The sequence below is a fragment of the Oreochromis aureus genome, linkage group 6 (assembly GCF_013358895.1).
Source record: "Oreochromis aureus strain Israel breed Guangdong linkage group 6, ZZ_aureus, whole genome shotgun sequence".
Taxonomy (NCBI): domain Eukaryota; kingdom Metazoa; phylum Chordata; class Actinopteri; order Cichliformes; family Cichlidae; genus Oreochromis; species Oreochromis aureus.
The window spans coordinates 6,691,570-6,979,927 of NC_052947.1; the positions used below are offsets into that span (position 1 = coordinate 6,691,570).

Below are 288,358 nucleotides of genomic sequence, written 5' to 3' on the forward strand. Positions count from 1 at the left end.
TTTAGAGAATAATGGCATTGGAGGGACATCAGACCCCTCACATCCTGGTGTTCGTGGATGAAGCTGGCTTCAACCTGGCCAATGGCCGAAGATGTGGCCGTAATATTATTGGCCACCGGGCCACAGTGGATGTCCCAGGTCAGCGAGGGGGCAATATAACTATGTGTGCTGCCATTTCTGAAAATGGTGTGGCCACTCACATCGCCAGTCTTGGCCCATACAACACACACAAGCTCCTCATCTTCTTGGATCGCCTTTATACCGATTTTATCCCTGAAAATGAGAGAGGTCTCATAGGGCCTCACCTACCCATTTATGTAATTGTGTGGGACAATGTCAGTTTCCACCATAGCCCGCTCATTAGGGGCTGGTTTGCAACGCATCCAAGGATGGTCATGGGGTTCCTACCACCTTACTCTCCTTTCCTCAATCCGATAGAGGAGTTTTTCTCTGCTTGGAGGTGGAGAGTGTATGAGCACTGAATAAGTCCTTGTTTTTTGATTTTGTGTTCATACAATTTACTACTGTAATGTACATTTTCTTTTTACATATGTATGAAACTTTCTTTGCGTGTGAATAAAAAATTGTTATAATTTCCTTGGTAGTGTGAGTGCAATCTGTGATGTCAAACCTTGGAGGCTACTCTTTTCTGTTGTATATTGTTGGTCCTCCATAGTGACAAAACATCTAAACATTTTGTATGGCAGTACTCACACAATGCCAAAGGGACGATGCATTTTGGGGGCACTGACTATTCAGATTAGCAAGAAATGTAGTTTTGACACATGAGTGAACCGTTTTAGGAGAGATATGAGCTTTTGCAGGTGGACATGTTGTTGTGATCAACCATCCAGGTTTATTTTGACAAAAGCACCAAGAATGATGAGAATGTCCGATCTGTGTCGAGAAATGAGCCAAAGCTATAGAGAAGGATCTTTGCCATTTTGGAGACACTGACTGTTTAGATGAGAAAGGGATTTAGATTGAAGCCTGAGTGAACAGTTTTGGAAGAGATGAGCTTTTGCAGGTGAGCTATAGTGTTGTGCTAAACTGTAAGAGTGTTTTGCCAAATGATCTTAGAGTTTTGAGAATGTAATTTCTGTTTCAAGAAATGAGCCAAACCAATGGAGAAAAACTGTAATTTGCACTTAGTGACAGTATTGGTTTCTAATTTCTGACAGATTTCAGCTGGTGGCATTATTTTCCATGCCTTTTTTGCAACTCCACTTTTTTTATGTGTTCAATACTTTTTCCTTGTGTCATTTCTCATTATTACACATGACTTGATATATGGACATCTATGTTTTGATTTTTTTGCATGTGTGGATTGGATGGTTTGTTACTGACATCTGGTGAGAATTTCATGTCAATAGCACCTTTAGAAATATATTTACTTAGAAATGTGGTTTTGTTTTCCATATTTATTTTACCTGCTGTAATTGCTCGACTTCATAATTTTACTGTTGTTTGTTATTATAAATCTGACGCATTCTGATGTGTTCTGTGTTACAGTGGTACAGAGTCAGGATGATTATGGAGTGACTTACACTTCTACTCAGATCTGTGCTGTAAAAGGATCAACAGTGGTCATAGGCTGCTCCTTCAAATACCCTTCAAGAGTAAATGTGTTAAAAAGAGTTTGGTTCACTAAAGGAAATGATAATAACCCCGAAGATCTGAAAACAGACCCAGCGTATGCAGGTCGAGTGTCGTACAGTTCTCAGTGGAAGAGCTGCACTCTGACAATCAAAGACCTGAGAGAGAGCGACTCAGCTGTGTACAAGTTCAGGTTTGAAACATACTGGGAGAGTTTTACTGGTTTACCTGGAGTCACTCTGACTGTCACAGGTAACATTTTTATTTACACATCAGTCAAAACCTATTATTACCATGACTGTGTGCATTTGCATTATTGATAATGGATGTATAATATTCTGCTCTGATTGTGTTTCTTCACATAATCAGTTCTTCAGGTACACATGGACACCTCATTATATTCTGACTGGGCAATACTGACTTGTCAGGGCAGTTGTCAACTAAATAATCATCTCTTCTATGCCTGGTACAAAAATGGACAGAAAATTTATACTCAGTCAGACCAGTACTGGTATACAGACTATCTGAATCCTTCAGATAGCTACTCCTGTGCTGTAAGAGGTCATGAAGCTTCAACCTCTCCTTCAGTGTGTGAGTTTATTTCAGTAACTTAAAACCCTCTGGTGGAGTCACTACATACATCTGAATAAAAACAGTCAAACTCACTGTGATTACTTACATTAATCTGACTTCAAAATCATTTTATGTTTCAGGTGTCCGAGGTGATTCATGCAACAGAGTGAATTACAGTAACAGAAGCATCTGTGCAGTCAAAGGCTCATCAGTGGACATTTCTTCTACTTACAACAGCTATGAAAGTCCAATCCAATCAACATCCTGGTTCCGTTCTGGTCGTGGATCTGAGGACCTCAGAGAAGACTCCCAGTATGCAGGTCGTGTTGAGGTGATTGAAACAGAGAGAGGACGCTCCACTCTGAGAATCAGAGACCTGACAGAGAGTGATTCAGCCCAGTATCACTTCAAATTCAAAACACAAAGATTTGAATGGAGGAGTAGTTTACCTGGAACAACTCTGACTGTCACAGGTACTGATCAACACACACTGATGGATATTTAATCAATTTTTATTTGCATGCTCTACCGTACCTTTTAATAATAGTTTGAATGGTTTTGGGTCGAAAGATGGAGAGAATTAATACTTTGTTTCTAATTAATTTTATCACTTCTGCGAATTTTCCTAATGTCTGCTTCAGTGTGAGAGTGACTGACATCTTATTTATTGTTTCTTGTCCACTGGTCAAGATGTTCAGGTCAGTGTGTCCACTGGACGACAGTTGGATTGTGTCACCAGATGTAATCCTTATGTTTCATCTTATGTCTGGTACAAAAATGGACAACAAGTGTATGGAGCCAGCTCTTCTTCTTATGAAGCGTCATATGACACTTCAAAAAGCTACTCATGTGCTTTAAAAGGATTTGAGGATTTTCATTCTTCATTAGTTTGTGAGTTCACTTTGAGGTTTTACCTGAATGAAAACTTAATCTGGGTGATAATTAATGTCATGTTCTGTCAATAAATTTGGTTTTAAAAATTCTTTTAATTATAATTTTTCAGGCATCAATGGTGAACGGTGCAACAGAGTGAATTACAGTAACAGAAGAATCTGTGCATTCAAAGGCTCATCAGTGGACATTTCTTCTACTTACAACAGTTATGAAAGTCCAGTCCAATCACAATTCTGGTTCCGTTCTGGTCATGGATCTGAGGACCTCAGAGAAGACTCCCGGTATGCAGGTCGTGTTGAGGTGATTGAAACAGAGAGAGGACGCTCCACTCTGAGAATCAGAGACCTGACAGAGAGTGATTCAGCCAAGTATCACTTCAAATTTAAAACACAAAGCTTTGAATGGAAGAGTAGTTTACCTGGAACAACTCTGACTGTCACAGGTACTGATCAACACACACTGATGGATATTTCATTCAGTTAAGTCATTTAATTAATAATGTGACTATTTTTGTTATTTCACACAGCTCTGCAGGTGAAGGTGAGCAGAATAATATCAGTCCACGAGTCTCAGACTGACGCAGAGCTGAAGTGTGAAAGCAGCTGCAGTCCAGCTGGGCGTCTTTCTTTTGTGTGGTTAAAAAACAATCAGTTTATGGTTGAACAAAGTTCTTATCAAGATCTGTTCAATCCTGGAGACGTCATCTCCTGTGCTTTCAAAGGACACGAAGATTATCGCTCAGTTTCTGTGTGTAAGTTTACTTCACTGTGTCATGTGGTCATCATGATAAATAATCTTTACATCTACACCCTTTTTTTGTTCACCAAACTGTTGTTTCAGATATTCAGCATAACTGACAATACTATACAATAATTTAAATTGTGTGAGTGTGTTACTGTACGAAGAGTTTAAAGGTGAGTGCAGCCAGGTTCATGAATCAGAAGCATTTATTGACTTAGAGTAAGTTCAAAAAGAACAGTCATTGTGCTGAACAATGGTTTGACCATGTGGTGAAGAAAGCAAATAATTACATGAAAGACAGTAGTATTCTGAACAACATATAATTAAGATTAAAGAGGAACATCTACTTAAGGAAATAAAGTGACTTCATTGTAAAGTTGCTGTGGAGAAGAGGTAGGGGAAGATGAGTTGAGGAATCATTGGTTTCCTTTTCCCCAGACATAACAAAGCAATCTTAACCACCGCCTTGTCTCACCATTTATAGTCAGGGAAAAATTGTTTGAACCCCTGCTGATTTTGTAAGTTTGCCCCTTACAAAGAAATGATTAGTCTATGATTTCATAGGTAGGTTTATTTGAACAGTGAGAGACAGAACAATAACCACCAAACCCAGAAAAATGTATTTCTAAAAATCCGGTCCAGTTGTCCTGTCCCCTTGGCAGAAAAAACACCCTGCAAGCACAATGTTTTCAGCTCCATGTTTGATGGTGGGGACGGTGTTCTTGGAGTCATAGGCAGCATTCTTCCTCCTCCAAACACGGCGAGTTGAGTTGATGTCAAATATCTCAATTTTTGTCTCATCTAACCACAACACTTTCACCCGGTGCCCCTCTGAATTATTGAGAGGTTCAGTGGCAAACTTCAAACAGGGGATTGCAGGATTTCAGTCCTTCGTGGCGTAGTGTGGTACCAACTGTTTTCTTGGTGACTCTGGTCCAGCTGCCTTGAGATCACTGATGTTCCTTCCGAGTAGTTCTGGGCTGGTTCCACATCGTTCTCATTATTATTGAAACTCCATGAGGTGAGATCTTGCGTAGAACTCCAGACCGAGGGAGATTGGTAGTTATTTTATGGTTGTTACATTTGTGAATAATAATGTTGTCACCTTCTCACCCAGCTGCTTGGCGATGGTCTTATAGCCCATCCCAGCCTTGTGTAGGGCCAGAATTTTGATATACCTGATATACTTGGGAAGCTCTTTCATCTTGGCCATGGTACAGTTTGGAATCTGGATGCACTGATGGCTTCTATGGACATCTGTATTTTATACAGGTAATGAGTTGAGAAGGCTCCCAACATCAGCTGTATAAAATACACCTGGGAGCCAGAAATCTTGCTGACTGATGGGGGATCAAATAATTATTTCCTTCATGAAAGTGCAAGTTAATTTAAAGCTTTTTGAAATGCATTTTTCTGGATTTTGTTTTTTTGTGTGTTATTGTTCTATCTCACACTGTTCAAATACACCCACCATTGAAATTAAAGACTGATCTTTGTTAGCAGCCAAACTTGCAAAATCAGCAGCGGTTCAAACAATGTTTCCCCTGACTGTAAGTGGTTTAATTTTATTTTGGAATACAAATGTAGATGTAATCCTGCTTATGTAGCTTATTTAGAGGATTTCATTACTAGTTTAATAAACAGGGATGTGCTTCTGACAGGGTTGTGCAGGGATCTGTTTCTGACTGTCTACAAAGGTCTGTCCATGGACTGTCATGTGTACATCCAATTTATGGAACAACTGACAAATCCAGCAAACATGATCTTTCACACAAAGCATGAACCTAATATATTGAGGATAACATCTGACAAATATTTAAAGGCTGACTGATTCCCCATACTTGAGGGTGTGACAGACTGAAATGAAAGTGAGGGAAATGTCTTGACCATAACTTCAAAGAAGAAATAGGGATATTTTGAATGAACATTAATACCAGAAGAATAAGGATTAAAGTTTATATTATATTTATGTTTTGTTTGCTGTAATTATTAACAGAAAAATACACAATGTATTATGACGTTAATTCTAATGTTAATATTCTCTGTTCTAGACATTCCAGAGGTTCCCTCTGTGTCAGTGAGTCCCTCTGCTGAGATAGTGGAGGGAAGTTCAGTGACTCTGACCTGTAGCAGTGATGCTAACCCAGCAGCTAATTACACCTGGTACAAGGAGGAACAACCGATCAGCCAAGAAAAGCAGATCATCTTCAGGTCCATCCAGTCTTCTGACTCTGGAAAGTATTGCTGTACCGCTGAGAATAAGCTGGGCAAAACGATATCTAAAGTCATCTCTATCAATGTGAAATGTGAGTGAAAACAGTTTTCTTATAATACCACACAGAAACAGGGGTTTAAACTCTGACATTGTCACAGGGGAAGAAAGGAGGCTTTGTGAGATTAAAACTCTAGAACTGTACAGTCTGCTATATCCGGTATGGATATTACAAATCTATTTACATGTGTTAGCTTGAGCACTAAATATAAACTTAAATTTGCTGCATGTATTTGTCATTAATTTTTCCACATCTCCTCCAGATGCTCCAAAGCTTCCCTCTGTGTCAGTGAGTCCCTCTGCTGAGATAGTGGAGGGCAGGTCAGTGACTCTGACCTGTAGCAGTGATGCTAACCCAGCAGCTAATTACACCTGGTACAAGGAACAAAACAGATCAGTAGAAAACAGCAGTTAATCTTACAGTTTCAGAACAGTTTATCTAGTTTATTATTGATGTACCAGTGTCAGTTATGTAGGGAAATAAAATAAGATTACAGTATGGATACATTTATGAATCAGATAATACACCCATAACCTGTGAACAAATGGTGTTGACAGTACCTTTCAGTCTCAGCTTTCATCATGCCCTCTAGATTTTCAGTTGGCTCAAGTTGGCTGCCAAAGACATCATCATGGTCTGCTTCATGAACAATGCCTTTTTATCGGTTTTGTTTTGTTAGACCATATATTACTATATCACACCCACAAAACAACAAGTAAAAATACCAAGTGTGGGTTATAATAATTTAACTGTTCTCCAGGCTTATGTTTGATGATCTATTTCATCATGCTGTCATTGTCAATGCTGCTGTATATCCAGCTCTGTTTTTCTTAAAAAGAAACATGATTATATCTTTAATTGTGGTGCTTTGTGTCTATGTGTTTGACATTTTCCAAATACAAACTGAAAGAGAGTAAATGAAATCTTGTAGGATGCTGACCAGTGTGACATGAGCAAACTCTCAGGTTTCCATGGTAATCAGTGTGTAGCAGCTTCATTGTTTGCCAGTCTACAGACACTGTCATTGTCCTAAATATCTCAGAGAGAATTTCATTGATACTTGCAGCTGTGGAGCTTTTTAGATGAAATTAAGTGGCCTCCCATTAGTCCCTTAGCTAATGCTAACCACAAGTCTTACTGTCCTGTTTTCTCTGTATTTAGTGTTGAGTCGGTTGAGGTCGACTTCAGTAAAAGTCATGATCTGCATGTTTTAACACACAAACAGTTGTTCTCCTGGCATTAGGTGCAATCAAAATAGTAGTACAATGGAGTTGTTAAAATGTCCTAATGTTGGTTTTAGTATTGTTAAAGTTTAGAGTTAGAATTAGATTCAGAATCGAGTTGTTAATTTGAAGATTTTGGTCTGATCGGTTAAATGTTTTATCTCCATTTCTATGTGATCCCGAATCTTGTAATCCAGTGACAAATGTTCAGTTTTGTCACTGTTTCCTAGACTCATGGAAAAAAACAGCTGTAGTTGCATCAGTCACTGTTCTAATTCTGGCTGTCATAATCATCTGTGGAATCATATTCATTAGGTGAGCAGCTCAATTTTAATGTTTTAATCAATGTTTCTTTATTGATTTCATGTAATAATTAATTGAAATGTTCATTTGTTCTTCTGTACAGAAGAAAAGGGTGCTTCAAAACAAATTTATCCAGAGAGAGGCCAGACAACAAACCAGAGGTAAGGAAGAAGAGGTCAGGTATTAGGTATACATATATGAACCTGAAAAAGACCATTTTAATGTAAATGAATCTTGTTGTACATGTCTGTATACTGCTGTCATACACTGCACAGTTGAAAGATAAAGTTGGCTGTTGTAGTACAAAAAAGTGGGTATTAACCCAACCAGATATTAAGCTGGTTATAAAGTTTGTGACTGTGGGCCACCTAAGGTAAAGAAACATGGAGGTGATAGCTTTGATTGTGTGTATTGTGGTTGTTCTCACTCAACTCAAAAGTTGGCTGTAGTAATCTTGTTAACAAAGATGGTCTGAGATAAAATCATTACATTGCCAGAATTTGAGGGTGATCACCTCACAGTGTCCCTGCTGCTGCAATCTACATCTATTAACCAACCAACAGAAATGCAGCATGAAACGCTGTGCTGATCAACTGAGCACCAACACTCATGAAAAAGACAAAACAAAGAGAAATGATGGAAGTATCTGGCTTTTAGAGAATTCCAATAAAGAGGAAGATCTAGTAGAGTTGTTTAGCAGTTTGTTTTATGACAGCTGCCAGCTGTTATCAAGTCTGAATCCAGTCTGATGATTCGGTATGGACACCAAGAGGAATAAAAGCTGATCATTATCATTGTACGATTCACATGCTTCAAACTTCATGTCCCACCCAGGTTTATGAGATCCACACTGCACAGTGTGGCTTGTAATGACTGATTTCTAAAATACTGCACTACTGCATACTGTGTGGGTACCTTTAGTTAAGACAATGGTTAATTGAAATCAATTTTCATGTGTTGAGACACTTTTTTGTTTAATGCTGTTGTTGGTGGCATTGCTCTTCCTTTGCTCGGGATATAAACCTCTCCAGGAATACAGGCTGTGGGAGGCTGTGGCTCAGATGGCAGGGGAGGGCGGGAGGTCCAACCATAACCTTTCAACTTTTATGGTTATCTTGAATTTCAGGAAAATGCATATTATTACATGTTTGACCCTGCACCAAGTGGACGTCCAGAGCGTGACGGCCCTTCAGCTCCAGCACAGAGTAGAGCAGCAGAGGAGCAGCAGGATGATCTTTGCTATTCCAGTGTAACTTTCATAAAGAAGCCAGAAGAGCACGACTACTACAACGTTCTCCCCATTAAGACCAAAAGACCAAAAGAAAAGGACGAAGAAGTAACAGATGTGGACTACACTGTGGTCAGATTAAACAGCACCCAAAGGTGAGGACACTTAGTTTCTGTGGGAATGTTTCCATCAGTTCTTTGTTTTGATTTTGTGAATCCATTATTTATTTAGTTTTGGTGTAACTTTGGTCTTTGGTCTAACTTAAGAAAAGAAAATACTTAATGTTACTGATATTGTGAGTTTTATTGACATCATATTTACCTTTACAGATTAAGAGATCAACAGGCTGCAGAGTATTCATCAGCACTGTACAGCACAGTCAGGAAAAAGTAGAGTATGAACATGAATGTGTGTCTTCAGTGTACATATTTAATGTTTTTAGGAAGACATTGCTGTTTATGGCTGTGTTTGCATTTTGATAAAGAATGATGCAATAGATATAACAAATGTGTCCTTGGACTGTGGACTATTATAAATGTTAGAGCTGTGTATATGTGTAACACATGTAACAGTCGTTACTAGTTTATTAGAAGTTAATCTAGCTTTTACTGAAATATAAACTTAATTCTAGAAGAAGCACTCTGAAAGCACAAACCACTCTCTGGGCAGTTTTATTTTTAAGGGAAGATTATTACATTTTGTATATGTATTTTGTATTCTGACAGTATAATATTTTTTGGGGGGGGTTTATTTGTGTGGATTTTGTAAATGTGTAAACGTTCATTTCATTGTTTAATACAATTTGTTTAAATCTTTGGTAATAAGCATTAAGTGAATAAAGATTTGATTCGGTTTATTTTGTACATTCAAAATGTTTTGATGCATTCTCAATCATCCAGGTAAGTAAATCCCCAAAAGTTGATTCAGTTCATCTGGACGTGTCTCAAAATGCTACGTCCAGATGAACTGAATCAACTTTTGGGGATTCAAAATGTTATGTATTTAAACTGTTATAAGATGTTAATCTAACGTACACAACAAAGGCATACTAAAATTAATCTGAAATCCTATTGCCATTTTAAAACGCTCTATGAAGCATTATTATCCATTTCACCTGTAGACTAATCTATTGGCCTTAAAGACGAAGTCAGAAGTCAAATGTGACACGAAATTTTAAATTTTTATGCAGTAATTTCTTTCTTCTCATTTTAAAGGGGGTTTACAGGCCTTTGTCTGTTCATGCACATTATGCACGTATAGAGGAAGGTGGGCAGCCAGATGTCTATCTCTCTAAAATTTTCCAACCACAAAGAAATCATCTTCAGACCACATCTCCATCTCCATCCATTTTTACTTCTGAGAATTGCATTTCCTGTTCTGTCTCTCTGTGCGTGAGTGTGAATAACAGCTTATTATTTCTTTCTATTGATCAAGTTGTTCAGAGCCGACTGTTAAAACGGAGTGTCCGACTGTGTCGCCAGGTTTAATCCCTATGTTTCACATTTCGTCTGGTACAAAAATGGGCGATAAGTATATGAAGAGTGAAATATTTCACTTTTTTTCTGTCCAGGGTGATTTATGGAACAGAGTGAATTACAGTAACAGAAGTATCTGTGCATTCATCAGTGTTCATTTCTTTTTCTTGAACTTACATTTTTTGCCATCTGAGTGGTGCAGAGCTGTAGGAGAAACACAAGTTAATTGAGAAATGCAGACTGATGCAAAAAAAAAAAAAGAGTAAGTAGGTGTACAGCATACACTGTAGTGTATATCACACAGCAGTATTAGGTTATTATGTACAGGCTGGTAAACTGTCTTGTGACAACTGACGAATTGAAACAAATGAGTGTGCTTTGTGTGTAACAGTGTGACAAACATTACCTGTCCTTTCATTAACCGCACAAGTGTGCTGGTCATAGCCGCTAGCTGACTGGGTAAGCCTGTCATGGGTCTGTATATAACATATTTAGTTTGAAAGTAAATTACAGGGCTTTTGCTGCCTTTCTAGAGGGCTTATATTTCACTTAAAAACGATCTAGTATGCATATCCACGTAATTACAATATTATGAAAAATACTGTGTTTTAAAGAAAATACATTAAACAGATTATATTAGATTTATATTTCAAATAGGACAAAATGCTGATTTTACAGCAGTTTAAACCTTTAATAAGCTTTCTGCCTGCACAGAGTGGATAGTCAAACAAATTGAGTCATCATAAATACATTATTTTATATTTATTACTTAATTTTTTATTTTAATTACTTTATTATTATAGCACTAGGAATAAACAATAAGGGAAAGATTCTTGATCAGCACCATGATGCAAACTTGTGGCCATAGTATGCTATATAGAGCCTGGAGAAGGTATAAAATGTCACTGTATGTGTGTGTGTGCGTATTTGATGTATATACATTTTTATTTAAATTATTACTCATGATATAACATTGTCCAGACATGCCCTGTAAGCACATGAGGAGGAAACGGTGACAAAAGGAGCTGTGTGAGGCTGCTACAGGCTGTGGATTCCTCACCAGCTGGAATAAAAAGAGCACAGGTCACGATAACACATGTACCAGTTGTTGCATTGCAGAGGTATTCCAGTATAAAAACAATATTAAACACACCTGCAATTTTTTGGTTCTATAAATTTTTTTCTGTCATTACTTTATTATTAATTAAGGGCAAGAGTTTTTGAATGTGGGTAATTATTAGAGATGGCACGATACCACTTTTTTATGTCCGATACCGATATCATAAATTTGGATATCTGCCGATACCAATATGAATCCGATATAGTGTGTTTTTTAATCAATAAAACAGTTTTTTTAATATCTTGCTGCATTTTGTATAAGTTCATACTCAAGTTTAAATAAATAACAACACTAAAGCTATTCTGTTATACCTGTATGTAAAAAATCAGTCGTCCCCGACAGCCCCATTACCCCACACAAAGTCCTGTAAGTGTCCGGGTGCCTTCTTCTGGCGCACCGGCCGGTCTCGACCGGCGGGGGAAAAGTCACTCGGATCAGAACCTGGGGTGTCACCAGCATCCCCTGCCCCGGCGTCTGCCGGAGCGAGCGGTCAGTACGGTGAAAGCCTGTCCCGGTGCAACACCACCATGCGCCCCGGGCCCGGCATGCGGATACGGTACACCACTTCCGTTAGCCGCTCCACGACCTCCGCCGGCCCTTGCCAGTGACTGCACAGTTTGGGGGACACTCCTCTCTTGCGAACCGGGCAGTACACCCAAACCTTGTCGCCAGGCACGATAGCTCCCCCTCGGCACCTGGTGTGCAGCAGGCTCTTTCTGTCGTACTGCGGCGCTGACCTGGGCCTGGCGGGTGTATTCACGAACCACTCGCGGCCGCTCCCTCAGCCTCCTGGAGCAGTCCCCGGCCACGGACACCCGCCGGTTCCTTGCCTCGGGGACGGGGAAAGGCCCTAGGACGTCTCCTCCCACTCTCTCCATCGGGGCCCCCACCCGATGCCGCTGTAGGAGGGCAGTGGAGCGTTGAGTGGGGCCCTTCCGTGCCGTACAGGTGTCACAGCAGTGCAGATGAAGTTCCACATCCCGTCGACAACCAGGCCAGTAGAACTGTCCCCTGAGACGGCGGAGAGTTTTAGCATTTCCATAGTGGCTGGCCCCCACCGAGCCGTGGACAAGCTTGAGCACCTGCGACCGCAGCGACTGAGGCACCAACAGCTGCAGGAGATCCTTGCCCGGTCCAAGGGCCCGCCATCTCCGGTACAGGAGGCCGCCGTGGGTCTCCAGATTGTTGTACTGGGAGTAGTAGGCCTTCACTTCGGGCCCGTGTCCTGACACCCCTGTCCAGCCTAGGCGTCGTGCTACCTCCAGCCAGGCCCCCACCTGAACCAACGTTGCATCAGCCTCCTGCTCCTGCTTCAGCTGTTGCATGGTCAACGAGAGCCATCCCCCTCCACCGGCTGTGGCCCGAGCAGTAGCCACGCCCCATGCCTCCTGAGCCCGCTCTCCTCGCCGTTTCGAGAGGGGCAGCTGGCGTGGGCGCAGACAGATGGGTTGAGCAGAGCCGGTGTCGATGGTGTGCTGAACCAGCCGCGTCTGCCTGCAGTCTCTGGTTCCCTGCTTCTGACCGCACCGGAGGGCCAGAGTCTCTGTACCAAGAGTAATAGCCAGCTTCGCGTCGTCAACGCAGGCCCCCCAGCGGGTCAGCAGATCAAGGCCGATGATGCACTGGTCTTGGATGTCAGCAAGCCAGAAGTCATGCTCCAGCTCCAGATCCTTCACTCGGATCCGCAACGGTTTCTTCCCCCGCATGTCAGTTCTCACCCCCGTCACTGTCATCAGCTGGGTGTTGGTGGGCGACCAACCCATCACAAGCGGCCCGGATGTTCCAGGAAACACACCAGGTCGTATTAGGGAAATGGTGGAACCCGTGTCCACCAGGGCTTGGCAGGGCTGGTCCTCAACACAGCAGCTCAGGTAGAGTCCCTTGAGGTGCCCGACTAGGCCCGCCACCGTGCATCGTTCTTGGAGGGGGGCAGGAAGCTGGAGCGGTGGTCCCCTCGCTGTGACGCTCCCCCTCTCATCCCCCTGAGGCCACATAGTTCTGGCCTTCGGGGCGGGCGCCAGGCAGTCGCGCGCCACGTGGCCAGGCTCATCGCACCGGTAGCAGCGGTCGGTCAACAGGGACGCCTCCAGGGCACCAAGGGCTGCAGCTGGCATACCTCCGGGACCTCCCCCTCCCTGTCGTAGTCTGCGGCTCTGATTTGAGGGTCGTTTGGGGGGGGCAACTGCTGGTTAGGTCGCGAGGTGAGCACAAGCTCGGCCCTTTCAGCCTCAAGGAGTGCCTCACGGAGAGTCTGAGGCATGGCCAGGCGGACGTGTTGGCATAGTCGCTCTGGGAAAAGTCCTCACAGAAAAGCATGCAGGCTAAGCTCCTCACGGGCTGCTGCTGGGAACTCTGGGTAGCCACGACGAGCATACAGCAACACATCTGCTGCAAAGGTGCCCAGGCTCTCCCCCGGCCGACGGCTCCGGTTGGTCAGCTGCTCCCTGCTCTGATCAATGGAGTGCCGCTGCCCAAACCGCCTCTCGAATGCGCTAGGTGTGTAGCAGCCTCTTCGTCGCTCCAGCCATTATGCCTCGCAGCTAGCCGTACTTGTGAGAGGTAGGGCTCTAGCGGGGTTAGCCCGTTGTATTTCGGTAACTTAGCTGGCGTTGCAGGCATCACTGCTCGCTGTCGAGGGCCCGGCGTGTCGGTCGACAGAGGCAGCCCATGAAGCATTGTCCTAGCGTCTGTCACGACGGGCCGCTGCCGCGGTGCGCTCGCGCCGTCGGGACCCGTCGGGGGACTTACATGGCCGCTCGCTTGCTCCAGTCTCTGAGTGTCTCTCTCCATTCCGGCGAGGGTGAGCTATCCCACTTCTGACACCAATGTGGCGAGCTCAGGCACGGAGAAGACAGAGGTTTCTTTGGGAGCACCCGTTTATTTGCTACCGCCCTCCTCAGCGTGGCAACCACACATAAACAACAAAAAAAGGCACTCTCTCACTGGAAAACAGTCGCCGAGAGAGCGCGTCACTCATCACCATGACAACAGTAAACAGAACTATAATAACAAAACCCCAACACATCCCTGACCCGCTACAACACTGATCAATCTAATAAACTTAAACCTGCTCCATCCTCCCTATTCTGGTATTTTAAAGAGTACTTAGCAGAAATATTAAGTAACCTAACTAATGGGGTTGCAAACTTCCAGCAAAAAAAAAAGAAGAAAGGGAACCACCCCCCATCTCATGATGCTTAATCGATGTAATCAACTTTAATTTGATGCAGGGTGAAAAAAAATGCACAGAAATAAATTATTTTTCAAGAATAATTAAGCAGATTCAACATCTTTCTTCAACAAAATTGCAGACTGCACAGATGGTACCTTCCCAAAGGAAAAAGTACTACTAGGGTATATTAGACCTAATAGTTACTATATACAGTAATGGACTTCTATACATTTTACATCAGATTAAAACTTTGGGTGTAAGATTCAGATAATTATTTATTAAAAGCTAGACATTTTAAATGAGAATAAGAAAGAAAAAGTATGTCTTTGTGCCCCTTTTCCCTGTTCATGCCCTATCGGCCCCCTGGCTAAACTTTGCTAGATCCGCCCCTGCACAGTTACCAGCCGTCAGCTACGAGAAAAGGATCCTGGTGTAGAAAGTAATATTAAATAAATTCTAACAACAGCTTATCAAGCTTAAACGTGCTGCTGTTGTTCAGCCGCTGGTTTCCTCTTTCTGGTGCAAAGTGGGCCAAAAACAAAGAAGAGAGACGGACTCGCGACAGAAAAGCCGATCAGCTGATCATTGATCAGTTTCACCATTGAAGTAGCAGCAGGAAGGTGAGGGAGAGAGAGAGGCAGTCGCTCCATATATCGGTTGTTAAGCTTAACGCGGGAATGCTTTACAAACATTGAGAGATGAACTTACACATTTGCTTTACTTCTCTCTGGGATAACTTCCTCGGAGATGAAATGCTGGTTTGGTAGTGAGGCTCCAAATACACACAGCCGCTCTATCACGTGATGCATACTGCTCCGACGTGCTACGGTTATGAGCCGAGTTACGCCATGTCGCAAGTTTTGTGAGGTGTTTTTTTTATATATTTAATGGATGGGATTACATTTTTTATTTCTCCCCGATATCTGATCCAGTAATTTAGGTCAGTATCGGACCGATACCGATACGTAATATCTGATCGGTCCATCTCTAGTAATTATATTATAGGGGGGGGGGGTGCCCTACTATTGTAGTAGTTGTGGGAGTCTCCTAGTGTGTGTGTGTTGTTAGCGGCATCCATTTTCATGCTGCTCATGTTCCTTCTCTCTAAAAACCTTACTGTTGTGACCAACTGGCGACGGCGACTACCGATCCCCGCACATGTATGTACGGACAGAGTAGAGCCGTGGAGACCTGGCTTGTATGGTCTTATGTTGCTGACGGCAAATAAAGGTCTGTTATTGGATTTAACCGACTGGCTTCGGGTATTTCAGCTAACCTCCACACCACATGCCTGCTGGACCTGCTAGCCGCTCCCGCCTCGCCAGACTGCTGTTACAAAGTGAAGAGTGATACATGAGAAGGAGGAAGAGAGGCATACATGGAGTCACAGGCAGAATCTAGTTTATGTCTCACGGTTTTGTTGCCTTATGGTTCCAAGAATTGTCACCAATCTTTGCATTTTATTATTATCTTATTATAATCTCATAACACTTGTTTAACCAGCCGCCATCTCTCCTATGGAGATCAATACAGCCCTGCCCTCCAGCACTATCAGCAGCAACCCTCAATAGCAACATTGTAGCCCATTAGGTAAAAACATAGGCTACGTTTGCTTTGCATGGTCCCCACCTGATCACAGTTGTATAGTATGATATGATTCCATATTAATTCTTGATAAATGTGTGTTGTTGTTCTTCAGCCTGGTTCTATGTGTCCCTTTTTAACTTTGAGCACCCGCCCCTTTAAAGATCTCTGCACAGCACTGGAGCAGAATAATATCAGTCCATGAGTCTCAGACTGAGGCAGAGCTGAAGTGTGAAAGCAGCTGCAGTCCAGCTGGTTTTCTTTTGTGTGGTTCAACAAAAACAAATTTTGTTCCAGTCATGTAAGGTTCCTGTTTCATCATAAATGTTCTAGGATCAACTTACCAACTGACCAAATTACATTCTGAGCCAAAAAGTTAGTTAATGCTTCAAAATTATGACTTGCACTCCAAATTTGTAACATAAATTTGGCTAACAGCAAACTTAACTTGATAATTAGAGTGTGTGGGTGTGGTGAATGGGTGGAGCAGAGGTTTCGGAGACAGTGTCGGAGGAGTCGGGCGGCCACAGCTGCCAGTCATCAGCTAATTGTGATTCCTCTATTTTGTCTCAGTAGGTCGCTGGGACCAGGAGTATGTGAGTGATGACTGTGGTGTGCAGTGTGTGTTAATCACTGCAAGAATAAAGTCTGTGTGTTCTATCATTGAGAGACCCAGTGTCTGTTTGTAAGTCCCACAGTAACAATGAGTGATACAATAATTTATTTATTATTTTTCACAAATTAATAAAGAAAACATCAGACATCACAGTGACGTGACTGGTCAGTTGCAATGTTAATCCTGGACCAACATTATTATTATGATGCAGGTGAGTCTCTGATGAGATAGTGCAGTGTAGATCAGCTAATTAAAGACTCACCAAAAGCATCAGGACAGAACTTCACCCTCAGACCCGAACACAGTGAGAAATTACTGTGAACACAAGAGGACGTCAGAACTCCAAAAACATGTAACCAGTGCAAAGAAAACAAAATATTCTTATACTTTGTAATTCCTACACTTTCAGTGCTGATGATACTAAACAACAAATGGCATCACCTCATGACTAATCTTACTACTGATCCATATTTTCTGTGTGATTTTCTCAATGTACAGGAAAAGCAGTAATATTATTGAATATCATTAAATTGACTCTGGTGGTCCAGATACTGATTTCTCTGCTTGTGTTGAATCTGTGGATCAGGCAGTCCAATAAATGATTTCTTTTCTAATTAGACAACCAGTTTCTTGTTGTTGGATTAAATCCACAAGAAAAAGACTTGTAGGCTCTGAAACTGGACAAATGAATCTGTAAATATTGTTAAAGTAACAGGTCCTACTGATACAACTTATGCTATAATATGTTTACGATAAACTTGTTTTTAATTCACTAGAAAAGAAAAATAAGCAATCCTAAAACTTAATGTGAAGGAAAAGAGCTTGCAATGACCTGATTTGCATCTCATAGACAGAAAAAGCCATTTAATTTTGAAAACAAATATTTTGGTGTGTAACTCTTCTTAAAGAACTCGACATGTTGTTTTAAACTCAACAGTTTCCACATTGCTTGGTGGTAAAACATGAACATGTGTTGATTCCTGCTTTATCTGCTGTTTAGAGAAATGTGCTGTCATGAACAATTCAATGAGGAAATCTAGCATTAAGTGTGAAGAAAGCCTGTTAAATATCCTGATGTAAACTGCTGGTGTTTTCTATGTAAAGCCTTTTAGCTTTTCTACTATGTGAATCTGTATTAATGGCAATAATATCATCTTCTCTCTTTTTCTGTCTACACCAGAAGTAATGGAACAGTAGAGAAATTATCTGTACTGTAATTCACTGTCAACAAAACCTGATTAATATAATAAAACATTCTAAGCTCACATTATTACTTGATCTGCCATATTGTGATACCGTTACGCTGTGTATGTGCAAAGTAAGTTAACAGTGTATGCTCGTTTGGATACAAATCAACCAACTCCTCTTGCTGAGGAGGCTAAAGAAACTAGGACCAACACCACCACCTGCAGGTGTGGAGTGAAAACCTTCAGAAAGACTTCTTGTGTTGCTTATAAGACATCACTGCAGTGAGTAGTTAAGCCGGCCCAGTGGATGACTGGTATCACACAAAACCCCATCATGTAGATTTGCAGGAGTAAAACACTCCCTGCTGACTTGTCCATTATCTTCTGATTATTTATTTGTATTTTTGCATAGACTTGGAGGTGAACTTACTTTTTTGGTAGCATTTTTATAGTCTGTGTGTATTTTCTGTGGTAAATAGAAAAAAAGAAAAGATCAAATACAATACTGTAAAAATAAAGCATCTCAGATACTTTTTAATATTTAATTTTTAGTGACAAATGAACAAAATGCTATTTTTATTTAACTTTCATGATGGATTGAACAAATATGACAGGCTTCACCACAAAAACTATCACTAAACTTTTCTATCAAAACAGAAAAAATACTGGAGTGTCCAGGTGGTGCTCTAATTATAGCTCAGAAAATAATTTAGTTAAATGTGTGCACATTCTTGATCATGCACACACTTAAATATTAAACATTTAAACATTTAAATCATCTAAATATTAGAATATTTTCTGCCCTACCATCCCTGATTTCCTTAAAAATGTTATGGTCCAAAGTTTATAATCTGTAATTTGGGACAGATGTATTAAAACACATATGTGTATTGGCTAATTAAAATATAACCAAAATTCAGGCAGCCCTTTAAAGTCCTATATTTGCACAAATTAAAAAAGCCCTTGACATTGTAAAAACAAAACCAGTGAACTACTGGCAACTTCTGAATAGATACATAAGTGTATTTCACAACAGTAAAGCACATAATATTTTAAACATTAGATTCCTAGAAACAAAAATCTGGAATGTCCAGACGACACTCAAATTATCACTAAGAAAATACGTTTGTTAAATATGTAATTTGTGCATTACTTTCATTTATAAGACCTACTCATCATTTTGAGATGGTGTTCCATGTATGTCCTGCCTACTAGCATCTTGCACCCTGCTGTTGGGTTGTCTCAGGGGGATCTTTTCACAACCTGCACCTGGGGTTCTTGTCTGCTGCAGTAGACCCCAGCCTCTATCAAGCTTGTGTTTAGTGCTTCTGTGCTATCTTTTAGTCCGGCTTTGTAAAGCTATTGGCAGGATTTTCAATATCACCAACTTCTTCTATCTGCTGGTGGTACATGCTGTGCAGGGGCCTGTGCTTCTTTGATGGTTCATCCTTTTGCTGCTCTTCTTTCTTGGGTTTCTGCTGTCTGAGGTATTCACTAAGTATGTGAGCAGCTGTTGCCATCTTCCTGATGTACTCAAGGATCTTTATTGTTTCAAGCTTTTCCCCTCCCCTACCTCGGCGCCTCAGACCATGTCACTGTCATGCTAATGCCTGCGTACAGACCGCTCGTTAAAGTCACCAAACCGGTTCGTAAGCGGATACGAGTGTGGCCAGAAGGGTCTTCAGAGGCTTTACAGGACTGTTTTACCATCACAGACTGGAACATGTTTAAGCAGGCTGCCACCTATAACAACACCACTGACCTCCAGGAGTACGCAGAGACTGTTACTGCCTACATCAATAAGTGTATTGAGGATGTAACAGTCACGAAAACCATAACTGTCCGGGCAAATCAAAAACCATGGATGACAGGAGAGGTCTACAGGCTGCTGAAAGCTCGGAATGCTGCCTTCAGAGATGGAGACGAGGTGAGCCTGAGGACAGCTAGGGCCAACCTTTCCCGTGGTATCAGAGAGGCTAAGAGACAGTACTCCAGGAAAATATCTCATCACTTCAAAGACAGCAGAGACTCACGGAGCCTGTGGCGGGCATTCAGACCATCACAGATTACAAGACCCCACCACAGACCTGTGATAGCACTATCCCCCTGCTGAACGAGCTGAACACTTTCTTTGCTCGCTTTGAAGCCCAAAACAGCACCACTGCACAGAAGACCCCACCCCCTCCTGGCGACCAGCTGATGACTCTGTCCCCGGACAGCGTGAGGAGATCCCTCAGCAGGATCAATGCACGTAAAGCTCCGGGTCCTGACAACATTCCTGGTCGTGTACTGAGAGACTGTGCAGTAGAACTCACTGATGTCTTCACAGACATCTTCAATATATCACTTATCCAGGCTGTCGTCCCCACATGTTTTAAAGCCACCACAATCATTCCGGTTCCAAAAAAGTCATCTCCCTCCTGCTTTAATGACTACCGTCCTGTTGCACTTACTCCCATCCTGATGAAGTGCTTGAACGACTAGTCATGCAACACATCAAGACTGTCCTGCCCCCTCCCTGGATCCCTTCCAGTTTGCGTGATCGGCCCAACCGCTCAACCGATGATGCCATCTCCACTGCACTCCACTCAGCACTCACACACCTGGACAAAAAGACTCATATGTTCGAATGCTGTTCATAGATTTCAGTTCAGCATTCAACACTATAATCCCCAACAGCTCACTCAAAAACTGGTCCAGTTGGGGCTTAACACCTCTCTGTGCAACTGGCTGTTGGATTTCCTCACCAGAAGACCTCAAGTAGTACGGGTCGGCAGTAATACATCCAGCACCATCATTTTAAACACGGGGCCCCGCAGGGATGTGTGCTGAGCCCCTCCTCTTCACGCTGCTGACCCATGACTGCACTCCATCATACAGCTCCAACCTCTTCATCAAGTTTGCGGACGACACAACGGTGGTGGGTCTCATTAGCAACAGGGATGAGACCAACTACAGAAGTGAGGTGAGACGCCTGGCCACGTGGTGTGTTGACAACAATCTCTCTCTGAATGTGGAGAAGACGAAGGAGATTGTTGTGGACTTCAGGAGAATGCACACCCAACATGCTCCTCTGACCATTGATGGAGCGTCTGTGGAGAGAGTGAGCAGCACTAAGTTCTTGGGTGTGCACATCACAGAGGATCTCTCCTGGACGTACAACACCACAGCACTGGCCAAGAAATCACAGCAGCGTCTCTTCTTTCTCCGCAAACTAAGAAGAGCAGGAGCACCAGCCCCCATCATGTACACTTTCTACAGAGGCACCATCGAGAGCATCCTGTCGAGCTGCATCACTGTGTGGTTTGGAGCCTGCAATGCGTCCTGTCATAGAACCCTCCAACGCATAGTGAGAGCTGCAGAGAGGATCATTGGTGTCTCTCTCCCTCCCTCCAGGACATTTACAGCACCCGTCTCACTAAAAAGCCCTCTGCATAGCGGCTGATCCCACGCACCCAATGCAAAGCTTCTTCAAGCTGCTGCCGTCAGGAGGAGACTCATGGAGTCTCCAGGCCAGGACCAGCAGACTGAAGGACAGCTTCATCCATCAGGCTGTCAGGAAGCTTAACTCCTCCCGATTCTGCCCCTCTCCCCTCTCTCCTCCACGGTCTCACTGAACTCTGTCACACACACACACACACACACTCTCTGACTCACTCACTGGCCTGCACCAGTTATTAGTCACCTTGTGGAGCATTGGACTGCCATTACCTCATAAGACTTTGTTGTTACACTATCTCCTACCGTACATTACCAAATCTCCATTGCACTATTTGCCTATTTGCACTACCTTGCCTGGTTTACACTCAATGTCATTTACCGTTACCTGAATATTGTATATGGTATATTGTATAGCTTTTTTGGTATATGTAAAATTGTACTGTATTTATTCAAATTTTACTTTTTTAAATTATTTTAATTATTTTACTTGCATTTTTAATCACTCTCTTATATTTAAATGTTCATCTAGGGTTTGAGAGTAACGAAATTTCTATTCTCTGTATGTCCTGTACATATGGCAGAATTGACAAATAAAGTTGACTTTGACTTTGACTTTGATCTTGGATAGTGGTCTGACACTCTTTGTCTCCTTCCATTCACTTAGCTTACAGTCTCTTGCTTTTTTGTCTTGATGTCAGTAGGTTCTGTGTCCTCAGGTGATCAGGTTTTTATCCCAGAGTATCTGATCAGCGGCAGTGTGTAGGTGTTGATCCCCCAAATCTTTTTCTTTTCATTCAGCTGACTCATTAGGACTTGCTTTTCTCTCTGCAGGAATTTGGCAGTTGTGGCGTTCCTAGTGGCCTCTTTATGAGTCCCATTTGCCTGTGGGATTCCAAGGTCTTTGCATCTATCTTCCATGCCAACTATGCTGCCTTGTGGTAATACAATTGCCCCAGTTCTAACTACTTTCCCTACTTTTTTCCCATCCAACGATACTCATCGAGTCCAAATGTTGTTACACTAGATCCAGCAGTGTGGATCAGTGAACTAATGTCTCTCCTGGCACACAGCTTGATGTCATCCATGTTGAGGACATGACTAATGATTTCTTCATGCTGTCGCTGGTATCCACAGCCAGTCTCATTGATGATTTGACTAAGGGGGTTCAGGCCTTTGCAGAAAGGGAGTGGGGACAGAGCATCTCCTTGGTAAATCCTGCATCCTTGACAGTGACTTGCTGGCCTCTAGTGTTGTTGGCCACATCCCTGTTGAATTCGTAATTGTTATATTCTCTCTTATAACTTAACTGGTAAGTAACGACGCCTTTTTAGTTGTTGGTAATTTACTTTAATAACCAGTCTAAGGAAAGGCGCAGGCATATCAATGCGCACATACACCACACTTTGTGTTCTCTACTTTATAACAGAAAGTAGTACCACAAACTATAAACTGATTTTACTAAATACATAACAGTTCCTCCCATCCAACTTTGATGAACACAATAGGTATCAAACAATCAAAATATTTTCAGGTAAATGCTGTAAACCAATAATTTAACTTGAACTGAAATATGACACCTACTCAGTGATTTACAACATGGAGGTAGGTTGTTTCCTCTTAAACATTTGAACTGCTTTCCTACAAAATTAACTTGAAACCTATAAGTTCAGTCTCTGAGGTGCTCTGCGATTTCTCTCAGGGTACCGTCTGCCTGTTTGGTCAGACTCCATAGTGCTCTGTGTGGGAAGTTCAGGTGTTTGAGCATTGGTAGTTTCACGTAAATCCTGAACCTCAGGTGGTGAAGCGAGGGCAAACTCTTCTGAATCTTGAGGTGTAGATGTGCTCTCAGGTTGCTGTGGAACCATGTGACTTTCCGCATCTACAATCTGATCAACATGTCTACGCCAGACTAAGTTGGCTCCAACATTTACAGTGTATGTCAGTGGTCCGGTCCGTGACAGAATCGTGCCAGGCTGCCATTTCTGACTTGGGTCTCTGTAGTCCCTGGCGAGAACTTTTTGTCCAACATTGAAGAATCTGGTTTTGTTTCTTGTTGCTTCCACCATGGAAGACTGTTTATCTTGGACATCCTTGCGAATGTCTGGTTTCAGCAAATCTAGACGTGATCTCAGATTCCGTCCCATGAAGAGCATTGCAGGTGTGTGTCCAGTTGTTGCATGAGTGGCGTTCCTGTAAGCCAGTAAGAAATTGTCTATTTTCTGTTGTAGCGGCTTCCCCTCTGTGCGACTGGCTTTCATTGACCGCTTGAAGGACTGGATGAACCGTTCGGCTTGTCCATTTGTTGCAGGATGATGGGGAGCTGAAGTGATATGTCGTATGCCGTTACTCCGAAGGAAACACTGGAACTCCTCTCCAGTAAACTGACGACCATTGTCGCTTACGAGCTGTTGTGGCAGACCTGTGCGTGCAAACAGTGACCGAAGGCTATTGATCGTGCTGGCAGCCGTTGCTTGCTTTACGGGGAAGATTTCTGGCCATTTTGAGTGAGCATCAACCACAACCAGGAACATTTGGTCCATAAATGGGCCAGCATAGTCTATATGAATGCGTTGCCATGGAGCGGATGGCCACTCCCACGAGTGTACAGGTGCTGTTTGAGGCTGACGCAGCGTCTGCTGACAACCAGTGCAGGATTTAGCCATGTTCTCTATTTCACAGTCAAGGCCTGGCCACCAAACATAGCTTCTAGCAAGAGATTTCATCTTAACCACACCTAAATGTCCATTGTGCAGTGAGTCCAGTACCGTTGTAATGTAGTTTGGGTGGCAGGATGACACGAGTTCCCCCATAACACATCCTTGGCAAACGGATAGTTGGTCTTTGCGGGTGGAGTACGCAGAGAACTGAGTGTCAGTGCAGGACGGCCAACCATTCACAGTAAAATCGTATACTTTGGACAAGATTGTGTCTCGGCTCGTTTCTCTTTTCACCTGAGCACTTGTGACAGGTAGGGGTTCCATTTGTGTAACGTGAAACACAGTAGCTGGATCAGTCATTTCTTCAGTGGGTTGCATGTGTGGAAGACGTGAAAGTCCATCTGCATTTCCATGTAACTTTGTCCCTTTGAACTCAATGGTGTAGGTGTGTGCACCCAGGAACAAAGCCCATCGCTGCAAGCGTGCCGCAGCCATGGTTGGAATACCTTTCTGAGGGTTAAAGATGGACACCAGCGGTCGGTGGTCTGTGATCAGGGTGAAGTGTCGTCCATATAAATACTGATTAAACTTCTTCACTCCCCACACTAGACTGAGTGCTTCTCTGTCTATCTGCGCATAGTTGCGCTCGGCTGCATTTAGGGACCTTGAAGCAAAGGCAACTGGGCGTTCTGATCCATCAGGCATTTTGTGAGATAGCACAGCACCAATGCCATATGGTGAGGCATCACAGGCGAGGCGAAGTGGTAGATTGGAGTCAAAGTGTGTCAGAACCTCCTCTGATGTAATGAGCTGCTTAGCGCCATTGAATGCCTCTTCACAGTTTTTTGTCCATTTCCATTTGACATTTTGTTGCAGCAGAGAGTTCAGCGGGTGCAGGACTGTTGAAAGGTTTGGTAGAAACTTGTGGTAATAATTAACTAAGCCCAAGAAAGAGCGTAGCTGACTCACATTTTTAGGTTCTGGTGCCTTCAGGACTGCTTCAACTTTGTCCTTGGTTTTGTGGAGCCCATGTCTGTCGATCTTGTGTCCACAATACTCAATGGCATCCTTAAAGAACTCACATTTGTTTTTGTTTGCTCTCAGTCCATATTTTTCTAGCCTGGCCAGGACTGCTGTTAGGTTAGCCAGATGAGTCTCCTCATCAACACCAGTGACGATTATGTCATCCAGAAAACACTGTGTTCCTGGAATGCCTTGTAGGACCTGATCCATGGCACGCTGCCATACTGCTGGGGCACTGGCGATACCAAATACCAGTCTGTTGTACTGATATAGGCCTTTGTGAGTGTTTATTACCAGATATTTCCTGGATGTCTCTTCTACTTCCATCTGGAGATAAGCCTGGGCAAGGTCAATTTTTAAAAGTGTTTGCCACCTGCTACTGCTGTGAATATGTCTTCTATCCGTGGAAGTGGGTACTGATCTATGCGGAGAACTGGGTTCACTGAAACCTTAAAATCACCACAGATCCGCACACTGTCACTTGCTTTCTTGCTTACTGATACTATTGGTGTAGCCCAATCTGACCATTCCACCTTGGTGAGTATTCCTTGCTCTTCCAAGCGTTGGAGCTCTGCTTCAACTTTAGGGCGTAAAGCATAAGGTACAGGGCGTGCCTTGTGGAATCTTGGTTTTGCATTGTCCTCTAGTATGATCTGTGCTTTGATATTTTTCAGGGTGCCGATTCCATCTTTGAACACCTGAGCATGGTTATTAAGGATCTGTTTCAGTCTTTCATCCACAGAATTTGCACTCAGGCCTCGTTCCAGTCTCATTGACTTTATTTCTTTCCAGTTGAGGTGGATGTGTTTCAACCAGTCACGCCCAAATAATGGCACACCTCCATTTTTCAGAACATAAAGTTCCAGGTTGCATTTCTTTTTCTCATATTCCACTTTCACTTTTAGTTTTCCCAGAGGAGTTATTCTTTCACCTGTGTACGTTTTCAGTTTCACTGAGGTGTGCTTCAGTTTCAGATTGGGGAATTTGTTTCTGTAATCTTCATATGAAATCAGTGAGAGAGCAGACCCAGTGTCCAGTTCCATCTGTAACTCAATCCCTTGTATTTTAGGTGTGAGCCATATTGCATCATTATCTTTCTCTTGCATTGTGTACAGTTCCAGGCATGCCAAATCCTCCTCAGAATCATTTGACTCTGTCTCGTTTACTTCATGCAGCTTTCTGTCTCTTTTCCACATTTTGTTTTTCTTTTTATCATACTGCTTTGATTTGCACATTTTCTGTATATGCCCCTTTTTGTTACACTGCAGGCATTCTTTCTCTTTAAACCAGCAATTAGCAGCGTCATGTGACTTTTTGCCGCATCTGAAGCACATCGGTAATTTATTATTGCGCTGTGGATGTATTTTATTTACAGAACACGGCTCCGTGCATTTTCCCTGAAGCTCTCCGGCATCTTTTGCTGCTGTCTCCATCGATATCGCTATCTCTAATGCACGGTGCAAAGTGAGGTTATCCTCTGTGAGAAGTCGTTTCTGTGTGCTTTCATTGTTCATGCCGCAGACGAAACGGTCTCTCAGCGCATCTGACAGCCCCTCCCCGAACTGACAGTGTTCCGACAGCCGCCGGAGTTCCGCGATGTACTCCGATGTGGACTCATTCTTTAGTTGATTTCGTTTATGAAATCGGAAACGTTCGGCTATAACCAGTGGCTTCGGTTGGAAATGTTTTTGGAGCACTTCTGTGATCTCCTTGAAACTTTTGTCAGCTGGTTTGGCCGGTGTGATGAGGCTGCGCAACAAGTTGTATGTTTTCGCTCCCATCACACTCAGTAACACAGCAACTTTCCTCTCATCCTCTACTTTGTTAGCCCGACAATACTGTTCAACTCTCTCTACATATGTTGTCCAATCCTCTGTGCCATTATCAAAAACGTCCATTTGTCCGACGCCTCCTGACATTTTCTCGGTATTTTTATAAGCGTCCTTCACTTAAAAGAATTGATGTTACTCACGTCCTCTCTTTAGGCAGGTGAGCTAGCATCCACACGGAGGGTTAGTTGTTTTGGCCCTAACCTTTTTCGTGTCTTTTTGGCCACTTTCACAAGGATTTCCCCCTCTCTGTCGTCCAATGCACATCGGGGATCCGTTTTAATCCTCGTCGCCAGTCTGTTATATTCTCTCTTATAACTTAACTGGTAAGTAACGACGCCTTTTTAGTTGTTGGTAATTTACTTTAATAACCAGTCTAAGGAAAGGCGCAGGCATATCAATGCGCACATACGCCACACTTTGTGTTCTCTACTTTATAACAGAAAGTAGTACCACAAACTATAAACTGATTTTACTAAATACATAACAGTAATGAAGGCTCTCGGGTTGATCTTCTACTGTTCCAGGCAATCCAGGATCCATCTGAGTCATTAAATCATCATCTTTCTTGTAGTCAATCCAGGCGGTGCACAGGTTGGTCAGTCTGGTTTTACAGTCTCAAGTGACTGCTCCGTCAACAAGGAGGTGTTTTGCCCCCCTGGTGTCTCTGCCTATTCCCTTCTATGTCCCGCTCATGTAGTGAGCCATGTGCCTGTTCATCTTAGCCCTATTACAGGACAGGAGCGTCCATGTTTTATTGAGGCAGGTTATTGGTTAATAGTTGGTCCTTTCTGGGGATCCTTGGGGATCAGGACTGTCCAGCTTTGGTTTAGCCATTCTGGGTATGTTTCATCCACTAGAAGCTGGTTAATTTTTGCTAATTAGGAGAGTAATTACTACATGGAAGAGGTCACACTCAAATTTGTATTTAATTATTTAGAATTACTATGCATTATCATGACTATGTGATTAAAATAAATGTAATCCATCCAAATTAAAAACTGGTTTTCCGCAGACTCTAGTGAAACACAAACAGGGATGACCTGGTGGAAACACCGAAGAATCCCAAAGTGCAAAATCAAGGGCAGATTTGCAGGGACTAATATTTAAGGTTTTTTTATCTGATAAGTATGGTAATTGCTTGTGGTCCATAAACTTGTGATAATACACAATTGCTTGGCTGCCAACTGAGAGTAGAAGAGCAAGTACAAGACCACTCTGCATGGTGGTATTGTGTGCATAGTGGTGGTTTTTGACACTGTTTTAGCTTGAAAACTATCTTCAGTATCAGAAACACTGTGGTGCACCAGAAAAGGTTGGGTCTGTGGTATATTAACGTGTACTTAAATTTCACGTTTAGGGGTTAAATAGATCACTACACTTGGAGAAAAAAAAATCCTACACATGTTGGACGTATTCTGTATTATAAATATTAGGTGGCGTATCATCTTCGCCCTCTCTGAAATCTACACCTAATGGTTTCTTATCGTCTTAGAAAATGAATTCCTGAATCACATACAGCGGGGTTCTCGACAAGTATGTGAATCATTCAGGCCCCACACAGGATATATTTATTTTGACATCCATGTTAAAATTTCAGTTACATTATGGATACTTATTTTAATGTAACACTGTGGAGATAAGGCAAGAAATGAAAATTCTTTCATGAAGCACATTAAGTATTTAAATATATAAGCTACTGCAGGTTGCTTTTGTTCTTGGACTTTTAGAGAGATAATTACATGATGGAGCTAAGCTGGTATCATCATCAGAAGCCTGATAAGCTAAAGCCAGCATGTTAACAGAAAGACTGCTAACTGTCATTCAAGTAGTTGTAGCTGACTCACTCGTTTTTTTTATATAGGAGGCATTTTGTGTTAAAGATTTGCTCTCAGCTCTCTGCCAGGTGAGTTTTGCACAAAGTAAACCTACATTAAAGCTACAGATTTATAGAAGGTTTACTCATGGTCTTGTCATTATATGATTGCATTATTAAACTGGACCAGAATTGTAAGATTAAAAAGTGATTAAAATATGTTGTGTTTGTTTTTAAGAAGTTCATTCTGCGTGCAGCACTGTATAAAAACCACTTCTTCATTTCAGTGTGGGAGTTTACAGGCTTTCATCCTATTACACTTACTGAGCGTGCACTGCGGAAGGAAGACAGTTTAATATCACTTTTATATTTTCCAACCACAGAAGACATCTCATCTCACCTCAGCATCTGGTGAAGACTAACTAGTGAACAGTATTTGTCATGTTGATGTGATTTAAGAAATGACAGAAGCAGCGATGAGTTTAAGTGCAGCAGCGAGTGGATTTGTTCTCTTCCTTCTCTCTTTATCAGGTATTGTGTATCTCTATATTTGATTTATATCTACAGTTACAACCTGATACCAGAGCTGTTTCTGGTGGTCACAAATTCAATGGCTTCATGTATAATACTTAAGAAATGCATTTTTTAGTAAATACATACAGATGCTATATAATTAGTTGGAAACACAGTAGATATTCTTATTTCATTAAATGTATGCCTTTAGAAAAAGATCATGGAAGAGTTGCTTCTGGCTTTCACACCGTCAGCCACTGCAAAAGGGCACACTATGTAAGAGTATAAAGCTACAGAATGTCTGTATTATATTAAAAAAATATAGTTGATTTATTCATTGTTTCTAAGCAACTGTATTTAACTATAGTACATAAATGCAGATTTTAGAAAATTATTTTCTTCCTACTTTTTGCATCATTGAATTTTAGAGAGAAAGATGAATAAGAATTATCACCTATAAAACATACAGGTAACTTTATATGATACTCTATATAATAAAAAAATAATAGTATAATAGCAATATGATAGATCTCATGAATCTTAATGAATTAAAGACACTTTAATAGGTAACAATTTTATGAATGTTAAGGTCAGCAATAAACCCAAATTTTTCAAATTGTGTTATTTGTACTAACGGACCTACACAGATTTGCAGCTTGAGTGATTTGAGCTACTCACAACCTTTTTAGAGCAGAGAGTTACTGTTTAGAAGAAGTAGAGGAAGATGGGTTGATGTGTAATTGTTCCTTTTCCCAGTGCATAATAATCCCATCTTAACCAGAACTTTATCACAGTGTTAAAGTGATTTATTTATTTTGGATGATTGGATTTTGATTCTGATGTGTTCTGTGTTACAGGGGTACAGAGTCAGGATAATAATGGAGTGAGTTACACTTCACCTCAGATCTGTGCTTTTAAAGGATCAACAGTGGACATAGGCTGCTCTTTCAAATACCCATTAAAATTGTTAAAAAAAGTTTGGCTCACTGAAGGTATTGAATATAACCCCGATGATCTAAAAAAAGACTCAGGTCGAGTGTCGTACAGTTCTCAGTGGTACAGCTGCACTCTGACAATCAGAGACCTGAGAGAGAGCGACTCAGCTGTGTACAAGTTCAGATACACAACAAACCGGGGTGATTTTACTGTTTTACCTGGAGTCACTCTGACTGTCACAGGTAACATTTTTATTTACACATCAGTCCAAACTTGTTATGAACATGACCGTGTGTGTTTGCATATGGATGTTTAATGAGTAATTAAGTTTCTGCTCAGATTTGACTCTTTCTTCACATAATCAGTTCTTCAGGTACACGTGAAAAAATCATCACATTCTAACTGGGCAACACTGACTTGTCAGAGCAGTTGTCAACTACATGATCGTCCCTCCTACATTTGGTACAAAAATGGACAGATAATTTCTACTGGTAACCATTACTGGTATTCACACTATCTGAAGCTTACAGATAGCTACTCCTGTGCTTTTAGAGATCATGAAGCTTCACCTTCTCCATCAGTGTGTGAGTGTATTTCAGTAATATAAAACCATCTCACAGAGTCACTGCATACATCTGAATAAAAACAGTCAAACTCACTGTAACCATTTTCCAAATCTGACTTCAAAATCATTTTATGTTTCAGGTTATCAAGGTGATTCGTGCAACAGAGTGAATTACAGTAACAGAAGAATCTGTGCATTGAAAGGCTCATCAGTGGACATTTCTTCTACTTACAACAGTTATGAAAGTCAAATCCAATCACAATTCTGGTTCCGTTCTGGTCGTGGATCTGAGGACCTCAGAGAAGACTCCCAGTATGCAGGTCGTGTTGAGCTGATTGAAACAGAGAGAGGACGCTCCACTCTGAGAATCAGAGACCTGACAGAGAGTGATTCAGCCGAGTATCACTTCAAATTCAAAACACAAAGCTTTGAATGGAGGAGTAGTTTACCTGGAACAACTCTGACTGTCACAGGTACTGATCAACACACACTTATATTCAATATTCAATATGCCATTTGTATGTTATCCAATAATTATTAGTATTATTGTTTTTTTTTATTAATTAAAACAAAAAAACAAACAAACTTTAAATGATTTCATGTTTAGACATTGGGGGATTTATTGTTTTTCCACAAATTGATAGATCTGTGAATTACATTCCCTATTCTGTCTCCCTCAGTGTGAGAGTGACTGACATCTTATTTATTGTTTCTTGTCCACTGGTCAAGATGTTCAGGTCAGTGTGTCCACTGGACGAAAGTTGGATTGTGTCACCAGGTGTAATCCTTATGTTTCATCTTATGTCTGGTACAAAAATGGACAACAAGTGAATGGAGCCAGCTCTTCTTCTTATGAAGCACCATATGACAATAAAAACAGCTACTCATGTGCTTTAAAAGGATTTGAGGATTTTCACTCTCTGTTAGTTTGTGAGTTCACTTTGAGACTTTATCGACATTAAAACTTTTAATCTGGGCTATTATTAATATCATGTTCTTCCTGTCAATTAATACATCTTTTTGTTTAGGTATATATGGTGAACGGTGCAACAGAGTGAATTACAGTAACAGAAGAATCTGTGCATTCAAAGGCTCATCAGTGGACATTTCTTCTACTTACAACAGCTATGAAAGACAAATCCAATCAACATCCTGGTTCCGTTCTGGTCGTGGATCTGAGGACCTCAGAGAAGACTCCCAGTATGCAGGTCGTGTTGAGGTGATTGAAACAGTGACAGGACGCTCCACTCTGAGAATCAGAGACCTGACAGAGAGTGATTCAGCCCAGTATCACTTCAAATTCAAAACACAAAGATTTGAATGGGGGAGTAGTTTACCTGGAACAATTCTGACTGTCACAGGTACTGATCAACACACACTGATGGATATTTCATTCAGTTAAGTCATTAAGTTAATAATGTGACTATTTTTGTTATTTCACACAGCTCTGCAGGTGAAGGTGAGCAGAATAATATCAGTCCATGAGTCTCAGACTGAGGCAGAGCTGAAGTGTGAAAGCAGCTGCAGTCCAGCTGGTCGTCTTTCTTTTGTCTGGTTCAAAAACAATCAGTTTATGGTTGAACAAAGTTCTTATCAAAATCTGTTCAGTCCTGGAGACGTCATCTCCTGTGCTTTCAAAGGACACGAAGATTATCGCTCAGATCCTGTGTGTAAGTTTACTTCACTGTGTTATTGATGATCATGATTTTCAGCTCCTCAGCTTTCTTTGTTCACTGAAATGTTGTTTAAGATGTTCAGTAGAATTCACAATACTGTACATACAGTTTAAAGATGAGTGGAGTCAGGCTCATGAATTAGAGTCAGTCATTGCACTGAAGAGTGGTTTGATCCTGATCAGAGAACATCAAAGTGATTTCTTTTTGTTTTGGAAGTTACAAATAAATGTACATTTAATCCTGCTTATTTTACTTTAGAGGAACTGATTAGCAGTGTAATAAGCAGGGATGTGCAGGGATCTGCTTCTGACTGTCTACAAAGGTCTGTCCATGGACTGTCATGTGTACATCCAGTTTATGGAACAACTGACAAATCCAGCATGGTCTATTCATGCAAAACATTAACCTAATATATTGAGGATAACAGATGTAACCAATAATTACAGGCTTGTCTTTCCCCATACTTGAGGATGTGACAGACTAAAATGAAAGTGAAGGACAACAAATTTAGATAATAGAGATAATTTGAAGACGCAATAATGATATAACAATAACGATAAAAGTCAATGTTTTTAACTCTTACTTTGACATTTTTTCAAATATTTGAACTTTTATTAATTAATAATCTAATGTTAATATTTTCTGTTCTAGATGCTCCAAAGCTTCCCTCTGTATCAGTGAGTCCCTCTAAGGAGATAGTGGAGGGCAGTCCAGTGACTCTAACATGTAGCAGTGATGCTAACCCAACTAAATATACCTGGTACAAGGAACAAAGTCTGATCAGTAGAGAACAGCAGCTCATCTTCAACCCGATCCAGTCTGCTGACTCTGGAGAATATTACTGTACCGCTGAGAAAGAGCTGGGCAAATGGCCAATAATTAATTACATCTCTATCAATGTAAATTGTGAGTCAAGACAGTTTTCTTATAATACCACACAGAAACAGGGGTTTATACTCTGACATTGTCACATGGGGAGAAAAGAAGGTTTGTAAGATTAAATCTCTGGGATTGTAAAATCTACTATATCATGCATGGATATTTAAAGATAAAGAAAAGGATTTTGTTCCTATTTCTTCACATTTATTATATTAAACACCAAATTTGAATTTAAATTTGCTCCAAGTTTTGCCATAATTGTTTCCACATCTCCTCCAGATGCTCCAAAGCTTCCCTCTGTGTCAGTGAGTCCCTCTGCTGAGATAGTGGAGGGCAGTTCAGTGACTCTGACCTGTAGCAGTGATGCTAACCCAGCAGCTACATACACCTGGTACAAGGAGAAAGATCATGAACATCTCAGTGAAGACTCACAGCTCATCTTCAGCTCCATCCAGCCCTCTGACTCTGGAGAATATTACTGTACAGCTGAGAATGAGCTGGGCGAAAAAAAATCTGACTCCATCTTCATCAATGTGAAATGTGAGTGAACTTACAGAATTTTCTTACAATACCACAAAGAAACAGGGGTTTGTGTCCTGGACAGTGATGGGAATAATGCCGTTACTTTTTTCAGTAACGAGTAATCTAACTAATTACTATTTCTATCGTTACAACGCCGTTACCATTACTAACAAGAAAATGCGGTCCGTTACTATTTTTCAACAAACAGATGGTTGAAGCTGTGTTCAGCTTACTGCACCTTATACTAGTTGCACGGCAGTAGCTGTCTACGTAAGTAATCTGGGCGCTACAGCTTTAAGCAGATGTGCGCGCTCTCACGGATGGCAGTCAGGGCCAATTACACCCTGGACCCTGAAGGGTTAAACACTTTTTTAAAAGTAGTGAAATTGTTACTTTTGCTAGTAATTAATTACTTTTAGAATATAACTCAGTTACTAACTCAGTTACTTTATTGAAGAAGTAATTAGTAACTATAATTAATTACTTTTTCAAAGTAACTTGCCCAACACTGGTCCTGCATGCAGTTTGCACTCCTGTGCAATAAAAAGTAATGCCCTCCAACAACTTCCTCCACCCAGACAGAAACTTAAATCTGTGGGGAGGTAGAAAAAACATGCTTGTTTGATGTATGTTTTTTTCTAGCTGCCTTGTGCACAGACAGCCAAAGAACCTTTGTAACACAAATAAAGACATATTATAACTGTAATGTAATTCCTGAATTAAGAACAGTAACACTTTAAATTACTGCGCTGCTGAAAAATGTAATATGAATACATATGTTACTTTGTAACTTAGTAACATGTTACTGTGAAAGGGGCAGAACAGAGTCATCTTGGCATTTAAAATCTAGGATTGTAGATTCTGCTATATAATGTATGGATATTTAAAGTAAAAGATTCATTTTTATATGAACACCAAATTTGAATACATACTTGTTGCATTTTTTCTTGTAATTGTTTCCACATCTCTTCCAGATCCTCAAAAGCCTCCCTCTGTAACAGTGAGTCCGTCTGGTGAGATCGGTGAGGGCAGTCCAGTGACTCTGATCTGTAGCACAGTCAGTTGTTCTCCTGGCATTAGGAACAATCAAGGTAGTGACACAACTGAGTTGTTAAAAAATGCCCTGATTTTAGTTTTAGTATTTTTAGTTTGTAACTGTTGTATGCCATTAGGCAAGAACTATACTCAAAATTAGTCATTAATTAAGACTTTGGTCTGTTATGTTTTATCTTCTATGTCCATTCTTATGGGACCCTTAATCATGTAATCCAGTAACAAGTTTTCAGTTTGGTCACTGTTTCCTAGACTCATGGAAAAAAACAGCTGCAGTTGCATCAATCACTGTTCTATTTCTGGCTGTCATAATCATCACTGGAATCATATTCATTAGGTGAGCAGTTCAGTTATATTGTTAAAATCAATGTTTCTTTATTGATTTCAAGTAATAATAAAATGAAATGTTCATTCGTCCTTCTGTACAGAAGAAAAGGGTGCTTTAAAACAAATTTATCCAGAGAGAGGCCAGACAACAAACCAGAGGTAAGGAAGAAGAGGTCAGGTATTAGGTATACATATATGAACCTGAAAAAGACCATTTTTGTAAATGAATCTCGTTGTTCATGTCCACATACTTTTGTCATACACTGCACTTTGGAAAGTGTAAATTTGGCTGTTGTAGTACAGAAGTTTGATGATGCAGCTTTGTATAGTTTACATGCTTCAAACTTCATGTCCCTCCCAGGTTTATTAGATCCACACTGCACAGTGTGGATCTAATGATTGATTTCTAATACTGTACAGTGTGTGGGTACCTTTAGTTCTCTCATATATGAAAATGTACATGAACAGTTCATAAAATGTAAAGTCTGCTGTTTTCATTGAGACAGTGATTAACTGTAATTAATTTTCATGTGTTGAGAAAAGGACACCTTTTTGTTTAATAGTGTTGTTGGTGGCATTTCTCTTCCTTTGCTGGGAATTTAAACCTCTCGAGAAATACATGGAAATACAAAGTTTGGGAGGGTGTAGCTCAGACAGCAGGGGACAGAGGGATGTTTAACCATAATACTTCACCTTTTATGGTTATCTTGCATTTCAGGAAAATGCATATTATTATTACACACTTAACGCTCCGCAAAGTGGATGTCCGGAGCGTGGCGGCCCTTCAGCTCCACCAGCTTCAGCACAGAGTAGAGCAGCAGAGGAACAGCAGGATGATCTTTGCTATGCTAGTGTAACTTTCATAAAGAAGCCAGAAGAGCACGACTACTACAACATTCTCCCCATTAAGACCAAAAGACGAAAAGAAAAGGATGAAGAAGTAACAGATGTGGACTACACTGTGGTCAGATTAAACAGCACCCAAAGGTGAGGACACTTAGTTTGTGAAACACTGGGGAAATATTTCCAGCTTGTTATATTTGTTTATTTTTGGCATTACACTAAGTTTTTTCTTTTCTTAATTAATGTTACTGATATTGTGAGCTTTTTTAAAATCATATTATCTTTGTAATTCTGAGAGTGTGTTTTTACCTTTACAGATTAAGAGATCAACAGGCTGCAGAGTATTCATCAGCACTATACAGCACAGTCAGGAAAAAGTAGAGTATGAACATGAATGTGTGTCTTCAGTGTACATATTTAATGCTTTTAGGAAGATACTGCTGTTTATAGCTGTGTTTGCATTTTGATAAAGAATGATGCAACAGATGAAACAAGTAGTGTCCTTGGACAGTGGACTTCCTTTTCCTGTCTACACGTGTAACTAGTTTCTTGAAGACCTCAACAAGAGGAACATTGCAGAATTTATTGAGGCAATCTTGGAAAAGCAAAATGTGTTTGCACCACAAGTGCACTCTGATCATAGTTCTGATGGCAACAGCTGCCAGACAGGATTAAATAAATAAAAAATCAGTCTAACTTTACAGAAATAAAATCTTACTACAGCTAACAAGAAGCCCAAGGCCTCTTTAGGCAATATGCACTCTTTAGGGAATTGTATTGTATTTTGTCCTGCTGAAACCCATTTTAATGTACTTAACATAATTGTGAGTATAATTATTTTTTATTTGTGTGGATATGAGATATAGGAGTCTTTGCAGAACAGCAGGAGGTAGGTCTGATTAATCTTAAAGTCCTGGTGCTTTGACCCTCCTGAACTGCGCTCATGTGTCGATTACAGCTGTGTTTAGCTGTATGTTTTTATCTTTATACTTATTTCCTTCATAATGAATCAGAGGGAGCATGATTTTGTCCATCATTCAAGTCATCCTTGTTATTTTGAGTAAAATTAGAAATGTTTCACTGAGATTAAATAAAATAAAACAAAATAATAAAAAAACAATGTTTCTACAAATTCTGGTGTCTTTCTCCACTTCATGTTGCTGCTTTTGAGCTAGCTAGTAACAGTGCCGAGCATTTACATATTTAAATAATTGCAGGTTGCTTTTGTCCCAAACATCTTAAATAGAGGGTTTGAGCTGAGCTGCTTTCTGCTAGCAGAAGGGCTAAATTCAGCTGCACTTCACCAACTTCCTGTTATCTACTTCAAGTTGGGTGATATGAGACATTTTAACCTGAGTTTCACTTTTACTGCAAGTTCACACAATAAACTCAAATTAAAGCTGAAGGTAAATAAAATAGCTCAGCTATCATTAGGAATGATCTCATTAATAAATTGTTGTGAGTTTAAAAACAACCATTTTAAATGTGTTTTCTTAAAGCTGTTGTCAGTGATTGCACTAGAGGAGATTTACACATGTCAATCTGTTCATGCACATTAGGCGTGTGCGGAGGAAGGAAGAAGCCGGATATTGATCTCGCTTTAATTTTCCAACCACAGAAGAAACCATCTTCAAACATCTTTGATGAAATACACAATTTTTCATATGTGATCTACCTGATGCAGTTTAAGCAAGAAGTGTTTTAAGAAATGAGAGAAGCAGCTATAAATTTAACTGCAGTAACGAGTGAAGTCTTCCTTCTCTCTGTGCCGATATGGTACAAAATATAAATCTCCATTTATGTTTTGTTTTTATACATAAACCACTCACATGTGTGTTCACAGCTCAAGCATCTGAAGCGCTGCACATCATATAATACTGTAAAGCTGTGTTTGTGTAATGAGCGGGATGAAGAAACAGCTGTTTTGGACTGAATCCAAATCTTTGAAAATCTACTTATACTATGTTACTTTGGCGTCCACCACTGCAAGCAGTTTATCTGACAGCTTTGATCAAGGATTCTTGCATGTGCATATGAGGTCACATACAGTGCAGTGAAAAAGTATTTACCCCTTCCTGATGTCTTTGCATATGCTTTTTTCCTTTTTGCATATTTGCCACAATATGACAAATATTTTTTATATTATGACAAATATTCCCCCGTTAAATTATGAATTAACTGGCTTTTTTCTATTTATTGGAAAGCTAGTTACATTTAGTTTGCTGCACATAGGCCTGATTGCTGCAGGAACTACTGAATGAAGAAATCATTTAAACAGAACTTATCTGATGAAGTGAAGAGCTCAAAACGCAATACATCATGCTACAATAAAGACAGAGCTAAAGAAACAAAGTTGTCTCATATATATCAGAGTGGAAAGGGTTAAGAGTTATGTGGGAGTTTGAGATTTAGAAAATTTAATGAACAGTAAAAGAGGAATACTAAATAATAATTTTTAAATGATTGATTGATCAATAAACAATTCAAATGGTGAAGGGATTAACAGAATAAAAGGCAATGTTAAAAAAAAATTCAAGAAAAAAGCTTACTTAAAAAATTATATTAGAATTAGAACAGATTCTTAATTAAATAAAAATATTTAAAAAAATTTCTAAAAATGCAATTTAAAAAGAGAAATGAGTAAGGGTAACAAGAAGTAAGTGTATATAGAGTGTTTAAGGAGACTTTGTGAGTGTAAGTGTAGAATAACTGTGACGGGTGGATGTCTCAGAGTTCACGGCTTTCTTTGTTCGCTCAGTCCTCACGCAGAGTTAGAGCTGAGCGCTTTCTGCTCCTCAGTAATAACACAGAGATTGTTATTGAATCTGAGCAGAACTGAAGCGTGTTTCAGCTTTTTAGTTGCATTTATTCACGGAGATCGGTCATGTCTGGACTGAGATTAAAAAGAACGGCCTTGGCATTTTTGATGGCCCACCGTGATCAGTCCATTTTAATAAATAAACAAAAATAAATAATAAAAATGAAATAAATATAATTCTATATATAGATTTAGTTTAATTTAAGGATATTGAGACAGTTTTTTTAATGAGGTAACTCAAGTGTCTATTCTGAATCTATTCTGTCTTAATTATGTGTCTCTATCTATTTTTGTTATTTCCACGTTACTTTTTTCCGTCTCTTGCTCACTCTGTTGTTGGGACTGCTGTTCTTCCTCCTGCGTTTCTCCCTGGTTAGTGTTCACAGCAGTCACCACCCGTGACTCCGAGGTTTGACATGTTTTGCTGCATTTATTTTTAGTTTATTTTCCTCTCCCGGCTTTCCACTTGTATTTTTTCATCTTTATCAAACACTTCTTCCACACTAAACTCTAGATGGCGCGTGAGCAAACAGGGTAGGTAGGGGAGGGGCCGGTTCTGATTGGGCAGTAAAGTGTGTTTGTTGCTCTTCTACAGATTTCAGGTTTATATGGTGCAACAGTTATCTCCTCTCACTTACCTCAACAGTCACACCGTTCTGAGTGAGAAAGGGGGAAAAGCTGCACTTACACTCTGTTCACTTGCTCCCTCATCCGCTGATTCTGAGCACTTTGCGCTGCTGTTGTTGAAATGAACAGACCGCACCTTTGAAAAAAAGAAAAAGTGCAATGTTAGATCAAAGAACTTCCCGCTCCCGTGGGCGCATTTCTGCTAATGCATCATCAGGCTAACTGGTAAACCCCTACAGTGGCTGTTTGAAGGCAAAATGTGTCTTCAGACAGTCACTGAATCAGAATCAGAATACTTTATTAATCGCAGAGAAAATGATAGAGGCACATTTACTCAAAGACAGTAGGAACAGTAAATGTCTACTCAAAGTATCAATAAAATAATACATTGTATTATAAAATAGAAAATATTACAAAGTAGTCCTAATGTACAAATACCCCAGTCCATGGTGCAGAAATTAGCACAGATAAAGTAGAAATTAAAGCGCCCCTCTGATTTCCTGTGTTGTTCAGTGGTGTATTTGGATTATCTGAGTCTCTCACTGAACGTGCTCCTGTGACTGGATATGTGACATGGAGTGGGTGGTTGGCTGGTATTGTCCATTATTGTTCTTCTTGGAGATCACTCGCCTCTCCAACACCACCTCTAGGCAGTCCAGCTCCATCCCCACAACATTACTGGTTATTGAGTTTGTTGGCATCTGCCACCCTCAACCTGATGCTGCAGCATGCAACAGCATAGAGGACGGCACTGGACAACAGACTTGTACAAAATCCTGAGCATTGTCCGACAGGTGTTAAAAGACCTCCGCAGCCTCAGAAAATAGAGCCGACTCTGGCCCTTCCTGTAGAGTGCAGCGGTGTTTTTAACCCCGTCCAGTTTATTAAAGGTTGAATAAGAAAGGGTAGAGGACGGCCTCTAGTGGTGCCCGAGTGTTGCTGATCACCTTGTCAGACACACAGTGTTGAAGAAACACATATTGTGGCCTTCCTGTCAAATATCTACAATCCAGGACACGAGACAGACATCCACCTGCATCGCTGTCAGGTTCTCACCCAGGATGGTCGGCCTGATGGCATTGAATGACTGAATACACTGAATCTGGCCCTAAATATCATACCAAAAACTTTTAACACTCGTTTTTTGTCAACTTAGCTGCAGGAAATCAGTGTGGAAACTAAATTTCAACCAATTAAGCTAACACTGCACAACTTCTCTCTGGCAGATGATCCACATCTGTTCTACACCATGTTCATAGAGGATTTTACAACTTTGACAGATGATGACCTCTCAGCACTTTGAGTCACTGTTTTGGCAGCAAGGACTCACAAAAGAAAACCAGCAACTTGAACTTCATACAGGAGAAATTGTCTCAGTGGTGTTTGACTCTGTTGTACAAATAATCACATAATAATTCATATAATATGAAGAGGATTGAGAATAGAAGTCAAATCACTACAGACATACTGAATTTGAATATCTGTCATTTGCTTTGTTACACATTAAGCGGACACCAAAGGGACACTGGTACTAGTATTTCTTTTAGCCATCTGAATTTGAATTTAAGTGCATTAGCAAAACAGTTTCGACCAAAACTGTTTTGGTCGAAACTCCCAAAGATAACCGGGTGATTAACTAAACCTTGTCTGTTTTATTTAGCAGATCACAGATCACAGCAGTAGGTTTTTATTCAGTTCATTAATTTCACGGGTACAGTACCTTTGTCATGCACTGATGAGTGTGATTGACAAGCCAGTACAGTCAATGAGGGGAAAAAAAACAGCGAAACTTAATATGACCAAGTTAAAAAAAAAAGTCTCCAATTTTTTATTTAATGGATTCAGAATGAGTGACTGAGAACATAAACTCTGCAGGGAAGTGTTTACACGTCTAGAAATAGAGCTGCTTTCTCATTTTCTCCAAAAGACTTTCAGGTTTTTTTGTTTCTTTTTTATGAGCACAGCTATCACCATCTGTTGGCCTTCAGCTAGAATGCACCTTTAAGGCATTTCCACACTGACTTCATTTTTAAGACCAGGAGGCTAGATCTACCTGTCTGTAGTTATAACCAATCTGCCTCTGAATCAGGAGAAGTCTATAAATTGTAGGTACAATAATAAACTAGGCCAGCCTCTCCACAAACAGTCTCTGCAAGAAACTGAGTAAATCAAGTTCTCAGCCAGTAATCTGGATCTATATTAAAAAATTGTTACTTGTTTTAGATTTTATTGCCTCTCTTGGCTATCCTGTCTTGATCCATTAAAAATGACACCTAACTGGACGTTGGTCAGAATTCACTGCTACACCTCTGCGTGCACCGTGGGTGGTTTCTGAATATGCTGAACAAAAGTAGAAACTTGATAAATTAGGAGTTATATGTAAGAGGACAGCTGATGTTGTGATACACAGCTCTATGCATGTTGAATATTTTTGAAATTGTTATTTTGAACAGTGTTAGATCTTTTGTTTGTTTTTTGTTTGTTCACGTTCAAATGGTCAACAATCAGTTAATGCTAATAGAAGTTACAATTTTTTTTCTCGATCTACGTTTGGACGTGGACAGTACAGTGTCTGCCACGAGGGGGTGCAATTTACTAAGTTTGTAAAAAAGTAGTCGAAAAAATAAACTCTTGTTCTGTTTTTAGTACCACCTACACAGGATTACAGTGTCTGTCTACTCTCTGGTTGCAGCGTATAATAAGTGAAACCTAAAGTCAGTACTTGGAATCCATAGCAGTGGCAAAATGCATAGAGACAGAGCATTTATTAATTAAAAAAAATAATAATTGTATGTGTTAATGCATTTATGCAGCAGTGCTGGTGGTGCATGGTCACTGTCTGGGACAAATAATTCACACTTTAAAGAATAGATGAAAAAACACAAACACATCACACGACTATAGATGTACTAAACCAATCTCATGTATTATTTACACCACATTAAATTCAAGTCAATGAAGAGTTACATGTTGCAGTATCTCTGAGTCCTGATCTGCTGATCAGGAAACAGAAGAAGCTGTCAAGTGGATAGTGCACTCTATTTTTTAAAGTTTCATTACTGCAATGATCATCAGCCTCAAAATTGAACTTTCTTTTTTGCTCATGAGAAGTTTTAATTTCAGGGAATGTCCGGATATTCAAATATTACAGGCTGGTAAAGAGGAAGTAAGCTAGGACAGATTTTGACAGCTGTCTTATTAATGTGTTGAAACCACAACGGTCACATGTTTGCTGTCCTATTTCTTATTTTAGATAATTATGTGGATTTTATCTCATGTGCAGCTCTGACCATGTGACATTTTCTAACAGTGAGACGAACAGAATGACTATGAGTGTAACAACAGCTGTGAGTGGGATTGTTGTCATCGTTCTGTCCATATCAGGTACTGAACATCTTTTATATACACTTAAGGTCTTTAGTCCAGTTATTTGGTATATTTGGTATATTTATAAGTATATTTACTTACTGGACATCATCCTGGAACACTGTATGCTTTAATGTAATTATTTCAGTAAATAACAGGAACTTCCTGCAAAGATGGTGTGTGTACAAGAAAACAATTATTAGAAGATAATGTGTTAAATTTGCTTAGATGAGAGGGTCCAGCAGTAGATCAGAGGATTAGGGAAGGATTTGTCTGTGTGTTTCAGTTTGGTTTAGCTGTAGGCCTGAGAGTGTGTGTAATTGTGTAGAGGGAAAGGAATTTATGGACACTGGGGGTCTGCCTGTCATAAAAGGAGACGGGAAGCTACAGTTGGGGGATGCTGATGCTGATGCTTGTACCTTTAATAAAATCTCATAATTGTTATAACTTAGAAGTAGGTTTGCAGGAGACTCTCCACATGCTTAGCTGTAAAAGTAAGACCACAAGAGGCCAATGGCCCAGTGGATGCAGAGTGGGGGTCTCAGTGTTTGTAATATGTTAACTCTGTTTTGTATGTTGTGTAAAGGAATTTGGTGTAGCTTGGGTGAGGGGAGATTACTTTTATGACCGCCAGGAAGTCACATACACAGAGACACACAGTGCTTTAACTGTTACGACGCACACACACCCACACGCACAGTCACTCACGTGCACTCACATAAACACACATACATACACAAACACAGAGTTTGCAACACACCATGTGGGTTTTACGATGGGGTCGCTTCTATAAAACTGGTTGTAACAAACAAAGAAGGGAAGATCTGCAGAGGGACACCGGCCTTGCACGTCTCCCCTTCTAGAAGATGCATGCATAACTGAAGATGAATAAAGGTTTTGTGAAATGACTACTGAGTCCAGTGCCGTCTCCGGATGCCCGAGGAATAAAAAAGAACCGGGGTGAAACTGCTTTACTTAACAATGGTTAAACTGCTTGAATGTCATAAGAATAGTGATAGTGATGGTTTCAGGCTAAATATAAAGCAATAAGGAATTATTTCCAGTCTTACATAGACTGAACATGTTCTTTTTAGAGAAACCTTTCGATTAAAAAATGAAATATTTAATGTAAAATGTGGTGAACAGTTTTTACCTGTTCACCATAAACACAAAGTAAATTTGTAAATTTTCTTTAAACCTTTTTTTCCAAAGTTAAGATTTCATTTTTGAACTGTATATTTGTTGTTTTTGTTTGTGCGATGGTATTCTGACTTCAATGTGCTATTTCTGCAAAATTCATATTATCAAGACGTCACAGTCTGATGCTGAAGAGTTTCACATTTCTTCAGCAGCTCCACGCTTCAGCGAACACGGGAAACCAACCAAGCAAAGGCACGCCACGCCCTTCTAACTGTTAACATTTAGCATTTTCCCATCCATATCACAGGTGGAAATTCTCCAGCAGCCAGGAATGCCCAAAACACAGAGTCAAATTTCCCACATTTGTTTTCTCAGTCAATATTAATATATGGATGGATTACTGAGACATGTGCATTAGGAATATCCAGCTTATCTTTGAGAGACCAAACCTTATTGTCTCAGTTTGAAGTCTGCATTATGTATTCAAATATTTCTTGTGACTTCAGATGAAAACAAAATACAATTCTGACGTTTAAAATCTTGCTAATCTTGACTGTAATTTCTGATGTTTCAGTGGTGCACAGTTGGAGAGAATGGGAAGTGACTTATACTTCTACTGAGATCTGTGCCATTAAAGGATCGACAGTGGAAATGCACTGCACCTACACATACCCACCAAGAATAAACAGCATCAGTACCACAGTTCAGAATATCTTCTGGTTCATTTATTTGCCCAATGTTGAACCTGTGGATCTTAGAATAGATTCAAAGTATGCAGGTCGTGTTTGGTATCACTGTGGTACGAACAACTGCACTCTGAGAATAACAGACCTGAGGGAGAGCGACTCAGCTGTGTACAGATTAAGGCTCATAACAAACCAGCCAGGGGGGAACTATACTGGTTCACCTGGAGTCAGTTTGTCTGTAACAGGTAAGACTGTTGTCTGTTGGATCACATTCTTAACATTTATGAACCCGTGCAGGGAATTTCACTGTCTGTTATATTGCATTTTACAAATCCAGGTGTAGAAGTGCAGATGATTCACAAATCTCAATGCCTTACTCATTGGTGCAGCAAATTAGAGATGCAGTGTCACAGCAGTTGCCTTCCTCATCATTCTTCATACATCTGGTACAAGAATGGACACATGACTTCAACAGAATCACTTTATTCAGGCTACTTTTATTCTGAAGACAGCATTTCCTGTGCTATCAAGCCACATGAGACCTTTCCTTCTCCTTCTGTGTGTGAGTATACGCCACACTCTTCCACTCATACCCTCCTGAGAACCCAAGCTCTTGTTTGGGATGTATATTAAATGTTTCCTAGCTGTTTGTGATTAGTTGGATCTGAAAAGTATCAAAACTGAACATCATCTTTAAGCAGAATGTAATAAAAAAAATATGTTAGGGCAGTACAGCACAACACATTAATAAAATATTATCTTAATAAAATCTAAGACAAAATGCATTTTCCCCATATTAGTACAAAGGGTCTCAGCAGGATATGATGCTGTTTCACGGCCAGATTTCCTAAATGAGTCAAATGGGAATTGTGAGCACACAAAAATTAAGCCATGCTTTTATTCTGTGTGTCAGCAGTAAATTGTGTGTAACAAACATTAGTAAATAAGTTTATGTACCTGATTTGAATATTTTCCTTATATTTTGCGCCTTTACAAAGAACCTCGTAAAAATGTGTTCATGAACACAGTCTTTTCTCTGTGCTGTCTTTGTAAATACACACAATACTTTTCAAATGCCAGAACCCAGATTGCGCTGATGCAATATTTATTATGTACATCTGTTCCTTAATGTACTGTAGCAAGATATCTTTAACATGGACAAGACTGTTCAAAGACAATAAATGTATGCAAAACTGTGTTTTCTTGGCAATCTTAAAGGATTCTGTTTTTCAGGTGGCTATAATCAGTACTGCAACAGAGTGAATTACACTGAAAGAAGAATCTGTGCCTTCAAAGGCTCATCAGTGAACATTTCTTGCACATACTATCACACAGATCCTGTTGTGTCAAAATTCTGGTTCAGACCTGATCGTAGTCATTGGTTGAGAACTCACTTTCTACTATGGGACCTTAGTAAAGACTCCCAGCATGCAGATCGTTTTCAGTTCCTTGAAAGAGAGAAAGGACACTCCACTCTGAGAATCAGTGACTTGAGAAAGACTGACTCTGCAGAATATCGCTTCAAATTCACAACGCAATCATTTCAATGGGGAAACATTTCACCTGGAACAACTCTGACTGTCACAGGTACTGACTGACCAATAATTATTAATCTGTATTATAACCCTATACTATGTATAGTGCAGTGTTATTGTCAACATGTAGATAGTGTATATTGTATGTGAATGACAACCATATATCCTCTTAGTAAACTTACAATCAGTATTGGGGTAGTTATTACAAAAAAAAAAGCACTGTATTACACGTCACTCATTACTTTTCTTAAAAGTAATGCAGTCCATTAATTTCACGTTACTCTGTAAAATGAACTAAAACACACTGCCACATTATTACCAGTCAACACTTTGAATCTTACGCTACAGTTTCACGTACCAACACAAATCTCTGTCCTTATGAGGACACACATACCATTTTTCTTTTAGTGTTTACAAACACCAACCCAACAACAAAACAAAACAACATCAAAAGACCCTCAAAAACCAAAAAGATGAAAAACAGCCTAACGATACTTCAAAGCCATCGCCTCAGTTGTTCTACTGTAGAAACATATGCAAGCAGAAATGAAGGTTAGGCTACAGTGGTGCAAGCCTGACTGCTCATCAGTGCCTTTGTTTCTTGTTACAAGAACAGTTTCCTTCCTCGTCCTGCTCATAACCGTTACATGCTTACACTGATTTATATTCTAATATCTTTAGGTAGATAGTGTATATTTCTATTGTGTGCACTTATATTCATATTTATTATATTAATATTTTATATATTCTGTATTCTATTTCTGTACCACTTTCTTTTGCATCATGACACCAAGACACATTCTTCATTTGTGTAGAAACTTAATTCTGATGCTGATTTAAAGGGTCTGGCTGCTGTGCTGGCATACGCTCATTTTTAGCATCACTCTGGGTTCTTGGCTAGCTTAGTGATACCATGCTATATGTGCAGATGCTTGTGTTAGCAGCATAATGAAGTTGTTTCTTTGCTGGAGCAGTTTTCAGTTTACCATTGCACCAGGGCTGGACTGGGACAAAAAATCGGCCCGGGCATTTTGACTAGAGACCGGCCCACCAGGATAGAGATTGAAAATGTGACGTCATTCAGGGGTAAAACCGCAAAGGATTCTGGGAACTTGAGGCAAGAGGTACTAGCGCACGCAGGCTTTCAATTGAACTCAGTTACACAGCGATAAAAAGAAACCCAAAAAATGGCAAGAAGCTGTTGTATTATTAACTGCAAAAGCCGGTCGCATGACAGCCACGGGAAGCCGATGGGTAAAGAGATCGTCTTTTTTATCGGATTACGTCGTTGAAGAGAAATTTTTAAGCCATAAGCTCAAATAAGAGCCGACGGATGGTCTGGATATACCAAATATAACGTCCCAGAACACTCCAGCTCACATGTTAGTCTGCTCCAAGCATTCCCCCAAAGGTCAGTGTTTTGTAGTAGTTAATACCTCACTTTTCTTAACATAATTGGTGATATAGGTTACAAGCAAGTCTGGCGCTGAACAGAAATTGTCCGCTATGCTCCTTTATTTATTGTGCATAAATAGTGAATTGTCCTGACACAATATTGCGTTTCGCTTCTGTTATTACCACGGTACATTGACAAAAACATATACTTTTATTCACAGGATAAAACAGTTGTTTTGTATCACTAATTGTCCAGTGCGATTACAGCATACAATATTATTGTCACTGCTACATTTCTGTAATGCGTACCAGAAATTATTTCCACTACTAATTAATTACCGTTGAGCTCAAAGGTTATATTAATAAACGGTTAACGATTGTGTATTTATGACGATGATTTGTGAGACTGGTAAACTTACCTTTGTTTGTACGATGGTCTTTCGTTCTACACGGTGCATTTCAAGGTCCTGTACCCATCCGTCGGTAAACTGTACCTGGGCTTGTTGCAGTGACCTGAAGTTACTAAAAACTTCATGAGTGTATGCACTCACTCCAAGAACCGTATAATTATAAATCTGAGCGTGGTGAAAGTTGGGCAGCACGCTAACGTCTTTTGTCCACTCTGTGTGCTCCTAAGGGTCTGACCCTCTCACTCCTTTGATTTTTTCCTCGTCTCTTTTCTTTGCCTTTTTGTCGAGTCTGTCTTTGTACGGACCGGCATTATTCTCCTTAGTTTTGTACATTCCTTTTTTGTGCGGCAAAGAAAAATCAAGAAGGTATTGGAACCGGAGAATGAACATTTTGCGGTGGTGCAAATGCTTGCATTTGATGCGGTACTTGGATTGTTTTGCCTCGAGTTCCCGGCATGCAATGCGCGAAAGTCACGTGATCTGTCAATCGCTATAGGAAAAACCTTAAATTAAGACCAAGAACACTAGAGGTGAGACATGATCATTAATTAATATTAAAATTAATAAATGACAGATTTAGTGATATTTTCATAAACACCTCCTTTCCTTTTTTTGTTCTCCATTTTCTTTAGTTCGTCTATAAGATTGCTAAACAAGGGGGAGGGTGCATCCGGCCTCCTCGGCTGTAATTGGTCCAGCCCAGAGTCGATCATGACCAATTGGCCAATCCAACACCTTTCATTATATATACCCTTCCAAAAAAAAAAAAAGTCCATCGGCCCATAAAAACAAAAAATCGCCAGCGGCCCACCGGGCAAATGCCCGGTATGCCCGATGGCCAGTCCAGCTCTGCATTGCACTCTTCTAATATTGTGGATAACAATAACAGTAAAAAGTTGAAACGTTTCAGAACCCCACTATCATTTTTTTCCTTCTGTCATTTTTCTTTGCAGATCCAGATGTACAGGTACAGGTGGTTTGGTCCTCCACTAGCCCACAGCTGATCTGTCAGAGCAGCTGTTTTCCTTCTGGTCATTCATTCTTTGTCTGGTATAAGAATGAAGAGGAAATTCTTGGAGAATCTTCTTCCTTATACACAAAATATGCTGATGGTCCCGACAGCTACTCCTGTGCTTACGAGGGTCACCGCTCTAACCCAGTGTGTGAGTTTACTTCACAGTGCCACTTAACAAATGATCATCTTTGATCGTCAGTTGTTATATTACAGACAGATTAAATCATGTGAATAATGTACAAGTAGGAAATATGATAAGTATTGTATATGAAACATATTTAAAGAGAAACCAAGAAATTAAAAAAACATCAAATGATTAAATTGATTGTATCCATCCATCTTATCCAGTGATCTTTGACTAATCCTGAAAGTTATCTTTGGTTGTTTGTAATCCAGCAGTGAAACAACTTTGTCTTACTGCTCAACTGCTTCTTAGATTTAATTCACAGATATCAGTTACTGCTATTTTACTCTAGAATTTGCTAGAATAATCCAAAATTCATTGCTCTGTTGATGATGGAGAGTTGTCCTAGTGTGGATACAGCAAAAAAAAGGCTCAGCCTATGTGATTAGCAGCCTATCAGACTGCTTCGCAGATGACCAGTTTTTGTCCTGGGAAACAGTGCTTTCCTTTCTCCAAACTAGAGATGGACCGATCCGATATTACATATCGGTATCGGTCCGATACTGACCTAAATTACTGGATCGGATATCGGAGAGAAATAAAAAATGTAATCCCATCCGAAGTATCACAAAATCACCTCACAAAATGCGCAACTTGGCGTAACCCAGCTCGGCGCATTTGAGCAGTATGTGTCACGTGATAGAGCGGCTGTTGTCTGCGAGACCTGCCTGTGGTCTGTTGGAGCATTTGGAGCCTCGCTACATGCTTCCTAACCGCGGCATTTCATCTCGGCGAAAACTATCCCAGAGAAGTAAAGCAAGTGTGTAAGTTCATCTCTGAATGTTTGCATAGTATTTCCACATTAAGCTTAACTGATATATGGAGCCACAGCTGGACTGGCCATCAGAGTTCCATATTGAGGTGAAAAGGAAGCGATTTGTCCCGTACTTCAGCTAGAATTGAAAAATAGACACAAAGCTGGAGTTATTCTGTCTTTGCTGCGCAGTTGCATCTACTTCTCTCATTCACTCCCCCTCCCTCTCCTGTTATTACTTCAAACATGAAACTGATCAACGATCAGCTGATCGGCTTTTCTGTCGCAAGTCCCGTCTTTCTTGTTTGTTTATCGCCCACTTTGCACTAGAAAGAACAGACCAGCAGATAAACAACAGCATCACGTTTAACCGTGAAAAGCTGTTGTTAGAATGTATTTAATATTAATATCTAGTATCAGCTGATGTTTGCTGGAGCCACAGCTGTAAAAGCTGCTGGTCATGATATCCATTTGGATGTGTGGTGAGAGGGAAACATGAAGATGAAACCAGGACATGTCCTTACTAAATCATCAGAGCTGAACAGGTGATGGAGAAACAGGTTTACCTTTTGTGACATGAATGAGTTGAAGGGAAGTTATGAACTGTTTCCGAGAGACAAATAACACCAGGATCCTTTTTTACGTAGCTGACTGTGCAGGCTCGGGTCTAATAAAGTTTTGCCAGGGGGCCAGGTTGGGCATTAACAGGGAGAGGGGGGCACAAAGAAATACTTTTCTTTTTTATGTCATTTAAAAACTTTGAATAAATAATTATCTGAATCTTACAACAAAGGTCATCATCTGAATAAATGTATAGAAATTCATTATTGTATATAGTAACTAATAAGTCTAATATACCCTAGTAAGCTATAGTATTTTTTCTTTTGAGAAGGTACCTGTGCAGTCTGCAATTCTGTTGAAGAAAGATGTTGAATCTACTTAATTATTGTAGAAAAATAATTGATTTCTGTGCATTTGTCTTACACATCTTACATTAAATTAAAGTTGATTACATCGATTAAGGGCGGGGTTGGTTCTGTAATATTTTTCTTGGGAGTTGGCAACCCTATTAGTTAGGTTGCTTAATATTTCCACTAAGTACTCTTTAAAATACCAGAATAGAGAGGATAGTGTAGGTTTTAATTTATTAGATTGATCAGTGTTGCTGAACTATAAAATGTTTTGGATGCAGTGTATTTTTTGCATACAGGTATAGCAGAATAGCTTCAGTCTCTTGTTTTTTAAAACTTGAGTATGAACTTATACAAAATGCAGCAAGATATTTATAAAAAAAACTGTTCTATTGACAAAATACGCTATATCGGATTCATATCGGTATCGACAGATATCCAAATTTATGATATCGGAATCGGTATCGGATATTAAAAAGTGGTATCGTGCCATCTCTACTCCAAACACAGCATTCAGTTTCTATTTTGACATGATCATTCCAGCAAAATTTGTTCACGCACTCTTGCTGCTCATATTTGTATCTTTAGCAAAGATAAGACTGGCAGCGACTCGACTGTGTTGTGTTTGTTGGTACACTTATGGCACTGGCTTCCTATAGCAGGTTTATTTTGCCTCTAGATATGTGTTCACTTTCGTGAAGATTGTGTATTGCTGATGAGGTTATAATATGAGGTTAGAAAATACTATATTATGTTTCTTTCATTTTTATTTGTAGTTAACCAGGATGAGTGGCAACACCAGAATACTCTGTAGAAGAAATTATAGTATGCATCTTTTCACAGTTATTTAAAACAGGCACAAGCGACAGAATTTCCAGTAGCTGGTGCAGCTCAACCATCAACATTCTGGACAGTGACACACAGTTAAAGACTAAAAACACATTCATGTATGTTTTGTTGTCCAGACGCTCCAAAGGTTCCCTCGGTGACGAGGACAGCTCCTGGTGACATCATGAAGGGCAGTTTAGTGTCTCTGACCTGCAGCAGTGAAGCTAACCCATTACCTAAGTATTCCTGGTACAGGAAGGCTCAAACACTGGTCAGTAAAGAAAAACAGCTGTTCTTCCAGTCCATCCAACCCTCTGATTCTGGAGAATATTACTGTACAGCTGAAAATGTGCTGGGAAAGAGGATATCTGAATACATCTTCATTAATGTAAAATGTGAGTAAAGAATGATTTATGTAAATGCAAAATAAAAAGAAGTCCATATGATGCCCACCTTCTTCATACTTGTCATTATTAACATTGAGTTTCAAGTTTTATTTGTCATATGAAGGTGGCACAATGGCACATTATTATCAGCAAAGTAGCAGATAAAGTAATTAAGGCAAAAATATTTTTTTTTTATAAATATATAAAAATATAAAAACAGCAGAATAAATAAATACAAATTACTAAAACTACTGTAAAAATACTTTGAGCAGTTCAGTAGTCTGATGGCTTGTGGTTAGAAACTGTCCTTGAATCTGCTGATGTGGGTGTGGATGCTCCTGTACCTCCTGGCAGGAGCATGAACAGTGTGTGGCTGGGATCAGAGTAGACCTGGAGGGCCTTCCTGTCTGTAGAGGTCTTGGATGGCTGGTAGTTCAGTCCTGGTCATGCATTAGGACACACTGAGCAGTAATAGCTCGTGAAGAAGCAGTTAAAAAATAATACAATTTACAATTTTATTTGAATGTTTTAAAGGGCTTTATCACAATACCTTGCCCCACACACTGCAACATACAATCTACCTAAAATTTGTGATCTATCTTGCAGATGGTCCAAAGACGTCCATTGTGTTAATGACACCTTCTGGTATGATAGTGGAGGGAGATTCAGTCAATCTGACTTGTAGCACTGATGCTAACCCAGCAGCTAAACACACCTGGTACAAGGAGAACCAACCCCTGCTTGCAAGCCCAGTAAGCATCTATCATTTCACTGCCATCAGCTCAGAGGACAGCGGGAATTACTCATGCAAGTCTGAGAATCAGTATGGACAGATAACCTCAAATTCTCTATTCATAGATGTTAAGTGTAAGAAGAATTCGATTTTTCACTTCAAGTATTTGTATCTATGTACAAATGTATATGCATATCTATCTATCTATCTAGATGGATGGATGGATAAATAGATAGATAGATAAATAGATAGAAAGACACATATATATGCATACACTCTTATTTGCTCTTTCCCAGATCCTCCGAGGCTTCCCTCTGTGTCAGTGAGTCCCTCTGCTGAGATAGTGGAGGGCAGTTCAGTCACTCTGACCTGTAGCAGTGATGCTAACCCAGCAGCTAATTACACCTGGTACAAGGAGAATGAAAGCTCACCAAAAGCATCAGGACAGAACTTCACTATTACTGATTTTAGAACTGAACACAGTGGGAGTTATTACTGTAATGCCCAGAACTTAAGAGGACAACATAGGTCCACCTTACATCTGATTGCTGTAGCAAGTGAGTTAGAGTTTTTTGAATGGTTTTAGTATGAGAATGATCTCTATGCAGGTGAACACCTTTTAAGTGTATAGTCATGTATGAGAATTTTCTGATGTTCCTGATTTGTTTCTATTATCCTTTGTGACTTCTCAGGTACACGGAAAGCAGCAGTTACTGGTACAATCACTGCTGTTTTCCTTGCTATCACACTGGTCATGGTCTTCCTGTGCATTAGGTGAGCAGTTCTGTGATTCTTATGAATCAATTAGTCTATCATCTCTTTGATACATAAATGTGCTGTTACATTGAATTCTTGTCTCCTATTTAGAAAATGTAAGTGGTTCACACAACAGAGTAAAGATGGAGAGAAACCGTCCAGTGAAGAACAGGTGAGAAAGTATTCCACTGTGAAAGAAAAACACTTTAAAAACACACCTTAAAATAAAGCTGTCACCTTGGAGTGATTTTGGAGCATTGTAATCTCAGCACAATATGTTTTCCTGCATTTCTACATTCCCTGCTGATCAATGTGAGCAACACATATTAGACTGCAGTGCAATGGGATTTCTAATTTGTTTTGCATTGTGGTAATAAATGGAACAGGACGATGAGGTCAAATTGAATTGAATTGAATTTTATTTATATAGTGCCAAAGCTCAGCAACAGTCACCCCAATGCACTTTATTTTGAAGGCAAAGATCTTAAAATAATAATAATAATAATCAAAATGGATAGCTTTTTTGAAAATACCAGCAAACAGATCATCACTTAAATGTAAATACTAATATTTTAAGTATCTAACCACCTATAACATGTTAATTCTGACATAGTTTATCACATTGATTATTTTTAAAACCTTGTGTGGTCTAAACATGTATTTTTAATTTTCTCAAAAAAGAAGTATTGACCATAATCAATAAAAAAATCAAGAACAATTCATTTCATAAAAGTCACCAGAAACTCTCGATACCTATTGAAGTATTTCTACAGTAAGTATCAAGTTCTGGTTTCATCAGGTGAACATGGATCCAGTGTACGACACCCCGTCAGCTGTAGCAGAAGGAGAACCATCAGGTCACCAGGATGACCTTCACTACAGCACCATCCGCTTCTCTCAGAATCAGGCAGACGCTCTGTACTCCAACATCGGCCGAGGTCAGCTATACGGACACAAAGATGAAGAGGCCAGTGAAGCTGAATACACTGCTGTCAAATGTGACAATTCCAGTAGAGCCAAAGGGTGAGATACAGTTTTCATTGCCGTACAATTAAAGGAAACATCTGATTAGAAACTGATCATGTAAATCCTTTTTTCCCTTCACAGAACAAGATATCAAGGAAATGGGGAAGATACATTTACACTGTACAGTACAGTCAAACATTCATGAACAATGACTGTGGTTTACTCAAAGTGTCTGAAAAAAACAAACCAAATAATGACTTCACAAAATAAGCACAGCCATTCACGATTTGTACACATTTTTGTGTTGTACCTTCCATTTTAGGATTTGATTGATCAAACCCATAACAATAAAATAATAAAATATTTTTTGTAAATGATGTAATTTCATCACTGTTTTTCATTCATTTTAAAAAATCCAATTAAATATCCCAATTCTTTGATCTTTGGGCTGAAGGAAGAACAACACTCGGTGTATAAATGCTCAATCAACAGTTCTCATTATTCCATACAACACTTCGACCATAAACGTCCAGACGGGAGATGTGGACAGGAGGGTGTCCGCCAGATCTCAAAGTGTCTGACCGTTTCTCACAATTCTAGTGGACTGAGCAATTGAACGAGGTGGAAATGCACACTGGGCAATCACTGCCTGTCTCCTGTGAAATTATTATTATTATTTATTATTATTATATAGTATAGATGGGTATAAATAGTATCAATATTTGAATCACAAAAAATAGAGAGAAAAATAAATATTGTTGTAACTCTGTGAAGTCTTTGGCCCCCCTCCACACTAAACTCACATTCTTTCTCTCTTACGTGACAGCCTTGGCTTCCTGTTTTATCTCCTCCTGATGAGATGGGGCAGAAAACCTCTAAGGTATGTTCTGTTCTCTTTGTAATCAGAAAAGGAAGGCCATGATTCTACACAAACAGCATTTCTTATAACTCAGCAGTATAGTGCATCATAAAAGAGTGTAATGATTTCACAATCTTTAATCCAAGGCATAATGTGGCCTATAGCCGTATAATGATTCAACAATTCTTTGATTAGAAGTATAAGGTGGCATAAGATAATATAATAATCTCACAATATGTTTGCAGCAGTATTAACAGCTGTATTATTTAATCCTTTTAGGGCTCACCACAACAGATCATCTGCCTCCATCTCATCCTATCTCAAGCATTCTCTTCTGTCACACCAACCCTCTGAATATCTTCCTTCACTAATCCATCAACCTCCTCTGAGGTCTTCCTCTTTTCCTCCTGCTGGGCAGCTTCGTCTTAAACATCCATTGTCCAGCATATCCACTATTCCTCTTCTGCACATGACTAAACCATCTCAACCTCTCTAACTTTTTCTTGTAACTGCTCAACCTGAGCTGTCCCTCTAATATACTCACTTCTAGAGATGTCCTTCTGCATTTCTCCCCCGTAACACCATATCAACCCAACACCTCCTCGTCACCTCTTCTCCAATCACCAAACTCTTCCCACTGGAGAAACTTCCCACCATTTCATCCAACTTACTCCAGAATATCTCTCGTTCTAACCGGCGTCCATATGCACTAACAACATACAACATCACCCCTTTAATTTCCAGTTTTGAACACATTACACTATCTGATCTTTCTTCCCTTTCACCTGGTCCTGTACACAAATGATATCTCTATCTTTCTTTCTTATCATCAAATCAGCAAGCTCTCTCCCTTTAACACTCCCTACATTGTACCAAATATCCTTGAGCGATCTGGTATGAAAATCTCATTAATCATGAGCACCATGTTTCATTTGGTCAAGGTTTTACAAGAGGAATTCATAATCTATTTATTTTCAGATATATTACAATAAATTATAGTAGCACTTTTGGAAATACCTTGATGGTATGAACATTTTTCATGTCAGTCAAATTGTCTCTTCTGTAGCATTTTCTTTTTGTAGATTCTGCTAAAGAAATGGAAACAATTGATGACAAAGTTCCAAAAAGTACAATTTAATATTGTTGTTTGCTAAGTTGTTTGTTATATGCAGACGAAACACGGGTTCATATTTTGAGCTAGAGGACTTTTTTATGCTTGAATGAGTCAAAAGTCAGTGTTAACTGGCGCACACACACACACACACACACACACACACACACACACACACACACACACACACACACACACACACACACAGGAAAGCCTGGGGAACTACTATTGCTCCAGACCACTTTACAAAATGCCAAGAAAGTCTGGGATGAAGACATGAAGGGTGAGTCAAGATTGTTGCATAAGTACACTGTATACCAGTTTCACACACAATATGACAAATTTTGACCCATGTCTACAAAAAAGCTTAAACAAAGGATGTTTGACTTATTAAAAAAGGCTGATAATTTACCCAAATTTAAAGATACAAATTTACCATAAAATGCACAACAGTGCAAGACAATGATTATTTCTGGGTGAAGTACATACACTCTACCACAGATAACTCCAATGTACAGAAGACATTAGCTTGAAGCTTGAAGAGTTGTTAGAGTTGGACAATTATTCAGCCTTTATATGAGCTATTTAACACTTATTATTTTTGGTCCAAGACATCTATCGGTCTCATTGAGCCTGTGTGGTGAGATAGCTGAGGGCAGTTCAGTGACTGAGCTGTAGCAGTGATGTTTACCCAGCAGCAAGTTACACCTGGTACAAGGAGAATGAAGATTGACCAAAGGGTTGAGAACACTGATATCACACTGATGTTTTCCTCATCCAATATTTTTTGTCTCATTTTTAGGGAAATTGGAAATGGTGATGAATGGTATCCAGTTGACTTTGGTTGTCTTGGTGCAGATTATTCTGTTTGTCTTGAGTATTGACTATGTGCACGAGAAAATGCTAACTTCCTGGTTTGAGGCCGGATGTGGGGTTGTACATTTCCGGTAGCTTTACTTTGCAGTAAATCGCTACTGCCAAGATATACTCCAAAATCATGTCCAAAACTCAAAAACGGAAAAATTGCGTTAAGTTCTAAAGAGCAGAAGGTGGGAACACTCACCACTGTTGTGTCACAAAAAATCTAATGATAGATTTTGACGTTTAACCACTTAAGCCCCACGCCCGTGATACCGGGGCAAAAAGGAGGAGATCACGTTTAATCGGTTATAACGCGGGTTGAGAAATATAAGTCCAGACATGTGTGGTATCCACAGAAACCTCAGAATCTCAGCTAAAATGTCATATAAACCATTTCTACAACCACCAAACACACGAAAATAAGCCGCGATTAAGCGAGCAGTTACGTAAATCCAAGAGAAGCCCGCTAAACAAACAAAGCCGAACCAGAAATTCTTCAGACTTCATGTAACCGGTTAAAGATAGGCTGGTTAGCTCCCAGAGCTATCACTGACTCCACACACCAAGTTTCACCACGATCAGACCAAAATTCACTAAATTAGCCGCAAAAGAAGACCACAAAAACACACAGTGGCGCAAATGCGCTAAGACAGAAATTGGCTTACCGTCCCGATTTCGTCCATTATTTTCGCCGGTAGCCGGTAACCGGTAACCATGTGATTGACGTTTAAAGAGTTTAGATCGATCGGTTGTTTGCATCACTCAACACAAGCAGAACTGCATCACTGCAGCATAAGACACATCGTCCACATTCAGAAGCACATCTCTGTATAGTGACTGGTCTTATTCTTTAAACAGGCAAATGTTCAGCATTCAAACTACAGATGAACAACAGTCACAGATGTTTCCCGTTATGTCCACACCTACACAGCATGTTAACAAACCGTGAAAAAAGCCACACAAAAAATGAACAATTGCTGGTAAGGGTTTCTATACATTAGTATGTATGAAGGGTATGTTGTGACTTACCTTCAAAATTACAGTGGTCCCTCGTTATAACGTGGTTCACCTTTCACCTCGCTGTTTTGCGGATTTTTTAGTGCAAGTTTTCATGCTTATTTTTACGTCACATTGTGTCCTGCGTCCTGATCGCTGCAGACGATCTCCTCCGTGACGTCTCTCCTGTACAGTACAGAATCGCTGCATCGATTGCTAGCAGTGTGACTCTGAAGTGCAGTACTGGATGTCCACGATGTCCACGCATCAAAAAATAAAATTGGCTACTTGATTTCACCCATCGCTGGTTATTTTTAGAACATAACACCCGCGATAAACGAGGGACAGCTGAGAAATATAACATTTGAATCCCTTTTCTCTTTTGCTCTGAGGCGTGGGGGAAAAATATCGACAAGTCCATGAAGATCATTTACTCATATATTGGGTAAATGCCCAAGACATCTATAGAAATGTAAATCGCCGCTTGATTCATTCATTTGCTTAACTTGTTTTGGACCGTAAACAAGGCGCGAATAGGACACCGGAAACAAAGCTCCACACAGGAGTTTTTGCACCGGAAGTAGCTGTCAGGGTCCTGGGTCTGAGCGACCCAGGATCCCTGAGCAGTTATGGCCTAATATTATAATATATATTTTGTATTGCTGTCCCTGGTTCTCCCTGCTTGTATGTGTATGTGTGTGTGTGTGTCTGAGCACTCGTTTATAGGCGCCTTCAGGCCTGGTGGGTGTGGCCCTGCTAGGGGACTGGCCACACCCAAAGCCACACACCTGCTCCTGATCAGGCCTCGTCGGGGGAGCTACTTAAGAGAGTCTTGGCGCTCCCACCGACGTGGGATCATTGTGTGAGACTCCACGTTAGTCACCCAGTTTAGGTCCAGTTGTTTAGTGCATGCCTGCTATTGTTTAGTGTCCTGACAGCTGCCGCTATTGTTTCCCGCAGGAGGAGCGTGGGAGGCCTGAAGAGCAGCGAGCACCGGGAGTGCAGACACGGGAGCAGAGAGCACAAGGAGGACACGACACGGGAGTCTTGGGAAACACGGGGATTTACTGTTGTTTTATACCATACACTGTAAATAAACGCACTGTTCGCACACAGAGCACCGCGCCTGGGTCCTCATTCCCTGCACCCCCCACGGTCTGCCATGCCGAACCGTGACAGTAGCATATGCTAACGTGCACATAGTCAATATCACTCATATCACTGCTCTCATGTAGTTTTTATGATTCAATTCTGTCAATTTTTTCATTTCAGATGCAGAAAGAAGGAATCTGGAAATTTCACATACAAGTTATGTGATATCGTGACTAAATGCAGTGATAAAATATCAATGTGAGAATAAACTACACATGAACACTAGTGACTGGGGAAATATGTACAAAGGTGAGGGCAGAAACACTACTGTGAGCAGGAGAAAACTAGGAAGGGCTCTTGGCTGGGGAAAACAGAATATCACTATAATGACATTTATTTACAAGGCTAAGTTGAACTGTGATAACGACTAGAGTTGTGACACTTGACTATGCACATGGATTTAAAACTATGAAACCAAGCTGTGAGTGAGCAGGAGTGTGGGCGTGAGGATCCAGAGTCTGACAGGGGAAAGGCACTACAAGTACAGGAGAAGAGAGTTACAGTGAGCCGGATGGACGTGGAGGCAAACAATCCCAGGGCTGTACTGCTCTCGCTTACTTTGTCAGCAGGTGGAGAGAGATTGAGGGAGAGGCAAGGTCCGGGTGAGTCTGTGAAAGGACGAGTCCGGAGGTCCTGGCGGAGAAGCAGGGAGGCAGGCATGTGGAACAGCATGGGAGAAAGCCCGAACCTGAGAGGTGGTGGCAATTATGGCAGGAGAGACCAGCTGTTGAACTGAGGTAGCAGCGATAGTCTGCGAGCGTGATCCGGGGGTTGAACTAGAAACTGAGAGACAAGGTAAGTACAAGCACGAAAGCAAGTAACATAAGCAGCCAGCACTAATGCTGATTAGCAGATGCTTACATTAGTGCCTCTTATTGCCTGTTTTGTTTGGGGTTCCGGCAATCAGAATCAGAGAAACTTTATTCATCCCAGATGGAAATGGATTTTTTTTAAAAAGGGGGCCACGAGTCGTACTCTCAGTCTGCGATATATAACTACATGCTCATCCAACTGAGCTAAACCTACGCCCGACTGCGTTAAATCAAGGCAGGGATTGCCTAACATATGAAACCAGAAATGACCGCTGTGTATTCGATTAATTTCAACAAAGTAACTGTATTCTAATTACTACCTATTTAAACATTACCTGTAACGGAATACTCATATTTTCTATTTTAAATATGTAACACTGGTACATGTATTCTGTTACTCCCCAACACTGCCTACATGGTTTCTCAGCAGGGCTGAAGATTTGGCTCCCACATACGACAAGACATTTATAATTGAAGTATGATTGTATAAAACATCCCTGGTTTAGACCCTGTTTCTACCCAATAAGCCATTACACAGACCCACTGTATGCTTCACATATGTCTCAGTTTACCAATGTGCAATTACCTAAAGGGTAAGAGAGCATTTCCTCTTCCTTCAAACTTCTTCCACTCTGTCTTCATCGCTGCGCTCTGGACACTTGTTGCTCACCCCATCGTGTGAATGTCTCAGTTAGGTGCTTTTGACTAGAATGCACAGGATAAACACACAGTATTAATAAATTATTCACTGTATAAACAGCAGAGGGCATAGTACACATGTTCTCAAAATCTTTCATAAAGCGCTGCCCTCATTGCTAAAAGCTCTAACTTTCAGGAATGGAGGTGGCAATTAGATTCTGGAGCAGTTCTTGACCAGTGATGCCCAGCTTTCCTCACCGTCTTCCTTCTCTCACCCCAACCGGTTGCAGCAGATGAAACGAGGTGAGTAAAGACGAAATAGTCAGTGCATCATGGGAAGCCTCCAGCACTCTTGGCCAATTGCAGTGCAACTAAGGGAGGATTCAGGGTCAGCTAATCCAGCCCACACTGTAAGACTAATCTTAATAACTGGGAGGTGGATCCACAGGAACGAACCTGAAAGCTGAAGGCTACTGAAAACACTACACTGAAGTTGGTTGCAGTGGCTCACAGAACATCTGATGTGGTGTGCTCATTTAAACGCAGGATCCAGAGGGTCTTCCAAAGGGTTCATTATGACAATGGTGATTTAGTAGATTTAACAGATGTAGGGTGCATTGATGGATTAATGGATGCATGTGTGGTGGCACGGAGGAGGATAACCAGTGAAGGTGACTAAGGGATGTTGACAACGCCACCTGGGGAGGGAGTTACACCCCAGGAAAGATTTCTATAGCCAATGTGGATTTTACACTAGCTACCAAAGCCCACAGGCTCGTTATTAGTTCCACTGCAAACCTCACTGTCACTCACACTGCAATCTAAATGGTGCAATCTACCTATTCCCGCTGTGTACACTCTCATACATCCGGGGGGGTCGATTCCACCTCACATGCCTAGTCCCACAACGAGCAGCCGTACCTCCACCAAAGCAACAAAACATATAAAACATGAAACAAATCAGTAAAAGAGATATAAACGTGACAAATACACCCTAAGGTAGTTCCTTATAAAAGCATGATTAAAATATATCAAACAATTTGGAGTAAAAGACCATAAAACCAGGAGTCAGTCAAGGCCAGTCAAGGCCAAGGCCAAATGACAACAAGGCTACAACAACACAGCAGCAGTGTTGCACAATCCACTGTCTAAGGGGCAATACTAAAATGAGCGGCTTTCCTGAAGAAATCAAACCACTTAGCCGCCTAACGTTATCGGCCACCTTTGATGGGAAAAGAATGCCAAGTGCCTCCGTGTGGTAGAGAAGCACAGCAGGTGTGGATGTTAGTGCTGCATTCGCGGACATCATGTAAAAGCCTACCCCAAATCTACTTCACTACACACGGATTGATTGATGGATGGATAGTAGTGATATAATGGGACTGTTTTCGCTCCCCAGTCACCCCCTCAGGCGTGCTGTACTGTATTTGGCACTTTTGCTAGTTCACGAGAGAGCAGAGCGTCACTGATAACCGGTGATAAGGGGGGATGTCAATATCAGGCACAGACAGTGGTAGGAAAAGTAAAGTTCTCTACCTGCTGATTCAAATGCGTGATTTGTGATCAAAACCTTTTTAAAACAAGGGAGGGCATGGTGCTGCTGCCAGAGAGCAGCAGGTGTTAGCACGGCCCCTCCCGAGAACCCTCAGTGTCTACATGGATTTAAAATTGAGAGGTGGGCACCGGCGCCAGAGGTAGGGTTGAATACACAGACCGTCCTCTGGACGCCGTTAACCTGATCACCCTCAAGGCCCTACATATATATATATGTGTGTGTGTGTTATGAGAGTGTGAATAATGTGGATGTCTAAGTTGTGAAATAAAATTGAGGCGCAGGTGGCCAGAAGGGGACAGAGGGGGGGGGGAATGCCTCCCCTGCACCCTGGTGACACACCCGCACCCCAAGGCCCTACCTGTGTGAGTGGGTGTGGTGGAGTGGGAAGAGGGAGGCAGCCGGGATGGGAGGAAAAGAAGGAGGGGCAAAATGCCCTCCTTAGGGCCAGCTCCCCGGCTGACCCCAGTAGGCACCCCCGTCCTCTAGTACCCACCAAGGCAAGGGAGCCCAGGCCCATCCAGACTGGGGCCTATGGCAGCAGCACCACTAAGCCCTACAGGACCTGGGGAAGCCCACCCCACCCCACCGCAGAGGAAACTATACCCACCCCAACATTCAATCATCTCCAGACTACACAAGACAACAGACACCCAGGTTAGGTTTATTCTCCACCTCTCCTGTGTCTTTCCCCCACCTGCAGAGTGGACTTCTGCTAGGATGGAACAACCTCCCTGCCAGTTGAAGAGTCCCCCAGTTGGGCCGATGCACCAGAGGCCTCCTGCGCCAGGGCTGAGCCCCTGCACCCACCGCCCACAACCTCGGCGACATACCGACGAGGGACCGAAGCCCCAAGGCCCAGCCAGAGCCCCATCACAGAGACGAAGCACCCCAACCCCAAGCCCCCGCCTGCCCCGGATCCACTCAGGGCAGCCAGGCTACCAGGCCAGTAACCCACGTCCGCCAGTACAAACCATCCCCCAGCCCCGCTGTACGCAGCCACGAGGAGAACACCCTCTAAGAGCGACCAGAGCCACTCACCAGGTTATGACCACAACCCCCCTCGTTGAGCCCTCCAGGGATAACGTCTCTAGGGGTTCTCCTGGCGCCCTAAGCCCGTCTCAACCTCCACATCAACCACAATAGCGAAGGCAGGACCAAACCATGACCCCCCACCCCCACTAGGTGATGACGCCGATCAAAGGAGCCCAAAGGGATTGATCAAATGTGGTGGCAGAGGCTGTATCAAGACTAATGTGATCTATTAAATGGTTTTTATATTGATTAGAATTAAGATTATTTTTATTTTTCCAGTTAAGGAGGACCATTTTCTTGGCAATGCATAGGGCTGTAAAAACAATGTGGGCTGTGTTTATTTCTGCAGTGACCTCATCCAAGTTGCTCAGCAAGCACACTAAAGGGAGGCTGGAATGTTACATTTCAGACACTTTGATAAGTCTTCACATATCTCGCGCCAAAACTTCTGCACTGGTGGACAGAACCAAAGGCGTGGATGTAATTGTCTGGTGTATTGCCTTGACAGTGTGAGCAGTTGTTGGAAGATGTAAAGCCCATCTTGAACATCCGATGACCTGTATAGTGCACTCTATGTAGTATTTTGTATTGTATTAATTGCAGACTGGGATTTTTAATCAATTTAAAGGTTTTTAAGCATATCTGAGACCAGAAGTTTTGGTCTAAGCTTACTGATAAATCTGCTTCCCACTTTGCAATAGGAAAGGATATTGATTCATCTATTTTAGAAAGTGTTCTGTATATTTTAGATAATAATTTGGGGGATTTAAGAGTAAGAAAGTGTACCGCACTTGGTGGTGTTTGTAATTCAGCTTGACTGAGGTTAAATCTCTTTTTTACTATGGATTTAATTTGTTGATATTCTAAAAATCTTTTCTTGTTGATCCCATATTGTGTAGCTAGCCTGTCAAATGGAATAAATTCTGTTCCCTCTAATATATGTTCTAAGTATTTAATTCCTTTACAACTCCATTCTGGAAAGTTTATCATATTATTGTTTTGTAATATGTCAGGGTTGTTCCAGATAGGTGTACGTTTGCATGGGATTAATGAGGACGCTGTCATTTTTAGAAACTCCCACCATGCTGTCAGAGAAGAGCTGATGTTGATGCTTTTAAAGCACTCATGTCGTTTGATGTTTGAACTGATAAATGGTAGGTCTGAAATTTCCAGATTATTACATAGTGCCTGTTCTACATCTAGCCAGGGCTCATCTAAGAAGGTGTGTTTAAACCATCTAGAGATGAACTGAAGCCTGTTGGCTAAAAAATAGTGATTAAAGTTAGGCAGATCTAATCCTCCTTTATCCTTGGTCCTTTGTAATGTTTTTAAGCTGATACGTGGGGGTTTGTCTTTCCAAAGGAATTTAGAAATACATGAGTCTAGAGATCTGAACCAATCTTGTGATGGCTTATTTGGGATCATTGAAAACAAATAGTTTATTTTTGGCAAGACCATCATTTTTATAGCGGCAACCCTTCCCATGAGTGATATGGGTAAAGATTTCCATCTAGCCAGATCGCTTTCTACTGTCTTTAAAAGTGGGATGTGGTTTAATTTAGTTAATTCTGAAAGCTTAGGAGAGACATTAATACCTAAATATTTTATATTTCCAGATTGCAGTGGTGTAGGAGAAGAATTATGGAAGGAGCAATTAATCGGAAGAACTGTAGATTTTGACCAGTTAATTGAATAATCTGAGACTCTTGAGAAAGAATTTATCAATGCAATCACCCCAGAGATATTGGTTTGTGAGTTTTGGAGAAAAAGTAACACATCATCCGCATAAAGGCTGATTTTATGTTCCACGTTCTTGCATTTTATGCCCTTAATCACTGAATTCTGTCTAATTGCTGCTGCTAGTGGCTCAATAAAAATTGCAAACAGTGAAGGGGAGAGTGGGCATCCCTGTCTGGTGCCCCTCAGGAGACAGAAGCTGGAGGATGTTTGATCATTTGTTCTGACACAAGCTGTTGGGGAATTATATAATATTTTTAACCAGTTGATGAAAGAGGTTCCAAAACCAAATTTGTGTAAAGTTGCAAACAGAAATTTCCAGTTAACTCTGTCAAATGCTTTTTCTGCATCAAGAGACAATATTATGGTTTCAATGTTTTTACTGCATGAGTAGTCTATTAAATTAAGTAATCTACGTGTATTTGTTGATGAGTGCCTACCTTTTATGAAACCATTTTGGTCAGGATGAATTAAAAGGGGGGTCATTTTCTCTAATCTCTTTGAGAGAGCTTTGCAGATTATTTTAAGGTCTACATTAATAAGGGATATTGGACGATAGCTTGAGGGATATACAGGGTCTTTGCCTGGTTTCAGTAAGAGACTGATATTTGCAGAGTTCATATTTGATGGAAGTCTGCCATTTTCTTTGATTTCCTGCAACATTCTGTAAAAAACTGGTGCTAGAAGCGTCCAGAATTCTTTGTAGAATTCTGCAGGAAAGCCGTCTGGACCTGGAGCCTTATTATTGGGCATACTTATCAGGGCTTCCTGGAGTTCACCTGGCGTCAGTGGCGAATCCAGTGCCATTGCTTGGGTGTCTAGTAATTTTGGAAGAGTTATGTTGTCCAGAAACTGATCAATTTCATTTTTAGATGGGTTTATTTGTGGTGTATATAAAGTTTCATAGAAATCCCTAAAAATTTTGTTTATTTTTTTAAGATCATATATTGTATTCCCAGATAAATCTTTAACAGCACATATAGTTGTTTTTCTTTATTGATTTTTAACTGGTTAGCAAGAAATTGTCCGGATTTGTTACCGTGTTCATAATTTTGCAGGCTAAGTCTTTGTACTAAGAATTTAGTCTTTTTATTAATAATTTCATTTAATTCTAGTTTTGTTTTATGTAAATTGTTTAATATTTCTTGATCTTGGTGTGATACATAGGCTTTTTCTAAGGATTTGATGTTTTTTCCAGTTCTTGAATATTTTTGTTTTCTTCTTTCTTCTTATGTGATGAGAAAGAGATTATTTTACCTCTCATCACGGCTTTCCCTGCTTCCCAGAGGACAGATGCTGATGTTCCAGGAATGTCATTAAAGTCTAAATATGAAGTCCATTCTTTTTAAAGTATTTGATAAACTCTTCATCTTTGAGCAGCGATGTATTAAATCTCCAGTTTTTACTTGGTGTGGTATTATTCTTCTGCATTAGTGTTAAAGATACAGGAGCATGATCGCTGACAGCTATAGGATGAATCTCAGTGTCTGAAATGTCACTCAGCAGTGAGCTGCTGACCAAAAAATAATCCAGACGAGTAGGAGTGATGAACATGTGAGAAGAAAGAATATTCCTTACTGTTAGGGTGGAGGAAGCGCCATGCATCGCAAAGACCAAAGTCGCTCATATACTGTTTGATTATATTTGTGGACTGCCAATTACGCTGAGTTCCTGTTGTATTGAGCCTATCCATTTCTTCATTTAGTCCCAGGTTGAGGTCTCCCCAAGAACGACTGTGCAATCTAGGTGTTCGGAGAGTGCACTAAAAAACCGTGGAAGAATGAGGGTCATCAACATTCGGACCATATACACTTACAATACCTAGCTTTTGGTTAAGTATAGATAGTTTGACTATTAGGAATCTGCCCTCTGGATCTATAACTGTATCGAGTACTGTGAAATTAATATTTTTATGTATTAGAATTGCTACTCCTCTTTGTCTAGAATTATAACAGGCTGAGAACACATTAGGAAACTCAGGTGTTTTAAGTTTATTCAAACCTGTGATAGGCATGTGGGTTTCTTGTAATAAAACAACATCTGCCTGTAGTTTTTAAGTTGGTTAAGTATTTTTAACCTTTTTTCCCTAGAGCCAGCTCCATGCACATTCCATGAGACAAACCTTAGCGTGCCCATAGTTGTGTGTTTGTGGCTAATGACATATGCTGTGTGTCTTGCTTAGACGGGTGAGGAAAATGGAAACACATCATATTTTTTTTTTTTTTTTTTTTTGTAAATAAAGAGAAGAAAATGCGCAGCGTGAAGCTCCATAGGTCTGACTATGTGTGTGCATAATAACTAAAATGAGCAAATGTGTGCGTGTGTGTCCTATATCTGTGTGCACTGTGTGGCTGTTGTAAATGTGTTGCCTTTAAACGCATGTGTGTGCGTGATCGTGCAGAGTGAGCATGTAGAAATAGACAGTGTCGTTTGTGGGTGGATAGGGAAACAGGTGATCGACATAGTGAAAGAAAAGAGAAGCAAGGAAACCAAAGAGCAAGGTGAGCGACAAGAGAGAGAGAGGGAAAAAGAAAAAACGGAAACATTCCAATTAAAGCATTGGCGGAGAGTGACGGTGACGTTATACTAAATTAGCAAACTGATATTACATAGTTAAGCAAAAGTTAATACAAGAGAGTGTGAGTGAAGAGAACAGCGTAGCGGATTCTTATCTGGTGTGCGGTCAATACAGCCATGGAGTGATGCCGGGGTCGCGGTAGAGCTGTCCGTCCACGTGAGAGCCGGTCCACGGCGATGACAGCCGGGAGCCTTTCTGAATAAAACTACGTCGGACTGGGAACAGGACCCTGCGTCGTTCCAGGATCTCTGGGAACTGGTCGTTCACGCTGAAGTCTGTTCCTTTCAGCTCTCTGCCGCGACTCTTCACCTGCTCCTTCTGCTTAAAGTGGCCGAATTTGGCCACAATAGGACGCGGTCTCCCGCTTCCTGTCTTCGGAGCACCGATGCGATGCACTCTTTCAAACCCTATGTTTTTCACCGTGTCCTCCGGCAGCTTCAGGTGGGTTTTAATAAAGCTTCTCACGGTCGTTTCCGGTCCTCTCCGCAGACTCTGGAATACCAGAAAACACAAGATTATCTCTCATGCTACGGGCTTGTAAATCCATAACGGTCTCTTTTATTTTTTATTTTCTAAGTTTAATTGGGTCACATTTTCGGTTAGAGATTTGACCGAGTCCCGCGTGGCGTTTTCCGCAGCAAGTGTTTCCACCTGCTTCTGGCTGAACTCCAGGGATTCTTTTAGAGATTGAAATTCCCGGTGTAAGATCTCCACCAGGGACAGCCTCGCATCAAAACTGGACAATCGCTATCGATTGACTCCAGGATGTCGACGATATCTTTGCCGGCAGGCGATGTTGTGCCGGGGAGTCTGCCGGGCGATATCTTTTAGATGATGGCGTCTCAGTTTTGGCGGGAAGACATGCTCTGGGCCTTCTTCATTACTAAATCTTCGAAGCACCGGTCGATGTATTCTTGGAGAGCGTCTAAACTCTCCTCGTTGCCCTCCAGGGTGTTAGAGATGATAGGGCAGATGTTGTTAGTTATATGACAGTTGGTTAGTTTATTTGGCAATACTGAAGATTAAAGAAACTTTGTTAAATTCTAGGCTACCATTCGTTTGTTTTGTTTTTTTCCGCCAAATCTCCGGCGTCTGATGTCACCTACAACATGGGTCCTTACCTTACCGCCGTCACTTCCGCCACTTACCTCCTGACTGAGACTGATTTTTCTAAGGTTTTATGGACTGATGAAATGAGAGTGAGTCTTGATGGGCCAGATGGATGGGCCCGTGGCTGGATTGGTAAAGGGCAGAGAGCTCCAGTCCGACTCAGACGCCAGCAAGGTGGAGGTGGAGTACTGGTTTGGGCTGGTATCATCAAAGATGAGCTTGTGGGGCCTTTTCGGGTTGAGGATGGAGTCAAGCTCAACTCCCAGTCCTACTGCCAGTTTCTGGAAGACACCTTCTTCAAGCAGTGGTACAGGAAGAAGTCTGCATCCTTCAAGAAAAACATGATTTTCATGCAGGACAATGCTCCATCACACGCGTCCAAGTACTCCACAGCGTGGCTGGCAAGAAAGGGTATAAAAGAAGAAAAACTAATGACATGGCCTCCTTGTTCACCTGATCTGAACCCCATTGAGAACCTGTGGTCCATCATCAAATGTGAGATTTACAAGGAGGGAAAACAGTACACCTCTCTGAACAGTGTCTGGGAGGCTGTGGTTGCTGCTGCACGCAATGTTGATGGTGAACAGATCAAAACACTGACAGAATCCATGGATGGCAGGCTTTTGAGTGTCCTTGCAAAGAAAGGTGGCTATATTGGTCGCTGATTTGTTTTTGTTTTGTTTTTGAATGTCAGAAATGTATATTTGTGAATGTGGAGATGTTATATTGGTTTCACTGGTAAAAATAAATAATTGAAATGGGTATATATTTGTTTTTGTTACGTTGCCTAATAATTATGCACAGTAATAGTCACCTGCACACACAGATATCCCCCTAAAATAGCTAAAACTAAAAACAAACTAAAAACTACTTCCAAAAACATTCAGCTTTGATATTAATGAGTTTTTTGGGTTCATTGAGAACATGGTTGTTGTTCAATAATAAAATTATTCCTCAAAAATACAACTTGCCTAATAATTCTGCACTCCCTGTATATAAGAGCTTGCTCTTATGGTCCTGAGTCTGCCGACTCAGTGTTTTGTGTTTCTTTATGCTTTTGTTTATTCTGATTATGTTTTCCATTATGATTTTTCCATTTGTTAGGTTTCTGTTCTGTGCCTGCCCTGGTCCCACTTCTGTGTTCCCTCTGTCTGTCTGTGGTGTCACACTGTCTGCTTGTGAATCTGTCTGTTTAGTTCAGTGTCTTGTCTGGTTCTGTGTCTGAGTTTCCTGTTTTATCCTGAAGGTCTCCGTCTCATGTGAGTGTGTTCACTTTACGTTTCCCCCTGTCCCGTCAGCTCTGATTTCTCCCAGGTGTGTTGCCCTCCTGTCTCTCATTCCCTGATTACTGCTGTGTGTATTTAAGCCCTGTGTGTTCTCCTGCCTGTTGCCGGTTCGTCTGTGTTCCACGGTGTTCAGTTCCTCTGTCTGCGTCTCTCTGCCCCGCACCCTGTTTCTTATGCTCTCAGGTTTGTCATTTAGTTTTCCCAGTTTAGGTTTCTCCAGTCATTTGTCATTCCTCACTGCCTGTTCTGTCACTCTCATCACCAGTCAACTGCCTGCATTTTGGGTCCTTTCCTCCTTCACCACACGGCTCGTCCCGGCAGCCGTGACACTTGCATTTTAAAAAAATAATAATAATAATTTGACTTTTTAAAGAAATAAATATACATAGTCATCATCTTTAACACAAAGTTGTTCCTGTGTTTTCTCTGGGTTTTGAAAGGGTGACCATGCCCACTCTGATGCATCGATGTCCAGAGAACCGCCTCTTCCTCGTCCCTGTCGTTGGTCCAGGGTTGTGAGGGTGGGAGGTCGGGGCTCCACGCTGACACTGACTCATATGATGCGTCTTCAAGCCAGTTTTAAAACGTGGATGAATCTCGGGAGTCAGAAGATTGTCCAGAGTCACTGCGCCAGCTGCCGCTGTTTTTCTGCGGCGGTCATGTCGGTGCGTGGTTCCGTCGCTCTGACGTCTGTTTGAGAAAAAGTGATGAAAGATTTCACTTTTTCTTGGAGAAAAAAAATGTCGGCGCGCCTCTAATGAAATGTAACCCATACTCGGATTCAAAATTCGGGTTTACAAGAAGGATATCAGTGCGCAGGATTGAGGGCATAGGTGTTTTGTTGGGCGTAATAAAGCGCGGTTACTCAGGCGTCACATTCACACCGCCCTTTTCTTCGATGTTGAATAGTGACCACTGTGAAAAGTTCTAATGTACATAAAGTTTGTCTTCTGCTCAATCTAATTGTTTTTTTTTTTTAAATAAAAACATGATTATTGAACAATGAACAAAATGAGATTAAATATTTTATTCGAGCAACCAGACAGGCACCAACAGAGCCGTGTGAATATAGCGCAAGATGCGCAGCTTTAAATGCACTTTAGAACAACACGCAGCAACACTACACATGAGCGGGAGGAGGGAGGTATGGGGTCTTCACACACCCCCGTTCTCTACTAGCCATCGGGGCGGGGGGCTGGGAGGAGGTGTTGGCCGTCCGATTGGCCTCCCCTGCCGCTTCACGGAGCCTGGGGCGGTCTGCTTGCCTCCACCCCGGGGAAAGGGTCACATATCTTGGGTCTGGTGCCGTTTCCCCTCTGGGGCGAGGGTACCTGGACCCGGGCATAGAGTATGTTTGGGGAGTATGATTGTGTGTACATGTCTATGTATGTCTGTCCCTACGTTGGGTGAGTGCTGAGTGTTTGTATATGTGTGCATGAGGGTGGGAAAGCATGTTTATGTCTGTGTGTGCCTGTTTGTCTGTGTCTATATGTCAGGTCGGGTCTTAGACTCCACCTCCCTGGGTACTCCCAGGCCCTCCAAGTGTGGAGGCCTATCTCCCCTCACCACACTCCCTGCTGGTAACTGATGCCCTCAGGGGTTGGTGCATTGGTGGTTCTTGGTGTCCGGGGCTGGGCGCTCAGGTATGCACCAGCTCACTCCCGGTGGCTACTTGGCGGGGCCTGGTGCCTGTCGCTCGGTCAGGCCTCTTCCGAGCAAAGGGGCCCTCGGGCCTCCGGCCTCGGGCCTGCAACTCGGTTCACTCTGGCACAGCTGGCTGCCGGCAGAGCCGGGCGGGCACGCCGGTGCAGCCCCTCTGGCTTCTGCTCCGTGGCTACTGGGTGACCCCCTCGTCTGGGGATCTCCTCAGCCCTTCCCAGGAAGGTGGCACGGATGCCCCTCCGGTGGTACTCCTTGGGCTCTCGCACTCTGGGGCCTCTGGATGTCTGGAGCCTGGATCTCCTCCATGCCTGCTTCATGCCCTGGGGGACGGGGCTATGGGCCTCCACACCCTCTAGCAGACCGTTACATGGGGAAACCTTTTGTATACAAGCTGTTGATCCACACAGGTGTACACACGGGTGTTCACTGTTCGTAGACAAACTACACCTTTCTTAGCTGCTACTTCAAAGCACATTGTGCGCTGTCTGTCCTGCGTGCTGCACAACAACATTCAATATTTAGTATTTACTGCTGTTCACACTCAGCTAGATTAATGTGATGGTGTTGTGTTTAGTATGTTGCTTTGTTTTTTTTTGTTTTTTTGCTTGTCTTCTCCTTTTTCTCTCAACAGGTGATCCAGGAGATTTTTTTTTTTCTTTCTCTTTGTCTTTGTAAGTGCCCTTTCTCACTGTCCCTTTTCCCTTCTGTTTTTCTTTTCCTTCCTCTCTTTCTTTCTCCCTTTCCTATCCCCCAGTCATGTCTGTCCCATCTGTAACAACTGAAAATAAAATAAATAAAAATAACAAAGTTTGATCAAATGGACCAATACGGCAATGCCATGATGATCCATTTGGCAAAATAAATCCATTTGGTATCCTTGTTGGTCTTCAGACAACAATTCTGACGGCTTAAGAACCAAATGGGACAGACAAAAAAAAAAAAAGAAAAAAAAAGAAAAGAAAAATCAGTCTTGAGATATTTCTTGGCCCAGTCTTGACGTTTCAGCTTGTGTGTCTTGTTCAGTGGTGGTCGTCTTTCAGCCTTTCTTACCTTGGCCATGTCTCTGAGTATTGCACACCTTGTGCTTTTGGGCACTCCAGTGATGTTGCAGCTCTGAAATATGGCCAAACTGGTGGCAAGTGGCATCTTGGCAGCTGCACGCTTGACTTTTCTCAGTTCATGGGCAGTTATTTTGCGCCTTGGTTTTTTCACACGCTTCTTGCGACCCTGTTGACTATTTTGAATGAAACGCTTGATTGTTCGATGATCACGCTTCAGAAGCTTTGCAATTTTAAGACTGCTGCATCCCTCTGCAAGATATCTCACTATTTTTGACTTTTCTGAGCCTGTCAAGTCCTTCTTTTGACCCATTTTGCCAAAGGAAAGGAAGTTGCCTAATAATTATGCACACCTGATATAGGGTGTTGATGTCATTAGACCACACCCCTTCTGATTACAGAGATGCACATCACCTAATATGCTTAATTGGTAGTAGGCTTTCGAGCCTATACAGCTTGGAGTAAGACAACATGCATGAAGAGGATGATGTGGACAAAATACTCATTTGCCTAATAATTCTGCACTCCCTGTAGGTCAGTAATGCTATGATTTCAACTTTATCTTAGCTGCCATTCAAATGTAACTTAGAAATGTTGATATTTGTAACCGAGGACAAGGGATGAGTAAACAGGGCAAAGAAATAAATTGATAATTTATTTATTACATTAATTAGACATACAAATTCCCAGTTATTTCCAGACAGGACTTACAACACATCCTGCTGATATCCCAGCTGCACATGAGACTTACCACACAAATGGTGCGAAAAATAACACAACACTGCAAACCGTTACACCCCTTTTAGCGACACTGCAATCGATTTACCTGTGGCACGCACCGCAAACAATTCGGGTCTCAGCACAGCTGGAAAGCAGCACTATGCATGACCTGTAATCTGGGATATAAGGGGAAGTGGCACAAACAAATAAACAAACAAAAAAGGAGGTTAGTCCGCCCTTACACAACTCACTCCCAATCAATAACCGTCTTTACAGCTGGACGGACTAACCAAAACAAAATTCCAAATCAATCAAAAGGACGAAAAAAGGACAGCAGAGACAGCACAGCTGAAAAACACAAACAACATTATCGATTACAATATTACCCAATAAAATATCAATTTTATGAAACCATTCAAAATCACAAAGCTAAAACAAACACTCAATATACCAACAATATTGATCAGTTGCCCTGCGCGCAGTCGATCTAGGGCTTGATCAATTCTTCTATTAAAACTCATGGTCACACTAAAAAAGTCCAACAGAACACATTAAAAATGGGCACCTACCCACAGTGCCTGAGTCGATTCACTCCTTCATTGGAGATGGCTTGGTACGACCTGAGGCACTCAACAAGAAGGCTATTCAGATTATTAATATGGCGACGTACAGAGAGCAGAGTGCCACAGGCATGGCAGTGGCAATTAGAGGCAGAGCTGATGGTGCAGAATTGTGTTGTTTTTTTTTTCAAAAGTCATATCACCAGACACGGGCACGTACCTGTAGTGTGACAGAAACAGTGTTGGCGCTGCAAACATGTCAGTGCCATTTTGCCATTTTGTTTGACAAATGATCCAAACAAAACGGCAAAAGTCTCTTACCGACAGTATACCCACTAGCACCCAAGTGAATTAATCGCCTCTGTTTTTTTCCACAGAAGAGCGCTGACTTTCCCAAATTTCCCACGTGTGGGACTTAACCCACACGTGGGAAATTTGGGAAAGTTTGAAAACAGTAAAAGTTAAGAAAAACACATTAGAATAGGAATAAGTAAAATATAACAACATACTTTACAACAATACTACACTCAAAAAAATGAAACCTTGACTTTAATTAAAATTATTTTGTCAACAGGTTCCAACAGTAACTGATATCTGTGAATTAAATCTAAGAAGCAGTTGAGCAGTAAGACAAAGTTGTTTCACTGTTGGATTACAAACAACCAAAGATAACTTTCAGGATTAGTCAAAGATCACTGGATAAGATGGATGGATACAATCAATTTAATCATTTGATGTTTTTTTAATTTCTTGGTTTCTCTTTAAATATGTTTCATATACAATACTTATCATATTTCCTACTTGTACTTTATTCACATGATTTAATCTGTCTGTAATATAACAACTGACGATCAAAGATGATCATTTGTTAAGTGGCACTGTGAAGTAAACTCACACACTGGGTTAGAGCAGTGACCCTCGTAAGCACAGGAGTAGCTGTCGGGACCATCAGCATATTTTGTGTATAAGGAAGAAGATTCTCCAAGAATTTCCTCTTCATTCTTATACCAGACAAAGAATGAATGACCAGAAGGAAAACAGCTGCTCTGACAGATCAGCTGTGGGCCAGTGGAGGACCAAACCACCTGTACCTGTACATCTGGATCTGCAAAGAAAAATGACAGAATTTACCTGACTTAGATCAACCCTTAACAGGTTGCTTTTCAGGATGCAGTAAAATATTGCTCTGTATAAGTCATTACAAGCAGAGTTGGGTGTAATGTGTTCCAAAGTAACACTTTACTGTAATCACATTACATTACACATTACACTTCCCATTCTCTCCAACTGTGCACCACTGAAACATCAGAAATTACAGTCAAGATTAGCAAGATTTTAAACGTCAGAATTGTATTTTGTTTTCATCTGAAGACAATGAAAACAACACACTCATTTTCACTCCCCACACGAGAGCATCAGCACCACAAAATGAGTTACTTGAAAAAGGCAACGCGCTTTCCAAAATGAGAGACTGGGCAGCCCCAGTGTCGCGCAAAATTACAATCGGCACACGATCCTCCTCATTTCCAGTCAGTGAGGCGAACCCTTGTGAAATGAAAGGTCGGTAACTGCTGTCAAGACTGTCATTTCCTGGTTCATCACTGACGGGATTAGGAGTAGAAATCGACCGAACAAAACCAACACTTTTTGGCTTTTTCAATGTGTGAGTTTGCTCTTTGCGACAAAGCGACGGACAATTGGCAATGAGATGGCCAGTATCATGGCAATAAAAGCATTCTCGGACAGTCATGGGAACCTGATCAGAACGCGTTAGACGCTTAGGAGAAACCCTCAAACTCCTCGCGGGTTTAGACAACAGAGCACATTCACGTCGCACAGCTGAAAACGTAGCGCGATGGGTCAACACAAACTCATCTGCGAGAACAGCAGCTTTAGACAATGAATCCACCTTTTGCTCATTGAGATACACAAGAACATTTTCTGGAAGACATGTTTTGAATTCTTCCAAAAGAACCAATTCTCTTAGCTGAGCAAAGTCCTTCACTTTACTTGCAGCTAACCAGTTATCAAACAAGAGAGTCTTCTGCCTGGCAAACTCCACATATGTTTGGTGGGCAGATTTTCAGTGTTAATAGATCATACCTGTTATTAATCTCTGTCTCTCTTCCACACCATGTCTTTATCCTATTTTCCTTCTCTCACCCCAACCGGTCCCAGCAGATGGCCCCGCCCCCTGAGCCTGGTTCTGCCGGAGGTTTCTTCCTGTTAAAAGGGAGTTTTTCCTCCCCACTGTCGCCAAAGTGCTTGCTCATAGGGGGTCATATGATCGTTGGGTTTTTCTCTGTATCTATTATTGTACAATCTACTGTACAATATAAAGCGCCTTGAGGCAACTGTTGTTGTGATCTGGCACTATATAAATAAAATTGAATTGAATTGAATTGAAAATTAATCTCCTCTGCAGCAGTGACAGACTCTGCTCACCTCTAAAAGTACCCACAACTGCACCAAAGAATAAAACTGTGAAAAGTGGATTATTAACATTAGGGAAGTTGTCCGATCGATTTCCTTAGCCTCACAGAAAGGTGGTTACACCAGGATGATTATGTTAGTTTAAATGAATCAACACCCCAACAGCAATCACACCAGCTTATTAATCAACCAAGTCCCAGACAGAGTTTTCATTCATTTGAAAGCCTGATGCTTAGCCTTCTCCACCCCAGCTGGAAAACTCAGAAAGCTGTTTTATTTGTTATCATCTATCATCCATCTGTGCCTTACACAGAGTTTCCATTGGTGGAGGGACTCGACCAAATTGGAGCAGGGCCAAGCGGTGGGTTTGGTGAGTCACCACCAGTTGCCACAGACGCCTCCCCAGTAGGTTAGGGTGCGGTCCACGAGGGCTGTGGGGTCAATGGCCGTTGGACCAGCCAATGAGAGTCACGGCACATAAATGTGTTGGAGCTGCAAGCTGTCGTCCTGCCATGGTCACAGCAGCCTACATGAAGAGGCGGGGGGCCTAGGCTCTCCCCTCCTCTCCAGGATGGCTACTAGGCTGTGGCAGTGGGATCACCCCCTGTTCCACTCACTGAGAGCAGTTCATGTGCCAGGGCCATTGAATATGGCATTGAGTTCTGGAAAAACAGAGACACAAAAAAGAAAACTGACGATGATAAGCTCTGGACTCATGTTTTAAAATCAGTTTTGCTGAGTAGAGCAGGTCCACAGTTTGATCAAATTAATGTTTGATTTAATTTAATGTTATTGCATTTATAACTGTTGAATGATTGTGGCTGGGTCCTTAGTTAAAGTGTATGCTCTAGAACATAAAGGATCATTTCCCAAGCAGTAAAATCAGCTTTAAAATGATCCAACAACAAAAACTGCTCCATTCAGAAAAGAGCTGCTGTTAAAAAAAAGTGCTTCTGCTGGTGTTCTTGTGATCAGTAAGCTAACTAATGAAGCTCTGCAATGTGAAAGTGTTATTCACAAGCACACAAAAGGTGCTCTCTAAAACCTTAAACACCAAACAGTGTGAACTTTCCATTTAAATGAAGAAAGAAGAACCGTTTTTAAGGATGACTGGGACATAAAGTTTAACAGGACAGCATATTCAGGACTTATTTTTCACTGATTAATGAAAGAGACAACTTTCTTCTGGCAGTTCAGGAATTAACTGCAAGAAGATTACACTGACCTTTTCTTTGGTAAGATACAAACCAGTGATTCTTGAGATAAGGGACAAAACATGTCCAGCAGATAAAACCCAATTTTGTGGTTAAAAATATGCATACAAGTGTTAACCCAACTGCCTAAAAGACAAACCAAGGCAATGTTTATACAACAAAAGTATGATTTTGCATTTTTTATAAATATATATTTACTTTAAATGGTACAATACATTACCAGTACCTTAAAAATCCATTGTCCAGAAGCAGATGTGATAATATTAAAATACAGAAAAAAAATTAAAAGTAATGTAAAATTAAACATCATGGCTCTCGTCACTAAGTATTTAAGTCAATACCTTATATAATATCAAAATATGATATTGAAAATTTATTTTTACATATTTTTTAAGTGATTAATATCGTGTCCAGAGTTTTTGTCAACACCATCAGATTTTTTTTAAAAGTACAAAAAAATCAGGAATTATTGTGGGTAGCTTACACTCTGAGGACCCCTTTACCACTTCCTGTTTGATACACATGCCATGAGGTCACTGCTGTGATATTTTTTTTGTTTTTATTTCATTTATTGCATACCTTTCTGATAAAACTCTGTGTCACAACCATAGTGCGTCAACACCAAAGTCGATGTAATCCAAGATTTCTTTATTTATTTTTTTGTAAAAAGAGCTTCATTTAGGTTCCTGTGTATTTACTTCCTGTGTATTTTACTGATATTTCTGCTTCACAGATGTGTCAAATATTATCAAATTTGCCTTATCTTGAATCTCATTGTTTATGTATACATTATTAATCCTGTAGGAAAATGCTTAGTCCTCTGCATTTAACCCATTCACTCAGTGATGCAGTGGGCAGCTACCAATCCAGGATAGCCGCTGTTCGTTGGATTTGAATGCCCAACCTTCCGATCATGTGGCATCTACTGAGCTAGCTGTGCCCTGAGAGCTGTTCTTTAAGTGATGATGTATGAATCCTGCTTCCGGGCCTAAACTACTCTGTGTTTATTAAGCCTGTTGTGCTGTTAAAATGTTTTAATGCTTTTTATCTTGTTCTATTACATCTGAACAAGCCCCTAAAACAGTCAGTGATCACTGTCAGCCTAACCATCGGGAACCCTCACGTTAACTTTTATCAAGTGGAAAAAAGTTAGCCTTCATCCTCCAGCTTCACTGTGTTTATATTATGCTAACATAGCTGTGTCGCTAGCGATCATGTAGCACATCACTATATACCAGCTAGCCCAACTTTAGTAACCCTACAGAAGTCACTGCTGTTTAGTTTTCTGTCTTCATTTATGTTGGAAGTGATAGCAGAGCTGGTATATCATGTTTAGGTGGAATCAAGCAATCTAACTTATAACTAATTAAATTTCATATATTCTGTTTTCATGGATGCCTGGATGTTACACCTGGTAGAGCAGCCACACAGATCATTTTGTTAAAGATGAAAGAATTTAGACAGTTTGTAACTCTCAGTGATGCTGCAGAGTTCCTTTGACTTTGGGATCTGCAGCAGAGTTTGGACCTGGAAACGGCTAATGACATCAGACTTAAAGACCGGATAGCATCTCTATTGCTTAATGCATAATTGTGTTGTGAATATTCATCCTTAATCTGTAAAAAAGCATCAGGTTCAGAAAAATTATAGTAATTACAAAATGGTACATTTCAGGCTAGAATAGCAAAGGGGAACCTGTCAGTAGAGGAACGAAAGAGAAGGAACAGGGAGGATCAAAAAAGGAGAAAAAAATTAACAGCCAGCCTGAGTTGAAGAAAGAGTTCCTCATAAAGGAAAGGGAAAGATGGAGAAATAGAGTGAAAGAGGGAAAAATAAAGAACATCAGTGATCTGAAAGGAAGAGAAAAAAGGCAGAAGAGAAGGTTTTGGGAACAAGCACAGAGAGACAAAAGGAGAGAAAGTACAGCAGGGTCTAAACACACAACCACAGAGTACTTTAGGAATCAAGGAGTAGTAGGCAGCTACTTGCTGGTGAACTATTAAGATGTAGAACTTGACATGTGCAAAAACAGAATTGTTATGATGTGTCTTGTGATATTACAAAGGTTGTTAAGGTTTAATGGTCATTTTGAAAGAAACAATATCTTGTTTTCTACTAGTGTGTCACCACCATCAGCACCTTGTCAACTCCATAATATGGAGTTTTTGTTTATTTTTCTCTTTTGGAGAACCATATATTTTCCTCCCTCATGATCTTCCAATAAAAATACATAATTTTCTCAATAAATGTGTAATTTGCATGCTGCTTAATATGATTGTTTCTTATACAGATTAAATACAAGCTTCTGAAAATATGTATGACTGTAACCTTAATAATAAAAAGCCAAAACAATCTTACTTTTAAATGTGGTAAAATTACTCTGAAAACATATGTGCATAAACAATAGAATAGAGAAGCTGCTAATAGTCAAAATAGCTGAAACAACTTAATTTAAAATATATATTTTTGCATTTCTTTGTGTCTGACGGTGTTGACAAAAACCTTGCACTTCTCCAGCAAAAACATAAATTATTAAAAAATGTTACACCTGGGAGATTGTACCAAAACATGGTGAGACAGCCAAAACTTTGTGTAACAATTATATGTAAATATGTTTTTGAAAAATCAAAAAATATATTTTAGAAAATTAAACCTGTTTTGTCCCTAATCTCAGGAATCACTGACACAACATTCTTCTTCTGTTTAAATAAATGTGTAATCCTGATTAATGGTGAGTTTTTATATGTTTATTGATCCATCTCTTCCTTTTCATGTTCTGTTCTTCCTCAGAGTGTAAAGGAGAAGACAAAGTGATCCAGGAACAAGGAGATGTCATTGCTACTGAAGGAGACACAGTTACACTTGAATGTAGATATGAAACATCTGATACATATCCGTATTTGTTTTGGTACAAACAAGAAATATATTACTTCCCAAAGTATGTTTTACAACGTGATAAAGGATCAGAGAATAACGCTCTAGAGTTCCCAAAAGAGAGATTTGATGCTGAGTTTAACGACAAAGCAGTTCCTCTGAAGATCCAGAAGCTTCAGCTGTCTGACTCTGCTGTGTACTACTGTGCTGTGAGGCCCACAGTGACAGGAAACACCAAAACTCTGTACAAAATAGTGATGTGTCGGTCGCGAACGAAACGGCTCTTAGAGCCGCATCTTTGAAGTGAACGACGCGAGCCGGCTCTTTTTTTTTTTTTCTTTCTCTCACCCTCTCTCTCTCACTTTTTTCCCGCTTCACTCCGCACGTGAGCCTTTTGCTTTGCGCTGGGAAGAGGGGGGAGGGGCGGTAGTTACACTCGCAGTAGCACAGGAACAGAGCAGGAGGGAGAGACAAAGAAAGAGAGCCAGGGACAAGAACGTCACATTAGAAAGGTATACTAATCATCCACAACTATTTTCAGTTGCGGATGATAAAGGATTCAGAAAATTTATTCATGCAGGCCCATATGACAGAGAATGTGCATCTTCTTTTTGTTTTCATAATTTATATTTAATTGTGTTGTGGTTTGCAGTGTTTTGTGTTGTTTCCTTTTAATTTGTTTAAAAGGAAAAAACTGAAAATTTAAAAAGTTAAAAGTTGAAATGTAAATAGTTGGTTTTTGTATTATATGATTTATTTATTACATTTTATGTGGAGTGAATAAATAAAAGTATATTTACGGTGGCCCCTAGAGACACAACAGAAGTGCTCCAGGATGCTTGGCGCAGTGTTGAGTTTTTGTTACCTAGTGGCTACACAAGCCAGGAAGTACCAACGACCGTATTTGGTGTGTGGTAGTATTTTTTTTAATTATTTTTTAATTATTTGAATATATATGAGTGCTTGTGTATAACTACACAAACAATACACATATGTTTTCAATTGTGTAATTTAAGTGATCTAGGTAGCTCTGTTTAGGAAGGTTAGTTAACGCTAGAAATGTGTTTTGGAGTTTGTATGTGTTTTGTCTCTAGGGGCCAGTGTATATATTTATATATAAACATATATAAATAAAACCACAGTTTTTTTTTAACATTCATTCCTTTTGTGCATAATTTTACATTGTTGTTAATAATAAATTAATTAAAGCAACAAAACAACCTGAAGCGCCGGTTGGGAGCCGAAAGAGCCGGTTCTCTAAAAAGAGCCAGAAATCCCATCACTAGTACAAAAACCTTTGGAGCAAAGACAACAGAATACTCCACAACATCCACTAGAGGGAGCCACACACTGTTAAACTGTGAAAGTCCACCTGTAGGTCTGAATTCTCTGTTATGATGATTAAACAAAGTCTTATCTATAACTAGTTATGCTACATTTTATTACTGTGTTGTTGTTTGATTTTTTCTGTGTTTCTCGCATTATGCATAATATGAAGACTTGTTTTGTGAAAGTTTTATATTATAGATATTATTTTGCTGTTTTTCTGGACCCTCTGAAAAACACTTTTACACTACAAGGATGTAGAAGCATCTCATGTAGTTTTTGTGTTTTCTGGGACTGTACTGATGTGTCTTACATAATTAAACAAAGCTGTAGTCATTAGAGCCCTGCACTACTTTGTGTTATCCAGATAACTTCAGGGTTGCCCTGGGTTTCTGTGCTACGAAGGTGGTTCACTTCTCACCAGGACAAATCACCAAAGAAACTTATGCTGTGAACCTAACCTGCCTCACAAAAGGTTCAGTTCCACATTAGAGATCAACCAGTATGACATCACCACCCACCAACCAATCAATTCTCCAGGAAACAGGTCATCATTCCTGGAAGATCCTTTGGACCTCCATGCAACAATAGGAACGTCTAAAGTTTTTGGGGGGGGGGTTAAATATTGAGTAATGTCCTTCAGTTTCTCTGGTGAGCATCAGTAAGAAGTAATAAACAATCTAGATTTTTATTTACTGGTCCACCCCAAGGACCGGGTCCCCCAGAAACAAACTTACAATCAATGAGTTACTTTATTGGCATTAATGTCTGATGCTAAAACAGGAAACCGGCTCTGTACTTGCTGCCTACATATCAAATTTGTAGTAAAGTTTTATTCTATTTTTATATTTAATCTTTACTCTGAAACTGCAGCTGGTCTGCATGTGAGAGAATAAAAGCTCAGGGGCTGGTTATGTTCTGAGTTCTGAGCTTTTCCACTGATTCTTTTATTTAAAGCATCAAATAGAGTCTCTGCTGGGGGAATATGTTCTATGAGTGCAAGCTGTAAGTGACAACATCTTGTTATACTTCAGTCTAATCTGCTGTTGCTGAGTCTGTTTCACTCTCCTGGAAACACACATGAAGATCACCTGTTCTATCGATCTCATTAATTTCACTTTGATTTGAGATAAACTGAAGAGATTTCCAGACTTCTCTGTCAGTCAGCTTTAATCTTTAAATGGATCCAGTTTAAAGTTCCACAGCTGTAATGTGCAGCTGTGACCTTAGAAACAAACAGAGCAGTGAGAGCGCACTCACAGATGAAATTATTAACTAGAATTCAAATGTTTACTGTGTGTTAAATCAGCAGATTCACTGAAACATTTCCTGCAGGATTCATTTCTTGTCTTTTTAACATCAGTCTTGCAGTTGCTGGTATAGTTTTATGTTCTTTATAGATGTTTAATCACCATTCAATAACATCTCTGGATTAGGTGACACTCATAGGGATGATTTTCAATGTAAGAGTCATGTGATCCATGAACCACCCCTTTCAGATTGGTCAGATGCTGCCATCATCATGCAGGGTAAACCCTGCTTTAACTTCATGAGTTTGTAACAAGCTTCATGTGATGATTTATCCTGATCACCAGTGTTAAAGTAAGATAATGGAAAGATGTCCTGGGTGTGCTGAATGAGGTTTGGAGTACAGCGCCCTCTTCAGCTCACTTTGCATTGATGAGCATGAGCAGAGGGAGACCTTGGGGCTGAAGCTTTCTGCTGATTGCTGTTTTTTTGTTGCAGTTTTTCTTGGTTTTATGCAGTTTGTGTGTTTGTTGATAATGTTTTCATGCACTGACGTGTGTTATTAGCTGTGCAGTGACTGAATAAAGCAGAACTAACAGCCACAGAAGTGTATCTGATTTCTTTGTGTGCTTCATCAGTTTCTCTCATCCTTAGTGTGCCGCAGCTATTTTTGGTCACTAGTTAGGAGCATCAAAGGTTTTTTCCACATATAAGTTTTTAAGCACATTTAGTAAAAGCCCGCTGCTGATTGGACACATCAGACTAGGATGTAAGAATTCAGGGATTGTGTGAGGAAGCTTTATCATTTGCTTTCCTTTATAGTTCATGCTGTAGGCTAACTAAGGTGCTATTTTTAAAGGCTTTGATTTCATGCAGTTCTCAAAATTGTGGGGAGAAATATTTTTAAACACATCTGCATTTATAGACAATGACCTGAAGATGGAAATGTGGTCTTAAAAATTAGAAATTACAGTTTGTCACTTTTGCTTTTAAGAGACACCAGGCAGCAGACAAAATCTGCTCAGGAAGTTAATCCCACATAAGAAATGCCAAAACATGTGCATTACTGAGAGTCATCCAGTATTATTATCAGAGCTGAGAACTTTAACCTGCAGCTCAAACAGGTTTCATTCAGAGTGTGTGTGCAGGATGCAGTCGCAGCTTTTTGTTCTGCAGGTTCCTCCTTCAGTCTGACCTTCTGGATGATGATAATGATGATGACTGCAGCATCAGTGTCATTTCTAAAGCCTCATCAGCCTGAATGGAAACAGCAAGAAGAGGAGCTACACAAGTGAATATGAAAGGCTTCATTTAGGAGCGGTAGAGCTGCTGTGTTCTCTCTATTGTTCATTCAGTCCAAGAGAAAATCATGTTCCTGCTTTTCATTTGGATGATGATAGTCTCCTTTCAGACTGGTGAGTCATCAAAAGATGGAGTGAGATGTAAAAGGAGATGACAGACATGAAAATATTTGGATGTTGTTTGAATTGATTCACTTTTTATGAACTAAACTTCACTAAAGTTTAAAGATACAGAAACATCATGGTGAAATATGTCCTCTGAGGATTTACTGACACCAACTAAAGATGTAGTGACACCGTGACTCTCTCCTGCAACTATTCAGGCTCTGAAACTTACTTCTTCTGGTACAAACAGAAAGCTAATTCACATCCAGAGCTTCTCATCACCTACTATTCAGAGAAAACAGAAAGGATGAAGTTTATACATGACAATCAAAAAAAGGAGTTTCATCTGGAGATCTCCTCTGCTGCAGTGACAGACTCTGCTGTGTACCAATGTGCTCTGCAGCCCACAGTGAAAGGAAACACCAAAACTCTGTACGAAAACCTTTGGAGCAAAGACAACAGAATATTCCACAACATCCACTAGAGGGAGCCACACACTGTTAAACCTCTGATTCTTGTGTCATTGGACCGACGACAAGGACAACAGAGCTGCCGTGGAAGCACAAAACTATTTGATTGGTTGAGCCATTAAGATGGCCCTGCCCACTGAAGTTGAGCTGATCCAATGACATTATTTGTTGATCATTGTGCTGCAGTGGAAGAACATTGCTCATGTGCTGTCTGTCTGGCTTTAATAACTCCAAAGACATGTTGCTGCACCTCTTTTTGCTTCTATCTCACATTATAGGTGAGTTTAAGAACAGGGATTAAAGTTAGTTGAAAACTGCTGCATTAAGCAGATATACAGACTGCATTTCACTACTTTTCATCTTTCTTTTTCCAGGACTAACAGCTGGAGACTCAATCACTCCTGAACAAGCTGAAGTCACTGAAACACAAGGACGATCTGTCACACTCACATGTAACAATCAGACAAATTATACACATCCAGAGCTTCACTGGTACAGACATCATTCTGACCTTCAGGCTCCTCAGTTTATACTCTGGAAAGGAGCAAGATCACGGAGTGGTGTTCAGTATATTCCTGATGATCGATATGACTCAGAAGCATCTTCTACATCAACTAATCTGACCATAACAGCCCTAACCCTGACAGACACAGCTCTCTACTACTGTGCTCTACAAACACAGTGATACAAAGTGTAGAAGAGGCTGTACAAAAACCTGAACACAGATATCTGACTACTCTTCAAAGAAGGAAGTGGTATTCAAAGCACAGCTTCATATCAGATGGATTCTGCTAACTCCTGTTTTATCAGAGTCACTGTGGTTACAGCTGCTAATGAAACACTGTGGGAGGACTCACATGAGCAGCAAATCCACATCAACCACAAACCAACTGTAGGAACGTTCAAACGCAAAGAAACAATAATGAAATAACTACAAACAGTGAAAACTGTTCATGTGAAATATGTATAGTCAGGACTATATTTTATAACTTTCTTATTCAGTGTTTAAAAATCAGAAACAAAATAAAATAACCCAGTTTCACACGTAACAAACTCACAACATTTTTGATAAATTATAATCTAAAGCTGCTTCATTCCTGCATGACCTACTTTGACATTCTCACAGTTTTTTCTATCATGGTTTAAACGTCTGCTTTAAACTTTCCTGACATTTGACATGAATCATCTGAGTCTGTTTGATTTTTCAGTGATGTCATGTGTACAGTTTCTCACCCGTGTGTTTGGTCTGATTGGATTTTTACTGCAGTGTCGTTGTTCACTCACTCACTCCCCAACTGATGTTTCATAAATAATTAGAAATAATAATAATGATGAAATAATTAGCAAAGAAATCAAGTAAGTAAAACATGATAAGAGTGAAAATGAAAACCTGATTAAAATTCAAGAAATGTAAAAATGTGACTATGGTGGTTTGGGTTCTTTCTTCATCTTTTTTGAGTTTTTCCATCTTAAAATGCTTAGTAGAGTCTTGTGATTTATTTAGTTAATGCTATATACTGTTCCCATTCTTTCCCCTCCATTAGTCTCAGTGTTCATCTTTTATTTGTTCTCGTTCCGCTGTTTTCCCTTTTTTGGCAGCTTTTGTTTTTTTTTCTGTCTTGTGTTTGTTTATTTTTTAATACCTGACTTACTCTTTGCATTTTTTGGCTTTGTAATTGTCCTGATAAATCCGGATTAAATACTTGTTGAAGTCCTGTCCCCACCATGTTGCATTTGTGTCCATAAGATATCGCCACATAGCTAATTATGACACACAGTACATGCCAGAAGTCCTCAAAGTGTTTGATAATAACTGAATGTAAAGTGTTGTTACGGTGAGACAAACTCTTAGAACAGCAGCTGATTCTGTGTCAGACAGATGTGTCGTAAAGAATTATTTCATGAAGTGTGAGAGATTTCCTGTATCTGTGCTTGTGTCAGTGGAGCTGACGCAGCCTGTTAGACAAGGAGCTCTTACTGTAAGAGGCTCATAGATAACAGCTTGTTCAGTGACCTTCTCTCCACCACAACTTCCAATATATCCAGTTTGCATTCAGCCTTCCTCATCGCTTTATTCAGTTTGTTGGTGTCACCAGGAATGTGGCTTACGGGAATACAGCTGATGACCTGAGTGGATTTTTATGTGCTGACGAGTCAGTAAAACATTTTCCGCTGGTGTTACAATGGTACAATTTTTCCCTTGTATACATTCTGCTGTCTTCACAGAAGAGGTGATCATTGTTACCTGTGTGGATTCTGGGCTGTGTATTTATATTCAGGACTTATTCTTTCAGATTTATTCCCAAATATCCTGTGTCAGAAAAACATCGACTCCCTATCTACATTTTCACACTGAATATGTAGGAGGGGAGGGTGATGCCTTCTTTTTGGCTTGGACACGTACAGCTCTACATTTTGAGTTGATCCTGAGTCTAATATTCACTTCCTTTCTGATCTTGACTTTCAGCTACAGCAGAGTTTTAACTGTGTTTCTATTGAAATTTTTTGTCTTACAGACTTTCCTTTGGGATTAATAAAGTATTCTGATTCTGATTCAAAGTGTTGAACACTACAAGCCACATTCGCCCTTCACACACTGATGATGTGTTTAAGGATCACGGACTGTAGACTTCCTGCTGTAAGATCTCCAAGGAAAGCAGAGCAGCACAAAGATGTGCAGAGTGTAAAGCTGTCAGCAGGGGGAATAACACAGGGCTGTGAATGAGTCCTACCACTGTGATCAGGCTCCTCCTTCTAATCCACCAACTTAGTGTTGATGAAGACTAAACAGAGATCACAGCTTCTTTATACTTGCTGTAGCTCACTGTTACTCTACACTGCAGATATGACACCTCTGTTCATCTGAGTGCTGCTGGCTGCTATGTGCTTTGGTATGAACACAACTCTGTTTCTTTGATATCAATCCAACATTGACATGATTTTTTAACAGCACACTGATACTGTTTGCATTCTGTAAAACACCAACAGAGTACAAAAAGACAACCTGAAATGAAATAAAATCCAAAAGAAATTAATTGCATTGATTAAGCAGGTCTTCTCGGTGTGTTCTGTTCTGTGATGTAGTAGCTGCAATGACAGCAGTGCAAAAGAGATATAAGAGAAGAAACCATATGTTTTCTGCATAACTAAATAACAAACGCACGTTCTGGTTTGCACTTCATTCAGTTAGGAAACTGTTTAACAACTTCTACATAGAAAATGTATTCCTCAGTAGTGTTGGCCAAGTTACTTTGAAAAAGTAATTAGCTATAGTTACGTTTTCAAAAAACTATACTATTGTAACTTAGTTACAATATTATAAAAGTAACTAAATACGAGGAAAAGTAACTATTGTGTTACTTTAGGAAAAAAAGTTTAACCCTCTGAGGTCCAGGGTTGATTTGACCTCTACATGTCTACTTGCCTTGTTTGGTATCATTCTTTTCAGCACAACCTCACATCTGAATTTACAGTTATGTTTTCATTAGTACAATTGATTAAAAACAACAACAACAACAACATGAAATCAGATATATTTTTTACTGTAACAACAACAAACATGTTTCACAAATCATTTTCATAACATGAAATGCAAATAGAAATTGTAAATTTAATAAACCTATGCACAAGTTTTGCAAATAAAAAAGTTACATGCAACTATTTACCTAAAAATGCAGGAAAGACTAAACTATTTACAGAACACTCCGATTCTGCATCAAATAAGATGCCACACAAATTATTTGTGCTAGGGCTGCACGATTTTGCATAAAATGAAAATCACGATTTTTTTGCTTAGAATTGAGATCACGATTCTCTCACGATTTTCTTTTCCAGTATAAATATTTATTGCACTTATTAACTGCACATCAACTTCGTAACAGTTGAGACTTGTTAGCAGAGGTATGAAAATGTGCAGGAAAATCTGACATGTATGGCCAACTTCACCGACGATACATGGGAGGAATAAACACACATCAGCCTTCGGCCATTTTGATGAACGCATACGCCCCCTAGAGCGCGGCAACTTTATTCACAGCCACACCAATGTAAAGCACACATCAAACATAAATGAACCATTTGACTGTCTCCATAATTGAGAGCATTTTCTCTTCTTATGTCAACAAGACTGAACATAAAAACAATAAATGTCTCACATTTTGTCGTTGCCGCAAAATGTTGTACTGCTTGTAATTCCGTTTCCACCGTTGCTCGACACTGCGTGTATAGAGCAGGTAGTGCAACATTTGAAAAATATTTGCGGGACGGCACTGTGTAGCGTTTGTCTAGGGTGTTGATCATTTTCCTAAATCCCTCGTTTTGCACAGTGTTGATGGGAGCCATATCTTTAGCCAGGTGATAAGTGATAGCCTCCGTAATTTCTTTGTGCCTGCAGGAGTTCGACGGGTATGGGGAAGCGCTGTATAAGGTTCCCGTTATTGATGTGGTTGACCGGGACGGATTTTCTCCTGTCACTTTCTTGGCCTTTACAGCTTCGTCATCTCTCACGTGCTCTCCGTTGTTTTTTCCCTGCCAGCTGGCTTCGTGGTGTTAGAGTGAATTGTTAAATGTTTGTCATTTTTATTCTTACCATTTGTACTTTAACTGTGTGTTGAAAGGAATTCTTTTGTTCTCCCCTCCCCAGATTCTCGAGGTTCTGAGTGGGGGGCTGTAGTGTTTTATCACAGGCAAACATCCTTGTGAAGGTCTGATGTGGTAAAACTTCCTGCCCTTTGTATGGCTTCACTGTGTTATCTAGGGTGAACCATAGATTGGGTGTGGGGAGGTTACCCTCTTTATGACCTAGGATGTTGTTCCTGCTTTATGACCCTTTTGGTCAGCAGCTCACACACACACAAGGTATTCCTTGTTCACATGTATACCTATAAGATGTCATATGTTAATGAACCTATGCATATTCATGTAACCACAATAAAAGAGCAGTGTTACAGGGAAACGGACGAGAGCAACTGGGGTCAAGCGAAGGAACGGCGCCTGTCCAGTTCTCTCCCGTGCACGTGAAACATAAAGAATGTTGCCTACTCGTGTCTTGCTTGCTGTGTAATCACATTGCCTTCAACGTTCCAGCGAATAGGTTCAAGCTACAAACCTATCACGTGGTATAAGGCTCCACCCTTGACATTTGTTGAGCAGGAAGAGTGAGCGCTTGTTTTCATGCAGATTATGTCCCGGATCAAAATGCGGTACAATCGTCATCTTTTTTTTTTTTCTCTTCCTTTTTTTTTTTTAAACCGTTGTCATTTGGAAATGAGATCGCACATAAGTATGAATTGAGATCGCAATTTTCTAACGATTAATTGTGCAGCCCCAATTTGTGCCACTCCAAAAAATGATTTCTCTCCACTGTAAGACAGAGAACATCACATACTTTTAAAATGAAACTAACCATAACCTCCTTCCTACCATGCTGTGTCTACCATTAGTTACTATGCTGACTTGTTTAACTTTGCGCTCTACACAGCTTGCTAAACTGTTAATCTTGTTAAAAGAGTACACCTCTATATGTGTATTTTTATGTGGCGAAACAAATGAGTACCACGTCTGAATGCCTTCCCACAAGTTTTACAATGATATGGTTTCTCACCTGTGTGGATTTTCATGTGCTCTGTTAAATTACTGTTACGGCTGAACGTTTTCCCACATGTTTTACAATGATATGGTTTCTCATCTGTGTGCATTCTCATGTGCTTCACTAAAGAACTATGTACAAACTTTTTTCCACATATTTTACAATGATATAGTTTCTCACCTGTGTGGATTCTCATGTGCTTCACTACAGAACACCTATGTACAAACTTTTTCCCACATGTTTTACAGGAAAACGGCTTCCCCCCTGTATGGATTCTATAATGTATATCCATTTCATAATTATATTTATAGACTTCTCCACAAACATCACATTTTAAAGACTTTTTAGTTTTGTCAGACTTACACTGACTGTCTGGTGTAGGTTGGTATTCTACATTATTGTGACCTTCTTTCTTCCCTGCTCCCTGATATTCTCTCACAGCTACAGCAGAGCTGACACAGTTGAGATGGTCTCTTTTTGGTTCTGGTTCACTGTGGTCTTTTTCCTCAGCAGCAGTCACCATAAAGGCATGAATCTCCTCCTTCAGTACCAGCTGCTCTCCCTCCTGACTGCTAGAGAGTTGCTCCTGTTCCTCTTTAATCTGTGGAGGTTCTGGTTCCCCCTGGTCCAGATTGGGGCTCGTCTCCTGGTTCCACAGCTGCTGGTCAGCGACAACTTCCTCCTCCTTACAGACATGCTGCTGTGGGACATCTGGAGGGGGAAAAGGAGACAATTAAAAGAAAAGTGATGTGATAATAGAGGGAAAAAAAAAAATCATACTGAGCAAATAGACAACACAAAAAAATAATTAAATTATGCTTGATATCTATGGCTCTTGGCTAGCTTAGCGTTAGCATGCTGTCTGCACAGGTGCTTGCACAGAGCCATAGTTGTGTTAGCAGCTGTTTTGTCCTAGATGCAGTTTCTACTCTACCATCATGGTCTCCTCCTTTTGTGCAATGAAAATAAATGTAATGGCATATGGCAAATGTCATGTAATTAATATATCCTTAGTATCCTTATTTTCTTATTACATTGTTTTATGTACTTTAATAATGAAGGTTTGTAAAGCAAGGCCACTTTTGACTCACAAACTAAGTGCTCACCCAGACTGAAAACAGGAAGTTAGTGTAGAGCTGTACAAGTATATTTATAACTACAGGAAGCCAGACAGAAAAGAGGAACTTTGCCATATAAGCAATGTTTGTATTGAAACTGTGACGTGTAAAGTACCAAAATAATACCTATATGAAACACAGTTTATGATTCTAATGTTAGAGATCCTGCAACTGGCGTTTGGGCTGTGCAGGACTCTCTCGCTTCCGGAAGATGATTGAATAAAAAGAAATATAAAATGTTTTAACTAGAGATGGACCGATCCGATATTACGTATCGGTATCGGTCCGATACTGACCTAAATTACTGGATCGGATATCGGTGAGAAATTAAAAATATAATCCGATCCATTAAATATATAAAAAAAAAAAACCCACCTCACAAAACTTGCCACACAGCTTAACTCGGCTCATAACCGCAGCATGTCGGAGCAGTGTGCTTCACGTGATAGAGCGGCTGTGTGTATTTGTAGCCTCTCTACCAAACCAGCATTTCATCTCCGAGGAAGTTATCCCAGAGAGAAGTAAAGCAAATGTGTAAGTTCATCTCTGAATGTTTGTAAAGCGTTCCCATGTTAAGTTTAACAACCGATACATGGAGCGACTGCCTCTCTCTCTCCCTCACCTTCCTGCGGCTACTTCAATCGTGAAACTGCTTAATGATCAGCTGATCGGCTTTTCTGTCGCGAGTCCGTCTCTCTTCTTTGTTTTTGGTCCACTTTGCACCAGAAAGAGGAAACCAGCGGCTGAACAACAGCAGCACCTTTAAGCTTGATAAGCTGTTGTTAGAATTTATTTAATATTACTTTCTACACCAGGATCCTTTTCACGTAGCTGACGGACTGCTGGTAACTGTGCAGGGGCGGATCTAGCAAAGTTTAGCCAGGGGCCGATAGGGCATGAACAGGAAAAGGGGCACAAAGACATACTTTTCTTTCTTATTCTCATTTAAAATGTCTAGCTTTTAATAAATAATTATCTGAATCTTACACCCAAAGTTTTAATCTGATGTAAAATGTATAGAAGTCCATTACTGTATATAGTAACTGTTAAGTCTAATATACCCTAGTAAGCTATAGTACTTTTTCCTTTGGGAAGGTACCATCTGTGAATTCTGCAATTCTGTTGAAGAAAGATGTTGAATCTATTTAATTATTCTTGAAAAACAATTCTGTGCATTTTTTTTCACCCTGCATCAAATTAATGTTGATTACATCGATTAAGCATCATGAGGTGGAGGGTGGGGGTGGTTCCTATTTTTTTTTGTTGAGTTTGCAACCCTATTAGTTAGGTTGCTTAATATTTCTGCTAAGTACTCTTTAAAATACCAGAATAGGGAGGATGGAGTAGGTTTAAGTTTATTAGATTGATCAGTGTTGCTGAACTATAAAATATTTTGGGTGCAGTGTATTTTTTTACATACAGGTATAACAGAATAGCTTTAGTGTTGTTGTTTATTTAAACTTGAGTATGAACTTATACAAAATGCAGCAAGATATGAAAAAAAAAAACAGTTTTATTGATTAAAAAACACTATATCGGATTCATATCGGTATCGGCAGATATCCAAATTTATGATATCGGTATCGGACGTAAAAAAGTGGTATCGTGCCATCTCTAGTTTTAACACACTATGAGTCGGTTTTTTCTGTTCTATCATGGGGACAAAAGAATCGGGGTTAATACAAACTAAAATCAGCTGATTGTAGCACATGTGCAAGAGCAGCGGGATCAATAATCAGACAGACTAACAACTGAATTACTTGAATTGGACTACCAGGAACCGGTTTTTGAGGATAGCCAGTGCCCAGCAGTCCAGGACCTTGGATTCCCGTCCCTAACCCACTCTGCTACTTAACTGACCAGATCAATATGCTGACTGACCTGATGCTATATACTCTGGTTAAAAAGTGTTCCTTTGATTTTTTGAGCAGTGCATACTGTTAAAACAAGGCTTAAAAGTGTTTCAGTCAGAAACACACAGAAATTTTACACCTATTGTTAGTGCTGATGATGACAGATGTCAGATGCTGAAAATACCAGAGAAATGCAGAAATGTTGGCCGAATCCTCACAGTTAACAGATAAATCAACTCTCATTAAAAATCAGCTACAAGGAAAAAAGGCCACAAATGAATACAGAAAGAATACACACCTTACTCCACAAGTTAGCCCATGAACAGGGGAAGTCCAGCAATAAGGACAGAGGAGGGTTTATTACAAGCTGCAGTAGAAAAGCTGTAGATAATAAATATACTGTGATGAGCTGAGGAATCACTAAACCAAGAACTCACACAGAGGAACTCAAGCTTCAGAGCCACAAACGGGCACTCTTTTATGTAGCATTTACATACCTTCTAACTGAGATATTTAGCTCGACTCCAGTAACTGGTGAAAGTGAATTCAGTGCTAACAGACAGCATGGTAGTGACAGTGTTGTCTTATAACAAGGAGGTTCCTGGTTGGAAACCAGTGATTCACCAAGTGTTCAAATGATTCAGGAGGCAGCTTTTTGACTTCAAGTCCCTAAGACGCACTCAGCTGCTGTTTTACTAGAGAAGAACAGGCCGTTCAAAGCACACACCGCACAAAGTTCTGTCGTCATGTTCTGGAGACTCACTCAAATGTGGGAGACATGATCAGCTGTAGGGGTCAGCCTCCTCTGACGCTCCACCTTGAACCCACAGCTCTCTTGAACCCCTCTCCTGTAGCTGAACCACAAACCACACCCAACCACAGCCATCTAATTAAAAGAATGATGTTCTTTAAAGTTCTAAGATGCTCTGTTAGATTTCTAAAGTATTTAAATTATTGCCGTTTTATTATCTGTTATATTTAAAAGATATTAGAGCTGTACTGGATTTTTTGAAGATGAACTGTACCAGATTTATTTCCCTTTACCTAAATCCTAATTTATGAAACCACATGATCAAAACTGTTCACATGGAGGGCCGTGGTGTATTTGAGTGGCGCAAACACTGAACAGGAAGTTAATCCTGAAAGTGTAGGCTGATGAAACACATACATTACTGGTCAAAAGTTTTAGAACACCCTAATTTCAATAATTTCAGTTATTTATTGCAATTTAAGTTGTTCAAGTCCAAATAATAGCTTGAAATGGTACAAAGGTAAGTGGTGAACTGCTAGAAGCTTTTGGGTTTTTTTAAAGGTAAGGTTACCAAAACTGAAAAACAATGTACATTTCAGTATTATACAAAAAGGAGTTTTTCAGGGAAACCAACATGGGTTAACAATTTAAAGCTGCTCTGCAGCAATGGAGGCCGATCAAGCCTTCAAAGCTGGTCCTTCCTATAGGGCAGAGGCTCCCAAAGTGTGGGGCCCGCCCCCTAGGGGGGCACAGAGCCATTGCAGGGGGGGCACAGTATGAAAAGAAAAAAGAAAAAGAAAAAAAAAAGAGCGCTTGGACACTGCTAATGGACAGGTTTTTGACGGGGCTCCCACACAAACGCAAAGCAGGAGATGAAGCATCGCCAAATATGTTTGGTTTCCTTCCAACTTCCTTCCAAGCCAAAGACAGGAAAATATGGTGAAGCATATCTTCCCTTTGCCTTCACCTGCACAAGTGCCGAGGTAGGTCTCCCCTGCAAAATTAGTTTCCCTGTGTCAGGAGCACGCGCTGGGCTCTCCAAATCACGGACAAACAGGATCCCACATTCTTGATTTTTAGTTCACAAACACTTCTTGTAATAACTAACTACTCCTGACATTTTGGACATGTTAGCTCTTTATGCAGTAAAGTTACAGCGGGATACAAATAATATCAGGCTGATCCTGCCGTAATTTGTCCCCCCTGTTCAAATCACGGACAAACAGTATCCCACAGCTGTTTTTGTTTTTGAACCCATTTTGCACAGAGAGACATTTTTTGAAAAATGTATTGACAGCAATGTTGAATATTATTACACAGGAAAAAAAACAACTACACGTAAAATAATTACACCGTGACGCCTCTGCCTTTCTAAATGGAGAGACAGTAACTGCGTGTGTATATGTAAGCGTGTAAAACCTGAAGATAGAGACAAAATACTGTTAATCTGACTATCTGCCATTCTGCAATTCATCTCATGTAAACAATAACGTGGCGCACAGCGTGACGTGAAAAGAGGCACATACCTTTGTCGCTATGCGACGAACTCTGTATTCTTCGTCCACACGTAAACGCAAAAAAGGAGTTTTAAATAATCTCCGTTTTCGGTGAATCGCAACGCCGTTTACGTGTTGACGTATTGCCGTTTACTTGTATTTGCTTAATTGTTTACTAAATGTTTGAGGTGTGAAATAAACCGCAATGGAGTTTGTAAACAAAATATGGTGTGTGTGTTTGGAGGATGTGTTTTGTGCGTGGGGGCGGGGGGGGTGTTAGGTGGTGGGGGTCCTGGCAAAAACAGTTTGGGAACCAGTACCACTGCTATAGGGCAGGGGTGTCAAACTCAATTGCACAGGGGGCCAAAACTCAAGGCCCACTTTAGGTCGTGGGCCAAACAAGATAAACATTTATTGAACACACTAAAACAATGTTTTTTAAAACATAAATATGAATAAAAAACAGACAGGAATATTATTCCAGATTAAATAAACTTAAAAAAAAAAAAAAACTTTAACTTTAAATATTTTGCTCTTCATAAAAATATATCCTGTCAAAATTAAACAAGTTAGAAATATGAACATGCAGCCAAAACATCCAGAAAAAATAAATGAAAGCATACACAAGGTTGGAGCCGCATGTAGACGGAGCTGGGGCATTGCTTCAGGAACGGAACTAATAAACTGTGCGGGCCATTCAGTGTCGTACTTTCCCTTGAGCGTATCATTACACTGCAGCTCCATCTGAATCTGCACAGGTGCAGTTCAGCAAAGTCCGCTGACTTGGTTCAACATTACTTGGCAACAGAGAAAGTAAGGCAGGTTGCACTGGTGCATTTGTGACAGCTTCACTTGAAATGCCTTCACCGCATCATACATGCCATGTCCATGAACTGACAGATTTCCTTGCTGAGCTCAAAAACTCTATTGAGAATTTCCAACTGAGCCAACAGACCTCTGTATGATAAGGAATGTCGGCAAACTCTGAATCTATTTCCCATATAAAAGACTGAAATTGACGGCGATTTAAACTTTTAGCTCAGATAAAATTTACGGTTTGCGTTACGGTGATCATTACATGCTCCATTTTTAGGACTTTACCACACAGCCTTTCCTGGTGTGTGATGCAGTGATATGCTGTTAACTCACCGGTACAGTTCTCCTCCTGCATCTTTACTCGCATCCTGCTGACTAGTCCGCTTTTTTCACCGCACAACACCGGCGCTCCATCTGTTGTAAGTCCAACAAGTTTGTCCCAGGGCAGTTTCATGTCGGTTACACTTTGACATACGTTTTAAAAAATGTCTTTTCCTGTCGTTGTCCCGTGCATCGATTTAATGTTCAATATTTCCACTTCACGGATGAAGATGGCCAGCTGTGCAATGTCCATCATGTCTATACTTTCATCCACAGCAAGAGAGTATGCAATAAAGTTTTTGCTTCTTTCACACAACTGTGTTCTTAAATCAGTGGCCATCTCACAAACCCAATCAGCAATCGTATTTCTCCTCAGGCTCACATTTGCCAAAATCTGCGTTTTGTCTGGACACAAGACGTCGCACACCTTCATCATGCAGCTCTTCAGAGTGGTACCGGGCTGATTTGGCTATCTCCTCTGCTGCAATAAAACTTGCTTTCACAACAGCTTCACTTTGTGATTTTGCTCTGATGAAAAACGTCTGCTGAAATGTCAGATTCTTCTTTAGCTCTTCTACTTTCTGTAGTTTCTGCTCTGCATTTAGGTTTTTCAGCTTACCCTGACGTTTTGCCTCGTAGTGCCGTCTTAAATTAAATTCCTTAATTACAGCCACATTAGCTCCACTAATAAGACACACGGGTTTACCAGCAATCTCTGTAAACATATATTCAGTCACCCACTGGCGCTGAAAGGCTCTGCTTTCAGAATCAACTTTTCTCTCCACCATTGTGAGCGGCTAGCTTCGCAATAACATAGTGATGTTCGATTCATGAACGAATCGTTCAATACTCGAGAATCACTTTACTGACTCGTGAATCATGATTCACAAGCGCAACTGACTCACTGACTCATCCCTGTTGCTGTTAGCAAGCTAATTCCATTAGTAGAAATATATCTAGCTTATAATTAAAATTGTGGGGAAAAAAACAACAGCCAGTTTCTTAACAAAAACATTTCTGCTCTGAACTGGAAGAAAAAACCTTGAGTAGAAGCTCACATCAAGACAATAGCTCCTCGGTTCACAGTAGCATCGCTCAGCTAGCATGCTAACAGCACATTTAAGTTACTCACCTCCTCCCTTGCTGTTCTGAATCATAGCATAAGCGAATCACTCAGGACTCACTAACCCCCTCCCTCCTGGCTCACAGCTCAAACGAGTTGAACGAATCACTGACTCGCTCACCCCCTCCCTTGCTGTGCTGAATCATAGTGTAGGGCTTTGGAGTTGATTTCACGCCGCGGAGCGCGGCGCCATTTTCGGGGTCTACGAATCAAAAGAGACACAGTGTTGGAACGACGACGACAAGAATCATGCTTAAAAGCAGCTCCAAAGAAAACGGACGGTATAGAGACTGATTGCGTCCAGAGGCGAAGCAGCGGTACTTGCAGAAAATTGCGTGCATTGGAAATGTGGACCCGTATGAAACACTGCCGTGGAGTAGAAACCCTGAAGAGCAACCGCTATAGCCTGACATATTTTTGTACCTTATCTGTGGAGTCAGCGCGTACAAGTTGTCATTCAAACAAAGGTAAGTCAGCTCGAGTACTGCGAGTGAAATGCGTTTGATTTCCCTGCAAACATTCAGATTAGTGCAGCATAAATTCATTCATGAGGGGAAATTACAGTGAGAACATGTGGAGGCTGTTAGAGGGATAACATAGTGAGTTCAGTGCATTGATGTGACATTGTCCTGAAGGACTTAGTTATTCTTTATGGTTAAAGAAATTGCACTGATTTATTCATATTTATTATAAATAATTCTAATTATAGATCTTGCTTCAATATTTGTATTTTGTTTCACTAAAAATACATTTTATTTTAATTTTATACATTGATTAATGACCTGCAGAATCTCCTTATCATATTAAGTGATTCATAATTGTCACTTTATGCTTTCTCCATCTCTAAAGTGATTACATCCTTGCATTACATACTTTAGGTTCATTTTCTGCAGGCAGGTTTCTGACAGAGAACAGGCAGATTTACCCTATAAAATGCAGCGTTCTATAGATGGACACATAAAGAAATGAAAAATTACATGTATGTGCTAACTTTCTAAACACTTTGTTGTTGTTGTCTTTTCGCAACGTTACTCGACCTCGCCTCTCCTTCACTGAACACAACTCCCCCTCCTCCCCCATCGCTTCACCTGCAGGCAGCGACAAGATGGACACGGCAAATCTCCGTTAATGAGTTACTGCGCATCGCCCCGTGCGTGGGGCTGGACGGCGTCAACGTGTTAACGAGCTAACCACGCTAACGAGCTAGCCACGCTAACGAGCTAGCCACGCTAACGCCATGCACGGCCTGAAATCCTTTCATTTTCTCAAAAGTTGACTGCGCGCCTTTTTGTGTGAATTCTGGTTGTGCTTGATGACCATGAACCGATTTTATGTGATACACAGCGCTCAGCAATCTGTCAAAAAAATGTTTTAGTTCGACTTTGGTAAGCTACGGAGCTGCACCGCTTGATGGATTGTCGGAGCATTACGGCTACCGAGGAGCCTCGCGGAGTGATACGTACTGTGATTCAACGTAATATTACCGTATTGTGTGTGTATAAGGACCATAAATGGCACCTGTTCAGAGACATGGTTACGAAGCGGATTTCAAACTCCAGGCTGTCAGTCACGCAGTAGAAGTTGGGAACAGAGCAGCTGTGAAATCTGTCTTTGTTATTATGCTCAGCGTCTTTTAGTTTACATTTTGACTACACAATTGTGAGCTCTTTGTTATGCACAAAACGACATAGTTTTCTTTTATTTATAGAGCATCATTATTTAATAAATGCTCATAATTTATTTTTGAGTAGTTTTTTTTCCATCTACATCTATGCTGTATGTTAATAAAAGTGCCTGTGTGACATCTGGGACACAGCTTTGACTAAGAACTCTCTTTTTGTTCTTACTTTATGGCTTTAAAAAAATATCGAGATATATATCTTATATCACCATCCAGCTAAAAAATATCAAGATATGAATTTTGGGTCATATCGCCCAGCTCTACTGATTGGCATGGTGGTAAGTTTGAAGCAGGTCCGTTATGTAGCGCTGGAACCCAGTCACGATGTGTTTCATCCATTTCATAGGCTGGTTTGCTGCAATAATGCCAAATAATTAGCAACTCTATAAATAGAAGGTAGTTCTGCAAAATCACTCAGTAGGATGTTTGTACTAATTTGCTATGACCTCAAAGCGCATCGAAAATAAAACTAATAGGCTATAAAGAGTGATATGAACATATTTAGAACTTACCGGAATGAAAATGTCTGGAGCACCAACAGATATTTGGAGATGGAAGAGAGCTGGATATCAGCTCGTCTCACAGCTGCTATCCAGGCTAGACGCCTTCGTTTGGTAACATCGATACACGAGCTGGCTCATGTTGCTTCCAGGTTGGGAAAGAATGAAAAGATAAACCCTTTTCAAGCTTATTCTCTTGCCGGTCGTGCGATCGAGCATTGCAGCCGACCGCACAGCAAATACGAACCATGGCTGTTGTGTGTGCCTTCGCTCCCTTTTCACTTGCTAGACCCCGAAAATGGCGGATCGGGCCAAAATCCTTTCCACGCCCACCCCTGTGACATCACGCTCCAAAGCCCTGTAAGGCGAATCACTCACTCACTCACCCCCTCCCTCCCTGTTACGAATCACTCACTCACTCACTCACTCACCCCCTCCCTCCTGGCTCACAGCTTCTTCTTCTTGGTTGGCAACCAATGTTAAGGCGCTTTTCCGTCCCCTGGCTCACAGCTCAGTGGACATTTAGATGAGAAAATATATATTTGACACATTTAAGGAAAATACCAATAAAATAAAATAAAAATAAATAAATGCTCCCTTTAGAAATTTCTTTGCTCTTTTTTGCTCTAAAAAAATAGTTGTTTTCGTTAATCATTCATCTTAGCAGTAGGATTTACATTAAAAGAGAAACAAATTAAGTTTGAGTGAAAATGTACATTTTTGCACTCTCTGGTCAACTGACTCAGTGACTCAAATGACTCAAGACACCCGATTCACTTTGGTGAGTGACTCATTAAAACTCGATTCAGTAAAAAGAATCGAATTTACCATCACTACAATAACAGAAGTTTGACTTGATTGACGCGGGAATGTTCCCAGTTAGCCTAGCGTTCAGCAAGGAGGCTGCAGCGCTGCATTATGGGATCTGTAGTTTGTACATTATTAGCGCCTCATATCGCCGGGCCATGCATAACAATAATAGTACATCTATATAAAATGACCTCGCGGGCCAGATGTGGCCCACGGGCCTTGACTTTGACACATGTGCTATAGGGGTTCCCACTTTTCTGGATTACTTACAGCCTCCTCTGTCTGCATAAAAGCAGTGTTGGAACACACTGTGGTTACATACCCTCTGGAGCATCAGTTGAACAGTACTGTACTGCAGAAAGTAGTGTGTTGGCAAGAAAAAGGCAATTAACAATGGAAGATAGACAGAACATCATATAACTGAAAAATGTAGGTCTCTCCTACACTGCAAAAAAAGTCAAGGTGTCAGTGAGTACAGTTTCCTTCAACATCAAAAGAAACAAACTCTGACAGGAAGAGGTCTGGCAGACCCAAAGACACGACTGAATCAGGGGACAAGTTTCTGAGAGTTAACAGCTAGCGTGAATTACGGCTCACAGGGCAACAGATTCAAGCACAGCTTGAAATTTTCTGTTCATCATGCAGGATCTTTGTGGGCCGTTGATGAGAGGAAAGGATGGTTCACAGTGTGTGGCATCAACTCTCAAACATGGAGGAGGAAGTGTGATGGTCTGGGGCTGTTTGCTGGATTCAGGGTCAGTGACTTGCACAGTGAGTGAGAGGCTTCCTGAACCAAAACAGCTATCACAGCATTCTGCAGCACCATGCAGTACCCTCTGGTATGCACCTAGTTGGTCAGCAAGATAATGAGCCAAAACATAAGCCCAAGCTGTGCCAGAACTACCTCAGGAAAAATGAACAAGATGGTAAGCTTGAAAAGACGGAGTGCCCAGCACAGTCTCCAGACTTTTTTTGTGTTTGTGTTCTGTTCCCTGTGTATTCAAAGTATTAAGAGAAGGGATGTGGAAACTGGATTTCAAAATAAATGCCGACTTCAAACATAATAACATATAAATAAGGATTGTTTACAAACTCTAATGTTAGATCTACATGACACAACCTTGTACCCTAATACCGCCCTGTCAATATCAAGGCCATCTTTGGATTTCAAAGTAAAAGCCCAGTGAATTTTCATTTTTGAACTACTCTTTCAATGACTTCATAATGCTCTTAAAAGCAAAAGTCGTATTTCCAAAGACTAGTTGCAGTTTATATCAACACTATCGAACCACAGTGTTTTTCACAGTAATACCATGTCAATATCAAGTCAGTCTGATTTTGCCTTTCAAATTAATGGCCGTTGAAATTGCCCATATTTGACTTACTCTTCTAACGATTTCAAAATGTTCTAAATGGAAAATTCTTGTTTCCACAGGATAATTTTACTCTGTATTTACAGTATACAGCCCCAAAGTGATACCATGTCAATATCAAGTCAGTCTGATTTTACTTTCCAAAGTAATGGCCCATTGAAATTGCCCATATATGACTTACTTCTGTAACAATTTCAAAATGCTCTAAATAGAAAAAAAATCCTGTTTCCACAGGATAACTTCACCTTAGGTCAACAGTATACAACCCCACAGTGATACCGTATTAATTTCAAGTCAGGCTGATTTTGCTTTCCAAAACAAAAGCCTTTTCAAATTGCCCATATCTGACTTACTATTGGAACGATTTCATAATGCTCTAAAATGGAAAATGCCTGTTTCCACAGGATACTTCCACTTTACTTGACTTGATATTGACATGGTATCACTGTGGGGTTGTATACTGTTGATCTAAAGTGGAATTACCCTGTGGAAACAGACATTTTCCTTTTTAGAGCATTTAGAGCATTACGAAATCACTGAAAGGTCTTATATGGGCAATTTCAACGTGCCATGAATTTGAAAGGCAAAATCAGACTGACTTGATATTGACATGGTATCATTATGGGGTTGCATACTCTTGATCTAGAGTGAAATTATGCAATGAAACAAGAATTTTTCTTTTTAGAGAAATCAGAGTTCATTGAAAGATTATTTCCCATATGGGCAATTTGAAAGGGCTATTATTTTGAAAGGCAAAATCAGAATGACTTGAGATTAACACGGTATCTCTGTGGGATGGAATACTGTCAATATGGACAGTAATTATTCTGTGGAAACTGTAATTTCCCATTTTAGAGCTTTCTGAAGTCATTGAAAACGCACATCGATATATGGTCAATTTGAAAGGGCCATTATTTTGAAAGGCAAAATAAGAATGATTGATATTGACATGGTATCACTATGGGGTTGTATACTGTCAATATAGACTGCAACTAGTCTGTGGAAACCTGAGTTTTCCCATTCTGAATTATTTAAAAGAGTAGTTCAAAAATAAACATTCAGAGGTCTTTTACTTTGAAATCCAAAAGGAGATGGCTTTAATATTGACATGTTGCTACTAGAATACTAGGGTATGTCATTTGTATCCAACATAAGAGTGTGCAAACAAGACTAATTGATATTTGTGAATGTGCTCTTAATTTACTGGAAGTTGGCCTTCATTTTGAAATCATGCTTCAGGAGCTTTTATTTTGAAATCAGGTTTCCACGTCTTTTGCTATAATACTCAGAATACACAGGGAACGTAAAACAAAGTGGAGGCTGGCTTAACTGCAATGCTGGAATTGAAGGCTAGTGATGGGATTTCCGGCTCTTTTTAGAGAACCGGCTCTTTCGGCTCCCAACCGGCTCTTCAGGTTGTTTTGTTGCTTTATTAATTAACAATAATATAAAATTATGCACAAAAGGAATTACTAATGTAAAAAAAACAAAAAAAACAGTGGTTTTATTTATATATGTTTATATATAAATATATACGCTGGCCCCTAGAGACTAGGCATGTACAAACGCCGAAAAGCACGTACAAACTTCAAAACACATTTCTAGCATTAACTGAACTTCCAAAACAGAGCTAACTAGATCACTTAAATTAGACAAATGAAAGCATATGTGTATTGTTTGTGTATTTATACACAAGCACTCATATATATTCAAATAATTTTAAAAAAAAAAACTTCATTTGCCTGTTACTACCACACACCAAATCCGGTCGTTAGTACTTCTTGGCTTGTGTAGCCACTAGGTAACAAAAGCTCAACACTGCGCCTAGCATCCTGGAGCACTTCTGTTGCATTTTGTACGCGCTTCAGAGCAAGTACGCGCTTCAGAGCATGTACGCGCTTCAGAGCTTGTACGCTTTCCCCTCTTTCCCTCCCGCTTTGTTCCTGTGCTACTGCGAGTGTAACTACCGTCCCTCCCCCCTCTTCCCAACGCAAAGCACAAGGCTCGCATGCGGAGTGAAGCGAAAAAAAGTCCAAGAGAGAGGGTGAGAGAAAGAAGAAAAAAAAACACGTCTCCCAATAAAGAGCCTACTTGCGTCGTTCAGTTCAAAGATCCAGCTCTAAGAGCCGTTTCGTTCGTCACTGACACATCACTAGTGGCATTGGTGACCACCATGTGGAGATGCTTTGCGGAATACAGATTTGAAGTTGGACTTCACTGTCTCCGAGTGACTGCTTGCGATCCAAGAATGGGGTGAAGCCGGCCTTCTTCGACATATCTCACCACTAAGTATCTCGTTCGATGGAGCCTACAGTGCAGTTTTTCTCTGTCATCCACTGTAGTTTGTAATATAATTTTTTTTATTTATTTTTATCTGTCAAAAGTAGGGATGGGTATCGTTTAGGTTTTATCTGATACCAGTACCAAACCGGTACTTTTGAAACGGTGCCGGTGCTTAAACGGTGCTCGAACCGGTGCTTAAAGAATGGAGAACACAAACTTTGTCAAAAACCTCTCATGTTCAGCTGTTTTTTTGTAAAACGATAACAACGTTAGACTTTTCTGCAGCTATAGGGCATATATGGTATCACTCTCGGTTGGAAGCAGTGCTTAAACAATGGAAAAAAACCACAAACTTTGTCCAAAAACCTCTCATGTTTAGCTGTTTCCCACTTTTTCTTTGGTCATTTTAGCCTTTTTGGTCAGGGTGAAGGGAGTACCTGCCAACAAACAAGAAGACAGCCGCATGTAACTACGACGGTGTTTGCTATGGAACGCCAGGACTGCCATAATGAACTAATTAAATACACAATTAAATAATTAATTAAATGTGGCAATAATTAATTAAAATCGGAAATAATTAATTACATAAATATTTACGACACCTGTAATTAATTAATTAATTAATTATTGACACATTTAAATAATTATTGACAGTTTTAATTAATTATTTAATGATTTATTTATTCAATTCATTTTGGCACTTTTGTCCCCTTCATCTCTCTCCTTGAAATAATTTTATCTGTCAGCCTCACCCATCAAACTAAGTTGGCGGGGTTAACGCTGCCCATGCAGCTTCTCTAACATTTGATTGGTTGCTGTGCAAAGTAAGTCAAGACAGGTCGATCCTAGATAATCGATTGCTTATGTGGACTTGGGGCAGCCAGGTATCCCAGAATGAACAGGCAGCAATGGTGGTGGTGTAAAGTTTTAAAATATCCCGTTTTTCTGTCACCAGCTACACTTTTAACAGTGTTTTAGCCGCGAATGTCGCGGCCTAATCTTCACATGTTTGATCAGGTTGTCAACATAGAACATGTTTGCAAAAGTGCTCAGATGTTTTCAGAGATGTCACTAGCTCTGCTAACAGTCAGCTGACAGAGTGTACCGAGCTCACAGCCCCGGTGTTCGAGCTTAACTGTTTTTTTGTTTGTTTGGTTTTTTTCTGTTTGTTTGTTAGTTTTTAGGGGGGGGGGGGGCATTACGTTAACCGGTTTGTTTACATATTCTACTGTCCGTGTTTCACATGTTGCATTCGCAGATTCTCATTTTCACCGAACGATCGTCTCTTTCCGCCTGGTCTTGTGTCTCTGTGCTTCTGTAACGTAAAGAACGAGCTGACGTTTTTCTCACGACACCAGCGATCAGCTCAACAGGCCCTCAGTTTACCTGCATGCATCCTCCTCCTCACCTGTCAGCTGTTTAACACCTGCTGCTAATTCACGAAACACGCCCACGTTACCTGGTGATAGTCACAGTTTAACTGGGCAGCCGGTGATCGACATAACGCAATGTCGGCGCATTTTTCTGCACAAGATAAGTAAATATAGTTTTTTTTCCCGAGCGCAAAGCTGCTGGAGCTTGTTTCCCTACAGAGCACTTTATAGGCGAACCAACTTTATCAGCGGCTGGTGTCCAATCACCGGCACACAGCTTTGAAACCTCACCTCAGTTTTATCTCTCAGTGGTTAAACGCTGGACTATATTCCCTCAGGTTTTGTCTGTCGGGTCACGTTTACTTCGCTGTTTTATTTACAACTGAGCAAATCGGTTTGGCTGAGATTAAAGTTACGTTTCAGAACCGCATAGTTTTACTGAAGTTTAATGGTTCACTGGCACATGTGTTAGACTGAACCATTCGCCTTTCTTTATCTGGTGTGTTTTGGATTTAACAGTGAATTTTGAGATTAAACTGACTTTTAAAATGTTTTATACAAAGAGGAAAGAAAAGGCGCATTTCCACCGAGAGGAGCAGAGTTTGCAACAGCGTGTTCATCATGAAGACTGCAACCTGGACAGAAATATTACATCATCTGTTTTTTAATAGTCATTCAACTGTATTCTAAGCACCAGGTATCTGTTAGAATTTTTAGAGTTTACTTAACTAAAAATAAATGAGGTTAACATATAATTTGAGTGATTTTTTTTTCTTTTTTTTTTTTTTTTTTTGCTTTTTCGGTCATGTTATGTTTAACTGTCAAAGGCTTGTTAGAAACTATGAAACACATCGTGCAGACTTCTGGATGTTAGAAGAAAACTAATACTGCTCATGAATGAGACTAAAGGCAGGAAGGTGTCCTTTAAAACTAAACATGTTAATAGGACCTCGCTATTTATATCATAGTTTATTGTTAAGAGATTTTCAAATGTTTCAAGTATTATTCCCACTTGCATTCGTATGTTATTGAAAGTTTATCTTTAATTTCAGTGTTAATAGTTGTTTACCCATTTATTCTTTCCATTTAATCGTATTTTATGATTTTACTGTTTCACTGAAGTGAAGCTTAAATGAAAGACAAAAAGCATAGTGTTCTCAGATATGATTTACCCAGTACATCTCCTCTGTACCTGGCTCTCTACGAGCCGTTTCACTCCCAGGAAGGGGAGAGCAGGATGTTCTTATCTACACTCCCAAATACAAAGAGGGGCCCATTCTTCAGAATCACACACACACACTCTGAGATCATAAACTTCACACACACACACACACACACACACACACACACACTCTGAAACGCTATAAATAAAGAACTGCCACATACGCTGGTTGTGGGCCTGAGACAGCAGCGCTCACCCAGCGTGCGCACGTTGTTACCATCTAAACTGTCTTGAGTGTCTTTATTTCGCCTGAAGAATGTCTTGTTTAAATATTTACTCCTTACATTTATGATATAGCACGTGTATTTCAGTAATAGCCTACTTATTTCAGCGTAGTGGTGAACAGTCACACAGCTCCGTGGGCGTTATCTGTGATACTCCTTAACTATAATTTATCCAAGTTAACGTCAGATAACCATTCAGACAGTTCTTTTGCAATGACAAACATAAACAGCTGTGCCAGCTGTTTAAATTACAGCTGATTATGCAGTAACCATGGTAACCACGGACTCTGAGTGGCTGGATCGATGCAGGTCAGACAACAATTTTACATATATGATCTTAAAACAGGACACAGCCACTATACGTGCTGGCCTCATATCAAATGTGAACGCAGACTGAGTCTATGCTTGACGCTTCTTTTATATCTAATCTTCGCTGTCAAACATTTAAACAGCAGCGAGTCTGCAGCTGAGGGAACAAACCCAAATTGTCGGAACAGGTTTGCTCGTTTCTTGCGTGTATTAATTTGGTGATTTATTAAATGTATAACTGTTATTCTAATCTGCTGACGCGTTCATCTCTGTTACAGTGTTGCGTTAGACTGCTATATTTTTGTGCTCTTTATGCTGTAGATTTTCACGTCTCTGGAATAGTTGGCAGTAATAAGGATGATTTTCTGTAAAATCATATTGATATGATCCGTGACATATTCGTAGATGACCGTTAGATTAGTCAGCCGGGAAACTGTGTTAACTCAGAGAGCTGAAGATATCGTGGATATGCTGACCTCGCTCCGTGGTGTACAGGGCCGTTTAACCTCATGATTAATATTCACAATAAAAATATTAGCCGAACATCATGAAGTCTGTGTGTGTTTCATAGTGTCGAACCACCTTTGTACAGTTAAAGCCAGCAGTTACTACATGATGGAAACACCAACGTTATCTCTTTTATGCGTTTATACACAGGTCACGCTGATTACTGAACAAAAACCCAAAGATCAGCTGTTAATCGAATTTATTTGCTCTCTCTCGTCCTTAAACTGTTTTTAATGTTAGTTATAATTCAGAATTGGCGACTGAAACACGTAGGACACATAAGAACATCAGGAAATAAAACCCCGATAAATATAACCTCGGTAAAAGAAGTCAGTGTCAGCGGGGGTTATTACAGCTGTATACCGGGGCCAGCGCTTTGTTGGTGGTAATTACAGCTCGATTGCTTGCGAGGCGAGCGGATCTATCCTAGGGCTGCTCGATTATGGCAAAAATGATAATCATGATTATTTTCACTGAAATTGAGATCTCGATTATTTGACGATATTTATTTAACAATAGCAATGTAATTAATAATGGCTTTAAAGATGTCAAAAAATAGTATAAAATAGTGTGAAAATACTGATTACAGTGGAAATCTTCGCAATATAAAAAATAAATGAAAAATGTAAACATCTATGTTTAGTGAACTTCAAAATACTGCACAATATTTGATCCACGTCTGACTCCACGAACCCATAATGTTTCCACACCACTGAAGTCGTTTTACCTCTTTTCAACCAACGGCATTCTTTCTTCAGCAGCCATTATCCTCTCCTCACCAAATAACTTCTGCTTAGCTTTCCGAGCTTCCCTCGGGTCCTCTTAATTGTTGTGACGCGTGTTCGAAACGCAGAGATGTGCGCTCGATTTGCCACACGGAGCAGCGCAAGAGTAAAGCACGAGGGAGGTGCTAATAATCGGCTCAGTCATTTTTAATGATCGTTGAAAGCCCAGATCGTAATCTAGATTAAAATTCGATTAATTGAGCAGCCCTAGTCTATCCCACGCTTTGCCGTGAGACTGGGCTGGGCAGACATCTCCGAAATCATCGAAGCACTTTTGCAAAGAGGCTGTATCTTGACAAACCGACCAGATATCTGAGGATTAAACCACTACATTCTTGGCTAAAATAATATTAAAACGGTATTTGGTGACACACAAACAGAGTTTTTCAAAGTTCAGTTCTGTTAGTTTCCACATGCCGGTTGTTGTGTGCTAAAAACAATGGCCACCAGGCCAAAGCAATGGTTTTGACTCGATCAGCGAGTCAAAACCATTGCTTGAGTTTGATGGGTGAGGTTGACAGATAAAATTATTTCATGGTGAGACCTGAAGGAGTCAACTGTGCCAAAATGAATGAATTAAATACACCATTAAATAATTATTTAAATGTGGCAATAATTAATTAAAATGTGAAATAAATAAATAATTAGTTAAATGTGGCAATAATTAATTAATTAAATGTGTCAAAAATATTTATTTAATTAATTATTTCCTATTTTAATTAATTATTGCCACATTTAATTAATTATTTAATGGTGTATTTAATTCATTCATTATGGCAGTCCCGGCGTTCCATAGTTTGCTAGTTCACCTTACATGCATTAATTTAATAACGTGGTTAGCCTACTCAACGTAAATTACACACGAACAACATTAAGCTTCTCACTCAGAGAAGAACACTGGCAGGGCTAGGGGCCAGGACTCTACTCTTCGGGTTTTTGGGGGATGTTGCTAACTCCGCGTCCGATAACAGGTCTCGCAGCAAGCTATCAAATACGGTGCATTTCTCGGCTTTTAACAAAATGCTATACGTCGCCAGGTGTTTCATCAGATTCGAGGTGTTACCTCCTTTGCACAGTATCAGCTTAAAGCACTTGTTGCAGGCTGCTGAGTTTGCATCTTTTGCTGTGAAGTACAGCCAGACTTTGACCGCTTCGCCTTGGGCATTTTTAATCTGTAGCTCTGCTCTAAAAGAACGTACGTACCTGGGCCCGCCTACTACGCCTGCAAAGGTAAAATGACTGGCTAGATCCAAAGTGTATGACATCTCAATAAAAAAAATAAAAAAAAAGCACCGAAATAAAGCACCGAAATGTGCGCTGCTTTTCGGTCTGGTTACTAGCGTTTATGTCAGAAGGCACCGGATACCGGTACCCATCCCTAGTCAAAAGTGGTATATAAATACATTTTGCTTACTTACGTCTCCTAAAAGCCCTCACAATAATAAATGTCCCGCAGAGCTGTGATTACGATCCTCCATCAGAGTAAGACTCACCTGTCCTGTGCAGCTTTATTTCGGGTTTCCAGGTGATATCCATCAGTCTGCGCTGACGGTCGATCTCTTGCTCATACTGGACGATCGTTTTTTCAAACTCCAAGAATATTTGTTCAGCAGCAGCAGTTAGTCGCTCGTTGACAAACTCTCTCAGATACTGAACTGAAGACATTGTTACTGCGGCAGCTCACACACTCAGCTCACACAACACAATACAGCAGTCTTTGTGATCAGCCACATACACGTGGGACGGTAATGAGGCCTTTGTTTGTTTACTTCCGCCTGTGTAACGTGGTGAGGTTCCGGTAGAGCACGAGTGTTGCCTTTAGTTCCTCTTTAAAGTCTGAGTTTGTTGCAGTAAATGAATAAATGATTGTGAGCAGCAAGGCTACAGTGAGAAGAGAAAACAAAGCCATGAATGAATTAAACTCAATGCAGGCTGTGGAATAAAAAAAAAAGGGAATTATTTTCACTGTTTAGCTTTCAGTGTTGACTTTCATTTAGCTTTTAATACACAACTAAACAAATCCATCATATTGATATAAAAATATCAAAGCAAAAGAGCAGAAACTGCAGCAGCTTATTTTTCAGCTGCTGTATCAAATAATGGAGTAAGTCCTCCTTGCTCCCTTGTTTGGGATGTATATTAAATTTCTCTGAGCTGTTTGTGATTAGTTGGATCTGAAAAGTATCAAAACTGAACATCATCTTTAAGCAGAACGTAATAAAAATATGTAAGGGCAGTACAGCACAACACATCAATAAAATATTATCTTAATAAAATCTAAGACAAAACGCAATTTCCCCATATTAGTACAAAGGGTCTCAGCGGGATATGATGCTGTTTCACGGCCAGATTTCCTAAATGAGTCAAATGGGAATTGTGAGCACACAAAATTAAGCCATGCTTTTATTCTGTGTGTCAGCAGTAAATTGTGTGTAACAAACATTAGTCAATACATTTATGTACTTGATTTGAATATTCTCCCTATATTTTGCGCCTTTACAAAGACCCTCATAGAAATGTGTTCCCACCTCATAAACACAACCTTTTCTCTGTGCTGTCTTTGTAAATACACACAATACTTTTCAAATGCCAGATACCAGATTGCGCTTATGCAATATTTATTATGTACATCTGTTCCTTAATGTACTGTAGCAAGATATCTTTAACATGGACAAGACTGTTCAAAGACAATAAATGTATGCAAAACGTATTTTCATGGCGATCTTAAAAGGATTCTGTTTTTCAGGTGGCTATAATCAGTACTGCAACAGAGTGAATTACACTGAAAGAAGAATCTGTGCCTTCAAAGGCTCATCAGTGAACATTTCTTGCACATACTATCACACAGATCCTGTTGTGTCAAAATTCTGGTTCAGACCTGATCGTAGTCATTGGTTGAGAACTCACTTTCTACTATAGGACCTTAGTAAAGACTCCCAGCATGCAGATCGTTTTCAGTTCCTTGAAAGAGAGAAAGGACACTCCACTCTGAGAATCAGTGACTTGAGAAAGACTGACTCTGCAGAATACCACTTCAAATTCACAACGCAATCATTTCAATGGGTGAACATTTTGTAACACACCCAAAACAGATTCCAGGTTTGACCAACCGTTTCAGCCGTGGGCAAAAAGATGACAGTCAATAAAATTCTAAAAGATAATTTATTGACACAATACTCAAAAGATAAAAGATAAAACAGTCCAGTGTCCCATTTATGAATCAAGTAAAAACACACAGTCCCAAGGCCAGAGCCAGCTATGCCACAATGCCAGTTGCACTCCACGTGTTGACTTCAACAGGGTTAGCAGTTGTCCTCTGAGACCCACCACCCTGCAAGTAGATAGCCAGTGGTCAAACCAGCCTCTGCAACTCTGCTGCCTTTAGGCTGTGGCATATAATAGGCCCTGGCCTGCACAGAGAGACAAAATGACACAGCAGTGTTTGTAGTGTGGGCTATAAGTAGACCAGTGTATCAGTGCAATCAAGTACACCTGCCTCTAATTAGTCCAACCCCATTCCAGCCATTGGCTCACCAAAAAATGTGACACACACACAACCACTCCCAACCCAGTGCAACTTCACACAATAATATGGAGCTAAATTAACACAGGCACATTAGTCTACCATGTTACACCCCTCCCTGCTGAAATGGTCACTGTCCCAATGACCATGCAATCTATAAATATTAGTCTCCAAATCTCTGTGGGGGCAGTCCTTTGGTCGTTCTTGTTGACCGTCTGGATTCTTGATCAGTGGGTCCTGTCTCGACACCTTCTGGGGCAGCCTCGAGAGGGATTTCTGTAGGAAGCCAAAACCCAACCCAGGGTGGAGCAGCTGGAGATCTACCAGTGTGTGGCAATGTATTTCCAGTTTTTAAACCTTCCTGCCTGGCTGTCTCCACCTCACTCCTAGAGTTCTGCCTATCTTGTTGCATAGGTAACAAACAAGGTCTCATTCATTTACGATGCATCACTTTCTCAACATTTCCCCCTTCTTTTCTAATCACATACACCGGCAAATCAGGATCTGGTTGTTTTATGACAACCTAAGGTCGCTGCTCCCACCTATCTGCCAACTTACCTCAGCCCCTTGCTCTCAAGTCCTGTAGCAATACTCTCTCCACAGGCAGCAATGGAAGAGCATCTGCTTTCAGGTCATAATATTTCTTTTGACGGGACATTTCAGAGTCTCTATGCTCTTGAGCTTTTTGGAAGGCATACCGCAGCCGTCTCTGATGGCATTGCACCCAGTTGCTCACAGAGGAGCAGCCCACATTTTCAGTAAGGCCCATCATCCGATCCTGGGGAAGAAATCCATGCCTTCCAAACATCAAATAATGTGGTGAATATCCTGTAGAACTGTGCACTGTATGGTTATATACCTGAATCATCTCAGGCAGGTGATTTCGCCAGTTTCTCCTCTCTTCACCTAAGGTGCCCAGCAACCCCAGAAGAGTCCGGTTAAGCCGTTCACAGGCCCCATTTCCAGCTGGGTGATAGGGTGTTGTATGATCTTTCTTTATGCCATACAATTCACACGGCTCATGCACCAGTTGTGATTCAAAGTTGGGACCTTGGTCTGACAGCAGTCGTCTTGGTGCACCAAAGGGCTGAATTACCTTGCTCCAAAGTGCTTTAGCTGTTGTTACTGCAGTCTGGTCTTTTGTAACTGTAGCCCAAGCAAATTTACTGAAGTGATCCACCATGACCAAAACATTATGATACAGATCTTCTGGACCACCAGACAACAGTTCCATGGGTGCAGGTGTCTTAATGGGAATCAAAGCATGTTTCGCAGTAGCCGCTTTTCGCAGGACACAGACCTGACATTGGGAACACCAATTTATAACATTAGCATTTAATTTGGGCCAGAAATATCTTCTTTTAATCAGGGATATTGTTTTTTCTGGGGCCCAGTGTCCTGCATATTCATGATACAGTTGCCATATAGAATACTTCTCACCCTCAGGAACCAAAAGTTGAACTACTGGATCGACCTCCTTGATATCATGTGATGCCAACACAGCACTCCATCTTTTAGTGACAGTCGTTCCCAGTCCCAGACATAGAACAGGTTTAGACTCCTGTTGCCTCTCACACTTATTTGGCTGCTGGCTCCTCTGTAGCTACCAGGCCACCCTTCTCAGTGTTGGGTCCTCCTCTTGCAAGGCAGACCACTGAGATGGTGTACATTCAGGAAACAGAGGCACACCACAGGTTAAATTTTGTAAACTCTCCTGGTTAGACTTGCTTGGGCCAACACACATTGCTTTGACCACATTTGCTTCAACCTGTTTAAAGGATGGAACCTCTACTTCTTCCCTTTCTCCCTCTGTAGCCACGGATGCTGCATGTGATGGATATCTGGATAGTGCGTCTGCACTCTGATTCAGACGCCCTGGCTTATATTTGATCTCAAATTGAAATCTAGCCAGGCGTGCTGCCCATCTCTGCTCTAAGCTACCAAGTTTACCTGAACTGAAATGTACCAAAGGATTATTGTCTGTGTAAACTGTAAAGGGTACACAATACAGATATTCAGCAAACTTCTTAGTTACTGCCCAGGTCAAGGCCAGGAATTCAAGTTTGAGAGAGCTATAGTTCTTATCATTCTTCTCAGCAGGGCTCAAACCTCTACTAGCAAAAGCAATTACTCTCTCTTTTCCATCCTGAACTTGTGCAAATACCGTTTCTAAGCCCTGGTTGCTGGCATCTGTGTACAAGATGAAGGGTGGATTAAAATCAGCAAAGGCCAACACTGGTGCAGATGTTAGAGACATTTTTAAAGCACTAAAGGCTGTGTCACATGTAGAGTTCCACTTAGTGGACAAGGGAGTATCTTTCCTCTTAGAATTTTGTGATGCTCCAACTACAAGGTGAGCCATTTATATGGATACACCATGATAAAATGGGAATGGTTGGTGATATTAAAGTCCTGTTTGTGGCACATTAGTATATGTGAGGGGGCAAACTCCTCAAGATGGGTGGTGACCATGGTGGCCATTTAGAAGTCGGCCATCTTGGATACAACTTTTGTTTTTCCAATAGGAAGAGGGCCATGTGACACATCAGACTTATTGGCAATGTCACAAGAAAAACAATGGTGTGCTTGGTTTCAACGTAACTTTATCCTTTCATGAGTTATTTACAAGTTTCTGACCACTTATAAAATGTGTTCAATGTGCTGCCCATTGTGTTGGATTGTCAATGCAACCCTCTTCTCCCACTCTTCACACACTGATAGCAACACCGCAGGAGAAATGCCAGCACAGGCATCCAGTGTCCGTAGTTTCAGGTGCTGGAAATCTCGTGTCTTCACACCATAGACAATTGCCTTCAGATGACCCCAAAGATAAAAGTCTAAGGGGGTCAGATCGGGAGACCTTGGGGGCCATTCAACTGGCCCACGACAACCAATCCACTTTCATCTGTTCATCTAGGAATGCTCGGACCTGGTGCCCATAATGTGGTGGTGCACCATCTTGCTGGAAAAACTCAGGGAACGTGCCAGCTTCAGTGCATAAAGAGGGAAACACATCATCATGAAGCAATTTCAAATATCCAGTGGCCTTGAGGTTTCCATTGATGAAGAATGGACCCACTATCGTTGTACCCCATATACCACACCAAACCATCACTTTTGTTGTTCAAACAGTCTTGGAGGGATCCATCTAGTGTGTGTTAGTGTCAGACCAATAGCGGTGGTTTTGTTTGTTAACTTCAACATTCACATAAAAGTTTGCCTCATCACTGAACAAAATCTTCTGCGTGAACTGAGGGTCCTGTTCCAATTTTTGTGTTGCCCATTCTACAAATTCTGTGCGCCAATCTGGGTCATCCTCGTTGAGATGCTGCAGTAGCTGGAGTTTGTAAGGGTGCCATTTGTGAGTAGCTAATATCCGCCGAAGGGATGTTCGACTAATGCCACTCTCCAGTGACATGCGGCGAGTGCTACGCTGTGGGCTCTTGCTGAATGAAGCCAGGACAGCCACTGATGTTTCTTCATTAGTGACAGTTTTCTTGCGTCCACATTTTGGCAAATCCAACACTGAACCAGTTTCATGAAACTTAGCAAGCAGTTTGCTAACTGTAGCATGGGAGATGGGTGGTCTCGTAGGGTGTCTTGCATTGAAATCTGCTGCAATGACCCGGTTACTGCGTTCACCAGATATCAACACGATTTCAATCCGCTCCTCACGTGTTAACCTCTTCGACATGTCAATGGCTGTGTACAAAGAGTAACTTGTAAATAACTCATGAAAGGATAAAGTTACGTTGAAACCAAGCACACCATTGTTTTTCTTGTGACATTACCAATAAGTTTGATGTGTCACATGGCCATCTTCCTATTGAAAAAACAAAAGTTGTATCCAAGATGGCCGACTTCTAAATGGCCACCATGGTCACCACCCATCTTGAGGAGTTTGCCCCCTCACATATACTAATGTGCCACAAACAGGACTTTAATATCACCAACCATTCCCATGTTATTACAGTGTATCCATATAAATGGCCCACCCTGTAATATTTGATTTAATGGTTGGGCAATTCTTTCAAAATCTTTCACAAATCCTCAATAATATCCTGCCAAACCCAGAAATAATTGTAACTGTTTCACAGTAGTTGGAATAGGCCATTCTTGAATACATTTAATCTTGCCAGGGTCTGGAGCAATCCCTTTGCTGGTTCGAGCCCTGGCTCTGATAGTCTCGGTTGTTGTGTCCTTGGGCAAGACACTTCACTTGTTGCCTACTGGTCAAAAAGAAAAGCTGAAAAACAGACTATTCTATTTCTGTACCACTTTCTTTTGCATCATGACACCAATACACATTCTTTGTGTAGAAACAAACTCAATTCTGATGCTGATTTAAAGGGTCTGGCTGCTGGGCTGGCATACGCTCATTTTAGCATCACTCTGGGTTCTTGGCTAGCTTAGCGATACCATGCTGTATGTGCAGATGCTTGTGTTAGCAGTATAATGAAGTTGTGTCTTTCCTGTGAGTTTACTTCACAGTGCCACTTAACAAATGATCATCTTTGATTGTCACCTGTTATATTACAGACAGAGTAAATCATATGAATAAAGTACAAGTAGGAAATATGATTTGTATTGTATATGAAACATTATTGAAGAGAAACCAAGAAATTAAAAAAAACATCAAATGATTAAAATGATTGTATCCATCCATCTTATCCAGTGATCTTTGACTAATCCTGAAAATTGTCTTTGGCTGTTTGTGATCAAACAGTGAAACAACTTTGTCTTACTGCTCAACTGCTTCTTAGATTTATATGGGCAGAAATCTGTGCCATCAGAAACTGAATTTGAATAAGTTAAATTTGAATTTGAATAGCTCAGATTGAATCTGAATTGTAACTTGAATAAATGCTTTTGAAAACTGAATTTGAATTAGTCTAATTTCAAATTGAATTTATGGTTTGAAAATGATCATCACTAGATTGAAATTGAATTTTATATATTGAAAATAAATTCATTTGCTTTGAAACTGCATTTTATCCTTTAAAAATTCAGCTCTCGAATAATTTCAGTTTCACTCTCACCATTCAGTTTCAGTTCTACAATTCAATTTCAGTTCCAAAATTCAGTTTTTTGGGACTTACATTCGGTTCCGGTTCAAGCGCAGATTAATAGAACTATGTTTTACTAGCGGACCGAAAGTGTTACTGACGAGAATCTACAGCGTCTTGAGCTGAATTAAGACTTCAGAAGTCATTCGTCATGTCGAATGACCAGCGGATAAACTCTCAGGTTGTTAATAAATGTATTACATGTATAAGAACAAGCGTCATGTTAACAATTGATAGCCGTACAGTAACTTTTATGCTTATTGTAGCTGTTAGCTAAAAACGCTAATTTAGCCTAGTTTGCCCTGGATTTAGCTTTGACAAACAAATATGATCGACTGTTTCTAGTAGAATTCCAAAGTTGTCATCTTGTACCCTGTCAGAGCCCTGTATGCTTGCAGAGACCCCTACAGTAGGGAAACATGCAAAACGCTGTCCAAACCTTTGTATTTGAGCTTTATTTATGTCTTACACAGCATCCCAACTCTTTAGCTAACTTAATAACTTGAGCTAAAGTGAATAGTTAGTCTAATTCATTAGTGCAGCATTACTGGATCACCTCTGTTTGAAGTGATATGATATGATATACAACTATCACTGAAACAGCAAACTTTGTAAATAAACAACACTTCTCATTCTCTAAACGTTTGGCCACAGCTGTAGATTACACTATCAGTGCTTTTTCACTCTTGACAATAATTACATTTCTAAATTCTCTACTCAGAGTGCCGGTTGTCCCCCCTGTGCATAGCTGCACGGAATCTGAACAGCAATGGGACAAGCCACGGACAGTGGTAATTTAAATGAGGTTAAAGTTTTTGAATCAGTCCATGTTTACATATGAACAGCAACACCATCCATAGTAAATGTGTCTTCTGTTAGGGTGTGAAGCCAGGACCCATCAACTCCATGAACTTCACTAAGCCGGTACCAAATTAGATTTGTAAAATTTGGTTTCCTGTGTTACAAATGCATGTTGCTATTTGTTCATACATACATGTGTCAGAATAGGCATTAATTTACATACAACATTACACTTTCTGAAGACGGCTAACTCAGTCATGTACATATACATCCCAGTCTCTAACTTACGCACCACTGTTTTACACCTTTTAGTTTTTAGTTTAGTTGTTGTTCAGTATAATAACCTTCTTCCTTGCATTATTGTCATTGATGTTTTCTTTAGGAGTGGCTTCTACAGAGGCATGGTGGGTCCGTTACCAGATCCTTGCTTGTTCAGAATAACGGAGGAAGCATATGCAAAATTTAATATTGAGGACAGGCCACTTGTGACCACAATGAACATGAGACCTGACAAGCCCCTTGTGGAAAGTGCTTTTGGGCTGGTGCAGGAGGGCAGTGTTCTGTCATATCAGCAGCCGGTTTTGACAACCCGGTACATCACACTACACCGTGATGCACCACCAACACCGCACTTGCCTCTGGAGGGGTATGACATCTTGCCATCAGATTGTGTGTTTGTGTGCTCAGAAGAAGAGCTTCTGCATCTGAAAAGCTTGTCTGTAACTCTGGAAATGGCTCACAAAATAGAGGAAGCTACACGTGAGCAAAGCTCTTCATCTGAGTGGCATCAGCTCCGCAGGCCCAGAGTGACTGCCTCTAAGTTTCGGGAGGTGTGTCACATCAGAGGCCAGAGCTCGGCAGAGTCACTAGCAGAGCGTATATTGAAGGGAACAAGGCAGACAGCAGACATGAGGAGAGGAACTGAGATGGAGCCTGCAATAGCAGCAGAGTATAGTAGGCTAATGAATGTTAACTACTCACCCTGTGGTCTGGTCATTCACCCCATTGCCCCCTGGCTTGTTGCATCTCCTGATGGTGTTGTTTTTGACCCCAATGAATACCCCCAGTTTGGCCTCGTCGAATTCAAATGTCCCAATGTACAAAACTTTATTGACTCCAAATATGTGCAGATGGAATGTGGTACCCCTAAACTAAAAAAGAGCCATGCATATTACTGGCAAGTGCAAGGACAACTGCTCATCAGTGGGATGCAGTGGTGTGACTTTGTTGTGTGGGCACAAGAGGGCTACCTAGTGCAAAGAATATACATGGATATAGATGTGCACATTGCAATCAGAGAAAAGGCTGACTACTTCTTTTTTTACATATATATGCCAAGATACCTGTGTTTGGAAAAATGAACAGTGAAAACATAGCAAAAAGGAAAACAGATCCTTCAGGCTGGCTGGAACAAAATAACTGATGTTTTATTTGCAATGTATTTCATGAATTTTTTGTTGTTACATGTTACTTTTATGTGAAATCAATAAACTGTTATTTAAGCAATGGCATCAATTTCATTTTTTTAAAAACACACATTAAAACATTGAATTTGTGCAGAACTTATTTACATGGTAAGTATTTAAAAATCCATGCCTAGCATACTGACATACATTTAGACAATAACACAACTGAATGAAGAAAATGACAAATGGTATTTTGGATGTTCCAAAAGCACAATGTCACTTATGATTTTAAAACGATTTAGTGATTTACTTTATAATTTTGATAAACAATTTTGTTGAATATGAATAGTAATATAGTAGTATAATTAAACAGTATTATTAACATTCAACATTTGCAATGAATTAGAATTATCAATAACTGGAACTCAACTATCAGCACTCAAGTACCAGTTCTGTAATCAAGTTTTGTCAAGGAAGAAATGCAACTGTAGTGGTCTCAGCTGCAGGTCATTTTCCATAAGTTACTTGCACTGGCACTGGTGTCTTGGGAAAAGTCCATCTTGTCTCACTTAACCCATTTTTTAACTAATGCTGTGTTCTGGTAATTTGACAGCATGCATGCTACTGCAAACATTTGGTTGATATTGTAAACATGTGACATGGTAATAATGCTATCAAAAAGTTTGTTCTGTTTTATCCTCCTAATGACTTGCTCCACATGTACCCTGAGTCTGGCTATGGCCTGCGTCTCCTTAACCTGGTATGCTGGCATCTGCTTCTGCTTAGATAGAAAAGGTGGGCAGTACACTTTGCATTAACAACAATCGGTGATTAGGAAGCCCTTATCTACCATCACTGCCATGTCTTCAGTCAACTTCTCAGCAATGCCTGATTGTTTGAATAGTTCCTTGTCACTAACCGAACCAGCATACAGATTAGAAATGAATGTCACTGGACCATGTGGAGCTGTGCCAACCAGGGCTTTCATCGTACAGTGGGATTTGTACGAAGAGTACATTTCACTTTGGAGAAGTGGTGAGGATGGTGTCTGACACCTCAGCTCTGTACAGTCAAGGATCATCTGGGTGTCTGAGAAATCTTTGAATTCCTCAGGGAGGTAAGCTTGCACTTCTTCACGTGTAAGCCAGATGCATTGAGACCCCAGTGCAGTGGCAAGAAAATTTGTCCATGTTGCAATAATGCGGCTCACTGTGGACTGGTGTATGTTAAATCGGTGTGCCAGGTCCCTCTCCTTCAAACCAACTGACAGGAAAACCAGGAAAAGAAAGAACTCGTCAATTGGCTGTAGCAGCTGCCTCTGGAAGGTGAAAACAAAAGGGAAAATGTTACTCCTTAAGCTATGAACTAGTAAAATTATGCTTTTCTTGTTTTGTAATGGTTATGCATACCATACTGTACCATGGGGTAAACAATGAGGTCCTGTAGTACACAGGTATATGTATGTAAAGGATGCTGAGTCCTTTAGCATATATACACCTGTGTATGTATGCTATTATACATAATGTAATGTTATTGTACATAAATACATTAACATTACACCTTTAGTTCTAACTACCAACAAACCCATAACCTACCATTGATGTGCGTGCAGGTGTCAACACTTCTTCGTTGCTATTGGCAGCTGACTTGGCTCTTGAAACCCGGATCATTTTATAGATGCAAGGCTCAATCAAAAACCAAAATGCCATCAAATGATCATAGCTTGGAAATCTATTCACGAGAGAGACATACATCGTGTCAATCATTAGTTAACATTACACACTGACGTAAAAATAATGTAAACTGTGACAAATATGCTAATGGTATGCTGTATAACAGTCTGATTAAGAGTCTATTTGGTGTTGTATTTTACCTGTAGCATTAGGATATCGTTTAAATACTAAAGCATCTACATGAAACATACAATCAGCAGAGAAAAAGTAAATATCTATTTTGTTTTCATTAAGACTGGAAACACTTTCGAAATTTAACTGATGGTGACCTTGGTATATTTTAAACAGTTAGCTTGAATAGAGCTTAGGTGTACCTGGTGTAGAGTCGGATGTCAGTGTCAGAGCCAGCAAAACGCTGTAACCCAAATTCTCGCTGGACACGTAACTCCTGTATTTCCTTCCTCAGAGTCTCCACGTCTTTGGACAGGTCTTCTGCAGCTGATGCAGATATGTCCAATGCAGACGGCTCAGGGACTGAGCAGTAGTCATGATCTCTTGTAAGACTGTGCTCTTCTTGATCGTCAGGAGGAACTAGCTCAGGGCGTCGCTCCGTTCTCTCCCAAACACTACGCCGCGGTGGTTCAACTTTATAGCCATTCCACTCAAAAAGTGTTGGTACAGCAGCTTTAATAAGCCGCCTTCGACCATAAAGGGTTGTTGGCTCTATGAGTTGATCACTGGCAAAGTGTCTGCTGCAGACCCTGGTGTGAGAGGTAATCGTGAAATGATCCCAGCGTATGTTTACCAGCCATTGTCTTCTCAAGTCGGAATCGGTCAGAAAGCCATGAAAACTTAGTATGCCGTTAAATTTGGCTGAAGCCGAACAAAGTGGGACACAGCAATGCTCGGAGTATTTCTTCTCCTGTTTTTGAAAATGTTCTGTTTTAAATACTTTCCTTTTTATACTCATTCTGAAGTGACATTAGCGTAGCTACCGATAGATAAACAAACATACAGGAAACGCCCAAGCGGTAGTATTTGGAAACGGAAATACGTCACATGCCTTAGTGCAAGTAGTCCATTGAATTGTAGAACTGAAACTGAATGGTGAGAGTGAAACTGAAATTATTCGAGAGCTGAATTTTTAAAGGATAAAATGCAGTTTCAAAGCAAATGAATTTATTTTCAATATATAAAATTCAATTTCAATTTAGTGATGATCATTTTCAAACCATAAATTCAATTTGAAATTAGACTAAAACAAATTCAGTTTTCAAAAGCATTTATTCAAGTTACAATTCAGATTCAATCTGAGCAATTCAAATTCAAATTTAACTTATTCAAATTCAGTTTCTGATGGCACAGATTTCTGCCCATAGATTACTTCAAAGATATCAATTACTGCTATTTTGATCTAGAATTTGCCAGAATAATCCAAAATTCATTGGTCCGCTGATGATCAGTGATGGGAATAACGGCGTTACAAGTAACGGCGTTACTAACGGCGTTACTTTTTCAGTAACAAGTAATCTAACTAATTACTATTTCTATCGTTACAACGCCGTTAGCGTTACTAACAGGAAAATGCGGTGCGGTCGCGTTACTATTTTTCAACAAAAAGACGGCTGAAGCTGTCTTCAGCTTACCGCAGCTCATATCAGTTGCACGGAAGTAGCTGTCTATGTAAGTAGCTGAGCGGGCAGACGATCGCTTTTTGGCACAACACCTGGAGCTAGCGGTAAAACAATCGCATGCTCCTGTTTGAATGAGGAAGAATAAAGTAGTCGTGGTAAGCCAATCACATGACCACTTTAAGATGACAAAGCAACAAGGTGATATATACCAGTTTTTAAATTGTGTTGATAGGCCACGTAAAACCAGAGTCATGATAAACAATATATATGCGGCGTTTTTTCCTCAATTGTTTCGTCACGTTTACTAAAGACAGACAGCGCTAGCAAGCACTCTCTGCTTATAAGCAAAAAATAAAAAAACAAAACAAAGAACAGCCCGTTCCTGTTGGTGGAAAAATGCACCATGTCGACCAATCAAAAAATGATATGGCAACATGACATTTGGTTGTTTAGGAAGAGGGGGAAGTTTTAGGAGTGACAGCAAGAGAGAGAGAGAGAGAGAGAGAGAGGGAGTTTTGAGATGTGAGAGATTTGTGACATTTAGCGTGTTTGGAGTGTGTAGTTAGTGTGTAGTGTTGTGGATATTTTTGTGTTGTGTGCCAGAACAATGAGGCGACTGCTGAATGAAAACAGCAGTGATACACCTGCTGCTGTCAGACCTGCAGGTATCAGGCTGTGATGTTCTCCTTTATAGTGGACAGAAATTATTTTTTTGGAGTGGCACAAATAATTTGTGTGGCATCTTATTGAATGCAGAACAGCTGATTGTTATGTAAATAGTTTGAAATGGTTATTTAAAAAGGGTAAAACGTAAATGGCTGCAAATAACTTTGTTGTTTGCAAAACTTGTGCATGTAATTTTAAAATTTGCATTTAAAGTTATGAAATATGATTCAATAAACATGTTTGTGGTTGTTACAGTAAAAAATATAACTTTTTCTACTCGGGCTTTATGTTTTTTGTCTGATTTTAGATCAATTGTGTTAATACAGTATGTCAAAATGTATTTAAATTAATTAAATTTAATTAAATGTATCTGCATCAAAAAATTTCAACAATTCTGATCTGTGGTCCAATGTAGCATAAACATACACAAAGTAGTATATATGTACTAATCCTTTAGTTCAGTGGTTCCCTAACTCTTTTACGCTACGTCCACACCTACACGGGTATTTTTGAAAACGCAACTGTTTCTATGCGTTTGGGCCTTTTGTCCACACGTAAATGGCGTTTAGAATCACCGAAAATGGAGATTTTTTAAAACTCCTTTTTTGCATTTACATGTGGACAAGGAATACTGGGTTTGCCACGCAATGTCAAAAGTATGTGCCTTTTTTCCACATCACACTGTGCGCCACGTTATTGTTTACATGAGATGAATTGCAGAATGACAGATAGAGACAAAATACTGTTACTGTTAATCTGACTATCTTCAGGTTTTACAAGCTTGCATATACACACGCAGTTACTGTCCCTCCATTTGGAAAGGCAGAGGCGTCATGGTGTCATTATTTTACGTGTAGTTGTTTTTTTCCCTGTGTAATAATATTCAACATTGCTATCAAATCAAAAAATGCCTCTCTGTGCAAAATGGGTTCAAAAACATAAACAACTGTGGGATGCTGTTTGTCCATGATTTCGACAGGCGGAACAAATTATGGCAGGATCAGCCTGATATTATTTGTATCCTTATCCTTATAATTATTTGTAACTTTACTGTATAAAGAGCTAACATCTCCAAACTGTCAGGAGTAGTTAGTCATTACAAGAAGTGTTTGTGAACTAAAAATCAAGAATGTGGGATACTGTTTGTCCGTGATTTGGAAAGCCCAGCTCGTGCTCACGACAAAGGAAAAACCAATTTTGCAGGGGAGACCTACCTTGGCACTTGTGCAGGTGAAGCTAAAGGGAAGATATGATTCACCATATTTTCTAGTCTTTGGCTTGGAAGGAAGTTGGTTTGGAAACATATTCAGCGATGCTTCATCTCCTGCTTTGCGTTTGTGTAGGCGCCCTGTCCATTATGCTAACAGTGTCCAAGCATTCTTTTTTTTTTTCCTTTTCATACCGGGCCCCCCCTGCAATGGCTCTGCCCCCCCAGGGGGCGGGCCCCACACTTTGGGAAGCTCTGCTTTAGTTGTAATTCATAGTGTATAACCTACAGCCTCAGGACCCTAGGCACCCTGATCCAGATTTCCAAGGGTCTTGCTGCGCTTTGAGTACTCCGAGAGAGTAGAAAAGCGCTATATAAGAATCAGTCCATTTACCATTTGCTCAGTTTTCTCCGAGTCAGGACTTGAACTTTATCGTCAAATGGCTTTATGCCCGCATAGTGGTAAGGCTGCACACTTTTGGAGTGGGAGTTGCAAGTTCGATTCCCGCCTGGGGGTGGTATCTAGTAAGGGTTTTGGCTAGACCCCCCATGCTAAACCAAGCCCTGAGATGGCGCGGCCACGTCTGCAGCCTGTGTGCTCGGACACAAGCATTTCATTGCATGTTGTACTCTGTACGGGTGTGTATGTGACGAATGAAATTCGAAAAAAACAAACAAAAAAACGGTTAGCCAAACTTGCTAACAGGTGTCCCAAAATCTATTTTGAAATACTGTCAGGCTGAGTTAGTAAATCAACCTCGATGTTAGTGTAAACAAGTAGAGAAAACCCCTTTTCTTTTTGTCTTACTTCTTTTTATTTGTATAAATGCATTTTCACTCTTTTACTTTGAAAACAATATTTATTTTGAAAAGCGGAAATGCGTTTCTCTCTTTAAAGTTAGAGAGAGGATCACATTTGGCGTTGATAATTTCATTTGTTTAGAAGCATTAGTCCCGCCTTCCAAGCATCGGACCATGAGCACGCATTAGCTAGGTCTTTCACACGCAAATGAGAGAGGCTGCAGATGGTCCGGGCGGAATTATTGCTCGATTTGGTGAGTTTGCATGCAGAAAAAAAGTGTTATAAAACAAGTGTTTGCACTGTCCGAAAGCTGACTTGAAAACTTTAATGTGTTAAGTTAACGGGAGCACCTTGATGTGTTCCCGCCCATAGCTTATCTTGGTGAGTTGAGACCGCGTGCTTGCTAAAGAGGTATGCTAGTTTCTTGCTGAAATTAGCATTTTGCTAACGATAATCCACGAGTGTTTTTTTTTATGTGTTTAAAAACAATGAAAATGCCTTTTGTGTTTGAATGTGGTTTTACCAAACTTTGACAGTGATGTAACCAAACACTGTTATCCTTTATGCACTATTTGTGGTCAAATGTAATAGAGCTGGGCGATATATTGAGTTTTTTTTTTTTTTTTTTTAAATCGATATATTTTTATACGAGATACAAGATGTGACAATATCCTTTATATCGATATAGTCTATGTTACGTTATAATTATAGTTGCGGAGCCGCAAGTTTGCCTCTTTTTGTCTTTTCGCAACGTTACTCGACCTCGCCTCTTCTTCACTGAACACAACTCCCCCTCCTCCCCCATCGCTTCACCTGCAGGCAGCGACAAGATGGACACGGCAAATCTCCGTTAATGAGTTACTGCGCATCGCCCCGTGCGTGGGGCTGGACGGCGTCAACGTGTTAACGAGTTAGCCACGCTAACGCCATGCACGGCCTGAAATCCTTTCATTTTCTCAAAAGTTGACTGCGCGCCTTTTGTGTGAATTCTGGTTGTGCTTGATGACCGCGAACCGATTTTATGTGATACACAGCGCTCAGCAATCTGTCAAAAAATGTTTTAGTTCGACTTTGGTAAGCTACGGAGCTGCACCGCTTGATGGATTGTTGGAGCATTACGGCTACCGAGGAGCCTCGCGGAGTAATACGTACTGTGCGTCAACGTAATATTACCGTATTGGCCGTTTATCAATGCCCAAGTACGCGAGTACGTACCCGCCGAGAACGCGAGCACGGACTCGCGATATGTACAATTGGAACACCTGCGTACGTGATGATGTCACAGGTCCGGAGTTTTTACTGCCGTCCCCTCCTAATTTAACTGTAGCTGTGTCCCAAAACGTCGGCTGCATCCTTCGGAGGACCCGGCCTTCGCGGTCTACGTGGGCCGGGTCCTTCAAAGACCGAGAAGGCCGGAAGTGCGAGGCTGTGAAATGGGACGGTCTAGCCTTCAGATTTGCGTCACCGCTGTGTCTGTGGAGTTTAATAAACTCGGCCGTCTGCTCCTTGCTATCTAAAATATAACAGGACACTGGCGTAAATTATCGACCGTCTCACACTTCTGTTTGATCAGTTTTCTGTTTGACGTTTATTCAGCTGTGTGAAAATCCCGGAGGAACCCACCCGATGGATTAATAAAGTTTTAATTAATCTAATAATCTAATAACTTTGATCTCAGCCAAACCGGTTTACTCCGGAACAAATAAAACACCGAAAATAGGCAAACAATTACATTTTTAAGTTATCCAAGTGACTTATATATCATATTTAACCTGAGTAGCGAAAGAGCGGGGGTCTGAAAACGATGAAGCGGGGAGTCCGCTGCTCTCGCCGGCTGGAGTGACCATTGAACCCCCCGGCTTGCTATCGAGCGGGTGGGTAACAGACCTCTCCGAAAACGTCGGCGCACTTTTGCAAATATGCGATGTCTTGATAAACCAAGCATATTTGAAGTTTACACAGCTACTTTCTCGCCTGAAAATATGTTAAAAGTTTATTTTGTGACCCAGAAAGATTAATAAGACTAATTTTAAAACTTAGTAGCAGCCGCCATTGTTGGCAGCTGAAATTTGGCTGGGCCGCGCTATGAATTCTGGGATATGGTGGGCCACGAAGGACACACCCGACCCATCCTTCAAATTCGGGGAAATGAAGGACGCATTTGTTGGCCGCATTTGAAGGAGTCGACGAATTGGGACAGCCTTCGTCGCCTGGCTGTGACGTAATCGGCCTTCAAATGCGGCCTGCGGAGGATGCAGCCGACGTTTTGGGACACAGCTTGTGAGTAACATGTTATGAAGCTTAACTGTAATCACAGCCAAACCGGTTTACTCAGGAACAAATAAAACACTGAAATAAACCAAACATTAACATTTAGAAGTGATCTAAGTGACTATATCATTTTTAACCTCAGTAGTGAAACCTCTATTAATAAAAATAGTGTACATGTACATACGTGTACATACCTTAATAAAAACAAGCAGGTGAGATGTTAGAACACTTTTATTTCTATTCTAGTGGACACTCAATACTATACACAGCTGCTGGAGTTTCTTTAACCTGAGTAGTGAGAAGTCCGCGAGCGGGGGTGGGGGGGTTGAAAACGATGTGCCGGGAGTCCGCTGTTGAGTTTTGGACGAAATGCATTCTGGGATATATAGCTGTCCCAAGTCACCACCGATGCATGCTCGATAAAACGGGCGGATCGAGAACACATCCGGGACTTTTTCGCGTTCTCGGCTTGATGCGTACTTCGAATTGGAACAGTACTTGGTCTCCGACTGATGACGTATCACGAGTACACGAGAACGCAAGTACGCACAAGTACGCATATTGATAAACGCCCATTGTGTGTGTATAAGGACCATAAATGGCACCTGTTCAGAGACATGGTTACGAAGCGGATTTCAAACTCCAGGCTGTCAGTCACGCAGTAGAAGTTGGGAACAGAGCAGCTGTGAAATCTGTCTATGTTATTATGCTCAGCCTCTTTTAGTTTACATTTTGACTGCACAATTGTGAGCTCTTTGTTATGCACAAAACAACATAGTTTTATTTATAGAGCATCATTATTTAATAAATGCTGATTTAGTTTTGAGTAGTTTTTTTTCATGTACATCTATGCTGTATGTTAATAAAAGTGCCTGTGTGACATCTGGGACACAGCTTTGACTAAGAACTCTCTTTTTGTTCTTACTTTATGGCTTTAAAAAAATATCGAGATATATATCTTATATCACCATCCAGCTAAAAAATATCGAGATATGAATTTTGGGTCATATCGCCCAGCTCTAAAATGTAATATTTGTTTGATGTAAAATGTATATTTTGCTGGTTAACTGTGGGAAAGTTTGCATTAAATTCTATGCGATCATACACACAGTAGCTCAGTTACTTATACAGAGTGATAAGTTAGTTGTATTTCATCTCATGATTTACAAAACTTAAATTGGTTATAAATGTTAATCATCATTTCATGGTTAAGAGATTTTAAAAGTAGGAGTAAGAAATGAGCTGCATGTTTTTTGTTTTTTTCAACATCACATTAATTGTGATGTTGTGTGTTTTTTTTTTTTTTTTTTTTTTTAATGTGCTAAAATAGTAAAACAACAACAAAGAAAAGAGACAAAAATACAAAATACAAGGAAAACAAAATAATAATTATAAACAACTTCAAAGTTCAAAAAGGAGTAGGAAGAAGCATAATCATATTTAATCCCGCCCCCTTTTCAATATTTAATAACACTTTTTCTTCCAGTTTAGGCCCTATCCATCATAATCTCTTCCTTACAATTTGTTACATTTGCTTTTATTACCCCAGTAACACATAAAACCATATGCAAATGTACAGCTATATATACTTATATAAACAAGGGGACTGTTGTTGTGATTTGGTGCTATATTATAGCTATATGATAATAATAAAACAGATTTGAATTCAGTAGTTTATTGAAATTAGCCTTCACATTTTCTTCTGTTAATAACTGTTGAAGAAGTTGTCTATTTTTTCTTTCTTTGTGGGGGAAGCAGACACCAGGCCCGACGAATGGGACGTCGTGTAAGTCAACAATAAACCACAACACCAATATAAAGATTTTTCTCTCTACAAACTTTAGATGATCTGTCACATGAATTATCATTTCAGTCATTAGGCCGGCGGTCATACCACCACCATTAAAAAAGGCCGACCCGGTCGCCCGGTAAGTTATAAAATGCAGAGGATCAAAAATTAAAAAGACTGCCACTTCTGTTTGAAACTCACACTGGAAATAATGTGGAAATATGATTCTAGAGGCTCTTGATAGGTTTCATCACTCTGACCTCTTCACATTTGATAAATATCATCATTAATTCCCTCTTACCTTTGCTGTTTTGTTTCCACCACAATAAACTCACACTTCCTGCACAGCTCTCTCTCTCTCAGTGGACTCAGAGAACAGTTTCCCATCTCAAATCTCTGTTTTCTGCATTATTCGCTTGCTAATTATGTACCAGTCTACTGTTGTGTACAGGCCGTTGTTTTTTTCTTTTCTTCAAAATGACCCTTGACAAGAAAGCTTCATTTGTGCTGTTCAACACCAAAGAAATTTAATCTTTTTAAAATGATGGCACATTGCAAAATGCTCAGCTGTGTCTCTAATAAAACCTGTAACTTTGCTCTGCTTCACATCAGCAGCATCAGGTAATGTTCACCTGCTGAGTCATGGTTTTCTTTGGTTTTTGTTCTACTGCAAAATATTTTAAGGTAAATCTCCTTCATGTTTCTTTTATCCTCAGTTACTTTGACACATCTGCTGTGATGTTTACACATCTGATGAAGTCTCACAAGTGTCAGAACTGATAAATGATCAGAATTATAATATTTCTGACTGACTGAGGCTAAATTTCACAGATTCAATCGAATCGATTGTAGAAATCAGTGATGAGACCCAGCTCTATTTCATACATAACTAAAGTTACCCACTGATGATAACTGATGACAGTGTGCTCAGATTGTTCTTGAATGTGGAGCTTTCAAGTATGTATTCAGCACAAAAAGGTTTTCGTCAGCTTCATTTAACTTGCAGTACTTCCTGTAACTTCTGTCAGTTAGACAGTAATTATGCCAAATAAAGGACAGTAATTTGAATTGATGACCCTCATGCTGTATAACAGTTCTGTAACATTCTGTTTGCACTTCCTTCAGTCTGGAAAAATCACACCCATCAGATTCACATTGATGTGATAGTTACATGTTTGCTCACTGGTTGTTCTCATGTCTGCAGGTACCAGTGGTACCGTGAAAAGTGGACCCGCCAGCCGCCACCTGGGGAGGCCGACCACCGTGTCCTCCGGTGGGAGATCCGGATATGTGTGGGACGGCTAGCCCAAGGTCTGATCCCAGTAAGTATTTCCCCGGGTTTTTTAGTTTCTACCAGATAATTTTGTTACACGTTTACAGAACCTTGTTCTATATTAATATAATCATAATATAATATGAGTACATGGGAATACTAACTATTAACTGTTCACTGTCTTTATTATAGACAGTGTACAGCTGGTATTGTATATTTACTGTGAACATGTTAAAATAGTAAAACAACAGAGAAAAGAGACAAAATGCAAAATACAAGGAAAACAAAATAATAATTATAAATAACTCAAAAGTTCACAAAGGAGTAGGAAGAAGCATAATCATATTTAATCCCGCCCCCTTTTCAATATTTAATAACACTTTTTCTTCCAGTTTAGGCCCTATCCATCATAATCTCTTCCTTACAATTTGCTACATGTTTGCTTTTATTACCCCAGTAACACATAAAACCATATGCAAATGTACAGCTATATATACTTATATAAACAAGGGGACTGTTGTTGTGATTTGGTGCTATATTATAGCTATATGATAATAATAAAACAGATTTGAATTCAGTAGTTTATTGAAATTAGCCTTCACATTTTCTTCTGTTAATAACTGTTGAAGAAGTTGTCTATTTTTCTTTCTTTGTGGGGAAGCAGACACCAGGCCCGACGAATGGGACGTCGTGTAAGTCAACAATAAACCACAACACCAATATAAAGATTTTTCTCTCTACAAACTTTAGATGATCTGTCACATGAATTATCATTTCAGTAATTCGGCCAGCTGCAATCCCCCACCCCTTGCCAAAGGCCGACCCGGTCGCCCGGTAAGTTATGAAATGCAGAGGATCAAAAATTAAAAAGACTGCCACTTCTGTTTGAAACTCACACTGGAAATAATGTGGAAATATGATTCTAGAGGCTCTTGATAGGTTTCATCACTCTGACCTCTTCACATTTGATAAATATCATCATCATTAATTCCCTCTTACCTTTGCTGTTTTGCTTCCACCACAATAAACTCACACTTCCTGCACAGCTCTCTCTCTCTCAGTGGACTCCGAGAACAGTTTCCCATCTCAAATCTCTGTTTTCTGCATTATTCGCTTGCTAATTATGTACCAGTCTACTGTTGTGTACAGGCCGTTGTTTTTTTTTTTTTCAAAATGACCCTTGACAAGAAAGCCTCATTTGTGCTGTTCAAAACCAAAGAAATTTAATCTTTTTAAAATGATGGCACATTGCAAAATGCTCAGCTGTGTCTCTAATAAAACCTGTAACTTTGCTCTGCTTCACATCAGCAGCATCAGGTAATGTTCACCTGCTGAGTCATGGTTTTCTTTGGTTTTTGTTCTACTGCAAAATATTTTAAGGTAAATCTCCTTCATGTTTCTTTTATCCTCAGTTACTTTGACACATCTGCTGTGATGTTTACACATCTGATGAAGTCTCACAAGTGTCAGAACTGATAAATGATCAGAATTATAATATTTCTGACTGACTGAGGCTAAATTTCACAGATTCAATCGAATCGATTGTAGAAATCAGTGATGAGACCCAGCTCTATTTCATACATAACTAAAGTTACCCACTGATGATAACTGATGACAGTGTGCTCAGATTGTTCTTGAATGTGGAGCTTTCAAGTATGTATTCAGCACAAAAAGGTTTTCGTCAGCTTCATTTAACTTGCAGTACTTCCTGTAACTTCTGTCAGTTAGACAGTAATTATGCCAAATAAAGGACAGTAATTTGAATTGATTACCCTCATGCTGTATAACAGTTCTGTAACATTCTGTTTGCACTTCCTTCAGTCTGGAAAAATCACACCCATCAGATTCACATTGATGTGATAGTTACATGTTTGCTCACTGGTTTTTCCTCATGTCTGCAGGTACCAGTGGTACCGGGAAATATGGAGGCGGCAGCTCCCACCCGGGGGAGGCGGACCGCCGTGTCCTTGGGTGGCATATCCGGGTATGTGTGGGATGAGGCATGAAGTTATTACACCATCAGTTTCATTGTCCTGGGCAGCAATGTGTGTTGGAAGTACTTATGTGTTTTTTTTAATGTATTTTTTTCAGGACCAATTGGCCCGGGGTATAGTCCCATAAGGATTTCTCCAGGTTTGTTTGGTTTTTTTCAATTTTTTTTTCAATTATTTATATATAGAGATATAGAGATAGAGAGAGATATAGAGATCTATATAGATAGAGAGCTATATAGATAGATAGATAGATAGGTGTCCGAATTGGAGTATTTATTTCTTAACCTGCCGTTTTGTTTGTTTGTTCAGAAAACGGCAAGAAAAAACCCGCCAAAGTAAGTACCCATGCAGTAGTAGCACCCAGATTTTCAGTATAATGGTATTTTGCATTGCATTGCTGTTCTGATGCAGTTTTCTGTCTTCATTTATGTTGGAAGTGATAAGTAGAGCCGTACGGCAAGCCCAAGGTCTGATCCCAATAAGTATTTCCCCGGGTTTTTTAGTTTCCACCAGATAATTTTGTTACACGTTTACAGAACCTTGTTCTATATTAATATAATCATAATATAATATGAGTACATGGGAATACTAACTATTAACTGTTCACTGTCTTTATTATAGACAGTGTACAGCTGGTATTGTATATTTACTGTGAACATGTTAAAATAGTAAAACAACAACAGAGAAAAGAGACAAAATGCAAGGAAAACAAAATAATAATTATAAATAACTCAAAAGTTCAAAAAGGAGTAGGAAGAAGCATAATCATGTTTAATCCCGCCCCCTTTTCAATATTTAATAACACTTTTTCTTCCAGTTTAGGCCCTATCCATCATAAACTCTTCCTTACAATTTGTTACATGTTTGCTTTTATTACCCCAGTAACACCTAAAACCATATACAAATTTACAGCTATATATACTTATATAAACATATTTGTGTTTATATAACACAAATATGTTGATATAACAACAGGGGACTGTTGTTGTGATTTGGTGCTATATTATAGCTATATGATGATGATAATAATAATAATAATAATAATAAAACTGATTTGAATTCAGTAGTTTATTGAAATTAGCCTTCACATTTTCTTCTTTTAATAACTGTTGAAGAAGTTGTGTCTATTTTTTCTTTCTTTGTGGGGGAAGCAGACTCCAGGCCTGACGAATGGGACGTCGTGTAAGTCAACAATAAACCACAACACCAATATAAAGATTTTTCTCTCTACAAACTTTAGATGATCTCTCACATGAATTTTGTACAGTGATGAGTTCTTAAGTCTCAAGCGAGTAAACTGAATCTGAACCCTGTCTCCTCTCGTTACAGTGACTCAGAGACCTGCTTCCCTGGCCTGACTCCTCCTTTGTATATAGTTTTTTATAGTTGTGTTATTTCTGTTTTTAAATAAAGTTTTTTTCACATTTACCAATGCCTCTGTTTGTATTTGCAATTGAATCCGTTTATCTGGTTTGGCCTTCAGCCTTGACATCTCATACAAATAGTTCTCCAGGCTTTTTACTGGACTTGGCTGCTTTTTCACTTGTTTCCACTCAGTCCTTGTACCTGACCTTTCTTAAAGTATTTGTCATCAAGACACTCACATATGAATATGATCTTTATCATTCAATCAATAAAAATGCCCCTAACTTAAGGGATGAACTTTGGAACCAACAAGGTGATTTACAAAGAGTTGTTATTTGAAAATGTAGCACATCACAGCCTGGTATGTCATGTGTCATTAAAAAACTTGAGGAAAACTAATCAAGTTAAAAAGGGGTTATCTATGCCAAATTACATGAGAAGTGGATTGAAATCTGTTGCAACAGGTGTTGTGGATGAATCCAAATGACAAAGATTTGGTTCAAATCATCCTCAGTATGTAGAGGAGAGAGGTACAACAATGAGTCTCTACAGCCATCTGTAAAACATGATGATGGCTCTGTGGTCTTGGGGATCTTGTCAAAATGGATGGAATTATGAATGCAGAAAATTGCTATCAGATTTTTATGTACCATGCAAAACAATCTGGAAAGTGTCTGACTGACAGCAGCTTTATCTTTCAGTATGACATCCCAAACACGCTGCTAAAGCAGTAAAAGCATACCTTGATAGTAAAAGACACAATGGAACACTCCAGCTTCTTTTTCCACTAGTACCTACTCGAGTCTGTTTCCATTACAACTGAGCACAACCTAATGTGCATGGGGTCGTTATAACGAGGCGACCAAGAGTCCTGTGACTGGGTCAGTCATCTGCATGTAGCCTGTTGACATCACATTTTTGGGTCGACTAAGGTTGTTTAGAAGCCCAGCCAAGGAGGTACTAAAAAGGTACCCAGTACAAGGTACTACTACCTAATGAAAGAAAAAGCTGAGTCGAGCTGAGCTGAGCTCAGGTACTAGTGGAAAAGGACTATCAGTCATAGATTGGCCTCCAGAGTCTGGACCTCACCATTATTGAAGCAGTGTCAGTTCATGTTGACGGGGAATGCAAAAATAAAAAGCAGTCAACATCTGGACCACAGATGGATTATGTAATGCCAGTGTGCACACAGGGGTGAATGAACCTTCTTCACTGTGTAGTCTAAGCTTATACCTGAAAGTACATGTTCTGCTAAGACCTCTTATTGTGTCAGCGTGCTTTATGCACAATCCAAGTACTTAAAGTAAGAGCAAAGTAGAAACGCCGGTCATTTTTTAAGAGTTTGTCTTAATAACTGTTGAAGATGTAATATCTTCTTTTCTTGTTTTTCTTTCGTTATGGGGGAAGCAGACACCAAGCCCGACCAAAAGCACATCGTGTAAGTCAATAATAAACCACAACACCAATATAAAGATTTTTCTTGCTACAAACTTTAGGAAATCTCTCACATGAATTTTCATTTCAGTGGTCCAGCCAGCGACTCTAACCCCACCAATAAAAAAGGAAGACGCAGTAGCCAAGTAAGTTACAAAACGCAGTGGATCCAAAATTAAAAGGACTGCCACTTCTGCTTGAGACTTACACCTGCAATAATGTGGAATTATGATTCTAGATCAGGGGTCCCCAATCCCAGTCCACGAGGGCCGGTGTCCCTGCAGGTTTTAGATGTGTCCTTGATCCATCACAGCTGATTTAAATGGATAAATTACCTTCTCAACATGTCTTGAAGTTCTCCAGAGGCCTGGTAATGAACTAATCATGTGATTCAGGTGTGTTGACCCAGGGTGAGATCTAAAACCTGCAGGGACACCGGCCCTCATGGACTGGGATTGGGGACCCCTGTTCTAGAGGCTCCTGATAGGTTTCATCACTATTTCAGAAAAATGTAGCCTATAGGTTTGACCCATAGTTGAACTAGACTGACTTTTCAGCATGTGCCATACTTGATTCTTTTAGAAACACATTATTTTGGTGTGTGTTTGTGTATGTATGCGCGCAGAAATATTTTTATGACCAGATAAGTCATGAAGTCTCCCAACCTTCATAATGGTGTTAAATGTAAATTATTGAATGTTCATAAAAAATAAAAATAAACAAAGTGTGTGATGAAATGAAATAAAAGTGTGTGGAACAGTCTTTGGTGTTGTCCAAATTAGGAACATCCTGTCTCACGGTGATGCTAAGTGACGCCATAAATTTGTTTTCTCTGCAGTGGACTTGTGCACTTTCTTATCTATAATGTTGTGGGGTCATACTTTACTCTGAAGTGCTTCACAATGACTATTGAGTCTATAGTCTTATTTTCCCTCTTCGCTCTTCATCAGTGGCCATTATTGCTCTGCTGGTGGTTCCTTCCTGCTAAAGCAAAGCATTTTTATTCCCACTGTTGTAAAGTGCTGCTCATAGAGGGTTTAGTACTGTTGGGTTTCTTTCTAAACTGTTGTAGAATCTTAATTTACTGTGTAAAATGCCTTGATATACCTATATTTGTGAATTGGCAATATATAAACAAATATCTATGAATCTAAAATCTAGTTCCTCTTTGTCTGTATAAATGCCCTCTTGTGTTGGCATGCTGTGTTGACTGAGGTAAAGGCACATCCCAAAACGAATCCCTCGCTCTTTTACAGAATAAATCATGCTGGGAGAGCTGCATGTGGTTTGGTTCCACATTTACTGTGACCAGTTTAACAGCTTGACTTTTCTGTTACTGAGCTGATCACACAGGAACATTATCCATAAAGACAACATTTTTCTGTAACAAGTAAAATCATTTTGTATACATATTGACTTTTTTTACATTAAAAAATGCGATGCTTTCGCTCCTTGTTGAAATAATGAAAATATTAATGATAATTTCCTTTGAAGTTACACAGACAGAGAGGGGCTGCTATGAGTTTGTAACAGCAATGAGTAGATTTGGGAGATTTGTTGTCTTCTTTTCACTGTGTCACATACTGTACGTCTAATTTTCACAACTGTGCTTTTTGATAGGAAGCTAAAGGAGTCATTTAAAAAAAATGCAAATGTGGTATTTAGCATTATCATGTGTCAGTGTAGGTAATATTGCCCTGACAAACGGGTCTCCACAGATTTGGAGTTTGTAGTTGATCTGAAGGATTCAGTGACTGAGTCACTGTGCTAATGAAAAAAGGAACTAACCCTCATCACTTCATTTTCATAATTTTCCATTCTCTGTTTGGTTATTAGTAAGCGAGATCTCAGAAAGTTAGAGATTACATGTAACAGCAGCCAAGTGTGCAGCACTTCTGTTTTCTGTCAAACTCAGCATGAGTCTCATTACAGAGAAAACAGAAAAGAGGAAACATTTTAGACACACTAAGATTGTCTTAATCTTTAGTCTTGGCATTTATTTGTTTATTATAACTAAATAACTGTATGCTATAATGAAATCGTAAATTTTGAATGTTATTAACAACTTGACAGTAAAAGTGGATAAAAAAACAAAGAAAGTTCTACTTTCACAATAACAAACAGAAAGACTTTCTGGCTGATTTTGTATTTTGAAGATTTTTATTTTTATTTATTTTTTTAGAAATACTGTGTGGAAGGTAAAAAGCAAAATGACATTCTGCACTCTGCATGTGACAAAAAATAGCAATAAGGATCATTTATAAGGTTGGATATCTTGAACACACAAATTCTGAGTCATCTTATCTTAAGTGTTTGCTTCCTCCTACGTCTTTTTGAATGCCAAGTTGATTTGATGTACAGGGTGGGCCATTTATATGGATACACCGTAATAACATGGGAATGATTGGTGATATTAAAGTCCTGTTTGTGGCACATTAGTATATGTGAGGGGGCAAACTCCTCAAGATGGGTGGTGACCATGGTGGCCATTTAGAAGTCGGCCATCTTGGATACAACTTTTGTTTTTTCAATAGGAAGAGGGCCATGTGACACATCAGACTTATTGGTAATGTCACAAGAAAAACAATGGTGTGCTTGGTTTCAACGTAACTTTATTCTTTCATGAGTTATTTACGTTAAGTTTTTGACCACTTATAAAATGTGTTCAATGTGCTGCCCATTGTGTTGGATTGTCAATGCAACCCTCTTCTCCCACTCTTCACACACTGATAGCAACACCGCAGGAGAAATGCCAGCACAGGCATCCAGTATCCGTAGTTTCAGGTGCTGCACATCTCGTATCTTCACACCATAGACAATTGCCTTCAGATGACCCCAAAGATAAAAGTCTAGGGGATCAGATCGGGAGACCTTGGGGGCCATTCAACTGGCCCATGACGACCAATCCACTTTCCAGGAAACTGTTCATCTAGGAATGCTCGGACCTGGCTCCCATAATGTGGTGGTGCACCATCTTGCTGGAAAAACTCAGGGAACGTGCCAGCTTCAGTGCATAAAGAGGGAAACTCATCATCATGTAGCAATTTCAAATAAGATAAGATAAGATAAGATAACCTTTATTAGTCCCACATGTGGGAAATTTGTTTTGTCACAGCAGGAAGTGGCCTTGAGGTTTCCATTGATGAAGAATGGACCCACTATCGTTGTACCCCATATACCACACCAAACCATCACTTTTGTTTGTTCAAACAGTCTTGGAGGGATCCATCTAGTGTGTGTTAGTGTCAGACCAATAGCGGTGGTTTTGTTTGTTAACTTCAACATTCACATAAAAGTTTGCCTCATCACTGAACAAAATCTTCTGCGTGAACTGAGGGTCCTGTTCCAATTTTTGTTTTGCCCATTCTGCAAATTCTGTGCGCCGATCTGGGTCATCCTCGTTGAGATGCTGCAGTAGCTGGAGTTTGTAAGGGTGCCATTTGTGAGTAGCTAATATCCGCCAAAGGGATGTTCGACTAATGCCACTCTCCAGTGACATGTGGCGAGTGCTACGCTGTGGGCTCTTGCTGAATGAAGCTAGGACAGCCACTGATGTTCCTTCATTAGTGACAGTTTTCTTGCGTCCACATTTTGGCAAATCCAACACTGAACCAGTTTCACGAAACTTAGCAAGCAGTTTGCTAACTGTAGCATGGGAGATGGGTGGTCTCGTAGGGTGTCTTGCATTGAAATGTGCTGCAATGACCTGGTTACTGCGTTCACCAGATATCAACACAATTTCGATCCGCTCCTCACGTGTTAACCTCTTCGACATGTCAATGGCTGTGAACAAAGAGAAACTTGTAAATAACTCATGAAAGAATAAAGTTACGTTGAAACCAAGCACACCATTGTTTTTCTTGTGACATTACCAATAAGTTTGATGTGTCACATGGCCCTCTTCCTATTGAAAAAACAAAAGTTGTATCCAAGATGGCCGACTTCTAAATGGCCACCATGGTCACCACCCATCTTGAGGAGTTTGCCCCCTCACATATACTAATGTGCCACAAACAGGACTTTAATATCACCAACCATTCCCATGTTATTACAGTGTATCCATATAAATGGCCCACCCTGTAATATTTGTCTTTTATGTGTATTAACACTTGTTGGCTTAATGTTTGAAATGTTTGAATTGACTGATTGCTTCTTGGGTCAAGGAGCAGTTGCTTGCCCGAAGCTGAAGACTTTTAAGTATCAGAGCGTCTTGTTCATAAATGAGGGGAGTGAGAGCTTGACAGGCAGATTGTTTCCATATCTGCAGTGATACAGATGTTGTTCCACTCCACTGTGGTTAAGTGTAAAGCAAAGCCGCTGATGTATCAGTCTACATTGCTATGCCTCCACAGATGGTCACGGCCCCTGGGTAGTGACTGAAAGAATGAGATCACGTAGATAAATGGTGGAAATGAGTTTTCCATAAAGGATGGCTGACCTCTGCCTAGGAGATAGGACAGGAAATAAAATCACTGCAGCCTAAGCAGACTTTCACCAGATCAAACTCTTGCTTCACAGAGTCCCAGACTAACCCCAGCAGAGCTCTGAACCTGAACTCACACCAGCACCAGATCTTTCTATACTCGGCTTATTGAGCAGGGTTCAGGTCAGACAGTGGTACTGTCACTAATTTCACATTGTGCTAGTAGATGCTGAAGTGAGATTAAACACATTGTATTGCATAAATGAAACAAACTTAATTCTAAGTGATTAATTATGATGCTTTTATCTTACTAAAACAGCATGTTCTCTCTCTCTCTCTCTGTTGTCTCCCTGTTTGCCTCCGTCTTTCTCTTTCACTCTCTCTTTCTCTCTGACTCAGTCTTTTTCACTTCATTTTACTCTAACTGTCATGACTACATTTAAATTTAATAACATTTTGTGACTCGTATGTATTATATTATAGGTGTTTTAATAACACTACAAACTAATACCACGGCATTGTTTCTCAAACACAGATGAGCTGGGCATGAACTGAACCACTATGAAGAGTTGAAGTTACCTCACTAACTTCTAGTTTAAGCTTCTAAAATTAGCCTAAAGAGTTTTAAAATAATGTCGGGCCTGTTTAGACAAAATAGTTTAGTTACTGAATTTCTCTGTACTTGCAAAAATCTTTTTGATAAACACATGAATCTACAATGCTAGCTGCTAGAATCAAGGAAGCAGCTGAAGGACTTGATAGTGAATAGCACTGTACCTTTGCAGACCTTGGTTTTTTAACTACAGTTGCAAGAAAACATTTGCAATTCAGATATTGTTCGTCTATGGTTATAACTTTTTTTATTTTAAAAAAATCTATCTATCTATGTATCTTAGTTGCATGTTGGTGCTAAATAAATAAAATTTGTAAACCAGTAATAATTTCTCTTTCTCTCCCCAAATCTGTTTGTCTTGTATTAGCAGGCGGTGGTGACAGATGTTTGGTATTAGCACACCACAAAACTAAATAAATTGTTCATTGTTCATTCTTTCATAGAAACTGTTTAGTGGGCTGTGTGTGCTTTGCAGAACAAGAAAATCCAGTGACAGACTTACTGGTTTCATGCTTATTAAAAATGTGAAGAGGAAGAAGTCTGAGTAGTTTGACAGCTTGACCTCTGGCTTCTGTTCCAGTACTCATCATATTATCTTTTAGGATAACATCTTTCTGTGTTGTAAGTAGAAGCTGATGTTTTATGTATTTATTTTATCGACTGATTTTCCTTGCACAGTAAAATATGCAACTGTTATTATGTTGGCAGATCTGACTTTCTCAGAAGCTGCACATACAGATGAGAAGAGCAGTTATGAGTTTAACTGCAGCAGCAAGTGGATTTCTTGTCCTCCTCTCTGTGTCAGGTACTGTTGATCAGACTTTCGCAACTTTCAATGCGCTTTTTCTGAAGTTAAAAAGTTAAAGCTAAAAGACTCTTAACATGTACCAAATAATATTTTGTGCTATCATCTGTTTAGCATTAAGTCATACACTCGTGCTGGTAAATTTGTCTTTATAGATCTGTTAAATGTAACTCTGAGTATCTGTTTACCTCAACGTTTCTGTGCTGCGTATCATTGTATAAAAACTGTTGCAAAGTTTCAACTGCATTACTGGAGCTGTCATAGTTCACCTGAACGATTCACTAAAAGGTCTGCATGTCTGTATATAAAAAAGGAACCACACCTCACCACTTTCTTACTTTCCAGTGTAAAGTTCAGATTGTCTCCATGTCTACCACTAATCTATCTTTAGAGATATACAGAAAAAACATATAGACACAAATCTCTCAAATCCTAATGCCACTTAAGGTGTTCATTAAAGCATTAAAAAATTAGACAAAGAAGAATTAATTTATAAAAGCCATTATTACTAATAACTAATGCCTGGAGAATAACAGTACTTGTATTGTAGTGGTTATTTAATGACTTTGTGGTGTTCCATCATGTCCATTGCTGTTCTTCGCAAAATAACATACAGTCCACAGAGCAGTGCTTCTGCTTATAAAACTCTGTTTGTTTCAAGTAATGAACGTGAGAGTGTCTGAGATGTCCAGGAAGTCAAGCTACACACACACACAAAAAATGGTAAAGATTAACTAGAAATGCATACACCATGTATGCAGTCGTCAAAGATGTGAGATCAAAACATTGTATTAATGACTTCCTGTCTGAAGTGTATGTGTGCTACTTAATGATGTTGCTGTGACTGTACTGATGTGCTCTGTGTTACAGCGGTACTGGGTCAGACTGGTTGGTCAGTGACTTACACTTCCACTCACATCTGCGCCTTGAAAGGCTCAACAGTGGACATACGCTGCAGCTACAGTTATCCACCCATAATAAACAATGTTCATAACACAGCTCAGGAAAGAGTTTGGTTTATTAAAGATGGTCATAAAAGTGTTCTGGATGTAAATAATAACCCAGCCTACACAGATAGAGTTGAATACATCTTTGATGAGAACGACTGCACTCTCAGGATCACAGACCTGAGAGAGAGAGACTCAGCTGAATACGAGTTCAGATTCACAACAAACCAACCAGGTGGAAGTTTTACTGGTTCACCTGGAGTCAATCTGTCTGTCACAGGTAAGAGTTTCATTAAGAGTTTGATCTTTTTAATTTGTTTTCTGTTGCTTTTATTAAACACTACTCTAAATCTTTGTCTTCATGCTCTTTGGGGATTGTGGATTGTTTTTGTATCACTCAGACCTCAAAGTGCAGGTGAAAAGATCATCAGCCCTTACTGAGCTGCAGTGTCACAGCAGCTGTGACATAACTGGTCCTCCCTTGTATGTTTGGTACCATAATGGACAGAAATTAAAGGAAGAAACATCTTCTCTGAGAGTCTCTGTTAGAGATGATGACAGCAGCTATTCCTGTGCTGTTAAAGGACATGAGGGTTACCGCTCTGCTGCAGTGTGTGAGTTTACTCCACAGTGTCACCATAAACATCTATCTGCACACATGGACAGACATTTACTTACTGTAAACAACAAAATATCAAATCTCTGTTAGTGAGTTCACAGAGATTTAGATATTAAATTCAGGTTATGGTATCTCAATATGCTATATCATGAAAGTGAAAAAAGTACAAATTGTTCAGACTCATGATTTTAATATTTTTTCATTTCCTCATCATTCACATAAAAAAACTGACCAACTGCATCTTTTTTTTTTTTAATCCCAGATGCTCCAAGGTTTTCTTCAGTGTGGGTGAGCCCTTCTACTGAAATCAGGGACAGCAGTTCAGTGACTCTGACCTGTAGCAGTGATGCTAACCCACCAGCTCAATACTCCTGGTACAAGAAGAACACTCAAACAGCTCTTAGTAACGAATGGCAGCTCTCCTTCAGTTCCATCCAAACCTCTGACTCTGGAGAGTATTACTGTACAGCTGAGAATGAGCTTGGCAGAAGGATATCTGAATCCATCTGTATTGATGTGAAGTGTGAGTAAATCATCTTTAACAAGAGTGAATTGGGTTGAACAGATATTCACTCCAATGTCGTGTTCATGTACAGTAGCTTGCAAAAGTATTTGGCTCCTTTGAACTTTTCCACATTTTGTCACGTTACAGCCACAAACATGAATCAATTTTATTGGAATTCCAGGTGAAAGACCAATACAAAGTGGTGTACACGTGAGAAGTGGAACGAAAATCATACATGATTCCAAACATTTTTACAAATAAATAACTGCAAAGTGGGGTGTGCGTAATTATTCAGCCCCTGAGTCAATACTTTGTAGAACCACCTTTTGCTGCAATTACAGCTGCCAGTCTTTTAGGGTATGTCTCTACCAGCTTTGCACATCTACAGACTGAAATCCTTGCCCATTCTTCTTTGCAAAACAGCTCCAGCTCAGTCAGATTAGATGGACAGCGTTTGTGAACAGCAGTTTTCAGATCTTGCCACAGATTCTCGATTGGATTTAGATCTGGACTTTGACTGGGCCATTCTAACACATGGATATATTTTGTTTTAAACCATTCCATTGTTGCCCTGGCTTTATGTTTAGGGTCGTTGTCCTGCTGGAAGGTGAACCTCCGCCCCAGTCTCAAGTCTTTTGCAGACTCCAAGAGGTTTAGTTTAGGTGGACGGCCTTGTCTTGGTAGGTTTACAGTTGTGCCATACTCCTTCCATTTCTGAATGATGGCTTGAACAGTGCTCCGTGGGATGTTCAAGGCTTGGGAAATCTTTTTGTAGCCTAAGCCTGCTTTAAATTTCTCAATAACTTTATCCCTGACCTGTCTGGTGTGTTCTTTGGGCTTCATGGTGTTGTTGCTCCCAATATTCTCTTAGACAACCTCTGAGGCCGTCACAGAGCAGCTGTATTTGTACTGACATTAGATTACACACAGGTGCACTCTATTTAGTCATTAGCACTCATCAGGCAATGTCTATGGGCAACTGACTGCACTCAGACCAAAGGGGGCTGAATAATTACGCACACCCCACTTTGCAGTTATTTATTTGTAAAAAATGTTTGGAATCATGTATGATTTTCGTTCCACTTCTCACGTGTACACCACTTTGTATTGGTCTTTCACGTGGAATTCCAATAAAATTGATTCATGTTTGTGGCTGTAATGTGACAAAATGTGGGCAAGTTCAAGGGGGCCGAATACTTTTGCAAGCCACTGTATCTACTTGATACATCTAATATATTGCTTATCATCACATTTTAGGTGACTTTTAATAAATGCATGACTGATGACTTTTAATTTTTATGATAAAAAATTGCACAGGGACCTGATGAAGAAAAATTCTAAAGAAAATTTTAAAAACAATTACTTCCATAAATTTGGTTCCGCAACTGTAAAAAGTTGATAATCAGCGTTTGGTCAAAGCATTTTCAATTTCCTGTCTAATTTTCATATTATTTCCTCCAGATACTCCTAAAGCTGTTATTGTGTCAGCAAGTCCCAATGTCAGTGAAATCAATGAGGGTGGTTCAGTGACTCTGACCTGTAGCAGTGATGCTAATCCACCAGCTACTCACACCTGGTACAAGAAGAACGGCCAAAGACACCCGATTAAAAAGCTCATCTTCAGCTCCATCCAGTCCTCTGATTCTGGAGAGTATTACTGTAGAGCTGCAAACACATTAGGGTGGAGGACATCCGAATCCATCTCCATTGATGTAAAATGTGAGCGATACTAACATTTTTCTTCTTAAGGCTCTTAAAACATCCTTATTCAACAAAGAGTTTCTCTGTTAATTTCTTATTGTAGATTTGTCCCGATAAATTTCTTTGCAAAACACACACACACACACACACACACACACACACACACACACACACACACACACACACACACACACACACACACACAAACTTGTTAATTTCATTATCAACAATTAATTCAAACATGCAGTGAAAAAAAGACAGTTTCTTGTAGTACCACAAACAGGTCAACATGAATGAAGGACCAAAACTATGATTTGATCAATTGCCATTGTTCCCACAATATGAAAAATACAAGTACACAGAAACACAACAACGCTGCATTTTCCTACTTCTATTTCATATTATTTCTTGCAGATGCTCCAAAAGTTGTTACTACGTCAGTGAGTCCCACTGATGAAATCAAGGAGGGCACTTCAGTGACTCTGACCTGTAGCAGTGATGCTAACCCAGCAGCTAATTACACCTGGTACAAGGAGAATGGCCAAAGATATCTCAGTAAAGAGCTTGTCTTCAGCTCCATCCAAGCCTCTGATTCTGGACAGTACTACTGCATAGCTAAAAATAAACTGGGTTTGATGACACCTAAATCCATCTCTATTGATGTGAAATGTGAGTGAAACTATTATGTTTAGTATTTTTCTTCCTTAGACTCTGAAATCTTCCTTGTGTGTTAACGAGTTTATCTTTTTTTATTTAATTCATTTAATTTGTTTCAAAGGATTTGTGAAAATAATGAAAAACATTAACATCATTCTCAAAAATGCAGTCATGCAGAGAGTCCATTAAATTTCTAAAAATCATTTTTCAATTAATTGCCACAACATTTTGTCTATCTTTTGTATGTTTTGAACAATCTATACTCTACTCTCTCACTTTAGTCCATAAAACAGTGGACATGATTAAAGCTTTAAAACAATAGTCTGACCAAATTAAAAGAAAGTTGTCATGTTCTCCAATTCTAAATTGTTATTCAGCATCATCATGAGGATGGTCACCACAATATTAGAATGTAAAGAAACGCCTTTTCCCCACAACATGAGAAACAGGCGTTCACACAAAGATAATAATGCACTTTCGTACTTCATGTTATTATCATCCAACAGGGATGTATCATCCAAAACCTCTGACCCATACCTTTTTCACACCTTGGCTTATGTGATGAGGCACATGATCAATAGATGGTCAACAACCCCTTAAGCGACAACTGTCTCTTGGGTTTAAATACCTGGAACTTTTCACCATTTGGTTTTAGAAGTGAACAAGACAGATGAGAAGTGAAACATCTTCACAAAACTTAAAAAAGTCCAGTCACTTCCTTTCCAACCTCCTTAGTTGGCAATAAATAAATAAATAATGATTTATAATTTATTTAATTATAAATATATATAATTATATATAATTATAATAATTTATTTAGGAAGTGATTTATAATAATAATTCACTTCCTAATTTATAAGTGGCAGACAGATTGAAACATGCTAGCATCCTCCCTTTCGTGGACGTGTATTTGGCCCAGTAACAAAGGCCAGAGCTTGTCAATCTGAGGTGCCAGCAGCTTTTTTTCCTGGTTATTTGTGCATGGATCTGTCTTTGAGGAGAGAGAGATGGCAGACTAGCATGCTTGAAAAGCTATCATTGGCTCAACTTTCAATAATCTGAGATCAGTTAATTTCTGGTCTTTGCGTGGAAACACAGCTAGCATTGCCAAGAAGACAAGCTTCTGTGATTTATTGTCCAAACAGAAACATTTCCTCTTACTGCCTTACTTACTCCCCTTGGCCAACATTTTTGATGTGAAGAAGTTTTTAGAACATTAGCAAACATCTCTAGACCACAGCAAGGGATTTTTATTTCTGAGAAATCCCTTGGTTGAATTTATGTACAAAGTTTAACTATCTACACTGCATCAGTTGATGTAATTTATGACTATGTTTATTTCTATGTTTATTAACCCTCCAGTTTTGTTCATCCCTTCCTTACTTTAGTGTTCCCAGTTGAAATTGATCGGTCTGTTTTAACAGCTCTTAAACATGCTTTTTCCCCCAGATGCTCCCAAAGTTGTTATAGTGTCTGTGAGTCCCACTGGTGAAATCAAAGAGGGGACTTCTGTGACTCTGACCTGTAGCAGTGATGCTAACCCACCAGCTACTCTCACCTGGTACAAGGAGAATGGCCGAAGATATCTCAGTAAAGAGCTTGTCTTGAGCTCCATCCAGTCCTCTCACTCTGGAGAATATTACTGTACAGCTGTAAACAAAGTGGGGTGGAGGACATCTGAATCTATCTTTATTGACGTGAAGTGTGAGTGAAATTAATTTTAATTCTTTCTTTTGTAGTGAGTCCCCAATTTCCCTCCCTACAGAGATTTACAACAGTTGGATTATGCTAATACCAGTTATTGTAAAAGTTTGGTTGTCCCTTTAAAAATATGAATAAATATACTCTTTATTATATACTATGACTTCAGTAGCTTTACTCTTTTTTTTTCTAGTTCCATTATGGGTTCTTATTCTTATACAACAAATTGCTACGGACACAGAAAACCTCTGTCACATTTTGCCACTTCCTCGTTGTTTGCATTAAATACTGACCAGCTGCATAACTGTATTTTCTCTCCCAGATGCTCCAAGGTTTCTGTCAGTGTGGGTGAGCCCTCCTAATGAAATCAGGGAGGGTGGATCAGCAACTCTGACCTGTAGCAGTGATGCAAATCCAGCAGCTCAATACTCCTGGTACAAGAAGAATGGTCAAACACCTCTCAGTAACGAATGGCAGCTCTCCTTCAGCTCCACCCAGCCCTCTGACTCTGGACAGTATTATTGTACAGCCGAGAACAAAATCGGGAAGAAAACATCTAAAAACATCTCTGTTGATGTGAAATGTGGGTTAAATAAATTATTTACATCAGCCAAATAAACAACAACCACAAACTAAAAGATGATGAAAAGAAAATAGATTTTTTACAAACAAGAGGAAATCACAGAAGGCACGCAGAAGGCACTAGCTACTCAAAACAACACTTAACGCACATGAGGCAACACGAAAGCTCGCCACTATCAGGTCTGCCCACACTTAGACCAGTGTGCTCAGTACAAGCTTTTATATTGTTGGGAGGCCAATTGCTGAGTGGAACGATACAGATATTAAAGGTCCTGTGCTGCTGCAGTAGTTTGAACCACATCTTTTGAATAGACTACAGTGTTTTCATGTAAATGGGGAATTTTCTTCACGCATTAACATTACTTATGGAGTTCCACAGGCTTTTGTGCTAGGACCAGTTCTATTTAGGACTAGGACCATACATGCTTTCCTTAGGGAGTATCATTAGAAGCCATAGTATACATTTACATTGTTATGCAAATGATATGCAGCTTTATCTATCCATAAAGCCAGATGAAACAGACCAATTAGCTGAACTAAAGGAATGTCTTAAAGATATAAAGCTCTGGATGACCGCTAATTTTCAGTTTCTAAATTCAGATAAAACTGACAGTTTGGTATTTGCCCTCAAAAAGTCATAGAAACTTGGTGTGTAATCAGATACTTACTCTGGATGTTATTACATTGGCCTCCAGTAATGCTGTGAGGAATGTTGGAGATAATGACTGCAAAATGACTCCATATCAGTGTGAATATTAAAGATATATTTAGTACTGCTTTGTTACATTTAAACCCCTGCTGATTTTGTAAGTTTGCCCACTAACGAAGAAATGATCAGTCTTTAATTTTAATGGTATGTTTATTTGAACAGTGTGAGATCGAACAAAAACAAAAAAATCAGGAAAAATGCATTTCTAAAAAGTTATACATGTTCATTTTCATGAAGGAAATAAGTTCTTCTGGCTTTGTGGTGTATTTTATACAAGAATGAGCTGACATTGGGAGCCTTCTCACCTTGTTACATGTATAAGCATGTGCTAGTCCATAGAAACAATCAGTCTATCCAGATTCCAAACTCTGCACCATGTCCAACACCAACGAGCTTCCCAAGTATATCAGGGACAAAATTGTAGACCTACACAATGGTGGAATGAGCTACATGACCATTGCAAAGCAGCTGTGAGAGGGTTTGCCACTAAACATCTCAATAATTCAGAGGAGGACCAGGTGAAAGGGTTGTGGTTAGATGAGACCAAAATCGAGCTATTTGGCATCAACTTAACTTGTCGTGTTTGGAAGACCTAGAATACTGGTTATGACTCCCAGAACACCGTCCCTACCATCAAACATGGAGGCGGAAACATTATGCTTTGGGGGTATTGTTGTGCCAAGGGGACAGGACAAAGGTTGGGTGAAAACCTCCTTCCCTCAACCAGGGGATTGAAAATGGTCTATGGGGCCTGGCAGGGCACAGTGAGAAAAAGGGACATGGGCCCATCCTCCTGTAGGCCCACAACCTGCAGGAAGCACTGTAGGGGTCGGGTGCAATATGTGTCGGGCAGCAGTTAGGAGCGGAGGTCCTGGTGGACTAATGCCCGACTACCGAAACTAGTGATTGGGACATGGACTGTCACCTCTCTGGTGGGGAAGGAGCATGAGTTATTGTGTGAGGTTGGGAGCTACGAGCTAGATATAACTGTGCTCACCTCAATGCACGGCTTGGGCTGTGGAACCAGTCTCCTGGAGAGGGGCTGGACTATGTCTCAGTCTGGAGTTGCCCTTGGTGAGAGGCGAGGGTCTGGGGTGGGTATCATAGTATCCCCTCGGCTTGCTGCCTGTACATTGGGGTTTCTCCCGGTGGACGAGTGTTTGTTCCCTGCACTTTTGGGTCGGGGAACCGGTCCTTACTGTTGTCTGTGCTTATGTTCCAAACAACGGTTCAGAGTACCCAGTCTTCTTGGAGTCTTTACTAATTGCATCAGCTTTGTTTCTTACTTCACATTCACAGTCAGTTACTGCAGGTCAATGAGCAGCTCTATTAGATGTTGAAAATGTTGTTTCCGTCTGTCTTGTGTTGTGCCTGAATAGGTCCATTAGAAGTCAGAATATGTTGACTGACCACAGATATTTCTCTGATATGCAGAATATGTGCTCACATCATACTCTTTGGGTTGTACTGTGCCTGAAGTGTTAAGTTAGCATCTCAGTAACACTTTGTTAAACTAAATGTATATTAAGCACTAATAATATTTATTAGTTTATTTATTTAAACATATAGGGCTACATTTCTAAATCTTTAAATTCATTTACTTTCAGTCAACACAGGTACATAAAGTCAAGCACCTAGCCGATCAGCTTTTGTAAGTGTAAAGTGTAGGTGGTCCAATGCTTTTGTCCATATCATGTAACTGAAAATGTTTTCTCCTCCAGATGCTCCAAAGCTTCCCTCTGTGTCAGTGAGTCCCTCTGCTGAGATAGTGGAGGGCAGTTCAGTGACTCTGACCTGTAGCAGTGATGCTAAACCAGCAGCTACATACACCTGGTACAAGAATCAAACACAGCTTAGTAAAGAACCACAGCTGTCCTTCAGCTCCATCCAGCCCTCTGACTCTGGAGAGTATTACTGTATAACTGAGAACAAGCTGGGGACATCAACACCTGAATACATCTCCCTTGATGTGAAATGTGAGTGTGACTAAATGTATACAGTTCTGTTTTATACACTTAAGAAAGCATCTATCTTTTGTAGGTTTTCCCCACTTTCCCTCCCTTTAGAGATTTATGTATTACTGTCAAGAATACTACATCAATTATCCCAAAAGTTGGGACATGTTTTTTTTAAAAAAAGGGTTTATACTCATATTCTCTGTTGAAACCCCAAGCAAAAATTAACGGAGAGCCCTGTGAAAAATTCATCACCATTATTTTTTTGGGCATAATGTTCACTGTACAATGAATAACTACTTTATTCTGTTATGATGGAAATAACACGCTAAGCTGAACGCACTAAGCTGCTCTGCTACCTTAGCTAAATAATGCTAAATGTCAAAGTAAAATGTGATGCTGATGGACGTCACATTACAGACTAGAAGCATTTAGTTATTTAGTGTTCTTTTAAATCCCCTGCTTCACTCACCACTGTCTTGCTTTTTCTCATCGTCACCGTTTGTTTATGCGCCTCCCCCGTGTTCCGTCTATTCCAGTGATTCCCAACCACTATCTATTGCTATTATGTGCAGCGTTAATACCACATAGGTGTGCCATGGAAGATTATCTGGTTCCACCTGATTAGTACTCCGCCCACCGTGAGTAACAGGCAGAACAATTACATTCTCTTCCACTAGAGGGCAGTGCAACTACCTGCTCTAATTAAATTGGTTGCCAGTAAAACGGAAGAAGACGAAGAAGAAATTACATAATTCGTTCACAAAGGCTCCATTCATTCGTAATAGTCATGCTGCGAGTGAGGCGATGCTGCGCATAATAGCAATAGATAAATATTTGAAAAGAAAAAGTAGTCAATCTGACCTGAGTCCTGGAGAAAATTCTGACCCAGATGACGCCACTAGCATAAGTAATGGTCAGAGTAAAGCAAAAAAAGGTATACTGAGGACAAACTGAACCAATTCCGCTTTATCTCGTACACGGGGAAAAATAATCAATATGCTTTTCGTGACATTTTTGTTTGGTGGTGTTTCATGTGATTTTTCGAATGTGAAATATGTGCCGTGGCTCCAAAAGGTTGTGAAACACTGGTCTACTCTGTGCCTTCCTGCCCCAGGTTTTAGGTATCTGTGTCTTCTTTGTCATCCTTGTCTCCGCGTTTGTGTTTCCTGTTTTACTTTGAAAGTCTGTGTCCTATGTCATTGTATTCTGTTTTGCTTCCTCCCTGTCTTGTCATGTCTAATTAGGCTGAGCTGTGTCTCCCTCCTGTAGCGCAGTCCCCTCGTTACCTTGTGTGTATATTTAGTGTGTGTTTACCGCTATTCTTTGTCAGGGCATCTGTTTGTCATCTCTGTTCATTCATCATTCTGTTCTTCTTCCTACGTATCATCCCCAGTGTTACATCTGTGTTCCCTCACTGATGTTTTTGGGTCTCAGGCACCTCGTTCCTGGTTGTAAGGTTTTTGGAATTTTTTCCATGTTTCCCATGTTCTTCAGTTTAGCTGCTCCCAGTTTATTATTTTTTTTAGTGGTTTTAGTCCATCCCTTTGTTTGTTACTTTGAAGCTGCCAATAAAGGCTTGCCTTTGTGGACCTCCACCTATCTCTCTGTTGTCTACATTTGGGTCCTTTCCTCTCTCATCTCCAGCGGTTTGCCTCGCTAACTGTAACATAAATAAAGTCAAGCACCTAGCCGAGCAGCTTTCGTAAAGTGTAGGTGGTCCAATGCTTTCGTCCATATCATGTAGCTGGAAATGTTTCCTCCTCCAGCTGCTCCAAAGCTTCCCTCTGTGTCAGTGAGTCCCTCTGCTGAGATAGTGGAGGGCAGTTCAGTGACTCTGATGTGCACCAGTAACAATAACTCAGCAGCTAATTACACCTGGTACAAGAAGAACAATGAAACACAACTTAGTAAAGAACCGCAACTCACCCTTAGCTCCATCCAGCCCTCTGACTCTGGAGAGTATTACTGTACAGCTGAGAATGAGCTGGGGAGGAGGACATCCACATTCGTCTTTATTGGAGTAAAATGTGAGTGGAACTGATTTTAAACTTTTCTGTTTTTTGTAGTGAGGATGAGCAAATGTTTCCTCTGGTCTCACCATCCTAAAAGTTTGAACTGACATTCATGTTCTCCACAAGATAAATTATTGAATAGCTATGAAAACTGGCCTGATCAGATAACAACGTCCAAAACTCTAAGGAGTAGCTCATGCATTTATTTGATTTGATTAATAAGTCAGCTTTCATTAAAAATAATTAGATGCATATGCCATCCTGTTCTTTCTCCTCCAGATGCTCCAAAGCTTCCCTCTGTGTCAGTGAGTCCCTCTGCTGAGATAGTGGAGGGCAGTTCAGTCACTCTGACCTGTAACAGTGACGCTAACCCAGCAGCTAAATACACTTGGTACAAGAATCAAACACAGCTTAGTAAAGAACCACAGCTCACCTTCAGCTCCATCCAGCCCTCTGACTCTGGAGAGTATTACTGTATAGCTGAGAACAAGCTGGGAACGTCAACACCTGAATACATCTCCCTTGGTGTGAAATGTAAGTGTCACTAAATGTATCCAATTCTGTTTTATACCCTTACAAATACATCTATCTTTTGTAATGTTTTCCCCACTTTCCCTCCCTTTAGAGATTTATGTATTACTGTCAAGAATACTACATCAATTATCCAAAAAGTTGGGACATGTTTTTAAAAAGGAGTTTATACTCATATTGTCTGTTGAAACCCTAAGCAAAAATCACTATTATGTTTTAGGGCATAACTATTTTAATCCAATATGATAGGAGTGATGTAGTAGTTCTATTACAGAGAATTAAACTTGCACTGGATCCTGCACAGGTAGATATGCAAAATACAATAAAACAGACACAGCACACTGCACATATAGCAGAAGAATTTACACTAAACAAGTACACGCATCTAAATATAGTAACTTAGCATTCACCTTGACAGTTAGCTCTGTCACACACATCTTTTATCAGTTGACTTCAAAAACATGTTTTCCAAGAGTTCATCCTTCAAATCACTCCATTACTGGTGTCTTACAAAACAACAAGTATAACATAACCTTAGAAAAGGCAGTGACTGTGTTTACCAAGACCAAGGTGATGTTCAATCTAGCTGCTAGCTACACTAACAAGTCATTTACCAGATGCTCTCAGCGTGGTAACATGACAGCCACATGGACACCAAGCTGCTCTGCTAGCTTAGCTAAATAATGCTACATGTCAAAGTAAACAAAAGAAAATAATGTGATGCTGGTGGACATTACATTACAGACTAGCAGAATTTAGTTATGTAGTATTGTTTTAAATTATCTGCTCCACTCACCGTCTTGCTTTTTCTCATCCTCACCTTTGCAGCCATCTGTCATTGTACTTTTCACTCTGCCAATGCTGTAATTTCAAATTTGTCTATTCCCAAGGACTCTACTGTCCTTGGGCCCAAAGCAGTTACCTGTCTTGCCTGGCCGTGAGCAGTGCCTCCACGTGCACTGCTTAGCACTTTTTTCTTACTGCAAGAAGTTCCTGGATCCAAACTAACTGGCGTTAATTTTGAATATTCTCCTGCAGGCAAGACATGTTCACTTGGTTACCTGAGGATTCTAAATTGGCTGAAAATGTGGATTTGAGATTAGATAATTGCCTGTCTCGCTATTTGTTATGAAACACACTGGCAAACTTTTCACAGTGTATCCTGCCTCTCACTGTGGCTGGGAGAGGCTCTAGTCCCCTTATTTCTTAGTTGGAGAACTGCAATATTAATCAAGTGCAACATTCATTACTGTAGCAATTTTGACAGGAGCCACTGTCCCGTCCACATCTGCCTGTCCACAAAGATGACGTTTTTCTCTTGAAATCAAAATGAGACTTGACACTACTGTAGATTAACTACCCCACCTTGTGGTACAAATTTGCAATTACATGGAATCACATCTTCATCATGCAAACTCAAAAACCTCAACTGGCTATTTGAATACATGCAATACATTCAGTGAGGGGACACTGTGAATTATTTGTTCATCAACTTGTCTCTAATACCACCAGCGACACTTGGTCTTTCCACATTCACGTGTTGATCTTTGTCCATGTTTTCTAGGTTGCTAACACTCTCCTGGTGGCACCACTATGAAACTTTTAAAATTCCTTTTTTTTTCCTTTTCTAAAAGATGAATTGTGACGCCACTGGAACATGAAGTCATAATATGGATGAGGACAGTGACTGTTGTACTAAAGCCATTCAAATTCACTGAGCAGCTCCTATGGCATTAAACAAATTAATAACATGCTAATACCTCCTTGTGTTTTCTTTCCCAGATGCTCCAAAGCTTCCCTCTGTGTCAGTGAGTCCCTCTGCTGAGATAGTGGAGGGCAGTTCAGTGACTCTGACTTGTAGCAGTGATGCTAACCCTGCAGCCACTTACTCCTGGTACAAAAGGAACAATCAAACACCTGTCAGTAAATATTCACAGCTGACCTTCAGCTCCATTTGGCCCTCTGACTCTGGGAAGTATTACTGTACAGCTGAGAACAAGCTGGGAACATCAGCACCTAAATACATCTCTGTTAATGTGACATGTGGGTAAAACTATTTATTTAGAAAAAAAAAAGCCTATTCTGATTGTTGTGACTGTTTTAAGTTTTTCTTTACTAATTGCATCAGCTTTGTTTCTTACTTCACATTCACAGTCAGTTGCTGCAGGTCAATGAGCAGCTCTATTAGATGTTGAAAATGTTGTGCCTGACCACATATATTTCTCTGATATGCAGAATATGTGCTCACATCATACTCTTTGGGTTGTACTGTGCCTGAAGTGTTAAGATAGCATCTCTCAGTAACACTTTGGTTAACCTTATTTATATTAAGCACTAATAATACCAGTTTATTTATCTGTTATTTACTTGTTTCTTATTTAAACATTTAAAATTCAAAAACCTACATTTTGTGACGATAAACATATAGGGCTACATTTCTAAATCTTTGAATTCAGTCATTTTCAGTCAGCACAGATGTATAAAGTCAAGCACTTAGCTGAACAGCTTTTGTAATTGTAAAATGTAGGTAGTCCAGTACTTTTGTCCATATCATGTAACTGGAAATGTTTTCTCCTCCAGATGCTCCAAAGCTTCCCTCTGTGTCAGTGAGTCCCTCTGCTGAGATAGTGGAGGGCAGTTCAGTGACTCTGACCTGTAGCAGTGATGCTAACCCAGCAGCTAATTACACCTGGTACAAGGAGGATGAAGACTCACCTAAAGCATCTGGACAGAGCTTCACCATCACTGACTTCAGATCTGAGCACAGTGGGAGTTATTTTTGTGAAGTGCAGAACACCAGAGGACGTCACAACTCCACCTTAAAGCTGAAAGCTGTTGCAGGTAAGTTAGACCAGCCATGTTGATTAAGCTCATACCACATCCATCACCTGGTTGTGTTTTTCTAATATTGGCCAGTTCTTGTGAAAATCCTGTGTGGAGTGAGAAGATGTTGATGTTGATTGTCTCAGTGTAATCAAATGCATTATATCTAAGAGCTTCCACAGCAGTCAATGGTTTATCCTCAGTAATTAAAATGAGCTTAGATTAAGTTCTATGAATAGTGGAATACAGATGCTTTAATGGATTTATCCTGTTGATATTTATATATAACACACTAGCTGGAGATAAATTCTGAATTTCCACGCCCCCAAACACACCCTTTCCGGTTCTTATTTATATATATTTGAGCCCCCAGTTCTACAAGCTGTTCATTCTCGTTTTCGTGCCCCACACTCCCTCACTTTTTTCATTTAGTTTACTTCTTTCACTTCTTTACTTCTCATTAGTACACGTGGATCTGCCAGGCCCAGGAGCCATCGCCAAGGCCTTCCCCAAACCACAGTTCAATTCATGTTTAAGTCATTCGTCTTTATCTACAAAAAAAATACTGTCAAACCTAAAATGAGGACGTGGGGTCAGCTAATGAATGACTTCTAGTAGGTTTAATAATTGCATTTGATCACTGTTTTTAGGAACATGGACAATGGTATCTCTTATGGTTCCTGCTATTCTCCTCATTATTCTTCTGGCTCTCGTACTCATCTTTCTCATCCTGTGGTTCATGTGAGTGCATCTTTAGTGTCAATTATTCTGTGGTCTAAAATTTGTTCATCTTAACTTTGAGTTTTGTTCTTTTGTTTGTCTTTTAAAATGGATTTTAATAAATGAACATAACAGAGCCTCCAAGCAGCAGATTCCTGAGCCTGTAGAGAGACCAGATGACAGTGAAGAGGTGAGACTCTAAGTAAGAAAACACTTTCAAAGTGACTGCTGCGATCTCTAGTTTCCAGCTTGACTTAAAGTAATAACTGATTGGGCAGTAACTGTATATTACTTTTTAATCTTACAGCAAACCATGTTCTTCTTTGTGTTTCATTTTACATGTGTTTACTCTTACATTTAGTCCAGGATAACAAAATGGACTGGTAAACACATGAGCTAAACAGGTAGCCTGGCTGAACACTGAAGGCTAGGGAAACAGAGGGTTTAAATACACAAGGAATGGCGAAGGAAGGCAAAACACATGGGGAACACAAATTAGACACAAAGAGATGGAGAAAGCTAAACTATTCACACTGAACATAGAACGGAAGACTGTCACAATAAAACAGGAAACCATGAGACGTAGACTGACACGAGCCTGACAAAGGAGTGGAGGAAGGCCAGAGGAGAGAGGGAGCAAGGAAACACAACAGAGAGAGGACGAGACCAAAATATGAACAGGCCCAGTTACTAACTCAGACAACCAAAACCATAAATACTGAATAAGCTCAAGAATATAAGCAAACTAAACTAGCAAATATAGGATAAAGAGGACGTAAAACAAGGCTCCAAAACACATAAAAACCAAAACACTGGGTCAACGAGCCAGGTACGCTAACATGAACAGGAAATAAACCAACAATAACTAATGTGGATTTTGTCTCTCTGCTTCAGAAAAATCAAAATAGTAAACTTTCCTTATAAGTTGTACTTACCTTAAGTTCTCTATGTATATAATCCATGCGTGTAAAATAGTTATGTTTCTAATGTCTGCAGCTATGGCCAACAGAGGATGACATTGTCTATGCTAGTGTCCACTTTTCCAAACATCAGGCAGATCATGTTTACACCCAAATTAGACCATCTCTGACCAAAAGTCACAGGAAGGAAAAGGAGGAAGAAGCAGAGATGCTCACATTTAGGAGTGCAAGTACCACACCAGGGTGAGTTCCTTCTCACACAACATCTATCAGGCTAAAAGTAGATTTATTTTGTTGTTGTTTTTTTAAAATAATGTTTGTCTTTTTTTGATCACTGTTCAACATACATATTACATCAATATCATACCTACAGAAACCAAGAAGCAGCAGATCCAGCTCCTCTGTATGATTAAAAACCCGACATGGAAAGCCAAGTCTTAAGCTAATTTTTCCATGGTAATGTTTTAATATCTTTTTGAAAAGAGATAAGTGGGAATTCAATGCATGCATGCACAGTGCTTAACACATTTATTAGACCATCTATCATAAAAACAAAAAGAAACAAATCATGTAGAAATCTGCCAAAAACTAACTAAAACGTATATTATTATTGATTAGGCAGCTGTGGTGTGAACCTTACATTGGGTAGTGATCTAATAAATGTTTTTTGTATTATATTTTTACTGGTAAGTTTGTCCAGAAATACGCTTGCATCATAATTTTAAAGACAATTTTAAAATCTGACTGACACTTTTTTTTCTTGTGTCTCTTCTACCCGTCTGCAGGCAGATATCACAACAAATTAATATGGAGTTGAGCAACATCAATCACCAACTTCCTGGATAATCATACCAATCATTGTTTCTACTTGAGTCCGAAGTAACCAGAACCTTAAAACCCACATCTCTGTGATGTGCTGACCACCCCCTCAATTTCCATACATTATAGATATTGCTGGTATATTATGCTGCATTTGTGTTTTGGAGTACACAAAAATGACAACAATAATAATAATATTTTATTTTGCATAGAATCAGAGAACTTTGGTGAAGCAGCCAAAGCCACCTCTTGGTTCATGGGGTACAAATTGTATTTCTGCAAAACTATCTTTACCTTATCCTGTCAACTCTAAATGCAGAATACTATAGCCTGTCTGCAGCTTACAGATTGTACACATTCGTCATTAATCAGTGATGAACATGATATTATCAGGAACAATCAATGATTATGTTTCTATATATTTGAGGATCATTTTGTATGTATCACAAGCCATGTTTACATGGACACAAGTAAATCAATTAAAAATATGACCGAAATAAAAACGCTTCATGCCAATTGGATGATTCTAACCCAGTCACGCTCGTTCACATCACAATTTCTTTCTGATCAAGACAGGTGGCTTATACTGTTTATTAATGTGATTGGTGTGCATGGAAACACCTTTCCTGATGTTTGGGGTAAAATTATCCTTACTCTGCATGTATGTGTTACTTCAGCTATATGGTGACTCACTGTATTACTGCCTTTACAGCAGCTAATGGTATACATTGTGTTAGTTAAACAAAACTGGTCTGTATCCAACACAAAAATCCACTGGTTCCTTGTCTTTGGTGGAGGAGGGGCATCTAAATTTAATGTCACTGGGGTGAAATTAATGTCCTGCAGTCTACTGTTCATTGGGAGACAGAGAAGACAAAGGAGAGAGTACTGCTGGGCTTGTAGCTTCATTAAAGACACCAGCATACACAAAATTAATATGGGAAAAGAAAAATGATACAGAAGTCCTAAAAGAGAGAGGAGACAAACCAAAATCTGTGGCATGTAGAAAGGTGATGATAAAGGGTGTTTGTTTCCATCGAAAATCATGACTTTTTCTTTTACTATTTCTGGACGAATCTGCCTATGATTTAGTCTGTTCAAATGCTTGATGCATTTAGAAAAATCCCCTGATTTAAGGTTTAAAGCACAAATTCTTCTGAATGTGAAGCACATGTAAAAATGGCTATAGATTTTTCAATTAGTTCTTAGATTAATGTAGATTAAGCCAGATCTGTCAGTGAATGCAAGGTTTAGCAATTTATTGCATGCGTTTTGTCTTCTACTGTTAAAGTTAGATGTGGAGCCAAAGGATTCCATTTGATAGCAACAATGTGCATCTGAAATGTTTGTGCACATAGCATTAATAGACACAAGCTTTTGTGTGCAGACTAAAAACAATATAGTGGCTCTATAAACAGTAGCTAACATGCTTGTAAAAGTGTCTACTTGACAAAGAAAAAAGAAAAATAAATGACATATAATCTACAGAGTATTTTTTTGCTAATCAAACTGTAGTTTCCTTTTGCTGCCAGTAGGTGTTTGTAAATAATGAAATTATTTATTCCTACTATACAGTGAAAAGGGGTGAACTGGGACCAAAATATGCCAGGGCATTTCGGTCATGGCGGCCCACTATGATTATTTCTACTACATGCAAAAGCACACATGACATACCAGAGGATATATGGACTGTTAATTTCACTAGTGTTATTTCTCTGGTTACCTATCAATGATAAATCCTCCGTTTTAGCAAAGCAAAGTTTTAAATATGTTTTAAAATATTACATGATAATAACTGTAACGCCTGCAAACTGTAACTTCATGGCAGGCTAAAATACCACAAAACTGTACACCAAATCTACTTGTAGCATCATTAAAAATGAAGGCTATAAAGGCATTTCTCTCTCTCATACACACACAGTTTGTGCACTGACACCTAACTCTGCTTTAATTCACTATTGTTATTATTATTATTATTATTAGTAGTAGTAGTAGTAGAAGTAGTTTTTTTTTAATAAACTTTATTTAACAAACAATGAGTATACAACATACGAACAGATGAAGTATACAAAACAACAACATGAACACAGTAGTAGAAGTAGTATACACTGACTGTGTGCAAGCTTACGTGTATGCAAGCCCCTCCCCCAACGCGGTCTCTCTCTCACACATACACTCGCGCAACTACACTCACTTACACTTACACACTACAGCCCTTTGCACTCCCTACATGAAATGCCCCTGTTAACATTTCGGCTACTTTTACCGGGCTGACAGTAGCTAATCCGATCTCTTCCTCAAGCTTTCCCTGTGCCACGTCTCTCTCCTCATCCTCCTCCCTGATTCGCTAATTCTGCCTCCTCCTCCGGCCCTGCACCAGCTGCTGCTGCAGTATAACTTGTGGGGGCAAACATATCGGTAAATTATGCGCATTTTGTTGAGTCGACTTGAAGGCTTTTTTGCCTTTTTTCTCTGAGATTTTCTGCTTCCCACTTGCGCTCTTTTGGGTTGTCCATAGCCGCTCCTCTCCAACTCCGGTCAGCTCAAATGGCAAAACTTGAGGGACAGGCGGGCCGAGGAAGGCTGAGAGATTTCATTGGATTAGCCTAATGTCCTTCAAATAAATAAATAAACAAATAAATCAACAAATCGCGGTCGATAAACATGATTCATGATCTACTTTTAATTTTAATATATATCGGCCAAAAGATGTGCGTCGGCCCACCGGCCATTGCCCGGTATGCCTGTCAGCCCTGACAGTGACATATTGTTTGAACACTTTATTCTCCTCTGGATTATGTTGGTTTCTTTTGCTTTACTTGTACAATAACAAATACTTATTTAGTGAAGTCACCACACAGGCAAAATCAGTACACCTTCTTTCATTTCTAAGGTTTTATCAGGACTTGTAACACTGTGGTATTATTTAGCAAAAATTAAAGCCCCTTTTCCATTATTACCTGGTGTGAAAAACTAAAAATATCACATGATTCAGTACCTTTTAGAGCCTCATTTAGCCTCTATTTGAATGAATCCTTTTCTGTCTTTGTTTTCTCTCTCTCCTCTGACTCTCAGCTTCATGGATTTTGACCTGTTCTGTCATGGCCCTCTGTCCTTCAGGTGCACTCCTGCCTTTTGTCTTTCTCTTCCTCCCTTACTTGCTACGTATGTATGTATGTATGTATGTATGTATGTATGTATGTATGTATTTATGTATGTATGTATGTGTAGAAAAAAATAAAAATCCAACTCAAAGTTGTCTTGTATTCATTCTGAAGGTAAATACTTTTTGTACAAAGTATCAGTATTGGATCAATAACAGCCTGAATTTTACTTGGTATCACATCGGAAAGAAAATCAGTGCTATCTCACATCACCATCACCTGAGTGCATCCACCTGGACCAAACCAAATCATGAAATAAGGAGGGGGGAGGCAGGAACAGAGGCCAATTGGATTTTATTCTTCGTTGCCCAAAACAAAACTAATGCTAGGAAATATAACAATTATAAGTACTTTGTGAAGCAAATATAATGTTATTGTAACTAGTTAGAAATATTCTTAAAACGAAACAAAACCAAAAAAGTATTGACTGTTCTGTTTTCTACGGCCTCTGTCAGTCAAAGTGCTTAGAATCGTCAGCACTTTTCTCCACCTTTTGGGGCCCCTGGTTTTGGCTGTAAAGTCAGTCAGAGAGCCTGCAGTGTTTTCTTCACAGTGGTTGCCACAGCATTTGTTTCTGATGACAGCTCATTGAACTGTTTTCTCACAAAATTGCCTGGCTTGAGCAGCTGGGTGTGGGACTTTACTAAGAGCTGTGCTGGGGTCTCTGGCTGCTGTAAGAAGTGCGAAGAATGCACTGGTGCTACACAGCTCAGGTGGCAGCCTGTTGTGAATATCTAATACTGTTTGGCCTGTTTTACCTGGTCATTTATTGCTTATATTTATCATTGTGTTTTTGTAGTTTTTACTGAATGTATTTAGCATTTTAGTTTCAGAACAAATGTTAGTGTTTTTATTTGATATGACTGAGCACTTGGTTTTAGGCTGAGTGTCTAAAACAGCAAAATCCAGCTTTTGGGAATACTATTTATCTGAGATCCTTTTAGTTGCTGCATTTGGTTACAGGTGGACAGACCAGTAGCACTGTGGCCTCCCTGGTGGTAGGCTCCCACATTCACATTTCCATCATTGTACAGCATTTTGGATGTGAAGTTGATGTTGTGTGTCTTTTCACCTTCCTTCTTCAGGGCCCACACCTTACTTTGCATTTACTGATCGATTTTTGGACACATGTAGCCAGTGCTACAGTCTATTTTAATGGGGTTTTAAGCTTTTTAACTTTCCGCTATATTACTCATGTTAAGTAGATCTTATACTGAAACAATTTCTCTACTGGGGTGTATTTTTGAACCTGTGTAGCCTTTAGTTTAACTAGCTGCATCGCAACATTTAGGTAACTCTCCCATGACCACACTGCCACTTCCAAAAGAACTGCTTCTCGATTTCCATCCTTAACACCTCTGTTGGAGCTGATCTGACCCACTCAGATCAATGCTTTGATTCCATTAAATCGATAAGTGATAGCTCCGACTCCACCTAGTTTTAAAAAAAATATTCAAAAGTTGCACAGAAAGGTAAGCAGGGGAGGAAGTGACACACAGGAGTGGCACAGACTGTTTTCACAATAAAGCACTCAGTGCTGAGTGCTACTACAGACAGTTTTGGTTTGAAGAAGCAAAACTACAGCATAGATTTAATGTCACAGGGTATTTCAGGGCTCAGGCTGACCTCCCCTGACTGAATGAGCATCTTTCATCCTCTTTCACTCACTTATGTAGGGTTTCTTTATATGTTGTTGTACAGTTAGGTTTCCCAATATGAATTACCTTAACCTCTTAAGACCCGAACTCTTTCATGCATGCCATGAAAGAGTGAATGTAAAAATTCACTGGGGTGAATGTAAAAACAAAAGAAATGTAAAAACAAAGAATTACCAGATTTTTTTTTTTTTTTTTTTACCTAATTTTTGTTTTTGAGAAAAATGAGATCCACATATGAGGACATTTGTTTCAAATTTTGATAGAACAGTGGCAGTATAATGTCCTCGTAAGTGGATATCAGGCCCTTGTAGAGAAAATTAAGTATTTTGGTCTAGACGTCCCAAAATGTGATGTCCACATATGTGGACGCCAGGTCCTAGGAGGAATTTGTTGAGATCTCGTGTTACATAAATAAAAGTTGTAAAACTAGTTCTTGTTCTCTCTATAAATGTCTTTGGTCATGTTGAGCTGAGGTTTGGAATTAGAACGCTTTAAGACTTAATAGAAAATATGAAGGAGCTACATGTGCACGGAAACCAGAGCGTCCCGGGTTTACTGGCATGATACTGATTATTAATGGGAAGATGAAGGAAGTGTGATTAGTTTAACAGCTTGACTTCTGTCTTCTACTTACTGAACTGATCACTGAAAAACATTATCGTTAAAAGACGGCATCTTTCTCTATGGTAAGTAGAGGTTCATGTTTTCATATAGTTATTTGATAGATTTTTTACAGTAAAATACAAGAACTCAATTTTTTACTGATGTAATTTTATTTGAAGTAGCAGAGAAAGATGAGAGGAGCAGCCATGAGTGTAACTGCAGCAGCAGTGAGTGGATTTGTTGTACTGCTTCTCACTGCACCAGGTACTGAATACCTAACTTTTACAACAAAGGCTAAGAGAGTTACATTTACTTTAAAAGTTTACAAATATGATGTTTAAAATTATTGTGTTCATTAAAGAGGGATATTATTGTATCAATAAACTGGTCTTCACAGATCTGGTAAATATTTTCACATGTTCAGCATCTCTCATTAGCTTTATAAATACATAGACATGGGTAGGACTGTTTGATATAACTTTCTGTGGGTCTGATAATAGTTTATCTGAAGGATTCAGTGATGAGTGTCTGTACTAAAAAGGGAACCAAACCTCATAAATTAATTTCCATAACTTTCCATTCTGTATTTAGTTACTTGTAAATGAGCCCTTAGAGACCTACAAATACAGCAACAGGAGCATGAAGCACTTCTGTTTTATGTAAAACTCATCAGACTCATTAGAGAGAAGAGAAGTAAAAGCTGAACATCTGGGACTCACAAAACAACATTTAGGTTACAAAGTCCTATTTATCTCCTAGTAAACTTCCTCAGGCTTGCAGTCTCTTTGTTCACTATAGCTTAACCCTTGTATGGTGTTCGTATTTTTGTTACTCAGCCAGTGTTCATGGGTCTGGTGGACCCGCTAGAGTTTTGGCTTTCCAAATTAACACTAACAATTTTATGTTAAATTACTCAGATGTTTACTTCATCCCAATTACAAGCCATATGAACAGCAAACATTTTTCCCCTTTACCTTTGTTAGAGCACATTTGTGAATTAATGTGCTTCTTTTTTTGAATAAAATGTTATAAAGAAATAAAATCAGTTATAATCAAGTGAAGTGAGTGGAAAGACACAACACATTTACACATGAAGCAATATGTTTCACAACTATTGATTTTTATTCATTTGAACTTCATTAGACAAATAACTCATTCAGGACAGTTTACATAACATGAGTTGAACACATACAGTAGCAACATCAGTCTCGACACATAAGCCCCACTGAATTCTTTGCCTATTTACACCAGCCTATCCAAAACATGAGGGGCAGAGTTTCACTGTGTGTGTGTTGCATATGCATTTCTTACACTTGCTGCATGTGTATTGAGTTTTCCTGTCCAACTTGGGTCCACAGACTTCGCACCGCTTCTTTTTGTTGCTGCTGGCCACAACCTAGTTGAAACGATCAGAAAAGCTACTAACACCTCTCTCTCTCTTGCAAGGCATAAATGTCAGACATTTACTGCAACAGCATCACACACTTACTTCAGGCTTGGCAGATGGTGGTTCTGTAGGCCGGGGGGATGGGGTGCTAGCATTCTCCTCCTGAATTTGTCTCACGATTGCTGCAGAAGCTGGTGTTCTTGGAACAATGTGTTCCAAGAACAATGAGGATTTTAGGTCTCACCAGTGCCTTTCCCAGTTCCTCAAGAAAGAGGCGTCTCCTCTGGAGCTTCCCCCTGTTCCAATCTTTGTTTACTGCCATCCAGATGACAAAGGCGTTGTATGCTGAGATGTCCAACATGTCAAAGAATATCACCAATGGCCAGCGTAGGGTCCTCCTTTTGCAGCTGTAGGCAGTCACCAGCTTGTCCATGTTGTCCACCCCTCCTTTCGTGGCATTGTAATCCATGATGATCTCAGGCTTTTGATGATCCTGGTCACAGACTCTTCCATCCCTGTGCAGTGTACTCATGAGTACCACATTCTCTCCTTTCTTTGGCACATAGGAGACCAGGGACGTGTCAGCTGTGTACACAAACTTGGATGACTTGACAGGCCTGTTCTTCATAGTCATCAGTTGAGGTGGGAGCTCAGATTTGTTTTTTCGTATTGTTCCCACCATGGTCAGCTTTCTCTTTAGAACCTCCTGTCCTAGCTTGTGTGAGGTAAAAAAATTGTCACATGTGATATTGTGTCCACTGAATCCCTGAGTCAGGTCCAGGACAACTCTCGTGCCTTGATTTTTCTCAGGGGCTCCTCCATCAGGTTTCCCTGTGTAGACTTGTAAGTTCCAAGCGTATGAGGAAGTAGCATCACAGGCAGCCCAGATCTTTATACCATATTTTGCAGGTTTTGATGGTATGTATTGCCTAAAGAGGCAGCGGCCTCTAAATGGCATCAGCTGCTCATCAATGGTGACATTAGGTCCAGGGTTGTAAAACAGGGGGAGGCGGTGCACCCACTTATCCCACACTGTCCTGATGGCAGCTAGCTTGTCTCTCTGCTGTCGAGCTGGTCTGTCATCTTGGTTATCAAAACGGATAATCCTGGAAATTTTGTGGAAGTTTTCCAGAGACATTGATGCACGAAAAAGTTCTCTGCCAGTTTCTGCATCCCACAGGGATTCTGTGGATTCCCCTTTGGACCTGAAAACTCCAGCAAGGATAAGAACCCCAAAGTAGGCCTGTAGATCAATTTGGTCCATCTCCTTCCACCTCTCTCCAAAAACACGCCTTCCTTCTAGATTACTGCAATCCAGAATAATTTTCTGGATGGAATCTGGGATGAAAAGATCAAATGAAGACTTGATGTCCTGCACATGAGTAACTCCCAGCCGTGTTGGCCCTGGTTGCATCCTTATCACATTAGCAGCTCTGCAGGGTGGCTCATTTCTTGGGCAAGAAGACCATTCAATTTCACCATTTTTTGACATCCATATTTCTTCACTTGCTGTCTGGTGGGCTTGTTCTGGTCCTGGAGCTGGCTGCTGACGAGCTGGTTCTGGAGCTGGCTGCTGACGGGGTACTCGTCTTCGTTTTGTTATTAAATGGTGCTCAACCTCATCCTCTTCTTCAAAGTCACTGTCAGACTCTGAATTTTCAGAAATGTGATCCTCATATTCTGAAACCTCTTCCTCGACGTCATCATCAGAAGCTCCTCTTTCTTCCAAAATCAATTGCAAGGCCTGTGCAGCAGATAATCTTTTGGCCATCTTGATCAGTTGTGATAAGGACCATACTGGCAAAGTCTTATTTATAGTATTATGCCCCTAATTTGCAGGTGGTACAGGGTATGACAAAAAAAAATTGGATCCCGCAAGAGAGCGGGTAAAATGTTCAGGAATGTAAGAGCAGATGGCGTTGATAGTTGAATTTTCAACAATGTTGCAACTTTGTGCGGGAGCAGGAGGGGAAGAAAAACACTATCAGCAGCACCAGAAAGGAGGAAGACAGAGTGTGGGAACACAGGACCTACACTTTCAACACTTTTATTAGACCTGGGTCCTGTGGACCCGCACACCTTGTATGTAATGTAAATGCGTGGGGGGAGGTACAGTATGCGGTCATTGAAAATTTGTTCAGATATTTGTTCTTCACAGAAAATAAGCCAAAGCCAATGAATTTCAGGTTAGAAAAATAATTAAATGTTTAATTTTTCTTTTGAAAAAAACTCAAAACGGGTCCCACAGACCCGAACACCATAGAAGGGTTAATACATGAATGCTTGAAGAAATCCCAACTCATGAACATAAAGTGTGACAGTGTGATGAAAAAGAGAGAGCTCTACTTTCATAGTATCACATCTTTTTCTTTTTCATGTTTTCTTAGAATAAAGGAACCTTATAGAAATGTTTCTATTATTAATGTCACTGTGATTGTGTCTGTAGTGTGTGCTCTGTGTTACAGCGGTACTGGGTCAGAATGGTTGGTCAGTGACTTACACTTCCACTCACATCTGCGCCTTAAAAGGATCAACAGTGGACATAGACTGCAGCTACAGTTACCCAAATGATAGGAACCGTGGAATCATGGTTCAGGAAAGATTTTGGTTTATTAGAAATGAGTATTATGGGCCAGTGGATTTGAGAACAGACCCAGACTACAGTCACCGAATTAAGCACCACTTTCATGAGAACGACTGCACTCTGAGGATCACAGATCTGAGAGAGAGAGACTCAGCAGAGTACAAGTTCAGATTTATAACAAATCAGTCAGATGGAAGTTATACTGGCTCACCTGGAGTCACTTTGACTGTCACAGGTAAGATTTTCATTGATAGTATTGTGTTTTAAAATCTTTTAGTCATGCTGCTTACTTTCTGTGCTGCTCTGAATGGCTGTTTGCGTGTTTTCATTTACTTTGATGGTTTAGTTAAAATGAAGACGATTTGTTCTTTCCTTCCATATTCAGACCTGCAGGTGAAGAGAGGAAAATCATCAGCCCACACAGAGCTGCAGTGTCACAGCAGCTGTGATGTAATTGATCCTCCATCATATGTTTGGTACAAAAATGGACAGAAAATAAAAGAAGAAGCATCTTCTCTGAGAGTCTCTGTTGGAGATGATGACAGCAGCTATTCCTGTGCTATTAAAGGACATGAGGGTTACCGCTCTGCTGCAGTGTGTGAGTTTACTCCACAGTGTCACCATAAACCATGTAACATGTGAAATAAAATTTTCAATATTAGGAAAAAAAACAACACAATATTTAAAGGTCCCTTTTAATGTCCTCCAGATGATCCAAAGCCTCCCTCTGTGTCAGTGAGTCCGTCTGGTGAAATCAAGGAGGGCAATTCAGTGACTCTGACCTGTAGCAGTGAAGCTAACCCAGCAGCTACGTATGTCTGGTACAAGAGGAACAGCCAACCACTCAGCAAAAACCCACAGCTCATCCTCAGCTCCATTCAGTCCTCTGACTCTGGACAGTATTACTGTAGAGCTGTTAATACAGTGGGAAGTAGGACATCTGAACATATTTCTATTAACGTGAAATGTGAGTGGGAATAATTTCATATATTTCACCCATCAATAACTTCTGTCTTTCACAGTGAGATGTTTTTTTTTCTCCTTTTAAATATTTTTAACATGAAGATGAATTTGATATTGAAATACTAGATGTTACATTATGTAAATATTTCATCATTTTCACAAAATACTAACTGATTGTATAACTATATTTTTTTCCCAGATGCTCCAAAGTTTGTGTCAGTGACGGTGAGCCCTTCTAATGAATTCAGGGAGGGCGGTGCAGTGACTCTGACCTGTAGCAGCGATGCTAACCCAGCAGCTACGTATGTCTGGTACAAGATAAATGGAAGAACACCTCTTAGTGAAGAAAGACAGCTTGTCTTCAGCTCCATCCAGCCCTCTGACTCTGGACAGTATTACTGTACAGCTGTTAATAAATTAGGGAGGAAGAGATCTGAATATATTTCTATTAACGTGAACTGTGAGTGGAAATAATTTCATATATTTCTCTCAGATCCATCAATAACTTCTCTCTGTGATAGTGAGATGTAATCTCCCTTCAGATAATTTTTTTAAATTTTATTTTTTATATACTGCATCAGTTGTCATAAAACTTCGGCTCATTCCTTTAGTAATTCTACAGCCTCACACTCCTTCTCTGCAGAAAAAAATCTGTTGAAGGACTCCACTTGTGGCTGTTACATTATGTCAGTTCCACATCATTTGCACAATGATGTTTTGTCTCACAGATGCTCCAAAGTTTGTGTCAGTGACGGTGAGCCCTTCTAATGAATTCAGAGAGGGCGGTGCAGTGACTCTGACTTGTAGCAGTGATGCTAACCCAGCAGCTCAATACTCCTGGTACAAGAAGAATGGACAAAAACCTCTGAGTAATGAACGGCAGCTCTCCTTCAGCTCCATCCAGCCCTCTGACTCTGGAGAGTATTACTGTACAGCTCAGAACAAAGTGGGGAGGAAGAGATCTGAATCTACCTCCATTGATGTCAAATGTGGGTGAACAAGTTTACCTTTTTACTCGATCACTTGCTTGTTTTCGATGCTATCCAATATAGATTTTTGGGCCCATCTCAAGATTCCCAGAATCTTTTGATGATATCATGTACTGCAGATGATCATGTATTGAAAGTCTTCACAATTTTACATTGAGGAAAATTTTTCTGAAGTTGTTCCACAATTTGCAGATAAGATTTTTTGTATTTGGTATTTGGGTTATGTAAATATTAAATCGATTGGCTCATGAAGTCATGATGTGGCTGAGAACACATCTCTGCTAGCACCATCCAGATTTCCTCACTGAGAAGCTCCAGTAGCATTAGATTCCTTGAGTTGTTTGATTTGATTAATAATTCAACCTTTGAAGGAACTAATAAACATGCTGTTGTCTGCCTGTGTTTCCTCCAGATGCTCCAAAGTCTCCCTCTGTGTCAGTGAGTCCTTCTGGTGAAATCACAGAGGGCACTTCAGTGACTCTGACCTGTAGCAGTGATGCTAACCCAGCAGCTACGTATGTCTGGTACAAGAGGAACAGCCAACCACTCAGCAAAAACCCACAGCTCATCTTCAGCTCCATCCAGTCCTCTGACTCTGGACAGTATTACTGTACAGCTGTGAACAAGCTGGGGTCAACACTTAAATCCATCACTATTGATGTGAAATGTGAGTGAAACTATGTATAATCTATAGGGATGGGTATCGTTTAGGTTGTATCCGATACCGGTGCCAAACCGGTACTTTTGAAACGGTGCCGGTGCTTAAACGGTGCTCAAACCGGTGCTTAAAGAATGAAGAACACAAACTTTGTCCAAAAACCTCTCATGTTCAGCTGTTTTTTTTTTGTAAAAAGATAACAATGTTAGCCTTTTCTGCAGCTATAGGGCATATATGCTCTCACTCTTGGCTGGAAGCAGTGCTTAAACAATGGAAAAAACACAAACTTTGTCCAGAAACCTCTCATGTTTAACTGTTTTCCACTTTTTCTTTGGTCATTTTAGCCTTTTTGGCCAGGGTGAAGGGAGTATCTGCCATCAAACAAGAAGACAGCCGCATGTAACTACGACGGTGTTTGCTAGTTCACCTTACATGCATTAATGTAATAATGTGGTTAGCGTACTCAACGTTAATTACACACGAACAACATGAAGCTACTCACGCAGAGGAGAACGGCTGCTGCTGCCATCATCATCCGTCATCATTTCTGCTACGCTGACAGGGCTAGGGCCCAGGACTCTACTCTTCGGGTTTTTGGGGGATGTTGCTAACTCCGGGTCCGATAACAGGCACCACACCCGCAGTAGATGTGCACGGTGTGAGGTCTCGCAGCAAGCTATCAAATACGGTGCATTTCTCGGCTTTAAAAACCCCCCGCTATGCGTCGCCAGGTGTTTCATCAGATTTGAGGTGTTACCTCCTTTGACAGTATCACAGTATCAGCTTAAAGCACTTGTTGCAGGCTGCTGAGTTTGCATCTTTTGCTGTGAAGTACAGCCAGACTTTTGATCGCTTCGCCTTGGGCGTTTTTAATCTGTAGCTCTGCTCTAAAAGAACGTACGTACCTGGCCCCGCCTACTATTCTCGGAAACGTAAAATGATTGGCTAGAATTGGCTCAGGAAAAAAAAAGTACCGAAATAAAGCACTGAAATGTGCGCTGCTTTTCGGTCTGGTTACTACCGTTTATGTCAGATGGCACCGGACACCGGTACCCATCCCTAATAATCTATAATTAGTAAAAATATCTATGCTATCATCTTTCTTCTTGTCTGTCTATTTCGTGATTACAGTCTGCAGTGACATTTATCACAGGTCAGACAGAGGATTAAATCACCAGCACAATCACTGCTGTGATTGTGCTGGTGATTTAATAAATAAATAACTCTTAAAGGAAATTCTAGGCGGTGTGAGGTTTTGAAAAACATGTATATTGCTCAACTTCTCTTCATTACTGAGAAACTTTACATGTAAGACTCTGATGATACTGTAAGGACTTTTTATGCCAAGCTTGAAAAGTGGTTAAAAATGTATGGATAGATGATCTAGCCCTGCGAGAGGTTTAAAACCTGTTCAGGGTGTATTGACAAGTGTGAGAAAATGGATGATAGTGACAGTGACTTAGATGAGAAGTACCACAACCAAGCATTGGCAGAAAAACACAAAGTTCCAGAAAAATTCTCAATGAAATGAACCTTTTGAGACTGGACAGAGTGTCACACCTTCAGATCACCTTCACATTCTGCTGGTGTGAATGTTAAAAACAGCAAACATGCTCATTTTACTGAAAGAACAGACAGTTGTGGAGTTAACAATAATAAACTGTCATTTGATCAGCTTATATTGTGTATGAGGATGTTGAACTCCAATTGAAACTCTCTGTGTTTTCTCCTCCAGATGCTCCAAAGCTTCCCTCTGTGTCAGTGAGTCCTTCTGGTGAAATCAAGGAGAACATTTCAGTGACTCTGACCTGTAGCAGTGATGCTAACCCAGCAGCTAATTACATCTGGTACAAGGCAAACAATCGAACACCTCTCAGTACAGATTCACAGCTCTCCTTCAACTCCGTCCAGTCCGCTGACTCTGGAGAGTATTACTGTACAGCTGAGAACAGGCTGGGAACATCAACACCTGAAAAACTTTCTGTTGATGTGAAATGTGAGTAAAACTGGTTGTTTCTTTCAGCTGATGACTCGGCGTTTGTTAACATTAACAGTCAGCTGCTACAGATCAATGAGCAGCTGCACTGGATGATGTAAAGGATGTTTCATTTAGTAGCTCAGACTATGCTGTTAAACTGCACTATATAAAAGTTCAAATACACAGTTACAAATGTTGTTTCCTCCAGATCCTCCAAAGCTTCCCTCTGTGTCAGTGAGTCCCTCTGCTGAGATAGTGGAGGGCAGTTCAGTCACTCTGACCTGTAGCACTGATGCTAACCCAGCAGCTAGTTACACCTGGTACAAGGAGGATGAAGACTCACCTAAAACATCAGGACACAACTTCACCATCACTGACATCACACCTGAACACAGTGGGAGTTATTACTGTAAGGCCCAGAACAACAGAGGACATCATTACTCCACCTTACAGCTGACTGTATCAAGTAAGTGAAACCAGAAATGTTGATTAAACACTGAAAGTTATAACTCACCATCTGGACTTTGTTCTCTGTTTGTGTTTGTGAGTCATAAGCGACACATGTAGTTGTCTCATGCAGCTTTCTGTTTTTAATTAAACTGGGGATTTTTGGTTTGCTTAAGTTTAAGTAATTAAGTGAGATTATGTTTTATAAATCCATTGACTTACAGTGTTGATGTCTAAAATTGGGGTCACACCCTTAACTCTAAATGATTTGACCACTTTTCTTTGTTCAGGAGCATGGAAACCAACAGTTGTATCAGGAGTCTCTGCTATTCTCCTGGCTCTCCTACTCGTCTCTGTCATCCTGTGGATCATGTGAGCAGATGCTAAGTGTCATTTATTGTGTAGTTGAGTTTGTAATATCAGTGCACTTAGCACGTTGATCTAACCATTAAAAATGAATTATCCTGACCAGAAAAAAGAGATCCCCCAAGCAACAGCAGCCTGAGCCTGGAGAGAGACCGGACACTAGTGAACAGGTGAGAGGAGAGAGGTGAACTATTTTGGTACAAAAGAAACAAAAACACATTCTAGCATTAAAGTGACTGCTGCAGTAGCTGTATACTACTCTGAGATCCACCCTAAAATCTGTTATTCATGAGCATAAGCTTTCTTTTACCTCCAAAAGCATCTCCATTAGTTGTGTTTGTAGTCAAAGTTAAAGCACTGATCTTAATCTTTTATGAATTGTATATTTCTTATGTCTACAGCTGCAATCTGCAGATGGTGAAGTCGTCTATACTACAGTCTGCTTTGTCAAACACAAGGGTGAAGCGGTCTACGCCAACATCAGACCAGCTCAGGCCAAAAAACACAAGGAAGAAGACGAGAGGGTCGTCTACTCTGCTGTCACTTTCAGGAGTGCCAGTACTGCCCCGAGGTCAGTGACTTCTCTTGTGTTTACAGAAATAAAACAACAACTTAATTCAGTCTGTTTTGAGCTTTTTGTGATATCTGTTCAGCAGAATCCAGACCACAACTCCAGAAGATGCAGAGGATCCAGCTGCTCTGTACAGCACAGTCAACAGACTTTCAAGACATGGAAAACCATCTCTCTAGCAGACTTTTTATCCATGGTAATCTTTTAAAATCTTTATGAAGTCCTAAGTATGCATCCAGCACTCCTGAATACAGTTTCATCAAAGACAATTTTTAATTTGACTGACCTGTTTGAGTTCTCTCTCCTACGTCTTCACACAGACGTCATAACTAACCTGTATGAAATTGAGCAGCATTGTGTTTAAGGTCATTTCTGTCATTTTATGGGCACTTTTCCATTGTCACAAGAATCACTACTCTTCCTGGGGTATTGGTCAGATATTAATGAAACATACACATGTTACAGTAACTTATTAATTATGATGACTCTTGATCCAGATGTGCTAATGACATAATTGATACTATTTTCTTGTTTCTTTTGTTTCCCCATGCTCTGGATTATTTTGGTTTTTACTGTAATTATTCAACTCCAAAAATGATTGTAATTTTTTTCTTTTACCCGTATGTAAAATACTTTCTGTGATGTATTCATACATCACTAACTTCACAATTATTAGCAATAAGGAGCCACTTAATGAAATATATACTTATAAGTCCCTCTAAATGTATTTATTTCCTAACATTATTTTTGTTTTGTTTTTGGTAGAAAAGAATAAAGCCTCTGACCCTGCCTCACACCTCCTTATTTCGTGATTTGGTTTGTAAGATTCTAGGATATACTGCAATTCTCTGTACATGGGCCTCCAATTCTCTCTCCTCCAGCGTTTGCAATTAGTTCAAAAATGCCGCAACACACCTCTTAACTGGCACCAGAAGGCACGATCACATCACCCCAGTTGTAGCCAATCTACACCGGCTCCCTGTTAAATATTGTATCGTTTTTAAAATCTTTTTGTATACTTTTAAAATTTTAAATAACCTGGTGCCCAGTTACCTAACAGACCTTCTCGACGTGTATAACCCCAAGAGAGCGCTCAGATCCTCTAACCAACTGCTCTTAGTGCAACAAAGGCCCTGTCGAAAGACCAGAGGGGACCGAGCTTTTGCAATTGCCGCACCCAAACTCTGGAACAATCTTCCTATCGATGTTCGCATGTCAGATTCCATTCAATTGTTTAAATCACACTTAAAAACTCACCTTTTGAAGCAAATTAGTTTAGACTTCCACCTGGTCTGCAGTTGTGCTATGTGACTGTAACTATAACTGTTTTGAATTGTTTTTAACTGTTTTTGTTGCCTTCGTGGTAATCTGCTTTGCTACCTTGTGTGAAGCACTTTCATGGACACTGTCCTTTTTAAATGTGCTATACAAATAAAATATTGATTGACTGATTATTGATTGATGTCTCTGTTAAAAGTGAAGTCTAAGAAGTTTCTTTTATATGGATTTCAGAGTTTAATTTCTATTAAACTATATTAATTTCTATTTTTAAACCCAGTTTCCTAGTATTAGTTAGATTACTTCATTTCAGACTGAAAAATAATGTGTTTGTGTTGCTTTAGCAACATGCATCAGCGATATCCAAAAGTCTACGGAAAAGCCTGCCTCTCTCCGCTTACCTTTGAGCTGCTGTGTACAGATTTGAGCCTTTGTCAAACACTGTGAGTTTATTAATGAATTCTTAGAAAAACAGAGTCAGGTTAGAATTCAATACTGCTTCACCTCACCTCAAAATGCTTCACTGCAGCAGTTTGATCATGAAGGTAATTTTTGAGCTGGCAAAAGAATGTGTCTGGCTCTGATGCCTAAACACTAGAGAGCAGCAAAATTCAGTTTCTTGAAGTGGAATGGCAGAAACAATCATAATTTGTTAGACTCCTCTCAGGAACCATGTTTGAAATTATGGTTCAGATTTTCCTTTTTTCATAAAGCTTACATCAGTATCAGGTGAACAATCCCATAGCTACCCAGCTATGGGTCGAGTGGGGTCTGCATCAGGCAATGCAGCTTTGTTAGTCGAGTAGTTATTTTCAGCTACACCTATTTTCAGGTTTCATCACTTATTTAATTAAGTGGATTTTTATTATGGCCTTCCTGAAACAACACCCAAGGAATACGTGTGTTCTTCCAGACTAAAGAATTATTTACTTATTACCAAATGTGTAAACTACTATGGATCAACTCAATTTATAAAACAAACAAACATAAAATCCTATTAAAAAGGTCAGTCTGTCATAGAAAATGGAATCTGGGCTGATAACTTTCACATCTTCTTTTGAAATATAATAATAAGATGTCTATGGCGTTTTTGTATTATAAATATGTGAATAGTCTACAGGACAGACCCACATTTATCCCACATAGGGAGTGGAGCAGTTTTGTTTTTTGGGGGATCCCTTTAGTATAATGGGTTCTCTGTGGTAGAGCCCATACAGGGAGTGCAGAATTATTAGGCAAGTTGTATTTTTGAGGAATAATTTTATTATTGAACAACAACCATGTTCTCAATGAACCCAAAAAACTCATTAATATCAAAGCTGAATGTTTTTGGAAGTAGTTTTTAGTTTGTTTTTAGTTTTAGCTATTTTAGGGGGATATCTGTGTGTGCAGGTGACTATTACTGTGCATAATTATTAGGCAACTTAACAAAAAACAAATATATACCCATTTCAATTATTTATTTTTACCAGTGAAACCAATATAACATCTCCACATTCACAAATATACATTTCTGACATTCAAAACAAAACAAAAACAAATCAGCGACCAATATAGCCACCTTTCTTTGCAAGGACACTCAAAAGCCTGCCATCCATGGATTCTGTCAGTGTTTTGATCTGTTCACCATCAACATTGCGTGCAGCAGCAACCACAGCCTCCCAGACACTGTTCAGAGAGGTGTACTGTTTCCCCTCCTTGTAAATCTCACATTTGATGATGGACCACAGGTTCTCAATGGGGTTCAGATCAGGTGAACAAGGACGCCATGTCATTAGTTTTTCTTCTTTATACCCTTTCTTGCCAGCCACGCTGTGGAGTACTTGGACGCGTGTGATGGAGCATTGTCCTGCATGAAAATCATGTTTTTCTTGAAGGATGCAGACTTCTTCCTGTACCACTGCTTGAAGAAGGTGTCTTCCAGAAACTGGCAGTAGGACTGGGAGTTGAGCTTGACTCCATCCTCAACCCGAAAAGGCCCCACAAGCTCATCTTTGATGATACCAGCTCAAACCAGTACTCCACCTCCACCTTGCTGGCGCGCCTGAGTCGTACTGGAGCTCTCTGCCCTTTACCAATCCAGCCACGGGCCCATCCATCTGGCCCATCAAGACTCACTCTCATTTCATCAGTCCATAAAACCTTAGAAAAATCAGTCTTGAGATATTTCTTGGCCCAGTCTTGACGTTTCAGCTTGTGTGTCTTGTTCAGTGGTGGTCGTCTTTCAGCCTTTCTTACCTTGGCCATGTCTCTGAGTATTGCACACCTTGTGCTTTTGGGCACTCCAGTGATGTTGCAGCTCTGAAATATGGCCAAACTGGTGGCAAGTGGCATCTTGGCAGCTGCACGCTTGACTTTTCTCAGTTCATGGGCAGTTATTTTGCGCCTTGGTTTTTCCACACGCTTCTTATGACCCTGTTGACTATTTTGAATGAAACGCGTGATTGTTCGATGATCACGCTCAGAAGCTTTTGCAATTTTAAGACTGCTGCATCCCTCTGCAAGATATCTCACTATTTTTGACTTTTCTGAGCCTGTCAAGTCCTTCTTTTGACCCATTTTGCCAAAGGAAAGGAAGTTGCCTAATAATTATGCACACCTGATATAGGGTGTTGATGTCATTAGACCACACCCCTTCTCATTACAGAGATGCACATCACCTAATATGCTTAATTGGTAGTAGGCTTTCGAGCCTATACAGCTTGGAGTAAGACAACATGCATGAAGAGGATGATGTGGACAAAATACTCATTTGCCTAATAATTCTGCACTCCCTGTATATGTTCCCCACAGGATTACCTTTTGTGGGCCCAAAAAGACAAAATTGATATGGATCCTACATGGGCCCCACTGTCAGTCTATGCAATATAAAGTACTTTGAAAATGCCTTTCCTTGTGATAAATAAAAGTTGTAAAACACTGAGAATTTCTCTTTCTCTCTAAAAGTGGCCTTGGTGAGCTGAGGTTTGGCATTAGAACACCACAAATTAGTCCCTCAAGACTTTATAGGAAATATTAAGAGTGCTGTATATGGATTGGAAAACCACAGCAGTCCCAGATGTACTGACTTCATGCCTAATAATAACTTGAAGAGGAAGGAAGTGTGCTTGGTCTAATAGCTTGAGTTCTGCCTTCTGCTTACTGAACTGATCATATGAGAACATTATCATTAGAAGACAACATCTTTCTCTATGTCTCCAAAAGTTGAATCTGTTCATCTGTTCATCTGGACGTAGCGTTTTGTGGGAGAAACGTTTCGTCACTCATCCAAGTGACTTTTTCAGTCTCAGCTGACTGCAGGTTTCTTTCTCTTTCTCTATGGTAAGAAGACTTTGTTTATATTCTCATTTTAGTGATTTCATTGCACAGTGAAATGCACTAACTCAATTCTTTACTGGTGTAATCTTCTTTGAAATCACACAGAGAGATGAGAGGAGCAGCCATGAGTGTAACTGCAGCAGCAATGAGTGGATTTGTTATACTGCTTCTCACTGCGCCAGGTACTGAATATCTAACCTCTACAATGAAGGGCCTTTTTCAGATGAAACTAAAAGAGACACATTAGTTTTAAAAATTTACAAATGCAACACTTCCCATTACCATGTATTCTTTATTGAGTTATATTATTGTTTTGGTAATAAGATTTGGTAAAAAATGTTGACATATTCAGCAACTTTCAGTCTTTTAAGAAGGATAGACATAGATAGGACTGTTTGAAATGTGCAGCACCAACATCTGGGTCTGGGTCTACTTTATCCAAAGGAAACTGACTCTGCACGAGAAAAAAGAAAAAAAAGGAAAAGGAAAAAAAGGAACCAAACCTCACCACTGCATTTTCATAACTTTCTATTCTGTGTTGGTTACAAGCAAATCAGCCCTTAGAGACCAAAAAATACACTATAAAAAGTTTGTAAAAACAAGAACAACAAGAACAACAAAAAACCCAGTAACTGGTATACCAAAAATAGTAAAATAAAATAAAGGAAGTTTACCATCACATAAAAATCTTTAGTTTTCTGCATGAAAATACAGACAATGGTAAATTAAAATGCAGTTGTTTTGCAGGCAACTGCTGTTGTGACTTGGCTTTGTATAAATAAAATTTAAATTTAAATTGAATTCCATTTTAGCTTAGCATTTACATTAAATCTTGCAGATTCTTATAAAAAATTAAATATTGAATTAAAAAACTAATGATTTTACCTAATCGCATGGTCAAACTCTGTCTTTTAAAATGAATGAGACTGATAATTGCAGAAAAGTACTGTTATTAGTGGGGTTTTATAATGTAATTTGATGTGAAAAGTCTTTTTTTAATTAATGTAATAAAATGGTGCAATACAATTGATAATAGAGATTTGGTGACAAAGTGACGTAAAGCCACTGTGATATAATCCATAGAACCCCGTAACCTGCAGTGGCCTCCCTGTGAAAAGTTCATTTTCATCCCGTGTCTCTGCTCATAAAATTAAATGCTGTTGAGGTTTGCCCTACACCCCTTGTTCAGAACTAAAATACAAAATCTGATTGATTGCTGATTTAACCCTTTCACTTTTTAATATATAAAACAAGTAATTCCAAAAATATTTTGATGCTGTTAGTGTTAGATACTTTATTTTAAGTACAAACAATAATTTAAGGAATCTAACATTTATATAAAAATCAATAAATATGTCAATCTCTTAAGAACAACAAAACAGAATTTACATTTCTGTTTTTATTATTTTTTATTATTTTGATTATTTATTTATTTTTTTTTTACCAATTTTGGCAATATAAAATGCATCACTTGTGAAATGACCATATACCTGTTGACAGTTTAATAAAAGTTGCAGATGTTATATACTCACTTAAAAAAACTGTGCACTCATTTGTAAAAAGTATTCCATTTCCCCACCATTTTTGTGGTGAAAACCACAAAAATCATGTTTAATTGCAGCCACAGGTTTTCTGTGTTTATTTACATTAGGCGTGTTAATGTATTTATATTTTTTACATCTGCATTTTTTACAGTGTACAGCAGCAGCCAGGCATGCAGAACTTCTGTTCTGCATTTTTATGAACTGCTCTGTCAGACTCAGTCTCATTAGAGCGAAAACAGAGTATCAGATGAAATGTTTTTGACTCTCTTAGGTTAAAAAATTCTATTTGTCTTTTAGCATTACATTTACTCTTGTAATTCCTTTGTTCACTACAGCTTAATAATTAAATCATAACTAATACACTTTATTTAATATTGCTATTAAAAAAGGAAGGAAAGCTCTGCTTTTATAATAACATGCAAAGCTGTTTTAATTATTTATGTTGCTTTTCATGTTGAAGAAAATGAAAACAAATGTTTCTATTATTAATGTCACTGTGATTGTGTCTGTAGTGTCTGATGTGCTCTGTGTTACAGCGGTACTGGGTCAGAATGGTTGGTCAGTGACTTACACTTCCACTCACATCTGCGCCTTAAAAGGCTCAACAGTGGACATAGGCTGCAGCTACAGTTACCCAAACAATAGGAACCGTGGAATCATGTTTCAGGAAAGATTTTGGTTTATTAGAAATGAGTATTATGGGCCAGTGGATTTGAGAACAGACCCAGACTACACAGGACGGGTTGAGCACCAGTTTCATGAGAAGGACTGCACTCTGAGGATCACAGACCTGAGAGAGAGCGACTCAGCAGAGTACAAGTTCAGATTCATGACAAACCAGTATGGTGGAAGTTATACTGGCTCACCTGGAGTCACTTTGACTGTCACAGGTAAGATTTTCATTGAAAACAAATATCGTCTTTGTCTTTCAGTCACTTGCTTTTAGCCATGTTGCTTACATTCAACCTGCTCTGAAGGTTTGTTTTTCAGTTTTCATTCACTTTGATGGTTTAGTTAAAATGAAGACGATTTGTTCTTTCCTTCCATATTCAGACCTGCAGGTGAAGAGAAGAAAATCATCAACCCACACAGAGCTGCAGTGTCACAGCAGCTGTGATGTAATTGATCCTCCATCATATGTTTGGTACAAAAATGGACAGAAAATAAAGGAAGAAACATCTTCTCTGAGAGTCTCTGTTGGAGATGATGACAGCAGCTATTCCTGTGCTGTTAAAGGATATGAGGGTTACCGCTCTGCTGCAGTGTGTGAGTTTACTTCACAGTGTCACTATGAAATGTCATGTAACATGTGAAATTAAATCTTCAATATTAGGAAAAAAAATCACAATTTAAAGGTCCCTTTTCATCTCCTCCAGATGCTCCAAAGCCTCCCTCTGTGTCAGTGAGTCCGTCTGCTGAGATAGTGGAGGGCAGTTCAGTCACTCTGACCTGTAGCAGTGATGCTAACCCAGCAGCTAATTACACCTGGTACAAGGCGGATGGAAGAACACCTCTCAGTAAGGAGTGGTGGCTCTCCTTCAACCCCATCCAGCCCTCTGACTCTGGACAGTACTATTGTACAGCTGAGAATGACCTGGGGAAGAGGACATCTGAACCTGTTTTTATCGACGTGAAATGTCAGTAAATCAACTTTAATAACATTAATTTCTCTTGAATAGTTTCACTTCCTTCCTTGTGTCATTATTCGTTGCATATTTAACATTTCCCTAGTTAAAGTGCAGTGCAGACAGCACTAACTGTAAAATATGTTAATAATTCTTCTGAAGCATTAGGTAACTGTATTTTATGCAAACGTCTATATTGTTTGAACTTTTTTTGACAACAACAAAAAAGCACCAAGAACACAAAAAGGAACAATTTTTACTGTTTACTGACATCACTGTGATGTTCCTGTGTTTTATAATCTGTCATCAGTGATCTACACCTCACATACAGGAATGACAACTACATAACTACATCATTTTAAATAATTTTGTAAGGACTCACAATAACCATGATGGGGTCTGCTCATATATCCCAACAACATACAGACAGCCACAATACTTATATTTAGTGTTCTTATTAACATTAATTGGTTTGATAATATCTCCTCCAGATGCTCCAAAGCCTCCCTCTGTGTCAGTGCGTCCCTCTGGTGAAATCAAGGAGGGCACTTCAGTGACTGTGACCTGTAGCAGTGAAGCTAACCCAGCAGCTACGTATGTCTGGTACAAGATAAATGGAAGAACACCTCTTAGTGAAGAACGACAGCTTGTCTTCAGCTCCATCCAGCCCTCTGACTCTGGACAGTATTACTGTATAGCTGTTAATAAATTAGGGAGGAAGACATCTGAATATATTTCTATTGATGGGAAATGTGAGTGGAACTATTTTTATACATTTTTCTCAAATCCATCAATAACATCTCTCTATGATAGTGAGATTTTTCTCTTCTTTTTGAGGTTGTATTTACTTATTTTTTTCTCTCTTTAAAAAAGTTTTTTTTCTTTTTGATGTACTGCATCAGTTGTCATAAATCTTTGAGTGATGACTAGTCAATCTACAATCTTATACTGTACCTCTGAGTTCCAGTTGTTAAAATCTTTTAATTCGACATCATTTGCACAATGTTTTCTCTCACAGATGCTCCAAAGTTTGTGTCAGTGACGGTGAGCCCTTCTAATGAATTCAGGGAGGGCGGTGCAGTGACTCTGACTTGTAGCAGTGATGCTAACCCAGCAGCTCAATACTCCTGGTACAAGAAGAATGGACAAAAACCTCTGAGTAATGAACGGCAGCTCTCCTTCAGCTCCATCCAGCCCTCTGACTCTGGAGAGTATTACTGTACAGCTCAGAACAAAGTGGGGAGGAAGAGATCTGAATCTACCTCCATTGATGTCAAATGTGGGTAAACAAGTTTCCAAAAATTTATTCATGTATTTTAAAAAAATATTTGTCCTCAAACATCTGCCCGAACTTTCTCGGGCCATCAGAGAGGCGAAGCGCGCACACGCCTAGAGAATCCACAACCACTTCAAGGACAGCGGCGACACACGGCGCATGTGGCAGGGCTTACAAGACATCACTAACTACAGGACGACATCACCTGCCTGTGATGGTGACGGCTCCCTCCCAGATGCGCTGAACAACTTCTACGCTCGGTTCGACAGGCAGAACGACGTGGTGGCGAGGAAGACCACCCCTCCTCCGAACGACCAGGTGCTGTGTCTCACTACAGCGGAGGTGAGGAAAACTCTACGCAGAGTCAACCCACGTAAAGCTGCTGGACCAGACAACATCTCAGGCAGAGTGCTCAGAGAATGTGCTGAACAGCTGGCAGATGTTCTCACCGACATCTTCAACATCTCTCTGAGCAGTGCCGTCGTTCCCACGTGCTTCAAGGCCACCACCATCGTCCCCGTGCCCAAGAAGTCTTCTGTGTCCTGTCTCAACGACTACCGTCCTGTTGCACTCACACCCACCATCATGAAGTGCTTCGAATGGCTCGTCATGAGACACATCAAGACCCTGCTGCCCCCCTCACTGGATCCACTGCAATTTGCGTACCGCCATAACCGCTCAACGGACAACGCCATCTCCACTGCACTCCATCTTGCCCTCACACACTTGGACAAGAAGGACACACACGTTCGAATGCTATACATAGATTTCAGCTCAGCATTCAACACGATCATCCCCCAACAACTGATCGGAAAGCTGAGCCTGCTGGGCCTGAACACCTCCCTCTGCAATTGGATCCTGGACTTTCTGACCAGAAGGCCTCAGTCAGTACGGATCGGGAACTGTACCTCCAGCACCACCACACTGAGCACTGGGGCCCCACAAGGCTGTGTGCTCAGTCCTCTGCTGTTCACACTGCTGACTCATGACTGTGTAGCAACACACAGTTCAAATCACATCATTAGTTCGCTGATGACATGACCGTGGTGGGTCTCATTAGCAAGAACGACGAGTCAGCGTACAGAGAGGAAGTGCAGAGGTTAACGATCTGGTGTAAAGACAACAACCTGTCTCTGAATGTTGACAAGACAAAAGAGATGGTTGTTGACTTTAGGAGGACACGAGGCGACCATTCACCGTTGAGCATCAACGGCTCCTCTGTGGAGATCGTCGACAGCACCAAATTCCTGGGCGTCCACCTGGAGAAGGACCTCGGCTGGTCCCTCAACACCAGCTCCCTGCACAAGAAAGCCCAACAGCGTCTCTTCTTTCTGAGAAGACTGAGAAAGGCCCAGCTTCCACCACCGATCCTGACCACCTTCTATAGAGGAACTATTGAGAGCATCCTGAGCGGCTGCATCACTGCCTGGTTTGGGAACTGTGCCATATCGGACCGCAAGACCCTACAGCGGATAGTGAGAACAGCAGAGAAGATCATCGGGGTCTCTCTCCCCTCTATTGAGGACATCTACACCACACGCTGCATTCGCAAAGCCACCAGCATTGTGGCTGATCGGACACACCCTTCTCACACACTCTTCACACTCCTGCCATCTGGAAAAAGGTACCGAAGCATTCGGGCACACACATCCAGACTGTGCAACAGCTTCTTTCCACAGGCCATCCGTCTCCTCAACAAAAAGGGACTGGACTGATAAACACACACACGCACACACACACATGCGCGCGCGCACACACACACACACACACACACACACACACACACACATACAAACACTATCACTCAGCTTAACTCAACTACCTCAAAGCATTGAGACTGGACTGACTAATCAACACAAGCGCAAACACACTGACCTACACCACCAAACTATCGTACACACCAACCTGTAAATGCTCTTTTGCACAATATTATATTATTACTGGATTTTTCCTTAGAGAGTTAGATAGTTAGTTTTTGTTGATTTATGTTGTAATTTATGTTAGGTCAGTCTGTCTTGTCTCTGCTAGCCAGCTAACTAGGCCTCTTAGTTAGCTAGTTTAGTGTTTTCTGTTAATTTATGGTGTAAATTTACATTGCATGTAGCACCTTGGTTCTGGAGGAACGTTGTTTCGTTTTAACTGTATATTTAACTGTATATGGTTGAAGTGACAATAAAGCCAACTTGACTTGACTTGACTTGACTTGACTCTACTTCATAATTCATTTCAGCTGCTGTCGATCACTGAACCGCTCCATTTCTTCTATGTTTATATGCAAATATATCCTTTAAAATTAAGACATAAAACGATTTCAGATATCAGGTGATCGTGATCATTGACTTCCATTTAGTTGTGAAAATGCTAAATACTTTCCTGTGTTGTTTGATCTGTTTAATAATTCAACCTCTAAAGGAACTAATAAACATGCTGTTGTCTGCCTGTGTTTCCTCCAGATGATCCAAAGCCTCCCTCTGTGTCAGTGAGTCCTTCTGGTGAAATCACAGAGGGCACTTCAGTGACTCTGACCTGTAGCAGTGAAGCTAACCCAGCAGCTACGTATGTCTGGTACAAGAGGAACAGCCAACCACTCAGCAAAAACTCACAGCTCATCTTCAGCTCCATCCAGTCCTCTGACTCTGGAGAGTATTACTGTTCAGCTGTGAACAAGCTGGGGTCAACACTTAAATCCATCACTATTGATGTGAAATGTAAGTCAAACAATTTTCAGAACAGCATTTTTTTTGTTCTCATAATTTCTTGTTTACAATTAGTAAACTGATATAAGTTATGGAAATGTCATAAGTCTGCTGTCAGACTCCACAACAACGACTTCACAACTGACCAAACACACACATCCACACATGAGCAATAACAATAACATTAAGTGCAATACTCTTTTTCTGAAAAAGTTGTATTTTAGTCAGTTGTATATAGTATTTTTATTCTATTTTATTCTACTGTTTATAGTATTTTATTCTATTCTATTCTATTGTGTACAGTTGTGTATAGTATCTTATTCTTATTCTTATCCTATTCCAGTGTTTCTCTCATTTTTGCTGTGTAACTTTGCACAGTCCTCTTTCTGCTGTAACAAACAAATTTCCCACGTGTGGGACTGAAAAGGTTATCTCATCTTATCTTCTAATGTGTCCGAGGACGTCAGCATTCCTCCTAACACCATCCAGAACTCTTTACTCGTGTCAGTGTACACTTACACAGTTAGATGATTTGATCAGCAATTCAAACTACAGTTACCTCTCTGTGTTTTCTCCTGCAGATGCTCCAAAGCCTCCCTCTGTGTCAGTGAGTCCTTCTGGTGAAATCAAGGAGAACATTTCAGTGACTCTGACCTGTAGCAGCGATGCTAACCCAGCATCTGCATATGTCTGGTACAAGATGAACAATCGAACACCTCTCAGTACAGATTCACAGCTCTCCTTTAACTCCATCCAGTCCGCCGACTCTGGAGAGTATTACTGTACAGCTGAGAACAGGCTGGGAACATCAACACCTACAAACATTTCTGTTGATGTGAAATGTGAGTAAAACAGGGCTTTTGGAAAACCTTAAGGTAGTGATTTGTGGAGGGGGTCTTTAAAAAAAAGATACAATGCTGTCGTATTTCTTTGTTTTCTCCTGCAGATGCTCCAAAGCCTCCCTCTGTGTCAGTGCGTCCCTCTGGTGAAATCAAGGAGGGCACTTCAGTCACTCTGACCTGTAGCAGTGAAGCTAACCCAGCAGCTACGTATGTCTGGTACAAGACAAATGGAAGGACACCTCTCAGTAAAGAACCACAGCTTGTCTTCAGATCCATCGAGCGCTCTGACTCTGGACAGTATTACTGTATAGCTGCTAATACAGTGGGGACGACATCTGAATATATTTCTATTAATGTGAACTGTGAGTGGAAATAATTTCATATATTTCTCTCAGATCCATCAATAACTTCTCTCTGTGATAGTGAGATGTAATCTCCCTTCAGATAATTTTTTTTAAATTTTATTTTTTATATACTGCATCAATTGTCGTAAAACTTCGGCTCATTCCTTTAGTAATTCTACAGCCTCACACTCCTTCTCTGCAGAAAAAAATCTGTTGAAATACTCCACTTGTGGCTGTTACATTATGTCAGTTCCACATCATTTGCACAATGATGTTTTGTCTCACAGATGCTCCAAAGTTTGCGTCAGTGACGGTGAGCCCTTCTAATGAATTCAGGGAGGGCGGTGCAGTGACTCTGACCTGTAGCAGTGATGCTAACCCAGCAGCTCAATACTCCTGGTACAAGAAGAATGGACAAAAACCTCTGAGTAATGAACGGCAGCTCTCCTTCAGCTCCATCCAGCCCTCTGACTCTGGACAGTATTACTGTACAGCTCAGAACAAAGTGGGGAGGAAGAGATCTGAATCTACCTCCATTGATGTCAAATGTGGGTGAACAAGTTTAGTTTTTTTTAAGAAGAACTTTTGAAAATTCCCTTCATGTATAATGAAAATTGATTAACCTCAAACATCTCCTTTGTTAATCTCTCTCTGCTTCATAATTCATTTCAGCTGCTGTCCAACTGCTACATTTATTCCATTTTTATATGCCACATGCTCCCTTTTTATTTAATGCATAGCACAATTTCACATATCAGGTAGTCAATAGATGTACCTTATACAGCTTTTACAGATGTAACTTCTTCAAAAAGGATAAATTCAATTTTCTTGATTGTTTTTTTTCTTGCATGCCAACATATAAGCATTTCAGTACAAATCTACATCTGCTGAATCATGTTTATGGTCTGTAGAATATCTGCCAACTTTTCCTGTACTCCCAGCACCATGAAACTGTAATTAGTCCAATTTGATCAAATCTTAACGTCATAATGTAGATGGGGACATCTCCCTGATAACACCATCCAAATCTCCTCACTGGGGAGCTCCAGTAGCATTAGATTCATTGAGTTGTTTGATCTGTTTAATAATTCAAACTTTGAAGGAACTAATAAACATGCTGTTGTCTGCCTGTGTTTCCTCCAGATGATCCAAAGTCTCCCTCTGTGTCAGTGAGTCCTTCTGGTGAAATCACAGAGGGCACTTCAGTGACTCTGACCTGTAGCAGTGAAGCTAACCCAGCAGCTACGTATGTCTGGTACAAGAGGAACAGCCAACCACTCAGCAAAAACCCACAGCTCATCTTCAGCTCCATCCAGTCCTCTGACTCTGGAGAGTATTACTGTTCAGCTGTGAACAAGCTGGGGTCAACACTTAAATCCATCACTATTGATGTGAAATGTAAGTCAAACAATTTTGACAAAAATGTCTGTCAATATTTCTACATGTTTGTCTATAATATCATCTTTCTTCTGGTCTGTCTGCTTCATGATTGCAGACAGCTGCTGTCCCTCACTGAGCAGCGCAAATGAAGATAAAACGTTTTTTTTCTTTTTTGTGTTACATTTTTTTAGCACACAGTGTTACTGTGCTGTTCTGGTCAGTCAATCAGAAATATAGAAAGTACTTTTCATCATCATCTTGTCTTTGATTTATGGTTACAAACTTGTCACAGGTCACTTAGAGGAGAGCCCGACTCTGTGCCGGTGATTCAGTGACTGTTGATAAGTAAAGGCTCATCTTGGCTCCATGAAGTTTAAAAACATAATATGACCCATCTTATCTTCTGTCCTGTCAGTGTACACTTACACAGTTAGTTGATTTGGACAGATATTCAAACACAGTTACCTCCCTGTGTTTTCTCCTGCAGATGCTCCAAAGCCTCCCTCTGTGTCAGTGAGTCCTTCTGGTGAAATCACAGAGGGCACTTCAGTCACTCTGACCTGTAGCAGCGATGCTAACCCAGCATCTGCATATGTCTGGTACAAAATAAACAATCAAACACCTCTCAGTACAGATTCACAGCTCTCCTTCAAGTCCATCCAGCCTGCTGACTCTGGAGAGTATTACTGCACAGCTGAGAACAGGCTGGGAACATCAACACCTACAAACATTTCTCTTGATGTGAAATGTGAGTAAAACAGGGCTTTTGGAAAACCTTAAGGTAGTGATTTGTGGAGGGGTCTTAAAAAAAAAGATACAATGCTGTCATATTTCTTTGTTTTCTCCTGCAGATGCTCCAAAGCCTCCCCTCTGTGTCAGTGCGTCCCTCTGGTGAAATCAAGGAGGGCACTTCAGTCACTCTGACCTGTAGCAGTGAAGCTAACCCAGCAGCTACGTATGTCTGGTACAAGACAAATGGAAGGACACCTCTCAGTAAAGAACCACAGCTTGTCTTCAGATCCATCGAGCTCTCTGACTCTGGACAGTATTACTGTATAGCTGGAAATACAGTGGGGACGACATCTGAATATATTTCTATTAATGTGAACTGTGAGTGGAAATAATTTCATATATTTCTCTCAGATCCATCAATAACTTCTCTCTGTGATAGTGAGATGTAATCTCCTTCAGATAATTTTTTTAAATTTTATTTTTATATACTGCATCAATTGTCGTAAAACTTCGGCTCATTCCTTTAGTAATTCTACAGCCTCACACTCCTTCTCTGCAGAAAAAAATCTGTTGAAGTACTCCACTTGTGGCTGTTACATTATGTCAGTTCCACATCATTTGCACAATGATGTTTTGTCTCACAGATGCTCCAAAGTTTGCGTCAGTGACGGTGAGCCCTTCTAATGAATTCAGGGAGGGCGGTGCAGTGACTCTGACCTGTAGCAGTGATGCTAACCCAGCAGCTCAATACTCCTGGTACAAGAAGAATGGACAAAAACCTCTGAGTAATGAACGGCAGCTCTCCTTCAGCTCCATCCAGCCCTCTGACTCTGGAGAGTATTACTGTACAGCTCAGAACAAAGTGGGGAGGAAGAGATCTGAATCTACCTCCATTGATGTCAAATGTGGGTGAACAAGTTTAGTTTTTTTTAAGAACCTTTTTTGAAAATTCCTTCATATATGATCAAAATTGATTAACCTCAAACATTTGCTTTGTTCATCTCTGTCTGCTTCATATTCATTTCAGCTGCTGTCCAACTGCTCCATTTATTCCATTTTTATATGCCACATGCTCCCTTTTTATTTAATGCATAGCACAATTTCACATATCAGGTAGTCAATAGATGTACCTTATACAGCTTTTACAGATGTAACTTCTTCAAAAAGGATAAATTCAATTTTCTTGATTGTTTTTTTTCTTGCATGCCAACATATAAGCATTTCAGTACAAATCTACATCTGCTGAATCATGTTTATGGTCTGTAGAATATCTGCCAACTTTTCCTGTACTCCCAGCACCATGAAACTGTAATTAGTCCAATTTGATCAAATCTTAACGTCATAATGTAGATGGGGACATCTCCCTGATAACACCATCCAAATCTCCTCACTGGGGAGCTCCAGTAGCATTAGATTCATTGAGTTGTTTGATCTGTTTAATAATTCAACCTTTGAAGGAACTAATAAACATGCTGTTGTCTGCCTGTGTTTCCTCCAGATGATCCAAAGCCTCCCTCTGTGTCAGTGAGTCCCTCTGGTGAAATCACAGAGGGCACTTCAGTGACTCTGACCTGTAGCAGTGAAGCTAACCCAGCAGCTACGTATGTCTGGTACAAGAGGAACAGCCAACCACTCAGCAAAAACCCACAGCTCATCCTCAGCTCCATCCAGTCCTCTGACTCTGGAGAGTATTACTGTTCAGCTGTGAACAAGCTGGGGTCAACACTTAAATCCATCACTATTGATGTGAAATGTAAGTCAAACAATTTTGACAAAAATGTCTGTCAATATTTCTACATGTTTGTCTATAATATCATCTTTCTTCTGGTCTGTCTGCTTCATGATTGCAGACAGCTGCTGTCCCTCACTGAGCAGCGCAAATGAAGATAAAACGTTTTTTTTCTTTTTTGTGTTACATTTTTAGCACACAGTGTTACTGTGCTGTTCTGGTCAGTCAATCAGAAATATAGAAAGTACTTTTCATCATCATCTTGTCTTTGATTTATGGTTACAAACTTGTCACAGGTCACTTAGAGGAGAGCCCGACTCTGTGCCGGTGATTCAGTGACTGTTGATAAGTAAAGGCTCATCTTGGCTCCATGAAGTTTAAAAACATAATATGACCCATCTTATCTTCTGTCCTGTCAGTGTACACTTACACAGTTAGTTGATTTGGACAGATATTCAAACTACAGTTACCTCCCTGTGTTTTCTCCTGCAGATGCTCCAAAGCCTCCCTCTGTGTCAGTGAGTCCTTCTGGTGAAATCACAGAGGGCACTTCAGTCACTCTGACCTGTAGCAGCGATGCTAACCCAGCATCTGCATATGTCTGGTACAAAATAAACAATCAAACACCTCTCAGTACAGATTCACAGCTCTCCTTCAAGTCCATCCAGCCTGCTGACTCTGGAGAGTATTACTGCACAGCTGAGAACAGGCTGGGAACATCAACACCTACAAACATTTCTCTTGATGTGAAATGTGAGTAAAACAGGGCTTTTGGAAAACCTTAAGGTAGTGATTTGTGGAGGGGGTCTTTAAAAAAAAGATACAATGCTGTCATATTTCTTTGTTTTCTCCTGCAGATGCTCCAAAGCCTCCCTCTGTGTCAGTGCGTCCCTCTGGTGAAATCAAGGAGGGCACTTCAGTCACTCTGACCTGTAGCAGTGAAGCTAACCCAGCAGCTACGTATGTCTGGTACAAGACAAATGGAAGGACACCTCTCAGTAAAGAACCACAGCTTGTCTTCAGATCCATCGAGCTCTCTGACTCTGGACAGTATTACTGTATAGCTGCTAATACAGTGGGGACGACATCTGAATATATTTCTATTAATGTGAACTGTGAGTGGAAATAATTTCATATATTTCTCTCATATCCATCAATAACTTCTGTCTATGACAGTTAGATTTAATCTCCCTTCAGGGTATTTATTTTATTTTTTATATAATGCACCAACTGTCATAAACCCTCGGCTCATTTCTGTATTAATTCTACAACCTTATACCTTTTTTGGAAGAAAGAAATAGGTTCAACTACTGTACAAGACTTCAAGCTGTTACACTTTATACATTCCTCATCATTTTAACAAATTACTGATCATTTGCACAATTTTCTTTTCTCTCACAGATGCTCCAAAGTTTCTGTCAGTGACGGTGAGCCCTTCTAATGAATTCAGGGAGGGCGGTGCAGTGACTCTAACCTGTAGCAGTGATGCTAACCCAGCAGCTCAATACTCCTGGTACAAGAAGAATGGACAAAAACCTCTGAGTAATGAACGGCAGCTCTCCTTCAGCTCCATCCAGCCCTCTGACTCTGGAGAGTATTACTGTACAGCTCAGAACAAAGTGGGGAGGAAGAGATCTGAATCTACCTCCATTGATGTCAAATGTGGGTGAACAAGTTTAGTTTTTTTTAAGAAGAACTTTTGAAAATTCCCTTCATGTATAACGAAAATTGATTAACCTCAAACATCTCCTTTGTTAATCTCTCTCTGCTTCATAATTCATTTCAGCTGCTGTCATTATCTTTATATGCTACATATTCCATCTAAAATTAAGACATAAAACAGTTTCACATGTCAGGTAATCATGATCATTGACTTCCATCTAGTAGTGAAAATGATGAATGTAAACAATTTTTTCTCTCATGCCACTATGTAAACATTTCAGTGCACATCCACACCTGCTGTATCATGTTCATGGTTTGTGGACGATCTGACGTTTTTTCCTGGTGTGCCACTACCATGAAGTTCAGCCCCAGTTCTAAAAACGTTGGGAGTAAAATGTACATAAAAACAGAATGTATAATTTGCAAGTCATATTTTATTTACAAGAGAACATATGAAGAAATCTAATCTAAATCTAACTAAAATGAGAAAAAAACACAATTTTAAGAGAAAAACACTCCCTCATTTTAAATTTGATGGCAGGATGTCTCAAAACCTTGAATCACGGCCCTGATTATTATTGTGTAACGTTTCTTCTTCTTTTAACAATCATAATCATCCAGGAATTGAGGAGACAAGTTGCTGGACTTTTGGGAGGAGACTGTTGTCCCATTCTTTTCTGATGTGGGATTCTAGCTGCTCATTGGTCCTGGGTTATCTTTATTGTGTTTTTTTGTTTAATAATGTCTTACAGTTTAATTCAGCACCTGAACTCTTTCACTATCAACTAATAAATTCAGTATGTGGTTTAGCATTACCCTGCAATTGGAAGGCCTTTCAACACCCACTGGTAAAAGGCCTTAGATCAGTAACTGTAGGAGAATGATGTTAAAGCTGTATACACCTGTATCAACCTGTATATACCTGTATACACCTGTATACAATTGTACGTATATACCTGTATACAGCTTTCAGCACTGATGGCATCTTTTGTGCAAACTGCCAATTCCGTATGTCCTAATGCTCTCCTACACCATTAGATATGAAGGCTTTTGAACTGAGTGATGGTAACAAGTAACGTGTTCTATGTTTTCAAAAAGAGTTTAAAACAGTTTTCCATTTTTCCTCAGTCCATTTTAAATGAGATTTAGTCCAAGAATCCTTGATACCTGATCCTTGAGATGCTGGTAGCATTTCTGGATGATTTTCACAAATGGCTTCTTCATTACGTCATTGAGCTTTAATCTGCACTTGTGAATGGTGCAGTGAACTGTGTTCCTGAGCCTGTGCAGTGATCTAAATGGCAGCATGTTACCTGTTTTTGATGCAGTGCTGTCTGGGGGACCAAAGCTCACAGGCATCTAATATGGATTTTTGGCCTCGTCCCTTAAGCAGGAGATTTCTCTTTACAATTTTATATGAAAAAACATTATTCTGAAATGTTTTCACTGTTTTTAGACACATGTTTTACAGATTGGTAAACTTCTGCCCAGTTTCTTTTAGGAAGTGGGGTTATTTAAATTGTGTCATTTGTCTAGATCTGATCATAAAGTGATAACGTGACTGAGAACATCTCTCTGCTAACGCCACCTACTCACTGAGAAGCCCCTGCATTAGATTCATTGAGTTGTTTGATTTGGTCAATAATTCAGCCTTTGAAGGAAATAATACCATGTATTTATTTCCCTTTGTTTTCTCCTGCAGATGCTCCAAAGCCTCCCTCTGTGTCAGTGCGTCCCTCTGGTGAAATCAAGGAGGGCACTTCAGTCACTCTGACCTGTAGCAGTGAAGCTAACCCAGCAGCTACGTATGTCTGGTACAAGACAAATGGAAGGACACCTCTCAGTAAAGAACCACAGCTTGCCTTCAGATCCATCGAGCTCTCTGACTCTGGACAGTATTACTGTATAGCTGGAAATACAGTGGGAAGGAAGACATCTGAATATACTTCTATTAATGTGAAATGTGAGTGGAAATAATTTCATTTTTCTCAGATTCACCAATGATTTCTCTCACTGATAGATTTTGTCTCTCTTTAGAGACTTTACTTTCATTTGATTTTTGATCATCTGCATGAACTGTCATAAAGGTTTTGCTCACGATTTTAGTAGTTAAACAATCTTATACCTCTGGTTGATACATTTGATATTGAAATGCTAGAAAAGTAGACTTCCATCTGTTACATTTTGTCAATTCCCCATTATTTGCAAAGACTTCTGACTAATTGTGTTTAAAATGTGAGTCTGCATTTGTCCTGTGACAGACTAGTGAGGAATTATTTGGGATTCTGGGATTCTTTGGCACATTATCATAGCTGGGGTTGGCTCAAGCCACCCCAAAATGCAGTAAAGCTTATTGTTTTTTCCAATAAGAAATAAATTATTGAACCAACTCTAAAACATTTCTGTCCGTGGTTTCTAGATGATGTGCAAACTTTTCCTTTACTGCCACGATGATGGTGAAAAGTTTGAACTGGCATTCATGTTCACTAAGAAACTATAATTTGATCAGATTTTTCAGTCATAATGTCTCTGAAGACATCAGTATTCCTGCTAAATCCTGCTGGGGTGGCTCAGGTTGGTGATTCAATCCCTGGCTGCTCCAGTCTGCATGCCAAATGATGATACCGATGCCAAATTGCTCTCTGATGCATCCATCAGGGTGCGAATATGTGTAAATGTTAGATAGAAGACACAGAAAAAAGTGTTTGTGTGAATACGTGAAAGAGTCATGCTGTGTAAAGTGGAGTCCTAGAGTAGACTAACAGCATCCATCCTGTCATTTGCACTTACAGAGTTGTTTGATTTGGTCCAAAAACTACAATTATCTTCCTGTGTTTTTCCCCCAGATGCTCCAAAGTCTCCCTCAGTGTGAGTAAATCTGTCTGGTAAATGCAGGAGAACATTTCAGTGACTCTGACCTGTGGCAGTGATGCTAACCCGGTCTGCTGTTTCTGGAGAGCATGACTGTGTAGCTGAGAACAAGTTGAGGACGTCAACACCTAAACACATTTCTATTGATGTGAAACATGAGAGAATCAGGTTGAGAGAAAAAATACTTCATGTTTACTTAATTACCACGTGAGGTGTCAATATATATACAAAAACTTATTATATACACTCTAATCTCACCACATTCTCATTATATATGCAATTATCATTGTATCAGTTATTTTTATTTGTACTAACACATTATCTGAACTGCTTTTTCTGCTCAATTGCACATTAACAATATGTTGTTATATATTTCATTCTTATTTTATAGAAAGTTATTAGTTCATCTTGTCCATTCATCTGTCCACCATTGATAAGAATCACTACTTCTCCTGGAATATTGATCAGATATTACCTATTGATTTTTGCTTTTTCATTCCATTTCCCTGGATTATTGCAATTATTCAGTAATTGGAAAACAACTTATTTAAAGCTTTAAAGCTCTCTTTGCGCTCTGTTAATATATCACTGACATCATAATTCAAATTAATACAAAGAAACCTTTTAATCAAACATAAAACTGCATCATTTGAATCGAGTCACCCTTCTTTATGTTTTGTATTCTGAAGTGCAGATATTCATATAAGGAAGACCTTTACAGAGTTCCTTCTGTTCCTTCATCTGTCATTTTGCTGAACTTTAGTGTAAATGTACGTGTAAAACCTAACCAGCTGCCTCTAACTGTCACTGTCATTTTTTACTGTCATTAAAAGAAAAAAAATAAACACAAATTTAGAAGACTTATATCTGAGTAATTCTTGATTATCCAATCATCTCTGTGTTATCATATTGTCAGTGTGTGACTGTGGGTAAAAGCAGATCAGTGAGCAGACTACAGTGACCTCCTTATGTTTTTGATGGGAGGGACAAAAGGACTGAGGTTAAGAAATAATTATGTTACTGACAATGTTCTCACCTGCAGGTCTTCCAAAAGTCGTGCAATCCAGCTGAAACACAACAAATATCTCATTCATGTGAGTCATTGTTGGAGTAGTTTGACTGTTCAGTGCATGTGCCACTTTCTTGAAAAAATAACCTAATATCAGTGACAAAGTCAGTGTTCCCCATTTCCCACCCCAGCTTGGGAGGATGGAAAGTATTTTAATAATGATCATTTGTGGGTTGGATGAGTCTGCCACGCTGCAGTTCGCCAGATGTGCACAGACTTTAAAATATAGTCACTGCAGCTCAAGACTAGTCATGAGTGTGTTTACTCAGATTATGTTATGCCCTTTTGCATCAGATCTCCATCAGCTGTGTTCTCTTTGTTTGGTTATTTGCTGTTCAGTTTTGGTGACCTGTGTCTAGTGTGTTTGGTTTTCTTCCCATGTCTGTTTTTATGGTATTAGGTTCAGCATTGTTCCCCTCCTGTTTACTCTTCCTGCATTACCTTGTGTATTTATTGTCATTGTTTCCCTTCAGCCTTTGTCGAGTTGTCCCCCTAGCTCTGCTGTTCCTAATGTTTTCCCCTGTGCTTCCTCGTGCCTTATGGATTTCTTGTTGCCTGTTTGTCTTGTTCTTTTCTTGGAATAAACACTGAGAGTCAAAGTATGTTTATCTACCACATCCTGCATTCACTCACCATACCGCACAAAGCATAGCCTAATAATCATTTTAAAACACATCCTATTATTTATAATACAGCTGATTTTAAATGATTTCATCTCCATAAAAATACAGACACATTTACAAGAACAATTCTTATTCTATATCCTGAATGCTCAGACCCCATATTTTCTTAAAAGACCTCATAGCACCACATTATTCCAACATTCACTTTATTAAAGTACAATGTAAAGATGGGCTCCTCTAGCAAACCAGTTCAAGTTTAATAGATAAGTCCAGAGAAAGTCTGATAAGTAAGCCATAATTTAGTTATACGTCATCCTTAAACGTACCAAATGTGTCTGAAGGGCCCAATCAGACCAGCTCATTTTCAAAATAAAGGACCCGGTGCAGTCATACACTGTGACTCTGAAACGCTTCTGGTCTTCTTTAACTGAAAGAAATAGTGTCTGACTTGCATGATCTCGGACATGAGAATACACCACAGACAGGTGCATTTCAGGGGTCAGGCTGTTGTTGATCTAATCTGACACAGTGACCATCCCTCATTCATGCTCACTTTCACTTCTCATGCATTTCTGTGGCTCTGTGCTTGTCTTTGTGTTTACTGTGTTATTTTGTTGTTTCTCTGTCTTCTTCTTTGCTCTCTTTAGAGTGGTTGAACACCTCTAACAATTAAATGATATACATCACTATTAAAAAAATAACATTTAAACAAATCCTAGGTGACTGCAAACTCTTAATAAAATAATAGCATCAGAATTTTAAGAAAGCCAAGTACCAGCAACTCCATCAACGAACTGCTGCTGTGGCCATAATTTTATAAGGATAAGGATAGGCTTTTTTTTGTCATTTGCAGTTGCCTGCAGCTGAAAAGATGACCCCGTCGACCATACAGACAATACATACAATATACAGACTTACATTGGGGAGGCAGGTCAGGCTAGGCAGCAAAAAAAGGGATAGACAGTGAGATATGTAACATATAGGGACAAATTCAGGAGAAAAAAAGGATTCCTTCCCATGATGACTTCCAACAAGGGAGTAAAAAAAACCCTCCATAGCACATAAAGAAGCACAGATATCATCACACTGTAACGCCATAGAACACAAACATGCAACATAAGGGCGGGGATTACGCCGATGTACACAGTGGTCATGGTCGCTGCGATTGCTCGCGCCTCCAGCTGAGCCGCTGTCTCCATCGGGTGAGGTAAGCATGGGAGGAGGCGTTGGATCCAGGGGAAGGGAGTGTTGTGAGTGCATATCTGTATCAGTGTACATGTGTGTGTGTGTCGGGGTGTGTGTCCTGAGTTCAGCCTGAGAAAGTGTCCTTTTGCCTGTTAGGCAAAGATCAACAGTCTCCAGCCTACGCAGGTGGCCTTGAGGAATAGGGCAGAGAGTCAGTTTGTTCTCGTTATCATATCTGCTGGAAGATTGTTGTTGTCTCGCCACATTCCCCAATTAATAACAAAAACACCTTGGTTAATACTGCCATTGTGGCCCTTTGTTCATCATTTGAGCAGAATTTACAGGCGTAGAATTTACAAGAATTTACAAGTGGTGGAACCTCAGAATATCATCTCTGCTTTATGTAGATGATGTTTTATTGTTGGCTTCATCAGGTGGTGGCCTCCAGTCGATAAGCTGGAGGAGGCGTCTGGGGAGAAAGAGGCCTGGGTTTCTCTGCTGAGGCTGCTGACCCCACATGGTGGCCTCAGATAAGTGGAGGAAAATGGATGGATTTATCAGCTTTAGCACCTACAGCTTTAGTGCTTCTCCACAGTTATCCTTCATCTTCATAAACAGTGTGATGTGAATCAAAAAATCAAAAATGGTACTGACGCTATTTTGGAAAAAGGTGGGGGAACGGAGGGACAGGAGGCGTGTCTCAATGCTTACATTGGACCTATGACACAAGGGGGTGGAGCACATGTGATTAAGCTAGCCATTAGTTGCAGGAGCACACCCTCAAACCTCTTGTGCTACTTTTGGTATTAAAACACCACAAAATTAGTCCCTCAGGCTTTAATATAAGATATTAAGAGGGCTGTATGTCGTTTTGAAAACTACAGCATTCAGTCCCAGATGTAATGGCTTCATCCTCATTCATGCTTCATGCTTATTAATCACATGAAAAAGAAGGAAGTGTGACGGTTTTACTTTTCGGTCTTGTGCTTCCCATTAGGAACATGATTTTTAAAGACAACATCTTTTTCTGTGGTAAGTAGAAGTTACTATTTTATATATTTATTTTTATTGTGTTTTTGCACACTGGAAAATACAATATTTAAACTCTTGGTTATGCAATTTTCTGTCACACAGACAGAAGAGAGGAGCAGCCATGAGTGTAACTGCAGCAGCAAGGATTGAATTTGTATTTGTACTGCTTCTCACTGCATCAGGTACTGAATAACTAACTTTTACAATGAAGGAAGCTAAAAGAGTGACATTAGTTTTAAAGTTATAATGTGATATTAAAAGTTAGTGTTTTTATCATGACATCTCCACAGATTATTAAAATGTTCCCACCATCAGCATTGGAGGATGTTTTTATCTCGACATGCCTCTGTTGTGTATGCATAAAAACTGCATTGCTGTTTGAAATAACTTTAAGTGGGTCTGATAGTAGTATATCTGAAGTATTTAGTTACTGCGTCTCTATACTAAAACAAAACAGGAACCAAACATCTTCACTTCAGTTTCTTTAATTTCTATTCTCTTTTTGGTTTCTAGTAAAGCAGCTCTCAGAAATCTGCAAACACAGCAGCACTTCTGTTCTGCATTTTATAAAGTTTACTATCCAACTCACCATCAGTCTCATTGCACAGTAAACTGTTTGAAACATGAGCATTTTAACACACTAACAATAATTAAGATGCACATTAAATCTGAATTTAGGTTAAAATTACAGATGCCTTTATTAGTAAACACTTTTTCTTTGTTAGAATAGAACAGAAAAACATAGAATAGCCCCTTATTGTCATTGCACATGCACAATGAAATTGTGGGGGGTCCACACCAACTGCGCATGAATAAAATATAAATAATAACACAGCAGGAGTAAATAACAAACATGAGCAATATATACAAAACAACAGAAAAGCACACAGTTGTGTGTACATTAATATAAAACTTAAATCAATAAAGTATTGAACATAAATAATAACATGGCAGTCAAAGTGCATAATAAAACAGTAATATTCATATAGAAAAAGCTTTGTCTCACTGGCTTGCATTTAATTTTAAAGACACTTCGTACAAATGTTTCCATTATTAATGTCACTGTGATTGTGTCTGTAGTGTCTGATGTGCTCTGTGTTACAGCGGTACTGGGTCAGAATGGTTGGTCAGTGACTTACACTTCTACTCACATCTGTGCCTTGAAAAAATCAACAGTGGACATAGGCTGCAGATACAGTTACCCTTCTACAAGACACAACATAAATACTACAGTTCAAAAAAGACTTTGGTTTATAAAAAACAAGGATGAACCGTTGGATCTGAAAACATACTCACGCCGAGCGGAGTACCGCTTTCATGAGAACGACTGCACTCTGAGGATCACGGACCTGAGAGAGCGAGACTCAGCTGAGTACAAGTTCAGATTCATAACAAATCAGCCAGATGGAAGTTATACTGGCTCACCTGGAGTCACTTTGACTGTCACAGGTAAGATTTTCATTGAAATTCTACTGTTTTGTTTGGTTGTTTAGTTTAAAATGATCATTATTTGTTTCTTCCTCACAAATCCAGACTTGCAGGTGAAGGTGAGAAGATTGTTAAACCACACAGAGCTGCAGTGTCACAGCAGCTGTGATGTAATTGATCCTCCATCATATGTTTGGTACAAAAATGGACAGAAAATAAAGGAAGAAACATCTTCTCTGAGAGTCTCTGTTGGAGATGATGACAGCAGCTATTCCTGTGCAGTTAAAGGACATGAGGGTTACCGCTCTGCTGCAGTGTGTGAGTTTACTCCACAGTGTCACCATAAACATCTATCTGCACACATGGACAGACATTTACTTACTGTAAACATCAAAATATCAAATATCTGTTAGTGAGTTCACAGAGATTTATATATTAAATTCAGGTTTACTCCACAGTGTCACCATAAAAATCCTGAAATCATACAAAACATGTCAGTATTTAAGATCAAAAACCACCTCATGTTTAAAGCTCTCTTTTTGATATTTCTCTTATCCTCCAGTTTCTCCAAAGCTTTACTATGTGTTAGTAAATCCTTCTGCTGAAGCAGAGGAGGGAACTTCAGTGTCTCTAAACTGTGGCTTTAATGCAAACCCAGCGGCTAATTACAGCTGGTACAAGGGAAATATCCAAACACATATCAGTGAAGGAACGGTCCTCGACTTTTCATCTATCCAGCCCTCTGACTCTGGAGAATATTACTGTACAGCTGAGAATGAGCTGGGGAGGAGTGCATCTCAATCCATCTTTATTAATGTGAAATGTGAGTAAATCATCTTTAATAACAGTTTGCTTTAACCCATTTACTTTATTCCATCTCTCCTGAGTTGTTTCTCTGTCATCAAATATTAAACATTCAATTCATTGAAAGTGGATTTCTGTTTAAACTATGATTCAGTAACTGAAGAGTTTCTGGACAAATGTCTCTACGCTTTCTGAAAGCAACAAAACATTTACCATAAGAATAAAAAAGGGAACCACCTCATTTTGCTTTTTGCTCACATCAGTTTTCTTGTTTCTGTTTCCGGTATGATCTGTCATTAGTGATCTACTCAAAACACATGGAGGCAGCAAAGTTTTCACTGCCAAACTGAGCCTACACAAACCAAACTACAGAGCTTTTAGTCATAGTTATGCAACATACTGCATTCAATACAACACAAATGTATCTTTGTTTATTATAAGATTTCCATTTAATTGCCATCATATTTAAAATCTCCAGTGGGATATAAAGAATATATCTGCATCACAAATCACATTTGTTGACCTGAAAGTTTTTGCATGAGGAACCCATTCAAATTTAAACACTGTGAAGTCGATTCATCCTCATATCTTCTCCTTCAGATGCTCCAAAACCTGTTAATGTGTCAGTGACTCCCCCTGGTGAGATAGTGGAGGGCAGTTCAGTAACTCTGACTTGTAGCAGTGATGCTAACCCTGCAGCTAAATACACCTGGTATAAGGGAAATAACAATAAACCTCTAAGTGTAGACACACAGCTTGTCTTCACCTCAATCCAGCCCTCAGAGTCTGGACAGTATCGCTGCAGAGCTTACAACGGAGTGGGGGTGACATCTGACTCCTTCACTATTCATGTGAAATGTGAGTGAAACTAATTTATACATCAGATGGTCCAAAAATGTCTCTCACTGAGAGCATTACTTCCTTGTTATTTCCCTGAAATACTAATGAATTGAATCACTTTGCTTTCTCTCAGATCCCCCAAAGTTTGTCTCAGTATCAGTGAGTCCTTCTAATGAAATCAGGGAGGGGAGCTCAGTAACTCTTACTTGTAGCAGTGATGCTAATCCAGCAGCTAACCACTTCTGGTACAAGGATGGTGATCAAACACCTCTCAGTAATGAACGGCAGCTCTCCATCACCTCCATCCAGTCCTTTGACTCTGGAGAGTATGTCTGTGCAGCTGAGAACCACCTGGGGAGGACGATATCTGAATCTATCTTTATTGTTGTGATATGTAAGTTCTTTTATATATATACACACTCACCTTTATGCTTAACACCATCCAAATCTCCTCACTGAGCAGCTCGTAAAGCAGTCATGGAGTTGATTTACTCAATTACTCAACCTTTGCAGGAGCTAATAACAGCCTCCCTGTTTCTCCCTCAGATGCTCCCAAGTCTCTCTCTGTGTCAGTCAGTCCCTCTGGTGAAATCCAGGAGGGCAGTTCAGTGAATCTGACTTGTAGCAGTGATGCTAACCCAGCAGCTAACTACACCTGGTACAAGAAGAACAGCCAAACACCTCTCGTTGTAGAACCACAGCTCTCCATTATCTCCATACAGCCCACTGATTCTGGAGAATATTACTGCCTAGCTGTAAACAAAGTGAATACTTCCACACCTAAATACATCTCTATCCATGTGACATGTAAGTTTCAATTTTCTCTGTACCTCTTCATAGGTACAGAGAAAAACCCAACAATCATATGACCCCCTATGAGCAAGCACTTTGGCGACAGTGGGAAGGAAAAACTCCCTTTTAACAGGAAGAAACCTCTGGCAGAACCAGGCTCAGGGAGGGGCGGGGCCATCTGCTGCGACCGGTTGGGGTGAAAGAAGGAAAACAGGATAAAGACATGCTGTGGAAGAGAGACAGAGATTAATAACAGATATGATTCAATGCAGAGAGGTCTATTAACACATACTGAGTGAGAAAGGTGACAGGAAAGGAAAAACTCAATGCATCATGGGAATCCCCGGCAGCCTACGTCTATTGCAGCATAACTAAGGGAGGATTCAGGGTCACCTGGTCCAGCCCTAACTATATGCTTTAGCAAAAAGGAAAGTTTTAAGCCTAATCTTGAAAGTAGAGATAGTGTCTGTCTCCTGAATCCAAACTGGAAGTTGGTTCCACAGAAGAGGGGCCTGAAAACTGAAGGCTCTGCCTCCCATTCTACTTTTAAATACTCTAGGAACAACAAGTAGGCCTGCAGTGCAAGAGCGAAGTGCTCTAATAGGGTGATATGGTACTACAAGGTCATTAAGATAAGATGGGGCCTGATTATTTAAGACCTTGTATGTGAGGAGCAGGATTTTGAATTCAATTCTGGATTTAACAGGAAGCCAATGAAGGGAAGCCAAAACAGGAGAAATATGCTCTCTCTTTCTAGTCCCTGTCAGGACTCTTGCTGCAGCATTTTGGATCAGCTGGATTCAAGGCAGCCTCCATTCAGTTTTACATAAACACGAGCCACAACCGTAAAAATATTAAGCAACTTTAAAGCTAAGTTATCATATTAGCTCCCTGTTTACACATAAAACAGCTTAAAAACACTATGAAGCAAGGAGTTTGTCCTCACTGAGCAGTTAGTGTACCATTAGGCTCACAGAGTTGTTTGATTTGATCAATAATCAATAATAAACCTTTGAAGGAAGTAATACCATACAATTAATCTATGTTCTTTCTCTACCAGATGCTCCAAGGCCTCTCTCTATGTCAGTGAGTCCCTCTGGTGAGATAGTGGAGGGCAGTTCAGTGAATCTGACCTGCAGCAGTGATGCTAACCCGGCGGCTAATTACACCTGGTATAAGACGAACAATCAAACACCTCTCATTAAAGAACCACAGCTCATCTTCAGCTCCATCCAGTCCTCTGACTCTGGGGAATATTACTGTACAGCTGAGAACAAGCTGGGGATCTCAACACCAACATACAACATCTCTATTGATGTGACATGTGAGTAAAACAGGGTTATGTCTGTGAAGGTTCTCAGTCATCCAGGTCATCATAGAGCTGGGCGATATAAGATTTTTTCATATCACGATATGTTTTTTTCATTTCAGGCGATAACGATATATATCACGATATAAGCCAAATAACTATATTTGTAAGATTTAAATGTGCCGTTGCTCACAAGTAAAATGTGAAATAATTAGCAGCTTGTTTTAATTTAAATATTTATTTCCCATAATAAGTTCAACAGGGTAGATGTACTTAAGGAACATGAGACTTCAGTTTCAGATAAAGGCAAATATTGCAAACTACACAAAAGGCAGCCGCTAAAGTGTTTAAGTTTCAAAATAGAACAAACAAAACAGACTACTAAATTGTCAATTCCACTTAGAAACAAAATATTAATTCTAAAAATAAATCTTAGGTCGTTTTACAGAAGAACAGACAAAATTGACTAACTTTTGTCAATATCAAATAAACTGAGAACTAAAAGGAAATTCTCAATCTCTCCTTGTTGTATAGCTTAGCTTTTCAAACAGTTTTAACAGTTACTTTAGTCTGACAAAAGCCGAATGACGAATTAGCGCTTTCAGTCAGAGATTGAGCATGCACCGCTTTATTGTGTTTCCAGACTTGCTTTCGGCACAATTTACAGTGCGCGCTACTCTGTTTTTTGTCAGACTTGAAATAGCCGAAATACCTTCACACTACGGAACTTCTGTGGCCCTTCCGTTCGACAAGCTCTCTGGCATTGGAACCATCATCTGTTTTTTCTTCGGTAATCTTCACTCATGCCCTAGGTTGATTTTTCTCTAGTCAGCAAACTCATTTCCTTCATTACCCGGGCTGCACGGCTGCAAAAACAAATACACATGTGCGCCTTGGCGCTTGTGCTGTATGTAACAAGTCACGTGACGTGACGCTGCGGCTGTGATTGGTTCGGCTCTGCGCTACTTAATTTGGATTGGCTGTTCTTTTTTTTTTTTTAAAGAGGACAAGAGAGATGAGGTCTATCGCAATAGTTTAATTTTTCTATCGAGAAAAATTTATTTCGCAATACATATCGTTATCGTTTTATCGCCCAGCTCTAGGTCATCGTAGTCTAAGGAGCTTGGAAAGAAAAGCGTCTGGACTTCTTTAAGTTGCTTGAAGGTGTTTCACGTCTCATCCGAGAAGCTTCTTCAGTTCTAGGGTCAAATGGTGGAGAGTCCCAGATTTCAAAAACAGGGTTAGAAAACTTTCACTTGCTGACTGTCAATATGTTAACATTTGCTTTACTTAGTCTTCCATCAGCTTTGTTCCTTGCTCCACTACATGATCAAAAGCGAGTTTCACTCTGTGTGAGCAACATATCACGGGTGTAAGCAATACATAAGATTATGTCAAATTATTTTATAATATGAAAAAGTACACACTATTACACACTATTAAATCAAGACACATAGATAAAACATAACAGCCACAAACTGGCAGCAAAATACAACCTTCTAGGGAAAACATTCAGAATGAAATAAAGCTTTTGAGACCGCTGAGTGCAAAGGACAGAGTGTAACACTTTCGGGTAATTTTAATATTCCACATGAGTAAAGTTCATAACAGCAGTTACTGAAGGAAGAGACAAAGTTGTACCGCTTACAAAAAATCAGAAAGTCAGAGCAACATTGAAAACCTGCAAATTTTCCAGTATCTATAGATGGTTCTGTGTTAGATGCCAGAATATTACACATCCTGGGAAAAGGAAATCTTTAGCATGACTAGACATCTCTACATTTCACTGACAACACAGAACTAAAGATCTGAGTAACATCAGCTTTTCTTGTTTGCTTAACATTCACAGTCAGCTCCCACAGACCAATGAGCATCTCCACTGGATGATGAAAAGGATGTTCAAGTGTGGAAATGCAGATTTATTGTCATGCATTGTGTGTGAAAAAGTGGGTTAAAACTGTTTTGATAAAAGTCTGCTACATACAAGTCTGCTCTGTGTTCTCTTCCAGATGCTCCAAAGCTTCCCTCTGTGTCAGTGAGTCCCTCTGCTGAGATAGTGGAGGGCAGTTCAGTCACTCTGACCTGTAGCAGTGATGCTAACCCAGCAGCTAATTACACCTGGTACAAGGAGGGTGAAGACTCAGCAAAAGCATCAGGACACAACTTCACCATCACTGACTTCAGACCTGAACACAGTGGGAGTTATTACTGTGTTGCACAGAACACGAGAGGGCATCATTACTCCACCTTACAGTTGACTGTTGTATCAAGTAATTTAAATAAGATTTGTTGATTAAGCGGGTCTCATATCTCATCCTGTAGTTGTGTGTTCTATTCATCTGGCACAGTTTGGTTATGGTTAGTTTTAGTTCAGGTTTAGTAATTAGGATTAAAAACTGCCACCCTAATTAATTCATTTGATCACTTTTTTAGGAGCATGGAAATTAACAGCTGTCATAGTCCCTGCTATTCTTCTGGGCCTCATACTCTTATACTCAGTCATCCTATGGATCATGTGAGTGGATCTTATGTGACATTTATTCTATTTAGCTAAGTTGTAATTTCTCTGACTTTAACACTTTCATTCAATCATTAAAAATGAATTCTCCCAATTAGAAAAAAGAGATCTTCCAATCAGCAGCAGCCTGAGCCTAAAGAGGAACCAGATACCAGTGAACAGGTGACGAGAAATATTACTTGCTTTAAAAAGTAAATGCTGCTGCAGTTTCTGCAAAAAGTTTCCGGAAGCTTTCTGGAAAACCTTGTGTGGAATAGATTGTAAGTTCTAAGATATAAAATAAAGCTTATGATGAGATATGTAAACACAGATCTGTGTTTGGTTGCTAGTCTACGTTTTTCATTCCTTCCACTTTCCCACACTGTCAAGCTCATTGTTGATATCACTGGTCTAATCAAATTATCTTTCTACTTGCTTTCCTCAAGCCAATTAGCAACCACTCCACCTTCTTTGAATCTCACTGCTCATCTGTCATTCTCCCTTGCAGACTCCTTCATGCAACCCACCTCCTCCCCATCTCTGCCTCTCCCATGTTACTCAGAGCTCCAATCAAGCCTGCATCTTCATCACCACCACCAGCCTCTAGAGTCTGAGGGGGTCCTCCCTAATTCCTGTCACCGCTGGGAATCTGTTCAGCTGTGACCGGCCATCAGAGTCCAGTCACCAGATCGCTTGAACGAATTCTGTTCATGAATAAATAGTGTTCAGTTCATCCTAACGATCTTTCCTCATTGACATTCCATTCTCTTTCTCACATTCTAATATAACTCCACAAAGTGTGTCAGTCTTGCAACTAACAGACCCTAGACAAGAATAAAAATCCAAAACTCAACTGTCCTGCACAGTTGAGAAAAATATATCAGCTTACACACAATATTTTAACACAAATATGACAATAATTGAACCTCACAGAGAGCACATGTCAGGCTCAAACACAGGTTAGCAAATTTAGTACGAAACCATAAAAAGTAGGCCTATGCCATCTTGCAACTTGTCTCTTAGGGTACCTGCCCGTGATCAGGTACCCCGCTAGTATAATAACCTGGCCAAAGGAGGCGATAGAAGCAACTGACATCAAGACTGACATCTCTCTTGGCTTTCAGCGGAGCCGGTCACATTTTCTCCTGTCTCCTCTCCCTCCCTTATCTTCCTGCTTGGCTTCTCTTGTCTTTGTCTAGTCTCGTCTAACTCTCAGAGACTCTTTCCATCTTGTTCTCTAATTATGGATTTGATCAACTGGTCTCTAAATGCTATTGACACCCTCGATGAGAAACCTGGGCACGGGGTAGCCTGATCATCCTACAGGAACGTTTGCTGTCAGATACACGACCGTCTTTTGTTGGAACGAGTAGCGTATCATGTACCTTGCAACACTCTCAATGGAGGACGTTGAAGATATTTACCTATTCGGAACCATGATAACGGGATTCCTGTTGATTAGAACTGGCACAGCCCTGGCTTATCGACGAATAAAGAAAAGTGGTCACAGCTGCTAAAAATCCCACAAGGCTGGTCGGCATGATTGACGGTGGGTAGAGCCACGAGCACTCAGACTGTATTTATTGAACGTAATATGGATTAAATCATTGAGAAGCTCATGGCTCTGCAACAAGAGATGTAAAATTGGGACCAGTGACGGACATTAGAGCAACTGCAGAATTGGAATGCAGTTCTTCGCCCTAAGCCAAACCCTGTCTTCAGGTGGCCTTCCCTCACCAGCTGGAAGCTTGAAGGCCGAAGCTGGAACAAATACTCACCCAGATTACAAGACTGTGTAGACTCTTTGCCCTATCCATCTACTTCCTCAAGGTCACCTGCGTTGACTTGGGGATTGTTGACTTTGTACTTATGTCTTTTTATGTTATGAAATGTGATGATTCATGTGCTATGTGTTGAGGTGTTTTTTTTGTTTTGGTTTTTTTTCTGTTCTCAAACTGATCTCCCTTTAGGAGCTCAGTTTGGTGGTGGGGGGGTGTGTGTTCTTTTTTCTGCTCTTCTTTCCTCATATCGTGTATTTCCATTCCCTCTCCGACCTGTCTTCCTCACGTGATGTTTGTGTAATGTATTGATGGCCGGAGGGGTAAGATGGCGCTGGAATGCCGGCAACCTTAACCAATTTCCTTCGGGATCAATAAAGTTTTAATCAAATTAATTAAAAAAAGACAAGGAAGTTCCTAATGTTGCAAAAGCAGTTTCACCCCAGTTCGTATATTCGTCAGGCTTCCAGAAAGAACACCGGGACTCAGTAGTCAATTAACAATACCTTTATTAATACACACTTATTGATTATACCTTCTAGAAGGGAGATGTACAGAACCCCGGACTTTCTCTGCAGATCTCAACTCCTTTGTCTGTTACATGCAGTTTTGTATAAGTGACCCCCCTTCTAATCCCTCTACGAGGTGCCATAAAACTAAGCACTATGTTTACATGTTTGTGTGTGCGAGCACGTGAATGCCTACATGTGCGCGTTCCCGCTTGTCTATGTGAGTGCTCGTGAGTGACTATGTGCGCATACCTGTGTGTATGTGTGTGCACGTGAGTGAGTGTGCATGTGGGTGTGGGTGCGTAAGAATTAAGGCACTGTAGGTGTGTGTGTCTCTATATAGTGACTCCCCGGAGGTCATAAAACCCCATCTCCGTTCCAGACCACAGTTATCAAGTCACAAACATTGAGACCCCCACACAGATATTCTCTGGGGAATTTCCACTCAGCATTAACTCTTCTTTGTCTTACATTCACAGTTCAACTGGGGGAGGGTCTCCTAAAATCTACTCCTAAGTTTATGACACAGTCAGGCCTTTATTACATCCAGGGCAGTGTCAGTGTCTCTACAATAGTTCTATCCTATCTAACACATTCCTAAACTCTAAAATAAGCTAAACATTCCTACACTAACCATGCATGAAGGGTTTCACCCTAACTCCAGCATCCTGAGGCTGCATACCAACTGGAAGGAAGGATCTTTACTGACACTGTTGAGCGCCAGTTAAAACAGTCCAGGATGAGGCAACGAACATCCATGAATAGATAAGTAAGATGGCTCCAACCAACCACGTGCTCAGTGAATACTTCAGGCAGCAGAAACCCAAGAAAGAGGAGGAAGAGGAGAAACCATCATGGAAGGAGTATGTACCACCAGCAGGCAAGACCCCAGGTGCAGGCTGTGTGACGATGCCCCTGAGACAACCCAGCACATACAGTGGCTTGCAAAAGTATTCGGCCCCCTTGAACTTTTCCACATTTTGTCACATTACAGCCACAAAAATGAATCAATTTTATTGGAATTCCACGTGAAAGACCAATACAAAGTGGTGTACATGTGAGAAGTGGAATGAAAATCATACATGATTCCAAACATTTTTTACAAATAAATAACTGAAAAGTGGGGTGTGCGTAATTATTCAGCCCCGTGAGTCAGTACTTTGTAGAACCACCTTTTGCTGCAATTCCAGCTGCCAGTCTTTTAGGGTATGTCTCTACCAGCTTTGCACATCTAGAGACTGAAATTCTTGCCCATTCTTCTTTGCAAAACAGCTCCACAACTGCCCTGTGATGGCCTCAGAGGTTGTCTCAGAGAATATTGGGAGCAACAACACCATGAAGTCCAAAGAACACACCAGACAGGTCAGAGATAAAGTTATTTAGAAATTTAAAGCAGGCTTAGGCTACAAAATGATTTCCCAAGCCTTGAACATCCCACGGAGCACTGTTCAAGCAATCATTCAGAAATGGAAGGAGTATGGCACAACTGTAAACCTACCAAGACAAGGCCGTCCACCTAAACTCACAGGCCGAACAAGGAGAGCGCTGATCAGAAATGCAGCCAAGAGGCCCATGGTGACTCTGGACGAGCTGCAGAGATCTACAGCTCAGGTGGGGGAATCTGTCCATAGGACAACTATTAGTCGTGCACTGCACAAAGTTGGCCTTTATGGAAGAGTGGCAAGAAAAAAGCCATTGTTAACAGAAAACCATAAGAAGTCCCATTTGCAGTTTGCCACAAGCCATGTGGGGGACACAGCAAACATGTGGAAGAAGGTGCTCTGGTCAGATGAGACCAAAATGGAACTTTTTGGCCAAAATGCAAAATACTATGTGTGGCGGAAAACTAACACTGAACATCACTCTGAACACACCATCCCCACTGTCAAATTTGACCCTTTTCAGTCTAGCTTTCAAAAGCAGCACTCTACAGAGACCGCTCTCTTAAGGGTCCATAATGATCTACTAATAGCATCTGATGCAGGAAATTGTTCCGTGATCATTTTGCTAGATCTTAGCGCAGCCTTCGATACCATCGACCACAAAATCCTACTCAACAGGCTGAAGGTTCTGGCTGGTATATCTGGCACCGCCTTAGACTGGTTTTCTTCCTACTTATCAGACAGGACCTTTTCTGTTAGGACTGATAGGTTCTCCTCCAACACTGCTGCCCTAACCTGCGGGGTTCCACAGGGTTCAGTTTTGGGTCCATTATTATTTTCTTTTTATATGCTTCCTTTAGCTGGCATTATTCAGTCTTTTAGTGACCTTTCTTATCATTTCTATGCCGATGACATTCAGCTGTATATGTCCTTTAAGCCTCATCAGCTGGATAGGCTGTCCACCCTAGTCCAGGCTTTAACTCAAATCTCTGATTGGCTTTCTAACAATTACCTTGTTTTAAACATGAACAAGACAGAGACCATGATCATAGCTCCTCCTGATCTATATTCTAAAATCAGTCAGGTTCTTGCCCCTTTCTGTTCTTCTGCTGAGCCAAATATTCGAAATCTTGGAGTAATATTTGACTCTTCTTTGGGCCTTGACTCACACGTAAAATCTCTGTCTCGTTCCTGTTTCTTTCATTTAAGGAATATTTCCAAACTGCGACATATGGTCTCCTTAGCTGAACTGGAAAAAATTGTCCACGCATTTGTGTCATCGCGTTTAGATTATTGTAATTCCCTGTTTACCAGCTTGGATAAATCATCTCTTTCTCGCCTCCAAGCTATACAAAACGCAGCAGCCAGACTGCTAACTCGCTCTAGCAAGCGAGCTCACATCACTCCTATTTTATGTTCTTTACATTGGGTCCCAATAGATTTTAGAATTCGTTTTAAAATTATTGTTTTAACATACAGAGCACTAAATGGCCAAGCCCCAGATTATTTATCCAAGCTTCTCACAAAATACACTACTGCTCGCCATCTCCGCTCACAGACTCAGAGTTTGTTGGTTGCTCCCAGAACACGTCTGAAGACAAAAGGGGACAGAGCCTTTCAGGCTGTGGCGCCAAGGCTGTGGAACAGTCTACCTCTACAACTACGTTTGGTTGACTCTGTGGAATCCTTTAAAAAACAGTTAAAAACTTTACTGTTTAAACAAGCTTTCTGTTGACCAATGCTTTTTACATTTTTATATTTTTTAATTTACATTTAAATTATATATTGTGTATATTGTGCATTTTGCTATTTATTGTACTGTTTATTTTAATCTCTGTGTGCAGCGCTTTGTGACTACCTGTCTATGAAAAGCGCTTAATAAATAAACTTTACTTACTTACTTACTTACTTACAATCTTGGAAGAAAACCTCTTGGAGTCTGCAAAAGACTTGAGACTGGGGCGGAGGTTCACCTTCCAGCAGGACAACGACCCTAAACATAAAGCCAGGGCAACAATGGAATGGTTTAAAACAAAACACATCCATGTGTTAGAATGGCCCAGTCAAAGTCCAGATCTAAATCCAATCGAGAATCTGTGGCAAGATCTGAAAACTGCTGTTCACAAACGCTGTCGATCTAATCTGACTGAGCTGGAGCTGTTTTGCAAAGAAGAATGGGCAAGAATTTCAGTCTCTAGATGTGCAAAGCTGGTAGAGACATACCCTAAAAGACTGGCAGCTGTAACTGCAGCAAAAGGTGGTTCTACAAAGTATTGACTCAGGGGGCTGAATAATTACGCACACCCCACCTTTCAGTTATTTCTTTGTAAAAAATGTTTGGAATCATGTATGATTTTCATTCCAGGTCACCACTTTGTATTGGTCTTTCATGTGGAATTCCAGTAAAATTGATTCATGTTTGTGGCTGTAATGTGACAAAATGTGGAAAAGTTCAAGGGGGCCGAATACTTTTGCAAGCCACTGTAACAGCAGGGTGCAAGATGCTAGCAGGCAAGGCATACATGGAATACCATAACCAAGTGGCCGGCATAGTGTACAGAAACATCTGTGCTGAATATAACCTGGACGTTCCGAGGGGAGGGTGGTGGAGAATGACTGAGCTAAGATAGGATGCTGGTGGCTAACCAACCGGACATAGTGGTGGTGGACAGGCAGAAGAAAACGTCCGCAGTGATAAATGTAAATGAAAGGAACACAAGAAGCTGAAGAAGTACCAGGGGCTCAAAGAAGAGCTCGAGAAGATGTGGAGGGTGAAGGTAACAGTGGTCCGACTGGCAATTGGAAAAAAAAAAAATTCTCCTCATCTAAAACCTGACTAGCTTTCTTTTAGGGTCAATATTTAAAAAGGGAAAACAAAGTCAGTTAGAGACATTGTCTGCAGTGAATTCTGCAGTGCCACTTACAAGATTACTGAACCCTGTGTGGGATATCACATTTTGAATTTGTGAGTAAAAGCAAGCCACTTAATAAAGTTTAAATAAGATAAGATAAGATAAGATAACCTTTATTAGTCCCACATGTGGGAAATTTGTTTTGTCACAGCAGGAAGTGGACAGTGAAAAAGTTATGATGCAAAAATTAGAATACAATAAGAATAAATACAGTTCGTCTGTGAAGGTTCTCAGTCATCCAGGTCATCGTAGTCAAAGGAATTTGCAAAGAAAAGCGTCTGGGGATGCCATACCCTGCATTTATGGACTTCCTAAAATCCACAAGGAAGGGGTCCCACTCAGACCCATAGTCAGTAGCATAAACTCAGCTACTTACAACATTGCGAAACACCTTGCTACCATCCTCGCACCTCTCGTGGGGAACACCCCACACCACATCAAGAACTCCACCGACTCCACCGACAAGGTCCAGAAACTTACCCTGGATCCAGATGAAACCATGGTGTCCTTTGATGTAGTCTCTCTCTTCACTTGCATACCCACTACAGAGGCTGTGGAGACTGTCAGAAAACGACTACAAGAAGACAGCTCCTTGGAAGACAGGACCAACTTCACACCCGATCAGATCTGCACACTGTTAGACCTCTGCCTCACCACAACATACTTCAAATACAACGAAGGCTTCTACAGACAAAAACATGGCTGTGCCATGGGCTCCCCCGTGTCACCTATTGTAGCCAACCTTTACATGGAGGAAGTGGAAAGGAAGGCTCTTGGCTCTTTCAAAGGAAGAGCACCCAGCCACTGGTACAGATATGTAGACGACACCTGGGTCAAAATCAAGACACAAGAAGTGGAATCCTTCACTGCGCACATTAACGCTGTGGATAAAAACATCAAGTTCACCAGGGAAGACACAAAGGATAACTGTTTGCCTTTCCTGGACTGCGCCGATGCACATTGAAGAGAATGGCAACCTCAACATCGAAGTTTACGGAAGCCCACACACACGGACCAGTACCTCCTCTTTGACTCCCATCACCCTCTGGAACACAAACTTGGAGTAATTAGGACCCTACACCACCGGGCAGAACATGTTCCCTCTAAGCCTGAGAGAAAAAAGAAGGAACACACACACATAAAGGAAGCACTCAAAACATGTGGTTATCCTAACTGGGCGTTCATAAAGTCAGCAAAGAGGCACAGAAAAGAAGATCAGACACCAGCGAGGGAGGATAAGAAAGACAGACGCAACAACATTGTCATCCCCTATGTAGCCGGTGTATCAGAGAAACTCAGGAGAGTTTTCTCCAAGCACGACATCCCAGTATACTTCAGACCCAGCAACACACTCAGACAGAAACTGGTTCACCCGAAAGACAAAACTCCAAAACACAGACTTAACAACGTGGTGTATGCTGTACAGTGCAGCGAGGAATGCCCAGACCTCTACACTGGAGAAACCAAACAGCCACTTCACAAGCGCATGGCACAACATAGAAGAGCCACCTCCACAGGACAAGACTCAGCAGTCCATCTGCATCTTAAGGATAAAGGTCACTCTTTCGAGGATGCCAATGTTCACATTTTGGACAGAGAGGACAGATGGTTTGAAAGAGGAGTGAAAGAGGCCATCTATGTCCACTGTGAGCAACCATCTTTGAACAGAGGCGGTGGTTTATGACACCAACTGTCTGCCATCTATAATCCAGTTTTGAGTTCCCTCCCCAGACGCCTTAACGCCCACTCACATCCTGGGCCATCTGACCTCAGGAATTCACATGACAAGGTGGGGCCAGGTTTCACAATGAGCTCACCCGAAACCCTGGCTGATTAGGTCCCACACCCGCTTTCACACCTTGGCTCATGTGATTAGAGGATCACCAGGGGGTCCTTTGTCCCTCTTTGGGGGGAAACTCCCACTGGGTTTAAATCTGGGACTCTCGGCCATTTGACCTTAGAACTGAAGAAGCTTCTCGGATGAGAGGTGAAACGTCTTCAAGCAACTTAAAGAAGTCCAGACGCTTTTCTTTGCAAATTCCTTTGACAATAAATACAGTACACAACTGTACAGAATAGAATAAAATAAAATACTATATACAGTAGAATAAAATATACAATAAGATAAAAATAGAATACAAATGCTATATACAACTGAGTAAAAATACAACGATGCCAGAAAAGATTATTGCACTTAGTCTTATTGCACATGTGTGTGTTAGATCAGTTGAAGTCTTTGTTGTAGAATCTGACAGCAGTGGGGAGGAAAGACCTGCGAAATCTCTCGGTCCCACACCGTGGGTGCCGCAGCCACTGAAGGAGCTGCTCAGTGCTGTCAGAGTCTCCTGCATGGGGTGGGAGATGTTGTCCAACAGTGATGACAGCTTAGCCACCATTCTCCTGTCACTCACCACCTCCACTGGGTCCAGAGGGCATCCTAGAACAGAGCTGGCCCTTCGGATCAGCCTGTTCAGTCTCTTCCTGTCCCCAGCAGAGATGCTGCCGCCCCTGCAGACCACACCATAAAAGATGGCAGGGGCCACCACAGAGTCATAGAAGGTCTTCAGGAGTGGGCCCTCCACTCCAAACGACCTGAGTCTCCGCAGCAGGTACAGCCTGCTCTGCCCTTTCCTCTAGAGGGCGTCTGAGTTATGAGTCCAGTCCAGTTTGTTGTTCAGATGAACACCAAGGTACCTGTAGCTGTCCACAGTCTCAATGTCCATACCTTGGATGTTCAGTGGTTGCAGTGGAGAATGCTTGTGCCTGCGGAAGTCTACCACCAGCTCCTTGGTTTTACTGGCGTTGATCTGGAGGTAGTTCTGCTGGCACCAGTCCACAAAGTCTTGAGTCAGTCCTCTGTACTCCTTGTCGTCCCCATCAGTGATGAGGCCGACTATTGCAGAGTCATCAGAGAACTTCTGCAGGAAGCACTGGGTGGAGTTGTGGGAGAAGTCTGCAGTGTAGATGGTGAAGAGGAACGGAGCCAGAACCGTTCCCTGTGGGGCCCCCGTACTGCAGAAGACCCTGTCCGACACACAGCCCTGAGTCCTCATACTGTGGTCGGTCGGTGAAGTAGTCCACCAGAGGTGGTGGTCCACTCCAGAGTTCTCCAGCTTGTCCTTCAGAACCGAGGGAAGAATAGCGTTGAAGGCACTGGAGAAATCAAAGAACATGATTCTCACAGTGCTCCCAGCGGTCTCCAGGTGAGCGAGGGAACGATGTAGGAGGTGAATGATGGCATCATCTGCTCCAATGCCAGGCTGGTAGGCAAACTGAAGTGGGTCCAATGATGAGCTCACCAGGCGCCGAAGCTGAGCCAGGACCAACCACAATGGGTTTAACTTAAAACCCATTTTTATTTAGAGGTCACAGTCTATTAGAACAAGGAATGTGTGGCTGATGAAAGGTTTGTCAGTTAACTCAGTAAATTTTTTATGTTGTTTCTTTCTTCCTTCTCTTTGCAGCTAACTTTTACATTTTTAAAAGCAAAAAAGCACTGTTGGCCTGAACCACACAGCAGACATTCTGATATGCAAAACAGAGAACTGTGTATGACTATTTTGAAAAGGAAGGACGTACGGGAAGCTGCTTCTGTAAGCTGTTGTTTGGTTCTTCAAAAGCAAATTGTGCTTTTCATGAGCACAGCAGTCTCTGCTCCTGTTTTTATGTGACTGCTTTATTTTCACGCACTTTACTGGTCTGCTGGAGTGTTACTGTCATAACAGACAGACAAGCAAGAGGAACAGCAATGGTTTCAACAAGAGCACTCAGCCTTCTTCTTGTTGCCCTTCTTTTCTCTGTTCAAGGTACTGTTCATATTCATTTTATTGTTGTTTTCATGTCAGACAATTATCTAGAAAGGTGGTATTTGTGACTCCATTCATATGTCCGAGCTTTGTCTGACAGTGTTATGATGCTGCTGGGTCATTCTGAAATATATTAAAAACAGTTTTAAAACTAGTCACCAATGGTCTGCTGATGGTTCCATCCTTCTGTCCATATTTAAATGAAATATTGTTATAAAATAGAAACTGCCAATTTTTAAAGATACTTAGGATACTGGCTGGATAGTAGGCTTATTTTTAAACACATATTCAACCATTAACACCCATTTCAAACCCCTGATGAATACTGAAGGCAAAAACTGGATTTCTTTTTAATTAAATTGGTTTTTTTGTACAATATACCCTTCTGTTTGTAGGTGTTTTAGTGATATTTTCTATATACTGGCTTCCCTCTCAGCTGATACATTTCCTCACTTATGATTATATACAAAACTGGGATGTTCTTCTTGAAAGAATAGAAGACAATAGCACTGCATGATGCTTTTTATACTCTAAAAATACTCAAGTACCTCTACGTCTTCGTTTTAGTCCTTACAATATGTGAGGATACACGTCTTATGAACCTGAAAAACTTGGGTTCAGTTATTCTGCTGCATAGAAATGGAATTAAAAAAAGCTGTGAAGCTATAAGCACCTAAAAATGTTTCATTTCATTTGGGCCTCATTGCAAAGCAAATGCTGAATGCACATTCAGATTGTCCTTTCCTGCATCGGTAAAATGATACTGACACTGAGCAAATAGTATTTGTTTCTTTGGACTTGGAAGGCTGTTATCTGTAACTTTATGTAAAATAAACTTAAAAAGTACACAGAACTTGCCTGGGGAAGCTGGGCCATATTTCACAATGCTTCCAGCACACCAGACCACAGAAGTTGGTCTGATGTGATGGATGCATAATTTCATTTCCATGGTTCTTTCTTTTGGCTTTTTCTTTTTACATAGTGGCAGTGTCACGATTTGTTGGTGTTGAACTCTTGATTTTTAGGTTGTCAAGTGATGTTATGTTATGTTCAAGTTGTGTTCTTCGTTTCATTCCTCTTAAAATTTAGTTTTATATTTATTCTTGGTCTGGTTTATTGTTTCCTTTCCAGTTGGGTCAGGTTTCTGTGTTCCTGATTTGTTGCTGTTATCATTACCCCACCGCCATTCAGCATAATAGCTATTTTTAATGTTCTTATTTGTTTACACACAAAAAACCCAATTTGGGGATAGAGCCTGATCAGTGCTCTGCGTGTGTCTTATTTAACACGTCACAAATACACAACAGAGGCAGAAAAGATTTGAAGTTTACAGTTTTACTTCTGTTATACTGATGTTTGGATCAGATCTGGAGGATGCTGTGAAACTATAAAACTTGTAGCTCCTTTTGTGAAAGGAGTCTGATACGAGTCAATGAGTGAGAGAAAATCACTTCTGACTGACAACAATGCATAAATGGACAGCTGCTGGACTCTGAAGCTAAGTGACTAAACTCTCAAATGATGTAACAATGTGATCAAACTAGACATCCAAACCTTTCAAACCATTCAAAAACATTAGCTGGCATGATGTAAAGTAACTTACTACCAGCTGTTTTTGTTTTACGTCGTCATATTTATGCAAACTGCCTTTCTCAGCCATCCAGAGACGGGAGGTTTGCATGCTATTAATAAGTAACTGAGACAATATCAGTTGTAGACACCAATTTGAGCATGTCTCCAGAGCATATGAATACCTACAACGTCTTTTCTCCTCTGCCTTTGGCATACAACATATGTGGCTGTTCTCTAGCCACATATGTAAATTGGCATCAGTCAGAAGGGAAACATTTTTCCTGGCCAGTATAACCAAATATGGTGGAGGAACACGGCGTGCTTCTACAAACCACAAATGCACTCTTATGTGTTTTTAATAACATAAATTCATCCATCAGTCTGTTGGAAAATACCATTACACACACGCATCATAACTCGGTCTCAGGTCCTCATATCTTCCCTTCGTGTCACGTTGATCCTTTTCCTCTGTACTTTTGTGTCACACTTCCTGTTTTATTTGTAACAGTTGTTCTTTTATATTGAGTTTAATGTCATGAGACATGGCCATTTTGTCTGTTGTCTTCAGCTGCGTGTCCTGTTTGTTGTTGTGTGCGTATACACCGTGTTCCAAATTATTATGCAAATGATATTTTTCTCTGTCTTTCCTAAATAATCGATTCAAATGACAGTCGGCATAATTTTCGAGTCATCAACCAATAGAGTATAATTCAAATGTTACTGAACAAAACTCCCAATGAAAACAGTATGTTTTTTTAAAAATAAAAAACTTAAAATACACTGTTCCAAATTATTACGCACACAGAGTTTCAAAAGATTTTATAGGTTGTAGAGAATTGAAAATGGCCATTTGTGGAATTTGCAGCATTAGGTGTCAGGGTCCTGGGTCTCCTGACCCAGCGTGTTTAGTTCTTCGTGGTTTTTGTATTATTGTACTTGTGAGTTATTCTATTGTCAAAAGAAAATTGTACTTAAGTAGTCAGTATAAGCTTTTAATGATATAAGTCTACATATGATAGAATACTGCATATGTAGTATGTGCATATAAAGTGCCTTGAGGCGACTTTTGTTGTGATTTGGCGCTATATAAATAAAATTGAATTGAATTGAATTGAATTGATGACCTTTTGATGACTTAGACTGTTGCCCACTACAAGACCTGTTTCTGTTTTATAAATTCTTTCTCACAGCGATAATAGCTGAACAAGCAGGAAAGAGGAGAGCTGGACACTTTTATCTGCGCTCCCTAACAAGAAGAGGGGCCGCGTCCTTCTGAATCTCACAACACACACACATACACCTGAACCACTCTTATCTTCACTTCCTACGCACTAACATTCCTCTGCCTATGAATAGACGTATTCACTGTTGTATTGCTTTGTATATAAATAAAGGCCAGAGCGGTAACAGGGTGCTGATCACAGGGCCCCCACTCTGATGTGAACGTTCTGTGACCGCCCTTGCAAGTAAAGATCTGCAGTGTGTGTCTTCGTTCACACCGAACGCGATAGGCGCGGGCGAAAACGCCCCAAACGCCCCTAATTTGACGCGTGCACATTCACCTCAACGCGTGTCCAAGAAAAATCCATCGCGCGTCAAAAATGCATATTTTGACGCGCGTGAACCGGAAATGTGGGAGGGATGTGGGAGGAAGTTGTGCCAGACAGTATCTTTGCTAGATGGCAGCTGTCGAGCTAACGTTTGAAGAGAGAGTCTCCCTCCTCTATTTACTGTGGAGAGCAGAGCAGCGGCGTTAAGGACGTCCTCGCCGTACCTGGGTCCATCAGGTCCTCCAGAGGCGTGAGCAGTTTGGTGAGTTTCACCACTTGCTCGAGGAGCAGCGCCTGGATGACGGCCGATTTCAGCGATATCACCGTCTTTCACTCGCCCAGTTTGAGGACCTGCTGTCCCGCGTCGGTCCCAGAATCGTCCGCCTAGACACCAACTACAGGCGCTCAATCCCACCTGCAGAGCGCCTGTCCATCTGCCTGAGGTTAGTAAAAGTGTTTAATACGGTAGTCCTTTATTGATACCTGTGCTAATATATACTAAACTATCGTTTATACACTGCTAACATGGCTGTGGTATGCTAACAGTGAATGCCGTCGGTGTTTACTGATAGCAAACTGTGGTATGAGGACCACTGTGGGTTAATCTTTGTAGTGATACTCACTCACTCCTTTTTTTAAAATTTAGACCTGGTTTAATTCTGGTATAGTTGAATATTTGTATATAATCCCCGCAGCTGTCAGACTCTATAACAGGGGTCAGCAGCCTTTCTTAAAACTGAGAACTAGATAAAATTGTGAACAGTTTGGTTCATCTTTAGTTATATGGTTCTATCTAGCATATTCTATCTTGATAAGTCTTATCACAGGTTAATTTTTCAAAAATATTAACAATGATTTAAGCAAGGAAAGGGCTACATGTCAACATACAACTCTTTATTTCTATTAATGTCTTACTTCATTCCTACCTGATTGACATGTCTAGGAATTATGAGTGATTGGCACACTGTAGTGGTAAAAGTTGCTACCAATCAAATTATGATATGTTAAAGTTAAAACAAAACACAACTGACTGTTTTATATTATATCTAATATATGTTATGTAATTATCCTTATAATTACAAAATGTTTTATGTAAGATTTATGTTTTGTAATTTAAATCTGACATCACAAAAGTATTTTGAATTTGAATAATGTATTTTGTAACTGCAGTACACATAATACTAATTTTGAACAATTTTGTCCAGGTTCCTTGCCACCGGGGACTCCTTCAGGACCATCACGTTCAGTTTCAGAGTCGGTGTGTCCACAGTGTGCCAGATCACGCCCCAGGTAGCGACGGCCATCTGGGACTGTCTAGTGGACGACTTCATGGCTGTGCCTTCACCTGGAGACTGGCGGTCCATCACAGAGGGATTCCAGGAGCGCTGGAACTTCCCTCTCTGCTGTGGAGCTCTGGATGGGAAGCACGTCCAGACAAAGGCACCCCATATATCACATAGGAGACACACACATTGATATACACGAAATATTTATTCCATTTCTTTTTTGTGGTGCCCAAATTTATGCACCTGCTTGATTTTGTTTAAACAATTATTGCACACTTTTGTAAATCCAGTAAACTTCTTTTCACTTCTCAAATATCATGTGTGTGTGTCTCCTGTATGATATATTTAACTGACATTTTTATTGTAACAACCAACAATTTATATAGGAAAATAATGGCTATTAACAAGGTTGCCCAAACTTTTGCATCCCACTGTATTAGTATATTCTGTCATTAGTATAATATGAAATAAATTCTACATGTGTCAAGTCGTGTGCCAACATTTGCTGTGTAGTAGAACTGAGACATTAGTCATTATAAAAATTTATTTGAAATAATATTAAAATTCTCAAACAGAAAAACATTAAACATAAATATATAAAATATAAGTATTTACAGAGAGACAGGAATAAAAGGACCCAGCTGCTCTCCAGAGCAGGAACAAGGCTGAGGAGGAAATGCTCCATTGGAGACTGGCGTGGCCTCTTCAGGGACACCAGGATGGCCAGCTCCACCACCGATGGACCGTCCTGGGACCCGTCCCTCATCTGCCTCGGAGCTGTCCTCCTCTCTGGGCCTGTAAAACAGCACAATACACAAAGAAATGAAAAGGCTGCTACTAGATTTTAATTTCAACATTGAAAAAAACAAACAAAAAAAACAGGATATAATCAGATTGGTTGTAGATATTTAGTAAAGGTGATCACAAGGGAATCCCACCGAGTAAAAAGCTATCAGTGCTTGCTGTACATCTGATGCTACAATTGCATACCTGTGGGTGCAGCAGCAGGAGCTCAGGGACTGGGGAGCAAGGAGAAGCAACAGGGGATGCTCTGCTGCAGAATCAGCTGGTTCTATCAAGACAATATTAAATGTTAACAGGTTGAATACAATAATCATAGAGAAAGTATATACAGTGGTCCCTCATTTATTGCAGCAGGGGTTGTCAGAATAACTAGCCCCTCGCCACGCACTTTATACACTTCCCCCCCCACACATGAACATTAGTCACAGTTCTCACAAGTTGTTTCTCAAAGTGCAAACCTTTGTAGATTACAAAACGTAAAAGTATTATTATGCCGTGTTTTGTCTTCATCTGCCTGCCACTTTCGTGCGCCTTTTTCCCTCGCGGTGCAGGTGTCTATTTCCGAATGAGGATCATAGTTATGGGTGTTTTTGTGCTGTTTTATCTATTGGATGTGATGGTTATCAAAACAAAACATGATAAATTTGACAAGCGCAGGAGACACGACACGGAGGAGATTTGTCAATCAGGCTGCAGAATGCAATGCTGTACTGTGCAAAAAAAAAAAAAGAAAGAAATCAGCGAAAAAGCGAGGCAGTGACGGATGAGCGGGACCACTGTGTGCTGTTTATTAATAAACAAAATATATCCCTATATGACAACATGCATAAAAGCAGAACGGTATTTGTACATCAGTGGGAAAATAGCGGTGGCTTGCTAGCTTTTTGTGCGGCTTCCCGGTCAGTGAAAATGTAAAAGAGAAATTAATGAACTTACCAGGTTGCCCGATCTCTTCACATATCTTCCTCCAAGCTCGGTCCTTTATATTCCTGTCTCGGTACACAAAGCAGCTGGTGTCGTACAGCTCCGGGTTGTTTGCTACGGCGTTGATTAGCCTTTCCTCCATTGAAGAATGAAGGGCTTTGGCTGGATCTGCCCCTTTGACCTAGGTCACAGCCACGTCACCAGGCTCCTGATTGGTTGTCGCGGCGCGATTTGACGCTGGAGTTCAGATTTTCCAACTCGAGCGGTAGAGGCGAAACACGCGTATGCACAAAATGCAACACAAAAATTCACGCGCGTGGTTTTTTTCGCGAGTCAAACGCGCCCCACGCGCTACACTGACGCGCGTTTCAGGCGTTTTGGCGTTTTGGCGACGCAAATCTGCCTCCGAATTTTCGCTGGACGCGCAATTGCGTGTCATCGCGCTCTATCCATTGACTTTACATGTAAACCTGACGCTCTGGCCGCCTCTATCACGTTCGGTGTGAACACACCGTTAGACTCTCAGCTGAAGAAGAGTCATTTAGAATGAATCTCTTGACATCTATGGTTTCTAGTTTTGATCCGTTGCCCTTCATGTTTCTGTGTCCCCTCGGTTCTGTGTAAGTCTGTGTCTTTGCATGTTTGAGTTTCTTGTTTTCTGTCACTCTGTATTGTGAATTATGTTCTCATGGTTGGTCTTTTGTTACTCTCTCGAGTCTAGTTTCTTGTGTTCCAAGCTCAGTATTTCCCTCTGTGTATTTTGGTTCTTAGACCTCTGCCTTATGGTTTATGTCTCTGTGTTTCTTAGTTGCTGTCTCCACTGTGCCAAGTTCGCGTCTCTGTGTCTTACTTCCTGTTTTACTTTGAAGGTCCATGTCTTATGTCAATGTGTCCTTCTTTGCTTCCTTGTCTCATCAGTCCTGATTTCTCCCAGCTGTGCTCTCCTTCTGTGTCTCATTCCCCTCGTTACCTCCCAGTGTATTTAAACCCTGTGTTTCTTTGAGTCAGTGTCGTGTTGTCCCTCATGCTGTGTGGTTCTCCCGGTGTCTCCTTGTAAGTTTAGTTTACTTTACTTTGTATGCTCGTTTTCTGTTACCAGCAAATAAAGCTGTGGTTTAAGTTCATCCCTTGAGTCTGTGAGTCCTGCACCTTGAGTCCTCATCTCCTGCCTGCCACACAGCGTTTCATGACATTAGGAGATCATATTTACTGAAACCAAAAGCTATTTCAATGAAAAACATCTTAACAGGTCAAGTTACATATTAACATAGGACCCCTTATTTGATAGCAGTTTTACAATTCTTGCATCCATGGAACTTGTAAGTTTTTGGAAAGTTTCTACTTGAATGTCTTTGCAGGATGTCAGAATAGTTTCCCAGAGCTGCTGTTTGGATGTGAACTGCCTCCCACCCTCATGTTTTTGCTTGAGGATGTTCCAAAGGTTCCCAATAGGATTGAAGTCAGGGAAGAATGGGGACCACACCATGAGTTCCTCTCCTTTTATGCCGATAGCAGCCAATGATGCAGAGGTATTCCTTGTAGCATGAGATGGTGCATTGTCTTGCATGAAGATGGTTGTGTTGCAGAAGGCACAGTTCTTCTCTTTCTACCATGGAAGAAAGTGATCAGTCAGAAACTCCACATACTTTGCAGAGGTCATTTTCACACCTTCTGGGAGCCTAAAGGGGCCGACCAGCTCTCTCCCCGTGTCAATACATGACTCCACCACCTCCTTGCTGACGACGCAGCCTTGTTGGGACATGGTGGCTGTCCAGCAACCATCCACCACTGCATCCATCTGGACCATCCAGAGTTGCACTGCACTCATCAGTGAACAAGAGTGTTTGAAAATTAGTCTTCATGTAGTTCTGGGCCCACTGCAGCCATTTCTGCTTGTGAGCATTGGTTAGGGGTGGTCGAATAGAAAGTTTATGCACAACTGCAAGTCTCTGGAGGATCCTACACCTTGATGTTTGCAGGGCTTCAGAGGCACCAGCAGCTTCAAATATGTGTTTGCTGCTTTGTAATGGCCTTTTAGCAGCTGCTCTCTTAATCTGATGTATTTGTCTGGCAGAAACCTTCATCATTGTGCCTTTATCTGCACAAACCCATGTGTGCTCTGACTCAGCCACAAATCTCTTAACATTATGGTGATCACACTTAATGTTAAGAGATTCATTAATCCAAAATTCTTAATTTCACAGTCTAACTATATATCTCTTACTATGGCGTTGTCGTTCCATAAACAGTGATCTGTGTTCATTTGTAAACCTTATTTTATGATGGGTTAAAAAATGTGATAGATTTGATAGATAAGCTTGTTGCTGGAAAAATGCCCAAGTTAGGTACATGGAAAATTTTCCCACCAAATACAACTCTAATTCAAAGATTGGCAAATCCAGTGCCTCAGACATTACCTGGCAAGTCTATATAATGAGGCATTTGTACAACATGTTATTTTCTGATTTGTGTTACAGTGGTGCAGAATAAGGCTGGCTGGGGAGTGACTTACACTACAGCTAAGATATGTGCCTCCAATGGATCAACAGTGGAAATGAAATGCACCTACACATATCCTGCAGGGTATACCGTTACAGAAGAATTCTGGTGTTTTGAAAACAACGAGAACCTCAAAGGCAACTTAGATTACAAAGATCGGATTCAGTACAACTGTACTGAGAAAAGTTGCACTATGAAAATGGCAGACTTGAAATGGACAGACTCCCGTGAATACAGGTTCCGTTTCATAACAGACAAAACTGAAGGAAAATATACTGGTGTACCTGGAATCACTTTGTCTATCACAGGTAAAATGATCTCAAATCTTTTATTTTCTTTTTCTGCTAAAGGCAGCATATTTATGTTTACAATGTGTAGACAACAAGGACCAGGCACGACCCAGATGTTTAGTTTGACTCATTTTATTTTCAGTTTGCTCGCACATACCAGCACTGGCTTCGGCCTCTACTGAAGTAGGGAAGGGATGATTAGATGATGTTTGCTGGCTGAAACAATCAGCCTCCCCTGACACCACATTATAAAACCGCTGCTCCACCCCTCCTCTGCAGCCGAAACACCCACCACAACCTGCCACACAATCCAATTAAGTCATTTACAACAAGTGAATCTTTTATTTTTATTTCTTTATGAACACCAGTGTGATTTGGGGGCCTTTTTCACTTGTCCAGCTTTGCAGGTAGAGGTGACAAAAATAAGAGTAAATGAGTCTTGTACCAAAGCGGAGCTGAAGTGTAAGAGCAGCTGCACCGGAGATGTTTCTTATGTCTGGCTCAAGAATGGAAAGGAGGTTACAGAAGAAAATCCTTACATAACCAGCCTTCAGTTTAATGACAGCATCTGCTGTGCTTTGAAAGGACAAGGAAAATACTGCTCTGCTTCACTGTGTAAGTGCAGTGTCACTGACAAAACTCTAACACAAAGGGTGGATTTTTCAAGAGCAGTTTCCCCCAGTTTTTTTAAAAATAATTTTATGTAAGCATACAACAGCTTCCTGTATGTCTTTATTTCCATCTAACAAATGATTATCGTTCCTCCAGATGCTCCAAAGCTTCCCTCTGTGTCAGTGAGTCCCTCTGCTGAGATAGTGGAGGGCAGTTCAGTGACTCTGACCTGTAGCAGTGATGCTAACCCAGCAGCTAATTACACCTGGTACAAGGAGGGTGGACAAACACCCCTGTCCATTACAAAACAGCTCAGCTTCCCGTCGATTCAGTCATCCGACTCTGGAGTGTATAACTGCACAGCACAAAATGAGCTGGGAATCAGGAAATCCAAACATCTTCTTATAAATGTAAAATGTGAGTGAAATTGCTGATATTTGGAGCAGATATGCTGATATATGAGCAGTTCAACTTACTCTGTAAGTGGATTCAAGTTTTAGCCAAATCAAACTGCTGACAATTTGTGAAGACCCCATTTTTGTGTTTTTGGTTTTGGTTTTTTTTTTTAGGTTATTTATAGTCCTTGTTATATTGGTTGTCAGGGCAACATATCTGTAAGGACAAACCTACTTGGGAGTAGGTTTATTCAGTGAATAAGCCAGTTGTGGTCAATGCATTGACTGCAACTAAAAGAAAAGAGCATTAGAGGTCATCACAATCATGTAGCATAGCATATCCTGTCTCATTATATTTACAGAGGCACTGCTTCATTTAAGAGGGCATAATTCACACATTTAACTTTTTAGAACCACATTTTAGAAGATAGATGTGTGTGGACACTTCTCTGTATGAACACCTCCCTTAAACAATGGCGAACTTTACAAAGAGATTACACCCTAAAGGATGACTGAATTTGAAATGTTATTATTCTGATCATTTCCTCATAATATTCTAGCCTTTGTAAGAAATTTGTTTCCCAATGAAAGAAAAAAAGGATTAACATGACCAGGATAAGCTAATCCTAGCTCACCCAGTTAATTAATGTTATGTGACACTAACACAGTCGTCTCTTTATAGCTAATTCATGGTGTTCTTCTTGTACAGGAAATAAGTATAAGATTAAAGCTTGTATATGGTGGTTTACATAGAGAAATCAAGTGTTAATCTGCAACACGTAAGACTTAATTTGCAGTTAATATATGTTAGTATATTTCCTCCAGATGCTCCAAAGCTTCCCTCTGTGTCAGTGAGTCCCTCTGCTGAGATAGTGGAGGGCAGTTCAGTCACTCTGACCTGTAGCAGTGATGCTAACCCAGCAGCTAATTACACCTGGTACAAGGAGGGGCTATTCCTGGCTTGGGCACCTGATGGCGTTCATCATTTCACCTCAATCAGCCCTGAGAACAGAGGAAACTACTCCTGCAAGTCAGAGAATCAGTATGGACAGATCAACTCTTCACCTGTGTTTATAAATGTCCAGTGTAAGTAATACAGTGCAATTTAACCCTCTGATATCTAAATCACCATTAGTAATAAACGGTGCCCCAGCCCTACCTCTAACCCTAGGTAATCCGAATATGTCATTTCTAAGAGATCATGAAATGTCTTGAAATGTTTTCACTGAGATGCTCCAAAGTTTCTTTTTGTGTTAATTCACTGTAGTCCCATAGTGAAGTTCCAGGAATTAGAATGTGGTTTTAGTTTAATAATATTCATACGTACTCTGTATTGCTTGATCTGCATATAGGTAGGAAAAAACTGTTACAAAACAACTATTCAACTAACACACTAGGCCCTCATTTTATCCAAGTCTGCAAATCAATGTAGGAATAAATATAGTGAGAGAATATATATTGTGCTGGAATCAGTTTTAAGTAAACACTGTGGAAAGTACAGAACTGCCACGATTTCAACTTACCCTGAAATCAAAGTGGCACATTCAGTCTAGGTTTATCTAGTTATTGGGCAAAACAACGTCTGTGAATTTGTAGAAATAATATTTGGTCTTTTTGACATAAAGTAATAATAGAAAATTATTCTCATTGTCTTTTATGAGTTGCACACACTAAGCAGATATTTGCCTTGCTATATTCATTAGTGTAATAAAAGACTTTGCAAACTGTCCTCCAGATCCTCCAAAGCTTCCCTCTGTGTCAGTGAGTCCCTCTGCTGAGATAGTGGAGGGCAGATCAGTCACTCTGACCTGTAGCAGTGATGCTAACCCAGCAGCTAATTACACCTGGTACAAGGAGGATGAACCACTGCCTGTAGGACCAGAGGGCGTTCATCATTTCACCTCCATCAGCTCTGAGGACAGAGGAAACTACTTCTGCAAGTCAGAGAATCAGTATGGACAGATCAACTCTTCACCTGTGTTTATAAATGTTCAGTGTAAGTATTCTTCATTCATTCCAAAGGCTTCTCTATACTTTGCATGCTAATATCAGTGAAGAATCTGTATAACTTTCCAGATGCTCCAAAGCTTCCCTCTGTGTCAGTGAGTCCCTCTGCTGAGATAGTGGAGGGCAGTTCAGTGACTCTGACCTGTAGCAGTGATGCTAACCCAGCAGCTAATTACACCTGGTACAAGGAGGATGAAGACTCAGCAAAAGCATCAGGACACAACTTCATCATTGATAAGTTTAGTCCTGCACACAGTGGGGCTTACCAGTGTAAAGTCCAGAACAAGCTGGGATTTCATAGCTTGACCTTTCTCTTGGCTGTTGTGCGGTTAAGCGGGAATGACACTGGTACGCTCTTTTTCTTACTGAAAACCAAGTTGTTGCCAATCAGATGATTTACAGATGGTATTGCATGGTGAATCATAATCTGAGTACACTTGTCTGCATTCATAATTCCAACAACTGACAAAATCCTGAACACCATTGGCTGAAAAGCCACCCCAAACCATGACAGAGCCTCCATTGTATTTTAAAGACAGCTTTAAGGCCCTTTCACATAGAATGGTGCACACGCAGTGCTGCGCTCTGAAACCAACTCATTTCTATTGCTTGAGCCATGCAATAACAGTTTCCCATTATAGCATGGTAAAGTGCACGCGTGGCAGCAAGAAGTACTCACGCATACCAGTTGAACTTTGACAGCTGTGTGCTGTGACGTACCTTCGTGTGACCGATAGAAACAAATCCTACAGCTGCGCTAAGTTCAACCACACAATGAAGGAAAACATTTTGTGCATACCGAGTTTGGTGAACTTTTTTGACACAAGTTTACGTGCATATATAGTGACCTCCGGAGCCTTTAAGTCATTCCTTGCAACGGCTCTGTGGACCTCAGGAGGAAAGATGTGTTGTGGAAATGACACAGCCTTCACTAGTCAGGATAGTTGCAAAGCTTTCTTCTTTATGAATGACTCCTCCATGTCTTTGCTAAACATTTGACCATAGTTCAAAATGAATTGAAGAGAGGGAACAGCTGGCACAAATCAAGGTTAACGAGAGAAGGGAAGCAACACTGAACATGATAGACACAAGGCAGGAGACTATCAAAGTTAAACAGGAAGTAAGACACACTGAGACTCAGATACATAGACTTGACACAGACAAACTAAACATGTGACATGGAACACAGGGGAGGCATGATAACAGTAATGAAAGGACCTAAGATCATAAAACCTGGAACATAAACGTTACCACATAATAATAATAAAAGCCTGAATGACAAAAAATAAAAACTATAATATAAAGATAACAAACTAGAAATTCATAAACATTACCAAAACTCAAAACCCTGGGTCACAAACGCAGGACCATGACAGAAGATCATTGCTGTTGCAGGCTGAATCCAGTCTGAATCACCCCACTGAAGCTGAAAGAGGAGAGGGTATAAAAAGTAGGTGGATGTAGGTGTAGGATTTCCAGCTAAGTTCTGAAAATATGTATATTTATTCCATCTATTATAAGGCAGCTACTTTGGAAGGAAACAGTTCTTCCATTGAGTGTTGCGGGTAAATATTTGTGGAGTGCAAAATGGTTCAAAAGCACACGTATTCATGAGTAATACAAGGTGAAACTTGGCTTTAAATGGCAGTAACATTTTGTTGTTTTATGGCGCCAGAAGCTGGAAACATAATATAGAACAATATATTTAACAGTGAGAGGTTTCATTTTATCCCCCTTACTCAGAAATGTGGAAAGTCATTGCTGGAACAGCGATTGCCATTCTTCTTGTTGTCGTACTCATCTGGATTTTATTCTCGATATGGTGAGCGACATACTATTTGAAATATTTTACTTAAAGCTTGTCAGTTAGTTTAAGCAATCTAAACCTTTGTTCTTTCCTCCAACTAGGAAAAAGGAAATCCCTAGAAAGCTCCCTGAGCCTACAAAAAGCCCAGGCACAAGTGCACAGGTCAGAAAGATCAATCCATGTACAGAAGGTGGTTCCACATTTCACTGACTAAAGCTGAAATGCTATCCAAGTCAGTTACAGACAGAAAGTATCACTATTTGCTTAGTTGATGTCTGTTTTAGAAGCTAAGTCAGATATTTAGATTTGTTTTTTTCTGGTGTTAGAATGGTGAAATGACAAGTGACTTAGAAAGTTGACTGATGATTCATAAGAATCAAGGCTGGGCTTACAGTTATACTCATAATCCTAAATGTGTCATGTCTACAGAAGCAACCAGTAGAGCAGAATTGCAACCTTCACTATGCCAGCATTCAGTTTTCTAAGAAGCAGACAGATCCTCTCTATTCCAACATCAAATCAAAGAAGCACAAGGAAGAAGAGGAAAATAAAATCCAGTATGCTGCCGTTAAAGTTGCCAGTGTCAGTGTTGCACCAAGGTAAGCAACACATCCAACAACATTATCATTGCTGTTGGATAAAATTTTGTTGTTGAGGGGAACTTGCCAGGACAGTCACACATCACCACTTCTCCTTCTTTTTTTTTTAATAGATTTGAACATTTGATATCACATGATATACACAGATTTCTAGCCTTGTAAAGCATGAACTATTAAATATTTGTCAGAAAATTCCAGTTTTTTCTAAAAAACTGGAATTTTTATTGAATCTTCTGACAATTAAGAAAAAGAAATTAAAAGTCATTTTGCAGATGAGTTTTAATTTGTGCAGCATTTTTGTGCAACATATTGCTCATAATTAATCATAATTAAACATATCATAATTAAATTAAACAAACAAAAACATACAAGAGGATCACGGTTTAAAAATCACACTGAGGATGTAGAGGGCTCAAAAACTCATATATTAAATATGATACAGTAGGTGTTAGAGGGATAGAAATTAACTTCCACTCCTGCAAACGATCTGTCTGTCTGTGTAACCATCCTTTTTTTTGTTTCCATGTAAATCCTGTTTATGCAGTCTAAAAGTGGACTTACTTCACGCTGTTAAGTAGATGATGAGTTGGTTGTTAGCTCAGTCAAGTTTTTTCCCATCCTAATTATTTGCATATGGTTCTGCTGAACACATTCGAACATGAGGCTGATTTGCCTGTCTAAATAGCCATGAGAGTTAGCCATTGAGGTTGATTCCATGTTAAGGTATCAAGTTTTAAATGAGAAATAAACATGTCAACAGCCTGATAAAAACCTGTTTTGGTTTCTACACATCATGACTGTGTGGTGATAGAGGTGAATGGATCTAGTGTTATGAACCTTTAGAATGACACATGGGTGTGACTTTCACTGTAAACTATTAAGATTCCAGTGCTAAACAATGTAACTTTGTAACCAGTTACCTTGTTTAGAATGGATGTACCTTGCTAATCAGGATAACTGCCCAGCCAAATGTTATAAACAAATAAATAAATACATGCATACATACATACACACAAAAAGACTGACAGTGTGAATGGATAACTTGACCAGTGGATGACACTATTTTTAACATTTGATTTATTTTAATTTATCCTTACCTTTCAGTAACAGAAACCAAGAAACTGAGGAGGATCCAGCTACACTGTACAGCAGCATCAACAAAGCACTCCAAAAATATATGAACCAGAATTAGAAACCACAATACAGAAACCAACCCACTCTGTTTTTGTTATGATACATGGTACAAAACAGTGCATCCAGGATACCAAACTTTGCTTCACCTATTCGGAAGTAAAGTTCTGCAGATACACTGTATCACCATAAGTGATACAGTGTATCTAACCCTAACCCTAATCCACCCATCCAAATCATTGAATTTCGGTGTTCCAATCACATCCATGTCCACAGGTGTGTAAAATCAAGCAGCTAGGCATGCAGACATTGTGAAAGGAACTGATGCCACCTGTCCAACAAGTTCAGTCATGAAATTTCTTAATAAAGTCAACTGTTAGTGGTATTATAACAAAGTGAAAGTGACTGGGAATGACAGCAAAGTGTGAGTAGAGGTAAAAATAAAGTGGGGGTCAGTGGATGCTGAAGTGCATAGTGCGCAGAGGCCGCGAGCTTTCTGCAGAGTCAATTGCTACAGACCTTCAAACTTCAAGTGGCCTTAAGATTAGCTCTAAAACAGTGCACAGAGAATCCCATGGAATGGGTTTCCAGGGCCGAGCAGTTGCATCCAAACCTTACATCACCAAGTGCATTGCATAGTGTCGGATGCAGTACTGTAAAGCACACCACCACTGGACTCGAGAGCAGTGGAGACTTGTTCTCTGGAGTGAAAAATCATGCTTTATTGAAGAACCTGACTAGCTGTACAGTCAAGTCCTGCACTGTCCTCACCCCAGTAGAACAGCGGTACCCAACCTTTTTTACACCACAGGCCGGTTTAAAGTCAGACAATATTGTCACAGATCGACCTTTAAGGTGTCGCAGAAAAATACAACAAAATAAATGATATGGTGTTTTGTAAATAAAATGATAAACGCAAATTCACTGTGTAATTGTGTAAATTTATTAGCAGCGTTCTCCTGAAATGCAACAACAACATTGAGAGTAACATCCTCCTCTCTGACCCTTAATGCTCTCTGGTCGCTATGGTAATGTGTAAACATTTCTTTCAAAATAAGACACACAACTCCAACACGGGAAAAGATCCAGGGAAACCGAGTTAATGATAACAACCCTGAAATCCATAAATTCCTCAACTCTCATGGCCCAGTACCAAATGACTCACGGACTGGTACCGGTCCGTGGCCTGAGGGTTGGGGACCGCTCATTTAAAGCATATGGAACAGAGGCTGACTGGCTCACAGATGATGGGTAGGAAAATGCTTGGGCCAAAGGGATGACAGAATTCAGTTTGACAGTATGGGAAAAATGATTTAGAGAGGAGACTGCAAGGCAGGCTTTCTCACCAACATCAGTGTCTGATTTCACAAATGCACTTTTGGAAGAATGGTTAAAAATTGCCAGAAACACACTCCTAAACTTTGTGGAACACCTTATCAGAAGAGTTGGGATATGAAGTTCATATGCAGACAAGCGAATACTTGTGTAACGTAGTAACGTACGTTTCAGCCCTGCTGGAAAAAAAAGGAACAGTTTCCTTTACAGTCATGGACATCAAGAATTTGTTTGTATCGGGCCTGTATTATACCCCAATAATGCTCTAATTTTGAGCAAGTGTCAAAACAAAATTAATTCTATCAAAAGGATTTCTTTTTGGAGTTTTTACTATGTTAATAAATACATCTACAAACATACTATTTCAGCAGCAATTGCTTCCTTAAGAACATGGATGTTCTGGCGAAGATGTAATGCTGCCACTAGATTCTATTATATCATGTTGTGTTTTACTAATACAAACTGTATCCATAGTTGATTAGTAACAGAGTTTTGTAATGTAAACATTTACTTTGCTTTGACAGTTTTTTTCAGGAACATTGAGAGGCATAGAAAAGAAACAGAGGACCGAATGTGGATAAAAATAAAACAAAACAGGATAAAAGACAAAACTTACTGAACAAACAAACTGGTGTGACCATGTTGGTTGTTGGTGTCATCATACAAGTATATATATCTTATCGTGTAGTTGGAGGTCAAATGTGCTTGTAGAATTTGTATATATATGTTAGTGCAAAAAAAAAATAAAGAATGTTAGGCATGTTTTCCTATCTTGGTTTTTTTTTCCTTTTCATGCATGGGTTTAAATCATAAGTTAATCCAACAGTATTCAGCTAGTGTAATGCATTAAAAGTGGGCAGATTTAATGACATCATTCTTACTCTCTTCTTATATATTTCTCTGCATTTTTTCATAATTCCTGTTCTTTCCTTAGTTTCCTCCCTTTTGAGATGTGTGTTTAAATAATGATGTCACAGTCACCCTGTGGTGAACTAACCAACAATCATGTGCAATTTTGAAAAAATCCTTTCTAAATTGAGTTTCCTTAAAAACAGTGGTTGCAACAGATATGTTTTCTGTTTCTAGTTAGTTATCACATTCACAAACACTTCTTTCTTAGTGTAAAAAAAGTGTATTCCCCCTTCACGATGTCCTAATTTTTTGTATATTTGTCACACCTAAATGTCTCAGAACATCAAACAAATTTAAATATTAAACAAAGAAAACACAAGTAAACACAAAATGCAGTTTCTAAATGAAGTTATATCATCCTACTAAACTCAATGTAATGATAGGTTAAAAATAAATATAGAACTGCTTACCTGTATAATCTCTAAAGATTTGTTCTTAGCTTCATTTGTTAGCCAACAGATTTCTTTTTTCCTGGATTTAATTCACCAACAATGAATTACTTATTTTAAAAAAAACAAAATTCATAACTTTGATTTCCTTCATTAAAACTTTGGATTTCAAGTGGTTGAGTGAATGTGGTTACACACTTTAGCAGGGGCGGTCCTAGCCTGTTTGGTGCCCTGGGCGAGCTCTCTCTTTACCACCACCCCAACACACACACACACAAAAAATTAAGGATTGTACATTAACATATGTTATTGTGAAAACTTGTTGGAACCATACATTGTAAAAAAAAAAATTCTGTAGAAAAACGGAAAATGTCCTGGTAATTTTCTGCCAGTACATTTTCTGTTTTTCTGCGGAAGTTTGACGGACTTTTCTGTAAATGATAAAACGGAAAATTCTGTAGATTTACAGTATACTCTCTGTACTATTTACGGACATTTCCTTCAGCTATAAAACAGAAAATTCCATTTATTCACAGTATATTTTCTGTATCATTAACTGATATTTTCTGTTAATAGAAAAATTTAAATTTCTGTTTATATTACTATTTCCAAGCACTTCTTTTCACTGTAACTCATTAAATATAGTTCTTTATATTCTTAAACGTACATTTCTATGCAATTACAACCTAGTACACCATGTGCTCAAAAATTCATAAATTAAAACTTTTTAAATTAATTTGTGCTTCGAACACAACAACATTGGTACAATTAATGTTAAATGCTTTTATTCTCCTCAACTCAAACACTATACTAAAATATAATGACAGCATCCATCTTGTCATAAAACAACTTTTTTTTTTTTTTTTTACAGTGTACTGAATTTAACCAGTTTAAATATTTTATATAGTGAGAGAGAGAGAGAGAGAGAGTATGCAAATGGCTATAAAACAGCCATTATTTTTCATCATACATTGAGAATAGCAGACAAATCAACAATACACCTGTCACGGTCTTGGGTTGGTGACACAGTGCTTTTTGTATTATTGTTGTTATTCTATGATTTCTTCTTTGTATATAACTTCTTGTGTTCTGAGTTCTGTTTTGTATTCTAGTTTCAAGGTTTAGTTCTGTGCCCAGTCTGTTTCCTGTTTTACTTTGAAGGGCAGTGTATTCTGTTTCGCTTCCTCCGCACCTCGTCTTCGTAATTAGTGTCAGCCATGTTTCCCAGGTGTTTGCTATCTACACTGTTCCCCACCTGTATTTAGTGTCTGAGTGTGTTCCCTTTGGTTGTCGCCTCATCCCTAATACTAGCCTGTGTGTTCTATTTCAAGTTCTGTTTTCTAGCTTTTCAGTTTGGTTTCTGTTTTGCTTTTTGCCAGCAATAAAGCTGAGGTTCTTTGAGTTTAAGTTTCTGCCTCCGTGAGTCTCCATATTGGGTCAGTTTCCTGCCCGCCTGCACACAGACCATGACAACACCTCTTCCAATTAATGGCAAATTAATATTGTTCTGAACACAGTCCAAAGGATTAGATTAAGCCACGTCAGGGTCTACTGTCTGTCTACTGTTTAATATCATAGCCAAGTGGTTAACAAAGGATAAACAGAATTTTTCCCAATCCCTACTTATGAATGTTATCTTGTTTCAGGATACATAATACCGGCCTTTATCCAAAGACACATCTGCTTACCTGTATCTTTTGCTCATTTCTCCTCTTTTCTCTTTTTTTCTAAACTGAGGACCTGATGGCTTTGACCGTTTCTTGTCCATCTTCCATCAGTAATGTTGCACTCTAGCATCAACACCCAACCGCAAAACAGAAATCAGAAAAATGAGTTTTTGGGACCATTAACATCCTTTGCTTAGAAGATCTCTGACTGCGAGACGAGGTGTAGGGTTCTAGAAGAATCAGCATCAGGACCACCAGAGTCAGTCTGATGATATTCATCATTAGTACAGGTTTCCATATAGGAAGCAAACAGGAGAGACAGGTATGGAAGCCCTTTTCCGCCACCAAAAAAACAAAAAGTATCCAGAACTCGAAATTTCGAGTTATTAACTCAAAATTTCGAGTTAGCTCTGCCAGGAGCCAGGATTGCAACAAATTGGCGCTTTCGAGAGTACATTTGCTGATAGTGACACCATGTAATTCAGCTAATAACACAAGGATTTCATCATTTGTGAAGTAGATTACTGATTGGCAGCGCTAACTCGAAATTTCAAGAAAATAAGTCGAAATTTCAAGAAAGATAACTTGAGTTATCTTTCGAGTTATGGATACTTTTTTTTTAGTGGCAGAAACGGGTTTCCATAGTCAGGAGACACATCCAAGCAGAAAGATTAGATTAAGAGATTACTTTATAGAGTGATCATTTATTTGTTGCGTGCCATCAACATACGATACGATGGAGTTTCTTTTCTTAACACAGTTACAAAAAGTGTGTGAATAAATATATTGATTTGATTTGATCAGATCCTGAGAGTTTATAACTCACCTATCAAAGCAAACAGCTGTAAGGTGCAGTTCTGACATCTTCTGCTGTTCTTGGCTTCACAATAATAACTCTCACTGTACTGATGTGTTTGGTAAGTCTTCATTCTCCTTGTATCAAGGATAATTAACTGCAGGGTTAGTGTCACTATTACAGGTCAGCATCGCTGAACTGCTCTCCACTTTACTGAGTTAAAAGACAGACAGCTATCAAACAGAAATATCTCCATACGGCACCTGGTGCTTGTAGATAACAATAATTATCCTGTGATGCAGTTTAATAAGTAGAACAGGGACAGATTGTTAAACCTTTAATGCACTTGTTAGTTTCCACTCTGATCGCACTGCAGTCAGATTCATGAAGAATTTCTGTCAGTGTGAAAACCACAGGAAACCAAAATAGACTTAAGGCGTGACAAACTATTTACAGCAACAGAATAGGTAACAAAAATGTCACCTCTGGTGCATGTCCAGTGCAAGCATACATCATAATATACTAACAGAACATTTGCTTCATTTCAAATCATCTTTTTTTGTGTGACAATAACATTTTTTAAACAAAACCAATAGTGGTAGCATTTTAGGGAAGCTTAGCTTTATAACTGTAAACCGTAGTATTTATATAATGAATTAAACTGGAATTCACCCTAATTTCTCAGTGTCCACATTTCCTTCATTTCTCAAGTTAAATGCAGACATACAGCACTTGATACAGAGAGAAGGACCAAAACAAATCCTCCCACTGCACCAGTTAAACTCATAGGTGCTCCGGTCATCTGTCTGTGTAACTTCAGAAGCAGTAAAACATGGCAGCAAGTAAATAATGTAACCACATGTACACACCAATAAACAATTGGTAACCAATAAACAATTCTACTTTCAAAGGTGAAGGTCAAGATCTCTAAAGAGTCTTTTACTCTCTGGTGTGCAGGCAAAAGACAAATCACACTTCTGAAATATGTCAACTTCCTTCCTCTTCACAGCTTTCATGCGCACAACGAGCCAATACAAGAAAAAATGAACTTCCTGATTTAATCTTTGTACTGTTGAGTTGGTGATAAACATCTGAGGTTTATCACCAACACGACAGTTTCAGCTTCTTTTAAGCTGCCATGTTGATGCAGCTCTTTGCTCTTTTATCCACATTTGATAACCACACACACAGTTTATAGTACCATTATCATACTAGTCATCTGTAGCATTCTGAACTGAAGCACCTGCTGCTACAGGTGATTGCCATACCATAAAAATAATGAAATTATTGTGGTAAGTAGAGAGATCTCAATCTTTATTTGCAGTCCCTCTGTTTCATTAACTGCTCAACTACAGGAATGCAGCTCTATTAGCATAACACCCCTAATCAGCAACAGTGACCATAGATCATTAAACGGCACAGCAGTCCCAGTCATGATGGTCATTACTCACTACTAAACAAACAGCTGCAATTCACATGATAAATTAACAATAAGAATGAGAGATGCACACAGGATAACTGAAATAGCTCTTATAACACTGTGACTCAACTCATCAATGTCAGCATGAACATCCCATGAGACTTTGGGCTCATGGCCCTGCTCCTTCAGCCACTACAATGTTCTATAAAAAACAAACAAACCCCTAAATAATAATAAAACATAATAAATAAGAAAAGAAGCAAAACAAGTTTTCTATCTAACAATTGCACACATTCATGCTCTCATGAACAGATAGGGAGTAACCTGTGGTTTAGTATCGTGCCCAAGGATACTTTGCCATGCAGACTGGAGTAGCCAGGGAACCAAAAACAACCACCTGATTGTCAAATGACCTGCTCCACCTTCTGAGCGACAGCCACCACCTAGAAGTGAAGGCTGTGGCCTGAGGAGAAATCCAGGGCCCTAATGTTTGTTTGAAGTGTCAGTGATCAATGTGTCCTAAGATTCACATCAGAAGAGAAGACTTCAAACTTCAGGTTTGACAGGACGAGTTGCAGCAAGAAAGCCATTGCTAAGACATCAGAATAAGACAAAGAGGCTTGCCTGGGCCATGAAATACACTGGACTACTGAAGACTGGAAGAAGGTATTATGGACTGATGAATGAAAATTCGAAAACTTTGGTTCATCTCGCAGGATCTTTGTATGCTGCTGAGTAGACAAAAGGATGGTTCCACAGTGGCTGTGTCCAAATTCAGGGGCTGCATCCTTTGGAAGCCGCATTTGTAGGCTGATTAAGTCACAGCCAGGTGATGAAGGCTGTCCAAATTTGAAGGCTGCTCCAAATGCGGCCCACAAATGCATCCTCCATTTCCCTGGATTTGAAGGATGGGTTGGGTGTATCTTTCGTGGCCCACCCTATCCCAGAATTCATTGCGATCCATACTGGAGAATTTTGTTCGCAGGACTCTAATTTAGAGACTTTAGAGAGATGGTGAAGGATTTATTTACAATGTGGCACCAGGTGAGGATAGATACATATATACAGTGGAACAGGTAACATGGGGCTCCAGGGGGTGGGGGGGTCCGAAGGTGAGGGAAGGTCCAGGGCAGGCACACACACGCTCCTCTTTTACACAGTCCGTGACACATCCACAGGCATGCAGGCAGCAGGAGAGACGAGCAGACATTCCGAGAGGTCTGTACACAAAGGAAAACAACATTAGGAGGAAACTCTGGGAAATCACAAAAGATACTCAAAAGGCTAGGCTACACTGACGCCAGGTAGTGCGACAATCCAGCAAAGAAGCAGCATCTCCTGCCATCTTAAGTAGTCTGCCAGGAATAATCCTTGTGATGAAAAGCCAGAGCAGAATCAGTGTGAACGAGCTACAGGTGTGCGTTGAGAACAGGTTCAGAGGTGAGGAAGCAAAGTCCAGACAAAGACAAAAACACACCATACCCTCTCCAAATCCTCAGAACCATGACATGTTTACAGTTGTTCACAGAGGATTAACCTGAGTGACCTATTCCTGGACCTTTTTTTTTAAAAACTTTAATAGTTTGAAGAAACAGGAAGTCTCTGGCAGTGTTGTTGGATCTTCTAAAGCCAGATCAGACCTGGATGGGGTGCTGCAACTGAGACCTGGGATTTGTTGACGAGTAAAGAATCACACAGGGTGGTCTGCAAAGAGAGCTTTAGGATGCTTCCTCCCACTGTACACTGCATCATCCATCAACAGGGTTTGCAGGGCTGCCACACCACTAAGATGTTTTCAGAAATATGCAAGCAGAAGATGGTGGATGATATATTACTACTAGTATAATACTTCCAACTCTTTATTCCTAGATACATTTTTACTTGCCTGTTAACAGTAGTCATGATCTGGTGGTACATCCTCCAAGGCAGACACCCCAGGAGACAGCTGGTCCTGCCAAAGAGCACCAGTGACTGCCTCCAAACCAGCCTCCCCCTCATCCCCTGCTGCATCATCCTCTAGGGCCACAAAGTCACCAGCACTGAGGCAGATGTTGTGGAGGAAGGAAGAAATATATAATATATATATTTATACTATAATATTTTTTTATTTCAAAAATTAAATATTAAAAATAAAAAAATAGCACTGGGTGTCACTTATGTGAGGTACAAAGGTGTGGTGCACCTCCAGCAGGATGATGGCCCTGAATCTCGTCTTCATCATTCCAAAAACACGCTTTATCATGGAGCGTGCCCTGGAATGATTGCTGTTAAAGCACTGGGCTCCCACACCTTGCACTTGCTGTTTGTAGGGAATGATGAGTGGGGGGTGGACGCTGAAGGCATGAGAAACCTCCCTCTGCAAGGATGGGCTCACTCTGTTTCCTCTGAATAAAAAAGGTTTTAATCACCACCCATGAAAAATGATTACCCATGAAATAAAAGTACACCACGTATCACACTTTGGTAAGTTAACAGTTTCCAAGTACTGCAGATAAACAATCTGCCTTCTCCTCACCTCTGCAATTATATTATCACTTCCTGTCTTTTTTTTTTAATCTCCATTGATTAGTGACCCTTTCAGACCTCTCAAACATAGTGAAGTCTTCTAAAGAGAGCTACTGTAAAAAGTCTTCTAAAGACATATATTGGCTTAAGATAAAGACAGAAGAGGAAGTCCACACACAGGCTGTATGGTTTGACTGAATTGTTTTGGTCACATGCACTTCTGCAGTGTTGGTTGTTCAAAGTAAAAAAATAACTCAACTAAACCGGATGTGATGGTGGGTGCTAGTGGCTGCGTGTTGTGGCTTTTATTAGTGACTTAGAGAGCAGAGACCCACAAAGGTACCTGAGTGCAAAACAACATAAAACACAAAATAAATAATGAGTTAAAAAAGGTGTTTTATTAGAGGTTTAATCCTAACACACCAGAAACTTGAACTTTTATTATGTTCTCACACATATTACATATTAGGATTGAATTATGACGATGAAAAACTGATACATTTGCATCACTGTGTGTATAAGAGGTGTGAAAAGGAAGGAAGGGTGCTTTTACTAACCTGAACTCAGTTTTCTGCCTGCAGACCACATCAGAAAGGTTCTTAAGTGACAATGTCCTTCACCTTTGTAAATAGAATTGTTTTTTTATGTGTCTACATTATTTACCTGCTGACATTTCTTATTGTCTCTGAAGTCACACAGCCAGATGACGGGGCAGCTATGAGTTTAACTGCAGCACTCAGAGGATTTTTTATCGTTCTGCTTTCTGTGTCAGGTACTGTGTGTCTACATTTCACATTCACTGTTTTTTCAAACAAGAGGCATGTGGGAAAATAAAGTGGAGTTAAGCCTCTAAAATCAGGCTTAATTAGCCTGTAATGACTTGTAGAAATGGACAGATATATGTCCATTAGGTATATATCAGAGTTTTTATGAGACTACAAAGCAATCATTTGTCCGACATTGCTGGACACCAGACCGGTTTGTACATTCAGGCGCAGTAGCACAATATTCTGTCATTTTCTATGCGCACTGCATCATGGTTTACTGTGTTTCTAGTACTTCACTGTACTTTGAGACCATTTGATCTTTTTGCTCTGAAAACAAACAGGTGGTTGAAATGACAAGCGAGTCAGTGATATAATAACACAAAATGTTAGTCAACAGATGTAAAACATTTTATAATTCTGCTGTCATTGCACTAAAACAAATTCATTTACTATTATCACAGAGACTCCAGATACAATAGCGCATGTGTTATTATGTTTTCTGATGTGCTCTGTGTTACAGTGGTACAGAGTCAGAATGGATGGGGAGTGACTTACACTTCTACTCAGATCTGTGCTGTAAAAGGATCATCAGTGGAGATACACTGCACCTACACATACCCACCCAGAATAAATAATGAAATTATTGAAATTCAGAAGAGATTATGGTTTACTAAATTGCAACAAGATGTACCTGTGGATCTAAAAACTGACCCAAACTATGACGCTCGAGTGGAGTATCATTTTTTTCAGAACAACAGCACTCTGAGAATCACAGACCTGAGGGAGAGCGACTCAGCTCAATACAAGTTCAGGTTTGAGACAAACAGTCGTATTGGACGTTATACTGGCACTCCTGGAGTCACTTTGCTTGTTACAGGTAAAAAAAAAATTCACATTAATGTTTATATGTATCTGTAACTGTTGCCGAAATAAAGCATTACACATGTTTATGGGTTTTTTTTTTCTTCCTCCAGATGCTCCAATACGCCCCTCTGTGTCAGTGACTCTCTCGGGTGAGATAGTGGAGGGCAGCTCTGTGACTCTGACCTGTAGCAGTGATGCTAACCCAGCAGCTAGTTACACCTGGTACAAGCAGAATGATCAGAAACCTCTCAGTAAAGACTCCCAGCTCATCTTCAGCTCCATTCAGTCTTCTGATGCTGGAGAGTATTACTGCATAGCTGTAAATGACCTGGGGACAAAAAGGACTGGACACAATATCATCATTGTGAATTGTGAGTAAAAGACCATTAATATTTAAAAAAATAAAAAATTATTCATATATTCAGATTCTGGTGCTGTAGTTCATTCAGAAGCTTCAGTAGCTCAATTAACAGAAAGTCAATTAAACTGCAGGGACTTTGGTACATTTAGTTAAAAGCAACCTCTGTGAATCCTTCATGTTAGTGTTCTCGTATCTGCTGGATGCATGAGATGAAGGTGATGAAGGAGCATCAAAGAGTGTCCGGAGGAAGAGGAATAACATTGCCAGAGAGCTAAAAATGAACCTGAGTGAACTACTCATGTGCATGTTTATGTTAATGGACAAACTGTCAGAAACAGATTGCATCAGGGTGGAGCTGGAAATCCTTTAGTCAGACGTGTAATCACAGCCTAGCACTGTGCAGATGAACTGGCATTAATAAGATAACACCAGAACTGGCAGGTCCACCACTCGTGATAAGAACAGACAAGAATTCACACTGAGCACATGTGACAGAGATTGGATTTGCTTGCAATTTTTATGTAAAATATTTGCTCCCTTCTTGATTTCTTAGTTTTTTGCATATTTGCCACACTTGTTTGTTTGAGGTCATCAAACACATTTTACAATTAGACAAATGCAAAACGCAGTGTTTAAATGGTGTTTTAATTGATTTAATTTCATTTATTAAGGGAAAAGGCTATCCAAACCTGTTCTTTTTAAGTGAAATCTTTATTCAAAAGTTCTAGAAGTGTGATGAATTAGCAACATTTTTAAAAAGAAATCTGTAAGTGCGCAAATACTTTTTGATAGTACTGCGCCTGATCACTTGGTGTTCGCTGCTCGCTCTATCACTTCAGTATCACTTCCTGTTCCTGCTCAAAGACAGTGGTGTTTCTGAGTAGCTTATCTGCTTAGCAATTTAATTAAAAACTTTTAAATACATTCTTTTTTCATAGTATAATCATCACGTGCTTCATCCGAAGCACACTTTCTGTGTACTCACTACCTAATTTATAGTAGTATTCACTCATTGTCTGTACTGTTTCGCTAGCTTAGCTTAGCTCGTAGCCGACTCGTTAGCACCATGGCTTCTTCAGCTGTGTCCCAAAACGTTGGCTGCATCCTTCGGAGGACCCGGCCTTCGCGGTCTACGTGGGCCGGGTCCTTCAAAGACCGAGAAGGCCGGAAGTGCGAGGCTGTGAAATGGGACGGTCTAGCCTTCAGATTTACCTCACCGCTGTGTCAGTGGAGTTTAATAAACTCGGCCGTCTGCTCCTTGCTGTCTAAAATGTTACAGGACACTGGCTTAAATTCTCCACCGTCTCACACTTCTGTTTAATCAGTTTTCTGTTTAACGTTTATTCAGCTGTGTGAAAATCCCGGAGGAACCCATCCAATGGATTAATGAAGTTTTATTTAATCTAATAATCTAATAACTTTGATCTCAGCCAAACCGATTTACTCCGGAACAAATAAAACACCGAAAAAGGCAAACAATTACATTTTTAAGTTATCCGAGTGACTTATATATCATGTTTAACCTGAGTAGCGAAAGAGCGGGGGTCTGAAAACGATGAAGCCGGGAGTCCGCTGCTCTCGCCGACTGGAGTGACCATTTAACCCCCCCCGGCTTGCTATCGAGCGGGTGGGTAACAGACGTCTCCGAAAACGTCGGCTAACTTTTGCAAATATACGATGTCTTGATAAAACAAGCAGATATTTGTAATTTATACAGCTACTTTCTCACCTGAAAATATGTTAAAAGTTTATTTTGCGACCCAGAAAGATTAATAAGACTAATTTTAAAACTTAGTAGCGGCCGCCATTGTTGGCAGCTGAAATTTGGCTGGGCCGCGCTATTCAATTCAATTCAATTCAATTCAATTTTATTTATATAGCGCCAAATCACAACAAAAGTCGCCTCAAGGCGCTTTATATTGTACAGTAGATAGCACAATAATAAATACAGAGAAAAACCCAACAATCATATGACCCCCTATGAGCAAGCACTTTGGCAACAGTGGGAAGGAAAAACTCCCTTTTAACAGGAAGAAACCTCCGGCAGAACCAGGCTCAGGGAGGGGCGGGGCCATCTGCTGCGACCAGTTGGGGTGAAAGAAGGAAAACAGGATAAAGACATGCTGTGGAAGAGAGACAGAGATTAGTAACAGATATGATTCGATGCAGAGAGGTCTATTAACACATAGTGAGAGAGAAAGGTGACTGGAAAGGAAAAACTCAATGCATCATGGGAATCCCCGGCAGCCTACGTCTATTGCAGCATAACTAAGGGAGGATTCAGGGTCACCTGGTCCAGCCCTAACTATATGCTTTAGCAAAAAGGAAAGTTTTAAGCCTAATCTTGAAAGTAGAGATAGTGTCTGTCTCCCGAATCCAAACTGGAAGCTGGTTCCACAGAAGAGGGGCCTGAAAACTGAAGGCTCTCCCTCCCATTCTACTTTTAAATACTCTAGGAACAACAAGTAGGCCTGCAGAGCGAGAGCGAAGTGCTCTAATAGGGTGATATGGTACCACAAGGTCATTAAGATAAGATGGGGCCTGATTATTTAAGACCTTGTATGTGAGGAGCAGGATTTTGAATTCAATTCTGGATTTAACAGGAAGCCAATGAAGGGAAGCCAAAACAGGAGAAATATGCTCTCTCTTTCTAGTCCCTGTCAGTACTCTTGCTACAGCATTTTGGATCAGCTGAAGGCTTTTCAGCAAGTTTTTAGGACATCCTGATAATAAAGAATTACAATAGTCCAGCCTGGAAGTAATAAATGCATGAACTAGTTTTTCAGCGTCACTCTGAGACAGGATATTTCTAACTTTAGAGATGTTGCGCAAATAAAAGAAGGCAGTCTTACATATTTGTTTAATATGTGCGTTGAAGGACATGTCCTGGTCAAAAATGACTCAGAGTTTCCTCACAGTGTTACTTGAGGCCAAGGTAATGCCATCCAGAGTAAGAATCTGGTTAGATACCATATTTCTAAGATTTTCAGGGCCGAGTACAATAACCTCAGTTTTATCTGAATTAAGAAGCAGAAAGTTAGCGGCCATCCAGGTCTTTATGTCTTTAAGACATTGCTGCAGTTTAACTAATTGGTGTGTGTTACCTGGCTTCATGGACAGATAGAGCTGCGTGTCATCTGCATAGCAGTGAAAATTTATGCTATGTCTTCTAATGACGCTGCCTAAGGGAAGCATGTATAATGTAAACAGAATTGGTCCTAGCACTGAACCCTGTGGAACACCATAATTGACCTTAGTGTCTGAAGAGGACTCTCCATTTACATGAACAAATTGGAGTCTATTAGATAGATATGATACAAACCACTGCAGCGCAGTACCTGTAATACCTACAGCATGTTCTAATCGCTCTAATAGGATATTATGGTCAACAGTATCGAACGCTGCACTAAGGTCTAGCAGGACAAGCACAGAGATGAGTCCACTGTCAGAGGCCATAAGACGACCATTTGTAACCTTCACTAAAGCTGTTTCTGTGCTGTGATGAGCTCTGAAACCTGACTGAAACTCTTCAAATAAGCCATTCCTCTGCAGATGATCTGTTAGCTGTTTGACAACTACTCTTTCAAGGATGTTTGATATGAAAGGAAGGTTGGAGATTGGCCTATAATTAGCTAAGACAGCTGGGTCTAGAGATGGCTTTTTAAGTAAAGGTTTAACTACAGCCAGCTTGAAGGCCTGTGGTACATAGCCGATTATTAGAGATAGGTTGATCATATTTAAGATTGAAGCATTAATTAATGGCAGGACTTCTTTGAGCAGTTTTGTAGGAATGGGGTCTAAAAGACACGTTGATGGTTTGGAGGAATTAATTATTGAAGTTAACTCAGAAAGATCAATTGGAGAAAAAGAGTCTAATTTAATATCGATGGTACTAAAAGTAGCTGTAGATGATATTACATCTGTGGGATGATTATTGGTAATTTTTTCTCTGATGATAAGAATTTTATTTGTGAAGAAGTTCATGAAGTCATTACTAGTTAACATTAAAGGGATTGTTGGCTCAGTAGAGCTCTAACTGTTTGTCAGCCTGGCTACAGTGCTGAAGAGAAACCTGGGGTTGTTCTTATTTTCTTCAATCAGTGATGAATAGTAAGATGTTCTGGCTTTGCGGAGGGCTTTCTTATAAAGCAGCAAACTATTTCTCCAGGCTAAATGATGATCTTCTAAATTTGTGACACGCCATTTCCTCTCCAGCTCACGAGTTATCTGCTTTAGGCTACGTGTTTGAGAATTATACCACGGAGTCAGGTACTTCTGATTTGAGGCCTTAGTTTTCACAGGAGCTACAGTATCCAGAGTCGTACGTAGTGAGGAGGTAAAATTATTAACAAGATAATCGACCTCTGTTGGAGTAGCGTTCAGATAGCTGCTCTGCTCTGTGTTGGTACAGGGCATTGAAGATGATAACAGTGGGTGGATTATATTCTTAAACTTAGTTACAGCACTTTCAGAAAGACATCTACTTTGATAAAGTCTGCTCTCCACTGCTGTGTAATCAATTATTGTAAATGTAAATGTTATCAGGAAATGATCAGACAGCAGAGGGTTTTCAGGAAACACTGTTAAATGTTCAGTTTCTATGCCATATGTTAAAACAAGATCTAGAGTGTGATTAAAGTGGTGGGTGGGTTCTTTTACATTTTGAGAGAAGCCAATTGAGTCTAATAACAGATTAAATGCCATGTTGAGGCTGTCATTTTTAGCATCTACATGGATGTTAAAATCACCCACAATAATTATTTTATCTGAGCTGAGCACTAAATCAGATAAAAGTCTGAGAAATCAGAGAGAAACTCTGTGTAAGGCCCAGGTGGACGATAGATGATAACAAGTAAGACTGGTTTCTGAGTTTTACAGCTGGGGTGGACGAGGCTAAGCATCAGGCTTTCAAATTAGTTAAAAGTCTGTCTTGGTCTTTCGTTAATTAATAGGCTGGTGTGAAAAATTGCTGCCACACCGCCCCTCGGCCTGTGCTTCGAGGTTTCTGGTAGTTAGAATGACTCGGGGTGTTGATTCATTTAAACTAACATAATCATTCTGCTGCAACCAGGTTTCTGTAAGGCAGAGTAAATCGATTTGTTGATCAATTATTAAGTCATGTACTAACAGAGACTTGGAGGAGAGAGACCTAATGTTTAATAATCCACATTTCACTGTTTTACTCTTTGGTTCAGATGTGGATACTGTATTGTTCTTTCTTTGTTATTTTTTTATGTTTAAGTTGTTTATTGCTGGTTTTTAGTTTGTTTTTTGTCTGTTTGGGAGCTGACACAGTCTCAATGGAGATGGGTTTTTGGGGGGTAGCAGGAGGAGAGAAGCTGCAGAGAGGCGTGTAAGACTGCAACTCTGCTTCCTGGTCCCAACTCTGGATAGTCATATTTTGGGGGGTTTAGTAAACTTGTCCGTATTTCTAGAAATGAGAGCTGCTCCATCCAAAGTGGGATGGATGCCGTCTCTCCTAACAAGACCAGGTTTCCTCCAGAAGGTTTGCCAATTATCTATGAAGCCCACATCGTTTCTGGGACACCACTCAGACAGCCAGCAATTTAAGGAGAACATGCGGCTAAACATGTCACTCCTGGTCTGATTGGGGAGGGGACCAAAGAAAACTACAGAGTCCGACATTGTTTTGGCAAAGTTACACACCGATTCAATATTGATTTTAGTGACCTCCGATTGGCGTAACCGGGTGTCATTACTGCCGACGTGAATTATGATTTTACTGTATTTACATTTACCCTTAGCCAGCAGTTTTAAATTTCCTTCAATATCGCCTGCTCTGGCCCCGAAGACAATTGACTATGGTTGCCGGTGTCTCTAGCTTCACATGTCTGAGAACAGAATCACCAATTACCAGAGTTTGACCCCGGCGGGTGTGTCGCCGAGTGGGGGAAAAACAGTTAGACACATGAACAGGTTGGTGGTGTACCTGGGGCTTCTGTTTAGGACTATGCTTCCTCCTCACCGTCACCCAGCCGCCCTTTCCCCAGCTGCTTGGGGTCTGCCGGGGAACAGCTAGCGGGCCTATGCTATCTTCGGCTGCACCAGCTACAGGGGCCTGGCTAGCTACGGGTGAATGAAGGGTGCGAAGCCGAGTCTCCAATTCAGTAATCCTGGCCTCCAGAGCTGCAAATATGCTACATTTGTTACAGGTATCATTACTGCTAAAGGAGGCCGAGGAGTAACTAAACATCTGACACAATGAGCAGGAAAGTGCAGGAGGGACAGGTGAAGTAGCCATGGTGCTAACGAGTCGGCTGCGAGCTAAGGTAAGCTAGCGAAACAGTACAGACACAGTGAGTGAATACCATCCATCCATCCATTCACTGCCGCTTGTCCTTTTCAGGGTCGCGGGGGCGCTGGAGCCTATCCCAGCTGTCATAGGGCGAGAGGCGGGGTACACCCTGGACAGGTCGCCAGTCTGTCGCAGGGCTAATGATGGGTGAGTGAATACTTTGGCTATAAATTAGGTAGTGACAACTAGGGATGGGTATCGTTTAGGTTTTATCCGATACCGGTGCCAAACCGGTACTTTTGAAACAGTGCCGGTGCTTAAACGGTGCTCAAACCGGTGCTTAAAGAATGGAGAACACAAAATTGGTCCAAAAACCTCTCATGTTTAGCTGTTTTTTTTGTAAAAAGATAACAATGTTAGCCTTTTCTGGAGCTATAGGGCATATATGGTATCACTCTTGGCTGGAAGCAGTGCTTAAACAATGGAAAAAACACAAACTTTGTCCAAAAACCTCTCATGTTTAACTGTTTTCCACTTTTTCTTTGGTCATTTTAGCCTTTTTGGCCAGGGTGAAGGGAGTATCTGCCATCAAACAAGAAGACAGCCGCATGTAACTACGACGGTGTTTGCTAGTTCACCTTACATGCATTAATGTAATAATGTGGTTACCGTACTCAACGTTAATTACACACGAACAACATCATGAAGCTACTCACACAGAGAAGAACGGCTGCTGCCATCATCATCATCCGTCATCATTTCTGCTACGCTGACAGGGCTAGGGGCCAGGACTCTACTCTTCGGGTTTTTGGGGATGTTGCTAACTCCGGGTCCGATAACAGGCACCACACCTGCAGTAGATGTGCACAGTGTGAGGTCTCGCAGCAAGCCATCAAACATGGCGCATTTCTCGGCTTTAAAAAAACCGCTATGCGTCGCCAGGTGTTTCATCAGATTTGAGGTGTTACCTCTTTTGACAGTATCACAGTATCAGCTTAAAGCACTTGTTTCAGGCTGCTGAGTTTGCATCTTTTGCTGTGAAGTACAGCCAGACTTTTGATCGCTTCGCCTTGGGCATTTTTAATCTGTAGCTCTGCTCTAAAAGAACGTACGTATCTGGCCCCGCCTACTATCCTCGGAAACGTAAAATGATTGGCTAGAATTGGCTCAGGAAAAAAAAAAGTACCGAAATGTGTGCTGCTTTTCGGTCTGGTTACTACCGTTTATGTCAGAACCGGTACCCATCCCTAGTGACAACACAGAAAGTATGCTTCAGATGAAACACGTGAAGATTATACTATAACAAAGGAATGTATTTAAAAGTTTTTAATTAAATTGCTACATGATCTCTTCCTGGTTCACTGTCTGAAAAATGCAAAAATCTTTGCATGTGAGCCACATGGATGTTTTCTGTTCCTAAATCTTATCAAACTGATCAGGGCACCCACCATGTTGAATCACGGCATCCATGTAGTAACCAGCAATCACTCCGAGGTCATTATTACCACCTACCTATACGCACACACACAATGGACAACGGTACCCTCAAACACACAATAATAACATGGACTGAACCACCACTCACAACCACTAGCATATTTTTATTTATATAGCCTCTGTAGAAATTATCCACATATCTCATTTATCTTAACTGCACTACTGTATAGTTCTGTGTAAATAATCATTCTGTACATACAATAATTTTTAATCCTACAACTGTTTATAACTTGCATAGTTCACATTTCTGTATAACTGTATATCTCATACTTCTGTATAGTTTTTCATATTTATATCCTGTTCATAGCCTGTACATAGCTTGTACTCACTACAGCCTGTACATACGTATAGTTATAGGATATTCATAACTTACTTCATACCGTGTACATTATAACATACCCATTTCTGTAATATACTTACATATCTATATTATTGCTCTTATATATTGTAATATATCTATATCATGGCTAAAGCACTTCTGGATGGATGCAAACTGCATTTCGTTGCCCTGTACCTGTGACATGTGCAATTGTCATTGCATAGAATAGTTGAATTCTATTCTATTCTATTCTGTTTTTCTTGTAAGCCTGTAGCCATATAGCTGTGATACACTCAGCTCCACAGTAGTCTACGTGACCTCAAATCCAAACCTTCTCCATCAAGTAAACGGAGCAGAACACGACAATGCCAGTCATCCAATACTTGTGTTGCATCCAGTGATACCTATGAGATTGTCCTGAGGTTTCCAGTTGTAGTTGTATAAAAGCTGCCACCTCTCCAAGCTCTGTTTTGTTCCTTCTCTGCCAAAGTCTGTTGTTGTGTAAAATCCTTTCGAGAGTACGTCTGCTGATAGTAATGCCATGACCGGTATTTGTAATACTGGTAGCTTAGCTGTAGCATTGGTAGCTAAAGCCTTCAGCTTCCAGGTAACAAGGAAATTATGTAATTCGCGTAAATTCCTGCTTGGCAGAGCTAACTCGAAATTTCGAGTTATGGATAGCATTTTTTTCTTTTCTGGTGGCAGAAAACAAGCTTCCACATCTCTTTCATTCTTCTGCTCTGTCTCAGTGCCATATGCCTGACTAGGTGAGTGTGCTTGCTTGCTTGTTTGCTTAGCGCTGCTGAGTCATGTGACAGTACAAGGTCAGTGAAAAGTTGCTGTAAGGGAGGGACCCGAAGCTTTGGCACTGCGCTTAAAACTATTGGTAATTATTGCCATTTACGTGCTCCAAATAAATTAGCAGTCATTGCGGTAATTATCACGGTCACACCTGCTTCTTTGTCATTATTTGATGGACGGCACATGTGTGATTCATTTTAATATCTTGCTTCAGAAATGTTGTGCTGTGAAAAGGACACTCCAAATGCAACCAGAGATACAGGTCCAACAGCGTGCAACCCAATACTGTAATATTTATTTATTTAATCAATTAATTAATTAATGGGTGCAAAAACTTTATGTGCTGACACATAGGAGAGAGTTAACACATCATTAACATTCAACCTGGTATTAATGAGTAAGTAAATGTTCCTTCCATGCTCTGAAACAGGGATTCCAAAAAGTGCTCACACCTTTTGGATTAAAAAATATCTCAATGCTGCACATCTCTGGTAAATCACTACAGTAAATATAAGGGCAAAACCAACTTTTACAGACAAGTATGAGAGCCAGACTATCAACAGCATCACACAGCATTCTTTTGTTACACCTTAGGCGACCATTGAAACAGCTCTCCAAGCCGTTGCAGGCCAACGAATGAAGGTTGAATGAAGCAATATACCATGACGACCTTGAAGGCATTTATATTTGAATTTTGTTCCAATGGAAAACATTTCTGGTATGCAAGTGAGAGTAATTAATTAAAAGCACATGTTTTGCAAATTTTATGACAATCACATAATGCAACACCATATAATTGAAATTGTAATGGAAGTTATTCTGCCTAGATTTTTTTTTTTTTTTGTGGTCATTTTGCAACTTTTGTTATTTCACTTCCCAAAGAGCAAAGGGGATCACAGGAGATAGTGGAAGTTGATGAGGTTGAGGATGATGGCTTCAGGAATTTTTTGAAGACACTTGACCCCTGGTACAAAATTCCAGGCAGAAAATCTTTAATGGAGGGGAAACTACCAGCTCTTTATGAAGACTGTTGTGCTAAGATTAGAAAGGCACTGAATGGTGTGGACAATGTTGTGCTCACCAGTGACATGTGGATATCAAGAGTCACAGAGGCATATTTAACAGTCTCATGCCATATTATCAATGAAAACTGGCAACTGGTGGCATATGTGCTAGAAACATGCTCTGTTCTGGGACAACACACTAGAGACAATATTTGTGCACAATTAACCAGAATCACAGAAGAATGGTACATAACGGACAAGATTCTGGCTGTTGTAACCGACAATGGGGCAAACATGGTTGCTGCTGTGCGCGATGAGCACACTACCCACATTTTGCACACACTTTAAATTAGGTGGTAAAAGACTCAATTTAATTTAATTTAATTTATTTATTTAGGACAGTGCATGTTAATTAACATAAATGTAAAAAAATTACATGAATGTAAACATACCAGATTATAGCCCAAAGGCTAATTTCCATCTGTTGTCCATAAACATAAAACAATAGATTAAAGGCCTGCCTGACTTGCTTGAGGTTCAGCAGAAAAGTAGTGCTATTGATCCTTTCTTTCACCACAGCACTAAAGCTGCAGACAGGCTCAAAGACATCCAGAAGCAGCAGAAGTTCCCTGTACAAAAACTCAAGCAGTTGAGACAAGAACTCTATATCTGACTTGAGAGATTGCTTGAGCAAAAGGAGGCAGTTACCACAGTCCTCTGTCTCGTTGGAAAGAACTCACTTTGTTTAAATGAGGAAGAATGCTCTGTCATCCATAATGCACTGAGACCATTTAAGGAAGCAACCAGAGAGATGTCTACCGTTTCTGTGTTCAAGGTGATTCCCCTGGTGTCACTGCTGCCACTAAAGCTTCAGAGGCTCAAGGTAGCAAGCTAGCTGCTCAGCTGTCAGGGCATTGTCACCCCATTCAACCCTACTGAAACATTTTATGGTTTTGCTGTCTGCACCTTCCTGGACAACAGATTTAAAAACCTGGGATTCCGTGACTTTGCAAACGTTAACCGTGTAAAAGCTCGACTTCTAACTGAAATGCAGTTTGTGAGTCAGATGTCAGCAGATTCATCATCTCCGACCAGCTCTGCCCCAACTCCTAAAAAACTACCTCAAGCTTGACTGGAGGGTCTTCTTCATCCCCACCTGCAGCAAAAGGTGGGATATGGGAAGAATTTGACTCTAAAGTCCGAGCATCCCAGCAGCATTGGACAACTGGCACAGGTACAATGAGAAAGGGCCAATTCCTCTGGATCAGGATCCACTACTTTGGTGGAAAAACAATGAACAAACATTCCCCTCTCTGAGCAAACTTGCCATAAAATACCTGGCAGTGGTTGCAACATCAGTGCCAGCTGTGAGGATTTTTTTCAAAAGCAGGACAGTTTTTGCATTAAAAGCAAAAAATGTTAATATGATACTGTTCTTGAACAAAAACCTGTAACCAAAACTTTTGTTCTGTACAGACTAACTAAAGGCTTTGGGGGTTGTTAAGTTGTTTACATATTATTTATATTTCCACCAGTTGTTGTTTTTGTTGTTGAACATTTTAATTTAATTGCAAATGTGTATTTATGACACACACTGTTGACAGTTCTTTTGGTTTGGCACCCAGATGTGCAGCTTCTCCCCTGCACTCTCCCACACTCTGCTCCGGTGTTCCAGATTAACTGGCGTTGGTCGAACAGATGTGTGGTAGACTTGCTTTTCAGGAGCTGCTACCAACAAAATCGCAAATAAACACCACGCCGATGCTGTTCACAGGGCAGCAAGAGTAAACGATCAGGAGAATCTTGTCGTCGTTATCGTTCTCCTCGTACCTTTTATTACTCCGATTTCAGCGTTTTTGCTTCACAACTAAAGCGTGCAGTTTATTTTGTGTTCACTCAAATGGAGTCGACTGGTTTTAGTCTTGACAATCCACATTGCTGGCATTGCACCTTTCAACATGTTGGTGGGTAGATTTGGATGTACCAGGGGTAACTCCACAACGTTACTAGCGCAAAAAAACCCCCATCCATTTATTTTCACTTAAACAAGCAGCTGTTTTTTTTGTGCATTAAAGCTATATAAAAAATTAACAGTGCAAATGCAAATTCCTTGCTGAAAGTTTCACCAAAAGGCATTTCCAGTAGAAATGGGCTGACATATCCTGAGCATAACTATGTATAATATCCACTGAAGTTAAAAAGAGGTGCTTTGCAACATTAAACTGCAGTGTGCCAAATAAAAAAGTCAAATATGTATTTTTCGGACCATAAGGCGCACGGGATTATAAGGCACACTATGCGAAACAAAGCGGTCAGATAAGACAAACTTGATTCAACTCATTCTTCTTGCTTCCTCCACTTCTGTACCATTGATTCATTAATGCTGTATTCTGTCACAGATTCTCTATTCCCATGTTGTTGCAGTATATTAATGAGTAACCTCGTATTGTGGATGGATTATCTCAGTTGTTCTCCTGACTGAAGTTTGGTCCGTTTACAGCATCCTGCCATGCGATTGCATTTGTCTCTAACCATCAGGAACCTTCACGTTAACTTTTATCGAGTGGAAAAGTGTTAGCGTTCATCCTCACTGTTTATGTTATGCTAACATAGCTGTGTCGCTAGCGATCACGTAGCACATCATTATATACCAGCAAGCCCGATTTCAGTAACCCTACAAACGCCACTGCTGTTTAGTTTCCTGTCTTCATTTATGTTGAAAGTGATAGCAGAGCTGTACGTTTGAATTTTTTCAGAAATCTCTCAGTCAGAACATGCTATATCATGCTTAGGTAACTAGCAAAACTAGCGAGCTAACTCCCGCTAACTTCCTGCTAAGTTCTAACTCCGTTAAGTAAATTCTGTTTTCATGGATGCCTGGATGTTAAACTTCATAGTTACACCTGGTAAAGCAGCAACGCTGATCGTTTTATTAAAGATGAAAGAATTTAGACAGTTTTTAACTCTCAGTGATGCTGCAGTGTTCGTTTAAGTTTGGGACCCGAAGCGGACGGAGTTTAGGACCCAGATTACTCCCAGATTTACGAGCACCTTAGTCCAACAAATACTGCAATAATGACGGCCCATTTGCATGTTCTATAAAACAAAAAAGGGTTTGTTGTGTATCTGACGGACAAACACCAAACCAGTTCCACATCACTGAAGTTGCACCATTTTTACAAACCAATTCTGGTTCATCTGTTTCACTCAACAATCTGCTTTCCCCCTTCTCATTCTCCGTTGCCGCCGTGCTTTTTCGGCCATGTGCGTATGAAACAAAGGCAGACTCAAAAACAGATGACAAACCAGTCGCCACACCTGAGTCACTGACTTTCTTGAATCCACTCACTCTCACAAGCTCCACTCAATCACACTGGCTCTGTTTATTACTAATCACTGTGTAACTGCTGTAAATTCACAGTAACTGCCATCTCCTTACAAATGTTTATTAGGTCAACCACACTTATATGACTACCAACTCTCCAGCCATGTTGATGAATTGCCTATATTGGCTGAAAATATTCATTTCCAGGAAAAAGACACAGACAGACTATGCTTACAGGATGTGATGTGACAACATTAATGAAATATTGATGTGTCATATTTGTCCAAGGCGTATTTCATTGTTATGGAAAACAAAAATATTAAAATCATGATGGCCAATTGGAGTGGTGATTTCTATGACTTTGTGTTTATAATTTGGCATTTCTTACTGATGTAAGCCAAAAATGCATGAAACGATTTCAAACGTGGTGCAGATGTGTGTCACAAGTTAATCTGGCTGTAGGCTACGGCACTTGGCCAGAGGTGGCGCTGGTTGACTCGACTCCATTTGAGTGCACACAAAGTAAACTGCACGCTTTAGTTGTGAAGCAAAAACGCTGAAATCTGAGTAATAAAACGTACGAGGGGAACGATAACGACGACAAGATTCTCCCGATTGTTTACTCTTGCTGTCCCGTGAACAACACCGGCGTGGTGTTAATTGTTTGCTGTTTTTGCGATCGCTTCGCGCATGGGAATATCACCAGGTAAACTCGCGACACTTTTAAACATTTTGTTGTTCAAGAGCAACAAGACTGACCGAGTGTGTTTGAGATAACTTCACAAGTGTCACAGATGACACATTTGGCGTTTTTTTGCTGTTTTGTCGGTAGCAGCTAATGAAACGCAAGACTGCCACACATCTGTTCGACCAAAGCCAGTTAATCTGCGACACCAGTTAATCTGGAACACCAGCCTCACTAAATCATCACGGAGAGAGAGAGCTCATTAACAAACACCACACACCTGCCCCACCAACCTCCTTGGCACTGCCCCTTGAGCTCACAGCACCACCCGTCAACTGGAACTGAGCCAGGGACCACACCTCGGCCACACCCATCTGTTCTCTGATTGGATTTTTTAAACTTCTAATTGACATGAAACAAAGGAAGAAAAATCTGGTCAAAATTTGTACTTGCAAGTTGAAACTCGCATGCAAGCGAGATAGTTTTGTGCTTTGTATCTGCAAACAGACCTTAACAAAAAACAATTGTAACTTGTGTAATTATTTTTTACAAATACAAATCTTTTTCTTTTACACACACACACACACACACACACACACACACAAATTCTTATCTATGGATGGACAAACATAAGATTTTCAGATATTTTTGTTTACAAAGTTACAAAACTGAGTTCACAACTACACAGTCTGATTTACAAGTACAAAATATTTATCCCCAGAAACTGAACCCATACTCCTCATTCATAAAGTGCTTTACAAACTTGAACATTAAAGAGAGTAGCTGGATTTTCCTGTTTCAGTGCAGCTTGAGAGTCAGAGAGTGAACGTGGACGGAGTATCCTTGTTTTGTTTTTGTGTTTTTGAACATAAAACTGATTGCTACAGCCAGGGACGGCACAAATGTGATGCCCTTAAACTGATTTTTAGTTTTCTTGTATTCCCATGCGTTATTCGTTCTGTTAGCTAATTTAAACTAATGTAAGTTTATTACCAGCTACCAACCAACCCCCATACTGACTCAAGATGATGCTAAATATATTCCAAAAGCTTCAATTTTAACCACTTATTTCTTAAATGCAGTTTCACAGATTACATCTATGTCTGTTATTGAAAACAGCTCCATGGTATATATCAACCTTTATACGTGTAATGTTTCCACATATATACATACAAATATGTTTTGTTGTTTTTTTAATTATTTCTTTTTATATGTTCTGTCCCTTGTAGTGGACATCAGGTCTTGTTTGATAAAAGAATGATGTGATGTATTGCAATGACATGGTGTCAATTTTTTTATATCATGAACTTTAAAACGGTTAGATGAAAGAAGCACATTTAAAACCGTAAATCATCTTGAAAGCTTCTCATACACTGTAAGACCGAATAGTAATAGTTTGATAAATGAAACTAGAAAGGGAAAATTTCAGAAGAAATTTTATGTGTGCCTATGCCGCTGCTAATCACTGTAGTTGCCATTCATACGGCTACAGACAGCAAAACTCAGAAGAGCAGCCATTCTCCACCATGAACTATGGTAAAAACAAACACCGCTCACGCTTCACAGATGACAGCTTACAGTTTTGTGTAAAGATGAAGTTACTTCGTACAGCGCCGATTTGCAGACGCTGTGCACACAGGTTCATGAGCAGAAGTCCCATTGTACCACGGCAGACCCGACAATGTTTGCATGAACACGCTTTGAAGCATTACATTATAGACCACTTTTCACACATGCATTCACTTTTGTTTTTGTTATTTCTACACAGTGTTCTGAATTATGAACAATGGTCTACAGCCAATCTTGTGTATTATTATACAAACTTTGGTTGTGAGATTCAGATAACTATTTAATAAAAGCTAAATATTTTATATGAGAGTAAGAAAGAAAAGTATATCTTTATGTCCACCTTTCTCTGTTAATGCCCTACCTGGCCCCTGGCAAAAGCTTTGCTAGATCCGCCCCTGCACAGTTACCAGCTGTCAGCTACACAAAAAAGGAGCTTGGTGTTTACAGGGAGTGCAGAATTATTAGGCAAATCAGTATTTTGTCCACATCATCCTCTTCATGCATGTTGTCTTACTCCAAGCTGTATAGGCTCGAAAGCCTACTACCAATTAAGCATATTAGGTGATGTGCATCTCTGTAATGAGAAGGGGTGTGGTCTAATGACATCAACACCCTATATCAGGTGTGCATAATTATTAGGCAACCTCCTTTCCTTTGGCAAAATGGGTCAAAAGGACTTGACAGGCTCAGAGAAGTCAAAAATAGTGAGATATCTTGCAGAGGGATGCAGCAGTCTTAAAATTGCAAAGCTTCTGAAGCGTGATCATCGAACAATCAAGCGTTTCATTCAAAATAGTCAACAGGGTGGAAAAACCAAGGCGCAAAATAACTGCCCATGAACTGAGAAAAGTCAAGCGTGCAGCTGCCAAGATGCCACTTGCCACCAGTTTGGCCATATTTCAGAGCTGCAACATCACTGGAGTGCCCAAAAGCACAAGGTGTGCAATACTCAGAGACACGGCCAAGGTAAGAAAGGCTGAAAGACGACCACCACTGAACAAGACACACAAGCTGAAACGTCAAGACTGGGCCAAGAAATATCTCAAGACTGATTTTTCTAAGGTTTTATGGACTGATGAAACGAGAGTGAGTCTTGATGGGCCAGATGGATGGGCCCGTGGCTGGATTGGTAAAGGGCAGAGAGCTCCAGTCCGACTCAGACGCCAGCAAGGTGGAGGTGGAGTACTGGTTTGGGCTGGTATCATCAAAGATGAGCTTGTGGGGCCTTTTCGGGTTGAGGATGGAGTCAAGCTCAACTCCCAGTCCTACTGCCAGTTTCTGGAAGACACCTTCTTCAAGCAGTGGTACAGGAAGAAGTCTGCATCCTTCAAGGAAAAACATGATTTTCATGCAGGACAATGCTCCATCACACGCGTCCAAGTACTCCACAGCGTGGCTGGCAAGAAAGGGTATAAAAGAAGGAAAAACTAATGACATGGCCTCCTTGTTCACCTGATCTGAACCCCATTGAGAACCTGTGGTCCATCATCAAATGTGAGATTTACAAGGAGGAAAACAGTACACCTCTCTGAACAGTGTCTGGGAGGCTGTGGTTGCTGCTGCATGCAATGTTGATGGTGAACAGATCAAAACACTGACAGAATCCATGGATGGCAGGCTTTTGAGCGTCCTTGCAAAGAAAGGTGGCTATATTGGTCGCTGATTTGTTTTTGTTTTGTTTTTGAATGTCAGAAATGTATATTTGTGAATGTGGAGATGTTATATTGGTTTCACTGGTAAAAATAAATAATTGAAATGGGTATATATTTGTTTTTGTTAAGTTGCCTAATAATTATGCACAGTAATAGTCACCTGCACACACAGATATCCCCTAAAATAGCTAAAACTATAAACTACTTCAAAAAAACATTCAGCTTTGATATTAATGAGTTTTTGGGTTCATTGAGAACATGGTTGTTGTTCAATAATAAAATTATTCCTCAAAAATACAACTTGCCTAATAATTCTGCACTCCCTGTATGAGAGTAAGAAAGAAAAGTATATCTTTGTGTCCACCTTTCTCTGTTAATGCCCTACCTGGCCCCTGGCAAAAGCTTTGCTAGATCCGCCCCTGCACAGTTACCAGCTGTCAGCTAATAAAAAAAGGAGCTTGGTGTTTATTTCTCTCAGAAACAGTTCATAACTTCCTTCAACTCATTCATGTCACCTAAAAAAAGGTAAACCTGTTTCTCCATCACCAGTTCAGCTCTGATGATTCAGTAAGGTCATCTCCTGGTTTCGACCAGCCGCTTCTACAGCTGTGGCTCCAGCAAACATCAGCTGATACTAGAAATTAAAATCAAATGAATTCTAACAACAGCTGATCAAGCTTAAACGTGCTGCTGTTGTTTAGCGCGATAAACAAACAAGAGAGAAAAGCCGATCATTGATCAGTTTCATGACTGAAGTTTGAACAGGCGAGAGAATGACAGGGAGGCTGTCATAAAGTTCAACATCAGTAACTTAGCGCGCACACAGCTGTATAGAAACTCCATCGTGCTAGCTACCACGCAGTACGAGTTATTATAACTGATTGTAAAAAGTCAGCACAACGAAAATAAACTACACCTAAACTCGGTTTATATCTGACCCAAATAGAGTGCAAGTCATAACTTCTTACCTGAAATTCAGTTCACCTCACGCTCCGACCGGCAGCCGCCTGCTTCTCCTGCCTTCGGTTTCCTGATCCACGATCTACCACCGGTCGATCGGCGGTCGCCTCGCCGCCTCGTTCCCGCATGTTCTTTCTGACACACACCGTGGATAGCTGCCCTCGGTTGTAGCTCCGGCGTCAGCGACTCACCAAACAACTCAGTTATTTTTCCACAGCGACCAGCATCTGGACAATCCACCGCCTTTCACTGTTTGTACCGTTACTAAAAAAAACCCTCATCGGCTCATAAAAACGAAAAATAAGTCCAGCTATGACCCTGAGTCAAAAAGACAGCCAGCTCGGGTTAGCTAGCTACCTGTCTAGCTCTTTGCAGGCACCGAAAACATCAGAGCTAATATGGGATGTCTTGGTAACACGAGCAGATATTTGAAGTTTACATCTGGCCAATCCACCACCTTTCACTGTTTATACCGTTACTAAAATGAATAAATAAATAAATCATCGGTCCATATAAACGAAAAATAAGTCCAGCTAAAACACATACTGTCGGCGAGCGACCGGGTGCTGACACGAGTTTCACCCGCCTCAATATAAGCCAAGCCTGGGTGCTTTTTTTCACGAAGGGTCGCTAGCGGTGCTAGCTAACTATGCTAGCGGCGCTAGCTAGCTAGCCGGCTATCAGCAACACATAAGAGAACTGCTGCTAAATAAACTACACCTAAACTCGGTTTATATCTGACCCAAATAGAGTGCAGGTCATAACTTCTTACCTGAAATTCAGTTCACCTCACGCTCCTGCCTTCGCTTTCCCTGATCCACGATTGACCTCGCGTTAGCAAACACCGTCGATCGGGCGGTCGTGCATGTCCTTTCTGTCATACACGGTGGATAGCTGCCCACTGTTGTAGCTCCGCGTTATAGCACCACCAAACAACTCAGTTATTTTTTCCACATCCAGCTGTAACTCCGATTCTGTGCGAGCATTTGCGAGAGACCGGGAGGTGAAACGACAGAGAGAGTCCCTCGCTATCCATTTGCAGCCAAGCGCGGCAGCTAGCTAGGTAGCCGGCTAGCTGTCAGGCAGGACCAACGTCGTCAGAGCACTGTCGCTAAATATGGGATGTCTTGATAAAACAAGCAGATATTTGAAGTTTACACACCTACATTCTCGCCTGAAAATATCTTAAAAGTTTATTTTGTGACCTAGAAACACGAATAAAAGACATATAAAAAACGAAGTGGTGGCCGCCATTGTTCACTCTGTAGAGGCGTGCTATGAATTGTGGGATATGGAGTTTTCAACACAAGGATAAATCTTTTCGGCTGTACTACTCCCGGTATACCACTAGAGAGAGCCAAGACACCACAAATGAAGTCTGTTTATTTGGCGCCAAAAGATGAATTGGCCTAAATTTGTACTAAAATATTAATATTTAAAAAACTATAAAAGTCATAAACACCAAAAGTCACAACATAATAGTCCAGCTCCAGCCGCACAAAATGATCTAACATATGTAATCCTAATGTCAAAACTGTTTGGCAGAGGAGGCGCGGGAAAATTTTCACTAAAATATTAATATTTAAAAACTATAAAATTCATAAACACCAAAAGTCATAGCACACCATTCCAGATCCGGCCGCACAAAATGAGGTAACATATATGAAGCTTGTCTCAAAACTGCGGGCGTGATACGCACGAAATTTAGGCGGAAGATGGAGAATAATAATAACTAGAAAAATTTGCATTTCCTGCGAAAATGCAGTGTGGATGCTGTAATGCTGAAGCTGTCTGCTGAAACTAGCAGAAAAAGCTGAAAAGTTGCAGAATTTGTAAAAACTTTGCAGAAGCAAAGGAACTTTGCTAAAATGTAGTAACTTAGCAGAACTGCAATATCTTAGAGGAAACATAATACTTGGCAGAAATACAATAGCATAGCAGAACTTAGCAGAAAAATTGTAACTTACCAGAAACACGATAACTTCTCAAAAATACAAGAATTTAGGAGAAATAGTATAAGATAACAGAAAGAATATATTTAGCCAAACATTCTTAAACATTACAGAAATACTATGATTTAGAAAAACAGTACAACATAGCAGAAATGCTGTGATTTACCAGAGACACTGTAATTTACTATTAATATTGAATTTTTTTTAAAAATACTATGTTTTAGCACAAATACTGTAATTTGACAGAAATACTATCATTTGGCAGAAATACTATGTTTCAGCAGAAATACTCTGGTTTAGCACAAATATTATAACATAGCAGTAATACAATTATATAGCAGAAATGCTATATTTAGAAAGAAAAATATAATATAGTAGAAATACTATGATTTAGCAGAAATACTGTAATCAGCACATATAGTGTAACATGACAGAAATTCCTCGACTTAGTAGTAATACTATAACATGAAACAAATGTTATGATTTGGCACAAAAACCATAATTTGGAAAAATACTATGATTTAGCAGAAATACTATGATTGAGCAGAAGTACTAAGATGTAGTAAAAGTACTTTGATTTAACAGAAATACAATTATGGAGGAGTAATACTTTAAAATGGGAGAAATATTGATACACACACACATACACAGAGCCTAAAGGGAACAGTATTTGTGCCATGGAGTGTTAACAAGAATCTGAGGTCCATATTAGAAAAGCTGCTAAAATCATAAAAGTTTGCAGAATTGTAATAAATGATGAATATGAATTAGTGGTCTGTGATAGTGTATTAATTTGTAGGAAAAAAAACATGCTGCCCAAGGTGTAATTGAACCCACGACCTTTGGATTGCAGACCTGTGTCATTACCAACTGCGCCACTGGGAAAGAGAGCAAGCGCCTGGAAAACAGGGTGATGAGCAGTCAGAATTAGATTGCGGTGAGAGGCGAAAAACGCTGTTTTTGGAGTTACAAAACGTCGTGTAACTCAAAAACTAGGTGGACTAGAAGCATAATTCTTGTACTGGGTGAATCAGCGTACTTTTCGTGTACTTTGACTGTGATTTGCATTGCTCTTTGTACATCTGTCGCTGAGATATGACGAGAGAAGAAAGGGCAGACCTCAGATATGATTGGCTGGCTGGGAAGCCGTGCAGGCCCTGATATGTAAATTTTGTATGTATCAGTCCTCACAGAGGATTAGCTGCCTGGGGACCTGGCAGAAATATATACAAATAGTATGATTAAGCATAAATACTACATTTAGTAGAAATACTATGTTTTAGCACAAATACTATAAAATGGCAGAAATACTATAATTAAGCAGAAATACTATATTAAGCAATATAAATATCCTCTAAAAATCCTATAAAAAGCAGTAAAACTGTACTATGATTTGGTAGAAAAACCCTAATTAATCAAAAATACTAAATTTGGCAGAAATAGCAGAAACACTATATTTAGCACAAATCTTATGAAATAGCAGAAAGAGTATGATTTAGCAGAAATGCTGTATTTAGCACAAATCTCATAAAATAGCAGACATAGTATGATTTTGCAGAAATGCTGTATTTAGCACAAATACTGAAAAGCAGCAGAAATGCTATGACTCAACACAATAGTAATAACTTAAATAGAAAAATTGGAAAAGCAAAATGGACAGCTGAAAGAATCCTGAACATGCTAAGGGTCCCTAAAATGTAATTGTTAAATGAAAAAATCAGCAAAAAAAAGTATAACAGTGACACAATCACAAATATGGACACATATGGAAACACACATGCACAGAGAGACACACACAGGACCAAATTCAGTCAACCAGTCTAAATATATTGAATTTAAATCATATAATAAGATGCTCCCATAAAACTCTCTCTCGCCTCCCTTCTCTCTCTCTCTGTCACACACACACACACACACACACACACACACACACACACACACACACATAGGGAGAGACAAGCAAGTTTCTAGGTCAGTCAAGCAGCCTGGGAGCTGCTAAATTTGAATCCACCAATCAGAGAGGCTGTGTACTTTTTCCCGCCAAAACAGGTGCAGCCGTTTTTACACTCACTCAGCACAGAGAGAGACAGGATTTCTGCAGTGTATTTCTCATAGTGAGGATTCCTCTCAAACAAATGGCCATAATTTCCTAACCGTAGGGGCTAGAACGGTCATTCTTACACCGTTTTGTTCAGAAGAGATGGGGAATCTTCAAGTGTTGACAATTTATCATTACAATATGAATTATTGAAGATATTTGACTTCTAATGCACCATAACTGAGTAGAGGCAAAGCGAAAACTGCCTTGACTTGCCCTCAAATAATGCTTTCTAACTCTAAATCTATTTGGAGTATCGATATCATTCTTTCACCGTAAGAGACAGCAGGCTTTGGTGAACAATCATGGAAATTTTCAGGTCTGTGTGGAAATCCATCAAAAGATATGACGAGAGAAAAAGTGCCTCATTTCCAGAGTTTGAAATATGAAGAAATGTGAGCGAGGGATGAATTTCCTACCCTCAAACAAACCCAATTCATGGCCAAATGGTAATAGGTGAGAAAGAAATTCTTGAATTGTGGGCGTCAGGAGTGTCTGAAGATATATTGGCACAAGCCTCATGTCTTAACTTTGCTGCGTTGAGATATGACGATTTGAAAATGCCTCTCATTAGAGAAATCCAGTGGTGATTTTGAACAAGCTCTCCATTGACTTTCTATGCAGTTTTCAGACTTTGTGTTGGTGTGAGGAGATTTGCCAAAATTCTATTATACAGAAATACTGTAATCAGCACATATACTGTAACATTTTAGAAATTCCTCCACTTAGTAGTAATACTATAACATAACACAAATGTTATGATGAGTTGAGCGGCTGGTACTCTGGTGCAGTCAGCACAATCTGGAGCTGAACACTCTTAAAACTGTAGAGATGACAGTGGACTTCAGGAGACATCCTCAACTCTGCCCCCCCTCATCATATCAGACAGCCCTGTGTCGACTCTGGAGATCTTCAAGTTGCTGGGTACCACCATCTCCCAGGACCTGAAGTGGGAGACCAACATCACCTCCATCCTCAAAAAGACCCAGCAGAGGATGTACTTCCTGAGACAACTGGGGAAGTACAGTCTTCCACAGGAGCTGCTGATCCAGTTCTACACTGCAGTCATTGAGTCTGTCCTGTGCTCCTCCATCACAGTCTGGTATGGTGCAGCCACTAAACAGGACAGGTGCAGACTGCAGCGGACTGTACAGGCAGCAGAAAGGATCATCGGCGGCCCCTGCCCTCCATCCAGGATCTGTACCTCTCAAGAACCAGGAAACGGGCAGGGAAAATCATCACAGACCCCTCACACCCTGGACACAGACTTTTTGATCTGCTGCCCTCTGGCAGACGGTACAGAAGCCTGCAGACCAGGACCACCCGACACAGGAACAGTTTCTTTCCCTCGCCATCTCCCTTCTAAACAGTTGAACTGTCACACTGCTCCCACTGCCAGACTGCAACTGCACCTTATGTACATTCTGTAGTATTCATTCCACCTCATTTCATTTCTGTATTTTATGTATATACGTTTAGATTAGTTATTTATAGTTGGTTTACACAGCTTTGTGTATGTATGTGTATGCATGTGTAATGTATATATAGATACGTGTGTGTGTGGTGCGTGTGTGTGTGTGTGTGTGTGTGTGTGTGTGTGTGAGATTTACATTGCTGTGCTCGAGAGCCACCATCTACCGGAACGAAATTCCTTGTATTTGTCTGCACATATACTTGGCCAATAAACACGATTCTGATGATTTGGCACAAAAACCATGATTTGGCAAAAATACTATGATTTAGCAGAAATACTATGATTGAGCAGAAGTACTAAGATGTAGTAAAAGTACTTTGATTTAACAGAAATACAATTATGGAGGAGTAATACTTTAAAATGGGAGAAATATTGATACACACACACATACACAGAGCCTAAAGGGAACAGTATTTGTGCCATGGAGTGTTAACAAGGATCTGAGGTCAATATTAGAAAAGCTGCTAAAATCATAAAAGTTTGCAGAATTGTAATAAATGATGAATATGAATTAGTGGTCTGTGATAGTGTATTAATTTGTAGGGCAAAAACATATTGTCCAAGGTGGAGTTGAACCCACGACCTTTGGGTTGCAGACCTGTGTCATTACCAGCTGCGCCACTGAGAAAGACAGTGGGCTCTTGGGAAACAGGGTGATGAGCAGTCAGAATTAGATCGCAGTGAGAGGCAAAGAGCGCCGTTTTTTTGGAGTTACAAAACGTCGTGTAACTCAAAAACTAGGTGGACTAGAAGCATAATTCTTGTACTGGGTGAATCAGCGGACTTTGGTGTACTTTGACTGCGATTTTCATTGCTCTTTGTACATCCGTCGCTGAGATATGACGAGAGAAGAAACGGCAGACCTCAGACATGATTGGTTGGGGAGCTGGCAGAAATATATAGTAATAGTGTGATTAAGCATAAATACTACATTTAGCAGAAATACTGTATTAAGCACAAATCCTATAAAAAGCAGAAATACTATATTAAGCACAAATCCTATAAAAAGCAGAAATACTATATTAAGCAATATAAATATCCTATAAAATCCTATAAAAGCAAAAATAATGTAATATGATTTGGTAGAAAACTATAATTAATCAGAAATACTATATTGGGCAGAAATACTATATTTAGCACAAATCTTATAAAATAGCAGAAATAGTATGATTCAGCACAATAGTAATAACTTAAACAGAAAAATTGGAAAAGCAAAAATGGACAGTTGAAAAATGCTGAACATGCTAAGGGTCCTTCAAATGTACTTGTTAAATGAAAAAAAAAAAAACTCAGCAAAAAAAAGTGTAACAGTCACACAATCACAAATATGGAAACATATGGAAACACACATGCACAGAGAGACACACACAGGATCAAATTCAGTCAACCAGTCTAAATATATTGAATTTAAATCATACAATAAGATGCTCCCATAAAAACTCTGTCTCGCCCTCTCTTCTCTCTCTCTGTCACACACACACACACACACACACACACACACACACACACACACACACAGGAGAGAGGAGCAAGTTTCTAGGTCATTCAAGCAGCCTGGGAGCTGCTAAATTTGAATCCACCAATCAGAGAGGCTGTGTACTTTTTCCCGCCAAAACAGGTGCAGCCGTTTTACACACACTCAGAACAGAGAGAGGCAGGATTTTGCAGTCTATTTCTCATAGTGAGGATTCCTCTCAAACAAATGGCCATAATTTCCTAACCGTAGGGGCTAGAACGGTCATTCTTACACCGTTTTGTTCAGAAGAGATGGGGAATCTTCAAGTCTTGACAATTTATCATTAAAATATGAATTATTGAAGATAGTTGACTTGTAATGCACCATAACTGAGTAGAGGCAAGCGAAAACTGCCTTGACTTGCCCTCAAACAACGCTTTCTAACTCTAAATCTATTTGGAGTATCGATATCATTCTTTCACCGTAAGAGACAGCAGGCTTTGGTGAACAGTCATGGAAATTTTCAGGTCTCTGTGGAAATCCAAAAAAAGATATGACGAGAGAAAAAAGTTGTTCATTTCAGAGTTTGAAATCTGAAGAAATCTGAGCGAAGGACGAATTTCCTACCCTCAAACAAGTCTAACTCATTTCAGAACGGTAATAGGTGAGAAAAAATTCTTGAATTGTGAGCGTCAGGAGTGTCTGAAGATATACGGGACAAGCCTCATGTTTTAACTTCGCTTCGTTAAGGAGATATGACGATTCGAATATGCCTCTCATTACAGAAATCAAGCGATGATTTTGAACAAACTCTCCATTGACTTTCTATGGAGAGTTTTCCGACTTTTGTGTTGGTCTGAGGAGATTTGCCAAAATTCTATAAATCTCACAACAATGATGGTGACATTTTCTGAAAGCCAGCAAAAATACCTACGTTTTGATGTATAATTTGTGGAAGTTGAGTGAAAATTGAGCAAGTAGCAAGAAGTTGTTCGGACATGAAGAGAAGACTGCGAAACCTACAGTGGCACACTGGAAGCCAAGTGCATAGCAACCATAACAACGCATGTATTTTGTGAAAAATCACAAAATGAAAATCAAAACTTAAAGAGGGATAAGATGAAAACGGTAACAGATATGAAAAAGCTGAATCATTCATGAATAGCCCAATAATTTGTGAACATTTTAAAATTTGAATGGTTGTTCTAGGCGAAAGTATGAGAATGTAGTTAAGTTTCAAAAACAAGCAAGTTTTAGCAGAATTGTGGAAGTTTCCCATTCATTTCAATGGGACAAATTAAAGGAAAAAAGCTTAATATTTTAAAAAGTATAATAGCATAAAATACCAAAAGTCATAGCCATCATTAGCAGAAATAGCAGAATAGTTTAAAATTTGAACGGTGAAAATCGGCTGAAAATTGTTAAAGTAGTTAAGTGCCAAAAAACGTACAAAAAGTGGCAACTAGAATAACTAGAAAAATTTGCATTTCCTGCGAAAATGCAGTGTGGATGCTGTAAAGCTGAAGCTGTCTGCTGAAAATAGTTAAAAATAGCTGAAGAAGCTGAAGAAATCAAAGTCAGTGTTTAAAAAGCTATTGAAATTTTAATAACTTTACAGAACAACATCAAGGTAACAAAAATGTAATAACTTAGCAGAAATGCAATAACTTAGAAAAAACTTAACAATTCAGCAGAAATGTTGTAGTTTACAAGAAGCTACAACTTAGCAGAAATGAAATAATTTAGAATAACATAACTTAGAAGAAGTAGTGTAACCTAGCAGAAATAATATAATTTAGTAGAAAATTAAAAACTTGGCAGAAATATTACAACTTATCAGAACTGCTATAATTTTGCAGAAATGTAATAATTAGGCAAAACTGTCAACAGATAACAGCTGAAAAGGCTGAAATAACCTCAAAGTTACTTGTTTAACTGTGAAAATTACCAGAAACATTAGAAAAGGAAGAAAACCAGCCAGCAGATAAAGTGATATGGAACAAAACCAAGGTATAATTGCAGAGTTTACACAGCTGGTTAAATCTAAAATGGCAAAAAAAAAAAAAAAAAACAAAAACAAAACCCACACAAACAACATTTAGGTAATAAATGCACAAGATGCTGTGGTCAGAGATAAAACCACCCAAAAATAATGTTATTGAAATGCCAAAGAGTGGCAGAAAGTTTAGAAAGTAGAAAAGCAGTAGTAGAAAAGTAGAAAATATATATACAAATATTTTTAGAAACATATGATACAAAATATTTACTCAGTTATTTCCAATGATTACAATAATGGCATACAGAAATAAAAATCCCATTTGGGACAAACAGAAAAATATTAATAGAAAATGCAAATCAAATGAATCTAACATCTATACAAACAATTGAAGCATCTGTTGGAATTGTGAACATATTCTTGTTTGCCATGTTTATGTTTATGGCCTTAAGATGCACAGACACATGATAGGCTATTAACTGCAAAATATATACATATATAATAATGCATTGATTTATATAGCGCTTTTCAAGGCACCCAAAGCGCTTTTACAATGCCATTATTCATTCACGCCCACATTCACACACTGGTGGAGGCAAGCTACGGTTGTAGCCACAGCTGCCCTGGGGCAGACTGACAGAAGCGAGGCTGCCATATCGCGCCATCGGCCCTTCTGGCCAACACCAGTAGGCGGTAGGGTAAAGTGTCTTGCCCAAGGACACAACGACCAGGACAGAGAGGCAGGGATCGAACCAGCGACCTTGTGGTTACAGGTGCCCTTCCCAACCCCTGAGCCACGGTCGCCCAAATATATATAAACAGCAACTGAGAGACAAAAATATATCCTCTGATTTGCTGGAGTTTTTGTAAATACCATTTGGCAAGGATAAACAACATGTTCCAATGCCACATTAAAATTTTCATAAGCTTCATTTTTTCAATTAGTTTACAGTTTCCTGATTTGATGATAAATATGGTACCAATCTACAAAATACTGTCAAAATGAAGTCCACATTGTGATATATTTCAGGTGTGGAGAGTCACACAGCTGAACAATCGATGTGCATATTTAAAGAAACAGGGATCAAATAAAGAACATTATTGTGGAATAAATTACAGTGAAAAATAATCACTGCTTTATGTTAAAGAGTGACTTATGATCAGGTATTAATTGGGTTAACTTTACCTCTAACAGCTTTTCACATAGTGCTGTGACCAGGATGAAATCCATCATAAAGTAACTGTAAACAGTAGAAACCATTAGCATGAATGTTATGGTTCTACTCTGATCAAAACTCAAGTCAGCTGTGTGACCTGATATAAAATGATAAAGAGGAACACATATAAATGGATGTGACCTTTATGAACTTTTCAAAATCACTTTATATGTCTGACCCATTATCTATATATATTAGAGCAGATGTGGAAAACCACTGTTAGACCTACTCTATACTAATGTAGTTACTGACACCCCATACTAAGGCAGGATTCATACAAACACACATTATTTATTCTCTTAAACACTTTCTTTTTTACATTTTGAGATTGTGCAATTTCTATAAAGAATACGTGTAATGGTTCAATAGATATAGTTATTTAAATATCCATAATAATCACATGATCACTTTTGTACATCCTACAATTCAAGATTTAGAGCTGTGTGTTTGTATGAATTCAGCGTGCTATACTTATAGACTTAGATATATTAATCCACTATTTACCCAAACAAGTTATATGGTTTGGGTAAATAGATTGGGCTTGTCCAACAAAATAATTATTCAACAATAAAAAAAACCCCACAAAAAACAATATATCTGCACATTAATCCAGAGTTCAGTTTCATATGTCTGATATTGTTTGTTAAATCTGGTGACACAAACACAGTCAAAACTACATTGCTAGTGTGACATGTGGTCCTTTTTGCCTTTGACCAATGATATGCTAGTTACTTGGACCAGTTTAGTATTTGCTGTCACAGAGGAATGTTAACCATAAATCCAAAAGACAAAACTGAAAAAAATATGTTAATTGCAAACATGTTTTTGCTTAGTAAAAGGATTGAAATTACATGGAAACTGTCACCTTAAAGCCTCATTGTAAATATCATCACAAACAGATGTTTTCCACACAGTTAAGAAAGCTCCACCACATCCAATAACTGCATATAAATCTAAAAGAAAACAAAACAAATAAAATGTAATTAACACAAGGAAGACTTTTGATTTAATAACTAAGCTTAAAATAAGTGTTACCTTTGAATATTTGTGGGAAAAATCTGATGCTACCCCAAGAATACAAAGCCACACTGAAACGATGACAGGCTTGCAGCCCTCTGTTTTCCTGGAGTGAGGTGCCTGCTCAGTAGCAGTGAGTTGACAGAAGTCGGTGTCTGTAAGAGTGGCCAAGCACTGATACTCTGTCCACTTGCGTGAGAGTCTAAGAAGCTGGAATGCAGGCACACTGGACGAGCTTGTTCTAAAAAATACAGAAAAAGGAACATTTTATTTGTGTTAAGGCCTAAAAACTACAAATAAGTTATACAATGAACAGTATTGAAATACCTTATAGGTGCTGCAGTCCACATAACCAGAATCCAGAGCAATCTCACATTCACATGATGGTGAGGAAAGACTTGAGCTCTGCAATGAGGTTTGAATGTCTCAGTTGGGACACTGAAGAACTCAGAAGACAGCAATACCTGCACAGAGAGACAGAGAGAAAAAGCATAGATTTGTAATCCATAATGTGAATTAAAACTCAAAAAGTGTCAACAAGTATAATCATTTGAGTGTGTGTTTTTATTCAATGAACAGGATTTAAATTAATTAATTGAATTAAAAACACTGAAATTTTTTTTTAACAAAGGTAAAGAATCATACTCTCTCTTCTCTGAGGATCCTCAGTATCAGTCATCATTGATGGTCTCAGAGGTGTGTAGTGTGGCAGCATGATGATGGTCTCCAGATCAGGCAGGAGGTCAGGTGATGGGTGTGTCATCTTCTCCATTGAAGACACACTGGTATGGCAGTTCATAACACAGCAGTCTCTGTGTAGCATGTAGTTATCTGTGCAGTCCAGCACTGATGGATCAGGTTCGGCTCAGCAGTTCATGAAGATGGTGTTAAGATGTTGTTGTTTCAGCTGAGGATGGTGAAGTTCAAGGTTTTCCCACAAAGGAGACAGAACTGCGTGTGCCCTGTCTAAAAAAAATACATCTACAAAACATAAAGTGCTTTTAACACCACCCACCCTCCCCACCCACCCATCTCAGCCCCAAGTGTCTATGTAATGCTGGTATGGGGTGTCAGTTGCTAAATCTAATTATGCGTCAGAAAGCGGGGCTACACCTAAAGCCCCACTTTCTGATGTCTTTGTTTATTAGCAGCTTTTTCCAGCTGTTTCAGAGAATTCTGACTTGGCCTTTATCCACCCAAACCCAAACCCACCCGGATAAAGGCCAAGTCAGAAAATGGATGCAGAAACTTTCCATGTACTTCTAAATCAGATTTAATACATATTCTGTAAGCTGTAAAATGTTTTCTCTACATAATGTATCATTATAGACATCTCTGGTAGCCTAAAGATAGTTTAAAACTTTTAACATTTTTTACCTGTAAAACATGATAAGCAAAACCTCATTCATCCCAAAAACATTTGATTCTACAAAATTTACTATAATCAAGAAAATATAATTGTCTGTATTTATTCATGTACCCATAATAAATACTTGCATTTATCTGGGATTTATTTATTTACTATTTCATATTTGAAAGCCCTTTGAGGGGAAGCTCTCGCTTGTTGAGATACATACATCAGAGTAAAAAGTATCAAAAAGGAGATGACAATTAACATCCATGAAAAAATGCATTAGTAGATTTAGTCATTTAAAACATGAGAATAAAAATAAATTATGTCCGTTTAATACTTTTTGCAGCATATTTCAGATCTGAGGTGCATGATAACAGAAAGCAGATCTCCGGCTCTGCATGAAGTTCAGCCATGATTTGGTGAAATGATTAATAACATTGCTAAGAAAGGGTCTTCTTACAGACAGAGTAGGGAAGACAATATAAAGAAATATGATTTTCAATGAAAATCTTTTTTTTCATGCTCTACAATCAGTAAACTCTGTAACAAACATGATCTGTAATTGTTTCAAAACTCACCAGACGACTTCATGATTGGCTGGAGGACAGGACACAAAACACAGGGTTGTGGTAACTGTAATATGTCCTCAGGACACCTGAATGGAGACTTTTCTGTGGCTGAGAAATAAAAATGAGGTCAAGCAGGGTGTTCTTGTCTGTAGTGGCAGAAGTGATCAGCTGTGAATACCCTCTCGACTGAAACTGCTCCAGAATCTGTTTCCTTCCACTCTGTAACTGGTTCTCATTAAAATCTCCACACACAATTATTGGGTGACAGTCCATTATTTCAAGTGAATCTAAAAGACTTACCAGGTTTTGCATGAACGGTGTCAAACTGTAGTCTGGAGGTCTGTACACAACCGCAATGAGCGCAGGGAATGGAGCCTGAACCTTTAACACTAAGAACTCAAGATCAGTGACATTATGCAGATACTGTTTTACCTGAACCTGAAAATGATTCCTTAAATACACAACAACTCCACCACCACTTCTGCTGGCCATGTGAGGAAAGTTTGTGTAGGACACATGTCTGTTGCGTTTGAACATGGTGTAGCCGTCCAAATGAAGACTGTCTGCAACAAAGGAGCCTTGAGGTGAGACTCAGTGAGACACAAAACATCTGCTAAACACATTTCATGATGACTCTTGATGTCACTGATGTGAGATGGTAAACCCTCCGTATTGTGATGGATCAGTGTAAGAGTGTCAGGTCTGTTGGCTGTTTCTCTGACCTTAAGAAGAGGCATCATTTCCTCAACACTGGCTTGTCTCATGGTTTGGAGCGCTGCAGTTACCTCGGAATTGGCATAAATCTTGTTCTCATCCAAGTCCTGCAAATAGAGTCCACTGAGAGACGTCACCCTGCTGAGAGCAACATAAGCCATACCTGGTTCAAAAATGTTCTTCATTGAAACTACAGCTGTCTGTGTTGTAAGACCCTGGGTTTTGTGAATTGTGCAGGCAAATGCGAGCTTTACAGGAAACTGTCTGCGCATCGCTCCTTTAAACTTCAGACTCTCCTCTGCTCTCTCAATGTAAACCAGATCATCAGATGCTGCATTAGAACTGCGGTTGTGTCTCATAGGCTGCCGGTTGTCCATTCTGAGCCCCAGTTTAATTATGTGTCCATCATTTTCAGATCTCACCACCTTTATCAGTATACCAAAAGCACCATTGACCAAACCGCTTAGTGTGTCCAAGTTTCTGGTCAGCATAACTCGAGCTCCTTCAGCAACATTCAGGGTGTCAGGTAAATCATTTCTCCCACCTGTAAATGGTTTGTCTCTTTGTGCCATTCTGCCTGTACATTTATCCTTCTGGAAATCGTCTGCACTGATGATTATAATGTTTGAATGAAGCTTCTTGAGCGTATCTGTGTTGTGGGATTCAACATTCTTGTTGGTGGCATAAATGTGTAAGACCTCGATTGACATTCTTCTGGTGCAGTCACGGCCTGTGACAACAAATCTCTGTCGCACTGAGAAAGCTCATCTGTCTTTTCTTTCACTCTAATCCTGTTCAACATCTCTGCAAAGGCAACATCATCTTTCTGACGCATGATCTCCGTTAGAGTGATCATCTGAAAATGTTCCTGCCATAGGTCAATCTGTTCTGGATCATAAACACAGAGAGGTTTAGACTGTCGCACTGGTGGCAGCTGGTAAAAATCTCCAACAGCTAAAACTGACATTCCACCAAAAGGTCTCTGAGTGCCTTTGATTTGTTTCAGTCTTGCATCCACATAGGCAAAAAGGGGTTTTGAAACCATTGAAATCTCATCAATAACAATAATTTCAGCATTTATAAGCTCACATCTGACTTCATCCAGCTGGTTACCAAGTCCTTGAATGGGTGGTTTCAGACTTCTGGGTAGTTTCAGTAGGGAATGTAACGTAGAGCCATTGATAGAAAAAGCTGCTGTTCCAGTAAATGACGTCAGTAAAACAGTTGGATTTGATATGTCAGCTTCTTCTGCATTAGCAGGCAGTCTGTTCAGGATCTTTGATGCTTCAGAGTGAATACATTTAATCAGATGTGACTTTCCAGTTCCTGCACCACCGTTGATATAGAAGAAAATGGATCTGGGTTCAAACCACAAACGCGCTGAATACACCAGTCTCTTATAGCATAGAACACGCAGGCCTGCTTCTGGTTCAGATTCTGATACATTACACGCACCACAGCTGGATCGACTGCAGGTTGTTCTCTGACGGCTCTGATCTCTGTTACAGCATCAGACTGACGATTGTAGTCGGGAACATTCTCCTGTTCGTTCTCATCATCAGAATGTCTCTCAGGAAGATTCTCATCACATTGCAACCTCACAACTTCAGATTCAGGAGCCAGATTACACCATTCATCAATCACAACATCCCTATTTTGTTCAAACTCTTCCAGTGCACTCTCAATATCCTCAGAGTTCTTCTCATACTTGTCTTTATTTCTCTTCACAACCCTTTTCACGGACTCACTGTGGTCTGAACATGGAAGTCGTACAAAACCTGAGTTGTAGAAGGACTGATAGGTTTGGAACCCTTGTGGTTTCAGTTCCTGCTCTGATCTGTGTGGAAGGTAAAGTCTCAACAGTCGTCCATAATATTGCTCAGGATCTTTTTCCTGTGAACAGTGGTAATACCTGATTATAGCTGGTTTATCATTCTTTCGCCTTTGTACAAATCCAAGCTGGTTTAGAAGAGGAAGCACATCTTTTCCTTCATTTGGACCACTCACCAACCGGCACAAGGCAGCAAAATCAGCCAGTGACATTTCCTCATATTCTGGTGTCTCAGGTCTGCATTTGTATTTATCACTCAAACTTGTCATCCAAATATTACAACTGTCGTGGTGTTGTGGATTCCAGGTAGCTCATCGGGCGACTCATTTTTACTGGGTTATCATCTGTTGGTACAAATACAACACTGCGGGAACATTTTTTCATTTTTAGGCCACAGACTCGAGTCACACACTCCTGTGCACTGATTTCTCTCTTTTTGAATAAGCCTGCATCACAGCTCTCATTTCATCACATTCATTGACCGTGTTCTTATCAGAGTTGTCAATAACTGTCTTCAGGTATTCAGAGAGGCCAGATTCTTTCTTCGTTATATATTTACAGAGGTATTCTATACAAGAATAGGCATTCAATATTAACGAGACATCTAAATTAGAGTTCCAGGCTTCAAGCAGGTGTGGGTTGTAATTGTTGATCCAACAGTCCTTTGGGTCACGTTTCAGAATCAGTGCTGTTTTCTTGTTTATGTCTTGGAGGCATTGCTCATACTCATTCATTGTCAAGTTGCATCGTGACAGAATCTGCTCTATGGTGAGAGAAGCAGCTTCAGGTTCCTTCAGCAGGTTCAACAAAGGTCTGAGTTTGGCTTTTGCAGCTTCAGTGTCTGAATCCTCATCCTGTCTCACAATCATTGTTCTTGTGGATGGCGGTTTTGGAAACCCAAATCTACAACCAGAGTTTACACTCTTAAAGCATGTCTTTGTGTGGTTTTTGCTGTGCTTTTGTAGTTCAGCGACTTTTTGTGCAGTTCAGGTTGTTTTTCTGGATCAGGAAGTTGAGCTGAGATGTATCTGTCCACAAAGTCACAGACAGTTTGGTCATCATCCACATCTACTTCTACCTTTTCTCGAATCCACAGCAACATGTGTATATGCGGACTACCTCTGTGCTGGAACTCAACTCTGTAAAAGTAATCAATGATTTCACCAAGGGGCTGTGCAGGAGAAAAAGCAAATCTCTGAACAAAGCCTCAACACGTTTATCAAACATTCGCATGGTGGTTACTGGATTTGATCTTAGAATTTCACACTTTTCTGACCAGTCCAGGGCTTCAAAATCAACCTCTTCACCTTGTTGTCTCTTTATAGCTTGAATCACTTCAGGCCATCTCATCTCAGCAGCAGAGAAAGTGACAAAGAACTGAGGTGTTCCTATTTGACGAACCATACTGAATAGATCTCTGGTAGTTTTCTGCCAGTAAGCTGGAGTTCCTCTGAGTGGCTGCATAAATCTGATTGCATCTTTATTTCTTACCAGCTTTCTACTTCTGTCTTACTTTGTAACATTCCTGATGTGATTTTTGCGTCCATCTTTGGTCATAGTTTTACCTTTCCTTAACTGTATTGTCATGCTGGAATTAGCCAAGTGTATTTCAGTGACAAACTGTGAGAAAAACAGGTAATTTGTGTCTTTAGCAAATCTTGCATCAATGTTGAAAAGCCTTGACTTGAAGTAAGCACTTGGTGTGAGTTTAAGACATCTCTTTTCATCCAGTGTATTCTGACCAGTAGGAAACTGCACAGGAAATGCCATGGCTTCCAAATGAGGAGTTCTGAAGAAGCTAACAGGATTGTTTTTTCTGCAGGAGCCACACAATATGTGTTATCAGTGAAACAGAGAATCTCTTCTGAAATGTCTACAGGCTGCAGACAACTTTCTAGAGCAAAACCTCCATTGTTCAAATCACTTTCTGGTTCATCTGGATTTTGTTCCTGTGGTTGTTCATCACAGGATTGCATATTAATAGCTTGTTCACTTTCAGACTCACTTTCGCACAAAAGGGCATCTTTTCATAGTTGTCAATTTCCATTAAATCTGCTTCATCATAATCATCACTTCCCATGCTGGCTTCATCACTGCTGTCATCATCAGGTAACGTTGGATCACAAAGCAATGCATCATCTCTGATAACAATATCTGTGTACTGCGGATGAATTTGTTTCAGTTTTACGCAGGGCTTGAATGAGTTTAGACCAGGTGACAGTCTGGAACAGCTGATGGCCTTTGTAGCACAGTCGTCTTTTCAGCTTGATCCTCATTATCTGTGATTGGCTTTGAGCCTCGGTAAACAGTCAACTGTTTGTTGGACTTCAGATGGTACACACACCACATTACCACGTATGAGTCTTTGTCTGCCCTTTGAAGTGGAATAATCTTTGCAAATGGTATGCATTTGGCAATCAGATGTCTCTCCAGAATGTTGAGATCACAGAGTTCAGCTGGAATATCCTGCAATTCTAAACCGTTAACAGCAGCAAGCCTTGGCATGCGTCCACTTTTGAGGGAACTGTGACACGTGTGACAGATATACTCCGCTTTTTCTCTCAACAGGAAAGCTGCAGTGATCATTACATGCTTCATCACACACATGAACAAATTTACCAGTTAGACACTGCTGAGCTACAGTTTCGTGTTTTGAGTAATTGTTTCTTTTGCAGATTTTCACCTGATTAGGAAAAGAAGCTTTTAGACAAACAGTACAAACATAAGACGGTGCTGATTTAATGTTTGATCTGAAACGAGATATGGCCTCATTCATTAAAGTGTTATCTGACTGACACTGTAAACTTTCAGCTGGTCGATGCATCTGACGATATTTTCTTTTTATGTTCATTGCACATCTGATATTATGCATCTGTCTAAAAGAAAACCGCTCCAATATTTTACTCTCATTCGCTCTCTCATATTGTCCTTGTGTTTCTGCTGAAATTGTCTCTCTTCTCCATAACGTTTAATCATGTAAGATCGTTTTTTCTGTTTAAATTCTTCACTTTCTTTATATAGATTATATACATATGACCTCATGTAAGCTTTTATGTTTCTCTCTGAATCCAGCACAAGTTCTGTATATTCTTCTTATACGTTCCTTCTGCTGTTCTTTGAACATAGGAGATTGTCTATAAGATTCTTTATATGTTTTTTTCTCATACGCTCCTTCTGCTTTTCTCGGAAAATGGGAGATTCTCTATATGTTCTTGTTATACGCTCCTTCTGCTTTTCTCGAATAACGAATCTTCTTTATACATCCTTATGACACGTTCTCTTTTTTCTCTCTAATTTTAGCACTATCTCTATAGATTTTTCTAAAATGTTCTCTCTGTTTCTCTCTATATGTAGCATTGAGTTTATACAGATTATTTTTGTACACACTCTTTTTCTTACTGTGATCAGAATCATGAGACTTTCTACTAGAATCTTTTTTCTTTGCCTTAAAGCTTTCATCAAAAGTGTACGCCTGTCTTTCTTTCTTTTTCTGATTTTCCTTTCTCTGTGGAAGATTTTCTTGGACCAATAATCGTCTCCTAATCTTTCTCCTTTGCTGTTTATTAAGCTTCAACAGTTTATGTGAGAGTTCCTCTGTTGTCTCAGTCAAACAGGAGGCAGTGTTTAAATCATTCTGAGGAACAGATTCTTTTGTTACCTGAGTGTCTCTTACAGAAGATGCAGGGGTTTCTATTTCTAAATAATCATAAGGACGATTGTTCAGCTCAGCAGCTGGCTCATTTGAATAATCCACTCTGGATGACATCACTTCAGTGGCTAAAGTGTCGGTCACAGTTTTCTGTGTCTGCTCAGTGGATTTTGGGGTTTCAAATTCAGGTTCATTTAAAACTGGTGCTGGAACAGTTGTAGCTGTTTGTCTGTTTTCATCAGCATCTCTTTGGTCAGCAGGGTTTTCACTGTGAAACTCGACAGGCTGTAGCTCATAAGTGCAGGATGGCGCGATGCTAAACATTCGGCACAAGCGTTTGATCCTGTCAATCATGTCGTTAAGACGTGTGAATTTTAACATAACTGCAGTTCCACCACTACAGCTAGCGACAATGGCATTCCTGTAGACTTACGTGGGTGAGGGTCAAAATATGCGTATTCACCTGAAGTCAGCCTGCAAACTGCAATGACGGTTCCTCCCATGACTAGCAAAGCATAGCGAACCGCTGAAGCCAAACACTGTAGTCCCTGTTCAAGGCTCGGAAGATGATTTGTACCATCAAATGTGCCATAATGAGCAAACTGAGACATGTCCACTTGATACTCGTGTTCGCGGCTGGTGACCACTGTGGGAAGCTCATCACAGGCGAGAAACACGCTGTTCACAAACCTCTTTCTGGCATCTGAATACACGGCATGGCCTCTGTCCAACACACGGTTAAGATCTGCTCTGGTAATGAATTCATCCTCGTGTAAGAATGACAGGAAAACCAAACTGTTCGCCATGCATTGCTGATTCCTGTACTTTCCATACTTAGCAGCGGCCTGGCTTCGGGACGCACAGATGCTACTCACCGTGGACGACTTTCACTGTTTGTAACCTGTACATGAGACGGTCCTGGAGCTTCTCCATCATGCTGCGTTTGCACAGTTACCTGGGGTTCAGTCTGGATTACCTGCTGTACTTTAGCATCTGGCACACATGCTGAGGGAACACCCTCTTTACCACATCTGCATAAGACACTGCGGCTGTCTGAACGCTGCTCTGCACTTCTGGACTGGGAATACTTGTAACAGACACCTTTACCTCCTCACCGCTCTGAGAAACATTTACCTGTTCTTTCTGCTTTTGCCATCTAAGCTTCTGGGACTGTGACCTTTGACTTTTTCTTGGCATTTTGTGCAAGTACAAACTGGACCTTATATGTATTTATACACAAATGTAAACAAAACTCAACCTGTAAACACTGAAAACTGATTCCTCAACTTTTCTTAAATCAGAGCTTTATCAGAATTGATGTAAAAGGCTCACTTAAATACAAACTCAATATTTAGTTTAACTTATTTAAAGTTCTTTGAAAACACTTTGGTCTGTTTTATTGTACCTTTTTCAAAACTGTATATTATTACTTCTATTTTTTTAACCAGACTGGATAACAAATTGGTCTATACTTCTGTAAAGTAATATGCAGAATAAATCTCAACAATCAACAGGCTATAATTAAACTCTTAGCTTTTAAGTAGACTTTGTGTAAATCTTTCAGATATTTAAAATTTAAAGCAAATATAAGGAGCTGTGATGGTGTGGTGATCAGATGACAGGCTATGGGGATTCTTCAGCTGGACGTTCTGCAGCAGTCAGGAAACAGGAAGTCTGGGTTCTCAGGGCAGCCTCTAGATGACAACTGTAACTGAATACTTACACTGAGTGACAAAAAGGGTTTGCCCTTAAATAATAATAGTATAAACTTGTAGTCAAATGTTATAGCCAATGAAACAGACTTGAAAAATATATTTGGATCCAATTTATTATTTATGTGAATATAAGTCTGAATGTATGTATTACAAAATAACCAGATTATCTTATTACAAATAAACCTTGAAAAAGGTGTGTATTTTATATAATTTATCAAAGTAATAGCACCCGAAGCCAAACTATCAGTGTTAATTCCAAAGTGTAATGTAAAAATTAAAATGACAAATGTAGGGCTCTGTAAGTAGTTTCTACAGTGAGTTCTACTGTACTGTAATTCTATTACTGTATATTCAACTTTTACTTGTAATTTCCAGCAAAATGACTGGATGTGAGAGAGTTTAACGACAGGAAAGATGGAGCAGTGAGAGCGGAGATCTCTCAGAATTTGAAAACAGATTGACGAAGTTCTGGTAACTTCAATTCCAAAACTTAGATTCTGGTAAAACTTGATTTCAAGTCACAGGATTATGTTTCAACTCAGGTTCAAGCTTGTCAACTTAGATAGAGCTCATGGCGGAGAAATGATAGAAGATAGAATGGCTTGTCAAAAAGATGGAGCAGGGAGAGGGAGAGTGATAGGACAGACTGAATTGCTTGTTAATGATAGAGGGAGAGGGTTTTCTGCAGCAGGTCACCTGTAAGACAGAAAGAAAGTGGAATTAGACACACTTCCAATAAACCTGGCTTTACTGTATTTTTCAGACTATAAGGCACATTTAAAAGCCTTTAATTTTCTCAAAAATAGACAGTGCACCTTATGTATGGTTGTGTTTACTGATTTCAAACCAATTCTATGTGGTACACGGCACTCACGGCATCTGTCAAATGTTTTAGTATGACTTTGGTAAGCTACAAAGCAGCACCACTTGATGTATTGTCGGAGCATGGCTACCATAGTCAGCACCCTCGTAGAGTAATTTGTACTGTGCTTCAACATAATATGGTGTGTGTGTATAAGGGCCTGGCACCTGTTGAGAGCCATGCTTATGAAGCAGATTTCAAACTGATCAATCCACATTCATCAATACACAAATCCTGAAAAGTGAGTGAATTGTTCTGTATTTTATGTCTTACAACTGAACAATTTTGAGAGTTATTGTAAATGAGTTGAATAAAGTTTGACTTATCTGTTTTGTTTGACTTAATGTGCCTTAGAATTTAGTGCACCTTACAGTCCGAAAAATACAGAACATATATATCATTACACACTGAAGAGTTGTACAGTACATTATTAGATTCAACTGAATGAAAATGTTTAACATATGGTGGTGGAACATTTCTAAGGACATTTTTGCATTCTATTAACACAATAAAAACAAACAGAGTCTGTAAACCAAGATGTGGTGCTACAGTAACTTACTGTAAACATTATATGGTCAAGCTAAACCCACACAATGAAGTCAGAGCAGACAGTTTCAGACCACCTGGTTTAAACACTTCACATGCACTCAACTCAAACTTATAACACATCACATGTTCCTAAATGCCCAAAGGTCTCAAATTCCCGATTCTGTGTGTACTTACCTGGTACAACACTATATCATAATGTCTGGGGAGCCGTTAACATAAAAGTAAAAAATAATTTACTCAGTATGACTTTTGGCAAAATGAAAATTTGGAGACAGATGACTCCTATACAGCAGTTTCTACATATTTCAGTCAAATATGGGGCATGTTTAATACACACCCCGCTAAATCTACAATAAACTTAGCATGGCCGATATTAGGGCCTAATTAAAATGTAGTATGATGATAAGAGAGATTTGTAAGTCTGGAAATGTTTTCATAGACTTTTCTATTATTTGATGATTGCCAATAGCTGTGCTGACTCACAGCACTAAACTGAATCTCCTATAATGAGAAACATTTCCCAGCACTGCACATCAGACAAACCTTTACTTACCAGACTTGAGACGATCAGATCAGCAGTCTAGAGAAAGGAAACAATTCATCAGATCACTGTTTGATGATTCAGACTGTTGAGCCTCTTCACACACAATCCAATTTACTGTGACACAAATTAACTAGTAAAATCCTCAATTACTTTAAGGCTTTATGAGCTTACTGTAGTGTAAAGAGGAGATAAATGAACTGCAGCGCCTCACATGGCATGTGTAATAAAAGCATTCATTACTACAGAAATGCAAAGAATAGCCATCAATTGGCACAAGTGCAGGATATACCAAATATTTCCTACACAGAAGCCTTGTGGCTCCAACATTTTCTACAACAGGTCAGTGCTAATAAAGTGTGAAAACCAAAACTTTAAAAATGTTAGATACAAAGTAATTATATAAATCAGAAGCAACAGAAAACCTCATCATGTCTGACATGAATATGTAAATCTTAAAATACATTTAAATATTAACATGTTACAATAGCAGAGGTGCACCATGTTTTGTAATTAAAATTAAATGTCTTAAAATATTACACTAAAAAGTCATTTCATTGTACCCGTTTAGGAATATTTATGAATTTTTGCAGTGTACCTTTTGGCAACTTTTCTATCTAATTTTAAAACACATTATATTCACTAAATAAGTAATAAACTAATTAGACACACTGGCTGTAATTTACCTAACAATGTCCACTCACACCTCTGGTTCTCTTCGTTTTTATTACTGTTAAAGCTATTACTTATACCGAGTCAGGCAAAATACTTCTACAATGTTGTGACTTTAATGTAATACATCAGAATTTGAGAGACAATATAAATCAATACCTGTGCAGCTCTTAAGTGTTTGAGCAACCACTTATACTGACTCCCCTAAAACACTTTAATTGTTTTGTCTGCTACTTAAATCCACAAACATAAGGAGAAAATGAACAACTGTATAAAGACATCTGACATTTAGTTATGTTTAGATTTGATAAGCCATAAGAAATTTAAATCATACATAAATGGGCTATTAAACTTCAGGGACATTTTCAGGGAGAGTCAGAGGGGTCCTGTGTGGGGGCTTTGCTGCTACAGGTCACAAATCCTGTGTGTTTGCCAATCAGTAAATGGAAACATATCACAAAAGGTCAAACTATTGTATGTAAGTCGTCAAATGTGCTACGCAATGCCAGGTTCATACTGCTTCAGTTACAATCACTGTTTACTTACCAGCAAAGGCAAAACCAAAGATCTCGCTCACTCTGTGTAACAAAAGACAAAGCACAAAAATACAGAATGAGACAACTCAGATCAGCATCACAATCAATACTACATCAATCTGTGTAGTCCAAAAGATTCAGTACACTTCTTTGTTTACCACAGCAACAAACAACTCACCTCTTTTTTTCTACACCTTATTAAAGATTACTGTCTTCATTAAGGTAAAATGTGGTTTCATCCATTTGTAATAAGCCACACAAGTTTCTCAGTTATGTGATAGCTCTATTAGTTTGGTGCTATTAGATAACACAGATTTAATAAGCAATGATTTGCTACACCTAGCACTGCACACTTTATCAAATTGATAAAGTTTAATTTAAAAGCATGAACAATCATAAATGAAAGCTTTGATGATATATTTGTAGGCTTCAACATTTCAGTTGGTCTGCATTCAAATTCTGCTTCCTAAAAATATTATCACCTGCACACAGTATCATTTAGTATCATTTAATATGCTGTTGTTTTAAATATGTACATATCATATTAATAATATTAATGGCGCACTGCAGCATTTTATTTATTTGAAGGTGGCCTTTTTATATTTTATTAACTTCTCACTTTGTGAAAAATTAAACAGAGCTGCAGGTGTAGGTTTTACTTAAAAACAAACCAGTCTGCACAAACTAGTGTTTGTTAAACAGTTCTTAAAATTTAACTAAAAACTAAAATTGATTAATTAAAAAAAAAAACTTCTTCTTGTTAAGAAATGTTATTATTCTTATATTATGTGTTTTATCCTCACTCTCTCTCCCTTCTGTTAATTAACCCACAACACAGACACACCGGCACAGGCACATGACTCTTTTTTCTCCGGCCTTCTGTCAGAGGCGGTAAAATGGCTCCTTTGAAGTTATCGACCCTGCTGCTTCAGCAGCTTATCAGTGGTTCTAAGATGGCGGCTTATTACCTTACAACCTATAGAATGAGGCCGTTTTAACTGACTGATTTGTGAAGAGGAGAACTAACTTCAGCTTCCCTAAGAGACTCAGAAACACTAACACACAATCGAATGAACCAAATACAACACAATAACTGTATTAAACAATCAAATGAACCAAATACATTTTGCACTGGGCCTATAGGAGCTAGGCTAGGCGTTAGCACTTGGTTGTTAGGGCTAGCTTACCAAACACTCCTTTTAAATACTAAAATTACAACGTTTCACTAACAAAGCAGCCATTGTGTGTTTTTTTAATATGACTTATACTTGACTGGCTTTATAAGTCACTAACAACAACTCGGTAAATCACTCAAACAGCTTATAGACATTTTATTTCAGAAAAGAGAGACAGAGAAGCAGCGCCACCGGCAGGGATCAAGCAGAGAGTGGGAGGAGATTCAGGAGTCAGCCAGAGACATAAAATAAGAGGCATTCACGGGTAGTGGGAAACTCCGCCATGCCAATTTTGTGTAATTTACAAAAATATATGTAAATTTAAATAGTATTAAACTAGATATTTTTGGAACAGAAAACAACTAGCAGAGATTTAATTCTATAAGTTGAATAAATATTTCAAACATGATTATTTTAATTTGAAATTATGGTTAA

At 40.0% G+C, this 288,358-nt stretch overlaps 11 protein-coding genes, 3 long non-coding RNA genes and 2 pseudogenes across 22 annotated transcripts; 12 read left to right on the top strand and 4 right to left on the bottom strand.

Annotated features, from left to right (window-relative positions):
* The first annotated feature begins 7,564 nt into the window (after nucleotides 1-7,564).
* On the top strand, nucleotides 7,565-9,533 carry LOC120440794. The gene is made up of 4 exons (XR_005613521.1): nucleotides 7,565-7,615; nucleotides 7,707-7,764; nucleotides 8,730-8,986; nucleotides 9,161-9,533. It is a non-coding gene; the product is annotated as an uncharacterized LOC120440794 (long non-coding RNA).
* Nucleotides 9,534-23,084: 13,551 nt separating this feature from the next.
* LOC120440505 lies at nucleotides 23,085-27,025 on the bottom strand (annotated as a pseudogene).
* A 2,134-nt stretch (nucleotides 27,026-29,159) lies between these two features.
* Nucleotides 29,160-30,664, top strand: LOC120440795. Its single transcript, XR_005613522.1, has 3 exons — nucleotides 29,160-29,282; nucleotides 30,122-30,442; nucleotides 30,566-30,664. It is a non-coding gene; the product is annotated as an uncharacterized LOC120440795 (long non-coding RNA).
* LOC116315593 (B-cell receptor CD22-like) lies at nucleotides 30,661-37,145 on the top strand. The gene is made up of 12 exons (XM_039614045.1): nucleotides 30,661-30,784; nucleotides 30,906-31,238; nucleotides 31,495-31,695; nucleotides 31,794-32,126; nucleotides 32,211-32,435; nucleotides 33,093-33,347; nucleotides 33,600-33,860; nucleotides 34,817-34,933; nucleotides 35,148-35,232; nucleotides 35,324-35,381; nucleotides 35,941-36,209; nucleotides 36,383-37,145. Exons 5-12 carry the CDS (start codon nucleotides 32,339-32,341, stop codon nucleotides 36,444-36,446), a joined length of 1,206 nt encoding a protein of 401 aa, XP_039469979.1. The 5' UTR covers nucleotides 30,661-30,784; nucleotides 30,906-31,238; nucleotides 31,495-31,695; nucleotides 31,794-32,126; nucleotides 32,211-32,338; the 3' UTR covers nucleotides 36,447-37,145.
* Nucleotides 37,146-45,994: 8,849 nt separating this feature from the next.
* LOC116315592 (B-cell receptor CD22-like) lies at nucleotides 45,995-53,884 on the top strand. Its single transcript, XM_039614048.1, has 7 exons — nucleotides 45,995-46,289; nucleotides 48,996-49,205; nucleotides 51,872-52,129; nucleotides 52,727-52,987; nucleotides 53,150-53,410; nucleotides 53,546-53,627; nucleotides 53,721-53,884. The coding sequence occupies exons 3-7, from the start codon at nucleotides 51,919-51,921 to the stop codon at nucleotides 53,830-53,832; spliced, it is 927 nt and encodes a 308-aa protein (XP_039469982.1). The 5' UTR covers nucleotides 45,995-46,289; nucleotides 48,996-49,205; nucleotides 51,872-51,918; the 3' UTR covers nucleotides 53,833-53,884.
* A 126-nt stretch (nucleotides 53,885-54,010) lies between these two features.
* Nucleotides 54,011-111,188, bottom strand: LOC116315588 (zinc finger protein 665-like). Of its 9 annotated transcripts, XR_005613518.1 has the most exons (6): nucleotides 110,900-111,188; nucleotides 91,225-91,572; nucleotides 75,199-75,408; nucleotides 60,953-61,071; nucleotides 60,113-60,337; nucleotides 54,011-54,552 (listed from the first exon to the last, which is right to left on the bottom strand). XR_005613518.1 is itself a non-coding variant. In XM_039614047.1 (4 exons), coding segments are annotated over exons 1-4 (732 nt in total). In that variant the 5' UTR covers nucleotides 111,072-111,188; the 3' UTR covers nucleotides 68,164-68,397. The 9 variants fall into 9 exon arrangements, 4 of the variants coding, with proteins under 4 accessions (XP_039469981.1, XP_039469980.1, XP_031589786.2 ...); XR_005613517.1 differs by lacking the exon at nucleotides 54,011-54,552 and having other exon boundaries at nucleotides 59,452-60,337; XM_039614047.1 differs by lacking the exons at nucleotides 54,011-54,552; nucleotides 60,113-60,337; nucleotides 60,953-61,071 and adding an exon at nucleotides 68,164-68,399.
* Nucleotides 111,189-118,699: 7,511 nt separating this feature from the next.
* LOC120440716 lies at nucleotides 118,700-120,231 on the top strand. Its single transcript, XM_039613865.1, has 3 exons — nucleotides 118,700-118,786; nucleotides 118,875-118,919; nucleotides 119,179-120,231. Exon 3 carries the CDS (start codon nucleotides 119,198-119,200, stop codon nucleotides 120,155-120,157), a length of 960 nt encoding a protein of 319 aa, XP_039469799.1. The 5' UTR covers nucleotides 118,700-118,786; nucleotides 118,875-118,919; nucleotides 119,179-119,197; the 3' UTR covers nucleotides 120,158-120,231.
* Nucleotides 120,232-142,902: 22,671 nt separating this feature from the next.
* LOC116315591 (B-cell receptor CD22-like) lies at nucleotides 142,903-160,716 on the top strand. The gene is made up of 17 exons (XM_039613158.1): nucleotides 142,903-142,923; nucleotides 143,022-143,043; nucleotides 143,217-143,378; nucleotides 145,684-145,941; nucleotides 146,338-146,592; nucleotides 148,030-148,284; nucleotides 148,604-148,864; nucleotides 151,294-151,541; nucleotides 153,275-153,557; nucleotides 153,822-154,076; nucleotides 155,856-156,116; nucleotides 156,654-156,914; nucleotides 157,547-157,637; nucleotides 157,752-157,806; nucleotides 158,613-158,779; nucleotides 158,910-158,992; nucleotides 159,322-160,716. The coding sequence occupies exons 1-16, from the start codon at nucleotides 142,903-142,905 to the stop codon at nucleotides 158,947-158,949; spliced, it is 2,895 nt and encodes a 964-aa protein (XP_039469092.1). The 3' UTR covers nucleotides 158,950-158,992; nucleotides 159,322-160,716.
* Nucleotides 160,717-166,257: 5,541 nt separating this feature from the next.
* LOC116315589 lies at nucleotides 166,258-167,938 on the bottom strand (annotated as a pseudogene).
* A 571-nt stretch (nucleotides 167,939-168,509) lies between these two features.
* On the top strand, nucleotides 168,510-170,711 carry LOC120440510 (B-cell receptor CD22-like). Its single transcript, XM_039613162.1, has 4 exons — nucleotides 168,510-168,986; nucleotides 169,137-169,349; nucleotides 169,461-169,658; nucleotides 170,443-170,711. The coding sequence occupies exons 1-4, from the start codon at nucleotides 168,755-168,757 to the stop codon at nucleotides 170,709-170,711; spliced, it is 912 nt and encodes a 303-aa protein (XP_039469096.1). The 5' UTR covers nucleotides 168,510-168,754.
* A 2,469-nt stretch (nucleotides 170,712-173,180) lies between these two features.
* Nucleotides 173,181-174,930, top strand: LOC120440511 (B-cell receptor CD22-like). The gene is made up of 7 exons (XM_039613163.1): nucleotides 173,181-173,208; nucleotides 173,304-173,357; nucleotides 173,548-173,805; nucleotides 174,077-174,158; nucleotides 174,259-174,322; nucleotides 174,554-174,723; nucleotides 174,809-174,930. Exons 1-7 carry the CDS (start codon nucleotides 173,181-173,183, stop codon nucleotides 174,900-174,902), a joined length of 750 nt encoding a protein of 249 aa, XP_039469097.1. The 3' UTR covers nucleotides 174,903-174,930.
* A 4,229-nt stretch (nucleotides 174,931-179,159) lies between these two features.
* On the top strand, nucleotides 179,160-197,662 carry LOC120440721 (basement membrane-specific heparan sulfate proteoglycan core protein-like). Its single transcript, XM_039613876.1, is given in 22 exon segments — nucleotides 179,160-179,322; nucleotides 179,425-179,501; nucleotides 181,400-181,753; nucleotides 181,917-182,129; nucleotides 182,240-182,500; nucleotides 182,980-183,240; nucleotides 183,507-183,767; nucleotides 186,218-186,472; nucleotides 187,042-187,302; nucleotides 187,407-187,664; nucleotides 187,934-188,194; nucleotides 188,790-189,044; nucleotides 189,514-189,774; nucleotides 189,878-189,892; nucleotides 189,894-190,136; nucleotides 190,403-190,663; nucleotides 191,257-191,511; nucleotides 191,980-192,240; nucleotides 192,345-192,602; nucleotides 192,889-193,149; nucleotides 194,852-195,112; nucleotides 195,996-197,662. Coding segments are annotated over 21 exon segments (4,779 nt in total). The 5' UTR covers nucleotides 179,160-179,322; nucleotides 179,425-179,464; the 3' UTR covers nucleotides 196,022-197,662.
* Nucleotides 197,663-199,685: 2,023 nt separating this feature from the next.
* On the top strand, nucleotides 199,686-209,764 carry LOC116315575 (B-cell receptor CD22-like). The gene is made up of 14 exons (XM_031733904.2): nucleotides 199,686-199,796; nucleotides 199,895-199,929; nucleotides 200,032-200,111; nucleotides 201,034-201,378; nucleotides 201,463-201,675; nucleotides 201,920-202,180; nucleotides 202,762-203,019; nucleotides 203,135-203,395; nucleotides 203,548-203,808; nucleotides 204,854-205,117; nucleotides 207,112-207,372; nucleotides 207,536-207,617; nucleotides 207,719-207,782; nucleotides 208,108-209,764. Exons 3-14 carry the CDS (start codon nucleotides 200,051-200,053, stop codon nucleotides 208,204-208,206), a joined length of 2,430 nt encoding a protein of 809 aa, XP_031589764.2. The 5' UTR covers nucleotides 199,686-199,796; nucleotides 199,895-199,929; nucleotides 200,032-200,050; the 3' UTR covers nucleotides 208,207-209,764.
* Nucleotides 209,765-217,764: 8,000 nt separating this feature from the next.
* LOC120440600 (B-cell receptor CD22-like) lies at nucleotides 217,765-235,559 on the top strand. The gene is made up of 11 exons (XM_039613339.1): nucleotides 217,765-217,986; nucleotides 226,600-226,929; nucleotides 227,311-227,526; nucleotides 227,680-227,940; nucleotides 228,744-229,004; nucleotides 229,654-229,914; nucleotides 229,995-230,273; nucleotides 231,669-231,747; nucleotides 231,834-231,894; nucleotides 232,162-232,331; nucleotides 233,436-235,559. Exons 1-11 carry the CDS (start codon nucleotides 217,929-217,931, stop codon nucleotides 233,521-233,523), a joined length of 2,064 nt encoding a protein of 687 aa, XP_039469273.1. The 5' UTR covers nucleotides 217,765-217,928; the 3' UTR covers nucleotides 233,524-235,559.
* Nucleotides 235,560-241,870: 6,311 nt separating this feature from the next.
* LOC120440603 lies at nucleotides 241,871-242,803 on the bottom strand. Its single transcript, XR_005613379.1, has 3 exons — nucleotides 242,746-242,803; nucleotides 242,164-242,365; nucleotides 241,871-242,020 (listed from the first exon to the last, which is right to left on the bottom strand). It is a non-coding gene; the product is annotated as an uncharacterized LOC120440603 (long non-coding RNA).
* A 273-nt stretch (nucleotides 242,804-243,076) lies between these two features.
* Nucleotides 243,077-245,253, top strand: LOC120440601 (B-cell receptor CD22-like). Its single transcript, XM_039613340.1, has 4 exons — nucleotides 243,077-243,258; nucleotides 243,774-244,130; nucleotides 244,228-244,488; nucleotides 244,661-245,253. The coding sequence occupies exons 1-4, from the start codon at nucleotides 243,096-243,098 to the stop codon at nucleotides 244,684-244,686; spliced, it is 807 nt and encodes a 268-aa protein (XP_039469274.1). The 5' UTR covers nucleotides 243,077-243,095; the 3' UTR covers nucleotides 244,687-245,253.
* Nucleotides 245,254-288,358: the final 43,105 nt, after the last annotated feature.

Excerpts from the sequence above, each read along its gene's own strand:
- LOC120440600 (XM_039613339.1), top strand. The coding sequence starts at position 217,929 with ATGGTTTCAACAAGAGCACTCAGCCTTCTTCTTGTTGCCCTTCTTTTC. Across the intron at positions 230,274-231,668 it reads GTTAAGCGGGAATGACACTG|AAATGTGGAAAGTCATTGCT; the intron begins GTACGCTCTTTT and ends CCCCTTACTCAG. Across the intron at positions 232,332-233,435 it reads AGTGTCAGTGTTGCACCAAG|TAACAGAAACCAAGAAACTG; the intron begins GTAAGCAACACA and ends CTTACCTTTCAG.
- LOC120440510 (XM_039613162.1), top strand. The coding sequence starts at position 168,755 with ATGGTTCAGGAAAGATTTTGGTTTATTAGAAATGAGTATTATGGGCCA. Across the intron at positions 168,987-169,136 it reads AGTCACTTTGACTGTCACAG|ACCTGCAGGTGAAGAGAGGA; the intron begins GTAAGATTTTCA and ends TTCCATATTCAG. Across the intron at positions 169,659-170,442 it reads TGACTCTGGACAGTATTACT|ATGCTCCAAAGTTTGTGTCA; the intron begins GTAGAGCTGTTA and ends TTTGTCTCACAG.
- LOC120440716 (XM_039613865.1), top strand. The coding sequence starts at position 119,198 with ATGGTGGGTCCGTTACCAGATCCTTGCTTGTTCAGAATAACGGAGGAA.
- LOC116315592 (XM_039614048.1), top strand. The coding sequence starts at position 51,919 with ATGAAGGGCAGTTTAGTGTCTCTGACCTGCAGCAGTGAAGCTAACCCA. Across the intron at positions 52,130-52,726 it reads CATCTTCATTAATGTAAAAT|ATGGTCCAAAGACGTCCATT; the intron begins GTGAGTAAAGAA and ends TCTATCTTGCAG. Across the intron at positions 53,628-53,720 it reads ATGGTCTTCCTGTGCATTAG|AAAATGTAAGTGGTTCACAC; the intron begins GTGAGCAGTTCT and ends TCTCCTATTTAG.
- LOC116315575 (XM_031733904.2), top strand. The coding sequence starts at position 200,051 with ATGAGTGTAACTGCAGCAGCAAGGATTGAATTTGTATTTGTACTGCTT. Across the intron at positions 202,181-202,761 it reads CATCTTTATTAATGTGAAAT|ATGCTCCAAAACCTGTTAAT; the intron begins GTGAGTAAATCA and ends CTTCTCCTTCAG. Across the intron at positions 207,618-207,718 it reads TCAGTCATCCTATGGATCAT|AAAAAAGAGATCTTCCAATC; the intron begins GTGAGTGGATCT and ends TCTCCCAATTAG.
- LOC120440511 (XM_039613163.1), top strand. The coding sequence starts at position 173,181 with ATGCTAACCCAGCAGCTAATTACATCTG. Across the intron at positions 173,358-173,547 it reads ACTTTCTGTTGATGTGAAAT|ATCCTCCAAAGCTTCCCTCT; the intron begins GTGAGTAAAACT and ends TGTTTCCTCCAG. Across the intron at positions 174,159-174,258 it reads TCTGTCATCCTGTGGATCAT|AAAAAAGAGATCCCCCAAGC; the intron begins GTGAGCAGATGC and ends TATCCTGACCAG.
- LOC116315593 (XM_039614045.1), top strand. The coding sequence starts at position 32,339 with ATGGTTGAACAAAGTTCTTATCAAAATCTGTTCAGTCCTGGAGACGTC. Across the intron at positions 34,934-35,147 it reads TGGCATTAGGAACAATCAAG|ACTCATGGAAAAAAACAGCT; the intron begins GTAGTGACACAA and ends ACTGTTTCCTAG. Across the intron at positions 35,382-35,940 it reads GGCCAGACAACAAACCAGAG|GAAAATGCATATTATTATTA; the intron begins GTAAGGAAGAAG and ends CTTGCATTTCAG.
- LOC116315588 (XM_031733925.2), bottom strand. The coding sequence starts at position 111,071 with ATGTCTTCAGTTCAGTATCTGAGAGAGTTTGTCAACGAGCGACTAACT. Across the intron at positions 91,573-110,899 it reads AATAAAGCTGCACAGGACAG|ATGTCCCACAGCAGCATGTC; the intron begins GTGAGTCTTACT and ends TTCCCCCTCCAG.
- LOC116315591 (XM_039613158.1), top strand. The coding sequence starts at position 142,903 with ATGTATGCAGTCGTCAAAGAT. Across the intron at positions 153,558-153,821 it reads CGTCTTTATTGGAGTAAAAT|ATGCTCCAAAGCTTCCCTCT; the intron begins GTGAGTGGAACT and ends TTTCTCCTCCAG. Across the intron at positions 157,638-157,751 it reads TTTCTCATCCTGTGGTTCAT|AGCCTCCAAGCAGCAGATTC; the intron begins GTGAGTGCATCT and ends TGAACATAACAG.
- LOC120440601 (XM_039613340.1), top strand. The coding sequence starts at position 243,096 with ATGTCCTTCACCTTTGTAAATAGAATTGTTTTTTTATGTGTCTACATT. Across the intron at positions 244,131-244,227 it reads AGTCACTTTGCTTGTTACAG|ATGCTCCAATACGCCCCTCT; the intron begins GTAAAAAAAAAA and ends TTCTTCCTCCAG. Across the intron at positions 244,489-244,660 it reads CAATATCATCATTGTGAATT|TGTTCTCGTATCTGCTGGAT; the intron begins GTGAGTAAAAGA and ends CCTTCATGTTAG.